General features: G+C 40.8%; 4 protein-coding genes and 2 long non-coding RNA genes across 14 annotated transcripts in view; 1 reads left to right on the top strand and 5 right to left on the bottom strand.

Annotated features, from left to right (window-relative positions):
- Positions 1–23,480: 23,480 nt before the first annotated feature.
- On the bottom strand, positions 23,481–30,593 carry ACTC1 (actin alpha cardiac muscle 1). 2 transcript variants are annotated; one of them, XM_034768918.1, is made up of 7 exons: positions 30,490–30,593; positions 29,443–29,591; positions 27,777–28,101; positions 26,492–26,653; positions 26,175–26,366; positions 24,212–24,393; positions 23,481–23,816 (listed from the first exon to the last, which is right to left on the bottom strand). In XM_034768918.1, exons 2-7 carry the CDS (start codon positions 29,569–29,571, stop codon positions 23,673–23,675), a joined length of 1,134 nt encoding a protein of 377 aa, XP_034624809.1. In that variant the 5' UTR covers positions 29,572–29,591; positions 30,490–30,593; the 3' UTR covers positions 23,481–23,672. The 2 variants fall into 2 exon arrangements, with proteins under 2 accessions (XP_034624809.1, XP_034624810.1); XM_034768919.1 differs by lacking the exon at positions 30,490–30,593 and having other exon boundaries at positions 29,443–29,707.
- A 29,755-nt stretch (positions 30,594–60,348) lies between these two features.
- LOC117877137 lies at positions 60,349–69,546 on the bottom strand. 2 transcript variants are annotated; one of them, XR_004645624.1, is made up of 5 exons: positions 69,517–69,546; positions 66,260–66,293; positions 64,577–64,638; positions 63,285–63,356; positions 60,349–60,602 (listed from the first exon to the last, which is right to left on the bottom strand). It is a non-coding gene; the product is annotated as an uncharacterized LOC117877137 (long non-coding RNA). The 2 variants fall into 2 exon arrangements; XR_004645625.1 differs by having other exon boundaries at positions 69,397–69,525.
- A 21,593-nt stretch (positions 69,547–91,139) lies between these two features.
- On the bottom strand, positions 91,140–193,272 carry AQR (aquarius intron-binding spliceosomal factor). Its single transcript, XM_034768924.1, has 35 exons — positions 192,961–193,272; positions 190,655–190,711; positions 187,764–187,804; positions 186,656–186,691; positions 182,540–182,660; positions 180,751–180,891; positions 176,415–176,483; positions 173,681–173,781; positions 172,770–172,846; positions 169,959–170,023; positions 164,985–165,101; positions 160,863–160,976; positions 159,702–159,805; positions 158,120–158,222; positions 155,977–156,097; positions 151,147–151,288; positions 149,506–149,684; positions 145,668–145,835; positions 145,192–145,361; positions 139,670–139,911; positions 136,893–137,039; positions 136,424–136,493; positions 125,610–125,720; positions 123,472–123,581; positions 119,848–119,983; positions 118,969–119,178; positions 117,816–117,953; positions 116,404–116,475; positions 114,628–114,815; positions 107,516–107,687; positions 104,137–104,307; positions 102,312–102,397; positions 101,669–101,843; positions 100,489–100,602; positions 91,140–92,950 (listed from the first exon to the last, which is right to left on the bottom strand). Exons 1-35 carry the CDS (start codon positions 193,042–193,044, stop codon positions 92,729–92,731), a joined length of 4,374 nt encoding a protein of 1,457 aa, XP_034624815.1. The 5' UTR covers positions 193,045–193,272; the 3' UTR covers positions 91,140–92,728.
- Positions 193,273–213,431: 20,159 nt separating this feature from the next.
- Positions 213,432–220,483, bottom strand: ZNF770 (zinc finger protein 770). Of its 3 annotated transcripts, none has more exons than XM_034769146.1 (2): positions 220,392–220,483; positions 213,432–216,049 (listed from the first exon to the last, which is right to left on the bottom strand). In XM_034769146.1, the coding sequence occupies exon 2, from the start codon at positions 215,908–215,910 to the stop codon at positions 213,790–213,792; it is 2,121 nt and encodes a 706-aa protein (XP_034625037.1). In that variant the 5' UTR covers positions 215,911–216,049; positions 220,392–220,483; the 3' UTR covers positions 213,432–213,789. The 3 variants fall into 3 exon arrangements, with proteins under 3 accessions (XP_034625037.1, XP_034625038.1, XP_034625039.1); XM_034769147.1 differs by lacking the exon at positions 220,392–220,483 and adding an exon at positions 220,213–220,378; XM_034769148.1 differs by lacking the exon at positions 220,392–220,483 and adding an exon at positions 219,694–219,816.
- A 42,756-nt stretch (positions 220,484–263,239) lies between these two features.
- LOC117876662 lies at positions 263,240–272,483 on the top strand. The gene is made up of 3 exons (XR_004645506.1): positions 263,240–263,464; positions 271,246–271,388; positions 272,349–272,483. It is a non-coding gene; the product is annotated as an uncharacterized LOC117876662 (long non-coding RNA).
- The window catches only part of DPH6 (diphthamine biosynthesis 6), a 350,629-nt gene continuing 331,386 nt past the window's right edge, over positions 269,116–288,358 (bottom strand). For 3 of the 5 annotated variants that reach the window (XM_034768927.1, XM_034768930.1, XM_034768926.1), the window contains one exon: positions 269,116–269,455. In XM_034768927.1, coding sequence (XP_034624818.1) covers positions 269,340–269,455 — 116 coding nt within the window. In that variant the 3' untranslated portion in view covers positions 269,116–269,339. Of the gene's footprint in view, positions 269,456–272,820; positions 277,121–288,358 lie in introns of all 5 variants that reach the window. The other 2 variants (XR_004645505.1, XM_034768928.1) reach the window with 2 other exon arrangements.

The raw sequence follows: 288,358 nt of genomic DNA on the forward strand, positions 1-288,358 counted from the left end.
TTTCATATTCATCCATTCACTAATGCTTTGCTCTAGAAGCTACCTTAAGGTATAGATTCATTTTCTGTTTTTGGAGTCTCTTTAATGAGAGAAAAAGACATGCAGAGAATTTTTTTCCTTCAGTGGAACATTCCTACTTCCTACCTTCACAGCCCTTTCATTGGGGTTGACTCATTTAGTAAAGGAAAGCATGTTGGAATTCCCTTTCCAGCACAACACTGCAACTACTTGTCCTTTCATAGGGGGTCACTGCAGAGTAAAGAGCTGCACTCCCTCTCCACCTGATAGACACCAAGTATGTTGTGTCCGCTGTGTTCTTCCATTCCCTGCCAGTTTTAGCGTGTATCGACATTAGATATTTTTCCTTAAAATTTCCCACCATTATTAGCACTGGTGGAGTAGGATTGTGGTAATAATAGTGGAAAAATTTAGGGGAAAATGTCTAGTATGTGTTGAGTGCTCATGTTAAGAATTGCCCGTGGAAGCCATTTGCAGTACACAAAAACAAGTTTTATTGGTCCTACAAAACCCAGGAGCTATGTCACATGTTCTTCAGTGCCATCTACTGGCACCTTATCTATTTACATATATACAGAAATTGAGTACTCCTGTAACAAAGTAGACAAGGCCTTAGAGATCAGGCCTGAGAATCAAACCCAAGTCCCTCATGGCACGGTACTTGTCTAACTACAGGGCACCAAGGCTCTGAAACTTGCAGTCTTAGTAGTTGTGACCGTGGTCACAGGGAGCTACAATGAAGTTACTCAATTAGGGTAAACTGCAAAGAATGGGGCAGACAATCCCCAAAGCTGGTGGCAATTCCAATGCTTAGATTTACTAAGCCAGCCCAAACAGCTTCTATAATACTTTACTGGTTACCCAGAAACCAACAACACAGTTCCCTTAAAAATGAGGAGGAGTCCGGTGGTACCTTAAAGACTAACAGATTTATTTGGGCATAAGCTTTCATGAGTAAAAACCCACTTCTTCAGATGCATTGAGTGAAAATTACAGATACAGGCATAAATATACTGGCATATGAAGAGAAGGGAGTTACCTTACAAGTGGAGAACCAGTGTTGACAAGGCCAATTCAGTCATGGTGGATGTGGTCCATTCCCAATAATTGATGAGGAGTGGTCAATACCAAGAGAGGGAAAATTGCTTTTGTGGTGAGCCAGCCACTCCCAGTCCCTATTCAAGTGCAAATTAATGGTGTTAAGTTTGCAAATGAATTGTAGCGCTGCAGTTTCTCTTGAAGTCTGTTTTTGAAGGTTTTTTTGTTGAAGGATGGCTACTTTTAAAGCTGTTATATAATGTCCAGGGAGATTGAAGTGCTCTTCTACTGGCTTTTGTATGTTACCATTCCTGATGTTTGATTTATGTCCATTTACTCTTTTACGTAGAGACTGTCCTGTTTGGCCAATGTACATGGCAGAGGGGCATCGGGGCACATGATGGCATATATCACAGATGTGCAGGTGATTGAGCCCCTGATGGTGTGGCTGATATGGTTGGGTCCTCTGATGGTGTTGCTAGAGTAGATATAGGGACAGAGTAGGCAACGGGGTTTGTTACAGTGATTGGTTCCTGGGTTAGTGTTTCTGTGGTGTCAATGTGTAGTTGCTAGTATTTGCTTCAGTTTGAGGGGCTGTCTGTAAGTGAGGATTTGCCTGCTTCCAAGGTCTGTCAGAGTGAGGGATCGTTTTCCAGGATAGGTTGTAGATCGTTGATGCGCTGGAGAGTTTTTAGCTGTATGTGATGGCCAGTGGTGTTCTGTTATTTTCCTTGTTGGGCCTGTCCTGTAGTAGGTGACTTCTGGGTACCCGTCTCACTCTGTCAATCTATTTCCTCACTTCCCCAGGTATCGTAGTTTTAAGAATGCTTGATAAAGATCTTGTAGGTGTTTGTCTCTGTCTGAGGGATTGGAGCAAATGAGGTTGTATCTTAGACAATGGATCGTGTGATGTGTCCTGGATGGAAGCTGGAGGCATGTAGGTAAGTATAGCGATCAGTAGGTTTCCGGTATAGGGTGGTGTTTATGTGACCATCACTTATTTGCACTGTAGTGTCCAGGAAGTGGACCTCTTGTGTGGACTGGTCAAGGCTGAGGTTGATGGTGAGGTGGAAATTGTTGAAATCCAGGTGGAATTCTTCAAGGGCCTCCTTCCCGTGGGTCCATATGATGAAGATGTCATCAATGTAGCGCAAGTAGAGGAGAGTTGCTAGGGGACGAGAGCTGAGGAAGTGTTGTTCTAAGTCAGACATAAAAATGTTGGCATACTGTGGGGCCATGCGGGTACCCACAGCAGTGCCACTGACTTGAAGGTATAAGTTGTCCCCAAATCTGAAATGGTTGTGAGTGAGGACAAAGTCACAAAGTTCAGCCACCAGATGTGCCATGGCCTCATCAGGGATACTGTTCCTGACAGCTTGTAGTCCATCCTACGTGGAATATTGGTGTAAAGAGCTTCTGCATCCCTGGTGGCCAGGATGCTGGTTCTGGAAGATCACCAATGCATTGTAGTTTCCTCAGGAAGTTGGTGGTGTCTTGCCAAGTACTTCCATTTACTTGAATAACCCCTTCACACTATGTTGATCAAATCTGCCTTAGATGCTTTCTACAGCAAACACTTTAAATACAAGCATAGAGCCGATGCTCATAACTTTAGATATAAAAATGATACATGCATACAAATAGGATGAATACATGCAGTAGAACATAACCTTTGCAAAGGTATATTACATGGCATATCTAGCATAAAACATATTCCAGTTATGTCATATTTACATTCATAAGCATATTTCTATAAAAGCATTATGGGATGCAACGTCACACTATCCCCATATAAATGTATGCCAATAAGATAAAAATGAACAATTCAGTCCATTAGACTTGTTTTGTTATTACATTTAAATCATGTAAAACATATTGAGCCAGTGCTTTTGTCAGAGATGTGTCGAGGATTACATGAAAATAATCCAGGGAGAGAGAAAAGTTGGGAAGTAGGTTTCTACAGAGCTTTAATAAACATTTGTGAAGGATATTTAATTTAATTATACCAACCAGTTATCAGAGTACAGTGCCACGCTACCTGAACTGTCAGTGCAAAATGACCTACAGGCATGAAGGCAATACATATGGCAAAGTGAAAGTCTGAAATCAAATGTGACTGTCATGTAGACAAACAAGGCATGAGAGAAAACAGGAGTTCTACGATAGATCAATTAATTCAAACAACACCAACTAGACAGGTAGCTGAGTCATCCAGGCTATGCAGATGGAGTTCACTTTTACTGGAAAATGTATTTAGCACAGCATGTTTCACTATGCAAGACAATGCAGCAGGTGAGCTTAGAGAAGATTTGAGGCCATCCCTCCTGGAATTATGAAGACAGCCTCTTGAAAGGGGCTGGAGGTGGATTTGTCTCTCTGGTGAACAGGTTCTTCCCCTTGTCATGCTTACCCTTTCCCCAGCCACTGTGGTGCGGGACTAGATAGAAATTGTATCAGACAGCCCTCCTGCATGAGAGGACATGACCAGGTGCCAGGATGGGTCACATGGAGAATGCCATATTCAGGGCAGACTGCAAGAAATAGGGCAGACAATTCCCCAAACTGGTGGTTTATTCTAAAATTGGATTCACTAAGGAGTAACAAAACAGCTTCTGTAACACCACACTGGCTAACAGAAAGTCAAACACAATCCCCTTTAAGTATTTCAGCCCTTGACTCCCATCTAGACAGCCATGTCTAATATGGTGAGGGGTTATTGAAAAGCTGATTCACCATATGTGAGGTTCACCATTCCCAAAGGACTGGACACTTATCGCCAGGTCAATGAGAGTCTCAGATCTTACCCAATAATCAGGCTAGTGCCAATCCTTTAGTGACTAAAACTAAAGGTTTAACAATAAAAGGAAAAAGAAAGAGTTGCAAATGGTTAGAAGATCAATATACATACAAATATATGTAAAGTCCTTTGGTCAGTTTCATAGCAGAGATGTTGAGGCTGCTGATTTGGAATCAATTTAAAAGATCATAGTACAATCGGCAGTCCAGGTGTAGAGTCTGTTCAAGTTCTTCCATGAGAATTTCATGGTGATCCAGGGTAAATCTGGAGACCTCAGTCTTCTGTCTTAGACCTTCCCTGCTAAAGTTAAAACAGAACTGAAATGGCAGGATCAGGCCTGCGGCTTTACTTTATAGCTCTCTAGCAAGCCTCTTGTCATAGCAAGACCTTCCCCTGAGGAACACTAGGCTGTGCAAACTGTCTGTGGACCATTGCTTTGAAGCTAATCTATTCCCTATGCATACACAGGTAAACAAGCTGTATTCATTCAAATAAGGCAATTAGCCAGTACTTTTTCATAGCACAGATAGTTAAGCTGAAGACAATGCAGATAATATTATTAGCGTCCTGCAGTATCTTACATCTTTGATCGTAAGGTTAACTTCATTCACATGCATAATATAAGGCAATTAAGACATGAAAGGGAATTAGCATCTAAAAGCTAATCTGGTTACATTGTTAAACTTCTAACAAGATATAGGTAAACATAGACAGAGGCACTTACCATCTACTCTTGATTCCATTACCTCAAATTAATGGGTTAATGATTGCTGGCCTAGTACAATGGTTCTTAATCTTTCCAGACTACTCTATCCCTTTCAGGAGTCTGATTTGTCTTGCCTACCCCAAGTTTCACCTTACTTAAATTACCTGCTTACAAAATCAGACATACAAATACAGAAGTGTCAAAGCATGTTATTACTGAAAAGTTGCTTACTTATTTTTACTATATAATTATAAAATAAATCGAATGGAATATAAACATTATACTTACATTTCAGTGCGATACTTGAGCCTGTTTTTTTGCTTGTGAGCCTTGGCTGAAGCCCGAGCCCCAGGCAGCGGGCCTGAAGCATGTAACTTAGCTTTGCAAGACCCGCCCCTGTGGTGTGGGGACCTGGGCAATTGCCCTACTTGCCACCCCCTAATGCCAGCCCTGCACTTGCAACCCCTCTAAACCCATCCTGAGACATCCCCCTCCCCCGGGGGGCTGCAACCCCCAGAGTGAGAAACACTGAGTTGAGTACCTCCAGGGATACCTGTAACCCTGGTTGAGAACTACTGGTCTAGTACAGCTCTTTGCCTTGATTACATTTCAATGCCTCTTGCTAATTTCTTATGGGTCATACTCAGGTTGACTGGTCTGTCAATGTCACAGAGGGAAAGATTTATGAATAGGAGAATAGCTTTCTTCTACATTGGGGGCAACCTTGGAAGGAGGGGGGAAATGAGGTGGAGTAGGCCATGCCCTAAGGAGGGAGACGTGAGATTTTGGGGTGGGAGGTTAGGTGGGAAGCTCCCATTTTTTTGGTCTCTGTGGGAAAAGTGGCAAGTTGAGAGACACTTTGGATGCGCTATTCTGGAGTGGCAGGAAAAGCTAAGTCATTCTGGGGGCTCTGAAGCTCTCAGGATTTGGGGAAAGGAAGAGCAACCTGATATTGGTTGCCTGGGGCTGGATTACTATGCTGCAAAGATGGCCTTTGCAACTGGCTCCAGAGATTCCTATTCAGGTGCCCAGGTACAATGGTTGTGAAAAGTTGTATTTCAAAAACGTATGTGATGGTGTAAGTAAAAACTGTAAGATATTCCACATGTAGAAAAGACAAAGTTAAAGTGGTACATTTCCTAACTTCTGTCTGTTCTCCTGTGCACCCATAGCATTACATCAATAGGCTTTTAAAACATAAATGTAGTTTTTTCATTTAATATCAATAATACACACATTTTTAAAAGGTAATTTTAGATAAAGGACATAGAAATGAAATGGCAAGTTCAAGAGTCCACAATTCTACTTTCTTCTAACACTATCAGAATAATAAAAACTATTCTATAATATATACTTTTTATTAATGTTCTCCTTTGTGTATGTGACGAATACCATTCATTTCAGGGACAAGAAGATTGGCTCTTGTGTCTTAGAAATGACAGTATGATTGATTATGCCAGGTCTCGCCTGCAAGATGTTTACCAGACCTCTAGGTCTTTTAAATAAGTTCCTTATGCTTCCCACAGAAGAGAATCCAGTTAAAAACCATGAGGATAAGAAAAGCCTGAGCATTCAAGCTTCTTAAAGCCACTAATTAAAATGTTACAAGGATTAATAAGTTTGAAATGAAATGATTTGTGTCCATTACCTTTTTAATAGATCACAAGATGTATCTAGCCTGGATCTGAATGTCTGTAATGTTTTGATATGACTACAAATCCAAATAAAATATCTTCTGCCATTACCCCAAATCAAGCTTAATTCTCATCAGTTCTCAGAAGCTTCAGACTCAGTACTCGAATGGGAGGCATCTAGGGAAAACTCAGGTTCTGCAAGAAGAGGTGGTTTAATTCAGAAAGTGGTATTATACCCGCTGAGTCAGTACTGAACAAGTATCCAACATAGCGCTAGGAGAGAGTGCATTGCTGGAGGTTCCATCTTTCTGATAAGAAATAAATGTAAGGTTCCAACTGTCTGTGCTCATGGCAAATCATATGGCATATTTTGCAAGAGCAGGGTTGCTAATCCTAGTTTCCTGGCTAAATTCCATTTTGCCTATCTGAATTCCATATTATTTCAACTACACGTGGGGCCCTGATCTCAGCTGGGGCCTCTGTTGTGCTAGGCGCTCTACAGACAAGTAGAAAGACACAGTCACTGTGCAGAAGAGTTTAGATCCTAAATAGGCAAGACAGAGTTGGCGGAAGGAAGCATTCTCTGCACCAACAAACAAAGTGATTCTTTTGGAGGTAGTTTGTACAATCAGCCTGTCAACTTTGTAATTCTCTTTCTGATCCATTTAGAGAAAAGGTGCTTTATAACTGCAAGTTTGTTAACAAACAATCTATTTCTAAATCCCAGTGCAACTATAGGTACAGTGAGCACCATTAGCACCCTAACATTTTTTGCACTGCAGTAATTATCTATTCCACAGAATTTGTGGCATTCCCTATACTTAGGCTGGGGAATACCGCAAATACCATGGTAAATTTAACTACTGTGAGAGATAAATGTCAAGCTTTTAATAGCACCTACTGTTTCTCTGTAGCCACACAGCCCTATTTGGAGTTTGTACATTGACCCTCTGTGTGTAGCTATTTGTATAGGAAATTTACAAGAAATAGTCTTATTTGGCACTCAAAGTTACATTATTTTTGTTTCATTGTTTTACATTAGTATAGGTGGACAGGGCCAGTGCAGAAACCTTTAGTATATCTTTTGACAAAGTGAAGAACCTCCAGGGTACTTTTCCTGATCATTTTACATCTTGTCTCTATACAAAAATAAGCTTTGAAAATAAGTCCCTATTTCTCTAAGGTATTGGTACAATGAGCAGAATGTATGGACTCCGTTCCATAGAAAAGAAAGGGACAAATTTGTCCACACAATTATTGTCAATTGGTGAGGTTATGTTAGATCAGAAGAGAAAAGAATGTAAACCTATCTCTGCATTCTTTTAAAATAATGAGTGTGACACAATATATTAAGAACTTGCTTTGTACATTACTTTGGGCACTTTTTACACATATAGAAATAAATTATTAAATCCGGCTGCATCATCTGAGCATGATTCTGTGGCACTTAGACAACGCGTTACAATAAAAGGATTGCATTTCACACTATCACCTACAATATTTCAGTTCTTCTTTTCTTTCCTCATAATCCCAAACTGCAGAGCAGAATTCAAGCCCTTAAGCAAAATACATAAAAAGTAGACATGTGCCGTCCTCCGAAGTAGGCTACTGAATCTTGATAGATTTTGAATAAGATTGGACATCTCTGTGATGTATCTGGCATGAACTATTTATTCTTCTCATTTCAGCTACAATCTCTCTCCAGATTTGTTATTTACAACAAATCACATCTGTATAATTATGGCCTCTAAAATTCTTTAGCATGTCAGAGACCCCTTGCTGGGACAAAGGTAAGAGTACTTTTGGGGCAAATATTTGGAAATGTGATTGAATTTCTTTAGCACTGCAGATAGCACGGAAAACCCAGTGCTACAGGTACTATGGCCAGGAACAAAGCTGCCACTCTTAGACAACTTTTAAGCTCTAGGCCTTGTTGCCCCACACGATCACAGGGTAATATTTTCAACAGCACATAAGTCACTTTGCAAGTCAAACTGAAAAATTTACCCATGTATTATATGTAGACAGGGCTGCAAAAGGCTGGACACCAAACCAAATTGATTCTGAATCATGTGTGCACTGATGGCCAATAAAACACATGGTTGTCAGAGAGAAATAACATTCAATCAAGCAAGTCACAAAGACTTAAAATAATCTTATTACCATCCAAGTAGGAAAAAATCCTTTTATTGCCACAGTTGTGCCCTGGGTGCTATATAGGAAAAAAATGTTGTAAAATGTAGATTTTATAGCAGGACACCTAAATACCCTGGGAAAAGTTGGTAATTGAGAAGCTATATCCTAAACATTAACTGCAGTATACTGAAAACTTTTTTAAAATGTACTAATTCCAGCCAGATGGCAGTCAAGTATCTAGTAGACTATGTATGAAAAGAGGCATAACAGATTTTGTAAATATCCAAGTGCAGGGACTCTTGAATTTTGTCATAGCATGGACCACATCTGAATAGAAACATTGTCTTGTAGGACATCCATTTGCAACCAAAATACCGCCACGTGATAATCACAGAAATCATGTATTTGAAAAAGTAAAATACTCATTATATTTTTAGCTCTTTTTTTACTACAATTTGGTAGCTGAAAACAAGGAAGAGAACCAACATCATATGACCAGCCAGCTCTCTGCAGACCTCCATCAAGTGTTTCACACTTCTATGTCTTCAGTGCAGAGTTCACCATGGCTTGACTAGTACAGATGGACCCTCCCCATGCAAAGCTCTACCCATGCCAGATCTGTGTAACTGCACCCACACTGGTGCTGTACAAGGCCATGTGCTGGATGGACTTATAGTTGGACATTCCATAGTTCTTAGTGGTGCATTAAACTGGACTTCTTTATGAATTCATTTGCAGGGTGCGTTTTCTTGCTCTTTTGCCTAGCATGTAACTTCTGTCTGTGGCAAGGCCACAAGAACAATACTTTATGTAAATAGTTTCCAAGGGAAGTTATTTGTGATTAACACATCAGCTCTGAAGGTAAAATGAAACAGCAATTGGCAGCAAGAACTTTTAATGAGAATGTGATTAAGGAATTCAGTCTGCAAACCACAGAGTGATTCGTAGCACATCTGTCTGACTGCTCCGCCTCTCCGCTTCTTTCCTGTCCACTAACCATACAAATGTCATTCTGGGTATATTTCCCCAAATTATGGATCTTCCTGACATAATTCCACAGCTCCTGGCCAAATGGGAGCACAGGAAGAGGATTTCTTGCATAGCACCTCTGTTCAAATGCTATGGAAGTTCAGCAGAAATGGAGCATGCCGTGTTAAAATGCAGTGTGGAAGAAAGTACATCCCAGGTGAAATTATGGGATACTACAGAGGAATAACAGTACCCAGGCTTGATTAGCCTGTGTTCTCACTGCAAAGTAGGCAGGTTGCCAGCCCAGGCTGAAGTGAAATCTAAGATCAAGCCTGTGCCCACAGCCAAGCCTGCTAACTCAGGCTTAAAGCACCCTCAAGCCTGGGTTAGAGATTTATCTGTGTGGAGAGAGGCCGGTGAAAGGCAACACTTCAGTTAGCCCTAGCCCTGACTAACTCCGCAGGGAAGCCAGACCCTACAGTTAGGAGCCTCTGGGCTAGTGAAGTAATAGCAGATTCCCTCAGCTTTTTCATCTTGCACAAATTGTTTATGCCTAAACATACAAGGTCTGAACCACCACTGCATTACTCCATTTTAACTTCACTGAAATCAGTGGGGTTAAGCTAGTGTAAATTGGTAATAACCCAGTGGTGTATCAGGTCTGCTACAAGAAACACATCAGGAAGAGCATGTCCTATAAGGAGTGTATGATTTAGTAAATGTAGTGTGTGCTAGATGATGCTCCTCGTGACTTTACCTTTCTTGTTAGTCAGTTTTTGAAGAAATCATTTAATATATTTTGGGATATTTCCCACCAATTTACTGACTGTCAAAGGAATCCGACCATATATCACAATTTCAGGAACTATTTTCACCCAAATTTACTTTTTTTAACTGCACTACTGCTGTTATCCATAGATACCAGCAATACTAGTAAAATATACTCCCAAAGATCTGTGTTAAGATGGAGCTAAGATTACATATCAATAATCTAAGAATAACTAAAAAGCAAACACCACCAAGCATTAGGAATCCGGGAAAATCAGAGTTAAAGGTTAAACTTAAAGAAATCCAACACTTGACAGTATGATTATGCACAGTTAAGTCACCCAAACACCTTAACTCTGCCCCTATTGTGATGTCCCGAAGAGAAACTCTGTCTCGACCTATCCATCTTATCAGTGAATCCAAAAGCTACAATTCTTTCCTCTTAACCATGCAGGGATAAATTTTCAAGAGCACCCAGATGGACTTAGGAGCCTAAGTCCATTTAAAGTCAATAGGTCACTTAGGCTTTTAAGTGCTACATCACTGTTGAAAATGGAAGTTAGGATGAGATCATGTCCCAGTTGAAGTCAATGGGAACACTGCTATTAATTTCAGTAAGGCTAGAACTTCACTAATAAGTTCCTAAGTCACTTAGTCACTTTAGCAAATTTTGCCCAGTGTTTGTGCCAACTCTGGCCATCTTATACGGTAGTATACAATCCACAGAAAAAAGACCTACATACGTTCTTGAAACAGGCAAGAAGCATACTGAATGAAATCATTCCCCACTGCAAAGCAAGAACATGATCCCATATAGCATTGTTAGAGTCTTCAGTTACATTACTGTATATAAATGTTGATGCAAGAGTCTGCCTCATGCCGGGAGAAATTCTCCCATATGCAGGGAGCCAGAACAAGTCATTTACACCATTTAAGTTCCATAAAAGCCCTATTTCAAGAGTGTCTGAAGTTAACCATCCAACACCGGAGATACCCAAAATTAGAGGATGTGTTGGAAAATTTTGTCCAGAGTAACTTGCTCAAGGTCACTTAGGGAGACAATGGCACTCCTATGAAGAAAATCCAGGTATGACACTGCTTCCCATATTGTTCATAGTAAGATTAAAATATGATTGTGTCAATCAATGTATTTTATGCAAGATAGGTCATGTGAGGTATCATTGGAAAGGTTATGATTTGCTGAACATGATTATCCTATTTGTATGCATGTATCATTTTTGTATCTAAAGTTAGGAATATTGACTATACGTCTGTACTACAAAAAAGTGTTTGCACCTGGGGAACGCCCACCAGACTGAATGCAATCAGTCTGGCTGGCTAGCTGTGAACAACTTAATGGACCATTAGTGAGGACAATAGGTCTTTGAAGATGCTAATCTCCCACTTTCCTGTGAAGACTGCAAATAAATTTTGAGTTATGGCTGAAGAGTCATGTGATCAAGTCACCTAGTTCGGGAATCCATCTTGGAATACCAGTGTTATTCCACTGACTGGTGTGGGAACTAAGTTTGGAAACAAAAGGTTCCTGCCATATGCAAAACCTATTTAAGGTAGGGGAGTGACATAATCAGGGTCAGGGTTGTTCTTCACTGAATCCCTGCCCAGGCTGACTGCTGTGAACATCTAAGAAACAAAGACAAACGGGGGGAGAAGGACTGAGCCCAAGCTAGAAAGGTATCTGGCGTGTGAAAGAAATACCTGGAGCTTTAAGCTGCAAGCAAGAGCAGAATCTCTGCAATCTGCCTAAAACAACATTTAGGATGAGAATTTGCTACTTGTATCAGTTTCTTTAAGCTTAGTATGTGTTTGTTTTATTTGCTCAGTAATCAACTTTGATCTGTTTGCTATCCCTTATAATCACTTAAAATCTATCTTTTGTAGTTAATAAACTTGTTTTTGTTTACTCTAAAACCGTTTGTGGAATTCATCACTGGGGAGCAAAAAGCTGTGCAGATCTTCCTCCACCTGGAGGGAGGGAGTGAATTTCATGAGTTTATGCTGTACAGTTCTCTGTGCAGCGCAAGATGATAAAATTTTCGGTTTACACTCCAGAGGGGGTGTGTACTTGAGCATTGGGTATTTCCCTAGCTGAAGCCTATCCATGCAGTGCTGATTTCAATGTCTGTGTCTTTCTGTCCCTACCTGAGTTTGTGCTGGAGGAGGCTTGAGGGCCTGGCTCAGCAGGACAGCGTAAGGGAGCCCAGGCTGGTGGAACAGGCGGGCTCAGTGGTACCTCAGTTCCAAACGGCACCCTGGGGGTAAGGTGACCAGACAGCAAGTGTGAAAAATCAGGACAGGGGTGGGGGGTAATAGGTGCCTATATAGGACAAAGCCCCAAATATCAGGCCTGTCCCTATAAAATCGGGACATCTGGTCACCCTACCCAGGGGGAACCCATCACACCAGGTTTCCACTGCAGCTCACTATCTACATTGACCTATGCTGCCTCCATAAATAAGGATTGCAGGAATTTAGCCCTTAGTTTTCTTCTGATCTCTGGTTGGAGACCTCCGATGTCACTCATCAAGTACTGATGAAAATGTATTCTGCATCAGTCAAGCTGTGTAATTTGTGTCAGTTTCTTTTCCTTCTCCACTGAACCAATGGAGAAAGAGCCTGCTGAAAATGATTTCTAAGCATTCCCACAACCACCAAACAACCAGCCTTTTAGGACATTTTCATGAACTAATTCACTACATATGACATCTGTATTTTTTTAAACTACACAAGAAATTTTAAATTTAAAAGTAAATCCAGTGCATCACAACCTTTAAAATGGACAGTGATGTTTGGTAAGCCTTGAATGTTCAAATATGTATACATGGTTCCATACTCCCATATAGCAATGTCATTTTTGAAAATGGGAATTAGGAATTTGTGAAATTTCTACCCTGGGTTGAGTTTTCAAAATTCAGGATATGTCTACACTGCGCCAAAAAAAAAAAAAGCCATGGCATTGAGTCTCAGAGCCTGGGTCAGTTGACTCAGGCTCACAAGACTCACACTATGGGGCTAAAAATAGAAGTAGAGGGCTCCGAGACACACCCCCTCCCCAGGTTTCAGAGCCCAGGCTCCAGCCCAAGCCCGAATGTCTACACTGCTATTTTTAGCACCCTAGCCTGAGTCCTGCAAGCCCGAGTTGATCCAGGCTCTGAGATTCTCTGCTGCAAATCTTTTTTTGCAGTGTAGACATACCCTCACACTCTGCTTTTACACCCCCTGGCTCCTGAAAGCTCACTTTGCTCGTATAGACTTGCTGGTCTGTACAATTATCCATTTTGCATGTGCAAATACAGTTTATGAGGAAGCAACATGTATACATGCAAGTTTTGCAGGTACTGTATATCTAAAATTCTGGTTTGTAACTTCCTCCAGATCGAGAAGAAAGAGATAATATTGCTTAAATCTCAATTCTCAGCTGGCTAACTCACCAACAGCAAACTGAAGGCTTTACATTCATGGTTGCAGATATATCCATACAGGAGACACAAGCAACATCTGAGAGAGAAAATTTCTTTAGCATCTCAATATCCTCCCAGCTCACATGCATGAAGTAAGCAGGCAGGTGGATAGGGGTGCAACACATGTATGCTTTAATCCAAACAACGCTGGGCAGTCTAATTTTAGGCATACCAGCACACACAGTGTCACCACTTATTTTAGAAATCTCTATATTAAAACCATCCATCAATGTTCCAGTTAGAAAGGCCCATCCATCCATTATATTCTATTTCTTCCTGATCTCCCTTGCTTGCTTTATTTTTTTTCCCCTTTATCTTCTTTTTTGAAATATAGCACTTAGATCACCAAACTGCTGTGCCCACTGGAGTAAGGACCATCTTTTGGTTAAGGCACAAGAAAGGAAATTGGAAGGCCGGAATTCTGTTCAGGGCTCCGATGCAGGCTTCCCTGGTGACCTTGAGCAAGTCACTAATGATAGCTTTGAAAAGCGGCCTCTGATTTTGGGTGCCTATAGTGGCATGGAGGACCTAGCTTTCAAAGATTCTGTGTCCACAACTCCAAATAAGGCAATGGGAGTTGTGGGCACTAAACACTTTGAAAATCGGCTGTTAAGTGTCTCAAGTTCAGCACACAAAATGAGAGGTTAACATTTTTTCCCCCAAAAAGTGGCCTCTGTGTTTCCCCATTTGTAAAATGGGAATATTTACTTACCTCACAGGCATGTTGTGAGGCTAAACTAAAACCCACAGAGAGGTTGTTGGGGAAAATACCACCACAAAAAGAAAATTCCTCACAGAGCTCCTCTACCATTCAACAGACTTTCCCCTTTTGTGGACTAGACCTTATGGCTTCTCAGGGATCTCTCTGGAAGCTGGGGGATCCATGGGAGGCTAGAGATATATCTGGGGGAGGGGGGGCAATGTTCACATTGGCTCTGTGCCCTGGTGCCCCATGCCACTCTCTAGAAAACAGCTTTAATGGAGACACACCACCAGTAACTCCCCACAGCTGTGGCTGCTCCTGAGAGGAGGGTCAGTGGAAAAGATTATCAATTCTATCAGAACATCTCTGTGGAGACAAAGGAACATTCCCCCAGTTTGCAATCTCCACCCGGCCTCTCCCACTGTAAGGACCCCAAGTGGCAGAGCAGCCCCACAGGAGTTAGCTAATGCCCTTCTTCCCCCTACAAATGGATTGTACATTAAAAATTAGTGACATTAATTGTAACCCTTAAGGTAGTAGGAGTGTGTTATTGTATTTGATTTACCATCTGGTTCTGCTTGTTATTCAGCAACTCACTGATTTCAAGAGATTTATTAATTAAAAATAGGATTAGGCTATTTTTACATTTGATGAGCCCTGAAACAAGCATGTGCTTAACTGAAAAAATATCTTTGATTGAACTAAACTGAACATGGCATAGAGTGGGGTCACAGTTGCATTCCCTATCTTTTTTTATTTTTAAAAAAGTAGAAAGCTACTCTGTGAAACACTGGAAAAATCTACTCAGGCATCAACTTGCTGTCCTACATATCAGTGCAGGAAACCCAGTTTCAAATCCCAGAGCGAGTTTCTCACTCCTCTAGCCCACCAGGGGTTCAGAGAACTGCAAAGCATCATGCTCTGTTCTTAAAGGAAGGGTTCACTTTGTGTCATTCAGCAGCTCTTTGCCTGTTCAGAAGCAGCATTTTCTGGGGTGGGTAGGGGCTTAGTTTAAATCTTCTGGCTATGGCTGTGCATCCACAATCATGGCTACAGGGAAGAAGGAATTATGATATTTTCCAAATACACATTTACAAAACATAGTAGCTACTTTTCACTGGGTAAACACAATCATAGGCATTTATAACCCTCTATTCAGAACTAGAGGCTTTTGAATACAGCTGGTGAGAAAATGAGAATTGTTCTCCCTCTGTGGAATGTGGACTTTTCATGGAAAAACCAAAAACAATTTTTTTCAGGTTTTGGCAAGTGAAAAAATACTACCTAAAAACTGCCAAAAAATTGAACAATTGTCTGGCTTCAGCCTAAAAGTTTTGGCTTTCCATTTTGTGACAGAAGAAAAAAAAATAAAAATTTGTCAAGGAAAGCAGACACTTACCATGAAAATTGTTATTTAGACAGAAACCCAATTTTTAAATAATGTATTTTAATTGAAGTTTTTTGACCAGCCCTACCTTTGAGTCCATCTAGTAAATAATATAGGGCCATATCCTGAGACCGCTACTGTATGTTCCTCTGGAACTTCACAGCCCAGACAGATTCCACAGCCACAAAGTGCAAATAAAGAGAGTCTTTACCACAATGGCTACCACAGGGTTATATGACCTGGGATCCCATCTTCAATTCTACCCCTCCTCCTCAGTATTAGATTAAATAGGTCCTTGACATGCTCTCCCAATTCCACTATGCTAGACGTGCCTTTAAATCACAAGGGAGACTGTAGATTGTAAAGCCATTATATTCATAATAAATTATGTACTACTAATTAACATTGACAACATTATATTTTTTGTGATGCAAACTGACAAAAAGCTTGGAAATTCAGAACAAAGTTCCACATTCCTTCCTTATTGTTTTATTACCTAGATGGTATTGGTTAGCTTCACAACCGTAATATATTATTTACATCTCAAATGCATTCCTCCCAGCATCATGCTAATGAAACCTTTATGCCATGCCATTACATATTCTTCCTGTCTCCGTTTTTCCTCTATATTAATGTTACTTGTCAGAAAATAATCAAAGAAAAGTGTGTTTAAAGTATAATTGCCCTCCCCTGAGCCATTCCTCACATTGTGTTTGGTGTATTTCAGCCCGATGATGGATTTTTCCAATGGTTTCTTTGTGAAGAAAAATAAGATTACAAATAATTACATCAATTTGCTGTGATGTCTGCTAAATACATTTCATGCAATGTTGCTATAACAGAGCATCATATATAGTTTAATCACACAATTAAGCCATCCGTTAATTATCTGTTAGCATAATCTCTTTGTTCAGATATGTCCAATAATAACAATTCTGTATTGCTGAGAATAACATTTATTTTAACATTTTCCTTTATAGGAGAACACCAAAAATAATTGGTGATACACTAACGGCCTAAAACTGTAGGTCTTACTAAGGCAAAATTCCTGTTGCAATTAGTGGGCGTTACAGCTCCGACCATTTTAAAGCCTACATCCTTCCCTTTAATTTCCTCCTCGCCTTAAGCTTTGTACTGCTGGCAGGTATTGCAGGGCAGGGCCAGTTTCACCCTGTCACTGTTAACCCCAGCCAGCCCTGGTCCAGTTTGTCCAGCCCATCACAGAATATGTTCCGTATCAAACTGACTACAGCAGCTCACCACCAGGAGTGCCAACCTCAGGCCAGACTGTGGAGAAGCAGGACACAAACCCCAAATTGGTTGTGTTGTTCCGTACTTAGATTTTACCAGCCAAATATCAAGTGTGAACTCCTCAAGCACTACAACAGCCTTAACATGTAGCCACAGACAGTCCCCTTGGGTATGCCAGTCTATCTTGCCAGCTAGGCAAGCTTGCCTTTGTGACGGATGGTCCTTTACACCAAAAATCACAATAATATTCAGGTTACTCCCAGTCCCAAAGAGCCAGTCACTTACCCCAGGTCAATTTCACCTCAAATCAAATACAGCGCTTGTAGCCAATTCTGTAATAAACTAACTAAAGGTTTATTAACTAGGCAAAAGAAATGAGTTATTTACAAGGTTAAAGCGGGTAACTATGCACACACAAATGAGTGACAGTCTTAGGTTCCAAAAGGTAATAGGAGCTGCTATCTATGCAAGTTCTATATGTCCTTTAGGGCTAACCCAACCTAAACAACTTGGGAATCCCTTGCTTACGCTTAGAAATATTACCTTCTCCAAATTCAGGATAGTGAGACCCCATTCCTTCTTATTAGGCATTTTTATTCCCTTCCCCCCAAAGTTCAAGCTGATGGGATGAATTCACATGCAGGTCCCTGCTTCCTGGTTGTGGGGTTGGGAGAGGAAGAAGGCAATTAACAAAGTATTTGTCCTTTGATGTTTCACAGTGGCTCATTTGGTTTCAGTGGAACTTCTTGTGTGCAGGACCAACACATTACATTAATTAATTCTTTCCTGTTTCATGAGTTACACAATTACAGAAGTTTACAACGCAAATACTCAATATAACTTTATATCATGGGCTACAGATAGTATAAGTAAGATTAATAGCAAGCCTACAACCATTTCTTCAAATCTAAACTCATTCTTGTAAACTTAACATCTATTTCAACAGTGCTAACACACAAATGGGCCAGACTGGTTTCCAGCTATGCATTTGTCAATGTTCAGTGAGGCCTAGGAGCCTGGGCATGAACTAGTACCCAGTCTGTCAGCACCACATTCCCTATTTTATGTATTGATATATTATTATAGGCATATCTGATAGTGAATCACTTAAGATCCCCTAATACTAGCCATTATAAGCCCCTGTTTTCAGTTGCTTATAATTTTGCCAAACTTTAACCACTCAAGCTCACTTTTTCCATGCTTGCTATCTGCCTCAGGCTGAATTTGGTTGTTAGTGGGTTTTTGGGGGTTTTTTGTAGTTTGTTTGTTTTTCATTTTGTTTTGTTTTAAGCTTCAGCAAAAACAGTTCTGCCATTTTCAAGAATAGGGTTAGTTAAAAAACTTGTCCTACCATTTCTTTGAAGAGTTCTGGCACCTCCAGGTTTTGAAGCACAAACTTAAAATGGTCCTGCCACAGAGCTGCCTTTTTTCCATCCCTGCGAAATTCCATCCTTTTTTTAACTGAATTGTAAGCTTTTGAAAATCACCATTTGTACATGCTCAGTAAAGATTGTTAGAGGCTGGCTGTGAAAATCTCTGAATATTCCATCTGAGCATGCTCCAACTCTACAGAGCTCCCTGGGTGTCAACTGCACTGAGCATGCTCTCAGGCCCAGTAGAGCTCCCTACATGGAGAGTGCAGCATGCTAGAGCTACTAATGGGATAACTAAAACAGCCACTATAGCAAAGTACTCTTTAGCCCAGGGGAAAATATGCTGGGCTAAGAGCAAGAAAGCAGTCATGAGTTCTAATCATAGCTCTTACTGATGTGTATTAATAATTCTGTACACTTTGCAGTCCTTTTTAACTGATCAAAGCATCATACACCTTATTTAAGAGGAAGGAGGGTGTAAGTCCCCCTATCTTACACATGGGATAACAAAGAGGCTGAACAAGATCAAATAATAGAAATGAGATTTCCAATATGGCAGACTCCGCCTTTTGGAAATGACATACCAAATCTATGTGTTCAGCTGAGCTGTTTGGAATCACTATAGCCTGCCTCTCCCATACAAAACCAGGAATCCTGAATCCCAACATTCTCCTGCAGTGCAACAAATAATAGGTGTGTAAGCCATTAGAAAAGTGGATGTCATAGCACCCCATAGTGGTTAGCCAACATAGAAAATAATAGCCTATTATTATAACCAGCTATTTCTTTGGCTCAAATATCAGAAAGCTGTGCTGCAGTTGTAAAGATCCTGGGTTCAAACCCTGCTGATAACCTATGTGAAGCGTTTATATTAATCAAGGCTAAATCCAAATAATTACATTTTAAAATATATATATTATATTTGGAGTAGAGTGACCATATTTCCCTATGCTGAATACTGGACACCAGGTAAAATTACTTGTATTCAAGCAAGTTCAATGGCAATTGATCAGAACTATACAGTACAAACGTTCAAATTAACATCAAGTTGGCTGAGTCCCATTAAAAGGAAATACTGAGTAGTTGGACTCTTTTTATTTACCTTCTTATCTTTAAGGCTTTATGCTTCACATGGGGAGAGGTGACACACACACCCCTCCCCCTCCCACATACATGGGGAGAGGTGACACACACTCTCACACAAGGGGAGTGACTGACAGACTCCCTCCATCCAGCGCTCTCTGCCCTCCATGCCTGACAGGGCCCCTAGGATGGACTAGCTTATCCCAGTACCTGGCGCCACGTCGTCCCAAGGCAATGCATGGGGGTGGCATGTGGGGTCATATGCTCTTCCTCCCCTCCATGTCTGGAAGCAGCTTGTCTCTTCCTGCCCGCACTGTGTCAAAAGGCAGCTAACACCTCCAGGCCGGTGCTGGCCACCAATGTAACCCAGCCGCCTCCTGTCCCCTGGCTACAGTGCTAGGAGGAAGGGGTTAAGCCCTAAGGATGCATTGTGCACCAGGGCCCAGGGAACCTGACTGCAGGGGCTTCAGCACCCGTGGAGCCCAGCCAGAGAGGTGGCTTAGTAGGGGAAGGTGCCTAAGAGATGGAGCAGCCACATGCTCCCTGGGGGCAGGACCCAGAGCGGTGTGGGGGGAGGCAGTCGAAGACGCTGCTAAGTTCCTGCCCCAGGTGCTGCTGTGGAGCCTGCAGGTTTGGGGCAGGAACAGGCTGGAAATCACCTCCACACCCACTCCAGAGGGGTGGAGAGACTTCCTTGTAGTGCTGCGTGGGGCTTTGGCACATGCAGGGCTTGGCTCCTCCTGGCCAGCGCCCCGGGCCAGAGGGTCTTGGGCTTTCCTGGGGCACTAGCCCAGCCAGAGGCAGTGCGGGAAGGAAGGAGCCTTCCGGCCAGGCTGCTGGTGAGCTGAGCGTTCCAACCAGGGGCTGGTTCTTTGCACAGTGCTGGGAGAGGGAGGTGGCCCACTGGGGGAGAGGGGGGATATGGAGGAGCAGTGGGGCTGGGGAGGGCAAAGAGGCAAAGCAGGGAGAAGACAGCTACAGGGGGAGTACATAAAGGGCTGATGGGCGGACAGCAGAGTCAACACATAACTGGTCACCGCTTGATGCCTGCCCGTACTCACTGGCCGCCACAGTTCACAGCATGCAGCCAGCACTAGCTGGAAATGGGGTAGGAGGCAGGGCCCTATTTGCCGAGAACCAGCATGCAGTGGGAGCTGCACTGATAGACCGGCAGGGGGAGCAGATTGGCCCTGCAGCTTCTCCTCACCATGAGCCTTGCACACCATCATTGGCCACTGAACCCTCATCCCCATTCACCACTGGTGTGCGGGCGGCTGGAGAGCAGGGATCCAGCCAGCAGCAGAACCTGCCAATACCGATGGGGAGCAGGCAGAAAATACAGGACAATTTGCCCGTTTTTAAAAAAAAGTTGGGACACCTGCAGGAGGGCTTAAATAGGGGACTGTCCCGTTAAAAACGGGATGTCTGGTCACTCTAATTTGGAAACACTTGCTCTAGTGGCAGAAAGAGGAGACAAGAGCACAATCTCCTTCCCTTGTTGCCTATATGTTTTCCATTCACCATATTTTTGCATGTTTTTTGCTGCCCATAACAATGTACCATTAACCATAAATGATTAATCCAATAATGTCTCTAGAGAAGAATCCTGTTAATGCCATCAAGCAACTAGTGACATGCTTCAGTCTCTCGCATGCTCAAAGGCTCATTGTTATGAACTGCTATTCACACTCTTGAACATGCTGTCAGCTTTATGCCTGCCACACCTGACCCAAATGTCAGTGCCAGTCACAGCTCTATTGTCTCTTAACTTTAATTCTCTCTGCATATTTGTCTAACGTTTTGAGCTTCCCTTAGGGTACGTCTAAACCTACTTCCTGGTCCGGATGTAAGCGATTGATCTCGGATCGATCCCGGAAGTGCTCGCCGTTGATGCTGGTACTCCAGCTCAGCGAGAAGAGTACGTGGCATCGACGGGGGAGCCTGCCTGCCGCGTCTGGACCCGCGGTAAGTTCGGCCTAAAGTACTTCGAATTCAGCTACGTTAATAACGTAGCTGAATTTCCGTATCTTAGTCCGAAGTGGGGGGTTAGTGTGGACCAGGCCTTAGTTTGAAGCAATGTGTGGCTGACTGAATTTTGCAAATTAGCAAGTAAGAGAGCAAACAATCAAAATGCAAGGATTCTGCATTACAATCTGTAATTTAATTGGCAAGTGTCATTGTCATTTGGTTTCAATTATTCATATTGATACTTCATGGTACACTTGTAAATATTATGTACTGTATTTTATAAACTACCAAACTCTACCTGCATACCAAACTCTTCAACATGTGAGCCTCAGAATGGTGCAATGCTTTTAAACCCTGGTTGAGGAGGAGGAGGGTGTCTGTTGGTTTTGGGTGTAAATTATGGGATGTGCTGATTAATAAATCTCTACTGTACTGTAAAGGCTTATTTAAAAAAAAAAGGGATTGATAATGCTATGCACAGTGTCATGCTCTGGTATGTCTAGGAACCAGTATTAACCTTCTCCCCAAAAACTCTCATGATCAGAGCTGAGAAAGTCCTTGTCATACTTTGTTCTTAACAAAACATTCTACGTCTATAACAATGACAGACAATTACAACACCACCTTTTTACACCCTGTTCCAAGGTACAATAAATTATAAACAGTACAAATAAAGTTCACTAAAAACATCTTCATATATTCACAGGGGCAAATACATCTCTGTATAACAGAAAGTGCTTTTTTTCTGCTTATCCACAGATTACATCCAAGTATCCAAAGTTTTAGTTAAACTTCAGAATAGTAAGTGGGAGAAACAGGGGAAAAGCCTCTCTTGCTATGTGCATGTCAACTATTTTTAATTATTCAGTATTCTTATATCGTATAGCAGTTGAAGAATATAAAGTTAGTATGAAACCTATTTTAAACATGATCTTTAACACCTTTAAAGCCCAATCATTCTACAGGGACCTGATACAGGACAGCGCTTAAGCACATGCCTAACTTTAAGCACTTGCCTAAAGTTAGGCATGTGCTTAAGTGCTTGCTTAAATCAAGCCTAGGTGAGTCCCATCCTGTATGTATTCTATAACAGGCTATTGATTAATGATAATATTGAAGCCAAAGTTTCCCAAATCATTTTGTACTACACATTTCATTTATTAATTTTTAAAAGATAACCAACCAGCAGCATAGTTATGAAAAGGAAGTGTGAGGAACAGAAAAAAAGCCTACAAACGCCAGGCCATGTCTCATCTCAGTATCTGGGGTCAGATGGAAAATAAGAATCTTAAAAAAGTGTCTAGGGCACTCTGGCTGAAGTAAAAATAGTCATTGGTATAACAGCAGTGCTTCATTTGTGCCAGGCTGGCCAGGGTTGAGCCCTGGCACCTCTAGGCTTGGCAGTTCATAGCCCCAGCACCTCTGCGCTTGCCATGTCAGTTATGAAAGTAAAAAAATTGCTTGAGTCTGGGCACCTAGTTGCTTGCGCTCTGGCACCTCTTTCATTACAAATTAAGCACTGTATAATAGTTGTATGTTATACTACTTTTGACTCCAAATTTTTGTTTGGCTCTTGCACATTAAAGCTTTCATGTCCTTGTTTCAGAATTTTTGATGGGTTTGACGAGATGGGGGAGGGGTCAAATTGCCAGTTTGGATTAATGTTTAATCACAAACATGTATAACCTTCAGAAGGCGCTTCTGGTGGGTGGGGGAGGGGCTTTTTCGGCATTAAGGATTTAGGTTAATTACTTTTAAATAACACTGATCATATGAACATAATTATCCTTTTCCAACTGTGTTTGGTATGCAGGACTTTGGTATTAAAATACTTGGATTATAACTAATCCAATTAGCAATTGAAAAATTAACATTTAAACCCAAAGAATGAATGTGAGTGATTTGCTTCCACTTGTCCCACTTACTGGTTTTACCCCCCAAACTACTTCTTTATAAGCTGTGTTATAAGATGCTTCTTTTGTTTCAGATTCCAAAAGAAAAAAGTTTGAATTAATAATATATCATGGCTGATAGAGTGCCCATAATCACATCATTTAAAAAGGACACCCACCCACCCATGACATTGATGTATTGTGTTAGTTTCCAAACCCCAGTTTGTATACAGCTTAATTTTTAGAGCAAAAAGGGGGGGAAAAAAAAGACAAAATCATTTGTAGGTTGCAAGTCCCAGATCTTGTTTATTTATAAAGCAATAAATATTAGAAGAAGCACAAATAAATTGCACGGGTGTGTAAACAAACTGTACAATGACTGAAGAGAGTTCAGGAAGGATTGCTGGAAGACTTCAAGAAGCATAATGTCATCATCCTGAGTGGGAGGTAAATTGAGGAAAAGGCACTTAAAAGCACTTGCGATGGACAATGGATGGACCAGCCTCATCGTACTCCTGTTTGCTGATCCACATCTGCTGGAAGGTGGACAGAGATGCCAGGATGGAGCCACCAATCCAGACAGAGTACTTGCGCTCTGGTGGGGCAATGATCTAGGGAAGGATAAGCAACAAAATCCTTATCAGTTCAACAGTTTGAGTTTCCAACAGCTACTTTACATGGGCTTTGTAGTGATTTGATATACCAAATTGCTACAGACGACATAAAATTATGAAAGAACTTTCCTATCTTATCACTGGTAACATCTCCAGCAGCCAGTTTACAACACATGCAATATTCTCAATAGCAATTTACAGCCTGATTCTCCTCTCCTAACACTTGTTTCTTATCAGTATAATTCCACTGACTTCAGTCAAGTTATTCCCAATTAATCCTGCAGCTCTTGGTCTCAACTATTGAATTGTTCCCACCACCGAAACTAATTATTTAGTCCAATGCGATCATTCTTTACCCCAATTTCTGTTTCTTATGACACCAAACCCCTCACCTTGATCTTCATAGTGCTAGGCGCCAGTGCAGTGATTTCTTTCTGCATGCGGTCAGCGATACCAGGGTACATGGTTGTACCACCTGAAAGGACATTGTTGGCATACAGATCCTTACGGATGTCAATATCACACTTCATGATGCTATTGTAGGTAGTTTCATGAATACCAGCAGATTCCATACCTTGAAAGGCAAGATGATAGATCAGCAAATTATACAGGAGGGACAATGTTTGTGTAAAAGATCTGTGAGCATTTATAGCTATTACTAATAAGCATTATTATAGTGCCATAGAAGTACGTGTCATAAAACATAGCAAAAGATTCATTCAGGACAGGGATGGTGTTACAATATAATAGAGACAAGACAAAACACGTGACAATGATTTTGATAAAGGGAGGGTGTGGAGAGATTAATTATAAAAGTACTGGTTAATAATAATTACTATAGGAGACTACCACAAAGGAGAATCCTAAAACAAGTACGTTTTAGAAAGGAGAGGTCACTTGCTGGAGACAGTGGGCGGAAGCTTCTCAGTGTGTGTGGAGCAGAATAAAAGAAGTGCACAGCAAAGAGCAGTAATAGAGGATCAATAGAAATATATGTAGAGAGGAGGGATAGGAGGAAATGACAGAAGAGATGGAGATTACGTAGGGCCTTGAAAGTGAGACAAAGAGCTTTCATTTCATCTGGTAAAAGACAGGAGCAGAGCAGAAGAAGAAGAGATTAGCAGTAGTATTTTGGATAGACTGGAGAAGAGAGAAAATGGAGAGGCCAGGCCAGAAAGGTTCAGTTATCAAGACTAGAGATGATCCAGGAACGGACAAGGGGTATAGCAATGCATGTAAAGACATCAGAAGCAAATGTTCATAGGTTACATTCCGATGTATTAATTTAACAGGTGCTTCCTGAAAGCAATGAAACTAGATCTGCAACGAGATGCCAGCTGATGAACAACTGCATATAACACACAGGGTTTATGCTATAAACACTTGTTGTAGCCATCAAATTTGTTTGGCTCTATAGCAGAATTTACAATCTAAGCCATGACAGTATTTAATTATAAGGCATATACATAGACGCAAACCTCTCTTTTTGAAACTTCACTTCTCAGTGGAAGCAGCTGTTGTCTTTGAGTAAGTATAAGACATAAACCTTTAAATACTGTCTCTGAAAAATTCACCCTGATGGAAAATCTCCAATGACACAGTGACATTCTACTAATTCTAAGACATTTATATCTGAGCAATAACATTTCTGCAAGGACAGAGTCCTATAATTATGCCACATCAGCACAATAGGAACAATTTACTTGCGGGCCAGATCCTCAACTAGTGCAAATCAGCAGAACTCCATTGACTTCAATTGAGCTATCCTGATTTACAATAGCTAAGAATCTCCCCTAATGTAATTACAATAATGGAATTTTGGGGGGAGGGAAGGAGGTTTGGTAAAGATCAGTTTGGCAAAGGCTTGGCTGTCACTCTTCCAGCATAAAAGTAGCCTAAACAAGGCAGATTGAGTCAGTGGTAGCATCCCCCTTTGTAATAGGATCTTCTGGTAGCACAGAGCCACAATAGAGGCTCCTACACCATCCCTCTCATGCATCCCAGTGCAGGCACTTATCTGGGAAAGAAGAAGTGTGACTGAAGTGTCCCCATGTCCTGGTTTGTCACAGTTGCTGGAATGGCCACAGGGAGGCACTGACAGGCATAGCTAGTGCAGTTGCAATTTGAAGGCTATTCTAATCTGCACCAAGAAACTAACCAAGTGCTCAGCCAGCAAGCCACCTTCTCAATAGTCTTGTGCCAAGCATAGCTTAGCAGTACTGGAGAATCTAATCCATTTTTTTCTTTGCTTGTTTTTATACCAAATTTAGCTGAATAGGTAGATAGGGAATGGGGACTCTCCAAGCCTTACAGTTCACTTGGTCTCACGTCAAAGAAGTCCTTGGAGGCACTTACCAATGAAGGATGGCTGGAAGAGAGTCTCTGGGCAGCGGAAACGTTCATTACCAATTGTGATCACCTGACCATCAGGCAATTCATAGCTCTTCTCCAGAGAAGAAGAGGAGGCAGCAGTGGCCATTTCATTCTCAAAGTCCAGAGCAACGTAGCACAACTTCTCCTTAATGTCACGGACAATCTCACGTTCAGCTACAGAAACACAGAAAGCAAGTCAAGGTCTGAAGAGGGGGATTGCCAGAGGCAGAAGTTCCCCAGTGGCTTGAGAGAGATGAGAAGAAGTTAGCAAGAAGAGGAGGAGGAGGAGTTGTACTTACCTGTTGTCACAAAGGAGTAGCCACGCTCAGTGAGGATCTTCATGAGGTAGTCAGTCAGATCCCTGCCTGCCAGATCCAGACGCATGATGGCATGAGGCAGAGCATAACCTTCATAGATAGGTACGTTGTGGGTGACACCATCGCCAGAGTCAAGAACAATGCCTGGAAGAGAGAAATGACTGAGATCAGATACACTTGGAAGCATCTAACTTTTCAGAAATCACATGACCTTTCAATACACAAGTCAGTAAGAAAAGAAGGTATATATAATGTAATGTAAATCAGCATAGCTCTATATTGTATTCAACAGTTACAATGGATCTGGCTCATTCTGCCTTTGCTAGCATGGCTATAACTGACGATTCAGAGTGATCATTCACTTGAAACAGTCACTCTCCATTTACTCCGAGTAAGATCCTTTCAGTACCTTTACTAGCACTATCTCAGTGATCATTGTTTTCAACTGAAGTCCAAGCATTTGGCCTGAGTCTCCACTCAAACCAGTTATACCAGTGTAACTTCAGTGAGTTCATAGTAGTCACTTCTGGTTTACATCACTGTAAGTGAGAGGAGAAGCAGGACATGTCTTCACTACCACTTATGTCGGAAAAATTTATGTCGCTCAGCGGTGTGAAAAAACATATCCCGAGCAACATAAGTTTTGCCAGCATAAGTGATAGCGTGCACAGTACTATGTCAGCAGGAGAACTACCGCCATTCATTGGGAGTGGTTTAATTATGTCAACAGGAGAGCTCTCTCCCATCGGCATAGAGCAGCTACCTGAGAGATCTTACAGCAGTATAGCTGCATTGGTACATCTGTGCCACTTGTAAGGTCTCTAGTGTATACATAGACATTAGGCAACTGAGGCTCATTTTTAAAGCAATATGGATAAATTAATAATACCAATTTCTTATGGCATTTTTCATCAGAAGATCTCAAATCACTTCACAATCTTTAATATATTCAGCCTCAGAACACCCCTGTGAGGTAGAGGCTCAAATAAGGCACAGAAAAGCTAAGTGACTTGCCCAATGGTCACATAAGATGTCTGTGGCAGAACAAGGTATTGAACCAAGATTTCCAAGTCCTAGGCTAATACCCTAACCACTGGAAAATCCTTCTTCACATTCAGTAGACTGTTTTAATTTTTTACCAGTGACATATTTGAAATACATCTATTTTTCTGTGAATCTGAATGCCTTAGAGATTGTTCAGTCTGTTTTCCTTTGGAGTTGAGGGGTTGAAAGGAAAAATTTCTATAGCAATCACTTATCTTTTTACCTGTGGTACGACCAGAGGCATATAGGGACAAGACAGCCTGGATTGCCACATACATGGCTGGCACATTGAAAGTCTCAAACATTATCTGGGTCATCTTTTCACGGTTAGCTTTAGGGTTCAGGGGGGCCTCCGTGAGCAAGGTAGGGTGTTCCTCAGGGGCCACACGCAGTTCATTGTAGAAAGTGTGGTGCCAGATCTTTTCCATATCATCCCAGTTGGTGATGATGCCATGTTCAATAGGATATTTCAGCGTCAGGATACCTCTCTTGCTCTGAGCCTCATCACCTACATAGGAATCTTTCTGACCCATGCCAACCATAACACCCTAATGGAGGAAAGTATAAAGAAATATTTTCTAGGGGGGAAAACACCATTATTAAGCACAGATTTAATCATGCCAAACAGCTAAGTATATTATTTAGGATAAAGCAGGGAGAAATACATGAACTATGCCAAAATGTGGTTAAATATGGAAAGCAACATTAATTTACTTTGAATATTAATTAAGTCAACACATAGCTGACTCTTTTTTAAAAAATCCTACTTCATTTAATCAATTAAAGTGACAAACACAAAACAGGAAAACTCAACTAGCTCATTCCCACATACCCAAGGCTATGGTGGAAAGCAAACCATACAATATCATGAAAAATGAAGCTATGGATAGATGGATGAGAGAAAGTTTTTATAGCTATCTCCGTGACAGTGAAATGCATCCATTACAATAGCCATAATCATTCACAAACTAGTAAGCAGTTACAACTGTTGCATTCTGGAAATCATGCCAAATAGTATATTATAAATAAAAGAGAGAAGGAGGGGCTTATCTCATGTAGTAAACAAAAAGATAAATTGTATTAATCTTTTCATCATTGAGTCCATAATATCAAACATCACTGTTGAGCTTTTACATATTTTTTGGCATGGAAAGTGTAGCTCTTGGTTGGGGGTAGGGGTAACAGTTTACTAAAAGTCTTCTATATGCTGGTTTAATGCTCACAATATGGAGAGGTAAGAGAATGGGAGACAGAAAGAAGCATTATGGGGAGATAAGAGGAAGGAGAAAGGGTCTGGGGCAAACAGTAGAGAGTTTCAGAGTAACAGAGGAAATGGATCAAAGAAAAAGAAAAGTGAAGAATTGAAAGGGAGTGGCAGTGGTGTGAAGGGTTAGATGAGCTAGGAGGGGAGGCAAAGGTCCATGAAAAGGTCTGGGGGTGATGTAAATTCAATTAACGGAGCTATGGATTTACACCAGCTGGAGGAGATCTGTTCCATGGGAGGAGGGAGGAACTAGGAAAGATGAGAGAAAGAGCAGTTAAGTGGGGTGAAGAATGAAGTGAAGGACCACAGGGGAGAGGAGGGAGATGAAAGAGAAAAGGATATGAGAGGGAGACAGTGGGGGAAGTGAAGAATGTGGGGAGAGGAGAAAGTTCATGAGGGAGGATTGTAGAGACATGAGTGGAGTGTGGGAAAGGAGTCCAGTGAGGTAGGTGGGGAGGATCAGAGGGAATCCCACTGGGATGAAGAACATCGGAGAGAAGGGAGCTGGGGGTCAGCAGAGAGCGGCGGGGATAAAAGGCAGGTGGGGGCTAGAGCTAGGGCTCAGCGGCGGGGGGGCGAGCCGGAGGCCAGGGGCGCTGAAGGAGGAGACGGCGGGGCTCGTTACCTGGTGCCTGGGGCGGCCGACGATGGAAGGGAAGACGGCTCTGGGGGCATCGTCTCCGGCGAAGCCGGCCTTCACCAGCCCGGAGCCGTTGTCGCACACGAGCGCGGTGGTCTCCTCGTCGTCACACATCTTGGGCGGGAGGCAGGGATCTGCAAGACAGCCCAGCCGCGTTTCCAGAGCCCGTGCAGCCGCCGGGGGAGGCAGCAGCCTGCAGAGCCCTCCATCCTGCCCAGCCCAGAGCTCCCCCCAGCACACACCCGGCTCATTCCGGGCTCAGCCCGGCGGGGGCAGCTTTCTCTGCCCGCCCAGGTCCTGCCTGAACAACAAGGGACCTGCTTCCTCCCAACTGCGCAGTGATTGATTGTCTAATATCTATCACCCTCTAGATCTCTCTCACACACACACAGGATAAACTCGTGGCAGACCCTGGCGTCCAGCTGTTGCCTGTTCCTTATTGTTACTGATGCAGCATAGCGATTGCCTGCACTAACCGTAGACATGACACGGGATGTTGCCACATAGTGCAAACACACTTCTCCACCCCTCCGGAGATTTTATATACATATTAAATATTATATTAATATTTTTCCTCGGCTCTTCAAATGCACGTTAACTTCTAGCAGAGCATTATTAGAATTATTTTAAAGAAATGTCTTCCAAGATCTTTCTTTGAAGGACTAGCAAACTTTTGAGAGCTCTCCTGGGAGTGGGGGAATTTCAGACACAGCTTGTTTGTAGTGTCTATAATTCCCCAGACAGCCAACCTGTGGCAATCAATATTATTTTAAAAGCAATGAATGAAACGATGAATGAATGAATGAAAAGTTTAGAGGCTTCAGTCCCCCCTCCCAGCCCTCACCCAAAAAAGAAATAAAATTAGCCCTTGTGTTACAGATGCAAAGCAGCCTCCTCAACAGTTGTATCTAGACATCCAGAAATTGTCTCCTCTTTGTCAGTCTGATCTTCTAATTTCCCCAACGATGCCTTCAGCAGAGCAGCTGCTGTGCTGGGAACTTGACTGATAGGCTGGTCAGCTGTACTACTCACCAGATCAGCACCTACTGCGTGGGGTTCCTGAGAAAAAGCTGGGTACTGACTCAGAGGGAGATACACCAATTTATACTTCCTGCGGGGCAGTGGCAGTCAGACGCTCCTGAGGGACAAGCCAGCCACCTTTTCCTTATTTGGTCGGCTTCACGCCATTGAGTAGCAATGAAGCCATTAATGGAGTAAGGGAAGGCAAAAGTCAGAGCAGGCTAGAGCAGTCAGGGCCCCACAGGCCATGTAAGGCAAGCAAGGGGGTAGCATTCTAACAGCAAATGGGATGGCCAAATAGGGAACCCATGTGAAAAATCATGCATACTTGTTCTGGAGGCCAATATTTTTAAAAAGATGAATGAAAGGAGGGTGCCCATCTTGCTGTTTTAAATAATCTGGAAGCTGTAAAAAGATCAATGAATTAAGCTCTTGCTGCCATAGTGTCTGGCATGTGTCACTGCAGTGTGGGAAGTAAGCAACTGGGACAAACCAGGAGTGAGATTTCAAGAGGATAATAGTTGGATCATTAATCTCAAAATACATTTGTTTGGTGGTAGTGGCTTCTTTGCTTTTTTTTTTTTTAATTGAGAAGGATAATCAAGAAGCCCATATTTAATGACAGCAGGTGAGCAGGCTGATGAGTGAAGCTGTCATTGGTAGCTACAATCTCAGATTTTGCTCCTGTAGTAAGACAGAAGGCAGCATATGCTTCCTGTATTGCTTCAGCAAGAAGCAATGCACACTTGAATTCTCTAAACTTTGGTGAATACACGCAGAAAAAATTGTGCCCTCCTTTGCTTTTGGCAGGCAACAGGCAGTGCAAAGCAGGATCTGTTGGCTTACAATAACATATATAAACTCCCCATTTTTGTACTTTTAGTGCACACTGAATCAGTAATGCATAGTGATATGTATGGGAGGGGGACGGGGGAGAGATGGGAACAGCTTGAACAAAAACAGCCATGGTATTAATGTAATGTGGCAGTTGTTTTCCTGCTCTGTTGAAACATCCACATTGATAATTTGTTCCAGCAGTGGAACCTAGAAGATCCATATATCTTAAAGGATTTTTTTTTTTTTCAGTTAAAAATAGAAAGACTGGAGAGGCATCCCTTGAGTGGGTTTGGCCTGGTATGTGAAGGCACAGATTGTCAACGTGTTTCCTAAAGGATCTTTATTATACTTCAGAGTACAGTGTCCTTCGGGAGCTCAGCTCGTAAACTACCCAGACATGTTAATGTCTGTCTATGCTATACACTCTGGGGAAGGAAAAATTGAGCCCAAGGGAATGGAGAGAGGTGGGGGAAGGAAGAAGCAGCAGCAGCAGCTCAGTTAGCCAGATCAGTCACTCAGCTACAAATCTTGGGCATGAAACATATTAGATGCTGCAAAAGACTTCTGTCAAACACTCACATACATCTTAAAAGATGTGAGAGGAAAGGTCTTTGAGTGTAATCAAAGCTACAGTTTTTCTGTGCTCTCGTTGCACTGAGAAATGGGTGTGATGAGTGGAAATCACTGAGGAGACATACTATTCATTTCTATATTGCATTCAAAGGAGGTGGCAGAAGCTCTTGCACCTTAAATTTCTTCTACAGAGAGGATAAATTCAACAAGTATTGTGTAATAGCATAAATAGTTAATCAGAAGTTTAGCTCTGGGTGACCTACCTGTCCCAGCCCGCTCCCCAGCTCATTTTGGGATTGTGCCCATTTATGAACACAACTTCACTGATATTGCAACAAGCATTTTAGCCACAGTTGGCTGCTGCTCTACTTTAACTTCCTTGCGAAGACCCACGCTGTTTCTGGTGAGACACGGTTATAATTTTTAAAAAAATATATAAAAACTCACCTAGATATATATGAAAGGATGGTTCAAGGCTGTAAATTACAATGACAGAAAGAGGTCATTGCAGTGGAGGGCTGTGCTTCACATACTTCTGCCTTGGGAATCAGAGACAGACAAACTTCACATTCATTAAGTTTATTGGTATTTGGTGTAAAAAATAAATCAAAGCAAATATTGGTATGGCAAGGTACATAAATCAAGTATATACTTATAAACAGATTAGACAGAGTAGAGACAGATTTATAGAAATATTTACATAATTATAGATATTTAGAGAGATTTCTATATATCTTTTTATATATGTATCCATATATATGTGTGTATACATGGGATATAGAGTGTGTGTGGGAGGGTATGGTTTCAAATTAGTAATGGTTTTTAATACTTCATTTTCCATTTTTTTTATATTTCTGATTCAGTGGCAGGTTCCTACATGTATTGTCAAGTTGTTCTTGCCCTCTTTTTCCTTCTTCCTAAAGTCCATCTTTTCTGCAGAAACCGAATAACGGGGGAGATTGGCCTTTTTCACCAGCAGTAAAGATTAGCCTATAGTGTTATCTCAGCTGTCCCTCCATTCAGAGGTGTTACAGTATTTACATAGAAGCCAGTCACTGATAGGCACTTTGAATTCCTCCAATCTCAGACCTTCCCTGTCACATACTATGTTCATTTGGCTGGAGAAAGAAAGAGTGTGTCTCAAAACTGAGACAAATAAAGCCAGCACTTGTGTGCAAGACTTACCAGGGACAGTTGGTCCTATACCTGACCTTTCCTTTGTATGTCCTTTATAAACGTATATCTTCTTTCACTCCTACTTGCTCAAGTTGTAATTTTCTAATTAAAACACAATAAGGCTTGAAACTAGAACCTAGATGCCCTTGGACGCTAAATAACGTCTTTTTCTCCTTACTGTACATGACAAGGTCAAAGGAACAGGGCACATTGCACCTGTTTCCTCATAGCCATTTCAAAAATACCCAGATAAACTCATTTATTTGGTCAAAATCATCCTGTCTTCTGCCAAAAAGTGATGTTACAGCAGCAAACAAATAAACCAACAATCAACAACAAAACCCATCATCATGGGGGGGGGGGGGGGAATTCCAGAAATTGAAATGACTAGTCTCTTTACCTGCAGGATGCATTTCTTAAGAATCAGCCACAGCCCAAGCAGTACATTAGCAGCAAAGGAAAAGCAAGCAGAAGGGATTATTAGATAGTACAGGGAGCTGCAATAGCGATGATTTTCACATATCTAAAAAGAGTTTGTCCTCCAGGAATATTAAGATTGAAGTGTTTAACAAATGTTAATGGAGAAGCACACATCTTTTCATTAGCATAGCTGTGCCATATGTGCGCTAAGGCAACCACTTCATTTCTAGACTCACAGCACCTCAGGTGCTACTTGGAGCAAGTCTGCTTTTCCTTTGCAAGCAAAATTTGATGTGATATTCAAACTAACAGGAAACTGCTTTGACTTAGAATTGCATCAGAATGGACTATTCGCTCTTGCATTCTAAAAAACAATATTATGATCTTGTGATAGCCCAGATACCTAGCATCTCCTATTCACTTTAGTATTTTAGGTGAAGGAAGGAGATCAGTAGGAAAATAAGGCCTTGATACTGGAAGCACTTTCTACCAGGTATAGTGTTTATTGCCCTAAAGATTTCAGTTGAACTATTTACAGTTGTAAACACTGCATCCAATAAAAGGGTTTGCTGGCTCAGGCCTCCCTTTCTAAGTATATTTATATACTATCCATTTATTCCTTAGATTATCTACAGATGTTATAGATATATCTACATACATGCGAATGAATCCTTTTCATCACATTAAACCATCATGTGTCCTATATATGCCACATATTTCACAGAAGATCTGTTATAGAAGTGTTTTTGGAAGTTTTTAAAATGTTGTTTTAAATTGTTGCATCCTTCCCCCTGTAAAATCAGTTGTCTTAGTTACAATGAAATCCACTGTGCAGACTTCTGTGGGGGAGAAAAATTATAACTAATATATTATAGAAACCTAAAAATATATTTAATACCTGTTACATATGTAATAGTGTCATGATTTTAAAGTCCAATATCTCATAATCTACTAGGGTTTGGAATAAAAGCTTCATCCCACTCCAGTGCTATAAAGCACCTACATCTAACCCCAAGGGAACATGGGATATCAAACATGTCACTGGATCAGAGCTGAATATTTCCTTTCTGGAGCCTCAGGCCAATGTAATTTTTATGAGAAATTGTACATTTGCAAAGAAAAATCTCTGAGAGATTTTATTTTGTTCCATAGCAGCTGTTTGAAGCTATGTATGGTTTTGGAAGAAGTCATCCCTGTAGAGGTTGAATTGTGGGCACAGTGCAGGCAAAATATTAAAGATACATGACAAATTTATCATATGACTATCATCATCACATATGTGGGATATATGCAGACACACTCTAGTCATAGAAGCTAGAACTGAAAAAGAGAATTAGATCATTCCTGCCAATGCAGAATTGTTCCCTATGATACATTTTATCATGTTTTGTCCAATCTAATTTTGGAAGTATCTAGTGACAGAGCTTCCTTCCTTTCCTCTGGAACATTATCCCACAGCTTAATAACTACACTGTCAAGCAGTTTCACCTGATATTCATTCTAACTTTCCCCTTTCTTAGTTTTATCCCATTTGTCCTAGTTATAGCCCCATGTATCATACTAAATAAATTCTGTCTCCTTCATGTTTATATGCTTCACATAGTTGCAGGCTGTTATCATGTCTCTCTCTCACACTCATATAGTGCTGCGTGTCTATAATTAACCTTAAGTGTCTTAAGCGTGCACTGAAATGATGGAATAATGAGATGGGCAATAGGAGACAAGAGATGCATCCAAAACACTTTTGTTATGAAGCTGATATCAGCAGGGGCAGAAAATATAGATGGGTATGAGCAATAGTGTAAGGAAGTACTGAATCTCCGGCGCTTAAGAATTATTTGCAACATGCCATTCACAAATAAAGGGTGAGAGCCCAATCCCTGCTACATTGCTTTACAGGGCTTAAACAGGCTCTAAAAGCACAGGGTCCAGACAGGGGAGGTTTCCACCCATTCCCGAACAGCAAAAAGCAGTTGTAAGGTTGCCTTCCAAGGACTCCCTCACAATACAGCGGTTCTGCCAGGGGTAGGGCCCAGCACGTAGCACTGTGAAGACTTCAGGAAGCTCTGGCCTGAAAGGCATCCTAGGAAGGCTGTCATAACTTAGACAGGCCCCAGGGCTATCTAAATTACATTGGGGTCATAGAGCAGTCCAGGATAGAGGGACAGGTGCAAATGTTGCTTAAAACCGCTTTGTCTCGTGCTCCTCCAAGGCTCTAAAACATCCGACCCAAAAAGAGCAGAAAAGAACAGCCTTGCAAACCTCTGGTATAATGGTTAGCCAGACAAAGGACTGCTGCTTTTTTCCCTCCCCCCAACTGTCTCCCTTTTTCCTTCTTTTCCCCCCCCCCCCCCCCCCCCCCCGTTAGTCTTAATCTTGTATTTAGACTGTAGGCTGTTTGAGGAAAGAGTACAGTGGGACTCTGATTTGACGGCAGCCTCCATGTGCTACTATAATACAAATAAATAACAACGACTGCCAGGGCTGGCTTCAGGATTTTTGCTGCCCCAAGCGGCGGGGGAAAAAAAAGCTCCACCGTGCTGCTTTCTTCTTCGGCAGCAATTCGGCGGCAGGTCCTTCCCTCGGAGAGGAACCCACGGCTGAATTGCCGCCAAAGAGCCCGACGTGCCGCCCCAAGCACCTGCTTGCTTGGCTGATGCCTGGAGCCGGCCCTGACAACTGCGAAGGCAACATAAAGCAATCTGATTTTAAAATATCCGCTTCTGAAATCATGTAAACAGTGAGGTCTTTAATATTAGGAATATTTCTGCAAAACCACCAGTGCTTAATGTGAAATTCCAGCCAGACAATTAGATTTAGTGATTATGTTATTTTAAAATACACTCAGGCAATACTTCCTTAGTGTACATTACCCCAGAAAGGTGAATCTTGCAGAACAATCACCCAACATGTTCAATGAAATAATGATATCATAGAGATGGGTATCTTGTAAGAACATAGGTTATGTAGATTTATAAATAAATAAAGATTAGAGCAAGAGAGAGATGGTAGGAGTGGATCCAAATACAAAAAGCAATTGACTTCCTATTCCACATTTATATCCACTTTACTTTCAATTTCCCTCTTAGAGTATCCTCTGTCCTAGTCTCCAGGATGGCCTATAGTGAGAACTTAAATTGGCATAGCTACATCACTCCTGGGCATGAAAAATTCACACCCCGGAGAGACGTATCTACGCTCACCTAAAACCCAGTGTAGGCAGCGTTAGATCAATTGAAGAATTTTTCCATCAACCTAGCTACTGCCTCTGGGGGAGGTTGATTACCCATACCAATGGGAGAATCACCTTCCATCACTGCAGTAAGTGTCTCCCCTTAAGTAATAAAGCAGCATAGCTACAGAACTGCCACTGTAGCCATTTAAGGGTAGACATATTTGCCATAAATTCAGGGCCAGTCGTGTTGAGACTTTACAGCAGCTCCACTTTTTTTCTACCATTCTCTGGCTTATAGGCATCTGGTCCAGGTTTTGAGCCCTGAAATTACTGCTTGCTGCTGAGCATCCCAGGTATGACCTAAATTCTAACATCCTATTGATTGAAATGTTGTCCCAAAGGAATGCAGTAACACTGCAGTGAAGGATCAGCAGCAAAGCAGTTCATTAATCAAATCTAAAGCTTCAGATCATGCACCATTCCAATAAAGGTTCTCTGGAATTTTGCTAGCAAATGCTTCATTTGAAAAATAGCTAATTAGTCAAAGGACTAATTCCTGGCACAAGTAGATTTGGAAAGGACTCTGCAGTGTATGGAGACCATAATTCAAATTGCTACAGAGAGAATTTCTCAAGCTTGTAACCTTATTCTGCATTTTCTCACTCCTTGTCTCTGATTTTATGAAAAGATCTGCACTTCCCAGAAAAGACAATTGGGTCATGAAAATCATGAACACAGTTTTGCAATTTTTGTAGGCCATAAAGACCACAGATTTTACTCTGAGAATACAGTCAAAATAAACAAGCTTTTTCAGAAGATCTCTGGATTTTCTATGAAGACGATGATGGATGTGCAATTATTTTTCCATAGAGTTTTATATAAAAATATGAACTCAATAAATATAAGAGAGACAAGGTGGGTGAGGTAATATATTTTATTGGACCAACTTCTGTTGGTGAAAGAGCTCTTCTTCAGGTCTGGGAAATGTACTCAGAATGTTACAGCTAAATACAAGGTAGAACAGCTTGTTTAGCATAAGGAATTAAAACATCTTGCAAGACACCATTCAAAGTGAAGTGGGCAGTTAACAACTTTGCAGTCATAGGACAAGGGAGGGTTCTTGTGTTACAGGCCAACTGACAACTCTCTGACACCACCTACTATGAAGAACTCAAAGAAGTCCTTCCCACACCACAGTTCACAGGGATCTAGGGATATCCTCAAATCCTTTCCCAAACCACTCCAAGAGAAACTCTACAAATTCATCCCCCATGAACCCACATCAGGGACCTTCTACACATTTCCCAAGATACGCAAACAAGGAAACCCAGACAGACCCATCATATCTGGTTATGGATCTCTTTCTGAAGGAATATCATCACTCATAGAAGCCATCCTTAAACCACTCATCACACAAAGGGCCAGTTCCTTCTGAGACACAACCAACTTCCTCCAGAAGCTCTGCAACATTAACACCCTTCTTCAGAACACCATCATTGTCACCCTGGAGGTCACCTTCCTCTAAACCAATGTCCCTCACAATGACGGCATCACTGCCTGCCTCAAATATCTACAAGACAATGGACAACACTTAGATATCCACCCCCAAACACATTGCTAAACTCCCATTTCATCCTCACCCATAACAATTTTACACGCAACAACAAACACTTTGTCCAAACCCTGGGAACACCCACGGGCACTAGGATGGCTCCCCAACAGGGCTGGCTCCAGGGTTTTGGCCGCCCCAAGCAGCCAAAAAAAAAAAAAAAGCCACGATCGCGATCTGCGGCGAGAATTCGGCGGAAGGTCCTTCGCTCCCAGTGGGAGTGAGGGACTGTCTGCCAAATTGCCGCCGAATAGCTGGATGTGCTGCCCCTCTCCCGAGCAGCTGCCCCAAGCACCTGCTTGCCAAGCTGGTGCCTGGAGTCGGCCCTGCTCCCCAATATGCCAACCTCTTCATGAGTCACCTTGAGGAAGGCTTTCTGGACAAATGTACCACAAAACCAATAATATACCTGAGATACATCGATAATATTTTCATCATCTGGACAGACAACCTAAATGTTTGAAGCAAAGGCATATTTAGTTCTGGTAGAAAACGTCTGTGAATTTTAAGGGTCTGTTCTGTTAACATTTAATAGCATAAGCATAAGTAGAACTGCACACATGTAAGCAATTGCAGAGTAATCATGTTTGTGAGAAAAAATAAAAATAAAGTAACTAAAGAGCTAGAAAAGACCGGTTTGAACTAACATGGAAGTGACAGACTAATACATATGTATAAGGAAAGATAGCAAAAAGTTATTCATAGATTCATAGATTCTAGGACTGGAAGGGACCTCGAGAGGTCATCGAGTCCAGTCCCCTGCCCGCATGGCAGGACCAAATACTGTCTAGACCATCCCTGATAGACATTTATCTAACCTACTCTTAAATATCTCCAGAGATGGAGATTCCACAACCTCCCTAGGCAATTTATTCCAGTGTTTAACCACCCTGACAGTTAGGAACTTTTTCCTAATGTCCAACCTAGACCTCCCTTGCTGCAGTTTAAACCCATTGCTTCTGGTTCTATCCTTAGAGGCTAAGGTGAACAAGTTTTCTCCTTCCTCCTTATGACACCCTTTTAAATACCTGAAAACTGCTATCATGTCCCCTCTCAGTCTTCTCTTTTCCAAACTAAACAAACCCAATTCTTTCAGCCTTCCTTCATAGGTCATGTTCTCAAGACCTTTAATCATTCTTGTTGCTCTTCTCTGGACCCTTTCCAATTTCTCCACATCTTTTTTAAAATGCGGTGCCCAGAACTGGACACAATACTCCAGCTGAGGCCTAACCAGAGCAGAGTAGAGCGGAAGAATGACTTCTCGTGTCTTGCTCACAACACACCTGTTAATACATCCCAGAATCATGTTTGCTTTTTTTGCAACAGCATCACACTGTTGACTCATATTTAGCTTGTGGTCCACTATAACCCCTAGATCCCTTTCTGCCGTACTCCTTCCTAGACAGTCTCTTCCCATTCTGTATGTATGAAACTGATTGTTCCTTCCTAAGTGGAGCACTTTGCATTTGTCTTTGTTAAACTTCATCCTGTTTACCTCAGCCCATTTCTCCAATTTGTCCAGATCATTTTGAATTATGACCCTGTCCTCCAAAGCAGTTGCAATCCCTCCCAGTTTGGTATCATCCGCAAACTTAATACTTTCTATGCCAATATCTAAGTCGTTGATGAAGATATTGAACAGAAGATATTGAACTTATAAATAAGTTTGTGTAACAAAGGGAGGTTGAAGCTGCGGAGGCAACTCTGATGAGATCATCCTGATGAGCTTCCCACTATAAGCAACTGATCACTACTTTCTGAGTGTTTTGCCTTAATTAAGATCTGTTAGACCCATCTGCTGAGTAAGTGAATCTCAATCCAACATTAAACTCCCTCATAGATTTCCACCACAACTTCAGCAACCACCATCCATCCATCAAACTCTCTCTAGAACACTCCCACACCAACATCAACTTCCTAGACACCATGATCAACTTCAGCAATGGAACCCTACAAACAACTATATACAAGAAACCTACCTACCTTCACAGAGTTAGTAACCACCCCAAATACACCAAGAAATCTGTTATCTACAGCCAGACACTCAGAGACCACAGAATATGCTCCAAGGAGAAAGTCTGGGATACACATCTTAACACATTTAAAACCACCTTCCTCAGATAAAGACACTCCACCAGAGAAGTAGACTACATCATGGAACAGGCCACCCAAATACCTTGAGAGAACCTGCTTCAATACAGAAAAAAAATCCTACAACTGCACACCGCTAGTTGTCACCTGCCTTCCCACACTGGAACCCCATACAGGGTATCATTAAACAATTACAACCCATACTCAATGGGAACAACATCTTGAAATAAATATTTCCCAAACCTTCACTTCTAGCCTTTAAACAACCCCCCATCTCTCCAATCTGATCATCAGAAACAAGCTCCCCACAGACCAGGACACACCAACTCAAAGTGGCACCAGATCCTGCCATAACAACAGATGCAAAACCTGCGGTGATGATCAATATCCCTCCACAATACTCCTTTCACTATCCATAGGTCCTATACATCCTTATCATAGCACATGATATACCTCATACAATACCATATCACCTGTGGGTGAACACTTCACAAAACTCACTCACTTCTCAGTCCTCACCCTCAAAGGTAACCTTCATAACACCTTCAAAAGACAAGCCTGGGAGCTTAAATTCATAACTTGGTTAGACACAAAAATTTTGGACTGAATAGAAACACTGGATTTATGGTTTATTATAACAATCAGTAACCCATGAACTCTTCTTTGTCTTATAACTGCAGGTGTTAACTGCCCACTTCCCTTTGAATGGTCTCTTGCAATGTGTGTTAACTCCTTCTGAAACAATCTGATCCACCCTGTATTTAGTTGTGATGCTTTGACCTTTCCCAGACCTGAAGAAGAGCTCTGTGAAAGCTCAAAACTTGTCTCTTTCAACAATAGAAGTTGTTCCAATAAAATATATTACCTCACCTACCTTGTCTCTTTAATACCCTGGGACCAACATGACTACAACAATACTGAAAACATTAATAAATATAATGTTTTTATAATAGCAATCCAGAGATTTCCAACATCACTTCCTCAAAGTTGACCTGAAGATCCTGTATTAATCTTTATTTCAACCAAATTTTCCCCATGAAATGTTCTCCAGGATACAGAAGTGTCAATACTAGACTAAAACTTGTTTTATCATTTACATTTTTATTATGTGTAACATGGATATAGTGACATGTACACAAAAGACTATGGAGACCTGTGGCAGAGTCCACTTGCTCCTACCTCTGCTCAAGTCCACAAACAGCTCAGAGACCTTTTTTGTTGGTAAAACATCTTGGTGCAGTTTATTTACAATATTAGTTTCCACCACCCTTATACTATCTCTATACTACAAATTATCTCAGTATAACTTATGTCACTCAGGGGTGTGAATAATCCACAGCCCTGAGCAACGTAATTTATACTGACCTAAGCACTGGTGTAGACAGCTCTATGTTGGCAGGAGTTATTATGCCAACAGGAGAGCTCTCTCCCGTCAGCTTAGAACGTCTTCACCAGACACGCTACAGCTGTAAATGATGTAGTGTAGACATAGCCTTCTACACTATATAACCTGATCCCTACATTCCTAGGGAGCCCTCAGATCCTGAGACAAGCAGGGATTGGCAATATCGCTTTCTCCCTTCCTCTTTCTGCTTCCTTCTTTCCCACTTCCTTACTATGCCTTTTGTATCATCAGCCTAATGGCCTGTGTGACATTGCACTCCATAATGTTTTATGGAAATAGGCTTATGAGTGTAAATATAAGGTAACTGGAATATGGTTTTGTCATAAATATAAAGGAAGGGTAACAACCTTTATGTATGCAGTAATATAAAAACCCTCCTGGCCACAGGTACAGAATCATTTTACCTATAAGGGGTTAAGAAGCTCAAATACCCTGGTTGGTGCCTGACCAAAAGGATCAATAAGGAAAGAAGATACTTTCAATCTGGCAGGGGTGGGGGGGCAGGTTTGTTTGTGCTCTCTTTGTTCCTTCACTGGACGGAGAGAGGGACGAGGCAGGAAAAAAATCTCCTAAAAACATACTTGAAATGAGCATCTAAAATTACAGAAATTGTAAGTAAGGCAAGAAAATGCATTAGATTATCTTTTGTTTAGCTTGTGAATTTTCCCTATACTAAGAGAGAGGTTTATTCCTGTTTTTGTAACTTTGAAGTTGAGCCTAGAGGGGAATCCTCTGTGTTTTAAATCTTTTTATCACGCTGTAAAATTACCTTTCATCCTGATTTTACAGAGGTGCTTCTTTTACTTTTTTCTTTATAATAAAGTTCTTCTTTTAAGAACCTGATTGATTTTAGTGTCCTAAAGATAAAGGGTCTGGTCTGTACTTTTATTAAAGGCAATTGGTTGGTATATTATTCTCAAGCCTCCCCTGAGGTATTACTGAGGTAAACATATTAAGTGGAAGCCATTAAGGGTGATTCAGAATCAATGAACTGTAAATGGCTCTGTTTACTTGCAAACCTTCCTGTGTTCATGTAAGCCAGCCCAGGAAGAATGTTGGAATTCATCTTAAACCTGGTGCTTTTCCATTTAGAAGGAGATGTGGGGATCCAGAGAGACAAAAGATTCCTGCCTTGTGCCAAAGCTATAAAAGGGGGTGGAAGAGACAAAGGGTGTCCCAGTCATGAGAAAGTCCCTGCTTTTCACCTAAGATGCCTGCTGGAAGTAACAAGGAATGTACCAGGGGAAAGGATTGGGCCCAGACTAGGAAGGATTCTAGTCTGTGGAAGAAGCTTATTGGAACATCTCTGAGGGTGAGATTTACCTATATTCAGTTTCTTAATGTATTAGGCTTAGACTTGCATGTTTTTGCTTTATTTTGCTTGGTAACCTACTTTGTTCTGTCTGTTATTACTTGAAACCACTTAAATCCTACTTTTTATATTTAATAAAATCACCTTTGTTTATTAATTGACCCAGAGTAAGTGACTAATAGCTGGGGGAGCAAATAGCTCTCTATCAGTGTTATAGAGGGAGGACAATTTATGGGTTTACCCTGTATAAGCTTTATACAGACTAAAACAGATTTATTTGGGGTTTGGATCCCATTGAGAGCTGGGTGCTGGAGATAGGTGACCTGCTGAGCAGTTTTTGGTTAAAGTCTGCAGCTTTGGGGGCGTGGACCAGACCTGGGTCTATGTTGCAGCAGGCTAGTGTGTCTGGCTCAACAAGGCAAGGTTCTGGAGTCCCAAGCTGGCAGGGAAAACAGGCTCCGAGGTAATTCCAGCACGTCAGGTGATAGTCCCAAGAGGGTCTCTGTGATCGAACCCATCACAGCCTGATTAACCTCTTAGTTCTCCTCAGCTCATCAGTTAGGCACAGCTTTTCTTAATGATGTCTACTCTGGAGTAATTAATCAGAGTTGCAGCGACCAGAGGGCTGACTCAGTTGCTTTTGCCCAGCACTCTGTCACAAGACCTCAGAGAGCACTAATCAAGAAAAACAAAGTGCATAGGTGCAGGGTAAAAAAGGGCAACCCATCTTCCTAACCCATCTCGGTTCAATAGAACACTTTGGTCCAGCCACACTTGGTCCATCTCTGAATGACTAGTTGGTGAGAGATGAGGAATTAATTGCTTTGTTTCTCTAAGTAATGTTTTTGAAGGGAAGGGGAATGTGTTCCATCAATACTAATTTTATCACTTATTTATCTGGAGTTTTATTTCACTAGTACTGATGATAAATAATATATCAAAACCTACTTTCCACAAGAGGGTCCCCATCCAGGTAAAGGGTTGTCATATTATCAGGGCACTATGGAGAAGCTTATACTGCTTCTGCTATACCTGGTCTGTGGATAACTGGAGCACTTCAGCCTTCACTCAGACACCTTTCAGTAAAAATCTTACAAGAAAAACTATTTCCTATAAAAGACCACACTGTTGGGGCAGATATAGGGTTAGCTATAAGTAGAATGCTCTGTTTCAGTAAGCTTGGAAATATTTCACACATACTACCACTGAGGTAACAAGGGTTTAAAGAAGTTGCAGAAGGCCCTGCTTTACTCAGCCCTGACAAATATAGTTCCTTCCTACATCACCTAAAATCTTCTTAGTGAACAGAATCTCAGGGAATCATTCAGTTTTTCAATCCGTCTGTGCAGAATATACTGAATCTTAAACATAAATGAAAAATTAAAGTGAAAAACAGCCTCAGTCAGTTTTATTGGTGTCTCATGGGTCCAAACGAATGCTTGAATTAAGAGGTTTTCTTGCCAGGACAAAACAGGCTGTTGACCTGGATATGCTCTAGGGTCTACACAGGCTGCTTGGACACAACATTTGGCAGCACTCCATGCCTCAGTCACTATCTGATGCAGCAGTCTGACATTAGAAGGGCATGGATCCTCAATCAGTGAAGTTCTACAGGTGGCTCAAATATTTGCTAACATAGATCACATAGCTAGTTATCCTTTGTCTTGGGTGACTGATTGCCAGGCCTGTGACCAGTGGAGTTGGAGGAATTTCTCTTATTGTTAAGTGTTCTTGTCCATCCCAAACTGTAGAAACGCTATTTCTTATTTATGACAAGCATATGGATTGACTTCACTTGTCTCCATTCTGTACCACCTTTACTACACTCTCAGTTACACAAGCAGTTTAGCAATTCCAGTATGGGGGTGGCTCAGTCCTAGATGTGAAGGGAATAGTCACATACTCTTGTCCATCTCATTCAATAAACTATTAGTTCTAACCTCTGGCATCGGGTTTTAGGAACTTCTTTTCCATCACGGTGTTAAATGTTCCATCTTCTCATCTTTCCTGTACCTGCGAAACCATTATTGAATGTAGCAATTTCTGTTTTGTGCTATCTACTATCATTCATCCCAATCATCGTCTAATAAGTTTAGCAATCATGTATGCTAATTGTAGCTGCAAAGAATGTGGTCTGGGCCTGCTTTTTGCCTTTGTGGTGACCATTTAAATTCTCTCTTCTTCTGCTCTTCGGTTTGATTGTCTTATTTACAATCTAATGGGCCAAATTTTCTTCTCAGTTACACTGTTCAACAGACATACACGGGTGTCAATTAAAGAATTTGGCCCACTGTCTTTGCCTCACTTTATAAGGGTAGATCTACAGTTGCAGCAAGGTTTATAGTACAGACACCAGGGTGACCAGACGTCCCGATTTTACCAATGTTCGGTCAGGACGCTGGACAAACAAGCAATTTTGCCCTCCGCTCCCGCGCACAGGTGGAGCCCGGAGGGGCTCGTGCCCCCCCAGCCCCGACTCCGCCCCTTCCTTCCCCCATTGGATCCCTCCCCAAATCCCTGCCTCTTCCCCAAGCACGCTGCATTCCTCCTCCCTCCCAGGCTTGCACCGATCAGCTGTATGGCTGCGCAAACGCTGGAGGGAGGCCCAGGGGACGCAGGGGAGGGTGGGGTGAGTGAGTTTGGCCTGGCCCCGAGCGCAAGCAGGAGGGCGGGGCGGTGCCTGCAGGGGCAGCCCTGGGTCCGGCCTGGGGAACCGGCTCCCTGTATGCGCCCATGGGTGGGGGTGGGGTGGCAGCAGCTGCCCGCACGGGGACTCTGACGGGGCTTCACCTCCCACCACATGCGCGCCACCCCACAGGGCGGGCTGTAGGGAAACCCCACCCCAGGACAGAGGCACCGGTAGCCCCGTTCGTTCCCCTATGGGACCCGAGCAGGACGGGAGGGCTGGGGCCTGCTGCCCCCACTCCGGGGCCACCCAAGGTGCTCTGCGGGGGCAGCTGGGCACAGGCCAGGCCTGGGCACACTCGGGGTGATGGGATTGTGCCACCCCACAGGGCAGGCTGTAGGGAAACCCCGCCCCAAGGCGGAGGCCGTGGCAGCCCCATTTGTTCCCCTGCGGGACCCGAGCGGGACAGGGGGCTGGGGCCTGCTGCCCCCACTCCGGGGCCACCCGCAGGATTGCACCAGCTGGGCACCTACGGGGGGAGGTGAAGACAAGGCAAGCTGGTGCAGGGTGGGGGTGGGGGGGTTGCTCCAGTGGCTTTTTTTTTTTCCCCTCCACCCCCCCAGTGTCCCAATATTTCAGTTTTGTCATCTGGTCACCTTAACAGACACTGAACACCCAGCTAGTACAGGTATAAAAGCAGTGTAGACAGGCAAGTAGAGTAGAGACATGCCAAAAGCTTATAGCATCCATGGCTGTCTACATACCCAAGCAGTGCCTCCCGCATACACACTGCTATTTTTAGCAGTATAGTGTCCTGCTGCATCCCCACTGTGAGAGCCTTTGCTCACTGCAGTGAAAGACTCCAGCAGTGGAAAAAGGATCTGGCACAGGAGAGGCAGCCAGGAAAGCCTCCAGCAGAGGGGAGCTGCCAGACCCCTTCTGCACTGCTTCCCCCTGCCAGAGCCTTTCACTGCCACATATAGCTACAGGTATCTTACACACCACTGCAAGAGTAGACAAGGCCTAAAAGATTTATGCCAAGTGTTACTTCATTTAACTGTATGAACCTTTTTAGGATCACATAAGAAAGGTATTGTATGAAATAAAACAGCAATGTACTATCACACCATAATCTCAGCTTTTGAAAGATCACTGGCATTTCTTTGAACAGCATGAATGAACATAATTGGGTAGATTTAATATCATCATAATCTATCAGCAAATGTAGCATTTCTATTCATGTATGGATCTATGTGAAAATACCTGCATATTTTAGTTTATTTTTGACTAACATTTACTAATCACAGTACTGAATCTGTTTTACACTGGGATAATACCACTGAAGACAATGAAATTATTCCAGATTTATACCTGTGTGAATAAAGCAGATTTTGTCTGCATAAAAATATGCTTCCCATAAAACAAACATTTTCAGTCAGCAAATTGCTTTTGTACTATAACTTGGCTAGCTAGGTGTTAAAATTCATCCACATCTAAAAATAAATATATCTCAAGGACAGTTAAGTACTTCTTAATTGTGCAAGGGTCAAACTTTTAAGTTAGTGTTTGGATTAAAGCTGTTAAATGTGACTGAGGATGAAGCGAGAATGGTGGATGCTGGCAATATGCTTTTCCATTCAGAAAAGCCTTTAGGCATAGTTAGGAGGTTTTGTATGCACTAAAATGCTTTCTGTGGATGGCCCAGCCCCAGACTGAAGCAGCCCCAAACTTGGCAACACAGATCAAACATAGGCAAGGATTCAAGACATGCAAAAAACCCAGAGGGCTTCTGAAAAAGAGAGTTAGAAATGAAAACATATGTATCTATTCAAAGGTCAGACATGCCTACCTAAAATGGCAAAGATGTCAGTTCAGGGTAAATATGAGGTTATGTTAGTGAAAAAATTTGAAATAGTGAAATAGGTTCACTATTCTTCCAATGAGGGAATATTTTCATTGATAAAACAGTTGTGCTCTGCCATCAGTTGCAATTAGAAAAATGAGTTAATTCTGAGAGCTTATAATAACATTTCTAAGAAAAATTGAGAAAAAACTAAAATGTTGTTTCAACAAAGAAAATCTAACTCCTGTATTTTACAAATCTGTACTTGACAATAGAGCTACCCAGTTACGTTTGCCCTCTTCAGAGTCCCCCCATAGCCCGTTATCCCCCAGCCCAGAATGTCTTGGATTCAGATACTTAGCATAGCACCACATACAGAAACAACAAATGTAACATACTGCCCTTTAAAATGTGAGGAAATATGGTCCTACGAGCACAAGGAAAGTTAGTAAATCAGGAAGCCCAAATTATGTTTGCAATATAATCAGCCACAATATAGTCACAGAGTGCAGGCACTGAGCTGGGTCCCCAGCAATGCTGTCTTCCCCAATGGGGGCAGCGAGGAATTCTGGGTGAGTCAGCAGGAATTCCTCAGGGGGCTCCAGCTGCAGCATGGGTGGCCCCTCTATGGTCTTTCAGAACCAGGCTGTGCATCAGAAGCCACAGGACACACTTGGTCTTCATAATTCTATATTCCTGTAGGTAACAAATTGTCTTAACAAATAGCAATGGTGATATAAATTCGTTGTGGGGAAAACAGAAAGAATTTTGATCTAACAAAAACCCTCTCTCTCTAAGTCATTTATTCACAGGGAGGAAAAAAACATAGGGAAGTTCTGAATATTGTGCTGTTGGGCAGCAAATCTGGATATGTTCTTGTTGTTCTGGGGGTTCTGCTGTTGATATGAAGGAGGCTGTGGACGATTGGAAGGAGGCATGCACATGAAGTACAGCCAGATCCAATTGACAGTGGAACATAATGTTCTGCGTGGAGGAACCTACACTGATCTCTCTCAAAACTGGTGAAATTGAACTTGCAAAACTTGAACCCTGCCTGTGCTGCAGAGATTGCCTCCTGGATTATGTGTTGTCACTGGCTGCTTGCTTGCCTATGCAGTCTGTCCTCTCCCCCTGGCCACCAGTGGTGACTCTAATCAGTTCCCCAGGGAGAAATATCTGATCACACCTTCTTACCAGCTAATGAGCACAAGCGGTTTCAGTTGGATGGCGGCTGCTTAGTTTCTGGTAAGAACAATCCATTCCCCAGTCCATAAAGACACAATCAAAGCACAGACTGGCCACAGTGTCCTGGCCCTGTCCTCTCTCCCAGACAATATTTCAGAATGTTGTATTTCCAGAGATAAGGTTGTCATCATAACTCATTGTGTAGATATGAAAGATCACAACCTCCACTGTAAGCTTATAAAACAGTCGTATTAAATCAGTGTCCTTCATAGATTATTAAGTGTGTGTGGGGCGGGGGGAATTGCCAAAAACCTTTTACATTGAAATAAAAGCTCTTTAATTCACCGTGTAAAAATGAGAAATTCACAATGGTGTGACATTTGATGAACACGATGGTGTGACATTTGATGGAGTGAGCAGCAGAATCCTTGCCAGACATAGCGCCATCTTCAACACATGGGCTTGCCGTTTCTGACGTTCTGAGCACACTCTCTCCCCACATTTACTCCTTGCAGCAGGGCGTCGCTAACGTCATCGAGTCCCACCAACGTGATGAAAGGGGAGACAAATCCATAAAGGCCTGCCAAGGCCATGCTGAAAGGCCAGGCAAAAAGGACCAGTATGAACAGCCAGAGCAAACTCCACATCAGATAGAAGCAGCTTGTCTTAAAGTGCTCACTGAAACATTACAAAATAATCTGGATTAGTGCCAAATACATCTGACATTTTTCTTTCTGTTCTTTTTTCCCCTCTATGCTAATCACATATAGCAAAAAATAAGATTGAGTCAGTAAAGGTGATCCAATGCAATATTACAATCCTCACTTGGTATCTAAATGATACAAAATAATGGACAACACCCCTCTCTGTAAGCACAGTGACCTGATTTACAGAGCAGTTATTTGTGTGCACATTTCTGTATGTGCCATTTGGGCCTCAGTTCTGAAATGTATTCATTCACACTCCATCCTTGGATGAAGAGGTGCTTATGTAAATGCTAAGGACAAAATTTCAAAACTGGGCTTGTAAATCCATATTTACACACTTAACATTAGATTTAGAGCTCAACTTTAGGGACCCAGCTTTGAAAATCCTGGCCTAAGTAATCAGATTCAGATATTACTGAAGTATCAAAGGGGTAGCCGTGTTTACTGCTTTTACAGATCCAGACTAAGAGTCCTGTGGCACCTTACAGACTAACAGACGTATTGGACCTATTGGGATCCAGGAAGTGGGCGGGCAAAGCCCGCCCACTGCTAAAGGATCCCCCCCCAGCCTAAGGGGGGGTCCACAGGACCTGGAGACCAAAAAAGTACGGGGGACAACTAATAAAAGAACAGGGACAGGAGTGAGGTCAAAGGGTCAAACAAAGTGAACCAGACGGGGACACCGAGCAGAGAACCCCCGATAGCGCCCACTGCTCCTCGAAGGCGTCAAGGGAGCCAGTAGACGCCGCCCAGAGGAACTCTGCCCGGATACGTGAAAGAACAGAGGACCTGAAATACGCCCCACAGTCACAGGAAACTCCATCGGCCAACCTCCTTACTCTGGTTTTATAGATGGCCAGTTTTGCTAGGGCCAGAAGGAGGTTGACCAGGAGGTCCCGCGACTTTGTGGGGCGACGGATAGGGAGTGCATAAATAAAAAGGTGAGGAGAAAAGTGTAACCAAAATCTTAACAAAATATTCGTGAGGAGCCGGAATAGGGGCTGCAGCCTGGCGCACTGATTTTTGGTTTGACGGTGGTTCCCCCAAAACCCCAAAAAAAAAAAAAAAAAAACTGATTTGGATCAAACTGAAACTTCTGAAAATCTTGACGAATCAAAAACATCAACAAAAATTGTTTTTGATACAAACTAAATATTTAGCTTGATCCAAAACAAAACATTTCATTTTGTTTTCAGGCAGTTTTTAAATAAAAAGCAAAGGGCATGAAGAGCTAGATTCACAAAACAGCCAGAAGAGAAGGAATGCATAACTGCCTCCCTTTTGCTCAGTGATTAGGGTACTCACCTGGAATGAGACCAGAGTTCAGTTCCCCCCTCTGCCTAATGTGAAGCAGGGATTTGAAATTTTGGTCTTCCAGATGGTGTACTGAAAACTGTATTGAAAGTACAAGCTATAATTCTCAGGACTTTTTCCTGTCCTGCTTGCAGACTAGGGAGCATTCCTTGGAAGCATGCAATTTGGGTCTAGCCTCAGTCAGTCTATAGACAGCCAACCTAGAGTAAGGGGGGTGGGGTGAGTTGTGCTTCTGCTTTAGGGAGCAGCCTGCTTTACCTCTCTCTCTGTTTTGGGATTCTGGTGTATATTAGGGTTCTGAATTCTAAGAAATAAAGTAGTGTTATGTTGCAACCTTCCAACAAGAGAATTTATGTTTTTATCTAATTTCTCTGTGTATACCATGAACATAAACATCCCACGTTGTAGGAGTGTGGCCTAAGCAGTGGGATATTCTGGGGACACGTCACGCTCAATTTCTCCCATTGAAGTCGTACCACTTTGAATAAAGAATCATTAGTGCAAAGACTTGAATTTGGCTCTCCCCACTGAGTAACCTAACCATTGTGCTGTAGGGTAACATGGGGTCAGCAGGTTCTCAATCTTTCCTCCTGAAGCTGTTCCACTTTGTATAAATACCTGAATAATCACAATGCCAAAGAAAGAATGAGAATGAGTCTAGGTCTTGGTGGGTAGGGGACACACTGAGGGGGAGGGGGGAACCCAAGTGCAGGGCCCTAACTTAATTAACTATTTAATTATTTATACACAGTGCAATAGCTTCAAGCAGGACAGATTTATCTGAACAAGATTTTTTTAAATTTATCATTATTGATGATATCTCCGATTATAAATATTTTCTGTTTACAAACATATAAAGCATATTGCTCCATTCTGGCTACATTTACAAACGGCAGCCTCCCTTGTACGCTTAATGTGAACACTGTAGAAAAATAGTGCTATGCTACTACTGATCTGCTTAAACAGCTACAAATTGGACACATGGCTAGTCTATCCGGATGCATCCTGTTATCCTTGTTACTTCAACCTCCCTGCCTACTTGCATGTCTCACCCATGTTAGGTCTTTTATTGTAGATTGAGAGTGGTTTGGGTCAGAGATTGTCATTTTCTAGGTGTCTGAACATTACTGAGCACAATGGGGTCCTGACGTACATGAGATAAAATAACACACAAATAACTACATTAAAAGAACATTAAGGATGCCAAGTTGAGAACTCAGAAGTGGGAAAAGCCACATATAAGGATGCCTGTGCAATCTTAATTTGGGCCCCTGTGTGCCCAGGGAGCTTGGTAGTTTGGGAGCCAGGCAGCCTGCTAGGGAGCTGGGTAACCCACTAGGGGAGAAGCTGGCCAGCTCTAAAGGTCTGGGAACCCGGCAGCCTGACTTCCAGCCAGAGGGCCACACATCCTGAGAAAGTTTCAGAAAGTTTGAAACAAGATATGGTTTCAGTTTTTCAATTATTCATTCCCATCTGGAATTAAATTATATTTGAAATTTCACTGAACAGGAATCCCAGATTCCAGAGAAGGGAATGAGCCCCTCAAAGCTCCCATTAGAGTCAATGGGAACAAACAGTGTCTCAAGATCAGGTGTTTAGGGCTGAATCTGCAAACCCTTCCTTATACAAAAAGTCCCACTGTTTTTTTCAGCGAGACTACTTGCATAAGGAAAGATTTTCAGCTTCTAAGCTCTTCAAGACAGGGATGTACCATTTTGTACAAGTAGCAGTGAACACTTATGATGCTGTCTAAAACAGAGATTATTTTGAAGTCAGAGATCCTTATGTAATATAGTCTCACCCATAACATATAATTTATGACAACGCATTTAAGCTCTAACGCCACAAAAGGTACTTAGGCATCTAACTCTCAGACTTAATCACCAAGTCCCACTTTTAGGCACTGCCGGAATCCACAAAAAACCCTGCTCAGCTGCCACCTAACTCTATAGGCACCTACATTTTTGCAGTAAGAGTTCCCTATGTGCCTATGTTTATGTCTCTGAACAAATGCGCTGCTGCCTCCCAGTCTAGGTGCCCAGGTGCTTATCTCCCACCTGAGCTCCAGAGCTGGCCACCAACTGGGAGAAGATAAGTGTTCAACCATCTATCTTGCCTGTAGGGCCTGATCCAGTAGGTGTGCTCAGTGGCCACACAAGGCGTCACAGGAGGAGAAGCAGCAGCAGTAACTGCTCCTTTAGCCCAGTGTTCAAGGTACTCACCTCGGCTATAGGAGACCAGTGGTTCAGGTCCCCACTCTGCCTGCTGAGAAGGGTTTTGAACAGGGATCTGCCACCCTGTGAAGAATGCCATGGACTATGGGATGGTCCAGCATGGGTCTCCTTTAGTCTCTCCTATTGAAGTTGTTCTACTTTACTCACCTAAATAGCAGATCACTGTTCAAATCCCTTTTCCTCATCAGGCAGAGGGGAGAACTAAAATCAAGGTCTCCCACAGCCAGGTGAGTACCCTAACCACTGGGCTAAGGATTATAAGGGAGTTCCTCCTCTTTCCTCCCTGCCCATTCCCTCCAGCAATTTTGTATGGAGTTAGGCAGCATCTGAGCATGCAAGTCCTAGAGGAAAAGTAGGTGGCCAAATGCCTATTTTCCCTGGTTTTTGGATCACAGGCGCAGATAGACACTTCCTGGACTTAGGCGCATCTCATCTCCAGGAGGAGGCACAGCTTGGAGTACCCCCCTCTCATTGGCAGCTCCCCAGGGGCGGCTCTAGCTTTTTTGCCACCCCAAGCATGGCAGGCAGGCAGCCTTCGGCAGCATGACTGCGGGAGGTCCCGCGACTTTGGCGTACCCGCCACCGAATTGCCACCAAAGCCACGGGACCGGTGGATCTCCCGCAGGCATGCCGCCGAAGGCTGCCTGACTGCTGCGCTCGCAGGAGCGGTGGTGCCTGGAGCTGCCACTGCAGCTCCCATTTAGCTACCTCAGGGAGAAACTCACCTAGAGTGCTGGGTTTTGTGGATTGCATTCTAAGGCACCTATCTCTCCCCAGGCATTGTAGAGGGAGCCTATGAGCCTAACAGGTCGCATTGTTGTACCAGTGACTTTTCAGGCACTGAAAAGTTAGGCATTGTGGTGGTCAACATCACAAAGCCTAAAGTTCCTTTGTGGATCTGGGCCTTAGAATCAAAAGAAGAAGTCCTTACCTTCCATCAGACTTCTGAGATTTCTCACCCTTTTCAAGCATTGATGATCAGACAAGCGCCACCTGAAGACACTATGACAAGACAGTCAGAATAGTGTAAATGCCTTCAGCAAAAAGTGAATTGACTATACCTGGAATATTGCATTCAGTTCTGGGCACCCAAATACCAGAAAGATGTAGATCAGTTGGAGGGAGTTCAAATAACAGCAACAAAAATTATTAGTGTGCTTGTAAGAAAAACTAAGGGATTGATCCAAATCCCATTGAAATCAGTGAAAACACTCTCATTAGCTTCAATGAGATTTGGATCAGGCCCTAAAAGCGCTTTGCTATCAGAAGATTAAGGCTTGGTCTACACTACCCCCCCTAATTCGAACTAAGGTACGCAACTTCAGCTACGTGAATAACGTAGCTGAAGTTCGAAGTACCTTAGTTCGAATTAGTTCGAACTTACCTTGGTCCACACGCGGCAGGCAGGCTCCCCCGTCGACTCCGCGGTACTCCTCTCGGCGAGCTGGAGTACCGCAGTCGACGGCGAGCACTTCCGGGTTCGACTTATCACGTCCAGACTAGACGCGATAAGTCGAACCCAGAAGTTCGATTTCCAGCCGTCGAACTACCGGGTAAGTGTAGCCAAGGCCTAAGAGAGGGGGGAGAGATAACTAACTATAAGTAACTAAAAGGGTTAAACATTAACAACTGAGAAACGTTTATTTAGAGTGATATACACTATGTAGTTATTTACTGTAATTAACAAATGAATTTACTCTGGCCTTTAATTATATATCATTATGCATCATTGTAGATCTTATAAGTGTATTACTTTAGGTTGGCATTTTCAAAGGATGCTAAGGGATTTAGGCATCTATAACCACTAAAATTCAATAGGCAATGGGCATCTAACTCCTTTGGGTTACTTGGTTGTCTCTGACTGAGAGACTGTTTTGTTGATCAGGTGCAGTAATACCATAACAACAAGCACGGGGTAAAATTCAATAAATAGATCAAATAAACAACAGGGTGAATGTTAAGGATGTCTACAAAAAAATCAATCAGACTGGGAAACTGTCTCCCAAAGGAAATGGAAGAAGTCTCTACCACTCGAAACCTTTAAAGCAAGGCTAGAACACATGCAAGCATCTCCCAATTATTCAATAGATTTTATCCTCCCCAAGTCCCTGTGAGTTAGGGAAGTTCTAGCCCCATTTTACAGATGAGGCACTGAAGAATAGGACAGATTAAGTTGATTTATGTGAGGTTGCACAGGAAGATGTTGTCTAAGTTAGGAATAGAAACCTAGCCGATCTCCCGAATCTGAGGCCAAGTCCAATACCCTTCCCACTAGACCATCCTTCCTCCCCAAAGAATATGAGAATGGGATATCAAATATCTGTGGTGAGAAAGGGTGGGCCAGATTCTCCAAAATGATCTGCGTGAGTAGGCTTTGGTATCTGTAGGGTCTTGCTGGTTTCAGGGGGTCTCTGCATAGGTATGTTTGCCCACGGGGATCAGCTTGCAGGAGTAGGGCTCTACTTTAAAAGTTAAATACTTTGTTTGACTATATACTGTAACAGCTGGAAAATAGATCAGTAAAAGGCTTACCTTAAGACAGAGAGATTTCTGCAGCCTCTTAATGAAAAGTCACTCTGATCCAGGAATTCACTGACGCATAAACACACAAGCAAGTCGAATATCACAAGGACCTTGCAAAATCCCTTGATTTCCCTTATGCAACTTGACTGAGCATGATCCTACAAAGGGTGTAAAAACATCACTACTTCCAAAGCAACTAACGTGATGTCACAAACAGGCTTATGACTTAATGAGGGAAATAGGCAGCCGGAGCAGATGAACTCTGAAGGAAAAAAGCTCTTGTTTTCATGATAATATCTCTAGTTGTTTAAAGCAGGAGACGTGAAGAAAGAAAAGCTAAATGCTATATATGTGGACTTATCTTGGAATAGAATCTTTAATAAAGCTCTCTGTGTGGTTATTGGTTTTTTAATATTCATTTTTATATATTGCCTTTGCCTTGTACAGTACATTTATTTAAACAAACATATATAATATTAATAAATTCAGGATCCAGCCATACCAATGTATATCTTACTCCCAAAGCCAATATATGGGGAAAAAATTAGGGTTATTACAAAAACACAAGTAGTCTAGTGGGCAGAATTCTGCATGCGTGGTGGGAGATTCCAGTGTTATTCCTATTCTGACACACTGTCATTCAAGAACATCACCAAGTTGTGTTATGCAGCAGAGACAGACGGGTTCATCATCCAGAAGTGCTCCACATCACTCAGCATCAACCCCTCAATTCAGCCAAATTGGGATCAGTTCAGGCTGCAGGATTATAGCGTGGGCATACAGATCCAACAAGCTAATGCATAACCTCTGCCACTAACACAACATGGCATGCTTCTTGTAAGAGGGAATTCTAACGGATAGCTGATGCTACCAAAAGAAGAATGGCCCTCTGGTTAAAATATGGAATTGGGAGTCAGGAGTCCTGGGTGCTATACCTAGCTCAGAAACAGATATCCTATGTGCCCCTTGGGGAAGCCACTTAGACTCTCTGGGCCGGACTCTATCTTGCACTAAGGCCCCTTTGCACTGCTTAGGGAAGATACAAGACTCCCTGAGCAATACCCCCCAGTGCAGAACACCCCTGCCCTTGGCACAGAGCTGGCTCTATGCCACATCCACCACAGCCTCACAGGAACGATCTGGGAGTGGAAGTGCAGGAGATGTGATCCAGAGAAAGGAGGAGGTGGATTGGTGTGTAGTGAGGCAGACCTGCACTGTGGTAATTCTGCACCCCTACAATAACACATAGGGACTATTGCAACTGGTACAGTAGTTAGGACTGCCCTAGCTTGCATGGAGGAGTTGCACTGACCCCCATAGACCCTGAACACTTATGCTGGTGTGAAGTCATACATACAGTTTTATAACTACAAAGGGAATTTCAGTAAACTAAAAGAGGTGGTGATGATAATGGGGGGAGGGGAGATGATGGAAGAGAATAGAGGAAAAAAATCAAATAAATAAGTGAAACGCCAAAGGAAAGAAGCCAGCCAAAGGACAACCAAATCTTACAGGAAAAAGTAATAGGAGGATATAAATAACAATAAGGAAAGGTGAGTGTTAAATAACAAAAAAACAAAAATAAAAAACATCCAGAAATGTAAAAGCAAAAAGACAAGGAAAATAAATTGAGAAAGAAAAAGTAGAATAGGAAAGAAGAAAGTAAAGGAAACGAAAGGGAAGAATAACTAGAAGTCAATCTGGCAAACATGCATGATGTATCTTTACTCACAGGAGCAGTCCCACTGAATTCTATGATGATTTTGGCAGCTTCATTTCAGTTTAGAGTTGAAAACATCCTCTAATTTGTACCTGAGGCTGATAGAGAGGAAAAGAACCACAGGGAACCATTCTAGATCCTTTGCAAAGCTCCTTCAGCACTTTAACTCTGAGCCTGGCTGAGTTCCAGGAAGGTTTGTGGCAATGTCACAGACATAGCCTTGACATTAGTAGTGCCCAATGGTAGAGAGAATAATACAGAGAAGGCATGTAATGGAAGTAGAAGTGAAGAGGGAAATAATCAGTGTTCAAAATCCCCAGGACAAAACAGCTTTGATTGTATCAATCATATATTCACTTTGCAATGTACAAATCTCTCTGATACACTTCAGAGTCCATTTTACTAGTTACTGATATTGCTGTACCTAGATTAGAAACAGACAGTTATGATTGGGAGGCAAATTTCATTACACTCATGTGTTCAGTTGCTTATTTCTTTCAAAAAAAAATGACCCTGGAACTGATATTTCAAAAGGTAGTTAGGGGCACTCAGCCTCTACTGCCTCCCTGGAAGTGATTTGTCCATTGCACTTTCTGCCTGTAAACAGAAAGTGCAATGGACAAGCGCCTTCCAGGAGGACACAGCCAAGGAGACGTCATTTTGACTTTCCCATCGAAAAATTAGATTTTGCGAAAAGGGGAGCGGGGAGGTTGGGTAGGAAAATAATTCGGACAAAAAACTTCCTGACCAGCTCTAATTAGTAAACTTAGATAGACCCCCTTGTATGTGTACATTAGGATTAGAGCTGGGCAAATCATTGAATTTTTGGTTCACTGGCAGTTTCAAAAAATTAAAATTAAAAACAAAATTTGAAAATTCCAAAACATTTTGGCAAATGGAATGAGTTCATTTGAGGTCAAACAAAACATTTCAGTGCACCCAGACCTTTTGTTTGCAGGTATTTTTAAAGAGCTAGATTCACAAAACACCAGGAGGAGAAGGGTGGTGGTGCTGGTGATAGATGTTCTCCTGGGCATTGTCCTGAAATGTGGGAGATCCCTGCTCAAAGGACCAATTTTTATATAGCTTTAACAGGAAATACTGAGACTTGCCCCCAGAATATCCCATAGGCCGGGGTTAGCTCACCTGCAGTAAAGGAGATGCAAGTTCATAATCCCTTCTCTGTGTCAAGCAGAGGGGGGCATTGAATCCCTGATCTCCCCTATCCCAGATGTAAGTTACATAGGGGCATCGCCAGCAGCCCCATTTTGTAAAGGGGTCCTCAGTCCCCCACACAAAAAAATTGGATGAAACTATTCCATAAATTGGCCACAAATTAGCCAAATCATTTACTATTTGCCAGAAAAAAATGGCCCAGCTCTAATTATGATACAGTCTATAATTACATGGTGGCTGAATGGAAAAATTTAAAAAAAAATCTTTTCAGGTCAAATTAAACATTTTGTTTGATGCAAAACAAAATTTTTATTTAATTTTTTGTGGGGGGTGTTTGCATATATTTTATTTTATTTTTGGAGGCGAGAAAGTATTTTTGAAACTATTTTACAAATTTAACCCTAATTCACAAATAATTTCAGTCAACCCAAAACTGCATCTTTCAGCAAATAAACTATTCGTCTGAAAAATTTTTGCCCAGATCTACTCATCAGTATAGTGTGAGTGCTAAACATTAATAGATTGCTTTTCAGAACACCCCAGTGAGAGGAAGAAATATTGTTTACACCTGTTTTATAGATGGAGAAAGTGTAGAACAGAGTAATGGTCCAAAGCAGAACTGGCCAGGAATTTTTTGACAAAACAATTTGCCATCAGAAAATGTTAATTCATTGAATCAGCAATTTTGCAGAAACATACCGGTTTCAATTAAAATTTCATTGAGAATGTTTCTCAAGTGCAGGTTGGAACTTCTGGTCAAAACCAAAGAGAGACCCCAGAATAGCCACTAGGCCAGAGGTTAGGGCTGTAGGAAAACCAGGTCCAAGTCACTACAAGGCGCTAGAACATGGGTCTCCCATATCCTTAACCACTGGGTAATTGGCTTTCAGAGGTGGGGGGTGGGGCGGGTCCATGTCTCTAAGAGATTACTGGAAATGCACCGGTAAGCATATAGCCAATTTCACCCTGCCATATAATGAATACCCATTCAGTAACATCCAACTAATGTCTGCTGCAGCAGAAACAGATAAGCTCTTATAAACTCAAAGATAATGTTCCATACAAATGTTCACTGTAACAAAAATATGAGAGGAGATATGCAGCAAAGATAGGCCATATAAAGACAGAATGAAAACTTTGAGAACATAAATTTTAGCATGTCTTTAAAGATTCTTGACAACTGGTTAGATAATGTTTCAAGTTTACAGTGTAGTGTATCATAAAATAAGAAAATGGCAAAGCAAAAGAAACTTTAATGTCTGTATTTATGACAACTGATTTTGAATATACTTGAAATTAATATTTCAGTGTAGCAAACTCTCAAACAAAGTTGCCATCATAGATATGCCTAGTAAATTAGCATTAAACAAAATGGTAAAGTGGAAAGAAAGCTAATGGATACTATAAACAATTAAGCATCAATTTAAATATATACATGGATGAATAAATACTAAAATGAAACAGTGATCTGACAGGAACGCCCAATCTAACTTTCACATATTTTATAACGAGGCCAAATAAAATTCAGGAGCCAAACATTCCCCCAAACAGGGTTCAAACGCAGATTCCCATCTTTCCAAATGTGGGCGTCTCTTGATTAGGGCCATTGGACTGATTTGAGCTCTGGGACAATGTTTTTAAATGTGGGTGCCCACAGTTTGGAACCCAAGTTTTGAGAACTGTGGCTGTTAATCCTAACATTAATTTGAGGTTTAGGTCTGGTGTTTCAGTTCTGGCTTCTCTCTAATTTCAATTCATGTGCACAAATAAGTAAAAACGGCATCATTACTCATTGCGGAAACAGGAAGAATGGTTTTAAAAGACAAAACAGTATTGCTATAGTTTCCTTCAGAGATTATCAAGTCCCATTTATACATTATCCAAGAACCAAACAACTTTTGTACAGAAATAACTCTGAAATCCAGCGCAGGACACAGTAAAATGCTTGTCAGTTGCAATTCTGTCTTTATTGCTCAGCAAAGGGGCTTGCCATTTTGTACATTCTTAGCACACTGTCTCCCCAAATTTACTCCCCTCAGCAGTGCTTCACTGAAGTCATCCAGTCCTATTAAGGTAGTGAGAGGGGAGAGGAATCCATAGAGGCCACCCAAGACAATGCTTAAGGGCCAGCCAAAAAACACCAGGACGATGAGCCAAAATATTCCCCACATAATACAGCTGCAATCTGCCATCTTGAACCTAGTGAGACAGTTAGAAAATAGGGGTTAATTTGGGCAGGTTCTGTTAAAAGATATTTTATATATATTTTACTTCCTAAGAAAAATTCCTATTCAGGGGGGAAAAAAAAGTTGTTTCAGCAAAGCAAATCTAACTCCTATATTTTACAAAATAATCTAATGCAATACAGTTCTCAAGTCACACGTGTAGCCTTGGGTGAAACAAAAGTTATATTAGAACCACTATCTCCCAGCCCAGAATGTTTTGAATTCAGATACTTATCTATATAGAGCTATGCTAAGTAGCAAGTGTGGCTTTTAAACTACAAGAAAATATGACTCCAGATAAAGAACATAATGAAGATTAGTAAGGCAGGAAGATCATATGATGTTAACAGCATAAAGAAATCCAGGTCTTATTCACAGGCACTCTGAGGGTGCACATAGTCTTTCAGGACGCCAACAGGCAATGCTGAATGAGGTCAACTCCTGCTGCTTGTTGACTGACTTTGGAGATACAGTGTGTACACAACTAGAACCAAATCTGCTCAATCTCAGGGTACGTCTTCACTTACCGGAGGGTCCGGCAGCAGGCAATCGATGTTCTGGGATCGATCCCGGAAGTGCTCGCCGTCGACGCCGGTACTCCAGCTCGCCAAGAGGAGTACACAGCATCGACGGGGGAGCCTTCCTGCCGCGTCTGGACCCGCGGTAAGTTTGGACTAAGGTACTTCGAATTCAGCTACGTTATTAACGTAGCTGAATTTGCGTACCTTAGTCTGAAGTGGGGGCTTAGTGGGGACCAGGCCTCAGTACCTGCTGGCCCCTTTCACTGCCACTTCCTCTGGGAGCCCAACACTGGGAGTATGTGATTTCTTTGACAGCCCAATAAAGTCGGGGCCAGAACCACCATAATAGTTGTTTCCACCCCCCCTCCCTCAACTGAGACATATGTTGTGAGCTGTCAGGGTCCTTTATTTTTGTCTTGCTCTTTCTTCCAGTAGCCTGGGAAAACATTAAGACTATACATCCTAAAATATTACACAACCCTAAATGCATCTTGGTGCATCCTGCTATACTTGTGAGGACTCCAGTTGCTATTTGGTGGTGATTGTCACCTTTATGTTCCTGTAGGTTACATAAAGGATTCCTCATAAAAGTTTTTTCTCCCCCAGAAAGTTTTCTTCGGACTACTTTTAATGTTCTATGTTAATTCAAATATGTTAAAATGTGGAAATGCACAGTTTAGTCATCCAGACAATCTTAACTCTGTTCTGTAGTGGCACTGTGAGGAGAAAAGAAAAAATCTGAATGCATCTTTCAAAATCAATGTACCGTAATCTAATTTGGGACCAGAAGCACTAAAATGCCTTAATCAAATCATATGCTTTTTGGATGGTGTCACTACAGGATAGAGTTAAGGTGTTTCGATGTTCCCTAACTGTTAATGGCTGTACCTTAACACGTTTGGATTGAAGTTTAATAATAATTCTTAATTTCCTGAGTTTAAAATGCCAGCTTTTGGGACAATTACAATGTAATTTATTTTACCCTAAATTACTGCTATGAATTTTCAACCTTAATTCCATTTTCTTGTAGTCTTTATCAGGAACTTAATATTGTTATTCATTAAAGCTGGTCAAAGAATTTTCAACAGAATAATTTTTCATCAGAAAATGGAGTTTTGCCAAAATCAAAATGTTTCACTGGAATGTGTCGACTTAGACAGAATTTTCAAAAGGAAAATGTTAAAATGAATTATTTTGACTTTCTTGTTTCATTTCAATGTGGTTGAAATGTTTGGTTTTGATAATGTAAAAATGTTTGGTATTTTACACTTTTTGTTCCATTTCATCTTGATGTTATAACATTTATATATATTAATTTAATATTTTATATTAAGTTTCAACTTCATCTAAATGAAATGTTCCAAGCTAAAAAATTTTGGAAATATTCTCAGAGAAATTTTGAAATTTCAATATTTTTTCCAATTCAGAACAAAACAAATGTCAAAAAGTGAATATTTCCTATGAAATGGAAATGTGGTTTTCCATCTAGCTCTATTTATTATTTGTAATATAGTAGCTACCGGGTAGGGTGACCAGACAGCAAATGTGAAAAATCGGGACAGGGGGTGGGGGTAATAGGAGCCTATATAAGAAAAAGACCCAAAAATCGGGACATCTGGTCACCCTACTACCGGGTTACCATGAGATGACAGTCACATTGTGTAGGAACTATAAAAACAAAGAGTAAGAGAGAGTCTCTGTCCTGGGGACAGATAAAAGGTGACAGAAAGGGCATATCTGAGTTTGACGGATGGGGAAACTGAGGCATAGAGCAAGTAAGTGTCTTGACCAAGCTCTTATCAATAAGGGTGGAGCCAGAAGATAAACCCAAATCTCCTGTTTCCCAGTCCAGTGCACTAACCAGAAGATGGCCCTTCCTATCCTTAATTACACAAGTAGTCCCAATTTCATGAGTAATCCTTATTCATGTACATAGTCCCATTGGGTTGAAACTACACACACGAAGGCTTGAGCCTTCAGGTAGTAAGTTCCTTGGGGCAGAGATGTACTATTTTGTAATTGTCTCTAAATAGTAATTGCACACACCTCTGGCACTATATAAATAATCATTTTAAAGTAATATCACTTGTCATATATGAATTATAACACAAAATATATTTTTAAAAAATGGGTACCTTTAACCAGAATTCCCAATTGTCACCTTACTCAAAAAAATCGATGATTGGGCCAAGCTCCACCTAAGGAAACTAGAACAACAGGATCAGGATACTGTCAAAACAGTTAATGAACAAAATAAATTGACTATGTCTGGAATACTGCATTCTGTTCTGCATTGCATTCAATTCCGGGCACCTCAGCACCAGAAAAATGTAGGTTGATTGGAAGCAGTTCAAATAATACAAAAATGGCTATGGTGCTGGGGTTTATTGAGGAAAAGTTAAAAGAACTGCTTGTTTATCAAAAGATTAAAGAAATTGTGATACCCATCTATAAATATATGAAGATGAAGTGGTTAAGCATCAAGGATAGTGAGAAATGACTTAGGGTGTCAAAATGGTAGTCTAATTAGCCATCATGAATTTACACTGATCTTTAATGAAGTATCAGTGTAGATACTACAATATTACTGATTTAAATTGGTTGTTTCTAATTGAGATGCTATTAAGATGCAAAGGATGCCATGGCAATAGGCACTGTGCAAAAAAATCATAAATAATAAAATACAGTAGGAACCTCAGAGATATGAACACCAGAGTTACTAGTGACCAGTCAGCCACATACCTCATTTGGAACCGGAAATACACAATCAGGCAGCAGAAGAGAGACAAACAAAACAAACAAACAAAAAAAGCAAATACAGTACATTACTATGTTAAACGTCAACTACTAAAAAAAATAAAGGGAAAGCAGCATTTTTCTTCTGCATAGTCAAGTTTCAAAGCTGTATTAAGACAATATTCAGTTGTAAACTTTTGAAAAAACAACCATAACGTTTTGTTCAGAGTTACAAACATTTCAGAGTTACGAACAACCTCCATTCCCAAGGTGTTCATAAATCTGAGGTTCTACTGTAGGTAAATAAATGATGGGATGAATAAAGAAAATTTAGGGAGGCTCCCGGGAAAACCTTCTTGACAGTGAGATTACTCAGGCTGGGCAACAATGTCCCAAGAGACGTTCTGTTGCTTGAGACATTTAAAGCACCACTAGAAAATGTTATGCACCACAGGGTATAATCTTGCCATGGCAGTGGCTAATGGACAAGATTCCACAATAGGCCCTTTTCACTGCTGATTTCCAGGTTTCTGTGGTTAAATTAGTAACAGACGAATACAGCAACATATTAGCATCAAGTAGCTGGGGTCCATGAAAGGACACTGCTTTACTAACTTAATTTAAACTGCCCTTTGACACAGAAGGTAAATATTTTGTTTGATTGTGAGTAACACAGCAATATAAGGCTTACCTTTAAAGCATCTGTGTTTCTGTGGCCTTTTAAATGACCAGATGTACTCTTCTAGGCATTCACTGAAGCACAAGAAAACAAGCAAGCTGAATAACACCAGGAACTTAACAGAAAAGTCTTTGTTCCCCCTTATGCAACTTGCTGACATCATCTAACAGAAGTGTATCAAAACATTAATACGCCCACAGTAACCAATGTGACATCACAAACAGGCCACTGTTTCATGTGGGCAACAGGGAGCAGATGAGTTGAAACAAATGTCTTGTTGTCATACAAATATCTCCGACAGTATAAACTTGGGGGAAAAGATTTGCCATTGATCACCTAAGAACTGAACACACGCAGTCTACGCTCACACATCCTATACAATTAGTTGCCCTGTCTCTCCTGCCCTTGCCCCTCACTTTGGGTCCCTGTCACACATTATGCCCTACTTTGGGGATGTCAGAGACATGTACCCACTCCACACCCAGTCTTGCGCAAGCACCAAGCGAAGCGACCTCTGGTCTGGCACCCCTTGGTGGGCAGAGGGGGAACGGCAGCTACAGGGCTGGGCCATGGGGGCTCCAATCAGGTGAACATAGTTACCATGGGGCAGGGCCCATGGCTCCATGTGGATGAGGGACCTGTCTCAGCAGGAACAAGGAGCCTGCCTCACCCTCAGGAGAGAGGAGGCAGACTGCCCCACTGCCCGCAGGGAGCGGGCAAGAGGGGCAGCCCCCCCCCCCCCAAACCAACCAGGCTCTTCCCCTCCCAGCTGACTCTGAATTGGCCCCAGTATATTACTAGGTGTCCAGAGCTGGGGTGGGAGCATAAACAGAAACACCCTCAGCCCTTAATCTTTCCTGTCTTCTTCCACACCCACCCTGGTGGGCTTTAGTTCAGCCTCCAGTGTGTTCAGACCCTTCCAACTGCCACCCTGTGGCAGTTACTCTTCAAATGTGCCCAGCTTTCTAGGGTATATTTTAACAGGGGAAAAAGAAATCCGTAAACACAGTTCTATAAAAAAACATAAAGGCACCATAACTAAGGGAGGCAACAGTAATAAAAGAATAATTAAAATAAAATATTCCTAATAAATTATTATAATGGAAGAGAGGCGGAAAGAGGGAAAAACTGAAATGAAATAAATACATTAAAACCCTGAAAGGGAAGTGAAAAATAAAAGTAAACCAGAGATTAAATAGACCACAGAGAAGAGCTGGTAATGGAAGGATATAAATAAACAATTGCAAATTCTGAAAAAGATTAGAAAGAAATAGAGCAGGAAAATGAAAGAGAAAAACAATGAACAAATGAGACACATGTAAGAGCCCAAACCTACACACACACACACACACACACACACTTCTTACTTACACTAGTAGTCCCTTTGTCCCAGACTTAGCACAGAACTGGAAAGGACGAGGGAAAATGTGGTTTTAAACCATTTTTGCACACCCCAGTCTTAAGGCAGATAGAAGCCAGTTCAGCGCCAGCTGCCCTAACTTATCACTGATAAAGTTTACAGATGACACAAACATGGTCACTACTGGGGGAGTAGTAAATCATGAAGAGGACAGATCACTGATACAGAGTGATCTGGATCATTTGGTAAGCTGGGCACAAGCAAATAGTATGCATTTTAATACAGCTAAATATAAATGTATACATCTAGGAACAAAGAATACAGGCCATACTTACAAGATGGAGGACTCTATCCTGGGAAGCAGCGACTCTGAAAAAGATTTAGGGATATGGGTGGATAATCAGCTGAATATGATTTCTCAGTGCAAAGCTGTAGCCAAAAGAGCTAATGGAATCTTGGGATGCATAAATAGGGAGATCTCAAATAAGAATTGAGAGGTTATTTTAACCTCTGTATTTGGCACTGGTGTGACCGCTGCTAGAATACAGTGTCCAGTTCTGGTGCCCACAGTTCAATAAGGATGTTGATAAATTGGAGAGGATTCAGAGAAGAGCCACAAGAATTATCATAGGATTAGAAAACATGTCTTCTAGTGATAAACTCAGGGATCTTCATTTATTTAGCTTAAACAGAAGGATAAAGGATTACTTGATCAGTCTATAAGTACCTGCGAGGGGAACAAATATCTGCTAATGGGCTCTTCAGGTATAACATGTTCCAGTGGCTGGAAGTTGAAACTACACAAATTCAGACTGGAAATAAGTCATGCAGCCAATGATTTTAGTTTAGTATCCATTTATTTATTTATCATGTGATGATAGGTTATACTACATATATTCACTGTATGTTAATTAGAGTTAATTTGTAGGATTATGAAAGTATAAGATTGATCAGTATTTAAAGGAACTATGTGGTAGACATTAGTAAGAGAAGCTGAAACGCAAAAACCCATAGGCCGAAGCCTCAAGACCTTAGCTTAACTATTTTGGGTCTTGGAGACAAAAAATAATGGCGCAAGTCAATGACCAAGAAATAACCCAAAAGATAATGGAAAAGAGGTACCAACTGGTAATATTGCAAAAGTATAGCTGGAAAGATTAAATTAAATTATAAAATGCTGTGACAACAAATATTGTCTCTAACACAGGCCCTAACCTCAGAATAAAGGTGGTACATCGATGTTAATAAAAACCTACCCAGCCTATAGAATTCGGCGTCCCTTGTGTTTCCAGGGGACACAAACCAATAAGAAAAAGAGGGTTGACACTTTCATATACATGCACAGAATGTAGGTATAGAAAAAAATCACAGTATAAAAAAGATTGCCCAGAACAGGAAAATTGAGCTTTCTAGGGGAACTCCAGCAGGAACCACTCACGTACTGATGGTCAATCCATGAGAGGGCCAACAGACTAACACCATCTAGGAGGATGTGAGTATGTCTGTAGGTATAACTGGTCCATTATACTTATCTTTAGGAACTGTATATGCTGTAACATTTATAGCTTTGTCGGTAACTTTAATAAAATTACTAAAAGGTAAATGCTCTTGTAATTGTATGTGTTATTTGCCTATGGTTTCATGTGTTCCTATGAACTTGAAATATAAAACAAACAGAGGAAACTCTGTTGAACTTAAGACTCTAATTGCCAGAACCAAACTCACTGAAGTATGATTAATCTTAAATAAAATAAAAGGCTACAGATTTGGTGTCCAATAGCAGGGCCATAGAAAACACACAAAACCAATAAGAAACAAAAGTTTGAGAAAAAAATATATAGAGATCAAAAGTCATAATGAACTAAAATGGAGACTTCCTGTTTCGCTTATGCTTGTTTGCATTTTATGTTGTTTTGTTTGTCTACCTGTCTGATGTTGTAAGAATTGAGCTCAGGGGAAAGAAATAGTGAGACCGCAGTTGTGTAAAAGGATTCTAGCACTCTCTTATGGGTAGAAACCCTATCAGAGTGAGTCAGATATTCCACCCTCAACTGCAAGTCATAAACTCCCCAAATCTGTTAATAAGCTCCATGAATTTTATACTCCTCTGGACTGCATCGCCGATGGAGGATCAAGTAAAACTTTGTGGGGTTACCTTGGTCACCGCCCCGCCTCTCGGTGTACTCCAGCTGTAAAACAGCTACAGGAGAAGCAAGCGCCACAAGCCCTTCTCAAATAGAGAAATCCCTATAAGATATTTATCAGGAGCAAGGAAGAGATGCCTTCTATAATTTTTCTAAGGAAAGTATGGAACAGAATAAATTATCTGTTCAGGCATGTGTTTTAATAGACCCACAAATGTCCTTGGAGGCCTTTGTGCGAAACTACATCAAAACCCATGGGGGAGGATTAGTTAGAAAACCAAGCAATGGCATCCTCTGGGCCCATAGATATCCTTGGAATTTAACGTGTTCCCTCTTTGAGAGGGGAAAAAGAAAAGAAAAGAGTTCAAGAAGTGAAAGGAATAGCCGTGGATTCTGTATATCTGGCATGTAACATCCTGGGGAGAAGATTTAAAAGAAAGCAACTGTAAGAGACAAGACAAGCCTTGTCCAGAGAGCAGGAGACTAGTGACACATTGAGAGAACAACTTAGTAGGACAAGAGAAGTAAATTCCATACTCCTGGATCAAAGGGACAGTTTGGCAAGACACCTAAGCTACAGCAAGCAACAGTTACAAAAAGCTGGTTATGAAATTCTGATGTGGAGAGACAGAGCAATGGGTCAGGGACGTTCATTTGGGCAAGAAGTGAGAATAGCAGAGCTGGCTCACAGAACACAGGTATTAGAACAAACTTAATACATATCCTCCAGAATGTCACGTCAGGTAATCAATATTGAAGGTGAACATGAGGAGATGTGAGTAGATGAGGAGGATAACTGTATGGAGATAGAGTTACCATGGGCGGCGAGTTCTATGGGCCCATGGTGCCTGCGCACCAGGAATATTCCGGCGCCCAGGCACCAGGGGCCCAGCTCCCGCCTTCTGCCCCTGGGTGCCCCCTCCCCCGTGTCCCCCGGACCATTTAAAACAGCCTGGGGCCCCCACTCACCACCGGCAGCTCAGCGGAGCTGAGCAGCTTCCTGCCTGCTCGCTCCCCGTGGCTGCCGGCCTCTCCCTGCGGCACCTGGGCAGGGTGGGTTTGTGTCCCGCCCCAAGCGCCCCTGCGGCCAATAGGAAGCTGTGGAGGTAGTGCCTGGGGGTAGCAGCACACGGAGGCCCCCTCGGCCCACCCTGCCTAGGAGCCCTAGGTAAGCGCCGCACCCTCCCCACACCCTCCCAGAGCCTGCACCCCCACCCCCTTCCTACATTCCCCCCTCCGGCCCCCATGCTCCCTCCCAGAGCCTTAGGCAGGTGGGGGATGGAGTTGGGGGGAAGTGGGCTCTGGGCACCACCAAAATTTCTACAAACCTGCTGCCCCTGGGAGTTGCCACCTCTATATGTTGTAAATATAATTCCAGATATTCCAGTAGCTGTGGTGGAACCTGGGGAAGAACAACAACGTGGAGGTAGAATTTTACCCCTACTTACCAGATTGAGAGCTAAACTCAGACAGGAAGAACAACAGGAAACTGAACAATGTGGAGAGCTAAGAATAGAGGAAGTATCAGACACAGAAGATTCGGAGGGAGAGAATGGGGGATTTGAAGAAACTGTCAGTAGTGAAGCAAGGAAAAAATAAGTTGTAAAACGTTTTGATGGAAGTTTTGATAAGAAATTGAATATTGCAGGTTTAAGACAAGAAATGAAACGAAGAGCAATTAGTAGCTGTTGTGAGAGTGAGAAGAAAGAGGGACAAAGAATGAGTAAGCCAGACCTGTAACAAACCCATCTGCAATTGTGCTGTTTGTTACAAGAAACTCAGGGAACTATAAAAGTTGCTGTGAAGGCCTGTAAGAAGGCAATCTTAGATATCAGTACCTCTCAGGAAAGACAAAAGTCTTTGCAACCTGAAATTCCAGCAAGTATTTTTGATATCTTGAAGTCAACTGAATCAGAAGGAATAATGAAAAGAACAAGTGGCATATTTCATTTTGAATCTGATGTGCCCACTGTACCCCATGCCACTTTAGAGCCAAAATCAGAATCTCCACAGAAACCTATGCCAGTGCCAAACCTTCCTAAGGTACAGGCACCTACCCAAGGCAAAAGAAAATGTAAAGGGTTACAGCAAAACCCTACATCTAAATTATCTACTGTTAAAGTTGCCCAAAGTTGGGAGATACCAATTCCTCTAGAGAAAAAGAAACCTAGACTCCCCAATATAACCATGAAGGAGAAGAATCAATCAATTCCTAATGTGGAACCAGTAGAATCCAGTAAACATGTCTCTCCAACAGCCATGGTAACACATGTAAAAACCTTAGAAGCCATTGCAAAAATGGTAGTGCTGATGAAAAAAGGAGACCCAGTGGCTGCCCCCACAGCACATTTAGAAACAGTAGTGAAACTGTTGCTGTTAGATTAAGAGAATTTGGATAAGATTCTACAGTTAACTGTGGACAGAGCCTTATGGAATACATTGCCACCAAAATTTCAAGAAGGGGAAAAAAAATCATTCAAAAACACTGTGCGACTGTTAGAAAGAAATATGCATCCAGACCAGGAGTTACTTTGGTAGCTAACATGAAGCAACGTGATGGTGAGTCACTGCATGAATTTCATAATAAATTTTCTTCAGCTTGGATATCTAATGAAATGCCTGGAAAGGAAACAGAACCACAGTATATTAATTTGCTTGTTAACAATTCTTTAGAAGCAGTTCGGGGTAAAGTAATAATGCATGTCAACCCCAGGAGCACTCTTCCAGAAGTGCTGGATTTGTTGTCTAAAGCCTATATTCAAACCCAACAGAAGGGTTCCAAAAGAACTCACCCTCCTATAGCAGTTGCTCAAGAAGCCTCAGGTAAACCAGTAATTAAAGTAGAAGGCCTACAAACTATGACATAAGGACAATCACCTGGTCCAACAGGGTTGGATAATAATATTAAAATCAGATCATACCCAAGGGGGGGGGGCATACCACGATGTCCTCAAATTCAAAATCCCAGATACTATGACCCTAGAAACACGAATAAAGGAATAGGGACATGCTCCTTACCATCTTCACCAACCACAAGCAGGAAACAATTCATGTCTGACATGAATCGCTAGCACTCTCACCTGAGAATCCTGACTCGTCGACCCCCTAGTCCTATAATGGACATAATTATTAAAGAACTCCGTCAAATAGGGAAAACACTAGATTCTCACAAGTGTGAAATGCAAAAAATACAGCAGCAAATGAATTCCAGGATATTGAACAACCAACACACCCCACCTCAACCCATTGCCGTAACAACTGAACTGGCATTCTGGATTTCAACTCCATGCATGGAGTATGAGAACGACCAAGCGGAAAAAAATGTAAATCCAACAAAACAGAATGGGTGACGCCAAAAGGCCCCATGCAAATTTGTAGCCTCTTTAGAAAAAGATGTAAATGGGAAACCCACAGTATCAACAATGGTGAGGGGCTGCCATTTTTTATTATTGACATTGAAGCCTCAATCAATGATAAAAATCCAAAATCATCCCCTTTATTATCAGGACAACCCAGAGCGTTAGCAACATTTGCAAGTAACCAGATCACAGCTGAGTTATCAAAATCAGTAGCGACAGAAATAAGGGACATAAAAAAGGGGGACATAAAACATGTATTTGCACTAGCAAATTTGAAAGAACCCTACAATTTACTGTAAGTATATTTTCTGAGGAAACATGGATGCCTTATAGATTTGACCAATCGCTTGCTATGCTTAACAGTACAGGCATTAGACAATCAACCTGTTGTCATTTGCATTTGTGACATTGTTTCAACTGTAACTAAACCAAGAATGTATATCATAGAAAACATTGCAAAAGGGAGAACTAATGTGCAGGCATTAGTAACTAAGCATGTTGTTGCTTTTGCTAAATACAAGCGGGAATGTGAAATGATGGATGTAACTTAAAATTTCAGGAGAAAATTTTCCCCCACAGAAGCAATATCCTTTTCTGGATCAGGCCAGACCTTACAGTGTGTGATACATGAAGGGGGTGGTGGGGGGAGAGTAGCTTCCTTTGATGGACACCCAGTGAGCCAGTTAGGTATAAAATCCCTCTTGGTGTCTGTTCTCTTCTTGCTTTACCTGTAAAGGGTTAACAAGCCCACAGGTAAAAGAAAAGGATTGGGCAGAACTTTTAAAATTGGGAAAGCAACTTTCCCTTTGTCTGTTGTTCTCTGTGCTGAAGAGATGGGGCAGCAGGAATGCTGTGTAAAGTTTGAACCAGATCATATCTAAAACTACTTTTAACAACCCAAAGGTGTAAGTAAATCAGAATGTTTAGCTAGAAGCGATCAGGTTTCTTTCTGTTTATTTTTTAAGGCTTGTGGATCTCCACTGTGCTAACTCCAGATGCTTTTATTTGCTTGAAACCTTTAAGTTGAAACCCCAAGAAAGCTATTTTGAGTGCTTGATTTTTGGAATTGCTCTTTTAAAATCTAGCAAAAGTCTAAGTTCCAGATATATTTTCTTTCTTTTTGTTTTTAATAACATTTAGCTTTTTAAAGAACAGAATTGGATTTTTGGTGTCCTAAGAGGTTTGTGCATGTTGTTTGATCAGCTGGTAGCCACAGCTAATTTCCTTTGTTTTCTTTCTCAGCTGTTCCCTGGAGGAGGAGTGAAAGGGCTTGAGGGTACCCTACAGGGAGGAATTCTCCAGTGCTCCTTCCTGAGTTCAAAGGAGGTTTTTTTGCATTTGAGTGGTGGTAGCATTTACCAAGCCAAAGTCAGAGAAAAGCTGTAACCTTGGGAGTGTAATACAAGCCTGGAGTGGCAAGTATTAATTTTTAAAATCCTTGCAGGCCCCCACTTCTGCTCTCAGAGTGACACAGTGCTAAGGAAGCAGGACGAAGTGCAACACAACAAAGGTACAACTAATGGTCTCAGAAGTTTCTTTTTTAGGCATCACGTGGTCTCAAGAAGGTCGAACACCTGCCCAACAGAAGGTGAATGTAATTCGGGAATTGCCTGTGCCCACTGACATAACTTCTTTACGCTCTTTTTCAGGCTTAGCAGAATACCATCAGGACATCATCGCTAACTTTGCTCACATTGCAGGTCCACTCTATAATCTCTTGAAAAAGGGAGTTGCTTGGGTCTGAACAGCATGTAAATGCATTCATCAAGTTAAAGCAACCAATAATGCAGGCACCTGTGCTGATGACCCCAGATCCCAGCAAACCATAGCATCTAGATGTATCTGTGAGCACAACTGCACTTGCAGCAACAGCTTCTCAAGAGAAACATGGAACAATCAAACCAGTGGCATATGCTTCCAGAAAAATGAGTCCAGTGAAACTTAAATATTCCACTTGCAAGAAGTACTTGTTAGCCACCAACTGGGCAATCCAACTTTTTTCATTTTTGATTGGCTTAAATCCAATAGTCTTGCATTCTATGTTCTTGCTTTCTAATCAAGTCAAAGATGAACAAGTGTCTAATGCTCAACTGGCACACTGTACCTTGTTATTGCAGGGCAAAGATACAACAGTGACCCCAGTTCAGATTCAATCTCCATTGCCAGATGCTCTGTTATATTCTGAAAACCATCATGTGTGTCCAAATATAGATCAAAAGAAACTCTTAAATCAATTCTTCACATTAATGCCATCCCATATAACAATCACAGAATCTTATTGCTTTTTCATTGACGAATCCAGCTATCATAATCAAAGGAAATGATGGTATCTCTCCAAAATCAAATAATCTGGACATTGGTAGAGTGGATAAGTAAATCTGAGGGAAACTGATATGGTTTGGAAAGTATCACACTCATGTGCTCCACATCCTGCTCAATATGTGAAACTTGCAGCAGTAGCATGTGTATTGTAACAGTGCCAAAACTATCTATCACTAAAGAGAACCACCCCTTAATTATTTTTTCAGATTCAGCTTGAGGATGTAATTCACTTAGATTTTTTTTACCAGTATGGGATGCTTATGAATTTACATCCTCAGATGGAGCTCAACTTAAATATACATCATTTTTACAATATATTGTCAAACTGGCCGTACAAGTATTCACTCCAGAACAGCAACGCATAATTCAAAAGATGCAAGCTCATAGTAAAATAGGGCCATATGCTCAGGAAAATCATCATGCTGATTTGTTAGCCAAAAAAGAAGCCTGTAGTGGAATTTTATGGGAGAAACCCAGGCAAATAGATCCCATGGCAAATTCAAATTTGATCCCAGTCGGAGCAGCAAAAGACCAATTCAACACAGGGGTACCAGATCTAAAAACTTTGCAGGCAAAGAATCAGACAATTGTCAAAAGCAGAGAACAAACAGCTTGAAGTTCCCTATCACAAGATTCCCTATGTCAAAAGTACAAATCAGAGTTATATATAAATAAGGGTATATTGATGTATCTCGAAGAGCATTTTCCAGTGTGGGTAGTCCCATCCCAGTTGTGCAGGAAAATGACAGATCTACTTGGTCCATGACACACCTTCGGGACAACATCAAGGGGTAAATAAAACCATGCAGCGCCTCACCTCCGTGGGTTGGTGGCCATGCATGAAAATAGATGTGCAATAATATTGTGAAAATTGTTTGGTCTGTGAACAAAACAATCCTATCCCCACAAAAAAGAATGCTTCCTTAATATCTCAAATGTATAAAGGTCCATGGCAAGCTTTGCAAATTAATTTTGTGAGACCTTTATCAAAAACTCAAAGAGGAAACCCATACCTTTTGGTCATCATTGATCCATTCTCTAAATTGGGAGAAGCATTTCCTTTAAAAGCAAACACTGCTTTGGCTACAGCAAAAATCTTAATGAAACAAGTCTTCTTGCTGGGAACTCCCTGCTAGGATAGTGTCAGACAGAGGAACACATTTTTACTGGACAAGTGTTCCAAAAATGCCTACAATTGTTGGAAGTGCAACAAAAATTGCATATTTCATACAGACCTCAATCATCAGGGATGGTAGAGTCAACAAATCGCACCATCAAACTCATGCTGCGAACACAGGTAGATGACACAATAGGAACACCCTAATTTCGCTCATTTTAATGGCACTCAGGGTGACTCCAGCTGCCTCCACAGCTCATACACTATTTGATGTAATAACTGGACAAACTATGCCAATGCCTAAACATCTTTTGTGGCATACCAGTGGCACACAGCTAAAGAAAATCAAACTAAAAACCTATCTGCAAGCATTACAAAAACATTCAAATCAGATCCACTTGCAGGTAGCTGTCAAATTGGAAAAATTCAAACAAAAGGCAAAACCTATTTTAATAAGAATCAAAGAGAAAATGCTTGGGAAATTGGAGACCATCTTATGCTGTACCTGAACACAATTTTCCATCAATGGACTGGGCCACATGTTATTGTGAATAGACTCAGTACCTCAGAAGAACATAAGAAGATGAGAGCGGCCATACTGGGTGAGACCAAAGGTCCATCTAGCCCAGTATTGTGTCTTCTGACAGTGGCCAATGCCAGGTGCCCCAGAGAGAGTGAACAGAACAGGTAATCATCAAGAGATTCATCCTCTGTCATGCATTCCCAGCTTCTGGCAAACAGAGGCTAGGGACACCATCCCTGCCCATCCTAGCTAATAGCTACTGATGGACCTATCCTCCATGAATTTGTCTAGGGTTTTTTTTGAACCGTTATAGTTTTGGCCTTCACAACATCCTCTGGCAAAGAGTTCCATAGGTTGACTGTGCATTGTGTGAAGCAATCAAACAGGGTGCGTGGAAGCAGGGGTGAGAATGAGCAAGGAGGGTGTAGCCTGCCCGCAGCAGGTATACTCCAGGGCCCCCAGCCCTGGGCACGGCAGCGCCTTATACAAGCACCAGAAGCAGTTGGACTGTTAGCACCACAGAGGTGGAGCCAGGAGAGTCTGGGAATTGCTTTGCCTGAGGAGACAGGCTGATTTCACAGGAAGAGGTGACACACTGCTTCCAATAGCTTCTGATTCCCCAAGGTCCACCCAGGAAAGCCCCTGACACTCCCCTTCCCCACCCCCTCGCACCTGCTATCTCCCCGGCTTTACACTTCATGACACTGTTGGGGGAGGGGGGGCATACAGGTTCGCCATCATCAGCTTCTCCATGAAGTTGTTGAGATCCTAGGGGAGTGAACCAAAGCTAGTGACTCAGGATTTTCATCGGCCCCCGCTAGGGTCCCCTAGCACCTTGCCAGGGTCCCTTAGCACCCTTCCATTACAGCAGCCTCCGCTGGGTCCCTTAGCACCTCTCCAACCTCACTGCTGTGCCCTCCCGTTACAGCAGCCCCCTCTGGGGTTCCTTAGTGCCTTTCCGGGCTCACTGCTGTGCCCTCCTGTTACAGGCATTTACCTCAGTGTATAAAATTAGAATCTTACAGGGAAACAAAAAAGTTAATAAATTCTACTATGCAAATCTGTTGAAACTGTGCTGGGAAAAAAAATCTCTCTCCACAGGCGCAGCAACAATAATTGCGCAAGAAAGCCAGTACAATCATCCCAGCAACAGAAACTAGAAAAAATGCAAAGCTCAACGACACTAATCCTATACTTCTGCTTGAATGCTGCCATCCAAACTGAATCACAACTTTCACCACAAGAAACACAAACCGTTAGTGTAAATCAAAATGTTGCATTGAGACAGAACTCAAATTTGCCTATTGAAGCTAAAGATTTGCAAATAACAGTAAATTGGGTATGAAAAAGAACGAAACCAGGCCAAGATCAATTTGAAATACCATGCCTGGCAACTAAAATTTTCTTTAAATGGAATTATCAACCAAACCATGAACTGTTTATATCTAAAACTCAAAATAAAACTTTGTTTACTGGATGGACTAATAGTACAACTGTAACAATGCATAAGGTACCAAATCATATGTCAGGTTTGTAAAAATTGGGATTACATATGGTCTTAAAAGAAGGGCAAAAATTGGTATTATGGAAACATTTCCCACTGAAGGTTCAAATGCGTGGAGAAAGGTATGTACACTATTTCCCCCCCCCCCCCAAAAAAAAATTAGGCAGCCAAACACTTCATCAAACCACTCATAACAAATTTTACCAACATGTTAAAGAAATAATAGGGAAACATATTATTCTTGCATATAATATAAGAGAAAATGAATACATGCCTTATGTAAATTGGAAACAAATCTCCCCCTTCCTGGAGGAATCTAGGAGGGAAGAATGTAAAACATATATTCCAGGGAAAAATCACTTTTTGTCAATCAGTAATGGAATTCAGTATGAATCATGGGGAAAAAAATCAAATGTCAAAGCTCGGTAAAATGTGAAGCAATAATCATATACAATCTAAATCATAAAAATAAGAAAGAAGCCTGTATCGAAATTAAGGTTTTGGATAAAGTCAAAGTTATTATAATTCAAAGTGGAGGTACAGGCAATAATAGTGAAAAAAAAACCAAACGCATAATTCACAGAATTCAGTGGAATGTCCAGAATTGCAGAAAAGCCCTGTTAGTGGTCTCACTGCCACACCTATGTCAGGGGTATTAACCAATCAAGTACAATTCATGCATATCCCTGTTGTGTTAAATTTATCTCATTGGCAAATGAGCTAATTTTGTTATTGTAAAGACACCCAAGTGGCATCTTTTTTTCCAGTACTCCTTGTGGATAAGATTACTGCTTATCAACAACTGGTACAGGACATTGATAATTTGGGTTTGGAGATACACAGTAATCTGTATGCTCCTAAAAGAAAACAAAAAACAAATACTTTGGAAATTCTAAATAGTATTACAGGATTGTTTCATACCGACATGTCAATTTGGAATAAAGTGAATGTTAAAAAAATTAAAAAAGCATATCAATTATGTAATTCAGGAAGAAGCTAATCAAGAAATTAATTCAATGTTAAAAGGAATTTATGGCTTACCAACCAAGGAACTATTTATAGTATATAATGTGCATGAAATCACTAAATTGTTTAATAAAACTAAAAAAAAAAATCAATCAATTGGTAAACTTTAATAATGATCAGAACAAAAATCATTATCTTGGGAAAAAATTATTTGTTCAGCATATAAAAAATAAGTAATCAATACTATTAAGAATGCCTTACTGTTCTTAAAACTAAAAAGGTACCAAAATTAATTAAAAACCAGCACATTTTAAATTGGTATTGCCCATAATGTATTCAAAAGTGAGAAAAAAAAAGTTAAATGCCAAATGAACTGTAAAAAAAAAAAAAAAAAATCATTCGGGGCAATAAAAAACTTGGGATCTGTGACACCACATCCAAATCATAATACATGTTATTTAAGGAAACTTTATGACATGTCACAATCCTTATATGTTTCATTCACTTTATAGCTACCCAGATAAAGTGTTCAATCCAGATAAAAATGTGTTTGACCAATCAGCTACCGTCCAGTCCATAGGTCACCTAAAAAATAAATGCAAGTGTATCATGTAACAAGCTGATAGTGTATCATCACAATACCCAAACACGAAAAGTCCTGCAGATGGCTTGTTACTCTCAAAAGGGGCATCAATGAATCTATAAGCATAATGTGTTTAAGGTAATAACTCCACTATGTAGTCAGCTGGAAAGGTATCAACAAGATTTACTGGCATGAATGCAACACAAATACCATGTCCAGTACAACTAACTAAATCGAAATATCCTATCGAACAAATAGCGTATGCAAAAGAAGGGCAGTATTGCATGGTAACTAATCATAAAAAAAATTCTAGCATGGTCAACGTAAATGTATGGTCACAAATCCAAATTTTTGTTTTAAACCACAAGTGCCTACAACAATTGGTCATACAACAATATCTCCAATGCCCACTTTTAAAAATAACTGTTATTCTAAGTAACCCTAATTATCAGGATTTAACTAAACAAAGTACTCCAGTTTTTCGTGCATATATACCACCACTAACCTTACAGCTAAAACAATTGTTAAAAAAAATTCACAATTAAAATTAGTAACATAAATAACGCAAAAAGCTTTAAATAGTGGCAGTTCAAAAGATACTACACCTAAAGAAATGAAAATTGAATGAAAAGGATGAATTGCTGGTCACAGTATCCTTACTATGTGCACCATCCTTGCCCTATGTCACATGAAAGGAAAACTTAAATCACTACGCACAAGAAGGGTTAACCCCCTGCCGCGTATAACTTAGCCTGTTTCCTTTCCCTTGTTGTCAACTGCCACAGCCCCAGCAGCAGCCAAAGCTAATATAAAAAAGTACATAAGGAAGTTATACTTTGCATTTTTTATAAGTTTTAAGTCCACATCAAGTCCCAAAAAGCTCCATATAATTGTAACTATTTACCACAATGCAGAGGAGCAATTGCTCCCCCAATTGCAAAAGTCCCTAAAAAAACCCAACCCCAATCCCTAATAATATAAAAGAATGACGTGCAAATAAAGTTGTTACATATAATCTTTAGGCATAAATTTAAATTACATATAATACTTTAGCACATAACAAATGTAATTGATGTGTTTAGGTATTAATCATTACTGTCATATGCATGAAACAGGGTTCTTATTATCTAATCATTTCTTAATAACAAGATAACACACACCCTGTCGAGGGGGGGAAGTGGCTGATGATTTTAGTTTAGTATCCATTTATCGTGTTCTGTTCTGATTAATCAATATGTTATATTACATATATTCACTGTATGTTAATTAGAGTTAATTTGTAGAACTATAAAAGTATAAGATTGATCAGTATTTAAAGGAACTATGTGGTAGACATTAGTAAGAGAAGCTGAAATGCAAAAACCCATAGGCCGAAGCCTGCAAGACCTTAGCTATTTTGGGCCTTGGAGACAAAAATAATGGCGCAAGTCAATGACCAAGAAATAACCCAAAAGATAATGGAAAAGAGGTACCAACTGGTAATATTGCAAAAGTATAGTTGGAAAGATTAAATTAAATTATAAAATGCTGTGACAACAAATATTGTCTCTAACACATGCCCTAACCACAGAGTAAAGGTGGTACATCAATGTTAACAAAAACCTACCCAGCCTATAGAATTCAGGGTCCCTTGTGTTTCCAGGGGACACAAACCAATAAGAAAAAGAAGGTTGACACTTTCATGTACATGCACAGAATGTAGGTATAGACAAATTCACAGTATAAAAAAGGTTGCCCAGAACAGAAAAATTGAGCTTCCTAGGTAAAACTCCAGCAGGAACCATTCCCGTATTAAGGGTCAATCCAAAAAAGGACCATCTAGAAAAATGTAAATATGTCTGTAGGTATAACTGGTTCATTATACTTATCTCTAGAAATTGTATATGCTGTAACATTTATAGCTTTGTCAGTAATTTTAATAAAATTACTAACAAATAAATGCACTTGTAGTTGTATGTGTTATTTGCCTATGGTTTCATGTGTTCCCATGAACTCTAAATATAAAACAAACAGAGGTAACTCTGTTGAACTTTAAACTAGTAGGTTTGGCTCTAGCGGCTATAAAGTATAATTAACCTTAAATAAAGTAAAAGGCTACAGTCATAACATTTTGACAGTGAGGATAATTATCTATTAGAATAATTTACCAACAGCTGTGATGGGTTTGCCATCACCGGCAATTTTTAAATCAAGATTGGTTTAGGATATGCTCTAATCAAAATGGAATTATTTCAGGGAAGCTCTCTGGCCTGTGTAATACAGGAGATCAGACTAGATGATCACAATGGTCCCATCTGGCCTCGGCCTAGAACTCTATGCTGGCCATCCAGAAACCCCATTATGCAGCGAGAGCTCCCCTGTGTCCAAAGGGTCGTGACAGAGTTGTGTAAAGCTTGCCATGCCAGCCAGAGATTCCCCTAAAAAATGGGGAAATACCAGCTGCCTTGTTATGGTAGTGTTAGGTCTCTCATGCTGCAGAGCAGCGTAAGGGGGATTGTTCAGAACTGAGGATCTGGCCTACAGTCTTCAGTGATGGCTCTGGCAGCAGCATTTCAGTTCAGTAAACATCCTCTCTTTTCTACCTCAGGGAGAGGAGAAGAGGGAAAGATCCATAGGGAGCTTAAGCTCGAGTTTAATAAATATATGGATGGAATTCTATGTGACAACAGGGAACTTGGTCATGGACTGGAAGGGACCTGTTGGCTTACATATCCTAAATGATAGTCTGAGTCCTTTGTCTAGGTCCTTCAGTCCCAGGTATTTCTTAGCAGGGCTGAGATCTAGAAAGGTTTTGCTGCAGTGTGATCGACACAGTCCTGACATTAATAGTGCCCAATGGAGAAGGCATGTGATGGAAGTAGTGTAAAACGGGAGAGGGGAAAAAAAACAATCAGAGCTCCAAAATCCCCAATGGAATGTTGCTGTATTTGTATCAGTCACACATTCACTTTAAGTATTTCCAAATTCCTCTGATACAATTCAGATTTTTTGTAATGGTTTCTTTTGTTGGGAGAAGACAAATATGATAGCATTTCTATAGTTGGCGAGGTACTTTCATTTTACACCTCTGCTTTTGGTGTTTATTCCTTAACCAAATAAAGTTAAATTAAATTCGGTTTGCTATTTTGGATTACCGTAAGTAAATAAAAGGTATTTGTCATGCCATAAGAAATTTTGCAGGTGATTTTTCTTGTTCTTGGATAGCTCAAAGAAAGAATATTTCTTCCTTCCACCACCCAAAAGGATTCCAGCAGGTAGCCTAGCTGCATGCCAGTTACAGGCTTTGGCCCTGATCACAGTTATTTAAATTTTACATCCTACATTCAAGATATATACATGGTAATCTGAATCTTATATTGCCATCTCTCATGCAATCACAGTTTATCATCAATTGCCACTGAATTTTTATTTTCATTAATAAAAATTTCAGTGCAAACTATATTAATGCAATATTATGATTGCATTATGATTAAATGTGTAGAGGTCACAAAATTCATAGTTACGGCTTTCACAGCAACCTTGACTTGGACATATTGCAGACATATTTCTAATTTTGGAGTTAATCTGTATAGGAGGCAGAGAGTCCTTTTCCATTAGCTCTCCTCCAACCCCATCTTCCCTGAGCAGCTCCATAACTTCCAATTATAGCACACATTTTTGTCTTTTAGAGCTTCATGAGTCTAACCTTTACTCTGAATAGATAAGCACTCAGTGCCAGCAATCTCAGAAATTACTGCTCAGTTTCCAATCTCTCTTTTTTAAGCAAGTTAATTGAGAAGTTAACTAAAAATAGGCTGCAACTACACCTCTCTGTTGCCAACATCCATCCCAATAAGGCTTCAGGCCAGGACATGGTGGAGACACAGCCCTTGTCGCTCTGGTGAATGACTTCCTCATGCCCACAGTTTGGAGGTGGGTGGGGGAGAAAGCAGATCACTACTCAATGTTTCGGACTCACCATGGCACATGAAATGGTTGACAACCTAATTCTGCCATTCTATCTGCAAGGCTGAAATTGCTCAGGTCTTTCCTCTCAGCCTAACTGAGGACAACTGTTCCTCATTCTTCATGACTCTCATATGCAGGACCCTTCAAGGCTCCATGCTTTCCCTCATCCTATTCAGTATCTATACAGATATATTCACTGAGCTGTCCACTTAGTCCAATGACTCGTAAGCTTTTTTCCTGAGAGGATCCTATAAAATCAGAGCCCATCTTTGGCAATTTGTGTTACTTTACGTTTTTCCAAGTTAAAGATAATCTGCCATACACTTAACCAGTCCCCCAATGTGTTTAAATCCATCTGGAGCTCCTCATAATTCTCCATAGCTTTTACTAAATTAAATAACCTAGAGTCTCCAGCTAACCTCATCAACTCACTGTCCATATCTTCCTTCAAATTATTAGTACATTAAACAATACTGATAATAGTACTGACCCCTTGAAGTGTTCTACTATTCATTGCTCTGCAACCTGAGGGGCATCCATTCACTATCACTGGATTTTGTTTCTAACCCCATAGTTCTTTATTCTTACACATAAAAACACAGAGTATGCCTACGTACGATTTAGGTCCTGAGCCAGAAAAGCACTTTAGCATGTTCTTAACTTTAAGAACTGGAGTGGTCTCATTGACTTGAATGCAATTACTTGGGATCTTAATATTAAGCCTGTGATTACATCTTTTGTTGGGTTGGGCCTTAATGCACATACAAATCCCAGTCACATGTTTAAATTCTGTAATATTAATTACACTTTGCATTTTGATAGCTTATTTCACCCACAAATCTCAATGTGCTTTAAAGAACTTAGTAAATTAAGCTTCCCTTTATTTCCATTTTAACAGACAGAAATTGATGTGAGGCCAAAGGCTAAAAGCAAGTCAGTGGCATAACTAGGAACCGACCTTTGAACTCCTGCCCTGTAGTCTCATGGTCTTTTAGGGAGGACACAGAGGGGACATGCTTTACACACGGACAGACACGGACGTACACACTCTGTCACTAATTTAGAGATTGCCATTGAAAGTTTGAGTTGGCCAAGCATTGTAGGTGATACATTTATATTGTCCATGTAAAGTAATCCCTCTCCTATTCATCATAGTTCTTAGACTTAGTCTAATGAACTATATCCTATCACGAGAAGCTGAAGACACAGATTTAAACTGGGTTTTCAAGGTGAAGGTTAGTTGTTATGGCATTTAATTAACGTGATCTAAAGAAAAGGAGGAGATGGGCAAGGGTGCAAGAACTAAAAGGGCATTTTGTGCCAAACACAAAGCTGCCAAAGAGAAGAGGATGGAAAACTCCAAAGACTCAGGAAGACTGGCAGGAGAGAAGTCAGCAGACAGGGAGAATCAAGCACAAGAGAGGCATGCATTACAAAAGAGGCTGTCAACTTTTACAGATTTGATTAGTGAACCGTGTCTCATTTTATTGTAACATCATTGATTATTTTGCAGATTATTCTTGTGGTTTCTAGTTTTAGGTGGAGACTAATCAAACTACAGAAAGCCCCTCTTCAGCAAAAACTGGAGAAGAGTCTTTTTAAAAGACACTATCAATTTGAAGTGACCAATATATGTTACACGTACATTTGTCCCACAGGCACAACCGCTAGGAGAGGTTAATGTGGACATTTCCCCTAGAAGTTTCAGGTACAGGTGGGGGAGCTGTGATGTCTTTTCCCCCCTGTAAATTTGTATCGGTGATAGCAGGGATGCAAGAAAGGGAAAGGGAGACCATTTCTAATTTCCCAAATGCCGCTCTGTGCAGCAGCAGCTATCTCAGCACTACCTGACAGCTGAGGAGTAGAAATGAAAAGCTCAGTTCCCTAGCATATAGACAATATCACTTCAGACTGCAGGAGGAGCCAGAGAGAAGAGACCTGCTTTTCTCCTCCAACCCTCTCCCCAGAGGACTGCAGCACATAGCATGAGACAGAGACAAGCAGCCCCTTCCCTGTTAAGGAAGAAAGGTATGGCTGGGAGGGAGACAGATATGGCCTGCTGGGGAGATTGAACAGAGACCAAAGGTGAATACAGAGTGCTGGGGGTGATGTGACACAGGACACAACCTTGTAAGGAGGACACTGCGGGGACATGCTTTACACAGACACACACATGGACAGACAACCATACACACAAAATTGCACACACAGACTTTCAGATATACATGGGACATGGTGCTGCTGGGGGACTTTTGGGAGGATGGGAACTGAACTCATCTGTGGAGTCAGATCCTCGTCCCGCCCAGCTTTGGGGTGGAAAAAAATGACTCAACCTGGTCTTCCCCCCAGAATTTTTGTTTGTTTGTTTGTTTGCATGGTTCCCTTAAAAAAAAAAAAAACAGTTTTTTTAAGGTGGAAAGGGTGCAAAAGGGTGTTAATCCAGACTACAACCAACACCCAACCACATATACTTACATCTCTGTCACACACTCTGCTTGGAAGGCAACTCCTCATATAATTCCTCCCCCCATCAGGTTTAATGCCTTCAACCACTGCTCTGTGCACACTGCCTTCCAGCTCCAGTTGCCCACAACAGCACAGTCCCTCATGCAAAACAGAAGCTCAGATGGTGCATCCTGGGAGATTAAACTTTAAACTAGGGCTGCCAAATGATTAAAAAAATAATCACAATTAATCGTGAGATTAAAAATAAATAGTTGCGATTAATCACAGTTTTAATTGCACTGTTAAACAATAATAGAATACCAATTTAAATTCAGCATGGAAGCATGTCCTCTGGAATGGTGGTCAAAGGATGAAGGGACATATGAATGTTTAGCATATCTGGCATATAAATACCTTGCAATGCCAGCTAAAACAGTGCCACGCAAACGCCTCTTCTGACTTTCTGGTGACATTGTAATTAAGGGGCGGACAGCATTATCTCCTGTAAATGTAAACAGACTTGTTTGTCTTAGCGATTGGCTGAACGAGAAGTAGGACTGAATGGACTTGTAGGCTCTAAAGTTTTACATTGTTTTGGTTTTAAGTGTAGTTATGTAAAAAAATATTATAATTCTACATTTGTAAGTTGCACTTTTACAAGAAAGAGATTGCACTTCAGTACTTGTATGAGGTGAGTTGAAAAAATACTATTTCCTTTTTTTTTTTTTTTTTTTTAACAGGGCAAATATTTGTAATCAAAATAATAATAAAAATACGTTGTATTCTGTATTGTAATTGAAATCACTACATTTGAAAATTTAGAAAAACATCCAAAAACATCCAAACATATTTATAATAATAAAATACCAATTTAAATGTAACAGTATTATTAAAACTGCAATTAATTGCAATTTTTAAAAAATCTAGTTAACTTGTTTTGTGTTAATCATTTGAGTTAACTGCAAATAATTGACAGTCCTACTTTAAACACTTAAATTTGCCTGTGAATTTTGCACTAATGGGGAGAGCCAGAGGCTAAAGGGATTGGATTTAGAATAGTCTCCTCTCCCCATGTGGTGCACTTGAGTTCAGATCAGAGATGCTCTCTCCTCCCATATTCTTTTCTTCTTCCCCAGTGGAGTCCCTGAGCTCAGGCTCTCTCCTCCATGCCTCTGCTCATGTCACCCAGACCACGTATAGCGTATTTATAATGTATACATTTTTACTGCAAACATATATTAACAGGTATAATTGCACCACAGCAATAGTTATTTGTATCAGCTCTATATCTTTGTATCAGAGGGGTAATCGTGTTTGTTGCTTTTTACAGATCCAGACTAAGAGTCCTGTGGCACCTTATAGACTAACAGACGTATTGGAGCATAAGCTTTCGTGGGAATGCGTCTCATGAAGTGGGTATTCACCCACGAAAGCTTATGCTCCAATACGTCTGTTAGTCTATAAGGTGCCACAGGACTCTTTGTTACTCTATATCTTTATAATTCCCTCTCACAACTTTCCTAAAACATTAAAAGGCACCAATTTGGATCAAGGCTACCAAAAATAAATAAATAAATTGTAATTTGCAGGGCAAACCTCTTTCAGAGATGCGGGGAGGAGGGACAGAGAAAAAAAAGCATTAGAAAAATATTATCTTAATTGAAAGGCTCGTCATATACTGAACCCTCAGATTTCCAGAATGCCTCTACAACAACTTTTGCCCAATTTGAACCAAACTGTCCAAAATAAGGACAGAATTTAGGTAAGATGTGTAATGTACTATGTCAGACGGATTTATTTCATTTTGATGAAATTAGATGGGTGCATTACGTTTGGGTTTATAAGAGAAGCTTGCTTCAAGGTTGTAACTCGCAGTTACAACCTGTCTTCCAATAAATATACCTTTATATATGTAGACAAATAGAATATATAATTTATTTCATACTATAAGGAGCCACACATTTCCTAAAGTCCTCATCCTGATTTTGCATCAGTAAATCTTACTTGATTCAGCTCAGAATTTTATAGCAGGGTACTGTGTACAGGACTGAGCGATAAGTCAGCAGCAGCAGCTGTCCTCGATGCCTCCTCTCATTACATAGTTCAGGCTGACAGAATGCCAGTGGGTGAATGTTGTGGGAGTAGGGAGCAATTTAGGACAGTTGGCCCACCACTGAAGTCTGAGCTGTGCGCATGAGAGAGATTAGGACCTAGTGCATTACAAGCCTCCCTGCTCAGTGGGGATTGAATCAGTTTGCGAATGGGAACACACACTAACAGAATCTGAATTATGTTTGGATCATTTGGTACCTATGAGGGAGCCTAAGGAGTCCAGGAATGATGGCAATGGATAGTCAGGCTAAGGGCACCAAGTCAGCCCAGTTTCACTTCTAAACTGGAGGGGAGAAGGCAGGGCACAGGTTACTTTAATCTTAGCCTTGTACTTCCTTCAGGTTATACTGGCTCATTGATTTCTATGACAGGATGTGGCAGTTTTCAAAATGCGAACTGAAGCAGCATGGCAGATACTAAGGGCTTAGTCCTCAACTGAGCCAAGCTTACATAGAATGCAGCTGGGAAAAAGTTGTCTCTAAGACACCTTTCTTTCCTCTGATCCTGAGCTGACCACCTCAATCTACTAAATTACATTGGCTGGAGCAATCCCACAGAGATTCCTGGTTTAGCCAAAGATCAGGCGGAGCACCACGTGCCCCACCCACTCCCAGTCCTAAATTTTCCTTGTTACATGCTCAAATAACATAGTGATGAGAGCAATATACAAATCTAGATAGATGCACATCATACTCACTCTTGTCAGTAGGATTCTCATGCTAAGGAATGACTTTAACAGTCCCCACAAGGCATGTATGTAATGTTCTACTTTAGGGTACACACCAAGACAACTGAGCTAATAAAACTGGAAGTCAATCTTTTTTGCAGTAAAGATTTTCTCTACAGGTGGGGCACTGGGCATAGGCACATTCTCTTCATTTATAAACAATTCCAGAGTCACAAAATATAGTAATAATTTCCAACATACATCCTTGCTAGCCTAAGCCATTCTTTTTCAAAAATACTTGTTACAAAAATTTCATTTTAAAAGTAACTTACAAATGAGACTGGGGCCCAGATCCTCAAAAGATATTTAGCTTGTATTGATTTCAACAGGAATCAGGTGCCTAAATACCACTGAGAATCTGGGCCATAGACACTTGAAAAAGCTTATTGGAAAAAAAGTTTCCAACATGGAAAATGAAAACAAACTTTTACTATTCAGTGGGGTCTGTCTCATCTAGGTCCTTCCCTTTCTCAGGATGGTTCTTCTGGCCCACTCACTAAAGGGTATGGATACTTCAGCCAATATCAGGGTTTAAGGTTATTTTAAGTAAACTTATTTTTTTCAAGCTCACACATGCTTAAATATGGTGAATAAAAACACTGACCGGACCATGTCCATTTATATTTCAAGACAGTAGCCAATACATGTCCAAAAGGAAGACTCCTTGGCAACTAAGCATTCTCCCAAAACTCTTGTTTCAGTATTCCTGTATGTGTCCTCAGCTAAAGGGGATGATTTTTAAGGACCTCTCTCTCCCTATCCAACTCAGCATCCCAAATGTATGTGTCAAGTATCAGAGGGGTAGCCGTGTTAGTCTGAATCTGTAAAAAACAACAGAGGGTCCTGTGGCACCTTTAAAGACTAACAGAAGTATTGGGAGCATAAGCTTTCATGGGTAAGAACCTCACTTCTTCAGATGCATCTGCTTTTTACAAATGTATGTGGTATGTCTCACTTTAGAAAACACAGTATAACATTAAGCTTATGCTCCAATACTTTTGTTAGTCTATAAGGTGCCACAGGACTCTGTCGCTTTTTACAGTATAACACTGTTCAATAGGATGGGGGAGGCTGCATACTGTAACTGGAGGTTCTTCAAGATGTATCGTTCCTATTTGGATTCCAAAGGCGGTGTGCATGCATGCCATGCACTGGAACTGTTTGTAGTAATGTCTATTGACCCTCATGTGTGTCGGCCGCGTGGTGAGTTTAAGGCTCTAAGAGGGTATGGAGGGAGGGTATTGGAATCCAAATAGGAACCACACATCTCAAAGAACCTCCAGGTACAGTAAGCAGCCTCCCCTTCTCCTTCAAGTGATGGTCCCTATATGGATTGCAGAGAGTAGACAGCAGTGCTCGGCATGGAAGTGAGTGCAAGGACTCACAAGAAGTCAGTCTGTAGGATGGCATGGCCAACTGCCGCATCCACTGCCACTGTTGCTGGGGTGACGGAATCGTGAGCGGAAAAGATGTGGCTAGAGGACTCAGACTTTAGGGTCAGAAGGGACCATTATGATGTTCTAGTCTGACCTACTGCACAATGCAGGCCACAAAATCTCACCCACCCACTCCTGTAACAAACCCCTGACCTATGTCTGAGCTACTGAAGTCCTCAACTTGTCGTTTAAAGACTTCAATGTGCAGAGAATCCTTCGGCAAGTGATCCATGCCTCACACTGCAGAGGAAGGCGAAAAAACCCAAGGGCCTCTGCCAATCTGCAGACCATGTGGCCACCTTACAAATGTCCTGCCATGATACATCTGCAAGGAAGGCATTAAAAAATAGAAACATCTATAGCTCTTAGGGTTTTGTAAAAAGTGCTTATTTACAGTTTGCATTTCAGTCAACTTGAAATAATGAAAATATACTATTCAATTTCACTATCTGTCTCTCATTCATTAGCACAAAGCTGTAAACACTAAAAGAAGATGTTAAATCCCAAGAAAATATTGTCTTTCAAAAACAAGCCACCAAGACCTAAATTATGGATTTAGACGTGTGTGTGTGTGTGTGTGTGTGTGTGTGAGATATTTTCGTACGAGAAAAAGGTCAACAAGTAACTATATGCATTTTTTGGAGGAAAGATTTCAATATATTTAAATCATGACGGCTGTCGGCTTTGAATGGAAGGATTCAAAAAGCCAAAGCTTTACAACCATTCAGTAAACCATCCATTCTCCCAAACTTCTGAAATTTGATCCCTTCCCCTTTCAAGAAAATGAAGCCTATCACACTCCCCCTACATTAGAAAATTTACATCAGTAAACCCACCTAACTGTTGACCTAGCTACCACCATCTCAGGGAAGTGGCTTACCTATGTAAATGGGAGAACCTCTTCTGTTGGTGTAGATAGCATCTATACTGAAGCACTACAGCAGCACTGCTTCAGCATTTTAAGTGCAGACATTCTCTAAGTTAATAGACCTTTAATTCTTCTCCCCTCCCACTCCTTACCTTGTTGTCCCTCAATCCCCCAGGGAGGCATGCCCCAAATGAGGATGCAGTAAAACAGTAATTCAAGCTTTTGCTATTAGTTTAGTACAATCTCGGTTCCCTTCCAATCCCCTTCACAACTCTCCTCACCATTTTAGGAGCAAATCTACACTCCTACTCTGGACACAGCAGAAAAAGTACAAATTGCACTGGGGAGCCAAGACTCCTGGAGACCATGCAGAAGGGTCTGCATATATAGCACAGTTCAACACAGACTCTGTGTGCATCAGCGTGTGGGGTAGGCATTGGGGAAATCGCCAGTGAGTCTGCAAATATATTCCAAAGTATCTTCTCATTCTTTTATTCTTTCTAATCTTCTCCGGTTGCTGTAGGCATTCAGTCAGGCTCTGTACTCTTATTGCTACTGAGATAGTTAAGGACACCTTAACATTGGTAAGGGGAGGAAATATAAATAAGGAAGAGGGGGAAAACTCCTACTGAACATGCATTAAACATATTATAAAGGCAGCATCCCAGGGCAGTAGTAGAGGGAGATGTAGGCCTTGGGAGGGGCCAGAATGATGACCACTGGTGAAGATGAGGAAGGTGATGATAAAGATGATGGCTAACATTTCAGGTTGTTCTGCAAGGGATGGTGAGAGTATGGATGTTCAGATGCACTTTCTGTATTATCTCTATCTACCTTATTGAGTTAGAGTGTTTGTGACTTTGCTAAATGTATTAATTATTTGTAAATAAAAGCATTCCTATAGTGTGAATGTTGCACCTGTGCACATCAGGGTTCCCAACTATATAATAATTTTAATAATACTAGGCCTGATCTTGGGACCTGTCAACCCTCAAAGTAATAGCTGCAAATTCTTATTCATAATCTATAGATCAGGCTACAATATTCAACTACCTATTTTAGAAAAAAAAATCAATTTTCCTCCTTTCAGTTGCTTCATTAATTACGTACAAATACCACATGTTCCTGTTCCATTTAAAAAAAAAACAAGATAGATGATTGTCAAACACTCAAATATTTATAGAAAATAGGTTGGAAAGCAAAGACGACCCTCAGCTGAGCTGGTCACATGTTGCCCGAAGGCGTTGTACTATTCATCCCTGATTAAACATATGCACGTTAGTTTATGAAACTGTATCACCCACATATTTAACTCTGCACCATTCACCCTCCACTAGCAGATAATTTAAAAAAGACCCTGTGCATTTTTTTCCCTCTCTGTTAAAAGTGATGGATGGAGACAGACGCACACACTTCTCAAGTGATTCATTTGCTGGTGTGGCTGAGTTCAGAAAACAAATGTAGCACCTCACAAAAAGGCTGGAGTACCAAAACTAGACATTGTGATGTGCAATAGTGGAGACATGGGAAGGGAGATTGATTTTAATGAAGATGATGGGGGTAGGGGTCATCATACATCATGTTGGCGGTGTGTGTGTGGGTGGGGAGGGAGAGGAGGCAAGTTCTGCTTCTAATTGTTTTTCTTTACATTTGAGTCTTATTTTACTATAAAGATATTTAGAAAACTTGAATGTTTTAATTCATTAGTATGAACGATTTTCTTGTCTATATTTTGTTGAGAAAATCCTGCTGGCAATTTCACAACCGAATTCTCTTTCATTTGCCAGCAAAGAATATGAAGGATGGTCCAATGGCTACTGCTTTGTTTGCAAATCTACTGAGAAAGAACTGTGTGTTTAATTGAATCAATTGCCAAGTTGGCAGATGCTGAATCAGTGGAAAACCTTTTACTCCCTATGAGCTTATGAAGGATGTCTGGAAGTTACCCCAGAAAATCCACTCAAGCACTGTCTCACTACGTGTTTGATGTTTTGCAGACCCAGTTCCTGCGTATGTGGAAAACGACCTTCACCTTTATTTGATGTTACTTTATCATGGGCAATTACTGTGTCTCAAAATAAAAATGAAAGTTTTTTTTATTGTCTATGCTGACAAACTAAGAACAGCAGCAGAAGGCAGCAATGAAAAGAACATAGCTAGCACATGGTCTTATGCTGCTCTCAGAGGTCCCTGTTCAGCAAAGCACTTAAGCATGTATTTAACTCCCACTGAAGTCAATGGGACTACTCAAGTGTCTAACGTTAGGCACATGCTTAAGTATCCTGCTGAATTAGGGCCCATACCAACACCTCTGCATAGAAGCATAAGCAGTTTATTTCTGAACCTCTCCACTGTCCACTTTATATATAAGCGTTAGGGAAAGTGAATGTGAAGTGGGCCTGAAGATAAATACTTAAAATCACTAGAAGTTTGATGGTTGAATCAATAAACATATTAAAAATGTCTATTTTTTCTATCCAAAACATTAACAAGTATAAAAACATTTTTACTAAATGAAAGAAAAGCACTAGCCACTTGACATGAATAACTACGAAGTATTGATACTGATAAGAATTCAGTACTCATTAATATTTACCACTATATACCAATCATTAAATTTGTCCACTGAAATATTCAGTGAAAAATATGCAGAACAGGTCACATTACACAGCCAGCTATTAATAAGGTCCAACTTATTTTGGCTCTATCACCATCTCCAGTCTGTGCCCAAAACATATTGAGGGTAAAGATCACTTTTCAGTCTCAGCTTCACTGTCTTCACTATCACTATCTCTTCCTGGATGCTCTGGCATTTTCCGATGCTCTCCCTCTTCCTTCACCGTCTCTCCCTCTTCCTTCACCGTCGTCTCTTCACTCTCCACTGGTGTGCTGTTGGTTTCAACTTCTGCTTCTGCTTCCTGAGTTTGAACTGTTTCACTTTCTTCAACCAGGGCTGGTGGGGGCAATAAATCCTGATAATATAAGGGAAGATTATTCAATACACAAACATAACTTCAGGTTTTATGATAAGACTTGTATACCAATTTCCATTTTAGCTTTAATTGCTCACCTTAGATCTAAGACCTAAATATCTTTAATTATTTGTACATAAGACCAGAAACACTAACCACCAAAGTCATAAATGTCTTTCTCCCCTACATTCATAAGTATTTACTGTTTCTGAATGTTAGGAAACAATTAATGCAACTTCAATAGAGGTATGAATGAAAATTAATTTAGAATATACTCATGTCTTACCAGTTCATGCTTTCCAGATTAACTAAATCCTATAAAAGAAGAGGGGAAATTCACCCCTAGTAAATTGGGAGTAGTGGAATTCACTCAAACACCCAGGTAAGGATAAAAGAAGTAAAAAAAAAAAAACAAGGATGATGTCATGGAGGGGTCTACTTAGACCACCTAAGTAGGAGAAGAGGTGGATTACACATTTTTTAAACAACAAAATCATCCAAAACACAGGACTTGGTGGTGGGTGATGGGGGGGGGGGGACTGGAAAAGGGCCAATATAGTACCTATCTATAAACAGGAGACTAAGTACTCCTGAAGGAATTGTGCACCAAAAACAAACATTCTGTGCACAATATTTTAAAAATTCTGCATATTTTATTTGTCAATAAATAAACGTGGAGGCTCCAGCATGGCAGTGGGGAAGAGAGGCCACTGGCGCACGGAGGTGGAAGATCACCCTGCAACCTCCCCCAACTCCTCCCCTACCCTCAGGACACGGACTAGGCGATGAGACTGCACCCGACCCCTGACACAGCGCAAGGGCCCAGCCTGCCCCAGAAATACCCCAGGGCCCTGCGCTTCTGTGCCAGAAGCACCAAGATAGCGAGTGAGAGGGACAGAGTCCTGCATGCATGCCCAGCCCTAGCCCCCGATCCAGGTGTGGAGTGGCTAAGTGGGGATCCAGGTGTGGGGTTAGAGGGTTCTGTGTGGGGCAATTTGGGTGTGGGCGGCTTGGTGGGGTGGGGGAATCTGGATGCACAGGGGCTCACTGGGGGTTTCTGGGAGCAGGATGATTGGGACTCTGCAGGGGGGGTCCAAGTGAAGTAGTTGGGACTCAGCGGGGGCATGTGGATGTGGGGGGGATGGGGCTCGGCAGGAGGGTCTGGGTGCAGGGGGTTTGGGCTCCTTGGGATGGGGGTTTGAGTGGGGCGGCTCAGCAGGGGGTGGTCTGGATGCAGGGGAAAGGGGCTCAGTGCGAGTCTCGATGCGGGGGGTGGGGTGGAGCTTGGCAGGGGGCCTGGGTTCAGGGGAGGATGAGGCTTGGCAGGGTGGGGTTTGGGTGTGGGGGTTCTGGGTGTGGGGCAGTGAGGCTCATCGGGGGGGGTCTGGGTATGGGGGAGTCTGAATGCAGGGAGGTTGGGTGGACAGGGGAGCAGCTTCACCTTCCCCATTGCTCCTCAGCCACAGGAAACAGAAAATAGGGGGAGGAGAGGTGTGCGGAGCTTCTTGCAGCTGGAGGAGGTTTCTGGGAGTGGGTCTGCCTTGGTCCTGGCCACTCCTTACAGGGGAAGAAGAAATCCCATTCCCCCACCCCACCCCCCCAGCATATCCGGCACTAGCTGTGAAACTAGCTGGGAAACCCAGGGAATTATAGACCAGTCATCTTAACTTTGGCACCCAGAAAGATAATGCAACAAACAATCAAATTATCAATTTGTAAGCACCTAGAAGAAAATAAGGTGATCGGTAACAGTCAACATGGATTTGTCAAGAACAAATCATATCGAGCCAACCTAATATCTTTCTTTTACAGGGCAACATGCCTAGTGTATAGAGGGAAATCAGTAGATGTCATATTTCTCAACTTTAGTAAGGCTTTTGATAACGTCTCACATGACTTTCTCACAAACAAACTAGAGAAATATAGCCTAGAAGAACCTATAAGACGGGTGCACTATGGGTTGGAAAACTGTACTCAGAGAGTAGTTATCAATGGTTCATAAATGAGTTGCAAGGGCATATCAGGTGGCTCCCACAGAGACCTGTCCTGGGTCCAGTTCTATTCAGTATCTTCATAAATGACTTGGATATAGTACACTTATAAAGTTTGCTGATGATACCAAGGTAGGAGGGGTTGCAAGCACTCTGGAGGACAAGATTAGAATTCAAAATGATCTTGACAAACTGGAGATATGGTCTGAAATAAATGAATGAAATTCAACAATGACAAATGCAAAGTACCCCACTTAAGGAATAAAGAACTACACAAACACAAAATGGGAAATGACTGCCTAAGAAGGAATACTGCAGAAAAGAATCTGAGAGTTATAGTGGATCATAACCTAAATATGAGCCAACAATGTAATATTGTCACAAAAAAAGAAAACACCATTCTGGGATGTATTAGCAGGAGTGTTTAAGCAAGATACACTTCCACTTTACTCAGCACTGAGAAGGCCTCAACTGGATTACTGCATCCAGTTCTGGGCACCACACTTCAGGAAAGATGTGGACAAACTGGGGGGAGGGATAGCTCAGTGGTTTGAGCATTGGCCTGCTAAACCCAGGGTTGTGAGTTCAATCCTTGACGGGGCCACTTGGGGATCTGGGGCAAAAATCAGTACTTGGTCCTGCTAGTGAAGGCAGGGGGCTGGACTCGATGACCTTTCAAGGTCCCTTCCAGTTCTAGGAGATGGGATATCTCCATTCCTAAAAAAACTGGAGAAAGTCTAGAGAAGAGCAACTAAAATGATTCAAGGCCTAGAAAACTTGACCTACGAGGAAAGATTGAAAAAAATGGGTTTGTTTAGTCTACAGAAGAGAAAGCTGAGGGGGGAAGACATAATAAGTCTTCAAATACGTAAAAGGTTGTTAAAAAGGGGAGGGTGAAAAATTGTTCCTCATAAACACTGAGGACAGGACAAGAAGTTAGATTTAGGTTAGACATTAGGAAAAAACTTGTTAACTGTCAGGGTAATTAAGCATTGGAACAAATTACCTAGGGAATTTTATCCAAATTACCTGTGGAATCTCCATCATCAGAGGTTTTTAAGAGCAAGTCAGACAAACACCTGTCAGAGATGGTCTAGATAATACTTAGTCCCGCCTCAGTGTAGGGCACTGGACTAGATGACATATTGAGGTCCCTTTCAGTCCTACATTTCTATGATTCTATGGAAGATCACTGGGCTGCACTATACCTTCTTCCTACTCCATCTATGGCTTGAAACAGGAAGCACAGCCCCTTCACAAACCTTGGTGCAGACATTTACAACCACTAGGTATTCTTGAGATCTGATCCAGCAGTCCTTTTCCAGGTCTGTCTTCAACAACTCTCTGTACTAGCCTATTTGTAGCTAGCACAATGCCTCTTCCAGGGAAACACTATCACATAGATTAAAAGGTGTGGAACGTGTTGTACAGGCTCTCTACACTTGTGTGAATTTTATCCAAAACAAAGAACTTAGAACAGTAAGTCTGAGTAGTTGATAAAGCAATCCTTAGATAGCCCATAGTGCATCACAGCAATATTGTGAAGATTAATTATTTAATATATGCAAAGTGTTTTTGTCCTCCGGTGGGAAGGCACTATGTAAGTATAAAGCATTAAGAGCAGTAGTATTAACAGTATTATGGATACCTGGCAGAGAAGACTGAAGATACAATCAGCTGAAAAAGATTGCTAGTGCTGGGCACAACTCCCAGTTGAGGAGAGATGTGAATGTATGATTCAGCTACATGATGGATACTTTTTGGTAATACTGAGAATGGTTTTAATGAACCCAAAGTTCAGACAAAGGGAGTTTTTAATTCACACTATAAATTATGTATTTAATTTCAGTGAAATCTTATCTACAATTAGCTGACATTGTTATTACGTGTTTATGACAACTCTGGAGACATCTATATAGCTGTTATTATGGCTAATTATGGAGGTCGAGAAATAATCTTATGAACTTTGAAGTTACCATTTGGGTCTTTATAATGTATGGTGAATACCAATTAAGGACATGTGAAAAAGATGAATTTCTCAAACTGAGATTCTTTTATCCTTACTAAAGATAGGCTTCCTGATGGCAGATGTAAACTGGGACTTCTATGATGCAGCTGGTTTCATTTTGCCTCCCGTGTGATTACTGCCTCATTTCTTTTTTGTAAGAATGGATTAATATAAATCAAAAATAACTTCTTGTACTAAAATGGATTATGGAACACACATTACAATGCTTTCTAATATCTGCATATTTGTTTTTTTTCAATTTTTGGCTCCATTTTTTCCTGCAGGGAGAGCATGACTCACTGTCACAGTAGGGAACAAGTAGCTGCACTGCTAGTGTTAGCTATTAATGCGTTAGTTTTAGATGCTAGCAATGGTACAGTAACTCCTCACTTAATGTCCTAGTTATGTTCTTGAAAAATGCAACTTTAAGCGAAATGATGTTAAGCGAATCCAATTTCCCCATAAGAATTAATGTAAACGGGGGGATTAGGTTCCAGGAAAAAAAATTTCCACCAGACAAAAGGCATTATATACATATATAGTGTAAGTTTTAAATAATTTTAAACAATTTAATACTGTACTCACCAGTACAGTAAAAGTAGTATTCCAACAAGGTCAGGGGTTGGCTCACTCTCTGGCAGGAGCGCCGGGCGGGTGGAGCGAGGCAAGTCCCCGCACCCCGACTCTGCTCCCCAGCAGGAGCGCTGGGCGGGCAGAGCAGTGGCAGCCAAACACTATTATAAGGGAACATTGCAGGACTTTAAAGGAGTATGTTCCCTAATAGATCAGCAACCTAATATTGAAACAACGTTAACCGGGAGGACGTTAAGTGAGGAGTTACTGTAGTTAGATGCTAGCAAAATTATGAATGTATCTGTAAGTTCTTTTACATTCTTAGGTGCAAAGAGATATGCAAGTGCAAAATATCATCATTAGTGCCTGATGCCACACACAACTGTTTCTAGCATGTAGCACTACTTAATGATTATTTTTATTATTTCAACTGCTGTAGCAGCTAAGGACCCTAATCAACGATCAAGGCCCCACTATACAAATCACCACAAAGACAGTTCCCACCCCAGAGAGCTCACAGACTACAATTTAGACAATAAGAAGCAGATGAATAAACTGACAAATGAGGAGGGAAGGGATAAGAAGGGGGAACGAGGCAGAGACGTGTTTGCATAAATTAGTGCCCACTGATGATTGCTTGTTGGCTGCTAATCAATACTTGGACCCTTCTGCCTAAATAACTGCAAACCGTATCCCTGACTCTTTGCATAAATGCTGAACCATCTCTCTATCTGCCATATGGAACTCCAGAACCACATCATCATCATCACTACATAGCAAGAGAAAGAAAGACACACTTACATAGGTTTTGGGTAGTTGTGGAGATAGCCAGACAACTGGCTGTGGAGGGAAGGAGAGGAGTGGGCTGGTCTGCCTCAGGTGAGAGTTGTGGTATTGGAAGAGAAGAAATAACTAGGGGACAAACGCCATACCACATGATGTGTATATTCTATTTTCCTTTAAAAATGAAGATTTTTATTATTTCAACTATTTCTTTTTAAAAATAGTGGTCACATATGAGTGAGTCTTCGACTGAGTTCGATGGATGAGCTAGTCACTTATTGTGGATCCTGGGATGGGACCAAGATCCAATTTCAGATTTGTAGCCCCATCTGCAAGTGCCACAGGTGAAGACAATTGTAGATGAATGTGTGCTGCTTTAACTTTACAGATTTCATTTCTCTCTTTGATTGCAGCAATCAGCAAGCTCTTAACATTTTTCAGTCTGAGGTGGCGGAGCGAACGCTATTGGACCTTGTCATGACCTAAGGGTTCCCCGGTCAACATTGATAGACAGGCCTTGAGAAAGTCTTTGTAACGTTTTCTTGGTCTGCCCCTAAAATGAGTTCCAGTCTGCCATTCTTTGTAAAAGATCATCTTCAGTATTCTACTTTCAGATATATGGACCACGTGACTGCACCACCTTAGCTGCGCTCTCATTATAAAAACTTCAATGCCTGTGATGTTGTGGCACTGAAGGACTTTGGCGTTTTGAACCAAATCTTGCCATTTAATTCCCAATATCCATTGTAGACTTCATAGGTGGGATGATCCAAGTGTTTTATGTGGTGTTGATAGTCCGCATATCACAGCCATAGAGGAATCTGGTGATGATGATGGCACAGCAAACATCAATTTTTGTTTGCAGTCTGGCACCGTGTTCATTCCAAAGATGACATTAAAGTTTTCCAAAGGCATTGCTGGCTGCCCCAATGTACTTCCTAATGTTGTTGTCAAATCATTCTATTTGGTGAAGCTACACTGCCTAGGTAGCAAAATTTGTCAATGACCTTGAATGATACATCATCGATAGACACATCTGTCTTTCCTTTTGTAAAGGTGAATAATGTTGGAATCTATAAGTTTCTGTGGCACAGTCTCCCATTCCTAAAACCTTAAGTAGAGGCCAGTGATGTTCCTGATCAGCTCATGGTCTCCATATTTGAAGATCTCCACAGGAATACCAGCTGGATTTACTGCTTCACCATTTACCACTTGCTTGACAACTTTCCATATTTCACATATGCTCAGTGAAACTGAGAGTTGGTCTTGAACTGAAAGTTCTTCAAGATCATCAAGTGCTGATGCTGATTGTTATGTATGGGCAGTTCAGAACCTTATTGAAGTGTTCAGCCATCTTTTCAGAATTTGACCACAGTCCTTTTGCAGCAGAGACTCATCTGCATTTCATACAGGGGCGATCCCATTACACTGCAGGCCATACGCAATCTTCAGCTCATAAGAAAACAACAACATTTGGAGTCTTTTTAGTCTGCTGCTGATTGAAGCGGTTCGGCTTTCATTTTCCACCAGCTGTTCTTCATATGGGGAAGCTTAGCTTGCATGTTATACTTTAAGTAGCTCATTAACTATACAATACATTGTCGTACACTTTCTCCCACATACCTAGCGCAAAATTTGTTTTTAAATAATAACACTTGTATGAAGAGAGGCCACTGCTCAGAAATGTTAAACTTCTTTAGTCCATCGATGGTAACTAACTTCCAGCTGTTACACCCCAGTGACCGCTGCATTGATACTCTTGTACTTGAAGACACCCGAATAATATATCAGTGTTGGTTTTGTGTGTGCGTTTATTTAAAAAAAGAAAAACAAAAAAACAAAACAAAACAGTTCTTGTTCCTTCTTCCAAATAACTCTTGCCAGCAACAAAATTTGATTCCTTACCACCATTTTGTTTCTATCCATCGCATTCATATATTTGTTAATACAAAGGGAGTTTTGAGTGCTTGTGTAGCAGGAAGCATTTTTAAATAAAAAAAAAAAAAAGGAATCCCTTTCTCCCTGATCTAAAAAGCTACAGGGACTATGGAAACCAATGTAAGGTAAGAGTTGGTACATCAAATTTTAGCCTACCCATCTCAAAAGCATCCCCTGAGTAAGTTATTTTCTGCAGTGAATTACATTTTAGATGCATGCTTTCCAAAATGTATAAGCATGCTTACCTGTCTGTAGTGGCGTGTACTCTGTATCACGTGCATATACATGTTGTACACGAAGTTAGCCATCTGAGGCATGTTCTTTATAACATGTACTTGGTGAGAAGATCTTTCTCCATTCTAGGGGAAAAATAAGAACAGTTAATATTCAGTAATACAGAAACACCACAATGGATCTTCAGAAAGGTGCTTTTCCCATGTTAGGGAATAAATGCAAAAGCACAAAAGTGAAATTAAATGTATTTTAAACAAGACTGTGTGGCAGGAAGGGGACTAGGTTCTTGTCTAGATATGCAGCTCCTATAAATGTAATTGAGGGTTATCTGTCTATACATGGAGAGAAAGAGACATCATTTGGAAAATGTGCAAAGGCATAGGAAAAAAATTACTAATAGTCTCCTTAGAAACACCTCTCTTTTTTTTACATGTGCATATTGCTGTGGGGGCTGAAAGTCCCATCGCTATGCAGCATCAACTGTTTCATTTAATTTACGGTAGCAACATTAACCTAAGGGTTTGGAATATTAACCTCTTGATTCCAAGATACCAAAGTGGTCACTTGCAAAAGGAGGAACAAATACCATTATAATCTAGAAGCACAGACTAAAATTCCACTGTTATATTTGTAACTTCTATCCTATCATTCCAGGAAAACACATCTATTAGATTCTAGATATCTCAATTCAATATATGTGACACAATCACACAAAGAATTCAAGGTAAAAAAAGACAGTGATGATTAATAGATTAAACAATACTTCTCAATATGTTGTGTCAAATATTAATTTATATTTCTCTTATTAAGAAGCCATGTGTTTTATTTCAGATAATTTACATGACTCCAAGTAGTGGTTTAATAAGGAACAAAATATCCAACATACTGTACTCATTGTACTTAAGTGTTTAACGTAAAATAACATGTACTGTTGATTCAGTGTTGCACAAGCAAACCTTAATAAGAAAACACACATAACTGAACTAAATTATATATGTATAACAAATACAAACAATTCAATTAATGACAGCTGGTGCAACATGGCAAATTCCTGGGCCATAAGTATCCAAATAACATTTGTCTGTAATGAGGAAGCTTTGCAATCCTATCTCTTTTACTATGCACCCAGTGAAGGAAGTGGACTGCTACCACACTATTCTATGTAGTACAATTTAGAACAGATGTGCTTACCTGTCTGATTGTTGGAAAATACTCTGAGGGAATTATATGCAGTTGAAGGGGTCGAGCTGTAAGTTGGCTGAAAGCTGGAGTTAGCTCAAAGCAATTCTGGAACAGGGATACTCTTGCAAAAATATACAGCCCAAGCCGGGCTCTTGACATAGCAACCACTAGACGTCTGACATCCCTTCAGGAAACAAAACATCAAATAGATCATGGTCTTTTTACTACCTCTAGTGCTTTGATTGCCACTGAAACGTCTTCATAGAACATTAATCTCACAGACACGTATAATTAAAGGGCATATAGAACATTAGGAAATCTGTAGATATAAGGGAATATCTTTCTCAGTTTTTTCAATATTTTATTCTAGTATTTACAGTAAAGATTTACATTCAAGCTCATGTACAGCAACAAGATGTTTTTACAAAATTGTGTCCATCTTTTTCCTCCAAAGGCTCTTTTTTCCTCAGTGGGTACCAGACAGCTATATATGGAATTGGTTTTGAGCTTCTTTCAGTATGTCACACTAATTTTGTTACTACAATTTAGTACATGTATTATGGACACTCATTACCAGAAATTCTGCTCTGGTAAAATTAGGTAAAGTGAATTACACATTTTAAGGCATTTGTGAAGATATTTTCTTACATACCTAAGATGACCAACAGCTTTGGTTCGCACTAATGAAAGGATAATATAATCATTTTGTTGACCTTGAAATCTGTCTACAGTTGTCACCTAAAAGAAAGATAAATTAAGATTAACTCATCTACTGTATCTTCCAAAAAATATTTGCATTTCCAAAGGTATTCAGAACAATTTGGAATTTAGTAGAAGCAAACTGGCTTCCTGCAGCGAAAAGTATCATGCTAAATTGATGCTGAAGGTTGACATGACTTGGAGAGAGGGGAAGAGCATGTCTTAGCACTCTCTGTTATGTGAGAGTTCATTTCTAGCCACTACCAGAAAAACATCAACCTTGATGGCCTGGAACTATGGCAAACACAAACCCTTTTTTTACTAGAGAGATTGTAGTGGCTTGAAGACTATGAAAGTATTCAAAACAAAAATCACAGGAAAGTATCAATAATATTTGTATTTAGCTCTGATTCAGAGAGACAAGGCAAGTATCTGTAATTTCCAAAGAAATTAAGAGGAGTTGAACACCTTTAACATTCATTGATGTCTTCTTAAACGTTGGAATACAACTTCTAAGGGGAGACCCATAAAATCAGGCTTATAATCGTCCAGCTATCCTTGGTGATTACTGTGCGAGCGAAAACAAACCTATGTATTCAAGGCTGAATCTATGTTCTTTTACATTTAGCCTGCTGTTAACTGTTTTCCTCATATAGTTTTGACATCTGCCATTTAAAGTTCACTGTCACTCAGTTGGCTCCCACTTAATAAATGACCAACTTAACATATCAATTCTAATTGAGCAGCAACAATTGTTAAACAATGGATCTGACACTCACACTTCTATCTGATGGCTGCCACTAGGGGCAGGGGGAAGGAAGAGGAGGAAGAGAGAAAGAAAAGGGATGGGTGTCTGGGCTGGGGTGGCAACAGCTGGGCTCGGGGGAGGGGGGCAGAGGGTGTGGGTATCTGGGCAAGAGGGGGCCCTCTGGCTGTGCTCTGGGAGGAAGGGGATTTGGGTGTATTGGTTGGGGGAAGCACTGTGGCTGGGCTCTGGAGGGGCGGGGGGGCGGGAGGAAGGAGGGGCTGTGGGTGTCTGGCCCCCCAGCTGGGCTCTGGAGGGGTGGTGAAGGGGGCAGAGACAGGGACTGGGTTGTCATAGGGGTTTCTTTAATTTTCTACTCCTAGGGGAATTTTTGTGCGTGTCTGTATTGTTACAGACATACTTGCTGACAGATATTTTGAGATAAATTACCTAAATAATGGAAGTTCAGTGTGATTATGTAGTGTTTGACAAATAAAATTTTCAGAATTTTGCAGGATTTTAAAATACTGTGCGCAGAATTTTTATTTTTTTGGCACAGAATTTTAAAATTTTTGGCGCAGAATGCCCCCAGGAATAAACAGACTCCTACAGTTATGTTAGTATTTCTGTTAATTAGGGATTTTAACCAGATATTTCACCAAGTGGGCATCTACACTCTGGAAAGATCTTTTGTTAGTAATTATGATACTTCTGCTGTGTAACACTGCTAGCCATCTAATTTATCCTTCCTGTATAGCTTGCAACCTGGGAGCACCATATTTCATCTAGTTATACAGCCTACGCAAGAGTCCAAATAAACAAAAGTAAGTGAAAAGATTAATGTACTCTTGAGTAACATCTTGGGAACAGTGGTCTATCCACAGTATCCCAGTGAATATAACATTTGTAGTCATCAAAGAAAGAACTCATCATGTAGATATTGGTGAAACTATATAATTACAGTATATTGTTTTGTAATTTATAATTCTAAAAGGTCAGAGAATGATAAGTATTTGGTTATTTTGAGAATTACCTTGTTTGGTCGGCCTATAAGTGGGTTATTCCCACAACGCTGATTAATGATATCCCGGATCAGGTGCTTTTGTCCATTATAGGTTGTCAGAATACTGATCTTGTCTGCAGGGTAACCAAGCAGGCACATGTACATGAAGAGTGCTACAACATACTCTGCTTCACCAAGATTCTGCATTTTAAAAGGAAAATAAAATGTTAGTTGGCTCATTTGTGCCTCTGACTTTGGGAGTGAGTTGACCCTACTGAGGCATCCTGGTGCATTTAGAAGACCCCTGTTTAAAATAAATCAAAGCACTGAAAAACAAGCTCATTGTAGAAAAATGAGAGGAACGGACAAAAGCCTTAGGTTTCGTCCATCTAATTTAGGTTCCTCATGAATAAAGGGATTGCTGAAAATCCCAGTTACCATATTATTGTTAACTGTTGTTTCTGTGGTTACAACTGTTGATGCACTGAGCAATTCTGTGACTATGGGTGTGATATGAACAGATCAATCAAGAAAATATTTACATGAAAAGCTTAATGCTAATAAGCTATGTGTAAATACAGTAACTCCCCACTTAAAGTCCTCTTGCTTAACACTGTTTCGATCTTACATCCCTGCTTCATTACAGAACCAGCTCGTTTAAAGTTCTGCAATGCTCCACTATAACATCTTGTCCACAGCTGGCAGCCCCCTCATCAGCTCCCCTACGACCCTCCCAGTCAGCGCCTTCCCCCTGCTCCCCTCGCCTCCTGCCCGTGGCAATCAGCTGGTTTGAGGAGTTCAGGAGGCAGGAGCGAAGATGCAGCATGCGGAGTAAAGGGGGAGGAGGTGGAGCAGGGGGAGAGAAGAGGTGGGTTAAGGGTGGAGGCTTGGGGGAAGGGGTGGATTGGGCGGGCTGAGGGTTGAGCCCCCCCCCCCGGTGCTTGCACAGTAGGGGAAGCTGCAACTGCTGCTGTGCAACGTGCTTCTCCTAGCCTACGGCACACCTTCAGCTTCTTTGCTTGCCTCATTGTCTGCAGTGCCAGTGGGCTGAGCCTTTGTGGGGTAAGGCGAGGGCGCCTCCCTTTGCTTCGTACTCAGCAATGATGATTGTAGTATTAAATTGTTTCTTTAAAATTGTTTAAAACTTATACAAGAATTAAATTGCTTGTTTAAAATTGTTTAAAATGTATACAATGCCTTTTGTCTGGCAATTTCTTCCCCCCCCCCCCCCCCGCCCACCGGAATGTAACCCCCCCCCCATTTACATTAATTCTTATGGGAAAATTGGATTCACTTAACATCGTTTTGCTTAAAGTCGCATTTTTCAGGAACATAACTACAACCTTAAGTGAGGAGTTACTGTATGCTTAATCAGTCCCACCTACCAATAACTTCTTGGGAAATGCTCAAATACTCTTAGTTCATTTCAATATAGGATTAAAACTGAAGTTATCAGAAGTCCTTGAATCAGGGACAGTATCTTGCTTTGTACAGTGGGGTCCTGATCGAGACCTTTGAGTACTACAATATACAAACTGTAATTTTTCATTTCCTCCTCAAGGGAGACAAAGTGAAGTTACAACTCTTATTTATACTGCCTCAAAACCTTGGAATCATAGTATACAGATACTTCTAAATAAGTATCATAGTTTTGAATAAGTTTTAAGGCTGAGATTTTTCAAAAGTGCTTAGCAGCGATTTAACTCTGATTTAATTCCTACTGAAGCCATTGGTAAAACTCCCACTGACTTCATTGGCAACAAAACTAATCTAATGCTGAGGATGTTTGAAAATCCCACTGTCAGAAATGAAACAGGGAAAAGAGGGTTGAGTTGCAGCCTGTATATATATAAATATAACAATTTGAAATTGGAATATGAAGTTCTTCAAATTGTTATATTTATATAAATACAGGCTGCAACTCATCCCTCTTTTCCCTGTTTCATTTCTGATTTACTTGGTTGAATTTATTGCTACAAATACTGGAACACTTTACTCATGTTCTACAAATTCTGGTCACCTTTAAGTCTATACAAAAAGACATACTCATACATTCATGAACACAAATAGCATTCTGAAAGCCATATTAATCACTGCCCATTAAAAAACCCTGAATCACCAATTACACATTCCATGTGCTATAAATACACACAGAGTGTGTACACAAACCTCACATTAAAAAAAAATATCAGAAATTACATGGAAAGGATAAAAGCTACTATGATGAGGAAGTGTGTACATTTTTTAGTATTACAGCTTCCACAAACTACAGAACAATTAAGTTCTTATGAATAAAGTTAATCAAGGGAACATGGTGTTATAGCAGTGATATATTCACTATACCTGAATAATGGTTTAATTTTTAAAAAAGTAAAAGAAGACCTCATCCATAATTACAAACATCTTTATACACCTTAGAAAAATTACAAGATTCAAAAATAAAACCTTCACAGACACATACATATGAAAATCCTTAACTGTGCAAATTATATCGAAGACTTTCACAATAGGAACCATAACGTAGGATCCTATTTTTGTACATCTGTACCACAGTTTTTAATTCAAAGCTTTAGGTAAGAAAGGAAGAAAGAATTGAAGGTGTGGGGCATTTGATTTTCATTGTGATAGAGGATGCACATGTGATTAATGGGGCCAGATGAAGATTGCGCTTAATCTTAGCTGGTTGTTGGCTGCGGTATAGCATTTGACATAATTGAATTGTGAATTTCCTAGAGTTTTAATGTTTGCTTTGATGGTGGTTATACTTGAGGAGCTTGAACTGTTACACAATGTAGTGTTACACAACATTGTGTTGAAATATACACATCCATGCACACAATATAGTAGAGTTTGATCTTTTTGTGAAGGCTGGTTTGGGAAACCATTTTTTGGAACACTATATACAGATCAATAAAAACAGTGACTCTCCCAGTCTGGACATGTGTCTCAAAGCAAATCCTCCCTCTTCCAAGGACAGAGAAATTCTGCCATGTATTTTAATGCTGAAGCAGATAAACAAGATTATAACTGGTTGTAATTGGCACTGGTACAAAAAACTATTTATCTGCAACAAAATATGCAGTCAAAAAAAAAAAAAAAAAAAAAGGGAAATTCACTTCTACTTTTGGGGCTTGGGGAGGGAGAGTCAAGGAAAATCAAACTTCAGTGTGAGAGCCAAACACCACAGAATAATTATTATAATTTTATGACCTCCATAACTAAATAATCATAAGGACTGATCATTAAAAACTGCATTCCATTGTGTATGCAAAAATATAAAAAACATTTTAATGCTCTGAAAGCTTACTTAACTGCAGTTAAAGAAATCAATATTCTATCTTCATTTCTTTCCAGATTTAATGAGGCAGAATGCTGCATTTCTAATAGGGCACTGAATCTCTTTTCTTACCTGGTAGAAATAAGGATTGGGTTCAGACTCTCCCACACCATGGAAATCTTCTACGTTTATAAGCTGGAAATCATAGAGAAATCCAGCGTTTGCAGTTCTGAACTCTGGCAGAAGTTGCACGTGAGGCAGATTACCCAGATTCTTATAACGCCAGTTGTAGAGATTACACAAACTTTCAGAAAAACAAAAACAAAAACAGTAAGAGGAGCTTGAACTCCTTCCTGGATCAGATTAAAAATATTTCTTAAGTGACATGCAAACCAGATAGATACAATCGTGTTTCTGTTTTTCTCATTACTATGCCTTGCTATTCAAAGGTTGCCTGGTATTTTTAATTTAAAGTTTTTTTGCTTCTTTTTCCACAGGAGGAAACTTGGGGTCTCACTTCTGTTTAATGGGAGGAATCTGGCAAGGTATTTGGAGGATGTGAATGGTGATATCGCACATGGCTGTAGTCTGAGCTACAATTCTCCCTTCCCTCAACTGAGGGGTATGAGATCATGGACATATCTTGCCACGGTCCTCTGGTAAAGAGTGACTTGAGGACCCGACATTCCCATTTTACAAATGGAGAATGGAGGCAGAGACACGCTAATATTAAAAAGTATTTTTAAGTCCTATTTTCAGAAGTGACAGACATTTAGGAGCCTAAGTCCCAATTAAAGTCAATGAATCTTATGCTGCTAAGTGCAAGTTACTTCTGAAAATAGGACTTAAAAAACACTTTTGAAAATTTTGCTGTAAGTAACCTCCCAAAGGTCGCACAGGAAGACTGTGGGGGAGCAGGAAATTAAACTCTGGTCTCTTGAATGCCAGGCTAATGCCCTAACCTTTGGATCATCCTTCCTTCTGAACCAAGCTCTTCCAAGTGCAAAAGACTGTATCTCTCTTACTGCAAATACTAGAGGCAGCTTGGGCACGTTCAATCCCCATGGATGAACCTATCTACCTTTATACAGAGCCACATGAAAACACTAAATTATTAGTAGATTAAATCTAATTTAATGATGACACTTGGGGGCCTTGAAAAGACCATGGTATAGGGAATTGAAAACTGTATCTCAGAAGGGGCAGACTGAGGAGGAGAAGCCAGTCTCAGAAATAAGGTAACATATGTTCCATTTTGGATTCGACTGCTCTCCCAGTCTGAGACATTTGGGATGAAACTGCAATAAGAAAAATTGGTAGGAAAGAAAGAAGAAGTGGGACAGAAGAAGAATGTTCTTCCACCTCCTCCTTTAAAATTAGTCTATTTTCAGTACACTGCTTAGAGCACCTTCCTGCCAAAGGATGTTTCTGCAAAGGAATGCAGGTCAAGCCTGTGGGGCTTTTATAAGCGTGTTGATAGATGACCAGGTGGCAGCTTTACAGATTTCCTTTGTGGTGGCCGATCCCCTTTCTGGACAGGATGTTACCATGAATGTGCTGAGGGGGCTCTTATCCCCTCTGGGATCAGTTTATCTGTAGCTGAAATACACTGCTGATACAGAACTTGATCCACCTAGCCAGGATTGGTTTAGATGCTTCAGACCCAGGTATGAAAATAAAAGAAAACAAAGATGTTTTCCTATATGGATAGGCTCCACTAACATACATTTTAGCATTTTAAATGCTTTTTCTTTTGGATATTGAGGCTTTGAGTAAAATGAATGCCTAGTGGATCTATCTATCCTGAGACTAGGATCTATTCCTGGCTTTGTCAAGGGACCGCTGGGTGATCTTGGACAAATGACTTCACCTCGATCAGTTTCTCCATCCATAACATGTGGATAACACTGACCTCCTGTGTAAAGCGCTTTAGAGAGCTAATGATGGAAAGCACTACGTAAGAGCTAGGTATTATTTTTATTAATAAGGCAGAATTATTTCCTGTCGGGTACCGAAGGAAGAAGTAATCTTGATACAAATTACTCTGGACAATGAACAACAGTGTTCGTCCTGTGGAAGATGCAGTAAGGCTAGTGTCTTCTGAGAGCAGAGATTTCAGAAACTCCTCTAGTTATTATTTATAAAATGGAAACACAAAGAGTTAGATGCCATAGAGGTTTGAATGCCTGGATCATGAAAACACAGTATTGTGTACAGATTCCAGGTAGGAAAAAATTTCCCTAATTGTTGGCTTGGGTAGTCATGCTGCACAAGAAAACTGTTACCATTAGGTATAGGAGACTTGGATGGGCTTGCATTTATTCTGCTGTTTAATGTTGAAACATGTAATGCAATAATGGAATGTGCTGGGCTAGGTCTAGCTCATGCTGTAAGACAGTGGTTTTCAACCATTTTTCATTTGTGGGCCTCTAAAAATTTTTGAAAGAAAGTGAATACCCCTTTGGAAATCTTAGATCCCCACATGTTGAAAATCACTGCTCTAAGAAAATCCAGGCTTCAGAGAGTTGATATATTTCTGTTTTGATACCAGTAAAAGGTTTTTTGTCTAGACTCTTGTAGGACAAACGGGTAAAAAAACCTGCACAAAGCTAGTAGACTCTATTATTTGGAGAAGTATCTAGTTTTGGACTTGCTGGTCAACTAACCAAGCTATCAGATTTAGTTAATCTAGATTGAGATGTGGCAGACAGAAGAGAAGATTCTGCCTGTAAGGAAGACTGAGCAGAGTAATAACTATGCATAAGACCAGAAGACCTAGGAGCAGCAGATAAAGATGGATGAGACTGTGACCCGAGACGCCTAGGGTAGCCCACACTGAAAATGCCAAGGTCAGGGCAGGCCGCAAAAAGGAGAGCAAATTGTACTTGTGAGTCTTAGCAGCATTGGTGAGTTTGCTGGCTTGTAAAGTCCCTGAGGAACACATCCAAAGCTTGGATGGATCTATCAGTCCTTTGTTCAAAACTTCAGTTTGTAGAGAAGATACTCCAGAGGTGAGAAGCAGGATTGAAGGCAAAATGGAAAAGATGCAGCTGCTTTTTTATATCCTTTGTCATGTGGCTTGTACATCCTCTGTCCCAAACATAAGTTCACAGCACATGGGCATGGAAAAGCTCTTGGAGTCCCCTGTCCACAAGCGTGTCCCTACATGTCATGCTGTCTCATAGGTGGAGCCCCGGGCTTCTCTCAATGGGTTCATTGTACCATGGGCCATCAAACAGGATAGATAGCACCTTCACAGATTGAGCACCTCCTAACTATGGGCTTGCACCCTTTGGTAGGCTATATCGTGATGGGAAAGGAAAGATGGAACAAAGGATTTGAAGGAGTTTGGTGGGTGGTACTATTTGGGGAACAAAATGTTAGGGAAATATTAGTTTCCAACCCCCACCCCCAAGGGAAAAAAGAGATGGGGGAAGGGATTTTGCCAACTATTGCCAACAAATCATTTTAAAGGTTAGCAATCTATAAGATTCAAGTGCTGCTATTTGTCCACCATATGCAAAGAATCTGGCAGAAGGGGAACACTCAACCCTGGAGCATCATGGAGAAGTCTGAATTGTTTCTCGCATTTTCAGAAAGGGAAGACTATCCCAAACATCTCCGACAAAGGGGAAATGGTCAATATCCAGAGAGACAGAATATTTAGAATAAGTAGCTTCCCATAAAGTGTCCATTACAATTAAAATCGGGGAGGTGAAGGGAAATGGGGTAGGATAAGTGAGAGCCTTGATCAGGAGTTGTTTGCATCAAAATGTAGGAATTCTTCAATCCTTTCATGCAAATTTGCTGGGAAGATGCAGAGCAACAGATGGCAAAATTTAACTTTATTTATCGTTTAGTTGCATTAGATACTCAAACATTATAATTTAAAAATGCAAATCTTCCTGAAAAATATTTCTAGTGAATATGCTCAGAAAACAAATATTCTGCAAAGCTTTTAATTTTTCAATAAATTTGTATAATGGAAAAATTAATTTCAAAAGTTCTCATTTATTATGTTCATTTTACTTTACGTTTTTAAAAAAGACTAACTAACTTAGACCTCCAACCCGATATAACGTGGTCCTCAGGAGCCAAAAAAATCTCACCATGTTATAGGTGAGACCACGTTATATCGGAGTAGGGAGAGGAACCGCTCCCCACCCCAGCTCACCTCCGCTCTGCCTCCGCCGCCGCTCAACTTCTCCCTCCCTCCTAGGCTTGCCACGCCAATCAGCTGTTTGGCCCGGCAAGCCTAGAAGGGGGGGAGGGGAGGGGGGAGGAGAAGCGGAGCTGCGGTGCGCTCGTGGGAGGAGGCAGAATGGAGGTGAGCTGGGGCGGGGGGGAGGGGGTCCCGGGGAGGGCCGCAGCAAGTAACGGGTGGGCGCAGAGGAACCGCTTGTGGTAACACGAATTTGGATATAATGCGGTAAAGCAACCCCATCCCCCGGAGCGCTGCTTTACCACGTTATATCCGAATTCGTGTTATATTGGACAGCATTATATCAGGGTAGAGGTGTATTTACTATTTTAAAATAGCAGAATTTTATAGTGCAACATTAGAATTAAAGTCTCACATGGCAGAAATTAAAAGTGCACTTACTGGTGGTCTTTTTCTTACAAAAATTTCAACAAAACATAGACCCTTTGCATATAGTTCTTTGCCTCTGTGCAATGTGGAAGACCTGAATTAGGGAGCAAACTTAAAACTGCAAGCACTCAAGCTCCAGAATCACTGTGGAAGTGCTCCTTTTAGCCAACCTGCAATCAGAACTGGTGCTAACTTTGGAGAAAGACACGGGGCCAGATCTTCAGCTGGTACAAAATGGCACAACTCCAATGGAGCTAATTTACATTAGCTTAAGATCTGGCCCAAAATGTCTGCCCTCAGGGATAGCCCTACAATAAAATGTACTGATATCCAACAAGAAGAAGAATTTGGAAAATAAAGAAGTCAATGGAGTAGGTGTTTACAATCCAATTAATGGATAAAGGGCAAGATATATTCCCAGTGAAACTCAAATGACTTCAGTGAAGTTGCACTATGTATCTATTTTAGTTATATATTGAGCAGAAATCATAATGTCCAGGTGCTGAAACAGAGTAAAGCAAGAGATGCTCAAAATCAAAGCAGATGCTACTCCTACCTAACTAGAGTTTGGTGGTTTGTTCTTGAATTTTATTCTATTAATTTAGCTTCTGTTATTGTGGACAGACAATTGTGAAAAGTGAGAGTTGCAGATTTTAGGGTTGGTACTCCAGATCACTGTTTGATCTCTTCTGGCAATATGTTCCACAGACAGAGATTCAGAACTGACTACCACCTAACTCAGTTCCCTAATGAGCACAGTGAACTTGGGACAGTTGTGGCTGGAGAAGATCCAAAGGTAGCTAAGTCGCATCCTGTTAAAGGATTTAGCAATTACCAGTACTCTGAACTGGAGCTAGAAACAAATGGGTACTATTGTGATACTTGGGCCTACAAATTTACCCTAATTGTAAGTTTAACTGTAAAAAGTAAGTGAAAGTTCATAAACTGTCACAATGTCCTGTTATATAAAATTTATAAGAAGGAGAGAGAAAGAATGAATTAACTTAAACAGAAAGGGTTTTACTGACACCACTCAAGGACAGTATTAAGATTATGACTGGTAAAGAAGAGGATTAGACAACTTGAAATCAATGACAGAAAATTAGTGTGTCAGAAATTAGGTTTATTGATAGACTAATGAGAGGATGGACTATTCCCGACACTCCCTTTAATAAACCCAAAAGACGACGACTTTTGGAAAAAGTTAGCAGAAGAAACAGCTGCCTGCCAACAACTGCAGCAGTGAGCTGCCACACCCATCATCTCCTAGGACCCCAGACCTTCTTCATCCTAATCCTGAGACCTCTAAGCAGACTGAGCCACAGGGAGGGAGCCAAATGACACCACCACTTCCCTTGGCTTTGGCTAAATCCTAACCATCACCTGGACAGGAGACTTTGTCACACACATACCCTCCCGTTTGTGTGTTCTTTTCTTTCCTAATCTTATTTCTTCTCTTTCCTACCCATCACCTTTTGCCTTCTGTCTAATAAGGGTCCGGCTTAGTTAAGCAGAACTACATATTTTGCATCACTCCTGTTAGTCTGTGACCAGAGAGAGGCAGCTAAAAACAATGCCCTAAACAGCCCTATGCTGGTACGAGTTTGCCAAGTCTTGGAGTGAATGATAAGACCATGTACGGTGCCAGTGTTGGTACAGCAGTGAGGTTGCCAGTGAGAGTCAACACCAGAAACAGAAGCTGCATTTTTCTGTCTTTGCTGTTCTTTTCTCTCCCTTCTTGTGTTTGTCGTCTTCTAGGAATCAGGATTGAACTTTAACAGCAGCAACAAAAACAGCTCATCTCATCTCAACTACTTTTCTCAATTTTCCCCAAAAAGGACAGTTATCTCCATGTAAGAGGCTGTAAAAAAAGGGGTTTTTCCCCTTGAAAAAAACTCTACAGCTAAAGGGAACAAAAGTTGTTGTTAAAATGAAAGCATTATTTAATACATTTCAAATGCTTTAACTGTTTTTCCTTCTTTTACGTATTTTTAAATAAACAGTTAAAAGAATTTTAAATAGTGTGTTTGCCATGGTACTAAGCAGACTGAGGTCTCTGTAAACTAAACCCTGAGCCTTGTTTAAAACGGTTTTATGTTGGACAGTTCCAAGGTCATGTTAACACCTTTGACTATTAAATGAATACAACAGGACCCACTGGAGGGTATGGAATACTGCTGTGATGTCCTCTTTAGGGCTAGTCATTCTCAGGCTCCTGAGGGTTGAGTTTAAGGTTGACCTTATTGATAGAATAAGCTTGAGAGTTACTGCACTCCAGCCCTGAAATGACAAATGTGTGAATCATGGATGCAAGGGAGAAATGGAATGTATTCTATGATAGCAGTATTATGAAAATATGAATAATCATGAATGCCTCCTATATTTAAGAGCTGAAGGCCATGTCATCATAATGTTACATGAAAGGTGCATTTTCCCTAGATTTGTAACATGATCTAGAATTTGATTTCAATGTTCTTGAAGTCTGGGCAATGTACCAGTTCCTTGGAAGGATACTTCCACCTCCACTAGCTGTTAAAGGGATAATGTCAGATCCATTTGGCCTGAATACTTAAGAAAGTAAGTTATTCAAAACCATATGTTTTTAACCTGGTACCCGGGAATAAGACCTCCTGACTTTTTTCCTTTATCTTACCTTGCTCTTGCTCTTCCTTGAGCATCCAAGTCAACAGTTGGCACCCCCACACGAACAAAGCGTGTAAAGAGAGACTGTTCCATGTTGGAGTATTTTTGAAAAGCCATGTTCTTAATGACAGGTGGCAACTGATGATGGTCACCAATCATAATCCATCGTTTTAGTCGGCTGAATCCATCTTGGGGATTCTATTAAACAATTAAAAAATTGCAGAATTAACCTGGGTTATCATATGCTCAGGCATTACCTTATTAAAATAATTCTAGTAAAGTAAGGGTCAAATTGGCTTTGTTATAAGCACTAATTTTCAATATTTAATATCATTTGTTTTTAAACTGCACTGAACTGCAAATGAAATGTTAGTCTAAAGCAGCGGTGGGCAACTTGAGGCCCACGGGCCGCATGCGGCTCGCAGGGTAATCCACTTGCAGGCCGCAAGACAGTTTGTTTACATTGACCGTCCACAGGAACAGCCGCCTGCAACTCCCAGTGGCCACGGTTCACCATTCCCGGCCAACGGGAACTGGGACCTGCGGGCAGCTGGGCCTGCGGACAGTCAATGTAAACAAACTGTCTCGCGGCCCACTGGCAGATTACTCTGACGGGCAGCGTGCGGCCCACAGGTCTAAAGGCATCTATTACTGCCCTTCCAATGTCTCCCATGTCCTGAAAAAAGGAGAGTTTAATATTTTATGCTAAATTGCTCATGTTTAATGAACATAACCAGATTAATTTATCCATTAACACAATAAGAGTTATAGCAAGAATGAATCTGACCCACTGCAATGATGATACAACAGAAGTAGTAATGCTCTATTACAGAGGGCAAAAGAAAGAATCATATGTACCTTCAGAAATTATGGATATGAGTTAAAGGAAACTGCAGAAGCAATACAACTGTGGTTTCTGCAAGCCTTATTGTGCTCCTAGTTTTTACCTTTGACAATACCTCCACTTAAAGGGAGGCTGCACGGGGCAGCCAATCAGGGCCCAATGATAGCTGCAGGGCAGAGCAGGGTAAGTTGGTGCTGGGAGCTCATGGACTGAGCACTGTCTCTCTAGAAAGCTGAGACACCTGCACCTTGGATAGGAAGGGGCACTGCAGTAAGGGGCAGTCAGGGCCAGCAACACCAGCTGCTGGGGGCCACTGCTCCAGCTGCCCTGAGGGCCACTGCCGGGGGCCGCTGACAGTGGCTGCTTCAGCCATCCCTGGGACTGCTGCTTGGGTAGTTCACAGGGCTAGCTGCACCAGCTACTGCTTGGGCAGTCCCCGGAGCCAGCTGTCCAGGGCCACTTGAGCAGCAGCCAGTGCGGCTGATGTGGGGCTGCCCGAGCAGCTGGCTGCAGAGCCGCTCCAGCAGTGGCCGATATGGCTGTCCCCACAGCCACCTGAGCAGCTGGCCCTTGAGCCAGCTGCTTGGGCAGCCCTGGGGTGAGCCACACCGGCCTCTGTGACTTCCGTGACTTCCACAACCTCCATGACAGACACGGAGCCCTACTCATAATGAAGAGAATTTATGAACTGATGGCCTGATCCTGAAAGTGCCAACTCTTCCAAACTCCTACTACTTCAATGGAAACTGCAGATACTCTGGAACTTTCAGTACTGGGCCCTGTTTTGAGGATGAAACAGATACACTTAAAATGATTTTGGCATCATGGGTGTAACAAGCAAATACTGTTCTCAAGAATGCATATCACACTTTCAGTCATTAGCAAAAACATACTGTTCAAGATTTGAGAGAGGAGTAATTTATTTTACAATGAAATTCTCACCTGCAAGAGGAGAGGTATAAAGGTTTCTATCTCCAGAATCTGAGCAGACTCTTCCATTAAGATGTTATCATACTGAAAGAGAAGGGAGAGAAGGGGGGGATTAAAGATTCTGGTCAATAAAAACATAAAAGAACAGAAACTGGAGTACATTTTTGATGGGAGAAGTTATTTCAAAACCACATATACAGACAGTTGAAATTAACTTTTCATAGACTTGTACCAAAGGAGCAGCAACATTTCTGTCTGAGAAGCATCCATGAGCATGAAGGCACATCTCCATTAAAACCTAAATAAATAAGTCCACATGTAGTCTTCTGTGACTAAAATCTCATTATCAGCATCAGCCTATAATGCTACTCAGTACTCAATCAACAAGGCTCTAGCATAAAATGAATGCTATGCCTACCTTTTCTTCCTTTTCAGAGGAAAGTATGGCTTGTATCAATGACAGAATAAGTTGAATACCAATCTTGTTATATTAAGTTTTTGATTTACTTTCCATTGGGTCCCTATCTTATTTTCTCTTTTTCTTTCTTGTTCGAGGAATAAGCCTTAAGCTCCTTCTTCCATTCATAATTCTGAAGATCCACTGGCTGGAAAGGGGGGGAAGACTTGCTGATGAAGACAGATTCACCAGGGAGACAAACAACTCCATTTCTTCTGTTTATCCTGCTCCATTCCATTACCCACATAATAGCCATATCTAGATTGGAGGTGGGGAGGACAGTCCTGCCCAGTCCCACCTCCAAACAGATCTGCCTGCCTTGGAAGAAGGACCAAACTCCAAAATCAAGCTAACATTTTTTTAAGTAAACCAATTTTGGTCTATAATTTATTCTCTCTTTAACTGAAATAGCTATACCAGTATAAAAACTGTGTGCTGACCAAACCTAAGTGAAAATGCAGCACTGATATTTACACTCTTCAATGGAATAAGCAAGTGCTGCTACATGAGCTTCTTCTTCAAATTGTTCATTATTTAGCTAAGCAACGTGTTAATAGGGTCCTATTTATTTCAGCTCTCCACCTGCTTTTATCTTGGCATGCAATCACGTCCTAATTTATCACAATAGTCTACTACTGCAGAAATTTACAATGGCTTCAAACAGAATGATATACATTTATGGAATGCATAAATAGTAAGAAAACAAGTCATGACCACATACAAACAAGCACACGGTTTCATATATGCAAGCAATATTCAAACTAACATCTTTATGCCTTTCAATACTCAAAATACCTTAAAGGATCTCAACTTGTACTTATATTGATTATTTTTCATTAAAAGGAAAATTAGGTAATTTAACAGATTAAAAATTGCAGTGAGTCAACATAATGGTCTGTTTACAATATAGGATTTTAATGCAGGAAAATATTTTAGATTAGCATATTGCCATTATTGGAATCATTACCTTGAAGCCTAATTCAACCAGGTCATGTCGTTTTAAGGCCGCATGAGTACAAGTCATTGCAATGATCTTTGCTTCTTTCACCAAGAGGTATTTGGATCTATCCAGGCCACTGCGGAGGAGTTCAAATGCCCTGAATTCCTACAGGAAGAGAAAAAAGCACTCAAGAATGAGAATACAAAATGATATTGCTTACAACAGAACTATGCACTCAAAAGCTATCTGACTTTACTCCTTCCATTCTTAACCAAAAAAGATATAGGTAAAAAGTACTAGATTCACCAGGGAGACAAACAACTCCATTTCTTCTGTTTATCCTGCTCCATTCCATTACCCACATAATAGCCATATCTACAACAATTTCATGTCTTAATTTCTTAGCTCTAACAAAACACAGCTGTGAAATATAAACAAAATTTCAAAAGGACCTGTAAAAATACACCCACAAAAAACTGGAACACCTATTTGTGTCTGCAAATTAAAACTTACACACATACAAAATTGCCTGATAGTCTGAGGACACATTCATTTTTAGAAAACTTGCTTTCAACTGTTCGCTCTTTTTTTGATCATTGTTTTTTATTGCTTCACAGGATCAAATTTAGAGATTAAAACTATCTGAGCCTAATTTTCTAAAGTCACCAAATACACTGACTAGATCAGTGACTCTCAAACATTCTTAGACTACTGTACCCCTTTCAGAAGTCTGATTTGGCTTGCGTATCCCCAAGTTTCACCTCATTTAAAAACTACTTGCTTACAAAATCAGACATAAATATACAAGTGTCACAGCATGCTATTAAAAAATTACTTACTTTCTCATTTTTACCATATAATTATAAAATAAATCGATTTGAATATAAATATTGTACTTACATTTCAATGTATAGTATATACATATAAAAAAGTCATTGTATGAAATTTTAGTTTGTACTGACTTTGCTAGTGCCTTTTATGAAGCCTGTTGTAAAACTAGACAAATATTTAGAGGAGTTGATGTACTCCATGGAAGACCTCTGCATACCCCAAGATGTATGCATACCCCTGGTTGAGAACCGCTGGTCTAGATTTCCTTTTATACTATCTGGTTTAAAAAATGCCCCCTCAAATAAATAATTCCAAAAATTCCAGTAAACTGAAATTTTACAAATCTTACCTCAAGTTGAGTGAATATTTTCTTAATATGTCTGAAACACCCTTCAGCAATTTCCATGTCCTCTTCATAAGATTTGCCTTTAAAAATTGGTTGAGGGGCATTTGCAAAATACTGGTGAAAAGGGAAGAAACTAGAGACATCTGCAACATCAGGAAGCTTGCCACCTTTAACTTTCACTTTGCTAATATACTCCTCCCAACGAGACATTACCTGCAAAAAACAAAAGTGTCATGATGGTGTATATATTTTTCTATTCAACGGGCTTTTTTTAAACCTTAGGCTACCTATTTTTATTTAGTACATATTTGCATAAAAATCACAGGTTTATATTTGGTTTTCAACATGATTTCATAAAAATAATTTACAAATATATTCAAAGGAGAGAAATTGCATTTCTTTCGTAAGACTAAATTATCTCTGAAACAGATAAATTACTATTTTGATGTTGTACTCTAGCATAAAAATCAAATGTAAAGTGAATTTCCAGTTGTGTGTACCCTTTGTTTTCCTTCATTTAGTTATCTAACAAAAGCAAAAGCGAGTTACTGCTTTGAGATCTATCATCAAGAGCATGAAGAAATTTGCTGAGATTGTCATATCTGAAAAGGAAAATCCAGATCAGAAACGTTGCCAAGAGTTGTACAAAAAAGCAAGAATGCTGGCCTTTCAATTTGAGTCATCAGGCATAGAGTTAAAAACCAATAGCAACACAAACAAGTAACATTATAATTATAGCTTCAGTTGCTGTCTACATTTTGAGCCACCAAACAAACCATTTCTTTAGACTCAATTCTGAGAAATTCACTCCAATATCCACATTGTGCTTTATAACATAGGGAGGTCCAAATCTGCTCTTTGGAAAAATATTTAATCTCTTACTTGGTATAAGAAGAAGTGGCCAGCTGTTTCACAAGTATAAGAAACATCTCCTGGGACTCCCAGGCTCTCCTGTAATTGTCCAACCTCCCGTAGAAGCTCTAGTCTTCGACCCAGGACATAATTAACTCTTCCATACCTACAGAATGGATGTAATGTGATGCAAAGAATTATGTATTCTGAGTTTCTTTCTCAGCTGAAATGAATTTTGCTGAATACCAATACTTGGATGTCGCAAAAATAACTACACAGAACAAGCACTGGCCTTTTCTAGTTACCAATAAAAACAGAACAAAAAACTGCTAACTGCCAACTGTTACTATATAGGGGGCATAGAAGTACTATATCTAGATAGTACTTCTATGCCCCCTCTAACCACAGAATCAAAGTGCCTCAAACATATTCCTGTGAGGAAGGGAAGAATTATCCAAATTTTACATGTGGGGAACTGAGGCAGAGAGATTCAGCAACCTGCCCAGAGTCATACAGGAAGTCTGTGGCAGAACTAGAAATTTCACCAGTAATTTCCGAGTCTCACTCACACAAACCATGCTTCCTTATGTGAACACCAAAGCTCTCTGTGGTTAATCTTCCATAATGCAGCCCCAGCATTCTTAGAAGCACTTCTGTGTCCATCCTCTAATGGCCACACTCTAGACAGGTGATTGGACCCACTTGCGGGGGTAAGAGGGATACCTTCTGTCTGTGCTCAGAGTGTTCATTTTACCCTATTCAAATTCAGAATTGTTTCCTTTGCACAGTCAGTTTTCCCAGTTTAAGTCTTTCACACAACAATGGGAGAGAAAAAAATTAAACAAAATAAGAAAATGTGACTAAAACCATAACAAATGGCATAGGAAATCAGGGGTGGCAATAGTATGTGATACTATTTTAACTTTTTCCCCTCCCACCCAATTATATTGACACCACCCCTAAAGGTCAAAACAAAAATGTGTTACTGAGCTTAATGAGTTTTCCATACGTGTGCTTTTAAAATATTATTTCTGAATGTGAGAAAAGGATAATTTTGAAAGACAGTAAAAGCTCCTAACAAAACATTTATAAATGCAAGTTTTTTCTTATAATGACTAAAAATGGAACCTCCTAGAACTCATGATTATTTCTATTTTCTTATTTATCAAAAAACAGGGTAGCTGAAGCTGGAAATTTGAATACTAGAAGTTACAGAACTGAAAAGAGCATTATTTTACAACTGAAGCAACGAAATTACTTTTCCATTAGCCATAATCAAATATGCTTTCTGGAGTGTTAAAAACAAAATCCAGCCTCCAGAGTTACAAGTGGCCACAACCAGATTTTTCACTAAAAAGAAAAAAAAATGTTCTGATTCATCACAATTCATGTCATGTGCCTAGTTTTGTTTAATTAATATGTAAAATAGCATTCACACAGGGCTATAACCACCTTTCATATGTTAAAAAGACAATTGTACTGGTATGAAGAATGAACCCAGGAACGACCCAAACACCAGAGAGTAATCAGTCAGAAAAAAACGAACGTAAGAATGGCCGTACCGGGTCAGACGAAAGGTCCATCTAGCCCAGTATCCTGTCTACCGACAGTGGCCAATGCCAGGTGCCCCAGAGGGAGTGGACCTAACAGGCAATGATCAAGTGATCTCTCTCCTGCGATCCATCTCCATCCTCTGACAAACAGAGGCTAGGGACACCATTCCTTACCCATCTTGGATTTGGCAATTAATGGACTTAACCACCATTAATTTATCCAGTTCTCTTTTAAACACTGTTATAATCCTAGCCTTCACAATCTCCTCAGGTAAGGAGTTCCACAAGTTGACTGTGCGCTGCGAGAAGAAGAACTTCCTTGTATTTGTTTTAAACCTGCTGCCTATTAATTTCATTTGGTGACCCCTAGTTCTTGTATTATAGGAGTAAGTAAATAATTTTTCCTTATCCACTTTCTCCACATCACTCATGATTTTATATACCTCTATCATATTCCCCCTTAGTCTCCTCTTTTCCAAGCTGAAGAGTACTAGCCTCTTTAACCTCCCCTCATATGGGACCTGTTCCAAACCCCGAATCATTTTAGTTGCCCTTTTCTAAACCTTTTCTAGTGCCAGTATATCTTTTTTGAGATGAGGAGACCACAACTGTACACAGTATTCGAGATGTGGGCGTCCCATTGATTTATATAAGGGCAATAATATATTCTCAGTCTTATTCTCTATCCCCTTTTTACCAACCACCCCAAATCCTTCTCTCCTGCCCCAAACAGCATTACTCAGCATATTGTTTTCTCCCCCAAAAACCAAGGCATAGAGCAGTAGGTTTGCAGCAAGACCTGAAGGTCAACAGTCTTGGATTATTTTGTAGAGGGAAATGTTAATGTATTATGTAAATTACTGGGTGTTAATATTTGTCTGAGGTGTTACTGTAGCCAAGTTGGTCTCAGGATATCAGAAACACAAGGTGGGTGAGGTAAATCAAGATACTGTCAAAATAATCCAGTACTTGTTCACTTTAATTATTTTCCAATGCAAGCCTCTGATCCTACAAACATTTACTAACATGTGTAGCTCCAATGAAGTCAGTGGGACTACTCAGACCTAAAATTAAGCATGAGAGTATTTACAAGAACAGGGCTTACCATCTGTACAAAAGTTAAGCTGAAGAACTGAAATCTTCATGAAATATGTATAATTGTTAATCATGGACACATTCTTCAAAATTTATTATTTACCATTAGAGTACAAGCTCTTTAGTTTAAATGGGTGTTAAAAAAATGCTTTAAAAGGAACTATTGTAAGCAATTCTGTAAAATAATTACAAGCAGAAGGCATCTGAGTTTGAAATTTCAGCCATTCTATAATATGCAATATTCAGCATACTGCAAGTTAAAATAACATGAATAGCTGCAAAGAGATTTGAAATTGCAAAGGGTGCATTATTTTAGCCTTCAATTTGCATTTCATTAAATAAAAACTCCATAAAATGTTTACATGCTTAAAATATATTTACAAGTTCAAACATCTGGATGAAGACAGGTGAATACACAACTGCCTTGGTGTGTATAAAAATAGAAAAAAAAGTGCAGTTTTTTTAACCTAACTGGCTAAATTGAAAAAAGAAGAATTAGCTAACAAACTATACTGAAAATAAAAGCCACACTCAGGGCTTTAAGGGTATGTCTACACTGCAATTAAAAACCCACAACTGGCCTGGCCTTGGGCTAAGGTGCTGTTTAGCTGCAATGTAGATGTTTGGGCTCTGGCTGCAGCCTGAGCTCTGGGATCAACCCACTTCACAGCCTGAGCTCTGGGACCATCCCACCTCACAGATCCTAGACCTCAGGCTCCAGCCCAAGCCCGAATGTACGGCAATTAAGCAGCTCCATAGCCCGAGCCCTGCAAGCCCCAGATAGCGGACATGGACCGGTCAAAGATGTTTAACTGCAGTGTAGACATACCCTAAGTTACAGTTGCAGTGACACTATGTTAGGACATAATTTTATGGGAAAGGAAGCATGAGTCTAAGCAAACTGCCCCTTGTTTATTACCAATGAAAGTAGGAGTTTAAACATACACTTGCCATGTTTACACAAATTAGCTTATCATTAGCACCTTCCTCTTGCCCATCAGCTCACCTGCTGAAATCTTTCTCTGTCTCCAATTCCTCCTCTCCGTGACCGAGACGCAGGAGGTGGCGCTCATCAATGTCTAATGCCATGATTTTCTCAAACAGCTGGTTCAAGGCCTAGAGATTGACAAGAACAGGAGAGAAGGTAATTTTTAGAAGTTCAGAGGCTCTTGCAGGGAAAACTGAAGATTTACTATTGAGCATGCTAGAAAAGGATGCCTAGTTTGGTAAGAACTGGAATCAAAGCAAACATGAAGGTAACACTTAAATTAGAGCTCTTAATCTTGGAGAAGAAAAGAAGTCAGTCTACTGATACTGCTGCCTTTACATGCTATAGAAACACAGTAAAAAAAAAAAAAAAACATTCACCTCTACTTCAAGCCTCTGCTTAAAAAAATTGGCTATCAGTTTACAAAACTGTTTCAAGTACTAGACTTCTTAGCATCCAATTATTATTTGCTATGAAGGCAACAAGTCATGAAGAAATCACACCCGAACCAAATTTTATCCATTTACCATTTATTGTACATGCCTTCCTAAAATTCCCCTGTAGTTTCAACTGGATAGAATATACTTCACTTTCTGTCTTAAACAGTTATAGAGTAGTGCTGTTCATAGGCTTTCACCTCAGGTATGGCTTCATTTCACTGATAACTAAAAGGAATCCCTGTATATAGAAGTTTGCAAACACTAGTCTAGGTAGTGCAGGTAATGAACTCCCGAAGGCTTAGCTCTCCCATCACCCTTTGCTTCATCAAAAGCAGGACTGCTTCAGACAGAAGCCACTGTACCAACACAGCCTGGATACCACTATCCCAGATTATAGCCAATCAACAGAAGGGTGGGGAGAGCTATAGGTCAACTGCATGGCTGCTTATATTTGTTTTAATGGAAGATGCAGAAGTAGTTGCTCTCTTGTTGTGCCAATTAGAATGCCAGTAGAGGAGTGAAGTGGGATGTGGAGAAAGTTACTTAGAGAGACTGGGAGGTATGTACTAAGAATGGCTGAACTCCCCCAGATGATGATAATGTTACATGGCCTAATGACTGATCTGAGCAAAGGGGCAAGCAGAATTAGTGGTTTTATAATGCCTGAAGTGAGAGGAGGGTGCTAAGTAGGGCCTAAGGACACTTTCTGACTTTAAGAAAATGATAAGAAATGCAAGGTGTAATCTATGGCCAGTGATGAATAACTAACTATAACTATAGGTTTCAGAGTAGGAGTACTTGTGGCACCTTAGAGACTAACTATAACTACATAACTATATATATTATATACATACACACACACACACGGTGGATGGGTTAAAGGTGCATCTCTGGACTGCTGTAGCGGTAGGTTTTCCTGATCACATTTGAGATGAGCAGATGAGGGAGACAATTAGATTTCTTGACTACATAATAATAGGAAAGGTAATTAGGTCTCTATGGCCTGTGATGAGATGGTGGATGTAGGGAGATGTTGTGTCTGGTCTTTATGTGAAAGACAAGGCAAGTGTTATAGGCCTGGATTCTATCAAAAAAGTTGCACATGTGTAACTAAATTGATCTAGTCACACAGTGCAAACCTTAATATAGATACACTTAAATGAGTTTAGCTTTGCCCAAATTAACCTAAACTGACTTAAATAAGGATTAAACCGATTTAAGTGTGTCTATGTTTGGGTTTGCACTGATATAGCTGGATGAATTTTATATTAATTTAGTAACACTAGTGCATTTTGCCTGATATCTGAAAACCCATAGTATCTGGCTTGTCAAAGGAAGTTGGACTGGGATGGTGGTTCAGTGGTAAATGCAAAATTGAGATGTTATTCTGTAGTCCCGATAGGGCGACTGGGGCTATAATAGGTATTTCAGATATAGCAGAAGCAGAAAAGTCCCATACATTTAACAGGAGAACAATATGTAACTTCTTGGATTTCCACCCTAATCACTTAAATGTCCTAAACAGAAAATGCATCTGATAACATACATCAGAACATTTTAAATTTTGATTTCACCGTAACTTCCAAATCTGTTTTTACCTAGTTTAAGACTCCACAGAAACCTGTTCAAGTCCACATCAATGAAAATAACTATACTATTCAAGCCACATAAAATAGAGCAGTACAAGAAAGTGTCATACAGAAGTTGTTCATTTACCTGGTTGGAATGTGTAACTATCAAGGTTCTCTGTTCTGGGAAATTATGATAGAGATTGGATATTATCTGCACAGCCACATCAGTTTTACCTGTACCAGGTGGGCCCACTACCTACAAAATGGAAAAAAGAACAAGTATAGATGTGAAGTAATTTGTAACATATGACAACTATATAGTTGGAAGAATAAGAAGTTATTACGAGTTGGGTAGAACAAGATGGTTTGCCAGGAAGTATCTTTATTTTGACAAAGCATTGACTTAGGAAGCTGATAAAATTCTACTCTAAATTGCTCCATTCATTGTCAATTGTGTGTAATTTGTTACTTCTTTCTGTGGACTCCAGACATAAATACAACAAGATGCAGTGGAAAATGTAGCCCTGTGCTAATGCAGAATCCTGTGCAATGGGAATATACCTGACAGTATAGACAAACTGCTGACTCTGATTCCGTGGTGCACAATCTGAAACCAGTAGGCTGTGACCACTGCTTAATTTGTACCTGGGCTTGCCAGGGCTGAACCCTGGCATCTCTAGGGTTGGCAGTTCATTGCTCCAGCACCACTGTGCTTGCTGCATCAGTTATAAATGTAAAAAAATTGCTTGCACCCCGGCACCTCTTTCATTACAAATTAAGCACTGGCTGTCACTGAAACTTCCTCATACATGTAGCAAGAGGCTGGGGAACCTCAAACACTAGTGAGACATGGGGCAACACAGAAAGGCAAGAAAGAGCAGAGACTTAAATATCATAGATCAGAAAGGAGGAGTGGGACAGATTCATAGGTTGGGTGCTAGCTTGATGAGGCCCTGCCCTTTTAATTTACAATATAGATCTGTTGCGTTTTACTCTGGGGTTACGTTCCACAGTCAGCGTGTAAAGCGAAAATCGCGTATAGTCAAAATTACATTGAGTGTAATGGCGGGCAGAATCGCCGCACTACAGGTACAGTATTAAAATTGTTATTTTTCTCTTTTTTTGTTTTTGTTTTTGGCGACCACGTAAAGCTGAAATCGCGCATGTTAAATGCGCGAAAGATGCGACAGATCTGTAGGTCCCTGCAAAATCTAAGACTGTCCCTGGTGACATTATCAATATATCTGAGATTAATACATTTATAAGAAACTGCACAGAATTTAACATTAATAAATATATTATAACTCCGCATCTCAGTTACAATTCTTCATATTAAAAGTTTGGTTTTGAAATTCAAACATTATATTTCACTCCATGCTGCCTACTTACGATTATAAATACAGTATTTTCATTTTTATTCACGTGATTTAGTTACCACTGATGTAGCTGCATTATCCTTAATACCATTGCTTTTTGAAACATATGTATTTAAAAGCAGTTAAACCATCTGTCTCTGTCTATCCAGGTTCTTATATTCACATCTGTCACAAATATATTTTAATTTGCTTTACATACCCAAACTCAGTAGAGCTGCCAAATGCTATCCTTGAACCTGAGGGAGCTAATGTGAGGAATACTCTGGAAGAGTTCTGTGGAGACTGTGCACCTCACATTTGCATCCTGGAGCCATCAGATTCACCCCTAAATACTGAAGCAAATTAACTTTCTCTACACCTAACATTTTAAATATAAGCAAAAATCCAACTTGAGTAAGGTTTCTAAATATTATGGACAATCTCAAATTGTAGTATTTTGAAGAGAGTTAAGAAATACAGCACACATCAGATTACAATGTCACAAGAACCTACATATGACATTTCAACCAATACGGGCCAAGTCTTGCTTGCCTCCTTCAGATAAGCAGTCCTATGGACATGTAATTTGGACTCCTCATATAAGGACATCAGGATCACACCTTATTACCATAAATAAGCACAATATACTCAACAGCGGTTCATCTTATTTATCATAACTGGAATGAAAATATGGGTTCATACTGTAAAACAAATTGGAAAGAGACAGGCTCAAACAGCTGCCAAAAAAACCCCCCAAAAAACCAAAAAAAGATCTTGTGGGCTCAAGCAAGTAAAAATTGCAAGAGGCTTGTTATTTAAGAAATGCTCATTTTAAGTGTCATTTTTCCCATTATGTCTAAGAGAATGCTCTCTGAAATCAGAGAAGATATTTTTAAACTGAAAATAAGTGATAAGCAAAATATAGCCAAAACTTCACACGATTTCTCTCAGTAGTTATTTTTTTCCTTATGGACTGCTGGAACTAAACACTATTAGCTACTTCAATATATCCCTAAAAGCCTTCAAATAAAAATATGCAGATGGTACTTCATAATACATTGTGCTTATATTGGAAAAGTTATTCTTACTGATTCATCAAAGATTAAATTATATTAATTAACAGCGCATAATACTAGATTTAAAAAAACAAGATTGAAACAAAGAGCTACATCACCTAGAGTTTCCCCCCCCCCATGTATTTTATGTGTTGATTATATATTACAAAATGGCAATAAAGATTTTAATTTACTAGTCATCTTTCCAGCTGACAAGTAGGGAATACTGGTATGAAAGGAGACTCCCATACACAAATGTGTGTATTCTTAGCCAAACGCTATAATTATTAAAAAGCCAGCAGTTCAAATCAATGGGCTTGTTCCAGAAAAAGTCATTATTAACTAAGCTATTTTTAATCACTTATCACTAGTGAATTTTACTGTTGCCCAAAAACTATCTGACATGGAAAATGTCTTTTTTCATTTTAAAAGAATCCCTCAGGAACTGCAGATATAGTCTAACTATAAGCCATTTATTTATCATCATTCACAGGGTCGTCATTTGTCTTACGGCAAACTAAGTTGTTAACCAATCCTACAGCCTTTACTTGGGTGAGTAGCTCCACTGATTTCAGTGGGCCTACTTACGTGAGTAAAGACTGCAAAATCAGTCCATGAAAATGAACTTAACTGTATCTGGAGATTCTTCAAGATGTATGGTCCCTATCTGTATGCCACACAAGGGCACCATGCACCCGAGTCCAGAGATTTTTAGTAGTATCCACTGGTCTGCATGTGCACAGTTGATCTCCTCATGCTCCAAACCAAGAGTATAAAGGGCAGTATGACTGGTGCATCTCCAGTTCCTTTTCTTACAATGAATCTGATTATGATCCTCAGGTAATGGACTACAGACAGGGACCACACATACATCGAAGAACTTCCAATTATAGGTTTTGGAAAAAATAGCAATAAGTAGATGGTTTGATTCATGTGAAACTCTGAAATTACTTTAGGGATGAATTTTGGGTGGAGGAGAAGAGAGACCTGTTCTTTATGAATGATGATTCACGGCAGATCTGCCATGAGTGCTCCCAGCTCACTTACCATCTTGGCTGATGTGATGGTGAAGGCCACTTTCATTGAGAGATAGGACATAGAACATGTGACTAATGGTTCGAAGGGAGCTTTGGTGAGAACTGAAAGGACAAGACAGATCCCACTGTGGTGTTGGTTTCACCTCTAGTGGGGAAGTTCTAACAAGTGCCTTCGGGAATCAAGTCATCGTAGGATGGGTAAAGACAGTATGGGCCTCGATTAGAGGATGAAAGATGGACACACCAGGAACTGACAAAGGCTCAATGTCTTATAGGTAGGTAGATAGTCTACTGGGATTCCTTGTATTCTAGACTATGGAACTAACCGGCATTGACTTGACCAAAAGGAGAAACATTTCCATTTGGCCAGACAACATTTCCCAGTAGACTCTTGCCTGCTTTGGTTGAGACTGGACTGAACCAGCACTGAACATGAGCACTCTATGTCAGATGCCCATCCAAATACCAGGCCTTAAGCTAAAAAGGTCCTGGGTTGGTATGCTGGATTGTATCATTGTATTGTGTCAGCAGATCTGAAAATGATCAGATGTGAATTGGTTGAAATTTCTCTGGCGGCCAAAGAACAAAACTGTTTCAGCCAGTTGAGTGCGATGAAGATGACCCGAGCCATGTCATGATGGATCTTTTGCAGGACTTGTGGTATTAGTGGAATGGGAGGGAAGGCATATCTGAGATAGTCCATCCAGGATAGTAGCAGGGCATCAATCACCCTTCAAGCTGTGGCCCAGAGCTGCTCTGGAGAAGTACAGAGGTAGTTTCTTGTTCTCCAGGGATGCAAAGAGATCCCAAGATGGTGTTCCCCACTGAGTGAAGATGCCATTCAGAACAGAACCATGTATCTCCCATTCATGGTGTGTGGAAAAATGGTCTGTTGAGCTTGTCTTGCTAGGGAGTTCTGCACCTGTTAGGTATGCTGCCAAGAGGGTTATAGGTTTTATGATATACCAGTTCCAGTGGCTGACTCACTCTATACACAGAGGAAGGCACATGGTGGGCATGTGTACTCATATATGGAATACACATAGGGACCATCACTCAAAGAAAAAACGGTTGCCTACCTTTTCATAACGGTTGTTCTTTGAGATGTGTTGCTCCTGTCCATTCCATTCTAGGTGTGTGTGCGCCCACATATGCAGTTGTCGGAGATTTTTGCCTTAGAGGTATCCATAGGGTCAGCAGTGGCGCCCCCTTGAGTGCTGCGCTCATCCGTCAGTAGGGCCGGCGGCACCTGATATACTGATGCATCAGTGCGGCACTTGAGGGGGCACCACTGCTGACCCTACGAATACTGCTAATGCAAAAATCTCAGACGACCGCGTACGTTCACACACCTAGAATGGAATGGATATGAGCAACACGTCTCAAAGAACAACAGTTACGAAAAGATAGGTAACCAGTATTTCTTCGAGTACTACCTCATGTCAATTCCATTCTAGGTGACTCACAAGCAGTGTCAATGGAGATGGGCTTGGAGTTCACAGTCTTGCAGCTCTGCTCTGCCAAAGCCAGCATCGTCCTGGGCCTGCTGGGTAAGTGCATAATGGAATGTAAACGTTTAGACAGACGACCAGCTAGCAACTCTCCAGATCTCTTGGATTGGAACCTGAGCCAAGAAGACCGCTGATGAGGCTCGCGCTCTAGTTGAGTGCATCTTGACTATCGTCGGTGGAGGCACTTTCGCCTGTTCATAGAAGTACTGGATGCAGGCTGCGATCCAGGATGAAATCCTTTGAGCAGACACTGAGCAACCTTTCATCCTATCTGCCACCGCAACAATAGCTGCATTGACTTGCGAAACGGCTTTGTCCTGTTGATATAGAAGGCCAGTGCCCTCCGGACGTCCAAGGAATGCAAGTTGTGTTCCACTTCGGATTTATGGAGCTTTGGGAAGACCGCCAGTAAGTATATGTCCTGGTCAGTATGAAACTGAGAAACTACATTAGACAGGAACGCCAGGTGTCGCCACAACTGGACCTTATCTTTGTAGAATACTGTATAGGGCAGTTCTGAAGTAGGTGCCCTGATCTCAGACACACTGCGGGCAGACGTAACCACAACCAGGAATGAAAACTTCCAGGAGAGAAGGCGAAGAGAGCAGGAAGCCAGAGGTTCGAAGGGAGGCCCCATGAGCCTCGACAGTACGAGATTCAAATCCAAGGGAGGGACATGGTCCCGGACGCGAGGATAGAGACGCTTCAGATCTTTCAAGAACTGGACTGTCATGATGTGAGCAAAGACCGACCTGCCTTGGAATGAAGGATGGAAAGTCGAAATAACAGAGAGGTGGACCCTGATCGATGACAGGGACAAGCCCTGAAGTTTGAGGTGAAGAACATAATCCAGGATCACCTGCAGCGAGGACTGCTCAGCCCAGATATGTCGTTCTGAAGCCCAGCACGTGAACCTTTTCCACTTGGCCAGGTAAGTTGCTCTGGTGGAAGTTCAGATGCAGAAGACTGACATGGTCTTGGGACAGCAGGTCCAGCCAGAGAGGTAGCCGCAGCGGGGCAGCTACCAAAAGGTCCAGGAGCGTGCCAAACCAGTGTTGGCAAGGCCACTCGGGAGCTATCATGAAAATCTTTGCCCTGTCCTGTTTGATTTTCATGAGGACTCTGTGGAAAAACAGCACTAGCAGGAAGGCGTACATCGGGACCCCAACCATGGGAGCAAGAAAGCATCTGATAAGGAACCCCTGTCCATCCCCCAGAGTGAACAGAACACTTGGCATTTCTTGTTCTGACGGGACGTGAACAAGTCCACCTGGGGAGTTCCCCGCTTTTGGAAGATCATACTGACCGCCTCCAGATGAAGCGACCATTTGTGGCAAGACGAGAAGGTCCTGCTGAGGTGATCTGCTAACACATTCCTGGTCCCGGGTAGGTGCACGGCTACCAGATGAATGGCATGCCACACACAGAAATCCAAAAGGCGGAGAGCTTCTTGGCAAAGGACCGACGACGTCGCTCCACCCTGCCTGTTGATGGAATACATTGTAGCAGTTTTGTCCATGAGGACCTGCACCACCTTGTCTTTCAGGTGAGGCAAGAAAGCCTGGCAGGCCCACTATGAAATGGAGGAAACGTCTGTGACCTTGGAACATGGAAATATGGAAATAAGCGTCCTTCAAGTCGAGGGCGGTGTACCAGTCTCCCAGATCCAAGGAGTGGATGATGGAGGCCAGGGAGACCATGCAAAAACTCAACTTCCTGAGAGACTTGTTCAGGCATTACAGGTCCAGAATGGGTCTTAGGCCCTCTTTTGCTTTTGGGATTAGGAAATAACAGGAGTAGAATCCCTTTCTGGTCACGTCCCAAGGGACCTCCTCCACTGCCACCATGTGCAGGAGGTTCTCAACCTCCTGAATGAGGACTTGCTTGTGAGAAAGATCCCTGAAGAGGGACAGGAAAGAGAGTGGGGTGAGGGAGGGAGGGCAGCCAAAAACTGTAGGGTGTAGCCTTGAGACACTATCTCCAGCACCCAGCAGTGACCAGCGAGCAGGCCAAATGGAAAGGAATGAAGATGGGTTGAGGAAAGAATGGGCTGGATCCTGGGAGGTGACTGGGGCATTGCTCTTAACCACACCTTCAAAACAAGTGCTTCTGGCCCCCAGCTGCTTTGCCAGGCCAGGCTGCGCAAGTGAACGGTAGGAGGAAGGGCAGCGGTGATTGAAACATCCCTGTCCCTTCTCCTTGCAGACCCTGGACGAGGCTGCCAAGGTCTTGGCGGCCAAACTGCTTTCTTGCAGACTGCAGCGTACACATGCCCAGTGAGTGAAAGGTGGCATCAGTGTCTTTTAACCCATTCAACCTCGCATACTGGGCCAAACGATGCGGGAGGGACTCCTTGAACTTATGGAGGGAGTCCCATAAACTGAAATTGTATCTCCCTAGGAGTGCCTCATGGCTCGCCACCTGGGATTGTATGCTGGCAGTTGAATAAATTTTCCTCCCGAACAGGTCCAATCATTTGGCCACTTTATTTTTGGAAGTCGAGCTGGTATGCCCTTGTTTATCTTTTTCACTGGCTGCAGAGACCACCAGCGAGCCTGGGGGAGGGTGGGTGTAAAAGTACTCAAACCCTTTGGTAGGGACAAAGTATTTCTTTTCGGCCCTTTTAGAGGTGGGAGGGATGGATGAAGGAGTTTGCCAGAGGGCCTTGGCAATTTTGAGGACACCGTGTGGTAGTGCAACACAGACTGGGGTAAGCTGACAGGACATTAAACAAGGTGTTTGCCTGCTCGGCCATTTCCTCCACCTCCAGGCCCAAGTTCTTGGCCACCTGTCAAAGTAGGGCCTGACGTTCTTTAAAATCGTCCGGCAGGCTAGCCTCTCAAGGGCCCCACAACCGTCTTGTCTGGGGACGAAGATGATGACTGTACTACCGGGAGAGGCCCTGGGGCATCTTCCCCCATGGGGGAGGGAAGCTTAAAGATGGATGTAGTCTCCTCTACCTTGACCTATGAGCGCGCCTCATGCACCAAGCCTGGTGCCACTGGTGCCACCAGCTGTTGCACCAAGGTGGCGCAGATGAACAATGCGAATGGGGCATTGCCATAACCGGCACTCCCCACGCACTCCAATAAGGCCATTGTGCTGGCCACTGGCCGTGCTGCCAAGGCGGTGCCGTTGATGTTGATGCGGCCTCAGGTGCCCATTCGCGCCGGTAGAGTCTCGGCGAGGGTCTGAACTGCCCTTCTGTGCTGGAGGAATCCCCTTCTGGTGACCACAGCGGGGCAGTCGATGCCTGAGTCTGCCTGCTGACTGTCGCTGTTGGAGACCAGTGCCCAGAGTGAGGCTGTTGCCCTGGATTTGAGGGGTATATATACCCCAAAATATGATCAAGCTAATTGCAACCATATTATGTGCACTCAGCCACTATGAATTAATGAAATAGAACACCACATAGTTAAAGGTTAATTTGGAGACAGGATTTCAGAAACAAGGTCATAACTACTGGCAGTTTTGCTAATCAGTATGGCAGTAGGGGAAGAAAAGGTAAATAGAGTGAAAGAAAATGCGTGGCTGGACAGCCTTGAGTCTAGATGCCTCTGATAGTAAAAGTTTATTGAAAGTTAAGACAAGTGATGATTTGGTAGGGGTCATTATGACCTATGTGTTTTGTAGAAGTTAGTTATAAAAAGTTTAGATAATAAAGCGTGTTTGGGAGCAGTCCTTGGGACTCATCTTGGGAGAGACCTTTTCCTGACATCTTCACTCCCCAACAGGGAGGTGTTTGGCCAGCCCTGACCTGTCATTGATTACTCAATACCATCTCAGAATATGGGCAAATATCTGGGATATTTTAAACCTATTGCTTATGTCTGCGTGTGCTTAAATCTAATAAACTGCAGTGTCAGACAAGAGCATGCTTACTTGCAGTACTCTTTCATCAGACAGAATTGCTGAGTTCCTGTTGATTTATTCCTTACACAGCCAGGAGTGAAATAGTTAAGTTGCCCCTGTTGGGGATTCTGACAACCCCAGGTAACAAGGGGATCAGTGCCGGTATCAAGGGGACCGGAGACATGATGGAGAGCACACCCACGGGGTAAGCGACCAGGACCTGTGCCGAGAGGATGACCAGTGGGAGGGCAAACGGTGCCAGTAGTACGGAGAACAGTGTTCCCCTCTAGGCGATCCATGTTGATACGGCGGGGACCGCAATCGCAGTGACCCAGGACAAGCCCCAGAGGATTTGGGCTGTGACTCCGGTGATCTGCGGCGCTGCTTTGTCTCAGGGGATCGCTGGTGCTCCACTGCCTTGAGATGTCTTAGTGGCTGGCTTGCCCTTGTGGTGAGCCTTTGCGGATACCTGCGGCACCTGCTGCGTTAACAGCACAGGCGGAGGCCTCTGCTCTCTTAGCACCGGGACAACTTGTGAAGGTGTTGGTGACGTCAGGGGTTTAGGTCCCATGCCACTCCCGGGAGTCGGTGGTGGACCTTTTAAGGGGGCTAAGGGCCCCGACTGGGGAAGCACGAACGAGTGGCTCCTGAGTGGCCCAAAGTGTGTTCCTTACCTGATGACCCATGGCCCTTCTTGCTTGGTGCCGGGGAGCCATGCTTTCTCATCTTCTTTTTGGGCACTGGCGACGTGGAATGGTACTTGGCAAGTCCTGGTGGGACAGCACGGAAGCCGGACGAAGGGCGGACTCCATGAGGAGAGCCTGTAAACGAAGAGCCCGCTCTTTCTGTGTGCGGGGCCGAAAGTTTTTACAAATACAGCACTTATTTCTCATGTGCGATTTCCCACAAGCACTTGAGGCAGCTGCTATGGGGGACACTTATAGGCATAGGCCTGTTACAGTCCATGTAGGGCTTAAACCCAGGAAACTGGGACATGCCTCACCTGGGACTCTAACTTCTAACTACACTTAACAAGTACTTAAAACTAACTACTATAAACAAACTATTTACAAGGCCTTAAGGCTCGAAGTCAGGAAAGACAAAAAACCGCTAGCCCGTGGCTATGCAAGGAAAAGCGCTCCGACTAACCACCACAGGTGATAAGAAGGGACTGAAAGGGCATATGGATGACGGCGCCTAATAAACTGACATTTGAATGTGGCTCTCAAGGGGGCGTCACTGCCGACCCTACGGATACCGCTAAGACAAAAAACTCTGACGACCGTGCACACACCTAGAATGGAATCGACAAGAGCAAGCACTCGAAGAACAGTAACTAATAAGTAAAGTTTCATTTTCTTTCCTTCCTCTGTGTTTGTGTGCTACATAAGAAGAGATGGAGAGGAAAGCAAAGATAGCATGAGGCCTAATTTCAAAAAGCAGCATTGAGTGCCTAGACACTCAATCTCCTTGTTGAACAGTGGTGTGGAGAAAGAAGAGTCAGTGAGGTATTCGGAGTAGTTAATTTAAGGAAAGACAACAGCTGGCTGGCGAAAAAGACACTTATGAGCAGAAAATTTACTTAAGAACTGTGACCCCTGCACTGGTCATGACTACATTCAAGCAAAATCAAGTTCAATACTATAGATTATGTCCTCAGTTTTGGAAGTGAGGAACTGAAATTCTCCTGAGGGGCCAGATTGAAGCTCACTGAAGTCAACAGAAAGGCTTTCACTGCATGCAATGGGTACTGCATCAGGCCCAAGATATTGCAATTACTGTAAATACAACCAAAACAGTCACAAATTTAGCTCAGAATCACTGTACTCTAAAATTAGTAATCTCCCTCCCCCAGCAAACACACACATGCATGTCAATTCAGTGATCCAGAAAGAATCCCCAACCACTGGAACACAGGACAGAATTCTAGTCAGAGGTTTTCTTTGTTTGTTTGCTTTTTGTTTAAGGGAGAGGATGTTATTGGGTGTTTCCTTTTCTTTTTCTGCTGGTAGGAAGAAAACACAAAACACAATCATAGTAGACATAGAAAATGCAAGTTACCCGAACTTCAGAGAACCTCTCCTAAACTTAAATAGCATAATTTTCAACAAGAAATACAGTAATAACTCTTTATTATTATTGTCCTTACCATAGTCAGCCCAGGTTGCATTCCTGCACGTATAGCCTCAATCTGAGTATGAGTAAATTGAATAGTATTGCTGTAACGAACAAAAATAGGTTCAATAAATGCAGAAAATATAAAAAAGGTGTTTTTAAGGGACTGTCTACGTGGGACACTCAAAAAAAAATCCAAATTAACTAAAGGTCTGAATTTAAAGTGGATTAGCTAAAATGCATTAAACTCCTTTGGACATTCATTCACAATTAAAGCGGCCTTAATTCAGTCTAGCTCACTTCTACTACCCACTGAAATAAATAAATACATAAATAAATATAGAATAAATATCCTCTGATTGTTGTATAAGCAGAAATTATTCCAGATTGTGTAACCAAACCAATGTGGAAATTCATTTGCAACCTACAATAAAATGTTGGTCTCCCAGACACTGGATTGTTACTTATGTATTTGCACAGGCACAAAGTTATAACAATATTACCGTTTGGGTTGATTGTATGGATATGGTCCCCTGTTGGGAATAACATGAGGTTCCACAATTAATGTTTTAGCTTCTTCAGTCTTTTCTTCATTCTCATCCTCTTCTTTCCGTTTCTTCCCTTTTCCTCCCCTTAGTGGGAAAGTTATCCTGTAAAACATATTTGTAAAGTTTCAACTTCATTTCCTTCACAAGTAGGTCAGATACTCTTTCATATACATTTTTAGAGCACCATCAAATGACATGGCACTCTATATACATAAATAAGCTATTCCATTTCCCAAAGATCTTACAATCGTAAGACAAAACTCAAGACTAGAACAGGCTGGAAAATACTGATTCATTGGAGTAAAATGTTTCACCAAGTCTATTTCTCACTTGGGAGTAGGACAACCTGTGCAGCCAGCTGTCCCAGAAGTCCGAAAGCCCTGGGATACTCAACACAGGGCAGTGCACATGGCCCCAGACCCTGGGAGCCAATCCTAAAACTTCTAGGCTCCTAGCTCCACAGCAGGGACTCTGCAATCTCTGGTTCAAGCAGGGAGCCTAGCAGCCCTGAAAGTCCCAGCAGAATGAAAATGACATTCTTTTCAATTTCATGGCTACTATTCAGGAAGTAGCAATCAGGAAATTGACACGAATGACAATTTCATACACTTGGTCTCAGGAACACAGTATTTTGGTGTTTCCAAAACCAATTTTTCAGGGATCTCTGGTTTGCCAAGGAATTTTGGTAATTTTGCTTTGGTTCCAAATTTGAACCAAAAACAAATCTGGAAATACCAAAACTTCTCCTGAACCAAAACCCGAGTTTCGGCCAGCTCTACTCAAGACAAGACAATAGGACAACAATCCAGGAGAGAGAAAATGTGGGATTACTGATGAGGCACAAAAGGATTTGGTTGAAGAGGTTAGTTTTAAGGAGTAATATAGAGGTGGAGAGAACGTGTACTTGGCAAATGAGGACAGGGAAAGTGTTCTAGTCATAAGACATGGGGTAGAAGATAGAGAATTGGAAAAAGATAATATGAACAAACAGTAAGGTGAGATCGTATGGAATAGCACAGAGGGAGTGGGGGAGCAGAGATGTAGGTGGGGGTCAACATAAATATAAATATATGATAGAAAATAATAGACACTCTACAGACAGAAGCAATGGACTCTTCTGTAAACATTGGTGATACCTCACTCCTTGTAGTAGTGTTTCCTTTGCAGATTGCCTACATTATTTTTATGACACTAGCACAAAGAGCTCCTGCATCCTCCAATTCCATTTAATATTATATTGTGACAGACACATCTTCATGGTACAGCATATTAGTAAGAAATATCTTTACAATGTAATGGGGCTATAAATTAAGATGGAGGGCTTCTTTTTGTGGCAAGGGCTGTGTAAATCAAAGGAAAAATCTGTGATAGGCAATAAGTGCTCACATCTTCTCTTTGTGTAGGGACTACACATCTATCATCAGATGTTACAGATGAAGAGGCATTTTGAAAGACTTTAATGACTTATATTCGGCTAAAGACAGGAAATCCTTACTATTCATTTCCCAGGAGAAATTAAAAATAAAGGTTACATGGCATTTTGAGATTTATTGGAATAAAACTACAGAATGCAATTTCTAGATGTTAGAACAGAGGTTCTCAAACTAGGGGTCGGGCCCTCAGGGGATCGTAAGGTTATTATGTGGGTGGGTCGTGAACTGTCAGCCTCCACCCCAAACCCCGCTTTGCCTCCAACATTTATAATGGTGTTAAATATATAAAAAAGTGTTTTTAATGTATGGGGGGGGCGGGGTCGCACTCAGAGGCGAGCTATGTGAAAGGGGTCACCAGTACAAAAGTTTGAGAATCACTGTGTTAGAACATATCATCTTGCACCTCACCCACTGGTTGTATATAGTTTCTCACACATATATTGTCCCATTATTATATTGCACCTCCCTTTCTCCCCAACTTATTCCATCACCTTATACTTAGATTGTAAGGTTTTCAAGCCAGGAATTATCATTTTGTGTGTGTACAGTGCCTAGCACAATGGGGTCCTGGATCCTTGACTGAGGCTCCCAGCCACAATCACAATACAAATAAATTATAAGTAGTCTGGGTGCCTTATTCTACATTGCCCACTACATATCCATAAGGTACTGTCTTTCTCCCCCCACTTCACATCCTTCAAGACTCATGTCTGCCAAAACACATATCTAATTAAATGATAGCTAGACTGACAGATGGGAAGGAGTTGACACTTTTTATATTTATGATAGAAAAGATGTCAAATGTAAAATGTATATACACACACACATATATACACACACACACACACACACAATATACAATCTGTGTGTGTGTGTGTATGTACGTGTGTGTGTGCGCGTGTGACACACACACACACACACACACTGATTGTAACCCCACCCTTCATATATCACTTTCCCCTACAGACTGTCAATTGTTTGGGTCAGGGACAATGTTTTCATACGCATTCATATAGGGTGTGGCACAATGACATCCTGATCCTAATTTTGACCTTTGGATGCCACTGCAATATTACATATTAATAATCAATTTCAACAGCAGCTCTTATGAGCTATTTTCTCAGGCAAAAGAACATACTTGAGCCATTGAACTAAACTGACTTACTTTTCCGGTACCAGCTTCACTATGGTACTTTTTAGGAATAAAACTGAAATGACTTAAATTTATACCATGGTTTAATTGGAGAATTATCTGATCAGACTGTCTGAGACCAAGTACATCTGAGATTCTTAGATCACCTGAAAGGGGGTTTCTGTAGAGCTGGATTGTCAACAGTTACTTTTATGTTATATCCAGGAAAACTGGCTTTTAAATGATCAATGGAGAGGAAGGTGTCATTAAAATCCAGAGAAGCAATCTGATTTGGCATTTTTGAATAATGAGCGCTGCTTGGGTCTCCATATCCAAGGATGATGTCATGCAACCAATCAGGAACCACACAGTCTGTGTTCATCAGATTCCTAATAGTCTCCAGAACAGCCTGTGAGTGACAAAACAGAAGATGAATCAGTAAAAGTGACATCTTTTATCATCACAACGTAACAAACTGAAGATTAACTCTCTGAAGTACCCCAGCATCCCAGTGTGTTTCCGAGAAAAAAAAAAAAAAAAAAAAAAAGTTATTTTCCACTGACAAGTGTTTGGTTAGATTGAATCAGTTGCTATATTTTCTGCTGATGTTGTCATTAAATAGCCTGTTCAATAAAATGTCAGTATTCAAGCAGAACAGTCTAAATACTGAACTATCCCATTAGTGAGCACTAATTTAACCCAAATGAAACTATAGATTATTTGGTTCACAATGGTGACTGTACAGTGCCACCAATCATCATCATCATCACTGAAGTGCCAGAGCTGTCAGAAGTGTGATTTTTTAAAAGTGGCACTTCGATGCTGTAACTCTGTATCCGGTGTGTTTGACCATTATATGCTGAATTTACTAATAATGGCACTTTTCTTTTCTCAATGCTGCAAAGCAAATATACTGTAGCTACAGATGGGCATGCTGTATTTTATTCTGCCTCAAACAATCATCAAAATTTCCAGGAAGTTCTTATTCCAGAATCCTTATGGATGGGGAAGGTGTCAGAAGCAGAAAAACATGGAAAGAAACAAACAAACAAAAAATACACAAAATTATTTTGAGATACAAGTTACAGACCAGGAATAAATTGGGAACACAAGGATGTGATAACATTTTTATAACAACTGTTCCATTTAGAAACTACTGAACTTCCTATTCAACGTTTCATTAACCTGAGGTACTACGTAATTTTGTGCTTGAGCACTGTTCAGATACTGTACGTTTTGGAGCTGTAGATCCCTCAGAATGATTCGTTTTTCAGAACTCACGTAGTCTAGTACTAGTGTCCCTGAAGAGTTATTATTCTAAAACCAGTCCTTAGCTCAAAAAGCAAAATGAGCTGTTTAAAGCTGTCTGCCCTCCTAAGCATCATCTGAGTGCATACAATACACACAGTACAAGCACTCACAGGTTTAAGCCAACTGAGAAGCACAAATCAGCAGGAAACATCTGGAATTTCATTCTGGGTATAAATGACAGGTTTCCTGGCTGATAAAGCAATTTAAATACATATTAGGAGTAGGTCAATTTATAATACTTATTTTAATTCCCTCAACTTTAATAGCCCACGATATCAGGAGAACAAGCAACTCAAAAGGCAAATCGAAAGAGCTTGTAAAGTTAAGGACTAGTTTATATTCATGACTTCACAGAGATGCCAGTACATGATGCCCTCGATGCTTCCTCAAACTTCTTTTGACACGAGTCAAAAACAGATAACAAATGTCACATCTAGAGGATGATGATGCTTAGTGAGGGGGAAAGAAGGGAATAGATTGTGTGGTTTTGCATAATTTTGAACTTAGTGAGATCTTATTTCTCAGAAGCAGCACAACTAATTACAACACAGGGATATCCTAGATTATCCTTCTAAATGGTTATATTCAGTCTTTGGGTGGAAAGTATAGAAATATGTCCCTAACGTTAAATATTACTTTGATGAATGCACAGACATGGAAACTTGGTAAGATAACCCATATAAGATAACACTGCTGACCTATCACAGAGAAGTGCTGACTATCATATCTAGCAATCCGATTATGTTCGCACTTCTGCTGCTGTCATATTTGCTTAATTTACTACACTGAACAGGTTTTTTTGGCTGCTCTCCCCCCTGCAGGCTCAGCATAAAAATCAGGCTGTCTTCTATCTGCCTGACACATTATTAACATTAATCATTCTAGAGTAATACCTTGCTTTCTGTTAACTGGCTGAAGTTGGTGAGAAGATATACAATAGATATGGATAATCTGTACTCCAATTTATGAACAGCTAATTATTTGTTTTGGCTTAATTGAATAAATGTGAAATTAAGGAAAACTAACAAGTAAGGCTTTGTGCAGTTGATTTTTTTTTGTTCTGTCCATTGGTTGTAAATACCCTGTACAAAACTAAAAACTACATTTCCATCCTTTGCCAAACACAAACCAAACTAAAGTATCCATTACAGTTCAAAATTAACTTGGTTTTATTTCTTTATTTGCATCACAGCAGAGACCCAGGAATTAACTGCTGCTATGATGCCAAAAATTCATCTGCAAACAACATTAATTTCATAATTTTCTGACTTTTCAGTGCTTTGCTTTGCAATTGTAAGCATATTTAAAAAAAAAAAAAAAAAAAGAGTCACGAGCCATTGTTTCATTTCAGATACACTCTTCCATATCACATTAAAAAGACCGGGATCTTTTTGCCTCCCTTCTTAAGCAGCTTCACAGATCATATTCCACAATCCCCTATGAAAACTAGAATTTCATTCAACTTTGTAATGCATGGACATAAATATTTCCAATAGAATCCTACCATATCTATTCAATGGCAATTTCCCTTCGGTTTATATTTGCACCATGCACTTTGGCCATGGAATGCACATAAAAACCGTAACTTAGTGTTCTGTTTTGTTTTGTTTTTTGTTTGTTTTCAAATCTGAAGGTGTTTGAATATCCAACTGATAACAGGAAGCTACCTTCACTCTTAACTGGAGCAGCAGCAGCTGAGATGTTGAGTTATAGGTCAACTCCTACAAAATGCACTCTCATGAGAATTCTTTCCTCAATTTGGTCTTTTATTTAAAACGACAAAAACTATGTAGAAAAGAGCTGAACTAAGATGTGTTTCCCTTCAGCACTTTGTGCTCATGGCACAATGGCTAGAAATTAAGATTTAAAATAGTTTCCTCTCTCTTGCATTATCCTAATATTCTCTGAACAATGAGAATCTGTACAAGAGATAAATCAAGGGCTGTATCATAGGTTTGTGCTGGGCACGGCTCAGCTATGCCTCTGCTGCCGCTATCTATGGTAGCACAGCTACACTGCTATTTATACTTGTGCTAGCAGGAGTATCTGTACACAAGCAGGGGAATCACCTCCCTACTTCAGAGAGTAGATTAGCCAAAGATGGCTAACCTGCACATTTTTAGCCACAAGACCTCTTCCCAACAGTAGCCTAAGACGCACATCCTTATTTGGCAACAGAATGGCCGGAAAAGGTCCTCAAGCTTTTGGAAGAAGTCAATACTAAATCTCAGAACTTGAATAAAACATGGATAAAGTGGAAGAAATAACAAGTGGGGATAATAAGCAGTGATACATAATAAGAAATCTGAACAGATAAGTGATGTAACATTACCTCAAGTCCAAAGCAAAACAACAGATGACATAGATAAGACTGCAAAGAGCAAAAGAAAACACTGCACATGTGCACTGGAGACATAATGAAGGACAAAGAAGCTCTTACAGTATAACAAGCTGGAAAAATCAATACTGTGCTTCAAACATAAAAATACTCGGATTGTCCAAAACTAAGCAGGCCCTGAGCTTTTCTTGACACATGGATTCTCACATAAGAACAGCCATACTGAGTCAGACCAAAGTTCCATATAGCTCAGTATCCTGTCTTCCAACAATGGCCAATGCCAGATGCCCCAGAAGGAATGAACACAACAGGTAATCATCAAGTGATCCACCCCTGTCCTCCCAGCTTCTGGCAAAGAGGCTAAGGACACCATCCCTGTCCATTCTCACTAATAGCCATTGGTGGACCTATTCTCTATGAACTTATCTAGTTCTTTTTTGAACCCTGTTATAGCCTTAGCCTTCACAACATCCTCTGGGGCAAGGAGTTCCACAGGTTGACTGCCTTGTGTGAAAGGAGTTCCACAGGTTGACTGTGCGTTGAAGATGACTATATCAGAGTGTTATAAAGTATATGGAGTTCCCCTTCATAATTCTACAAAGAACATGACGATGGTGAATCAAGTGAAATTATTTGAGTGACGGTGACTATTCCTGTGCTGATGTGAAAGTAGTGGCCCCTCCTGATCCCCACCACAGCACAGTGACTTGGTTTCAGTCATTTTATTTCCCTATGTGGGTCCCATCATTCAGGCGAAAAGTTGCATGCTTATCCCACTAAATGAGCTGACTTTTTTTTATTATTTATTTATTATTGCTATACTCAGTCAAGTTGTGGATGGAATACAAAGCAAAATACAGACCTTTATGAGACTCTGAAAGAGTGATAGGCAATGGAAATTAGAATACAGAGTGCATACAAAGCAGAAGGGAATGATCTCACAAGATGTGTAGTGGTTTCTCATTAGAGCCCTGTGCAGATACACAATTTATATCCGTGGATATAACACGGTGAAAGCAGCAGCATGTTGGGCCGCTGCTTGCAGAAGCCAGCGCCCAGCCCACTCTTCCTTTCCACAGTAGTGTGCATCTCCTGTCCGGGAGCGTGCGAGACGCTTGCACACACTAGCATGACCAGGGACACCTGCTGGTGAGCCTGATGCCCATCCCAGTGGGCAGGGCAGGGGGTGGCACAGCTGGTCTCATTCGTTGTCACTAGAGACCTGCAGCTCTGTGGATATCTGCTTTATATCCCAAATATAAATTGTGTATCCACGCAGGGCTCTATTTCTCAGTACTGTTTTCTAGTTGCACCATTTTTTGTGACCTTTATATTTGTAGTCTGAAACTTATAAACAGACTTTCAGTAAATATTACCCTCTCAATTGTGTATAGGTTCATTTCAGAGGTTGGCTGAAGTTTCCTAGCATTTATTATTTTTAAGATGCATCTTTACAAATTTTCTTTGTATTTAACATACTGTCCACACCCAAATTAACATGCACTCAGTGCACCTGCAGAGACCGCCCCATCTCAGAGGGAGCCCGACCACCAGGGGGCGGGGGGAGCAACAAAAACACTTGCACACACAAAAACCCAGGGGCAGGAAGGAGGCAGGACCCCACCTGCACACTCTGGCAAGAGCCAACAGGCCAGAGAGGTGAGCCAGGCCAGCCCTGCAGGACAGAAGCTGCTCTGGGGTGAGTGTTGGGTGGGTCTGTACTCCAACCACCCCACCCTCAGGACTCCCATACCCCGAGGCAGGATCCAACCCCACTTGGAAGCCTCCCACTCTGGGGGACTGGACCTTATTTCCCCTCCCCAACCTCAGGGGGCAGTCCCAATTGCCATTGTGTACCAGGACCCAAAACTCTTTAATCCAGCACCAACACTGTTGTTAAACAGTTGAGGGAAATAAATTCTAGCCAGCTTTTTTCCACCAATCTTAGTCAATGACATATAGTACATATATTTCAACAACTCTTCCAATTCAACACATTCAGAAACTATTATCCTAAGAACAGCTATAATGTAGCTTTACCTTAAAGTTGTTTTCTTTTGGCTTTCTCCTCATAATTATATTGAATGTCTCATAGACATCTTCTGCTCCATTTTGGATTGTGTTTGTCATGTCCTGTTGATATTGGTTAGGATCCAGAAATACTCTAAATGTTCTTGAGTCTCCTTTAAGTCTTGGTTTGGGTTCTGGTCCTGTTTATATTTGAAACACAAATCAAAAGTAGATTAAAATAAGAAAACAGTGTTGAAAGCAGATTAAGAAACATTTTTTAGGAGAAAAATAATCTCTTTTGAAACAGAATTAAGACAAATTCACTTTGAAGCTCATATTTACAAGTATGATTTATTGGCATACTTCCATACCATTTCTAATGTTTTCAGAAATAGGTCTATTTTGTTCTAAAAAACAAAGACCAATTCATACCAGCTAATAGACTGGTTGATTATTTGTTCCAAAGGATTATATAGATATATATAGTTTAAAAATCATCATCATACCTTCTTCAATGACACGTCCTTTATCATCCAACATGCCCTGGATTTCACATCCCCTGACGTACACCAGGCCAGTTTGCTCAACAAAAAGTCTCCTTCGATCAAACTTTGTGCCATAAGGTTGTGTTGGACGCACCGTAACTAAAAAACAAACATCGTGCTTGCGCAGACCTGATTGAAAACGGGAAAAAGTTGAGTTATTTGGTTTATTCACCAACAACTGCCGTGTTTGTTCCTTAACAAGCAATTGGAAAGGTGTACAACAGGCAAGCTTCTTTTCAACCTTTTGGCTAAAATGAAGGGTCATATCATTTTAGTGGTCAATATAATTTGTACTGGGGGATTATGTCCTGCTTTTAGAGGATACAGAATCAACAGTCTTTTTTAATCTGTCTTTGATACTACAATTAGGCTAGAATACTTCCAAGTTTAGGGATAATTATGTAAGACATTTTAAATAAAATTCTATAGAAAGTTAAGGAAAATTTGGTGCTCTACAGAGGGGTTTCAGTAAGTTCCCTTCCTAGGTCTCTTCCAACTCTATATTTCTAGGAGTCTATAATTTTCCTCCTTCAAAAAACTCTCCTTTGTCATGATCCCCATTAGAGAAAAAAAAAAAAAAAAACTTGTCAACAAGGCCACTTGTTAAAGGCCAGTGCCTATAACGCTGACTAGTATTGTCTCATTGTTTCCTTGTACTCCCCCACCTCTCTATATCCATTTGGGGTCTCTTGTCTTATACTCTGATTGTAAGCTCTTTGGGGCAGAGGCGGTCTTTATTCTGTGTTTGTTCAACACCTGGCATAGTGGGGTCTTGGTCCATGACTAAGGTTGCTCAGTGCTACAGTAATGCAAATAATAAATACTCTAAAACCAATGCAGACTGGACCAAATGGTTAGGTAATCAGAGAACAATTTAAAAAAAAATCTAACTAAAAAATACAAGTAATGACTTCTGGAAAGAGTCTGCTTAACAAACAAAATGGAAATGGAAAAAAACAAGAAGCAAAGACAGAACAGGGGAGCTTTAGACAATATAGTTAGAATGAATTATTTTGCAAAGAAAATGTAAAAGAAAGATCCATCTATGGAGACATCAGGGAAGAGAGAGACCAGGACTGCAGAATGTTTTTTAAAATAGATAGTGTGGATTCAGGGACTTGTCTGAGTTCCTAGCACAAACCTCTCAGATGTCCAGCATACATCAGATATCCTGCTTTTCAGACAATACTCTAGTCCATCTTTTACCATGCTGCCATTGATAGTCAATAATAGGTTATTGATCAGAAATATCTGAAACTGCGTAACCATTGTAGTTGGCTTACTGAACTGTACAGAAGGTATCTATCCTTTCCATGTGACAACAATAAACCTAATATGGAAATTCACCTCTACCCCGATATAACGCTGTCCTCGGGAGCCAAAACAATCTTACTGCGTTATAGGTGAAACCGCATTATATCGAACTTGCTTTGATCCGCAGAAGTGCGCAGCCCCGCCCCCCCGGAGCACTGCTTTACCATGTTATATTCGAATTTGTGTTATATCGGGTCGCGTTATATCGGGGTAGAGGTGTACCTATTAATACTACTGAGAAGCTACTATGTTACAAAGCCGCATCTGAGCTGGGACTTAAACTCATATCACAATCCAAAAGTTCTATCTTTTGCCATAAACTCAATCCATTTTACTGCATGTTCTGCATTTAGCATTTGTGCTATGTGACAGCCTACATAGCCAACACACTATCCAACTCTAGCATATTTAACAGATCTTGCTCTAACTGAATTTAAGGACTATCAGTCAATGTCACTGCAGAATATGAATAATTGCTTCTATGCAGCTTGCCAACAAGGTCAACTCAAGTGTAATTCCCTAAGCACGTAGTGTTGCCTACTGATACCACACTAGGAAACATAGGATATACAGTGCCAGCTGGCAATTCCTGACAATATTAAGAAGCACAACCAGAAAAACACTGGCTTTAATCAAGTCAAAGCCCATCACCTTTCCATTGTAATATAAAAGGGATCAGATTTGCTCCACAACTTTAACAAAAGGAGACTACCAGCATGCAGGCTACACCATCTCCACACTACTTGTCTACTCTGTTCTTGTTAGCAAGCAGGGTATTACTTTTACAAGAGGAATGGTGTCATGGTGTAACATAGAAGGTACATGTTGGGCTTGCTGTCAGCGTGCTTATCCAGTTGAGTAGTTTTCACTTGAATAATCCTGCAATTTTAATTTTGGAGGGCTCTTGATTTCTCAAGAGTTTTGGAGGATTTTAAAGTAACCTATGGAGGTTTCCATCTTGATATCCCATTAAAGTAAATCATACAATATAAAAGAATATTATGGCAAGCTTTTTTAAAAAAAAATAAATATTGAAGGCAGATCTTATGTAAAACCATTACCCCGTACATTGCAGACACTTTCCCTTTTCATGTTAATTATTCCAACAACAGTATAGATATAGACAATTTTTATTTTGGAGACATATTCTCTTTTCAAAGTCAATGCCAATAAGCATCTCTAAATCAGTACATACAAAGATGCAAACATAAATAAGATTTTCAACTACTACTTCTGCAAAAGCGACTGCCAGGCCTTGTCTAGATATAGCATATGTCAAAAGGAGGAGTGCTTCTGCCAGCATAGTAACTCCACCTCCCCAAATGACATTAGCTAAATGACAGAAGCATTTGTCTATCAGCTTCTAGAGTGTCTACAGAGGGGATTTTGCCGCCATAGCTATGTGGCTAGATGGTGTAGCTTTTTCACACCCCTGACCAACACAGTTATGCCAACAAAACGTAGTGGTATAGGCCTGCGCCAAGTTTGCTTGGTTTGTGTAGTTCTAGGCTGTCTAACGAACAGACGACAGAACAGGGCACTGTTGCCATCACGACAAACTTTATTTGCAGAGGTTTATGCAACTACCACTCAGCTACAAAAAGGTGGAAAGTATGTTCTGACAATGGCTTAAATTGTGGTTGTTAATTTGGCGAGCACCACATGTACACATCAGAAAGGGGACAGCTTCTGAACAGGATGAAGAACAATTAAGAACAATTTAAAAAAGAACGCTTTAGAGTGAAAGATTACTGTAGAATCCTGTAGTGGTAGGTGAAAAGCTGAAAATGTAGTGGGGCTTTACCTTGCAGAGCTGAGGGAGAGACCTGACTATAAGTACATGAGCCAGAATAAAGAGAATGGAAGACTGGTTAGGAACAGGCCCTTTCTGCCTTGCCCAGATGGAGAATGGTTGTCATTTCACATAAAACAGTTTGAGTCTGCTACTGATGGAACTAACAGACCTAGTTCTTTTAGCTCAGGCAACAGAGGATCAGGTTTTTAGGTCCAGAGGTCCCATGTTCAATGAAAAACTGCTGACAACGCATCCTAGGGTTTCACTTTACAGAAGTTTTCCTGTTTTATTTTAAGGACTACTGTGGAACAATCACAAAGCCTATTGCCAAATACTTGGTAAAAACTCTTAGGGCTGTGGAAAGTTCAAACCACTAGGGTGATTTTTGAACTCTTATTTTTTCTATATCAATTTATTTTTCAAAGCACCATAAAAATATTGACTATATAAAGTTTATATTTTTTTTTTTATATTTTAATTAGATTTTTACAAAATAAAGGTTTAAATCTCCTGTTAAAACTGAACTCTGCATACCAACATTAATAGTGTAGCTACTTCTGCGCCATAATATTGAGCAGGATCAGGGTACTTTAACACTAATATTATGAGAGCTCTACACTTATCCCAAATTCTGATAGTATGTATTTATGATGGGCATGGAATGTTCATTACTGACATAAAAATAAGCACCTTGCCATTCATTTTTGATGTGATCTCTGACGTTCAAATGAATTGTAACATCTGCTCGTACTCTCATTGGCCAGTTTTCACCGATGTTGGGCTTTGCCACCTCTACTACAGTGAAAGACACAATGGGTTGTGCCATTCGAGCCCATCCACCAAACACAATGCCTCCATATTCTGATTTCCTAAAACAATTAAAAAAAAATCAGTGTTGTGTTAGAGCCATTAACCATTGCTGCATTCAGATTTTCTTTAAACTGCTGAATAATTTAAAAATCACATAATCAGCTCCAATTTTTGAGAGATATGAGGAAGCAGAATTCCAGAATTTAAAAGCACGAAATTTTAGCAAATCTTGTAACAAATAATCAACATATAATGTAAACTAACACATTTTAATTTCATACTCTCACCTCCTGTGTGAAGGTAAAATTTGTGATGACATTTCAAAAATGAAGTCATCCAAGGAAAGCGAGAAGATGAGAACACCACAGAAAGATTTAATGGATATGAAAGGGAGACTACACCCTATGCACTACAGAAAACGTAGAGAGGAAAAAGAGTACGGGTGACATATATAGGTGGGATTTTCAAAAGCACTCAGCACCGGTGTAACTCTGCTCCTAGTGAAGTGAGTGATAACATTTTGACTTCACTGGGAACATAGTTAGGCCAATACTGAGTACCTGTGAAAATCCCACCAGTACTACCCATCCATAACACTGATACAAATGATCAACAATTAAGAACAATTGTTAATACAGTGAAATTTGTGGTTAACATTTAAGACAAATAAGGTCTTAATGTTACTAAAGGAATACTAGTCAGCACATAGTGGTCACAAGTGTTCTTCATGGGCAACCATACCCAAAATATATTTTCATAATCTTATTAGAAGATTAATCTTGCATGAAACAGTATTTTAGAAGAGATTATGGAACACCACATTTATACCTTTGTAACAACTGGAAACAGTTGGTTACTACAAAGGGTACGTCTATACTTACCTCCGGGTCCGGCAGTAAGCAATTGATCTTCTTGGATCAATCCCGGAACTGCTTGCCGTCGACGCCGGTACTCCTGCTCCATGAGAGGAGTACGCGGAGTCAATGGGGGAGCCTGCCTGCCACGTGTGGACCCGCGGTAAGTTCGAACTAGGGCCTGGTCCCCACTAAGCCCCCACTTCGGACTAAGGTACGCAAATTCAGCTACGTTAATAATGTAGCTGAATTCGAAGTACCTTAGTCCGAACTTACCGCAGGTCCAGACGTGCCAGGGAGGCTCCCCCGTCGATGCCGCGTACTCCTCTCGCCGAGCTGGAGTACTGGCGTCAACGGCGAGCACTTCCAGGATCAATTTCTCGCGTCTTAACCAGATGCGATAAATCGATCCCAGAACATCAATTGCCTGCCGCCGGACCCTCCAGTAAGTGAAGACGTACCCTAAGATACTTCAACTTCAGCTACGTTATTCACGTAGCTGAAGTTGCGTATCTTAGTTCGAAGTGGGGGGTTAGTGTGGAGCAGCCCTTAGATGAATGTATCCACTTTATATTATAGATGTCACTAATTATTTTTTCCCCAAAAAGCTTTAGCTACTTCCTACATTGTGGTGTTTGGTTTGTTTTAGTTAATACAGAAATATTACCAAGGTTTCATCCTACTGACACTATCCTCAATGTCCTGTCTGATCTCATACGTAGACTCTAAGCGGAAGAGATTGAAGTTCCGTAGAAGGTAGTCATGAAGAGTCAGAAACTGCAAATTCAGTTTAGGAAGAGCGAGGCAGCCTAAGGAAAAAAAAAACATTAAGTCCATCTTCTGTCTATAAATGTAACAAATTCATTGGTTTTACATATTCATAAACACTATATAGAATTCCATCATCATGCTTTAGTCGTGATACGAGAAGATTTAAAGAGTCCTTTCTTCTAAAGCCACATACTACCAAAAAAAAAAAAGGGGGGGGGACAGCACAAAGGCCATCCCTCTCCCCCCCCTTTGTAAATCACCTTCAAGCGATGTAACTGTATTATTTTATTCTTGTTGACCATCTCTCTGTATGCAACTGTTGTACTTAAAAGGCACCTGTCTTTGCATTGCCACAGCAAATTATTTGCAGTCACTGTAAAAAAAAAAAAAAAAAAAATCTCACTTCACCAGAAGTGACCACATTTAGGACAACCATATTGGACAATTCTCCCAAAAAGTTTCTGATGTAGAAGAACTGGCCCTGTGACACATGCTGTGGATAAGTCAGGTGGTTTCTTCGCTAGAAACCAAAAAAAGAAGTGAGGCTGGAAGACTGATGACTAGAGAATAGAGCCAAGATAGTGACGGCTGAGCAACTGAAAGAGGAAGTAAGTTTTTTATTACTATTAAACTGATCTCTTTATTTTCGATGAAGAAATAACATTTAACAAAAAGCGGCTTTGTCCAAAGATTCTTCACCATCATTCCTTCACTGTATTAGGGCTCACAATAACCTATCATCATCAACATCTATCAGAAACCCCCTCATAAAACAAGAGAGGACCAAACTTGACGTTAACAATACACCTGAAGGAAAAAAAAAAAAAGAAAAGAAAATATCCCCATGCTTTCTGTCCTTCTATAGACACTATGAAGCAGCAGAAAAAAGTTATCTGAAGGTCACCTTTATTTTTCCTATCAGTAATATAGTAAAACATTTGAAAATAGGGTTCTCTCTATTTTTAATACATCATGGTAATAGTGATATAGGGGCAGAGTAAAGGTGCTTTAGTGACTAACATTTATGCTAGTGTTCAATGTTTTCCACCCTCATTAAGTAACTGATACATTTTTGTTGATAGAGCTACGGAGAGGGAATAGAAGGAGCAGGAGGAAAGAATTTATCTATGAGAGCAGTATCTATTCTACTTAATGGGCCCCTTCACTGTCCATATTGGCCCCATATCTCACCCATTCAGTACTATCCCTCTCACTTGTCAACTAAAAAAACCACACACCTCCCACCCAGCCCACATAGTTCCCTACCTTATCTTCCCAGCATTATAGCCACCCATACTTAGCTCCATATGGCTCCAGAGATTGTATTTTATGCAGAAAATACTTTAAAACAGCTAAATAATGACAGCAACAACCTCCCCAACTATCATTGGCACCAGGTTTGGAGATAAAATAAATTTTGGAATTTTTATCTGAGCCAAGCTTGTGGAATTACCATGGGACAAAAAAAACAAAAAACAAAACAAAAAAAACACCACGATAGGAAAATGTTCTAGAAGATCACTGCATACTTCAAGCCATCTTGTCCCTCAAATACCCTGCCCAATTAGCCCCAAATCATTTTCACATTGGCATAAAATCATTCCTATGAAATTTCAAGTGGATAGATTAGTTTTAATTAAGTCAAGCTAATGGAGGGAGACCTAAGTGTGTTAAAAATTGGGCACAGAATGCCCAAAATAAATAGCAATTTTGTTGTAGCCATGTCAGTCCCAGGATAATAGGCTACTTAACCATAAATAGTCTCTCAGAATATGTGCTTACTACTTATGCTAATCTATCTGTTTGAGCTTGTATTTAGCTGTGACACTCTGAGTACCTCTCTCAGAACTCACGAAGAGCTCTGCATAGTTTGAAAGCTTCTCTCTCTCACCAACGAAAAAGTTTGGTCCAATAAAAGTTACTACCTCACTCACCTTGTCTCTCCAAAATAAATAGCTGTATTTTTAGCCTACACTATGGAAATACTAGTGTTGCTCCACAACTCAAGTTCTTACACATGGCTCATTTAGAAGGCCTTTTGGTTTTGGTTTTTAATTTTAGCTTCCCAGGAATTTACCAGGTTTTATTTAAAAATGGGAGAAAATTGGTAAACAAAACAAACCTTCCCCCCTGGGGGGGAGAAAGAGGGGTACTGGGGAAGAGAGTGGGTATGCACCAAAAGGCCGGTGAGGAAGCCTTCCCCTCCATGTAATGGCCAGGTGGTCTCAGCTGCCACGACCCAGTTCCCTGCTCTTCTCACTCCCCTCCTGTGCACAGGAAGCAAACAGAGTCATGCCAAAGGGCCAGGATGAGGAGAGGAGAGGAAGGCTGCAGCCCATGAGTACCACCACCTCTACCATCACCCCCTGACAGAGCCCCATCTGCTTCCCCCACGAAAAATTCCCAAGTCCCAAAAAAGCCAAACTTCCGGTGGGAAAAAAAAATTAAACTGGTAAAACCCTCTTACTGTCTTTTTTAAAACCCAGACATTTTTTGGAGGGGGGAGGAGGGAGGGAAATCGGTATATATTGATAACAAAGGGCTTTACCCATTTAATACTTTCACTTGACTACTGTCCCAGTTTTACACCTTTGTTTATGAACTGTGAAAGCGTGAAAACTCTTGCAACGTGCAATATTATCCTTGAAATCTTTCTGGCACACAGTACATGTTGGCTTCCACAAGCACAGAGACACACTGCCAATAAAGAAAGGTGATAGAACACAATTATTTCTATTCCGCGAAGCTATATGTAGATAAAATGTCTGGAGGAATGGGCCAAAGAGTCTGTGCCCAGTACAGCATACCCCTCTCCAGAGCCTGGAATGAACCCAAGACTTCTGAGTCTCACCAGTCCTCCGCTGTTTGCAAACATCTGTGAAACCCACTGATAAAAGTATCCAAACACCCTCTAGTATCAGTCCACAAAGAGAATGATAGTCTTCTACTGCTAATGGTTACTCCCTTAACTGAAGTGGCAGAGGTCTGTGCAGTGGATCTGAAGGTTCCAGCCCTGCTGATGGCCCATGTGGGTGTCAATACAGCAGCACACAATGGGGTGATTGGCATACAGTATCCTGTAATACCCTGAAACACCCTATGGAATTAAAATTAGCTTCATTTAATTAAGTTAAATCTTACTGAATTAGGGTTAATACCTATTGTGGCATTGCATGTACCTTCTCTAGTGGGGGGGGGGGGGAGAATGCTAATGTACTTCCTCTGTTGTCAACCCTTTGGAGCACCCCCAGAGAGAGATGCATATACTAGTTCAGACTGGATTCTCCAGGGACCAACCAAGAAAAAGAGTTTTGGGATAAACATTCTGGTTTAAAACTGGCTCATGGCCTTCTTCCTGATCCAGCAAATAGACAGGAACCCTGGTCTGTGGACCCACTCAATCACTCAGAAGTTAGGAAATGCCAGAATTACGAGTGAATAGGCAACCCTACTTCTGGCATTTCCTACTTTTGAGTGCTTGCCTTTGCAAGTTTAATGTTCTTTTAACGAAGTTTTGTGTGTGCACAATTATACACAAATTATATAAAGGGCTGACATATATTCAGCATAATATCTTTATAACAGTATACAATATTAATATTTTGCAATGTGAAAGTATGAAACAAGCAACACAGAAATGAGTAATCACACAGGACGACAGGAAGTTTTTCCAGACATCGGTTAAAATTAGTGTTTCAGTTTACCAAAGTGAAAAATAAGTCTTTCCATTTTTGTTGCATATATGGTTAAGAATGCCATATACTAATAGGTATAAGAGCATTTGAAATGGAAGTTTCACTAAAAAGGGCACCATTGAAATAAGGATTTCTACAGACTCTCCACTATGAGCAGCAGCACTGGTGGCCTTACCTAATCTACATTCTTCTGGCAATGAAAACTGAGGTAGCTATTCTATTCCATGTCACCCGTTGGCTTCAAGAATACAAATAATTTTTCAGGCTTAATTTTCAGAAAGCATTCTCCATTTCTGTGTGCAACAACTCATGTGCACACTGCTCCTCCACCCATCTGTGACAAATGTAGATAGGCACTTTTATCCTTAAAACTATATAAATTGGTTCACTGACAAGCCATTACTGGCAAACGTATTTAAAATATTAAAAAAATTAATAGCCAATATTGAGCATAAGTAGTTTTATAGTACAGTTTACAGGATATGTATTAAAGTCTGGGATTTCCGTTTAAACTGAAAGTGACAAAACCTCACCACACTAAACTGACTTTTCAAGAATCAATATTGAAAAAGAGCAAAGTTATTTTAAAGGAATTCAACAGAATTCACTTGCTGCTCACTGTACAACTATGGCATGAGTCACTTCTCTCTCAAGCTCTGTACAGTTCACTTCTTGGGAGCAGGTAGTAGCAACGAGGAACCCAGCTTTTTCCTATGTTTATATATAGATGGAGTAAATGAGATTGTTTTATGATTTACTCCAAGCTTTTATTATTCTTTTTTAATCTATGTTTATCTAATTGGTAATGAAGACATTCATTTCAGATCAAATTTATGCAGTCCAATTCAAATAAGCGTATAAAAACGGATTTTTTTTTCCCCCTTGGAAGCTAAAAGGCACTAAAGTAGCCAAAAGTAAATATTGTCCAGATTTAGAAGCTATGGAATAGTTCTTAATGAACTAGAATTAACTACAAGTCCTTTGAACTATGTAGTTTTAAGAGCAATCCAAATATATCTGAACAAATATACCTTCTCCAGAATAGTACTCAGTTGGGACAATATTTTCATCCCAAATAATCTTCTCGGTGGGATACAGAGGCATCTGGTTAAGCTGCTGAATCTGAGATATTCGATGTGCATGACGGGACACCTAGGAAAGCAAAAGAGAACATTTAAACCAAAGCCTAACCAAGTAACATTTTGCTATGCAAGTGACAAATAATGGATGGTCATCCAGGAAGTGAACACTAAAAAGATCATGTCTTCAACACACAACAAGCTGAAGTGATAAAAGTACCTTAAGACTTCAGAAATTAAAAAGTTACCGCCAAAGTGTCTATGTTTTATTTTTCTTCAGTTAATCAATCTTGTTTGTATATTGAAGGAAATCATAAAAAGTATTGCTAACAACCTGATGTGGGCTATTTCTTTAAAAAACAATGAAAGAGGTCCCATTTTACTAAGATGACAAACAAGTTGAGGTGTAATTTTAGAAGCCAGGTTTATGCCTCTTTGAAAACCAGGCCTGTTTAATAATTCATTAATTAATGGTCTCATCCAAAGTCACCTGTAATAAAGAGTCCCATTAACTTCAAAGGACTTTTGGATCAGGCTCTTTTAGAGCACAGGTAGTATCCAATGATGCATTATCAAACACAAATGAAGTCATACGATTATCACAGAATAGTTAGCATGTAGCTCAATGGTATCAGACCATAAATAGTTCAAGCATGGATCTTAATACTGCAGTGTCCCACTATAATTTGAATGTCCTAGTTTTAACATTACTCTTTGACAAGACAGGAGAAGAAAGATTCTCTTTCCCTATTAAAAAATGGCATTTTTTTTAATGAGTTTTAAACAGCACAAAAAAAGTATGAAATGGCTGAAAATATCTAGTCTAAATGTTTCCCTCACAAGGTTAGAATTTAAACTGAAGATTGAACAAATTTTCACTATATTTTTTCTGAACACCAATGTTTGCCTATAGTAGTTAGGTCTGATATAAATATTTATTGCTGGGTATAAAGTATCAAGTGCCTATACAGAAAAATGTGTCTGATACCACTGCATCCTGTTTGAATAGGCCTTATATTAGCAGGAGGATCTGTTCACAATCTGACTGAAAACTGCTCATACAACATCAAGAAAATATTCCAAATAATTTTAAAATATGATCAGCTACAGCAATGTCAGCCTTCGAAGAGGAAATGGAACAATGGATATGTTGAGAAGTGTTCGATCATTACAACACAGGTTAGAGTTCCTTGCTCAGATCAGTATCTACTTAAGTGAATTCCTCCTCCCACCCCCACCCCATTTCTATACTCGTGGAGATTTTCAAACCTGCCTATGGGATCTGAATGCTCAATTCTCACTTTAATTTATGGGAACTGAATGTCTAAATCCCTTTAGACAGCACTGAAACAAAAACAAACAAAAAATCGCAGCCTAAATATATTTTAAACAGGTCTAAACAACTAAGGACGCAGGTATCATGCAAGCATCTACACATGCTGTAACAACTTTCACAATATGTGGAGCTTAAGCAACTGCTGATGAAACACTGGTAACAGTCCTCTAAAGCTGCCATTGTTCAGACACACCAGCACTTTCCCAGAGGAGCCATATTTCCTAAGTCATCCTTTTCCCTGTTTGAAGATTAGTCATTAATTTACTAGATTTGAATCATATCTGTTTCCAACTCACTCAGGGTACATCTACACTACAGGGGGGAGTCGATTTAAGATACGCAAATTCAGCTACATGAATAGCGTAGCTGAATTCGATGTATCGCAGCCGACTTACCCCGCTGTGAGGACGGCGGCAAAATCGACTTCTGCGGCTTTCTGTCGGCGGCGCTTACTCCCACCTCCGCTGGTGGAGTAAGAGCGCCGATTTGGGGATCGATTGTCGCGTCCCGATGGGACGCGATAAATCGATCCCCAAGAGGTCGATTTCTACCCGCCGATTCAGGCGGGTAGTGTAGACCTAGCCTCAGTCATCATACTGCTGTAGTTCATAAAGCATTCCTAACTGTGAAAGCCATCATGTGGTTGGCAGCATTAGCGCTGCAATTGCTGTGATTTTATTCAGTTTGAGGAAGTGAACGCAAGCCTTCTTGCAAGAAAAAACACAGGCGATAAATTTAATTTGCATGTGTGTGGTTTACCAGTAATTCTAGCAGAAATTCTTTGTCATAGCTTGTATCTTCCCCTTCAGGTAGAGCCGGTAACAAGCAGAGGTATGATGCCACCTGGTGGAGTGTGTTTGGGCTGCATAATATGGGGAGAGGGGGGAAATACAAAAGTCACTCAGTGATTTTTTACATTTTATAAAAGCTGCTGTTAAAAAAATAATAATAATGAAGACTCGATTGTGTTACCTGAACTGTAAAACTATCAAGAAAAAACCTTAGAGTCTTAAAAGTTAAGCAAAGTTTGCATTTAGTTGCTTTACCTGGTAATTGCCTAGAGGTAACGAGCACAGTATCTGCATTACAGAAAGTGATTAATAACGACAGATACAGCACACCATTCATAAAGAATTCAGATACAAAAATAGGGAACATAATAAGACCTTCCAGCTAAGATTTTCATTTCCATATATATTCAGATATATTTGAACAGACAAGACACACTGCCTTTAATATTTGCTCAAGTGGTCAAGCTAATGCCCAGGGTAGAGCCTGTGTGTTAAAGGCAGAATACCTGTCCACATTAGACTTTTAAAATGTGTTAGCACATTAGCTAATAGTTGCTATTAGACTTTTAAACGTTAGTCTAGAAAGGTCTACATTTTTCAGGATGAGCTATTATGTTTGAACAGGAGAAAGCCAACTCTAACAAGTAATTCAAGAGAAGATGGCTTTTTTGTTTACTGCTACTGCTGTAGTTTTATTAAGACTAAATAATGGGAAAATTAACAGAATGACAAGTCAGGCAGAAAGAGTTTAATCTATCCTACAGTATCAGAGATCCCAGAACTGCATTAAGAATTATAATAGCAGACGTAAAGGGACACCCAGTCAACTTACAAAATGACTATTGTAAATACAGCAAATATATACAGTGTTACTTATATGAAAATGTTTAAACTGTAACTAAGATTAGTGAAAAGCATTTATGTTTTTTCCCGTTTCTTTATTTTATGCACTTGGCAGAACTTAGGGAGAAAGAGTGGCTCCAACTCAAATTCCCCCAGTGATTTCTGTGGGTCTTTGATACAGCAATAAGGAAAGAAAAACATTTTGAAAATATCAGGAAAACCTGAATTATTGTATAGCCACAAAAAATGGAAGGACGACTCAGGGGCATGTATAGTTCCAAAAACTAATAACTCTTCTACTTTTAAAATGACTAGATTTCAAATTGATAATGTTTCTTTCACTCCAGAGATCAGAATTAAGGGAAAGATGCATTTTACAAGCAAAAAGTAGCAACCCAGCGATAATAAATTAAACTTCTGCACACCCAGATGTGGCAAGTAGTCTACGTACTAGGTTCCACAAATGAATAAACTGAAGCACAAATGATTTGCCCAAGGTTAACCAGCAATTCAGAAGCTAAATCCAAGAGTCCCAACTCCAAATGCCTTCTTCCAACCAGGAGTCATAATTTGCAATGTGACACATTTAATTTCAGCATTACACATGTATAATACAACATACATGAAAAGGCTGGAAGACTAATAACAAGCAATGGAGAGAAATAACCTTGAAACAGAAGAACTGAATTTCCATCTTTATGGCTTACCTCAGGGGTCCACACAGCTTTTCCAACGAACCACGAGTGTCCACTGCTGCCACATTTGAAAGTGCAAAATCGTATAGTTCTGGGAAATGTGCAAAAGCTGCTCTCTAGAAAAGCCCCCCAAAATTTAATGAGAGGTTAAATTGACCTTTTCACAGTAACTTCAAGTTTATTACGGGGGGGGGGGGGGGGGGGAGGGAGGAGAATTGCACAAGAGTTTAATAATAAAAGACCCTGATCATGAACATGTAAGAACTCTATCTTCCTCTGCATGTGGCAGCACCTAGCACAGAGTGGGCACTATTGGAGTAAAAATAATGAAAAAGCAACTATTTTTCTGCTTATTATATGTGATTTACTATTCTTGGGCTTCTGAGATGTATTTATTTTTCTAGCACATCTAATAAACACTAGATGTTTTGGCATTACAATAGCCTCCTAATTGGCAGTAATGAAATTTTGGTAGAGACTGACAAGGTTATGAAACTCAGGGATTTCACTCACCAAAGTTCATCTAGTTCTGAACTTTAAAGGCCATGAAAAAAATTTCAGTGAACCTCCAGAGGTGCAATTCAAAACTGCAGTGAAAACCCAAAAAGAAATTTCTTCACAGTCCTAATTAGCACCATGTGAAACATGCATAATGCTCTTGTGAAAAGTCTCATATTGACCACAGGTAGTCAGGATTTGATTTATCTCTCACCTGAAAGACAGCACTATTAGCAGCAGGTGCTGTCCAATGCTCAGTACTCATTCTGGGGAAAGTGACATATATTGCATAACGCATACCACTTCCTTCTGCACCTAGGTTTCCCACACAAATAAGTCTTATGATTGAGATTGACCCTTTTTAGTTAATGAATTGACAAGATCAAAACTGGAGGTGGTATTGTTTTGCTGAATCGGATAATAGGCTTATTAATATTGACTGTCACTTTAGTTAGGTTCTTTTATCTGCTCATGCAATTCAAAGCGTGTGTTATATGAAGTTCTTCAGGATATTTTTGAACAAAGCTAGGATGCAAAGATAGGAACTGAAAGACTAGCACCATTCCTTAATACAGCAGAAAAAGCAAGACGTTTCCTTTTGGAAAGACCAGAATCACCACCTTACTTGCAAATTATATTTAAACAAATACATAATGAAACACAGTGTTTGCCTACCTGTAAGGAAGTAATTCTATCATAGTGAATTGTAGTCATCTCATTTTCTGTCAAAGCATTCCCAGTCTGGTCATTAATTTCAAAGCCAGTGTAGAATTTAAGCATGTCTAAAAGCTGAAACAAGATACATGTAAATTAGTGACGTATGAGAATGGGATCAGCAACTACCATATAAAGCCTTGAACAAAAAGAGATGGAACCTAACATCTCAACTTCAGGCACCCCTGTACAATATATATCTTACCAAGGTACCAATAATCTAGACAGAGAAATATGCATGGACTGACTAGTTATATGTTTTGTGCATTAGCCAAAAATAACTTGAAACCAATTGTATTTGAGATTCTAGATACAGTTTAAGGAAGTCCCAGCAATGTCCATAATACCTATCTCTGTATGCAGAGAGTTGTAAAATAATTCATATAAGAACCCCTATCTTGAATTTATATCCACATGGCCAATCACATTACCCTGAATGCCATTCATACTAATTCTTGTAAAAAGGCTATACATGCAAATAAAATGAACTGTTCAAATACCACCTGATACATGCACAATACAATGTTCAACATGTGTGCACAATGAACTTCAAAAGTGACAGTCTCTCTCATAGGAATGCAAAGGCTACAGTTCCAACCAAAAAAATAAAGGTCTACTATGGAAGTGCTCTCTTAAGAGACTAAAATAATGGTTGATTAACTTTTTATCAAGGCAATTCTCCTAGGAGCTGCCAAGAGTTAAAGTTGAGACTAGTTACATAGGGAATTTAGCCTAACTGCCATGGGATAAAGCTGCAGAGAACATCTTAACATAACTTCAAATACATAAAGTGAACTTCTAGTGACTGCAATAAATGCAGGGAGATGTTTTTTGGGGAGAGGGATAGCACAGTGGTTTGAGCATTGGCCTGCTAAACCCAGGGTTGTGAGCTCAATCCTTGAGGGGGCCACTTAGGGATCTGGGGCAAAAAATCAGTACTTGGTCCTGCTAGTGAGGGCAGGGGGCTGGACTCAATGACCCTTCATGGTCCCTTCCAGTTCTATGATATATGGAGATATACTTTTTTTTTTAAAATGCATAACAAGTGAAAAAGATAAAACCCTAGTCATCTGCCATGAAGTGATGAGGGTTTGCTTCAATAGTATCACAATGAAAAAGTAGAATTAATTTTTGAATGCTGCACTAGGATCATAACTACCCCATTACTAAAGAAAATTAAATGAGATTAAAATAAGCAAGAACTTCTTGAAACCACTGGCACACTGTTTGCATAGATGCAGAGGCCTGGTACACTGACTGTACTGCTATATGCTAAGGGGTTACTGGCTAGCCTGCTTTGGCCACAGAAGGCACCTTTCTTTAAAAAGAATGCTAACCCCATACAGCACCTCTGGAGGACAAAGCTCCTCCTATCAACAGAGAGAGACTATATCTGGATAGATCCAGGTAACAAATGGAATTTGCTATGAAGCCAATGAAATCCATCTGAAAACGAGAGGATCAAAGTTCACTCTCTTCTGAGTGGTCCAGGACAATTGCTACAAATACTGGTCCTGAAAATAGATCGAGAGGACTCACGCCTTTCTAGCTTTGACAAACCTCATGATAAAGGACCTGAGCAGAAAAAGAATTCACATCATTCTGGTTACCAAGTTTCTTTTTCATTTCAAGTTGGACTTGATTAACAGCTGCTAGAGTATTAAATTTAGAAATAGAAACAACAAGGAGTCCTTGTGGTACCTTAGAGACTAACAAATTTATTTGGGCATAAGCTTTCGTGAGCTAAAACCCACTTCATCAGATGCACGGAGTGGAAAATAAGAGGAGCAGGTATAAATATATGAAAGGATGGGGGTTGCTTTACCAAGTGTGAGGTCAATCTAACAAGATAAATCAATTAACAGCAGGATATCAAGGGAGGAAAAATAACTTTTGAAGTGGTAAGAGAGTGGCCCATTACAGACAGTTGACAAAAAGGTGTGAGTAACAGTAGGGAGAAATTAGTATTGGGGAAATTAGGTTTAGGTTTTGTAATGACCCAACCACTCCCAGTCTTTATTCAGGCCTAATATGATGGTATCCAGTTTGCAAATTAATTCCGGTTCTGCATCTTCATGTTGGTGTCTGTTTTTCAAGTTTTGTTGTTGAAGAACTGCCACTTTTAGGTCTGTTATTAAGTGACCAGAGAGATTGAAGTGTTTTCCAACTAGTTTTTGAATGTTATGATTCCTGATGTCAGATTTGTGTATATTTATTACTTTGCGTAGAGACTGTCCAATTTGGCCAATGTACATGGCAGAGGGCCATTACTGGCATAGATCACATTGGTAGATGTGCAGGTGAACGAGTCCCTGATGGGGTGGCTGATGTGGTTAAGTCCTATGATGGTGTCCCTTGAATAGATATGTGGACAGAGTTGGCACGGGGTTTGTTGCAGGCTTTGGTTCCTGGGTTGATGTTTTTGTTGTGTGGTGTGTATTTGTAGTTGCTGGTGAGTATTTGCTTCAGGTTGGGGGGCTGTCTGTAAGCGAGGACTGGTCTGTCTCCCAAGGTCTGCGAGAGTGAGGGATCATCTTTCAGGATAGGTTGTAGATCCCTGATGATGCGCTGGAGAGGTTTTAGTTGGGGGCTGTAGGTGCTAGTGGCATTCTATTACTTTCTTTGTTGGGCCTGTCTTGTAGTAGGTGACTTCTGGGTACCCTTCTGGCTCTGTCAATCTGTTTCTTCACTTCACCAGGTGGGTACTGTAAGAACGCTTAATAGAGATCCGGTAGGTGTTTGTCTCTGTCTGAGGGATCGGAGCAAATGCGGTTGTATCTTAGAGCTTGGCTGTAGACAATGGATCATGTGATGTGGTCTGGATCAAAGCTGGAGGCACGTAGGTAAATATAGTGGCATGTATAGGAGGGTGCTATTTATACCTGCTCCTGTATTTTCCACTCCATGCATCTGGTGAAGTGGGTTCTAGCCCACGAAAGCTTATGGCCAAATAAATTTGTTAGTCTCTAACATGCCACAAGGACTCCCCGTTGTTCTGCTGATACAGACTAACATGGCTACCACTCTGAAATTTAGAAATGTTTTCTTTTTTTTTTTTTAAACCAGCCTTCTGATGGTGTAAAATATTGACAACTACCAGTTTGCGAAATACTATCTGCTAAGACCTTGTCAGCACATTAAAAGAAAAGAAGGATGGCAGTTGGAATAATGTGATTCTAATGTCAAATTCAGTAGGATGTTCATGAAGCCTTGTCAGTTTTGGAATTCGCTCCCCAGCTGTCACGAATCAGGGCCTGCAGCAGAGCTAGTCTCCACCCAGACTCATCAGTACAGCCAGCCTGCAGCTGGCAGCCTGACTAGGCACACAACCTGATTGGTTGCAGAGGCCAGCAGGCCAACTCTTAAGCCAGCAGCAGCAGCTCACTAGCTTCTCAGTACTCATACCCACCACTGTGCCTGCTCCTGCCTTGCACTCAGCCTTGTCTCTGTCCTGTCCCTGCCTTGAAACCCTCCCTACCTGATACCCTGCTCACTCCAATTCCTGACCTTCAGTTTGACCCTCAGCTCCAGTTCCTGATTATGGACTCCAGTTCAACTCTTGGGTCTGGTACCCAGTTTCTGCCTTCCGGTTTTACCCTTGGCTTTGCCTCTGGCTGCTAGGCCTACTGCCCACTCCAGCCACTAGGCCAGACTGCCCTCATCCCATTCAGCTGACACCAACCCTTGGTCTAAAGTAGCCTAAACTGTTGAACTTCAGGGCATGCTACATAAACCATTCACTTCCTATGGCTTCTGGGGAGGACTGAGTTGTGCAGAAGAAAATTTGAGGTCACAAATACAGCAGAAGATTTAAACTGATTTTTGTTTTATCTGTGTTAGGGCACATTGGGTGAATGCTGTGTAGACTATTTTAAAAACTGCTCAAAGCACAGAGACAAGGATATAAACACACACATACATAGGTAATGCAAAAATAATGTTTTAAAATAAATCTGGGTACAAAGTCTACTCAATAATAATCCAAATTTTCAGCAGACAAAGACAGATAACATGAGAAGAGGCAGCAAATATTTTGAGCTGCTTCAGAACTGAAGAGCTCTCTTCAGTAAGATCAAAACTCACCTGGCAGAAGAGATGGCCCTCCCTTGCCCTTTTAGCAAGGCTAGACAGGTAACAATGAACAACAAGGTGGGAGTCATCTAATACTGTATTAAACCAGCGCCGTGTGGGAAGCAAGGCCTAAAATAAATAACTTGGCATTAGTAGTAGTTTTAACATACATGATTTTGAAACCCTTGGCTTTCCATATATATCTTCTCTGCATTTCAAGACGGCGAGTCAGGACTGAGTCCTGCATCAACAGATGGTGATGTTTATTTACATAAAAGAGAATCCGCCCAGAGACATCTATCCTAGAATGCAATTCACCTGTGCTGACTCCTATTTAAGTGAGTGAATTTTGTGTGGGTATATGAATCCCTGAGTGTGGAGCCTTTTGCAGAGTCAGGGCCTCAGAATGCACACCTCACTACTGAGGTGTATTTGATTTGTTTGATTTCATTATTAGCAGGACATAGAAGCAATTCTTTTATTAACGATATCTTTGACCTTCATATCTGTTGTACAGTACAAAGAGGCTTTTTTGAGAGCATTTTTTAAAATGTAAAAGCTGAGTCGTTCCCTTATATTTTGTGTGCATATTTTATTTTTAAATTCAAATACTATTCAAGACTTGTATTTCTCATGACACCTATATCAGTAAATGTACTTTACGGACCATAATAAAATAATAATCATTCCTTCAAAGTTTACTGAAAACAATGGATCTCAGAATTTTTCACACATTAAACTATTTAAGCCTTATTAAAATCTTTCCTGATGTAAGGGAAAGAGAGAAATGACTTCACTCCTACCACTGAAATACAGATATTACTTTTGTGTATTATTGCAGCTGTTTAACAGCACATATTAGGTAACAGTTTAGGACAAGATATAAAGAATACCATACTCAATTCAAAATACAGATAGAATTTAAGCAGCCAGTATGTAGTTACCACCACTAAGTAATCAGAATAAGGGGTGGGGGAAATGGGGATGGAGGAAACAGTATGTCACTGCAGTAAGTAATAACTGGCATTCATAGTCACTAAAAAAAAAAAAAAAAAAGGTCAGTCAAACCACGACAGTTCCTTCAAAAACATATAATTTGCAAGGGGCAGAATGGTCAAGTAACTTAGATTCAACTGTAATGAATGTAATTTAATCTGAAATGCCCTGCGGGGGTTGGGGGAAAGAGACCTAAAATGTATGTAAAAATACTCCACTCACATGGGACATGCTACAGAGAAGAAAGAACACGATGGCTTTTTATAACTAATTTCTAGTTTGCCAGTTCCAAGCAGTACAGCAAGCTTCACAAACTATATGAACTCTAACTCTCCTGTAATACACATAGGACAGATAGCAGACCTAAATTTACTGCTTCTTGGCCTTTTGGCTAAGATCCAGCATTGTATCCCAATCTGGGTCTATGCTGGTTATTTACTATGTATGTATCTTGTGAACCTTGTAACCGATAATTGTAATCTCTCATAACTCAAGCCTTACCCCAGATGTACAGTACCTTCCTTCTTAACTTGTGTAAACTTGATTTTAAACATTAGCTTTAATAAAAATGTCCTCTCTCCGGGGACAGTGCCCTGTACTTTCAAGGGGATGGCCTGGATGATCTAATTAGTCTTTTGTTATTAACTACTATGATCCTAGGAAACTTAGGGTTTTTAGCAATGGGCCAGTTAACACTTATATTCCTGTATCAAACACTAAATCACCTGTACTTACGGTTTCTGTAAGTGCCACCATCATGATCTTTACAGAGTTTAATGAAGTTGAAATAATTTAAAATAAACCTGCTATTCATATGTGAAACTATATCAACATCACTGATGTGTGAACTACTGCCTTTTAATCTTCAAAGTAGCTGCACTAGAGAAACCCAGAAGAATGTCACATTTCCAGTACTTGCACAGATCATATGTTATAGAACCTTATTGCCCCCCTGGATTGTTTTACAATACAATGTACTACTTTTGTGGCAAGGAAACAAAAAATGTCTTAATTTCTGAAGTAATTTGGCTGTAGTAATAAATCATGGCTTTTTTTGATAGCTCAAATGATAATTAATGTATTTATAGTCTTAGCAAATGAACTAACACAGGCATAAAAATTATAAGTACAACTAAAAATTAAAGGAATTTACAATTAGAATTTTCCTCTGAATTTCCCTCCTACAGTTAACCAAGGTATCACTTTGCTAGCTACATTCTGAAACAGCATACAGATGGTTAAAAAAAAAAAGACAAGTGGATGTGGACTTTACACTACAGACGCCCCGTGTCCCCCCCCTCCCCTCCCCGGCCGGGTACGCAAATCCGCACTTACAGAAAAAGTTCTGTAAGCTAGAAATAGGTGTTTTTTGTTTGGGGTTTTTTTTGGCGTAATTGTCAGGTATACGTTTCCAACTTACACAAAATTTGAGTTACGCAAGGCATTCCAGAACGGAACGCTTGCATAAGTCGGGGAGCATCTGTACAGTAAATTCTGCTTATTAGCAAACCCCTCAGTTAACAGCAAAAAGTTGCCACTATCCAGCAGTTGCCAATAAGCAGAAGGCCAGTTTGTGGGGCTACAGCCAGGGAAAGAAGCACTGGGACATGGACAGAACGAGAACAGAGATGTGAGCCATACAGCTCTGTGGGCCCTCCTGGACCACCACTTCCCGTGGAAAGCCCAGGCATCTCAGTTGCTGACCCTCTTCCTGCTGCTGCCCTGCCCATAGCCTTCCCTCCCAGCCTGCAGTGCTTGGTCTCCAGCAGGGGGTCCCCCTTTGGGCAGGGATTCAGGCATCCCAGCCACTTACCTCCTGTGTAGTCCCCAAGTGCAGGCAGGTTTGAGGGGCTGCAGCCAGTGAAGGCACATCCCAGGACTTCCTTCCCTGGCTGCAGCCCTACAAACCTGCCTGCAGTAGGGGTCTATCTTCCAAAAAAGAGTTCTCAATAAGCGGCATGCTATTGCCAACATCCAAATCCCATTAAAGTCAGTGATGGACTGGTTCCCAACAAAATGTTGCTATTAACCAGAAGTTGTTAATATCAGGGTTGCTATTAAGCAGCATCCACTGTATCCACAGAAAGATCAATATAACACATTTTCCTATTACAACGAGTGAGGGAAACCAAGCCAGCTGTAATCCCATGCCAAGGAAAGGTTCTTTAACAATAAAGCAGTATTTTTCTCTGCCTATCAAGCTTGTCATGGACATAGCAGATATTCAAGTGAAAATCCTAACCCATTCAAGTCAGTCAATTACAAAACTTCCATTGACTTCAGTAGCACTAGAATTTCACCGCAGATATCTGTTCATCTTTGCTCATACCTGGGAGGGCAAGCAAATCAGCTCCCTCTAGTGCAGCGGTCACCAACTGGTCTATCGCGATCTCCAGTAGTGCAGCGGGGCTGCTGCTATGGCAGGCTCGCTGCCTGCCCCACACTGCTCCCGGAAGCGGCCAGCACAGACCCGGGGGCAGAGGGGTAGGGGTCTCCCTCCATACGCTGCTCCTGCCTGGAACCACCGCCTCCGCAGCTCCCATTGACCAGGAACAGGGAGCTGTGGTCAATGGAAGTTGAGAGGGCAGTGCTTGCAGAGAGGGGGAGCACGCAGAGCCACACATCCCTGCCCCCTCCCAGGGGCTGCAGGGGCACGTTGGCACCTTCCAGGAGTAGCGTGGGGCCAGGGTAGGTAGGGAGCCTGCCTTAGCAGCAGTCACGCTGCGCCACTAACCGGGAGCCGCCGGAGATAAGTGATACCCAGCGGGAGGCCGCACCTCAACCCGCAGCCCTGAGCCCCATCCTGGAGTCAGCACCCCAGACCCCATCCTGCACCCCAACCCCAGCCCTAAGCCCCCTCCTGGAGCCAGCACCCCATACCCCCTCCTCCACCCCAAGCCCCAGCACTGACCCCTCTCCCAGAGCCAGCACCCCATACCCCTCCTGCACCCCAAACCCCAGCCCAGAGCCCGCACCCACACTGCAAACCCCTCGACCCCAGCCCTGAGCCCGCACCCCCTCCCAAACCGCAACCCCCTACCCCAGCCCAGTAAAAGTGAGTGAAGGTAGGGGAGGGGTGGGTGTGGGTGTGTGTGAGAGAGAGAAATGGAGTGAGTGGGCCTCGGGGGAAGGGGCGGGGCAGATCCTGGATTACCTTTAAATTCAAAAAGTGATCTTGGGCATAAAAAGGTTGGAGACTACTGCTCTACTGCCATGACCACTGCAGTTTAATGATCATCATTTAATCGTGGTGTTAACAGATGCAGTCATTACCTCTTCCAAAGACTCACTGGTTTCACACATCGTCACAGACTGAAGTTTCTAAATCAATGCCTGCAAACTTCTCACTGATTTTGAAGTCTTGTTGGACAGCCTTTCAGGCAGCTTTTTACCTGTGCTTTCTGAGGCTGCAACTGGCAATCCAAAATGTTTTAAGATGGCCCAATGTACATTAAGAGCACAGCTCTTGGAATGGATCCAAACCTTTGAACATTCTCGTTGTTTTCCAGAATTATTGCCTCTGCTTCAATCAATATCTACTTGTTTTGGGCAATTTAAATTCTACACTTGCACACACTGGCAATCTGCCCTGCTTACAGTCATCAAAGATCAGTCCCCTGTGCAGCTGCCATGGGGCAAACCCCTAACTATAGGCAGGCAAAGCCACTGTTTGCATGGGTGCAGCTTACCCCATTTTAAACTGTTGACGTTCTTCATTAGTGCAAATCGTGGATTATTGTGTAAAGAGGTCTGGTTTGGCAGGTCTGTGTCAGTGCACAGGATGCCAGTCGCTGGGCTTTTCACAGCCAGATTTAGTAATACAACATTAGAAAATTTTGTTCCCTCCAGATATGGAGATTGAACCCATTTCCATCTGGAGTAGTTTGTGTACAGTTAGAGGTAAATGAGCAGTATATGTTCAGAAAATATTCAGTATGTTCTCTCCAAAAGCAAATGCTTTGGAGAGACACTGTCTTATAGTTATCTTACCTCTAGATCTATCATGAGTTCGATGAATCTTTCACAGTAATGAACTTTGTCCATGGAAAGAGGACCTAAGCACAAAAAACAGAAACAAAAAAATCCCTGAACTCATCATTTATTCCTCACATCGTTGTTCCACCACACTTCAAAAATTAAAAATATACCACATTTAAACAAGAACTAAAAAGCTGAAGCTCCCACAGCAACTTGTTTGTTAGCCAATAATTGACATTAATGCTTCTTAAAGAGACATGGTGGGTGAGATAACATCTTTATTACCTCGCCCATCTCTTCTCTCTAATATCTGGGGAGCAACGTGGCTACAACAACACTGCAAACATTAATATTTCTTAGCATTTAATCCGTATTAGATTTACACATTTACTGGATCATTCTTCCAGTATTCTGAAATGCTCCCCCAAAACCAAAACAGATTTTCAGATGTAATGAAGTCACAGGCCAAGATTTTCAGAAATAACTAGTGAGTTGGGCCAATCTTAAATTGAGGCACTCAATCTAATACACCATGAAGGGACCAGATTTTCCCAAAATGTTGAGCACCCACTCTCCAAAAATCAGGCCTCTACAGTATGTCAAAAGCCGAGCATGCAAAATTGAGGCTCCTAAAGTCACTAGTCACTTTAAAAATTCTTGGCCATGACTTTTATTAAAAAAAGGTCTTTACAATTTCAAAGCACTCAGTTCTGATTTTTGGAATTGCCTATTAGAGCTCAAGTATAGATCCTAAAACCGAGTTGCTCTAGAAAGTAGGGGAACAAACAAACAATAAGCAGCAAAACAGATACTCTCTTAAGACTCCTGTTCAGATCTAGCAAGTGTACTCAACTTTAACACAGAGCACCTACTGGGCTTCCCAGTGCCTGCAAGCAAACTATGGCTATCCAATATAGGGCATAATTGACATTCAGAAGTAATAAAGGACAGTGAAACAAGAAACTAAATTTCACTTGGAGAAAACATTTTGTTTGATAATTAAATTTGAGATGCAAGTTATCCTTGGACCAGTCACCTTTAAGTCCTTTCCCCTAGCCTGACTGTATAATAAACATATGCATACTGTGGCGATGTACTCTCATCAGACAATACAACCGCATTTCCATAAGCCAGCATATTGTAGTTAAGAAAAGCGGTGTGAATCCATGCACGGAGGGTACAGAAGCATGCACAGGCTTGGGGACACTATGGAACCCAGCTTCAAGAAGATTGCCTGAATGGCTCTGCAGAGCAGCTAGGTTTGGAGGTTGACAGCAGTTGCCAGGGAGAAGCAAAGTCAATGGATCCACTACTATACAAATCCAGTAGATTTTGCCCCTTGACAAAGCAAGGACATTGGAATGGAAATGGCTGCAACAGCAGCCACAGCTTGGATTGTACAGTGGAAGATTCTTTCCCCTAGCCCTCATGGAATCCCCCTGCATCAAGCTTGATTACTCTAGATTGGTGCAGAAAACAGCCTTAAGCGACATGCACAAGGTCACACAGCAAGTCTACAGCACAGCTGTGAATCATAAGGTTTTATTTAAATAAAGCTTCTCCTGCTAAGGTATTAAGATAAAAATATACAAGACAAGCACAAGATAAAAATATAATTAAAATACAATTAAGAATATAATAAACCACTATAACTCAAAATTCAAACAAAACCAATCACAAGGTTCCAACATAAAAAGGGAATAAGGGCATGGAGAAGGGGGCCAAACAGGGGACCAAGACTAATCTTTCTAAAAATAAACTCTCAAATGAAATAGCCTTGAGGCTTTTTTTTTTTTTTTTTTATTAAAGGGAAGAGAGATGAGCCCTGACAGATGTTACTGTTATTGATTTAGGAAGTATCTTTTCCACTTTCCCTGCTGCTTTCAAGATGAATCAGTAAGGGTTACACTGACCCAGAAGGAGGAGGCATGAGCAGAGTAGTCATACAGGAGCCTTAAATAGGCCTGTGGGGGAGACTCTTAGGATCACACCAGCGAGGAGAGTACTGGGTCTGCATTAATGAATATTCAGTTTTCTAGTATCTTCCAGATGCACAGAATTTTGGTTTTATGGCAACCTAATGCACTACTAAGAACAGGGGTCCTGCAGGAGCTATAGTCTAAGCTGATGCTGAAATTGGCAGCATTATAGTAATAGCCTTTATTGCAGGTTTAACATTGCTTCTTGTACTAATACATTTTCCTTCAAAATCAGGCATGCATATTTTCTTGTCAGACCAATTTTCTGGTGAAGACACATAAGACCCCACTTTTCATGTATGTTTTTGTTCTCCTTACTCTAACCCCACAGTACTGAGAGTGCAGGTTTATGTTGTGGACTTAAGTGCTTTGCTGAATGTGGGACTTAAGTATGTGCTTAAATTCTATTGTCAATGGGACATAAATCCTTTGTTGAACAGTGATGGACTTCAGCACATGTTTAAGTGCTTTGCTGAACTGGGGACTCTGTTCATTCTGAAGCATCTGGCACTGCCAATGTCAGAAGACAGGATACTAGGCTACATGGACCATTGGTCTGACCATGTAGGGCCATTCTTATATTATAAGAACAGAGAAGAAACTCTGTAAAGTAATATTCCAATTTATTTTATTTTACAAAAATATAGAGATTTAAACCCCCTGAAGACAGAGCCACGCAAGCAGATCCCTACATTAACACAATATCTCATTGAAGTAAATATCCAAACCTATTGGATCTGACTGAAGGATTGTGGCCTTAAGAACAGTTGGTTCAGCACCATAGGAGCTTCTAAATGATACCTGAAAAAATACATATGTATTGTATACATGCACACAAAGTTACCTGAGTGGGGTATTGATTTTAGCACACAGATAAATTTCTGGATGAGCTGTGAAAGAAATCTTCTTTCTCGATGTGCCCTAAAATCAGACATAGGATCAAAGCATTAATATTTCATAAATGCAGGCTAGAAGTATATTACATCTCTTATTAGCACAAAAGGTTCTAAACTGAATGCAATTTATATCCAAGGTAAGTTTATTTTACTAGAACTGTTTCCGGGAACTTTGAAATTGTAGCTTAACTCTTCCGCATCTTTTTTAAACAGCGGCAGCAAAACCAAGATATTTTTTGTCAGCAATCATTTTCTCTTATCACCAATCAAAGTGACTTACCAGTTAGCATAGCCAACATTTGTAACTTTACTACAAAGAACTGGCTCATCGATTACCACTTTACCATTGAATCAAAGAAAGTAAGTGATCGCAGTGCAGGTAATTATTGATGCATCACAGATGTATGCTGCATCTTATGCACAGCGGAATGTAAGTGTTTGGAAGAGTTAATATTGCTGGGTAAGAGATGCATAAACTTCTTTAAAATAAACCATTAAGTGTAAGCAATAAGACTTAAATAATCTCTAAAATCTGGGAGAAAGGGAAACATTTATTCATCAACTGTATGGAATGTTAAATGTTCTTTTTCATCATATAGGTTTTTTTAAGACCTGGTTAATATGTTAATTGGCGATGATTCAATAAATAACCCCTATAAGCATTTCACATAGGATAATTCGCTGGAATGCTGTTCTATAACACTGTGTCCAGAAGCAGCACACTATCAACTGCTGATTTCAGTCACTCTCAGATCGATTTAATTCAAACAGATTTATCTCAGGAATAATACTAAACTGAACCACTAGCAATGCATTACATGCTTTGAGTTCAATATGAAAAAATGTTTCTATAACATACTGCATTCGTGTCTTTTCATCCATTTTCTCATCATTCTTCTTGATCAGATTCCAAAATTTTCTAAGCTTTGGTGTCTTTTTCAGTTCTTGTTCCAGACGTGCCTGAAAAGGTGAAATGGTATTCAGCCACCAAAAACAATTATGAACTCCCCTCTATTATACAGGATAAAAATCTAGTTAGCAGGAAACGGGGGGAAAAAATGTAGCACCATGCACAAATAAAAATCTAAAACCAGACATCCAACAACATGATCAGGTTTCCCCAAATCTATTCTCAACAAGTACCTATTACAACCAAGGTTACAAAATTGCACGAATTAATAATCTACTGATTAGTCACACCTAGATGGTCTGCTGAGAATCATCTTCCAATATTCACATCCCAGTATAAAACATTTTTAGAAACGAACAGAAAACCTCACCATCAAAAAAAACCCTGAAAATCTGGTTACTTTTCATTGACTTCATCAAAAGATCTGCAACAGTGAAGCCCACAGAGTTAATAACCAGATAGTAATGTCTTGTTTAGTGAATTTCCTTCTTTTTGTGTGGTTACTTTCAATTGTTTGCATTAAGAATAAATAAAACACCATACTCTATTGTATATTGACTTTCCTTGTCTCTAAAAACAAACAATTTTTCAAAATACACAAACAATACTTTTTTCCTGGGAAAGATAAAAAATAGATCAAGTATAAGCCATCACAGACCATTCATTACAACAAGAGACATAATATACTAGAAGCTTGTTAAAGAAAGTTAAGCTGTGCAAGGATCAATTCCGGGAAGAGAAGCATACAGGAACATAAAAGTGAATGATCATGCTATCCTTAGTGATAATAATTAGAAATAATTCATTTGGACACCCCAAAAAGATTTTAATTAATATTGCATTTATCTCACAAGATGACATAGGTATGTAATAATAAACCTTAGCTCCGTATATTTATTCAATTAAAAAATCATGACGGTTGCAAAGTCAAGCACTCAAAAGTTAAAAATCCCAGAAGTAAAGTTTCCCCTGTGGAAAAATAGTATGTGATCATGGACTACCATAATTCATACACACAAGGGGGCCAATTTAAGATTTTATGGGCCACCTTAATTCAGACATTTCCTAACTTCTAAATTCCTCACTTTGCAACTATATAGAGGGTAAAAAGAACAGGAGTACTTGTGGCACTTTAGAGACTAACAGATTTATTAGACCATAAGCTTTTGTGGACTACAGCTATATACATATAGCTATATGCATCCGAAGAAGTGGGCTGTAGTCCACGAAAGCTTATGCTCTAATAAATCTGTTAGTCTCTAAGGTGCCACAAGTACTCCTGTTCTTTTTGCGGATACAGACTAACACGGCTGCTACTCTGAAACCTATATAGAGGGTGTTTTTGCACGCAATTTCCTAGGTTTTTAAAAAATGCAATCTGAAAAGAGAAATTTCATCATGTGGATGCTCATTGACTCCAACATGGTTCATCAGTATGGTTAGAATCTTTGGACCCACAGCACAGAACTGTGCCATTTAAGTTAACAGATAGTATATAGGTTATCATCCTCTGTGTGAAACAGCCACTATAGGGAGATTAGGTATACACATTGCCAGTGTGTTTCAGGGTTCTATTCCAGGTTCTGAGGATAGTGTATCTAATGCTTAGACCTTTCTATCCTTAGCCCCTCCAGTGTGTCCTTATCCCCGTCTCCCTGTCACCTCACAGCTCCTCATACCAGTCCCAGTCCCTGCCACAAACATACATGTCTTGGTTCCTGATCCCAGCCCTAGCTCCCCCAACTCAGCTCCATGTCCCAATCCCTAACTCAATTCTTGCTCTCTTCATCAGCTCTATCCACTAGTCTCGATCACCCCTCCCCCACCACCACCCCACATTCCTCTGCACTCTAGTAAGGCTGCATTCCAGTCGTGCCAAGAGGGAAGTATTAATACAGGAGACATTCTCTCTGCTTGCAGTTCATGTTGCCACAGTGGCCCCTGGGCTGCCAGACAAAGCAATTGCAAGGAAGGTTCTTAGCCCCTACAGGTGCAGCCTAGAGCTGGAGAATGCTCCATACAGATGGAGTCTAAGAGAATTTAGCAGTCACAATAACAGGTACCTACTGAGTATATGTAAACTGAGATTTTTTTTAGAGGTTCATAACTTGGTCAGATTTGAGCCCTTTTCACAGGGACAGCAGAAAGCACATCCCTGACACCAGGGTGATCTCCCCTGACAAATTTCAAGTCCTTGTTCCAAAGCATGGAGGTGCTAGAATTTCTCAAATGACTATAAGAAGTTTTTTACATTGTCAAAACAATGACTTTTCCCTTAAGCTTGTTCTGAGAAACAGTTGATTTGTTTTTGCTGAATTTAAAAATTAATGATAATAAATCAGACACCTGGCATGGAAGATCTCTCAACCCCACTCGTTAAAGTTTGACAAAGTTACAAACAACCGAAAACAGATCTCATAATGGAAAGTATTAGGAAACCTTAACTGCAATAAATGCAACCCCTGCCACCTATAATACAATTAAACTGATTTTTGCAAGAGGATGCGGTAGGTCAAGTAAAGAGAAAGTTATGGCAAACATGAAGGAGTTCATTTTTTAAAGAATTGCATAGGATTTTAAAAGTACGAGTCTTCCATTAAAGTTAATGGACATTTCATACTTAAAGCCTTGTGCTTTAAGGTTTGGAAGGTTGTTTTGCCATTTTTTGTGATAAAATACTTACAGGTTGTAGGCCCATCCACATTGGCAGGGAGATGAGCTGCTGCACCTGACCCCTGATCAAATCCACTTCCTGTTACAAGGTATTAAATAGAGAAGTCAACATAGAGCATTTAAGATCTGTTTACAGAAATATTAAGAACATAAGAATGGCCATACTGGGTCAGACCAAAGCTCCATCCAGCCCAGTATCCTGTCTGACGACAGAGGCCAATGCCAGGTGCCCCAGAGGGAGTGAACCTAACAGGTAATGATCAAGTGATCTCTCTCCTGACGTCCATCACCACCCTCTGACAAACAGAGGCTAGGGACACCATTCCTTACCCATTCTGGCTAATAGCCATTAATTGGCGTTACATTAGCTATCTTCCAGTCATTGGGTACAGAAGCCAATTTAAAAGGACAGGTTACAAACCACAGTTAGTAGTTCCGCAATTTCACATTTGAGTTCTTTCAGAACTCTTGGGTGAATGCCATCTGGTCCCGGTGACTTGTTACAGTTAAGTTTATCAATTAATTCCAAAACCTCCTCTAGTGACACCTCAATCTGGTGACAATTTCTCAGATTTGTCACCTACAAAAGCTGGCTCAGGTTTGGGAAACTCCCTAACATCCTCAGCCGTGAAGACCGAAGCAAAGAATTCAAGACTGAAGCAAAGAATTATCTTGCAAGCATATTCCTAATACCTTTATATCCATAAATATTATGGGCTCTACCCCCCTTCACATAAAAAAATACACATACTAGTCTAGATTTAGAAGATTTCAAGCAGATAAGAAAGAGTTGACCTCTACACAATGCCATGCTATCTAACACTAACTTTATTCTTTTAGGAATTTTCTGGTTTTGGTTTGCTTTCACAAATCCTCTGTCAGTACAGGACACTTAAGTTTTCTATTTAATCCATGAAACCCTCTTACCTAACTATTTCAAAGCAGTGTTGCCAACTTAGCGACTTTGTCACTAGATTTAGTGACTTTCTGGTTTCCCTAACAAGAAAATAAGTGTCAAAGTGACCAGTGACAAATCTAGCGACTGCCAATTACAGTAACATTCAGAGAAAGACGTGACCAATATGTATAGTCACAAAATCATTCACAAGCAGCTCAATAGTTTTAATAAAATCCATTCCATGTCTACATTCTGTTGCACACCAAGTCAATGTCATTACAACTCAATTGAGCATGTCCTCAGAAAGAATTGCATTCCAAGGCTTCTTGCTCTAAGAACACTATAATCTACAGGTAAGGAAAATCAGTTTGTGGAAGCTACTTGAATACAATGCTAAAGCCAGGCGCACTTTGGAGAAAGCAGCACATTAGCCAGGGCTTGTTTTTACCCAAACGTGTTCTTGCTTGCTGCTCCACAGTAGATAGCGCATCCAGTGATGCAGTGAAAGAAGGCTAATGAAGTGGGCAGGGAAGGGGAGGCAGGTTAGCCAGCAGGGAGAGCCACACGGATGGAATGAGACACGGGTGGGATGAGACAGGGCCAGGTGCCCCAATGGGCGGGGGGGGGCCGGGACGGGGGGGGGACGACACGACCCCTGTGTCTCCAGGACTGAAGCCATTACTACAGGATCGAAGATGGAGATAGCTTGATTTCAGTTCCCATTTACTCTTTCCCTTGGGCTGGCCTAGAGTTAGCTGCCCAGCTGTTTTCAGAAATGAAACCCTGGAAACAGAGGGAAGAGGTCCAGCTAGCAGATTTTTGTTTTTAAATCTACTTTCTTGGCTCCCTGCAGCACTGAGCTCAGGTCAGGCAAATGTCCTCTTCCCCCTGGTTCTGGGCTCTCCCCCCTTTCACTAACCTGTCAGCTCAAATCCAGGTTGGCAAGAAAGGGAGGCTCGGCAGAAATTAACCAACCCCAGCCAACCTGGGCTGCAGTATACAGAGCACCCTTCCCAATGAGCAGAGAGGGCTGCAGTTCCCTTCCCAATGATCAGAGTGCACCCTCCTGATGATGACAGTGTATTATTGTAGTTGCTTCTGGTGTGCAGCAGAATGTAGTAAGAGGAGCATGGAATGGACTTTAACAACACTATTGAGCTGCATGTGAATGATTTTGTGACTATACTTGTGTGCGTGTGTGTGTAATTCTCTGTTGAATTCTCTGGAAATGTTGTTCGGTGACATTTTTGACTCCTTTCGAGTGCTTCAAAAGCTACATCTAGCGACTTTTCAGGGTTTGTCTGGTGTCTTCCTGCTATATGGAGTTGGCAATTCAAAGTGAAGATAGGCAAGATCTGACATGACCATCCCAATCACTCCCTCTGCTCAATGACAGTGAATTCTCTCATTTCCTTCCTTCCACTATCCCCTCCACATATCCTAGTAGCACAAGCCTCTTTTGTCTTATGACTCCCATTGCTCCACTCACTCCTTCAGACTTTTCCTCAATCTGAGGAGAGTGTTTTTTCTCCACTCATAATAGAAGCTTCTTATAGTCTCCCCAAAATCTGAAAGAAATCCACCCTTGACTCAACTTCCTCCTAATGCACTCTCTCTAGAATTACTGAATGCTCCATCTACAACTCTGCCCTTGCTCTCCATCCATTTAGTTTTTGTCCTTTCCACTCCACTGAAACTGCTTCACCAAGGTCTCCAATGACCTCTTTCTAGCCAAGTATGAGAGGCTCTACTCTATCCTCGACCTTTCAGACCTCCCCAATTTAGCGTATGCCTTGTTAACCACTATTCTAACTTATCTTGTTCCCTATTCATGTAAGATTCCAGCCTACATCACCAGTTTGCTCCCAGTTCGTCTCCTACCACAAGCACCTTCATAATTCCTTCCATACTGTGCTATGTATATGGAACATCCTCCCCATGTTAGTTCACGAATTCCCATCACGTTCTCTTTCACAGCCCTGAAGATCTACTTTTACCATAATGCTTCTGAGAAAAATATTAACTGATAATAGCTACATAGAAGAACAACAGAGACACCTAATATTTATCTTATTTGTTTTTTCTTACAATATATTTTTACAAAAAAATTAAAACCGCCTAGTTATGCACATATCTGGTCAATGTAAACACACTTTTATTACTGTTTCTCTTAACCACTCTCTCCTATACCTTCTGGTCATTACTTCTTAGATCCTGTCTTAATTTTATCGTAAGTTCTTTGGGGGACAAACTATATTTTACTCCATTCCTACAGCACCTAGTGCAATACGTGTAGGCTTGGAATCACTAAATATTTTATCTGTAAACATCAGTAAAAGTTGATTTCGCTGTACACACATAACCCGATCAAAAATAATTTGTATCAATAATTGAAATGTACATATAGGCAAAGTAAGAAAAATGATGCTTGAGAATAATTTAAACTAAACTCTAAGGATATTTACTTTATATTTTGACCTGTGGACAATTTGCGTTTTAACTGTTATAAAGCTTTAACTTTTAGAATCTCAGTGACTATTGTCATTAAATAATTATTTTCTGACCCTCCCCACAATATCCTGCAACTGTGAAGATTTAAATTGATTAAAAAACTATAAAAAAAATCCTTAAAAATCAACATTGATATTATCCATCAATATTTTTAAAAAAATTAAAAAAAGAATTCTATCAAGCTTAACTACAACACTGAATTTGACTGGGGATCTGTAGGTGAAAGCCAAATACAAATAATGAAAGACCATCACCACCATGAATGACGGGGGAGCAATATTTCAAATAATGTGTGTGTGTAGAAAACTTATGCTCCAGAGGAGCCACCCTTTGGACAAAAGCTAGTTCAGCTTCAAATATCCATTGTATGTATAATGCCAATTGCACCAAGTTATAATCTATAGTTTTATACCACTTCCACTAGAAACTAAACACATACTTTTGTGGTTGCTCTTTAAAACAACTACTAGTGCAGCAATACATTAATAACTAGAACTGGTTAGAAAAGTAAAAAAAATTGCTAAGTCTTTTTTCGGTGTTTCATCAAAATTTCATTTACATGGAAGTTTTCCAACCAGTTCTTTAAAAAGACACAATTATAAAATAAAAGCACATTTCCTAGTATAATATACAGTTATAAATTTAACTGAGCTTAGGACTCCAATAACTAATAGTCTTATGCCCTCTTAAGTCTTCTATAGTACACACTCCCTCTCTCAACAAGTGTCCCTCTCTCAACTTTGAGATAAGACACTGCATGCCCTTCCCCATAGCAGGACAGTCAGTAGTTGGAAGGAGGCATGCTGCACCCAACTCCTGAGGATAGGAATTTCAATGTATGTCCTATTTAGCAGACTCACCAATTAAATCAATCTAGTTCTCACCTGGAACAGTACAGCCATATGGAAAATATTCAAACATGTTCAGCATAACTTACTAAACTGTTGAAGCAGTGATCAAGGAAGAGCAGAAGGACGGTCTGTTCATGCAGAGACAGTTCACTGTCACTCTCATCTAATGATGCTTCCAATATACATTTGAAAAAGAAAGGAAAGTGCTCTGGCTTCTTTTTGAATGTCTAGGAATAGAAGGGAAAGTTGTATTTTCAATTAGCTCCAGTCAAAACTATTTACTGTCTAACACAAAAAAGTTTAAGTAAGTTCTTAACAAAATCCACAGATGAAAAACTTTGTGGACGATTCTCTGCCATACTTTGGTCCCTTTATGCTTCTTACACAGTACAAATAGAGCAGAGATTGGCCATATCTTCCTGTTCCAGAATTCCCATGATGTGCAGGAGTCCCCAGGGGCAGAGCACTGGCTGGCTTTGACACACACTCTACCCAGTTTGTGGCACAGGTGGTGTGTTGGGGAGGAGGTATGTCAGAATCCTGGCAGGAATACTCCATGTTCTGGTTAGGCTCAGCTAGCAGAGGATCCTGTGGGACTATTACCAGCTGGTACCAATTAGATCAGCCCCCATACCACTCTAACCTGTGTTCAGGCCCAGTCAGAGTATCAGGGAATCAGGTGGATTCGGACTTAAAAAAAAAAGTCACAGTTGTTTGGTGGTCACAGCAATGAGTCTTGCTCTAGCTCCTACCCTACACAGCCACCATAACAGGGGCACTCAATCATCTCAGCAGAGAAAACAAGGATTGGATAATCATGGGGACCGGTTGCCCCTCCAGAACAAGACTCAAGTACACGGATAGGAAGGTGTGAGGAGGCTTGCACCTGTCACTTCCCATGTAGTACCTGTGCTGATACAGAAGCTGCAGACACCTGGGCAAACGGAGTCACTCATCTAGGCTATTCATCTGGCCTGTTTCACTAACACTAAAGTAATTCCCTTCCTTTTCTCTTGTAAGATCAATATAATGGGCACTATTAAAAAGTAAACTAACACACTACTGACTTTACCATACTATCACCTGCCTATACTTGGAATGTATTGAAGTACAATGAGATTTGTAGTTGTTTTTTTTAAAAAACATTGTACCTGGTATATTTTTATATCTAATGGTGATCACTATTTCAGTAGTGCTTAAAAGGTCTATATATTCATATATATATATTTTAAATCAGTAAATCATATTAGGAGGAAAATGTGCCTCTGTTCTAAGGTTTGCATATTATATTTCTGCCTAGATTATATTGCCGATACCTGCTTATATATATTTAAAAATTAGAGGCTTACTTAAGAAATGGTATTCTGAAGGAGTTACTAATAAGTATATTATACATAGAACATTTTGAGTTTATATAAGCTACAAAAATCTACTCAAAGGTTTCAAACAAGAAACTGACAGAGATAAAATAGTTGTCCTACTTCCAGTGATACATTTCCACATACACAAACGTAATTTCCTCTCAGCATTTTTTTTCCTACTACCAGAAGAAATCCTTCACCAAATGCCAGACTTTCTGTCAAGTGCCAAAAAAAGAGGAAACATCTGAAATGCAAAGGCATTACACAATAGAACAAATGATTTCATATCAAAGGAGAAATCCCTATGAAAAGAAACCTTTCATCTGTCCACTGCTTTTCTCAAAACAAAAAAAAACATACAACTGCTTAAAGTACTCTGGCAGACAACCTCAGAAAACGCCATTTACTTTTAACATTGTAAGCTCTGCAACCTTCCATCACTTTAAGTGGGCACAGTGTGAAAGCTGTAACTTGTGGATCAAAGTCAATGCAAGCTGTAACTGAAATTGGTTACCTCCCATGCAGGTACATTTTCTCTGAACTTCTCATTCACCATACAGCAGATTGACATTAAATAGGCCTTACTGGACACCTCTGGAGAATAATTCATCCACAGGTAATTTTCGAGGTACTGGCTGTGAAGAGTGAAGAGAGAGAATTTCTCATTAGTTCCCATCACCCACCTAATCTGTCACTTATCTGAAAAAAGCATAATTATCTACAGATTTTTTTTTTTTAAATCCATCTTTACAACTTGTGAGTAGTTCCTGAAGTTAAATCTAATCTAGGTCATTGCAGCAAAACTTACTGGATAGGCACAGTATATGAAGAGAGATGAATTACTCACTTGGAAGACTGTTGATTAAAGAGTTTTTACATGTACTAGGTGGTCATAATATCATAAGCCTGGACACTATTTCAGGTTGATTTTCCAGTAGAAGAGAATAACAATCTACTGCACATGATAAGCACTTCAGACACTTCCTCTAGTACTCAGATACAAATGCCAGCTTTCCCTCATGAGAGAAAGCCCTATGGCATAACACCACATTTTATAAAATGATTATTAATATACATATTTTACTTGATAATAGAAAATGACTAAGCATCAGCAAAGATTATACATATAAGTCGTACACAAAGGCAACAAAATGTTGTAATTCCACAGGGCAAGCAATCTAAAGTAATTAACACATTAGACTGAATAAGACCCCAAATCCTAATTTGCTTTCGCAACTGCAGAGCCCACAAAAGCTCCATGAGCTTATTTTTAATTATTTACAGCAGTTCTACTCCAAAACCATAATACCTGAGCACCACACACAAACATTAATGGATTTAACCTCACAACACCCCCCTGTTAAGCAGGTAAGTATAATTATACTAGTTTTACAGATGGGGAAACAGTCACAGAACAGTTAAGTAATTTTCTCAATGTCACATAGAATATCAATGGCTGAGTCAAGAATAGTAATCAAGTCTCTTTAGTCCCAAGATTTTGCCTTACTTGCCCCCACCACCTTTCAAAGATTGCAACTCATCCTTGGTTTGTGTGACAACTGGACTCAGAGGAACTATATTGGGGAAGAAAGGGCATACTCAGTTTTCCTGTAATGTCTTAGCTAGGAGGCTGTTTTTTTTCCTTCTTTGACTGATAAGCTAAAGCCCTCTACGTGGGAAATAACTCTAAAAATAGAGGTCAGTCAAAAGAGATGAATTAGGGTCACTTCTGACAAAAACAGGCCTCCACTCTTGATGGGAGCCATAATTGGATGCTACAAAACAGGCAACCTCCAATTCCCCTAAATCCTTCACTCCTGAGGGGAGCATACAAGGAAATTCTGCATGATGAACCGCATGGAGGAAGACAGAATAATTTGGAAAGTTTCCACAGGCTTTCTTTGAGAGGGTATGATATGAGCCCAGAGTAAGTACTTAAATAAACAAAGTCACTAATAGTTACAAAAATTACTCAAATAAAATAAACCACTATAAATTAAACAAGAACTAGTGCTCTCAATAATTCTCGCTTTTTACAATCTATGACATCAAATTAAGTAATTTCTTTACAATTAAAAAAACTCCAACTAATATGTTAGAGTGTGGTCTGCAGCTTCACAAATCCATACCTTGCTTATAACTGAGAGGTAAACTAAAGCCCTTTATCAAAAATAATAAGTTTTGAAGTATTACAGTTTGAATAAAGGAATGCTGCCTATTTAATTTGCTATTGTTATTAACCACTTTTTCATTCCTATATTTTTAATATTTTGGGTAACTTAACAGGTAAGTAAGTGCTATCAGTATATGCATAACTTTGCTTCCCAAACATTACATACACAAATATTTCATACACACTTATCCATCTGACAACAAACTTCAGGTTACCCACGGATATTAGATTTTTTTATATCATAAGGGTATATAGTGCTGCACAAGAGGAGAGCAATGCCTTAGCAGTAACTTCTCTGCCCAAAGGGACCTGCATTCTAAGGACAAGGTTGGTGCACCACAATACAGTGCAGAAATGGAGTGGCACATGGCAATTCTAAAGATAGAGGACTAATCCTGCAAACCCTCCATGGGAGTTCATTGGGAGTTGCACATATGGACAGTTTGCACAATTGGGCTCAGGGTATGGAGAGTGGTCAGCCCCAATAGGTGGAGAAAAAGCCTCACATCACTCAGATTCTCCTGTGCGCTTTGAAGATTCTCTGGTTCTTGCAAAGGTGCTTGACCAGTCATCCTCAACTGGTAGAATGGTAGCTGATGGGGTTCAAGGATAGGGAAATATGAAATGTGCATATGAAGATGGAAAAGATTGAGGCTTTGCTAGGACATGGAGATGGGGAGAGAGAGACAGAAAAGACAAGGGGTTTAGGGAAATAGTGGGGAGTATATACTGTCAAGCAGTATCAGCACGGAGAACCTCTAACACAACTTAAAGAATGGGGGATTACTGGAAAGATTAAAACAGTGCATACTACAGAATACAGGAAAAGCTGTGTTATCCAGCCCTGTACCAACCAGAAAGCTCTATAAACCAGCATTTATAATCTTCATTGAAAGTCTGGTTTACAGTCCGGTTGGCGCGAGGCTGACAGGCTCCCTACCTGGCTGTGCGTGGCTCCCTGGAAGCGGTGACATGTCCCTGCTGCTCCTCGGTGGAGGAATGGCCATGCAGGGTTTAGAGTGCGGGAGGGGGCTTGGGGCAGGGACGCAAGAGGGGGCTCGGAGTGCCAGATCCAGAGGGCACACACTGTGGGGGCCGAATCTCCTCATGGGCGGCTCCCCACAAGCAGCAGCCCGTCCCGGCTGCTCCTAGGCAGAGGTGCAGCAGAGGGTTCTGCACGCTGCCTCTGCCTCCAGGCGCCACCTCTGCAGCTCCCATTGGCCATGGTTCCTGGCCAATGAGAGCTGCGGAGCCAGCACTCAGGGCAGGGGCAGCATGCAGAGCTGCCTGCCGCGCCTCCGCCTAGGAGCAGCCAGGACAGGTCACCGCTTGCGGGGAGCCGCCCGAGGTGAGTGCCCCCAGATCCAGCACCCCAAACCTCCTCCCACACCCAAACTCCCTCCCAGAGCCTGCACCCCACACTCCCTCCCGCACCCCAACCCCAGCCCCACACCTCCTCCTGCACCCAAACTCACTTCCTCTTAGTTATCCAGCATTTTTCACTTACTGGCACCCCCAGTTACCCCAACATGCTGGATAAGACAGCTTTTACTGTATTTCTTTACAAGCGTATCCATGCCAACTGGAAATGAAGTAAGAAGCTACTTAATCGTCCTGGTCAAAACCAGAATTGTATTTGATGTTGTCCTCAGATCTTTTCAAATACAAAAGGAAGGAAAGAGGAGAAAATGCCAACATTTAAAAAAAATGAACATTTTGTTTCTAAGCTTATCCTACTTTTCCAATAAATGGTCCCATTTGTATATCACACTCCTTCCCTTCATCTCTCGCCAGCAGAAAAAGGGATAAAAAGCTTGTGTTTAACAGAGGTGAAGGGACAATTTAGTCCTGGCCAAGTGCCAGCTCATGTTACCTCCCCAGTAGGTGAGCTAGAGAAATCAAAGCGAAATAAAAGATTAATTTACAATTAATGTTGGCATTTCATACATTTTCTTTTTTTTGTGGTTTATATTTAATCCATTACAGTGAAACTTGAAAACAATAAAGCAGACTTTCTTAATCATTTCTAAATATCAGATTTCCATCTCCTGTCAGGTGAACAAAGTCATGCTACTGTCCTTAAAATGTACCATACCTTACAATTGTTGTACATTAATTATGTGTCTGATCCAAAGACTCCCACTGACTTCCATGGGCTTTGAATCAGAGCCCCTAAGAGGTGTCCACAATTTATCACTATTCGCTGTATACTTGGTACTCCTTTTCAATGCTCTATATTTATTTACATTACAAATTCAGGATAATGAAACAAGACCTTCTAAAAAGTGTTATCCCACATCATATCAAGTTTTCTGCACTAAATTTTCCTATTTGTCTCATTCTGAGCTTTAGCAAGTATGGATGGACGAAGTATACTACCTTGCAAGCTCCTGTGTCTGACTTTTACTTTCACTGGTTATTATAGAGAGTTAATTTTTATTTCACTCCAAAACTTACCTAAATTCAAGAAGCATTATCTTTCTAATGGCAAACCTAAAAAGGAAAAAAGGACAAGAAGTGAAACAAAAGAAAAACTCTCATGCTTATCTTTAGTCTAGATGACTCAGAAAAAGTGTAAAACTTTTCCTTTACTTCATGATTTTTAATAAAAAGTTGTACTTTTCTTCTAAAACTTCTGTGCAACTTCTTTCAAATATTGCCTTGCAATGACAGCTAAATGGATCCCAAATTAACTTCAGCACCTATTCTTCAAAGGCAATGGATTAAATTTTAAAGGAATCCCACATGAATTCACTGTAATAAAAATCTACAAATGATCATTTTTAATCCAAATGATTTTGGTTATTTTATAGGTAAAGAGGATTAAAAATAAAGCAACTGTAAATCAAACTCTGGTATCCCAGATTTTAAAACCAGAGATCTCCAGATCCCAAATTTGCTTCCAGGGATGTTAACTTATACGGATTCCATGAGCCTTCAAGGATATCAGTTGCTGCCCCCTTTTCTCTGGATACAGTCATGGAATTTTGTTTTTAACCTTACACAATGCTTTGCCTCAGCTTCTTCTCTATTTAACATTAAGGTTCATTAGAATATGTTCAATTGTTTGTGCACATGAAACATTCTCTTTAGCAAACTGTTATTAGTAAACTAGGAATAAGACAACAACCAGAAGAGAAGGTCTCCCTAGCTGTCAGCTTCTTTACATATCTCAAACAGGAATACATTGCAGGGAGATCACAGAGGGTAGGAAGGAGAGATTCATCTCCACATTGACTGTGAACTGGGGGTGAGGGGAACGACTCTAAAATTAACCATCACTACAAAGACCACCTTAGGCTACAACATATCTCCTAAAGGGAATAGAGAATGGAACACAGAGAATGATTTATTTACTAGATCAGACCTTAGTTAGATCATAATTCTAGAAATGTAGCCATAAAGAAAGCTTACATTTAATCTCTGAAATCACATAAGTCAGCCAATGGCCATTACTACACTTTTCATTCATTTTCTAACTTTCATATTATTAAAGTACTTTAAATTAGCATGGATACATGTCTCCAACATATTCTAAATAATAAAGGAGCAACATTGTACTGACCTTGATTTGACAATTTCTTTTGTATACACATCTTCAATAACCTATTGCAATGATATATTAAAAATTATATTAATTAATAACTCATACTTTTGGATGGATTCATTTTTATATTCTAGACATTAAGGTTTCTGAAATCAGAATTGCATCAACTAGATGCTCTACGTTTAATGACATTTGGTGAGTCCTCAATTATATCAATACTACCTTGCATCCTTATTGCACTTTTCCTCCACAGATCTTAAAGTGCTTTACAAAAGTGGGTAAGGTCTCACAGGAAGTCTTTGGCAGTGCTCAGACTACAACCAGTTTTGAAACTAACTAATAATTCTGGGTAGCCAATTTGAGACATATTAAAGAGGCCTGATGTTCAGAAAGTATTGTGAAACTGCCCTCAGAAATTCAGACCCCTTTAAGATCTTTCAAGTTGGGCAAACACACACACAAAAAGAGGTATCCAAAACCACTAGAAACTTTTGAAAATCTGGGCCCATGACTTGTATGCTAGACGATACTGTCACCACAGAACTTCATCCAGCAACCACACACTATATTTTTCATTATTTTTGCTTCCTTTAAACCAAGAATTGAGTGGTAGGGCTGTCCCTGCAAAGCACATGGGAGCTGCCTGTAATATTTCATAAATATATATTCCATCTGTTTGCCTTTGTTATTGTGCTGTTTATAAGGAGTTAATTCAAAAATGGGATAGTTGCATGTAGGCAGAAAGAGAGACAACTTCATATGTCCATCTCCATAAACACTTTGTGATTGACAGTGCTAGAGCGATCTGCTGTAATGTGATGGCCAGATCCCACACCTGGGCTTGTGAAACACATTTCTTCAGGAACATCACAGCCCTGTAAAGGTTGTGGGGAGTTCAAAAGCCTCAAAGTTTTAAAGACAGACAGGAAGAGGAAAGATGGTAAGGGGGAGAGTGAGGCAGACTGCTGGGGAGGAGACTGAACCCCAGTGCCCAAAGGCAAAGGGGGTCTGGGATAAGTTGCAGCGTAGACATACTGCCAGTGTCAAGCAATCAGTTTCATAGACTTGGTGCTTCCGTAAATGTCAGAAAATACTAGTCAAGTTTACAAAGAGAATCTAAAATATTAGGTCTCCTGAGCACGTATTCCTAAATTTACTTGTATAACGCTAATAATAAAAATATTGATAATGCCTATGTCTTATATAATGCTTTTCATTGGTGAATCTCAAAGTTTCATAATCTTTTAATGCATTTATCCCCTCAACATCCTTGGGAAGTCGGAAGGCATTTTATGGATGGGGAATTGAAGCAGAGAGACTAAGTCACTTGGAAGTCTACAGCACAGCAGGAAATTGAACCCATGTCTCCCATGTCCTAGGCCAGTGCCCTAAGCACTGAACGATCCTTCCTAGTCTATGCCAGGGATCAGCAACCTTTGACAGGTTTGGCTGATCGTGGCTCCCATTGGCCTGGAGCGGCGAATCGCGGCCAGTGGGATCCGTGATCGGCCGAACCTGCAGAGGTGGCAGGTAAATAAACTGGCCCGGCCCGCCCCACCAGGGTGCTTACCCTGGCGAGCCGCATGCCAAAGGTTGCCAATCTCTGGTCTATGTTATCACCACAAAGATGATCTGATGCATCAGAAGACCCAGAACATTAAGGAGTCATCTAATATACAATTATAACAGGCACATGAGCTAATTACAGCTCAGTTTCAATTTATTTATAGTGCAGACAAGAACTTAACTAAAGCCCTAGACACGTTATTGAGGAATCTATTGTAATTAGATCCACTGACTCACCTGTAGTTGTTGGGTACACAAAACCAAAGCTGGGTTTGGATTACTCCTGCCAGAATTCTGCGCCATTGTGTAACGCAAAATTTGCACAGAATTGATGTCCCCACTGATTTTATTTTTCCCCTGCAGAATTTGTGATTTCTACCACCCACTGACAGCCCCAGCCACCCAGGGCTGATAGAAGGAGCATGATTAAATTGTGTTAACCTTACAAATAAAATATGCAGAATTTTGCAGACCTTTAAAATATCGTGTACAGAATTTTTATTTTTTTGGCATATAATTCCCCCAGGAGTAGCTTTGGATGCTCTATTATGCCTGATCCTGCAAACGTGTACTTAACTTTACACACAAGTAGTCCTACATAAGAAACTAACGTTGCTGACAAGAAGAAAACTGCAGCCCTTCAACATGGTGAAGGCAAAGTCTCTTGTCTATCACCTGGATGGAAAAGATGAAGGATTCTTATGTTAGAAATATTATTGGACAGAAGCTGACTTATGTACTTTGATCACATCAGGTGAAGAGCTGGAAGTAATCTTGAGAAAATTATCATGGAAGAAATGGTAGCAAGTCATCATAGTAGGGGACGACCAGTGAGGAGAGAATTAGCTGATGTGTGACAGATCACAGGGTGGTCAGTTGCTGAGCATGCGAAGTTAGCAATGGATCGAGAAGTCTTCAGAAAATTCTACTATTATGTCACCAGCATTCAGATATGAATAAATGGATTTACTACTACTTCCTAGTCCTACATAAAGTTAAGCATTTGCAAGATTGGGGCCTTATTAACATGCAAGTGTATTTATCAATAAAAATCAGAAAGATTAGCACGATAAAAAGTTAACTAGGTTGTTTTGGGAAATTTTCAAGACAATACCAGCAAAGTTTAGAATATCAACATTGGTTGCCTAATACCCTACTACTGGATTTTCTGTTTTGTTGTATAGAGAAACCCTACTACAGTGATGAGCTCCATGGGGGGGCGGGGGAAGGACGGGATGGAACACAACAACATTCTTAAATACTACTAGCCAAGAATTTTTTAAACATCCATCACTCTATTACATCCTGTTAATACCAATGCAAGTAATAACCTAAGTTTTTACCTTTGAATCAAAAGGTAATTTTTTCTTCACATGTGGAGCCCAGTACTTATTTGCCAACTGTAAGGGGGAAAAAAAGTATTTTCATTAAACATTTGGAAAAAATACAATGTAGTTACAGATGATTTTGTATCTATTTTATAGTGACCCAAAACCACAAAGTTTTTATTCCACATGCTAGCTAAATTTAATCTCCTAACAGATATACCTAATAAAAAGGTGCTATTTAAGTCATGCACTGCTCCATAGATGATGTGGGAAGGCTCAAGTTGGATGAAAAACTCCGGAGCGTGAGGACTGCATGTTTCTGCTAAATCATCTTGATGGTGGGACAGGAAGGGCAGGTGGGCTCCCCACACAGTATGCATTGGTCATGGGCCTCCACCCAAGCAGATATTCTAAGACCTCCTGAGAAATGTCAGAGATTTCAGGATATTCAGAAAGGGCCAAGGAATTTCTGTTGAAGGCCTAGCACCTCCTCACTACTCCCCATCTCCTGATTCAGCAAGGTTAATGAGATATGCTGCCATAGGCTCCATGGTCATCTCTGAGCAAGCTTCATTCTAAATGAAGGAGGGGAGGATCCACTGGACAGAGTAGAGCAGGAATTCACATAAAACTGCTTAAAACACACCTGTTTCATGATACATCCAATTACGCTGAACCTTCGGCCACAGTTACGATGTTCTGCTTACTTTGTACCATTACAAATTGTTTTCTTATAAGTCCCTCCGGTCAGAGGACCTATTACTTTCTTCGCAAAGACCTTCCTGTTGTGCAGCAGTATATTTCAACACTACCATACAATGAGAACTTGAAAAATCCATTCCCCTACAATAAATAGACAGCTTGCTCTACAAGTTTCATGAACATATGTTGAGTCAAAAACTGCAACTAAAACTTACATTGACCTAGCTATGTCGTTCAGGGCCATGAAATCATTCACACCCCTGAAAGACATATAGTTAAGCTGACCTACATCCCGGTGTAGATGCCACTGGGTCAATGGAAGAATTCTGCCTTTCTAGGGAATGGATTTACAACAGAGATAGAAAAACCCCTTCCGTTGCTGTAGTAAGCATCTACCCCACAGCTACAGTGCTGCTGTTGGAAGGGCTTGTAACATAGACGTAGCTTCTGTCGTTGCCTCTCCTTGTGCCATCTCCCTTCATAGGACATGTGCAGGCGTGCTAAGTGTGCATCCCCACAGGCTAGGTCTCGGGAGCCACAAAGTAGCAGCAGGGGACAAAAATCATGTGGGGCAGTGGGCATGATAGCGGAGCGGTGACTGTCAGTGTTCACTCAGTCTCTGTTCATCGACTGGGGTTGACGTAGATGGGATGGGATGGGAGATGGAAGCAGGGATGAGGGCAAGATTTCACACATCAATGGAGCTTTGTATAGTGATGGCTCATGCTTGGCTTATGCTTGGCTTTTGCAGCTGCTCTTGCAGAGAAATTGTTCAGGAGCCCTAGCCAGAGAAGCAATTGGCAGAGGTGGACCTGAGCAACCTGGACATCCTTCTTAGGAGACATGAACAGTCCTCAGCTTTCTGCCTTCCGCATAACTGGCTGTGAGTAAGCAGTCAGTGCTTTGAATTCCTCATCTGTACTCCCTGTAGTTCTCTTCGCAGGCCATGTGCTCCCTTCGTGGGTAGGGGCTCTGTGGGATTAAGGCTGAGAAAGGGACCCCAGTCTGATCCCGCTGAGCTCCTGGCTTTGGGGGCATCCCTAGGCAGCGCGTTACTCTGGTTCATGGAGCACGGTGCGTACAGCGCCTGAGCAGTTCGACATCCCGTCCGTCCGTGCTTCCCTCGTACGCTTGTGTGGCCTGTCTCCCTTCGCGCACACCCGCCGCTCACCTGCAGTCCCAGCCGCCAACCGGCACACTTGACCGACCTCGTCTTAAGTGCACGTCGTTCAGTGATTTCATGGAGGGCTGGCCTGGGTTTCTTTAATTACGTGATATGTGGCGATGCTATGAGCACTGAGTTGTGTGTCAGCAGACTCAACACGGCAGCTTTGTCTCACGCTTGGGTCACGTTTGGAAGGTTATTGTTACAACCACAAGGGCTAAAATCTCGCTACACCGGCACGAACGTCTCCAAGGCCAAAACCCCACCCGCCCGGGGGGTCGCTAGGCGGGTGTCGTTAATCACTAGCTCCTGAATGAACTGGCCCGGGAGAGCCCAGGGCAGCTAACGGGACTGACAGCGCAGGGCTCCCAGCCCGCGGCCGGTCCTCCTCGCCACGGCGCTCGGCCGCAGCACGGGGCAGATATTCCCCACTCCGGCCCTTCCCCGTCCTCACCTGGGTCACGAACTCCGCGTTGATCTGCGCCACGGTGGGCGCCACGATCTTCTTGGGCTGAAGCGAAGCCGCCGCCGCCGCCATGCCGAAGCGCGTAGGGGGTCCCGGCGCCTCGGTCACCCCGTCTCCTCCCGGTCACCGGTCTCGAGGCACGAATGTTCTGTTCTGTTCCGCCCCCCGACCGCTGGTCTCGGCCCCGGTCCGACCCCGAATGGACTCTCCGGCCCAGAGCCTCAGCCCTCCCCGCTGAATTACTCGCTTTACACCTGGCGCTTGCCGCTTAGGTTAGGATAGCGGAAGTTTAGAGAGAAAACGGAAGCAGAATTGGCGTCATCATAGAATCTCCAGGGCTAGAGAGGCAGTCCGGCGAGGCCATAGAGATCGAGCGCTCGTTGCTAGAGCGGCAGTTAGTGGGCGACAATTCGTTGGCTGCACCACCTGCTGGGCACTCAGTGTAACTGCAGCAAGATGGTAATCCGCGCCCTCCTCCCATACCCTCTACTTTTTTTTTTGGCCAGGTGAGTCGGCTGGGAGCCTGTGCTGCTGTGGGAGCCAGGAGGGAGTGTGGCTGTGACAGGGTACCGTCCCATTATACAGCACAGCTCAGTCTCCTCCTTGCTCACAAATCCTGCCCTGTGCCCCTAACCCAGAGATTGGGGGCAGGTGCTGGGGTCGCCCTTTAACCCCATCACACTATTCCAGGGACCAAAAGTATGAGGGGTAAGCAAGCGGTGCCTAGGGAAGAATAGCAGTAAGAGAGCCAATGGCAGCTCCTGACCCCGGTGCTGCAAGGGAGACGGCTCTCTCCCCTACAGTGAGAAGGCAATGCCTAAGGACCAAGAGGCTAGTGCTACCAGTTGTAAAGAGGGAGCAGAGCAGCAGGAGTGAGAGAGCTCAGCTACCCCAAGCCTATTTCCAAACAGAGCAATTTTCATGTATTATTAGTGATTCGTTTTTCTTCCACACCTGCCAATGTAACTTGCACTTGCCTTTGCCTGCAGCACCACCCCACTGAGTGGCTGGATAATGTAAGAGTTTAATGAATCAGCAACGGCAGCCAACTAAGACCCAATGCTTCAATTCACACTTTAGAGGCTCATAGTTATTGCACTATAGGTCTCCAGTTCAAATTCATGTCAGGCCAAACAGTGTCAGTTATACCAGCAGATCTCTGTCAGAGAAAAGACACAGTAATACTACAATATGGAGGAGATTTTACAAGCTCTAATGTCAAGGGGACAAATTCTCATCTCATTTATGCATGTACAGCTGTGAAGCAGTGCAAAGGAAGTGCTATTCCTGTCAGGTTTTGGAATTGGGTTGGACAGAACAAAGTCTCCAGCAGATTGGGAATTCACGGCACAGAATCTGGCCCAGGAACTTCCAACTCTTTGTGGTCCAAGTAAATGTATCTTGTCACCTTTTTAATATATGCTGTACACTATTTTCTGTTAATGGCTGTGGTGTTAAATTTTACATTTTAAAATACATATTTCAATGTGCCAATACTAAATGCAGGATAAAACCAACTGTGCTGGCATCTTAAAAGGTTGTGACATTAAATTGTATAAGATTTTAAGCCTGTTTCCTGATTTTGCATTTGTAATATGAAGAATATAGAATAATAAGAAATAGATAGTAGCTTGATGTAGAACAGTGGTAAATTCACCTCTAAAATAAGTGGGGAGGGGGAAACACTTCTACTGATGACACAGAAATTGTGTGTGATCTGAGCAACTTAAACTCATGGTGGAGCTAAAACTTTGAATTCCCTGATGGTCTTAAATTAAATTTCAGGTTATTTTTAAAAACCTCATATCACTACATGTATTTAAATTTCAGTCCTACCTATTCATTTTAGATTTTTCCATGTACTACTGTACCCCAGAGCCAGAATTATCCTTTAGAAGTGAATTATTTCATTGTCATCTCAGTGCGAGTTGCTCCTGTTCCATCATTCATTTAATAAGCCTAATCTCCTATCTCTAAGAGATCTGGAAACATAGCAGGACTCCTAGATGTTATGTTAATACACAATAATAATGTAAGATCCCTAATTTGACTTCAGATGTTCTGTAAAATTTTGTGTCTGGTATATATAGCCAAATATTGAGCCTGATTCACATTGAGTATGTTACGATGTTCTGCACTAGTACATTGTAATCTACCCCAAGTAAAGGACAGAGCAAAGCTGTGCTATTCCAGGAGCAAATTAGGGACTGAACTGCAATTCTGAGGGTCATAAAATGATCCCCTTCCTACCCCCGGCTCCTTGGAGGCCTTTTTCTGACACAGCTTGCTTCCCTTTCTGGGGAGCAGCTTATTGGGGTGGGCTGCACAGCCCAGGCTCCATCTATTCCCTTCTCTGCCCCTTAGGATTATCAGCCCAGTGGTAGCTCTCCCCCATACTGCTGCCAGCGATAGGGGAAGCCTGCACAAGGAAGTCCTTAATGACGTATATATAGTGGAACCAATAATTGTTAGATAATCTGAGGTTTTTAATGCACATCAAAGTAAAATACTACTATCAAGAGTGATGTCTAGCTGACAATCACCACAATATAAAACTTTTTCAAGTCCAATATGCAGTCCTTGGGTATCAGACTTAAAGAACTTGGAAAGATACAATGAATTATGGATACAGATATAGATGAATATAGTGCAATAGTAGATGTATGGGTGGGAATTGGCATGTCTGTCATTTTCAGTTACCACAAATACGTGCAGAATATGTATCCCTTGCAAGTGCCTAAACCTCATTAAATGGAAGGCTATTGAGTAAGATAAGATAAAAGGAAATGCCCACTTTACCCATCACACTGTGTTCCATATTATCCCACACGATTCACCATTACTTAATGTAACATGACAAAATTGTACCAAAGATGTAAAGAAACTGGGAATCTTCCTGTTGGGTAAAAAGGGTCAAGAGTAGTGAAATAATTATATGAACCTCGGAATCCTGCATTCACAGAGTCCTGAAAATAGTTTTTAGCAACTCACTGCAGATCTATGGAACAGAATTTTATAAGACTAACTTGAGGGGGGGTGGGGCATATATTTCCCTTCTCAGTAAACAGATAATACTGTGGCATCAAGACATTCTAATGTAAACAATTTATTTTTCAAAAACCACTTAAGATTCATCTGATTTCAGTTCCTTTAAAATAAAGTATGGGAGGTGGGGAGAGTAATTCAAAATGTGTATTATGTTTGCCGTAAAGAAACAGAAGCAGACAAAATATTTTCTACACAGCAAGCAGGAGACTTCTGGGATCAGTATTTTTCCACAGCAATAACAACTAAAGGAAGATGTGGGGATGTGGAACACCAATCCCAGCCAAGTAAACTGCTTTATGAGTTGTCTAAACATTGGTAATTTTTGTTTCAGTTTTTAAAATACCGTAATCCTTCAGTGGCAGCAACAGAAATCCTTAGTGGTGCCAGAAATATCAACTGTCAGTACGTGTTGTCCTCCATGGTATATTACTTACAATAATACAGGATGCTTTCTTGTAATAGGCATGTTTCCATGGTGCACAGGAGACTAAAGAAATGTTAAGCTTAGTCAAAAACCAACTAACCACTATGCTGATGTCTTTATATGGTAATTCATCTGGATCCCATTTTTAATTTCACCACAATTCTCAATCTTCTCCTTCAGAAAGAAATGGACAGCAAGTGTCTTTCAAACTGATTTTCACTGAGTTTCAACTTAAGCCATCTGTTTAGTATCCTTTACCTGAAGGGTCCAGGAGACTTGTTCTCTTTAAAGTAGGCTTCTAGCTCTATCTTGTTCACAATTATACGTGAGCACAAGTTCTTTGAGGGGCATCCCTCTGAGAAGCTCTTCAGTATAAGGGGACTCCACATGTGATAATATTCAAGAGGACAAGCCCATCACACATGCACACACACTTTTTTTTTAATCTTGGAAGGAAAATGCTTACCAATATGCAGCAGTTTTTAATCAAGAAAGCCCAATAACATCAAAGAGCTTTTGAAACAGGTACTGAGGGGATGGGGAAAAGGGTTGGAGAAAGAGAATGTTATTTAAATGATATGCAAAGGAGAGGGACATTCTCTTTTAGGAAGGGCAGGGACTCCACAGGGGAATCCTGTCTGTGGAACCTGATGGATAAATGTGCTCAACCAGCTCCAGGTAATCTGAGATCATATGTGGCAGGCATTAGAACTTCTTGAAAAAGGTCACAAGAATCTTTTATATTGGAAAGTGTTAGGCAGCCTAATAATAGGGGGTGCTACCAGCTCCCCATCTCGTAAGCTTTGGTTTTACTTTATTTTTGTGGGACTCAGTACCCACAGAAAAACAGCCACTACTGAGTTTATTCCAGTTCAGTCGTGTGTCACATTGTTTTCCCTGATGTGTGTACAGTATTTGTCTAATTCCAGTAGTTTCATTCTGGGTATATCTCATTAAATAGTGAATGTGGGTACTTTCAAACATGATGCCTCAGTTTAGTAACAGATGCGTCTTAAAATATTTAGAACTTTCAAGTGTAAAGAAGCCTACAGCGATGTTCTGGTTTGTTGTATAAAAACGTAGGACACATTCTGGGCAGTGTTCTGCCCTTGATTCTTTTGTGCAAAACTTTTGGGCGGCTCCAGGCACCAGCCTCAAAGGCGCGGGACTGGCAGATCACCCGCAGAAACGCCGCCGAATCCACATGACTGCCGTGCTTTGAGTGGCAAAAAACATAGAGCCGCCCCTGGCCATAGGAGTGAGGGGTACACCTAATGAGAGGGAGGGAACATATGTTACTGCATGCCACTTTTAGCTTCCCCAATGCTAGGAATTGATTTGGCTTCCAGCTCAAGTTAGAACAGCCTCAGAGCTGTTTTAGTTTTCTTAGCTTGCGATATCTCCTCAGCGGGCATTACATAGGATATGTCAGACTGGATCAGACCACTGGTCAATCTCATTCAGAATCCTGTGTCGGACAGTGGTCAGTATCAGATATTCCAAAGGAAGGTGCAAGAAAGTATGCAGTTATATGGTAACTTCCCAGGAGGGATGGGGGCGAGGTACACTTCCTCCAAAAACAATAATTTGAGATTGGCTTAAACTATCCTTTCAAAAACTTTACTGTAAGTGTTCACTAGTATAATTCTGGCTATTCTTGCCCCTTAGAGTCTGTGAGGTGGTGGTATCAATGGTGGCTTTATGCCTATCAGGGATTCCTCTGTGCTAGGAGAATTCATCCATAATAGGGCAGCCTTGTTGGATCTTATGATCTGTCTCAGTACACATGTGGAAAATACTTCTTAGTTACTGTGTAATAGCAAAATCCAGAGTATATTTTAGACCAAGTCCTCAAAAGAGCATGAAAATGGCACACTGTCATTTTAATTATCTCATAGACATGCTGTACACAAATTATATTAAGAGAACACTAGTGTTCCAAAGTCAAACACTAAAGAGTTAGAAAATGCCAGAATTTAGACTGAAACAGAGAAAGTAGATGAGATAATATCTTTTATTGGACCAGCTTCCTAACCTCACCAAGTTCATTGTCAGAAACAATGTCACCACAGACGAGGACACACCAACTCAACTCCGCTACTATGATGATCAATACCCCCCATAACACACTTTTCAAGAATCATAGGTCCCACACATGCCTATTACAAGGTGTGGTGTACCTCATCCGTGCATTAAATGCCCCAACAACTACTAGGTGGGTGAAACTAGACAATCACTATCCTCTCGAATGAACTCACACAGAAAAATGATAAAAGATAAAAACACAGTATCACCCAAGGATGAACACTTTTCACAAAGTGATCACTCGATAACCAACATTGAGTCCTCATCCTTAGAGGAAACCTGCACAACAATTTCAAAAGGCAAGCCTGAGAACTTAAATTCAGAACTCTGCTAAACACACAAAAAAAAAAACATGGACTTAACAGGGACACTGGTTTTATGGCTCATTACAATTTGTAACTCAACGCACTGCCTGCTAACTTTTCATTGCCTACTTCATTTTAAATGGTGTCCTACAGCACGTGTAAACACCTTATGCATAACAATCTAACCCTCCTGAGCTTAAGTGATTTATGCTTAACAATCTGTCACAATTTATATTTAGTTTAGACACTCTGATTTCCTTCCCCAGACCTGAAGGAGAGCTCTGTGCAGCCCCAAAGCTTGACTCTTCCAACAACAGAAATTGGTCCAATAAAAGATATTACCTCACCTACCTTGTCTCTCGGATCCTGGGTTACAAAATGGCTACCCCAGAAGCTAGCCATGGAGTGACAAAAGGGAGAGTAACCCTGATGTAGAAGAAAAAGCTGGCAGTAAGTCAGTTGTGAAGGAGCTTTCAAGTCCACTCCCAACCTCCCATTTTATAAGGCCATGAGGTTTCTCATTGTGCACCAATCCAATTTAACCTGGTGTCACTACCAAAGGTAACCATGGCTGTCTTCCCTGATGGTCAGGGACTCAGCAGTTCTGAGGTTTACCTGAGCGAGGACCCCTTACTATACAGGCAAAAAAGTCCTAGCAGACATCCCCTCAGACCACTACCACTCCTTTCAGCATCAGATTAACAAATAAAATCATGAAGTGTCATTTAACATCCTCCACTTGCTTTCTGAAACTACGCTAACACTACAGCATTATCAGACTGGTCCTTCTCCAACTAAAATTCCCATAGCTTAAACGCATCTCTCTGAAAAAGATACTGGGACACATTTGTTTCATGCAGATATATGGGGCCATCATCACTGAGAACACATTCTCAGGCAAATCACCTCCCTGCTGGAAAACTGTATGGAAAGCTGAGGCTATTCACAAAGTCATCCAAAAAGTAGATTTACAACCTTGGCTCCTGCCAGCTACTACAGAAAGGAATACAGGTCATATAGCAAATTGAAGCAGTGACTGAAGTACAAAAAAAAAGAATGCCACTTTGCACATGGCAGCTGGAACAAATTCAGAGTGCTGAGGCGAGGTCTGTAGCTGCCCTCAGTTGCTTCAGAGCTATCTGCAGGACTTCCAGACAGCCCCATCTGGAGTTAGATAGACCAACAGAAACACACACGTACGTGCCAGGCTCTTTCAATTCAGGCAAATGGTTACCTACAACTCTGGTCTAAATGAGGTCACTGGACACTGTCCATATTCTTCAGACTTTAGATGTGGTGCAGCAAGTTTTTATAGAAGAATTATAAATGTAAAATAAAAAGAATTTTACTTGAAATAGCGACATCTGCATGAAGTATTTTGAGTTGGTGTCTTAATACTTAACAATTTCCCCTTACTGAAAAATGTCTTCCACTAGGTTATAAACTAAAATAGTGCAAACAACCAATTACAGATAATTACTAACTAACTCATTTTCCTTCTGCTAATTGCACTAGTATCAGATGCACTAATGCAGTGGTTCTCAACCTTTTTTCATTTGTGAACCCCTAACAAATTTCAAATGGAGGTGTGGACCCCTTTGGAAAGCTATTTTCTGTATATATAGTTAAATTCCATTCAGTCAGTTTTCAGTCTAAGTCTTTCACAGACCCCTTAAACATAATCTGCAGATCACAGGTTGAGAACCACTGCACTAATTTTTAAGATTTTTTTTCTCCACCTTCACAGATGTCATAATTAAGACCCATGATATATAAAGATAATGTACCTACAAAACATTGTCATATTGACTTGCTTCATGCTAAAAAACTAACTCAAAAATTAACTAACACTTTTGGGGGCTAGGTGGCTATGACACATGGCCAGAAAAGATTAAGCAGCTCACAGGCTAAAGGACATGTTAGAAAAGTATGTAAATTGTAACTAGGGCCCTTCCATCTTAGATAGGCTAGAACTTTGAAATGTAAACCTGTATTGTTAGAAAATTAGAGGTGATCATAACTGCATGTGTTTACTTATATCTTGTTAGATGTTAGCCATGTGTCATAACTATAAAGGGAAGGGTAATAGCTGTCCTGTGTACAGTACTATAAATCCCTCCTGGCCAGAGACTCCAAAATCCTTTTCCCTGTAAAGGGTTAAGAAGCTCAGGTAACCTGGCTGGCATCTGACCTAAAGGACCAATAAGGGGACAAGATACTTTCAAATCTTGGGGGGGGGGAAGGCTTTTGTTTGTGTTCTTTGTTTGGGAGTGTGTTCGTTCTCCGGGAATGAGAGGGACCAGACATCAATCCAGGTTCTCCACATCTTTCTAAACAAGCCTCTCCTATTTCAAACTTGTAAGTAAATAGCCAGGCAAGGCGTGTTAGTTTTCCTTTGTTTTTCTCAACTTGTAAATGTACCTTTTACTAGAGTGTTTATCTTTGTTTGCTGTACTTTGAACCTGAGACTAGAGGGGAGTCCTCTGAGCTCTTTAAGTTTGATTACCCTGTAAGGTTAATTTCCATACTGATTTTACAGAGATGATTTTTATCTTTTTCTTTAATTAAAAACCTTCTTTTTAAGAACCTGATTGATTTTTCCTTGTTTTAGATCCAAAGGGGTTTTGGATCTTGATTCACCAGGAGTTGGTGGGAGGAAGGAGGGGAATGGTTAATTTCTCCTTGTTTTAAGATCCAAGGGGTTTTGGATTTGTTTTCACCAGGGATTTGGTGAGGGTTTTTCAAGGCTTCCCAGGGAGGGAATCCATTGATGGTGGCAGCCGAACCAGAGCTAAGCTGGTAGTTAAGCTTAGAAGTTTTTCATGCAGGCCCCTACATTTGTACCCTAAAGTTCAAAGTGGGGATCTCAGTCCTGACATGGTGAATAGCGGTGGGATCATTTTAAACCCAAAAGCCAGTGAGATTTTTTTTCCTTCTAGCTGCTTGGAAAGCCGAGCTGGAAGTAGATAGATGCATATCTTATCTCTCCTTGCCTGAAGGTAGAGGTGTTAAGTTTTTTTTACAGGTCCTTTGTTAAGAGAAGGGTTCAATTAGCAAATGACTGGTAAAAGGTATTTACAAGCTGAATTGTTTTTTTTTCTTTTTACATCCTCGGGAGTAGCTAGTTAGAAAGTTACTGTTAACTCTGCAGCAGCCAGAGCTGAGAGCTTCCCAGTTTGTCAACTGCAAAGGGGGTGACCCAGCACAAGAAAACAGGAAAATGACTACCAAAGAAGAAAAAGCCAAAGAGGAGGCCCACAAGAGAGAGATAGAGCTGAGAGACAGAGAGGAGAAAGCCAAAGAGGGGGCCCACAAGAGAAAGATGGAACTAAAAGAAAGAGAAGAAAAAGCCAAAAAGGAGGCCCATGAAAGAGAGATGGAGCTGGAAAAAGCCAAAGAGAAGGCTCACAAGAGAACTATGGAGCTGAAAGAGAAAGAGATGGAGCTGAAAGAAAAAGAGATGGAGGAGAGAGAAAAAGAAAGGAAGCATGAACTGGAAGTAGCAAAAGCTAAGCAGGATGCACCAGCCAATGCTAACAACCCCCCTCCAGGTACCACTTCCCATCCCAGAAAATTCCCCATCTACAAGGCAGGCGATGATACTGAGGCCTTCTTAGAAAATTTTGAAAGGGCCTGCCTTGGATACAGCATCACTGCAGACCAGTACATGGTAGAGCTGAGGCCGCAGCTCAGTGGACCCTTAGCAGAGGTGGCGGCTGAAATGCCTAAGGAACACATGAACAGTTATGAACTTTTTAAAAACAAGGCCAGACTCAGAATGGGGCTAACACCCGAGCATGCCCGTCGGCGGTTCAGAGCCCTAAAGTGGAAACCCGATGTGTCATTTACCCGTCATGCCTACCACATTGACAAAAATTGTGATGCCTGGGTATCAGGAGCAAATGTTCAATCTCTGGAAGATCTACTTTCCCTAGTAAAAATGGAGCAGTTTTTAGAGGGTGTTCCTGAGGAAATAGAAAGGTACATCCTAGATAGGAAGCCCAAAACTGTAACTGAGGCGGGGGAGATTGGAGCCCAATGGGTGGAGGTGGCAGAAAAGAAAAAAACTAGTAGCAGTTGGAGCGAATATCAGAAGGGGCAAACCGAAACAAAACCTTACCACCGGGGACAACCCAAGGCCCCACCCACATCCCAAGGGAAACCCCAGACGCCTTCTCACCCCACCACACCGGTCTCCACCAACCAACCTCGTCCCGGTGATACCTTAGCAGGGCGATGTTTTAAATGTAATGGACTGGGACATATAAAGGCTCACTGCCCCAAGAACCCCAACCAATTACAGTTCATTACACCCCAATCACACCAAAGATCCCCAAACCCAGATGCCTCTCTCATACCCTCGGAGCGAAGGGAAACCTTGAGAGTGGGCGGAAAGAAGGTTACCGCTTGGAGGGACACTGGGGCTCAAGTGTCAACTATCCACCAATCCCTAGTGGACCCCAAACTCATCAACCCAGAGGCTACAGTGACAATTCAACCCTTCGTGTCACAGTCTATAACCTTGCCTACAGCCACGTTGCATGTCCAGTACAAGGGCTGGTCAGGAATGTGGACTTTTGCAGTCTATGACAATTATCCCATTCCCATGCTGCTGGGGGAAGACTTGGCCAACCATGTGAAGCTAGCCAAGAGGGTGGGAATAGTCACCCGCAGCCAGGCTAAGCAAGCTTTCGCCCCCATCCCTGTTCCTGAGCCGTCCACCAGGGCCCCGTCTGTGTTACCGGAGACCCAGACAAAGGTGGTGGAACTGGATCCCCTGCCAACGACTGCAACAACCGTAGTGGATCCAATCCCAGAGACCCAGCCAAAGCCAGTCCCAGAACCGAAACTGGCAACGCAACCAGCACCAGAACCATTGCCAGCCCTGAGTCCAGCGCTTGCAAACCCGTCTACAACTCCAATGCCAGAGGGCACCAGCGAGCCTGAACTGGCAGAAGCAGCAGATAACCCTACCCAAGAGGCTCAGCCAGAGCCTGAGTTACCACATAGTGCACCAGCGGACAGCGGTTCACAGTCAATGGAAACAGCCCCAGCACCTGCATCACTTCCAGAGGGACCAAGCCCCAGTCCACAGTCCAAGGAGGAACTGATGTCTCCAGCATCAAGGGAACAGTTCCAGGCCGAGCAGGAAGCAGATGACAGCCTTCAGAAAGCTTGGGCGGCGGCGCGGAGCACCCCACCGCCTCTCAGCTCTTCTAACCGATCCCGGTTTGTTGTAGAACAAGGACTTTTATACAAGGAGACTCTTTCTGGTGGGCACCAGGAAGACTGGCATCCTCAAAGGCAGTTGGTAGTTCCCACTAAGTATCGGGTAAAGCTCTTGAGCTTAGCCCATGATCATCCCAGTGGCCATTCTGGGGTGAACAGAACCAAAGACCGGTTGGGGAAGTTCTTCCACTGGGAGGGAATGGGCAAGGACGTTGCTAATTATGTCCGGTCTTGTGAGGTGTGCCAACGAGTGGGAAAACCCCAAGACCAGGTTAAAGCCCCTCTCCAGCCACTACCCATAATTGAGGTCCCATTTCAGCGCGTAGCTGTGGATATTCTGGGTCCTTTCCCAAAGAAGACACCCAGAGGAAAGCAGTACGTACTGACTTTCATGGATTTTGCTACCCGATGGCCGGAAGCAGTACCCTTAAGCAACACCAGGGCTAAAAGTGTGTGCCAGGCATTAACAGACATTTTTGCCAGGGTAGGTTGGCCCTCCGACATCCTTACAGATTCGGGAACTAACTTCCTGGCAGGAACCATGGAAAACCTGTGGGAAGCTCATGGGGTGAATCACTTGGTTGCCACCCCTTACCACCATGAAACCAATGGCCTGGTGGAGAGGTTTAATGAAACTTTGGGGGCCATGATACGTAAATTTGTAAATGAACACTCCAATGATTGGGACCTAGTGTTGCAGCAGTTGCTTTTTGCCTACAGGGCTGTACCACATCCCAGTTTAGGGTTTTCACCATTTGAACTTGTGTATGGCCGTAAGGTTAAGGGGCCATTACAGTTGGTGAAGCAGCAATGGGAGGGGTTTACGCCTTCTCCAGGAACAAACATTCTAGACTTTGTAAGCAACCTACAAAACATCCTCCGACATTCTTTGGCCCTTGCTAAAGAAAACCTAAAGAATGCTCAGGAAGAGCAAAAGGCCTGGTATGATAAACATTCCAGAGAACGGTCCTTCAAAGTAGGAGACCAAGTCATGGTCTTAAAGGCAATCCAGGCCCATAAAATGGAAGCGTCGTGGGAAGGACCATTCACGGTCCAGGAGCGCCTAGGAGCTGTTAACTATCTCATAGCCTCCCCCACCTCCAACATAAAGCCTAAGGTATACCATGTTAATTCTCTTAAGCCCTTTTATTCCAGAGAATTAAACGTTTGCCAGTTTACAGCCCAGGAAACAGATGACGCGGAGTGGCCTGAAGGTGTCTACTACGAAGGAAAAAAGGATGGTGGCGTGGAAGAGGTGAACCTCTCCATGACCCTTGGACGTCTGCAGCGACAGCAGATCAAGGAGCTGTGCACAAGCTTTGCACCAATTTTCTCAGCCACTCCAGGATGGACCGAACGGGCATACCACTCCATTGACACAGGTAATGCTCACCCTATTAGAACCCCACCCTACCGGGAGTCACCTCATGCCAAAACTGCTATACAAAGGGAGATCCAGGACATGCTACAGATGGGTATAATCCGCCCCTCTAAGAGTGCATGGGCATCTCCAGTGGTTCTAGTTCCCAAACCAGATGGGGAAATACGCTTTTGCGTGGACTACCGTAAGCTAAATGCTGTAACTCGTCCTGACAACTATCCAATGCCACGCACAGATGAGCTATTGGAGAAATTGGGACATGCCCAATTCATCTCTACTTTAGACTTAACCAAGGGGTACTGGCAAGTACCACTAGATGAACCCGCTAAGGAAAGGTCAGCCTTCGTCACCCAGGCAGGGGTGTATGAATTCAATGTACTCCCTTTCGGGTTGCAAAATGCACCCGCCACCTTCCAAAGACTTGTAGATGGTCTCCTAGCGGGATTGGGAGAATCTGCAGTTGCCTACCTCGATGATGTGGCCATTTTTTCTGATTCATGGGCAGAGCACATGGAGCACCTGGAAAAAGTTTTCCAGCGCATCCAGCAGGCAGGACTAACTGTTAAGGCTAAAAAGTGTCAAATAGGCCAAAACAGAGTGACTTACCTGGGGCACCAGGTGGGTCAAGGAACTATAAATCCCATACAGGCCAAAGTGGATGCTATCCAAAAGTGGCCGGTTCCAAAGTCTAAGAAACAGGTCCAATCCTTCTTAGGCTTGGCTGGATATTATAGGCGATTTGTACCCCACTACAGCCAAATCGCCGCCCCGCTGACAGACCTAACCAGAAAGAAACAGCCAAATGCAGTTCAGTGGACTAATGAGTGTCAAAAGGCCTTTAACCAGCTTAAGGCAACACTCATGTCTGACCCTGTGCTAAGGGCCCCAGACTTTGACAAACCGTTCCAAGTAACCACAGATGCGTCCGAGCGAGGCGTGGGAGCAGTTTTAATGCAGGAAGGACCGGATCAAGAATTCCATCCTGTCGTATTTCTCAGTAAGAAACTGTCTGAGAGGGAAAGCCATTGGTCAATCAGCGAAAAGGAATGCTATGCCATTGTGTATGCGCTGGAAAAGCTACGCCCATATGTTTGGGGACGGCGTTTCCAACTACAAACAGACCATGCTGCGCTACAGTGGCTTCATACCGCCAAGGGAAATAACAAAAAACTTCTTCGGTGGAGTTTAGCTCTCCAAGATTTTGATTTTGAAATACAACACACATGGCCAGAAAAGATTAAGCAGCTCACAGGCTAAAGGACATGTTAGAAAAGTATGTAAATTGTAACTAGGGCCCTTCCATCTTAGATAGGCTAGAACTTTGAAATGTAAACCTGTATTGTTAGAAAATTAGAGGTGATCATAACTGCATGTGTTTACTTATATCTTGTTAGATGTTAGCCATGTAAACACAGTTCCTGTCTATTACTATAGCTATTGATTCAGAGATCAAAAGGGAATATTAACATTTAGATGAATCTTGGGTGAAATAATATCATTATATGTCTCTTTAAAGTTTGTGGTAAACTGTATATGAACTGCTTAATGGATAAATTGCCTTATGTTAATCCATGTAGTTGATTACCGGTGATGTTTGGGAAACAGAAGGTTACATCAAAAGTCTTTTGTTCACCCAGGACTGAATGGTCAAGAGGCTACTAGAAAACTGTATAAGACTCTTGGAACCTGATCCTTTCATCTCAGATCTGCTTGATGCTTCATGCAGAGGAAGCTTGAGTTGTAAGACTGAGATCTCCAGTCCCATCTGGATCACCCTGAATCTGAACACTGGACTATAACCTATGGACTAATTCTGAAAGAATTCTTTGCAACTACAAAGCTCACCATCTCCACTATGAATCTGATCTCAGAACTGTACTCCTGTGTGTGTGTGTATACTGATCTTTTAACCAATACTCACTCTTTTTTATTTTTTAATAAATTTTAGTTTTGTTAATAAGAATTGTCCGTGAGTGTGTATTTGGGTAAGATACAGAATATTCATTAACCTGGGAGGTAATGAGTCTTTGGGATTGGTAGAACTTACTTATATGATGAATAAGATTTTCAGTAATCCTCATCATATTTGACTTGGGTGTCTGGGTGGAGGCCTAAGCCTGGGTTGCTTTAAGAGAATTGTGTTTTGGCTTCTGGGTAACCAGTCAGGTATTGTAGAAGCTGTTTTGAGGCTAGCTTGATGGATCTAAATTCTGAAATTATCACCATCTTTGGGGATTACCTGCCCCATTCTTTGCAGTTTGCCCTAATTAACCTCAATGTGGTTCCCCTGGGACTCCGGCCACAGTGGCACAATGGATTTCTATCATCATTTGACCCAATTGTGCACATACTACTGAATAGGACAATACTGGGACTATTCATAACAACATTATACTCAAGTGTGTTTGTAGGGGCATGCCCATATGTTCGAAATAAAATGGAATTTGAGGAGCTCATCCTAGTTTCTGCACATCACAAAACTACAATTGTGAACAACTGTTCAGCACAAAATTTTAGTCTCTGCTCAAAAGGTCCAAGACTGGAATGATGAGGGCCTGCAAATCAGGACTGTAGGTGAATCCAAATCCATTAAAGTTAGTGGTGATCTTTTAATTGACTTCAGTGCAATTTGGATCAAGCTATAGGTGTGTTGGAAGCTAATGGGAAGCCAGGTGTGGGGAGAACTGGAATGGTAGGTCTCTGCAGATCTAGATTAGGTGTATTAGCAGAATCATGGTAGGCAGGAAAGAACTGAAAAGATAGGGGTATGTAGATCAGGAGTCAGATACACAAGCAGAATCAAGTTTGCAGGATGGGAAGATATATTGCAATCGTGCAGCTATGTAGCTCAGGATTACTGTACTTTCACAGATCTTTGAAAGGAACAGAACTGGAATGGTGGGAGATAGAGGGCAGGGTTAGCAGAGATGTAGGGACTCAGGGCTGGCACAGTGACAAGGTCTCAGGTCAAGACTCAGGTTTTTAAATAAGGAAGCATTCACTGTGCCTGCACACAGGCTTCTTGGCTCAAGGTACTGTAACATTATTAATTCTTCATTGTGAGCACTAAAAGTTTACAATTTTATTAGAAAAAAACAAAAATGTGCTATTCAAAGCTACTAGAGAAACATTATTACATAGTCATCACATAAGGTAGTACAATTTATCCACTCAGACTGGAGAAAATAATGTAGCTGGTAATAAAAAAAAGTCACTCTGTAATTCAATTTTCCTTATGACGACTGCCTCTCAGACATACATTACCCAGAGCCATCAAAGCATAAACCCAGTTTATTAAGTTATAACTCACCATTTAAAAATCCTGTGCAACTACTAATATGAACACAAGCCTCTTTATAGTTTAGGAGACCCAGGCAGTTTGAACATTAAAGACACATTACTACAAGGAACTATTATAGGGAGCTATCCTGCAGTCCTTCCTGATGAGACCAGTCCCACTGTACTCACTAAGGATTACTGAAGTGTGTAAAAAGGGCAGGATTAAGATTTACAGAGGTTTACATGTACTGTAGAAGGAAACCAAGGTAATTGAGCATTAGAACAGAAGTCCCAGTTTGAGATTTGAAGTCTCATTAACTTCTGTGGGTTTTGGATTAAGCCCAGATCCACAAAAGTACTTAATTGCCTAGACTCCAGATGTAGATGCATAAGTCCCAGTTTCAGGCTCCACTGTGATCCACAAAACTTCCACTCAGCTGCTGCCGCCTAACCCTTTAGGTGCCTAAACTCAGTCAATACCTAGATCTCCACTGTGCAGGGCCTGATCTGGTAGGCATGCCCAGAGGCCACCTACCAGATCTAGTCCCATTCAAACTCTAGCTGGAGGAGGAGTTGTTGCTAGTGTTGCCCATTTTATAATTTTTAGTGCAGTGATTAGAGACTCACTTGGGATGTGGGAGACCTGGGTTCAAATCCCCCCCTCTGTCTGAGGGAGAGAAAGGATTTGAACAAGGGTTTCTTACCCTTTAGGAGCATGATCTAACCATTGAGCTATGGGATATCCTGATGCAGGGCTCCCTCAATTTCTCCCATTGAAGCTGTTTCCATCAAGGATAAACAGTCATTGAAGCAAGGAGACAGGACTGTGGGTCTCCAAACTCCCCACTGGGTGCCCTAACCACCAGGCTACAGCATCATTCTGTCTCTCTGGTCTGGTATTATCTTTTGGTGCTATTCCACAGACAAGCCAAGATCCATTTAATTGAAATTACACACTTATCTGTATTTTCAAAATAGTTTTCCTTCTTCCCTCTTTCTACTTGTGCTAGATTAGGTCCTTTTCCTTATATGAAGTGTGTTTGTCTCAAAGCCAAACATGTAGTTTGCTAGGTTCCTTGGGGAAACCTCAACTTTAACGTTAGAGACCCATTGTTTGATTGTTTTCCTGTTTACAATTTCCCTTGATTTAGCATAAAGCAATTATTTTTTAAATAGCTAGCAGCTTATTACTATTAGACATGAGTTCCCTTTCACGAAATAGAAGGACAATTGTTATGCTCCTAAAGATACTTCAAAAACTGGTGACTTGAATTTGCCGTGAAGCATTATGCAAAGTGACCATGGCATACTGATGAATAATATGAAGTGTGATTTAAGCATGTTTAAAATAGCAAAAATGGATCTGTGCTTCCCCAGGACAACCTCACTCCTCCCCCTGGTTTCCATGTATGAAGCCTGCAGAATCTATCATCCTGCAGGTTTGCCTGCTGGCTGCTACTCCAGAACACTCCTTTAGATGGGTTTCCATGTTGCTCCTTGGGACAGCCACTAATTCATATCAGTTGTGCACTTGCCACAGGTTTGTGGCAGGATAACATCACCAGTAGAAACAAAAGGTAAACTAAACCACCATTAAAAAGCCTGGAATTCATAATGAAGGTTACATTTAAAAACTTCCAGGACACCAGAATTAATGGAAATGCAGAGTTAACATGCCTGGACATAAGTCTGCACTCCGAAGGCTATCTTTGCAAGGAAAAGACCTACAGACACAGGGGAAAAGTCCTGGCCCTATCTGAATGTTGCCATTGACTTCAAAACAGCCAGTTTTTCACCCTCCTACATTTTTCCAGTTCAGTTTTAGGAGCCTGATCCTCCACTTCACTCCACTGCATAATTCCTCTGAAAATTAATGGAATTACACTGGTATAGAAAGGAGAGGAAAATCAGTCCCTCAGTCTTCACCACTAACTTGGGGCCGAATAAAATTCCCACTAAATCATGGGGAAAGACCCCTGGTGCCTTTTAAAACATTCACTAGAGCCCTAACAATTATTCCATGATTCCAAAAATAACCAGTAAATAACACTTCCCAATGTGCCTTTCCTGATCTCAAAATTGGGCTTGTGCATTGTCCTCCCAAGATCTTTCAAATCTCTAGCTTTTCCTAGAAATTTCAATATTTTTGAGATAAGGCATGGCAAAAAAAAGCATTCACTTTTTAAAACATGAGTAGACACCCATTTTTCTGAACCCCACCTCCCATCTATCAAAACCAGCTCATTCGGATCACCTCAAATTTGGGCAAAGAATTGTCCAGTGACTACAGATCACGTATGCAGAATTTGAAAAGGAAAGGACTCTTGAAAAATTTAACTGTGTCTGGGCAAAAATCAATTATAAAATACACTTATTTTAAGTGTATGTTAATTTCATTTGGGGGAGGAGACTGTCTCTCCATAATATTTATACATGCAGATGTATAGGGAAAATAAAGTATCTGGTAGATAATAAAGTACTGGTATACCAGTATCTCTATAGTAGTTATTAAAATAGTCTTTTGTATATTCCATTAGAGTGATTAAGTCTATACAAAGAGATTAAGAAGTTACCATGGTTGTATTCCCCAGACTCCCCATCAAGTTTGATACAATTAATAGCAGTGCTCTTTAATTTAACCTTGTTTCAGGTCATTAATCTGACTCTCAAAACTTTTTAAAACATGAAAAGTCGGGTTCTTTATAAACATGTATTGAAAAGTTTATTGTTTTGTAAAGCAGGAAAAATGGTTTCAGAAACAATCCTATTTGTTCTAACATGCAGCAAAGGTTAGTTACTGTGACATCTAATCTTTTACCTTCTGCATATCAAATTTCACATGGTTGGTCTTCACACCTCTAGAGTCTTCAAATGAAGTGCACAATAAAAGTACTACATAAATAAAAAGATTTGTAACAGGTATTTCAAAAGAGCTCTACAGCACACCTCCAAAACACTTTTTATGGTATTCTGTCTTTCAATACGAAACAACCTGAAAGAATGTGGGCGGGAAGGACAGGAGAGGAGAAAAAAAAGTCAAAGTACAACCAATAGCCAAGTATGAGATCATACCAGCAAGACCATTTTTCTACTTTTTACTCTCTCATATAGGGGGAGACAATCTCCAGATAGGAGATTCATTCATACCAAATATATAACCTAAGTCTGACAATGGCATAAGTTAATCACTTGAAAAACTGCAAATATAAGTCAAAAAGAGTTCATTTAAATAAATCTGGACCTACTTAAACAATGAAAAGAATCTCACCAATTTTCTGTTAGTTGGAAACTTTAGGGTTCAAGCATTGAGAAGTTACACAACAAAGACACACTTTAGCAGGCAGCTTTTCTTTCTGGGGGGAGGGGGAGGAACTAACTTCATTCTTATCTACAAGTTCTCAGTCTTTCCCCAGCATGTCCATAATTATTTTTGCTTACGCATTCTTTCAGTGTAAAGGGAAAAGTGGGCACATACCAATACTTACCAGAAAATTCATACTGTAACTACAGCTTTTAATAATATAAAAATGGATTTACTTAATAGCAGCTAGTTGTCATTTACAGTCCCATTATTTCATGTTATAAAGGAATATATGACTTCCTGACAACATTGTCAGTTATCATCTTATCCCATCCTAAGGAATATTTCCTTAACTTGTGCAGTGTGCACTACCAGGAAACAAGGAGGCTGTTACTCAAAATTTTGGCCTTGCAGAAGAACTAAGGATACAAGGTGGCTGAGTGGAAAGGGGACGCATTAATGACATCATTATATGATAAGAGAAAAACCAACAACCACCATCACCACCACCCGGGGCTTAATTAAGAGTCTTATCCACTTCTCTTGCAGAACACCACTTGAATATTGTGTGGACTGACCCAAAAAGCTAGAAGAGGCAGGGAACAAGACTGGAAGAGTCAAATGAGGTTAAGAGGACTGTACTGACTCAGGAACACTGTTATTTTAATGTGCATATGTTCAATACCTAGCTCTTACATAGCACTCTTCATCCATAGATCTTAAAGCAGGTAAGTATTATCTCTATTAATCTCGTGTTACTGTTGTGGAAGTTATTTTTCCCTCTGGGCTTTCTCCTCCACTTCTTCCTTTTCCTCTTCTATTACCTGATCTGCAGAACAAACAGGAGCATAAGAAAAATAATATCGACCAGGCGCAGCATGCATCTTATGCTTTCAACATACATGGAGACAAAGTGAAGTGGGTCAAGGACGGTCTTTTTACATTTGCTTTTTGGCAGGTGCAGTCAGAAAGTATATTGTCATGAATTAACTCCTCTGGATGGGGAAGAGGCACAACTTTTAAACATGTGATTTATATTGCACTACAGATTGCTGAAACACTTATGCAATAACTACATGTATTCAGCAACAGAGGGTCCTGTGGCACCTTTGAGACTAACAGAAGTATTGGGAGCATAAGCTTTCGTGGGTAAGAACCTCACTTGCATCTGAAGAAGTGAGGTTCTTACCCACGAAAGCTTATGCTCCCAATACTTCTGTTAGTCTCAAAGGTGCCACAGGACCCTCTGTTGCTGAATACATGTAGNAACAGAAGTATTGGGAGCATAAGCTTTCGTGGGTAAGAACCTCACTTGCATCTGAAGAAGTGAGGTTCTTACCCACGAAAGCTTATGCTCCCAATACTTCTGTTAGTCTCAAAGGTGCCACAGGACCCTCTGTTGCTTTTTACAGATTCAGACTAACACGGCTACCCCTCTGATACTTGACTACATGTATTCACAATTTTTAAAAAAAACATTGCTGGAAGTTTTCAAACATCAACCCTTATTCATCACAAAATATATAAGTAGACAGTCTGAAAATAGTACATTAACCTTTCTTCAGGTCATCTCTTTAACATAAGTAGTCACTTTCCATAAACCAGTCAAACTAATGTAAGCCAGTTCATAATTATGTAATCCAGAAGTTTTAGACTTTAAAAACAAACAAACAATCTCATTGGACACCATCCACTTTTGTTGAACACAAAATACCTTCTAGTGTTTGTTATCCCACTCAGTGGAACTCTGGCAGCCATTTTATCTTTAGGATTTCTTTTTAAAGTGAGTAAGGTGATGCCTTTTCAAATGTGGGGCCTGTCTGAAAGTTTTACCACAAACTGAACATTCAAATGGCTTCTGTCCAGCATGCATTAAATAGTGCCTTTCAAGTTTGGAAGGCGATTTGAAAGTTTTAAAGCAGACACTGCACTGATAAAACTTTTTAATAGCTTCACTTTTTTCCATACCTCCACAAAAATCATACCAGTGACTGTAATGGCTTTGCTCCGTTTCCAACGACTTACTACACAAATACGGCAGTGTGTTTCTACTGCTGGTGCCAAGAACAAAGTCCCCAGACTCTACCTCAACTTTGATTTCAGCTGCTTGGTTTGACTGGATCAGCTCAAATTCTGGAAAGCCAGATGCCTGTGAAGGCCTTTTGGAATAACCCACAGGCTGAGAAGACTTAAATTCAATGTGATCTCCCTGATGACTAAAAAGTTTGTTCAGATTTTCAAATTCCACCTGGCAAACAGGGCTTTTATATGGTCTCTTTTCAGTGTGGGTGAGCTGATGTCTTTTTAAGTGAGCTGACTGTCTAAATGTCTTCCCACAAACATTACAGCCAAAGGGCTTCTGTCCCGTGTGAATAAGATAATGTCTTTGAAGTTTGGATGAAGAAGGGAAGATTTTTTCACATCTGTCACATTTACACACTGTGTGTCTATTATGTATATTTTTAGTAGGAGCTGAAAAAGCACAGTGAAGTGCTGCTTCTGGATTATCAAAGAAATCAGCATCCAATGAACCATAAAGAGAGTTATCTTTATTATGTACTGAATCATCCATGTTTAACATGCTTTCACCAGTAATTATACCATTTAAATTAATTTCTAATTTGTGCTTTGGTAGGTGCTCTTGCCAGGAAAATGGCATGACAAATGTCCTTTTCTTTTTATTGCTAATTATCTTATGCCTGACAAGCTTGCTATGATAATTCTTAAAAGTTTTAGGGGAAGCATTCCGATCAGAATGCTGCTCATTAGATGCAAACAGGTCATAACTTTTAAAGTGACTTGTTTTATTTTTTTTTCTGTCAGACAGAGACGAATCTGATGCCTTTTCTCCAGCATGTTTGAGTTTCATCAGGACTTTACTTTTAATGTTGGCTTTGTGGCTGTAGACTGATTTGCCACTGTTTGAATTTTTGCCATCTCTCAGGTAAAAACATTTGTGCAAATTTAGAACCCGCTCTGTTTCAAAACACTGCTCGCACAGTGGGCACTGAAAAGGTACAATATAAATAGAGTGAACATCAAGTGGATCATTTTCCGGGGACTCATAAGTATCAACATTCTCAAAATTATCCCTTTTTCCTTCCAGCGAGTTCTGAGGTCTAGGGTATTTAGAAGTCTTTGCTCTGTAAAGGACTTTGGGAAGAGACTTGTTCCTGACATGGAGTTGCTTGTGCTTCAGGAGTTTGCTCTGCATCTTAAATCCCTTCTGACAAAAACAACACTGGAAAGGCCTCTCTTCTGTGTGTGTGAGCTGATGGATTTTCAAATGTGTTGACTGCCTGAAAGATTTACCACACAAGGAACATTTAAAAGGTTTCTGGCCAGTGTGAATCAGCAAGTGTCTTTCCAGCTTAGATCGTGATGGAAACATCTTGTTACATGTTTCACACACATGAGTTTTCTTTCTCCTCCTGGCACTGTGCAGATGATCTGACTTTGTGCACTGATGCAGCATCCACCGCTCTTCTGTTGTAAAAGATTTCTGGCAAACAGAACAATGAAATATTCCATACAACAGCCTATCTTGCTTGGCATCCACTGATTTTTTAGCTTGCTTAATATCATTCTGGTAGTTTTCATTATGAAGCTGTTGATGCTTTAAGAAAGTAATTAAATTTTTGAAGTTCCTATGGCAAATGTTACATTTAAAAGGAAGTTTATGGGTTAGCTGATGTCTCTCCAAATGGACTAGCTGTCTAAAAGTTTTATGACATACATGACATTCAAATGGCTTTTGACCAGTGTGTATAAGATAATGCCTAGCTAATTTTGATGGCGTTTCAAATTGTTTATAGCAGATGTCACATCTATATGGCCTTTTCCTGGGTGTCCTGTTAGATGTTATGCGTTGCTGAATTTTGAACATTTTAAAAGATAAGACGACTCCTATTCCGGTCAGTTTCTTCAGAAATGTTCTTCAATTGAAACCATCACAACACTGAGAAGGAAGGCCGGAACAGCAGCAAAGTTATCTTAGAGAAGGATTCCTTAAATTCCACAGATCTCTAAAATAGTAAGAATGAGAAAAACAGGTATTTTAGGGACTCATTTTCTCTTGCCTTTTAGACAACAAACTGCAGTTATTTTAACTAGCGTAAGCAAAATTTAACTTGGTTTAAAATGCTTCCTAACAGACTAGCCACAAATTATATCATATATTAAGAAAAAAATGGACTATTCTACAGAAGAGGAGAGTCAGTTAAAAGTCACCTGTAACAAAGGTTCATTTTAATCTAGCCTATTACCACTGAATGTTGCTTCAAAATCATATCAATTTCAGCTACGGTAAAAAATAAAAAAAAAAAAAATATAAAAACAATGCTCTCATTAAAAAAAGTTGTTTGTGGGGTTTTTTTTTGGGGGGGGGGGGAGTTGTAATACATTTTCCATCACTATTATCACTGTAAATAAATACTAGTTATTAGCAACTTTGGTTATATACTCGATGTAACACCTGGGAGGATGAAGGAAGCAAATAAATAAATAAATAAATAAATAAAAACTAGGAGATTCTTTGATCCCAGAATAATAGTTTAATTGTAAAAAGTGCCAAATTAACAGTCCTTTAAACAGAAGTCCAGAGAACAAGTACCATACAAGTTTCTGCACCTCACCAATGTACCCTCACTTCTAGGGAGGAAAGCATAACGAACTCCTAGCCCATTCAAGTTGGTGACCTCTCTGCTGAAACTGCAAAAAGAGTGGCAACTAGCACTAACTGTTAGTCATTTGTGGGATGTGGCCGTCTGTCCCTTTGAAACTGGACTTATATTACCAATTTATTTCATGGACCACCCAATAACCATCTAATGGTATAAAGACTTTTGTTCACTCTGAAATTGACCTATGTTTGAACCAGTGCCTAAGGGGCGATAGACTCTAACACATAAGCAATTCTCTGAGCAATACAATTTCCCTTCTTAAATAATAATGATTATCTATAAAGTCACTTCATTGTGCACGCATTTGGATATTATTCACCACAAGTTGTGTGTTGAAATGAGTACACAGGTGAACGCAAAATACTAGATGTCTGACTTGTTTTAGAACACACACACAGATGCAAGTACACCACAAAAACTACAGGAATCCAAAATTAGAAGTGATGCCTAAAATTAATGCCTTTAATATTAAACATTTAGAAAGAAATTAAACACACCAGAACACCCTCCCCAAAGTTAAGTGGAGAATAATAAACTGGGGGAAGTCTGAGTTATACGGAGAGGAGCAGTACCCAGGTTTCCAGTTTTTCTCCTTCATACCTATTCTGGGGTTTACATAAAGGAAGGTCAAATGGATTTATTAGCTACCAGTTTTTGAGAACCGGAAAGCCAACTATCACAGCTCTGCTTCCGTCTACTCTAGTTTATAGTATTTCTGAAATTCTCTTCTGAACAGCTTGCAATTCTCACTCTGGATGTCCCTCCCCCCCTTACTATATTGTCAGTAACAATCCTTGTCTTGCAAAGGTGCAGCAGAATTCATGGAGGTAAACAGCAATGCTCCTTTGAAGTGGTAGTTACAACATTCAGAAAGACTGAGAAATTCTGAAAGACAGAAAACTTATGTCCCTCATCTCTCTCATAGGTCCACATCCAGACAAAAAGAACTGGATGGGCCTCCCAGCACAGCCTGACAAAGCAAGTTCATGCAGTGACCAAAGCCAATTGTTTGAAAGTAACATACTCCTTTCACATCTAGGGAATGAATGGGCTGCTTCTGCAAAACAAGGAGCAGAAGCCAAGCCTGGAATCGTCATTTACGCTGCCTTGTCAAGCCTTGACAAATAGACATATTAATTAATGTCATCAGATCTATTTCTCCACATGACCAGGATATGGTCTTTGGATTGCAGTCTTAATAGATATAAAGCCAATACTACATTTCATCTTAGACATAAGGGCATGGAATCAAGTAATATTATATTCACTAATTTTGAGGCCAAAATATAATTCAAAGAAGGCCTTCACTTTGCCCAAGAGTTCTGCCCTGTTGTCACTAATCTATATTCAGACATACTTAATGCTCTACCCTAAAATAAAAAGAATTATCCTGATCCCATGATTGAGTTTTGCAGTGCACTCTACATGTTCTGTAGATAAGTTTACAAGATACATGCAAGCACAAGCCTAGTTGCTTATTTTACAAGATACATATTACAAGATAGAGAGATAAGAATCTGAATACAATGTCAGACATATCATAACCTGGCTTTCTTCACTAAAAAAAGAAGAACAGGAGTACTTGTGGCACCTTAGAGACTAACAAATTTATTAGAGCATAAGCTTTCGTGGACTACAGCCCACTTCTTCGGATGCATATAGAATGGAACATATATTGAGGAGATATAAATACACACATACAGAGAGCATAAACAGGTGGGAGTTGTCTTACCAACTCTGAGAGGCCAATTAATTAAGAGAAAAAAAACTTTTGAAGTGATAATCAAGCTAGGCCAGTACAGACAGTTTGATAATAGGTGTGAGAGTACTTACAAGGGGAGATAGAGTCAATGTTTGTAATGGCTCAGCCATTCCCAGTCCTTATTCAAACCGGAGTTGATTGTGTCTAGTTTGCATATCAATTCTAGCTCTGCAGTCTCTCTTTGGAGTCTGTTTTTGAAGTTTTTCTGTTGTAATATAGCCACCCGCAGGTCTGTCACTGAATGACCAGACAGGTTAAAGTGTTCTCCCACTGGTTTTTGAGTATTTTGATTCCTGATGTCAGATTTGTGTCCATTAATTCTTTTGCGTAGAGACTGTCCGGTTTGGCCAATGTACATGGCAGAGGGGCATTGCTGGCACATGATGGCATATATCACATTGGTAGATGTGCAGGTGAACGAGCCCCTGATGGTATGGCTGATGTGATTAGGTCCTATGATGATGTCACTTGAATAGATATGTGGACAGAGTTGGCATCGGGGTTTGTTACAAGGATAGGTTCCAGTGGGAGAACACTTTAACCTGTCTGGTCATTCAGTGACAGACCTGCGGGTGGCTATATTACAACAGAAAAACTTCAAAAACAGACTCCAAAGAGAGACTGCAGAGCTAGAATTGATATGCAAACTAGACACAATCAACTCCGGTTTGAATAAGGACTGGGAATGGCTGAGCCATTACAAACATTGACTCTATCTCCCCTTGTAAGTACTCTCATACCTATTATCAAACTGTCTGTACTGGCCTAGCTTGATTATCACTTCAAAAGTTTTTTTTCTCTTAATTAATTGGCCTCTCAGAGTTGGTAAGACAACTCCCACCTGTTTATGCTCTCTGTATGTGTGTATATATATCTCCTCAATATATGTTCCATTCTATATGCATCCGAAGAAGTGGGCTGTAGTCCACGAAAGCTTATGCTCTAATAAATTTGTTAGTCTCTAAGGTGCCACAAGTACTCCTGTTCTTCTTTTTGCGGATACAGACTAACACGGCTGTTACTCTGAAACCTTTCTTCACTAACTTTCCCTTAGGAAAAAAATATAGATCTCATTAGTAAGAATACAGTATTTTTGCAAATGGGCCAAAAACAAAACAGTTTACACGACTACGATAGCACTCTCTCTCTTCGGATTTTCCCATAAACATTTTGAAATATTTTATGAAGCAAAACAAAAGTGAAACAATGAGCATGAGAATGGTACCATGTTTGAAGGAAACTTAAACTAACACCCCAGGTCAACCTTTTACAGATACGTCCTTGACCATCTCAATTTAAACACATTTTTAAACCTTTGGGATCAGATCTTACAAGTGAATTATTCCCCCCCCCCACCACCACCAATTTAGAGGATCACAATCTGGGTTGCTAGTTTTGGAGAGAAGTAAACCAAGGATTAAAAAAATGTCTCAGATATATCAAAAGAGTGAACAGACTACATAAAAGACCAGCTTTTTCACTGTGGGAAAAAAGTGACTTCCACTAGCCCTAACACACCGGCACCCCCCAAAGCAGAGAGGGTTTAGAAACTCCCCATAGTACAGGGGAAAGGGAAGGCTACTGCGGTGAGACTTCCTACAAAGGGCTGGGGGACAATCCCAGTTATAGTCAAGGCCAAATCCTGCTTCCACTTAAATTCACTGCAAAAATCCCGGGAAACTTCACTGGGGCCAGGACCTGAGCGGAAGGGCAGAGAGGAATCAGCAGCAAATTGATGCCTCACCCCAGCTGGGGGCTGCAGCCTACAGTGCGCTGAGGGGAAATGCCCGAGAGGCTACTCCCGAGAGCAGCTGCGCTGGCAGCCGGCAGCGCGGGGGCTTCCCGGGCCGCCTCGGGAGGTGGAGCGCAGCGCTCCCGGGACCCAGCGACGCCCCGGCTAGGCAAGGGGCTGGGGGAAGCAACCTGAGAAGCGGCCGCTGCGCCCTCGACTTCCTCATCCCTCGCACGGTTTCTGCCGTGCAAACTCTTCCCCCCGGATGGCACCGAGTCTCCGGGACTCAGGGAAACCCAGCGCCGAGCTTTCAGTTCCCACCGTTCAATCCCACCCCGCCTCCTTCCGCGGGCCGCAGCGCTGGGCGGGGCGGCACCAGTGGCGGTGGCAGGCGCCCGGGAGGGCTCTGGCTAGCGCGCCGCTTGCTGCTGCATGCTGACGGGGAGACTGGAGAGGAGAGGGGCCGGGGGTGTCTGTCTCTCACCAGCAAAGCACTATATAAAAAACTGAGAAAAGCAACCACCCCGCCCAGTGAAAAATCACTGGGTAGGGACTGCTTGGTGGTGTCATCCACAGAGATCTGCCAAATCTCTCTCCCCCTCCCCCCCCGTCCTTTTGGAAGTCGATTCTCTCATCTTGCGCCAAAGTGAGTCCTTAGGCAAAGCTGTGGTGGGTGTGTAGTCTTGTCCTAGCCGGGCAGTGGAAGTTTTGACCCAGAGGGAGTTCTGGTTTTGCCCCAAAGGGTTATGTTTTAAAGATGGTTTCCTGGCCCTCTGCTGATCCAGGGTTGTGCAGGTGCGTCTCCCAGTGAAACATTTTAATATCACACTCATCATCAAGCAGTCCAGGTGGAGAGGCTGCTTGGGGGACTGATACCTTTTCAAAAAGTCTGATCGTTCTATAGGGATGTTTTGCAGGCAGATCACTCAATGCACAAAAAGGATCTGGGCAAGATTGTAGACAGCTCACTGAAGATCTCTGCTCAAGTGCAATCAAACAAATAAAGTCTTTGGGCACCTAAGGAATGAGATGGAGAATAATATTGGAAATATTCCCATGCTGGTATAAGTCAGTGGTATATCATCACCTGGAATACTGCATTTAGTTCTGGTCACCTCATCTCAAAAAAAATATGGTAGAAATAAAGAGGAATTCAGAGACAGGCGACAAGAATGAAATGCTGAAAAATGTCCATAGGAAGATAAATTGAAAAAACTGGGACTTTTCACTTAGAAAGGAAATGAAAAATAGGGAACATGATACTATACAAAATAATGAATGATATAGAGAAGGTGGATCAGGAAATTCTATTGACCTTCACAATACAGGAATATGGAAGCTGTCACCACATCACTAACCCAGTCTGGGATCATGCTCATCACTGCCTCAGTTTCTTCTCTTGGACTCCTCAATGACTCACAAAAGCTTTCATATGTCCAATAACACCAGGCCTTTTTGGGGTCTGGTTTATTAACATGAAGCTCAGAAGGAACAACTTCCTGTTGAGGCTTCTTCAATCAACTTGTTCTCTAGACTCTCTGCTTGGTACTAGCTCTCTTCATTCCCCAGGCCCTGTCCCTGGGAGCTAAGAAGATTCTTTGTGTAGGGTTGCTCACAACCCCTTCTGCTCCCTATTAAGGGATAGTCTCCTAAAGTCTCCCTTCTGGTTCTCTACAGACCTCTCTTACCTATGCCCAAAGACCTGATTTAGCCATATGATCCACCTGTCACATGACATTATTACTCATTCTCTTCACCTGGGAAAGTGAGTTAAGTATGTCACAAGTGCAGCTCGACCTTCTCTCCTTAAAGGGGGCAGTCACTTAGTGACATGTGAAATGTGACAAATTAAAACTGATCAAAGAAAATACTTTTTCACGTAATGCACACTTGGCCTGTGAGACTCATTGCCATAATATATCACTGATCAGGATTCAAAAAAGAACTGCATGTTTATATGGATAATAAGAATATCCAAAGTTACAACAGAAAGGATTAAAAATAAAGAGTTTTGGAAGGACTAGAAACCTTCATATTTCAGGGCATAAGCCCACCTCTAACTAATGGGCCTAGGAAGAAATTTTCTCAGTAGGCAGATTATTCCTTGACTATAATCTTGCAACTTCCTCTGAAGCAGCTGGTACTAGTCAGTGCTGGATACTTGTCTATATAAACCACTGATTTGATCCAGCATGGCAGTTCCTGTAATTAAGCTCCAACAACATTTATCTTCCTATAATGTCCTAGACCCTCACAGTTAGGCTTCAAACAAGCTCATGACACAGAGACTGTCCTACAAATACATATTGTTGGTCTACTGATGGCCTTGGATGAGGTCACATCATTGGGAGATGGCAATCAGAGCCATCACTGAGTTAAGCATCTATCACTATTTGCATTACACAGTCAGAAATGCCTTTCCTAGAGTCAGGTGGCTCAGGCACTTGTTGCTCCACACAAAATGGCCAGGGAAAGGAGGAAGATGACTCTTTTATTTATAATCTTTAGCCCAGTGGTTAGAGTAGTCACCTGGGATGTAGGAAACCCAGATTCAATTCCCACCTCTGCCTGATAAGGAAAAGAGATTTGAACAGGGATATGCCACATCTCAGGTGTGTGCTTGAACCACTGGACTATACAGTGATTCTCATGCAGTTGGTGGCCCAATTCTTCCTCTGGTTTGAGGATTTACTAAGGCTTAGGTGAGACAGACATCCAGAAACTTGCCTGAGACAACAGAGTGCATGCTTAGAGGTAGAAAGGTAGGTGCCTAGGAACTTTTGGGGCAAAAATTTAGCCAAGTGAATTTAAAGTTGGGGACAAAATTTAATCACTGAGTGAGTTTAAGTGTTTACAGGCCAGGTTAGGTGGCAGCTGAACAGGGGTTTTGTGTATCGCAGTGGTGCCTAAAACTGGGTTTTAGGTGCCTAAGACCTTTGTGGATCTGGCCCATAATCTCTGAATGAGTTTGCAACTGGAAGAGAGAGATTATTTAAATCACTCAATAAAATGGCTGCCTTGTGTGTTGTTTTCTTAATATACCGGTAGATAAATTTTCCTGAACTGCTTTGTGTAAATGTGCTCTATTTCATTTATTCACATAGACTCTGAACAGGGGAAAACAGACCTGTTTATTTGAATAGGCTTGCATTTACTTGCTACAAGGTGACCTCACTGACACCCTTTCCTTTAATGCAGAAGAAGTCCTTTATGGGGGATCTTGCAGATTCCAGCTCCATGTACAGAGTAGGGCTAGGATCTGACCCCTGATGAGTAGAAAGGAAGAAGCCAGAGAGGAATAAGTAGCAAATCAAAGCCTTAATCCAGCAGGAGGGCTGTGGCCTTCAGTGAGCTGAGTGGAAATGCCCAAGAGGCTATTCCTAAGAGCAACTGCATTGGCAGATAGCAGCTAACAGGTCTCCACTGGGCTCCCCCAACATCCAAGAGAGAAGTCAGCTGTAGTAGCTTGTACTGCCTTTCTCCTCCCTGTTGTCTGCACTCTTACCCCCAACTTTATAGGGAATTCTAGGAGCAATGGTGGTATGAAGCGCTCCTGGCCGCATGCCTCCTCAGAAGCTGTTGAAGCCAAGGCTATGGGAAGCTGGATAAATGAAAAGGGAAGCCCAAGTGGCAGTGAGGAAGTAAAGGATCTCCCTGAGGGTCAATCAGTTTATGGGATGGAATCTCAATTTTCTTCTGCAGGGTATGGTAGGCTTAAACCCAAACCCTCTGTTGCCCTGACAGCTAAGATACAAAAGAACTCCATGATTTTCATTTTGTGACAATGACACTTTCCTTTGATGTGGGAATAACCCATAGAGGGGAGATTTAGTTTGTTTTTTGGCCACTGGTTGAATTTAGCATTTATAATATACAGTTACTTTAGCTTCTCATATATACAAATTAAACACAAAAGCTCAGCTAATTTTTTATAAAAGATGATATATTGATAAACATGCTTAATAAACAGGCCAGATACATTTTTTGGGAATAAAAATATATATTGGTTGACATTTTCAAAGTATTCTATGGCACTATTATTCATAGAAGATAAGGTGTCTAAATCCCTTGTCTTGAGGCTTTCACCCTTATTTCTATTACTTTGAGGTCTGATCCTGTACTCTTTACTCAGATAAAATTCTCATTGAGTCCCATGGGAGATTTACCTACAAATGGATGCAGGGTCAGAGTCATAATTCATACCTCCACACTGTTATTATTAGGAATAATTAATCCTGGGAGTAATTCAGCTTTTACTGACATGAAGCATATGCAGTACAAGTCATTACAGTACTATTACCAGATGCTGCCAGTATGGTAACAGATGATTACACAATAAAAAAGAAACACGTAATTAGATTACCATAAAGTAACTACATCCCTGGATATCAGGTGCACCTAAGCACCTCTCTCTCACAAGTACAGTTAGGTCACAGTTACTACCCTTCTGTATTTGCCTTATTGGTGTATAAAAGCCACTAATACATTTCTAAATGGATTCTCTGTGTGCTAGTGGGGGAGGGAAAGTTGGCAGCATTTACTGGTTTCAAAAAAATGCTTTCCAGGCTCCTGCACCTCTTGGGGACTGTTCTTGCCAGGAGTTTTGAGATCCAGAAATTTATTGCCTGTACAGTTGCCATTCCTTAGTTTGACAGTGGGAGAAATCGAATCACAGTCTCTTGTCTGCAGAGGTTCTAAATAACGTCTGACCTGAGGCAGCAGTACATGGATCAAGTTTTAGTACTGCAGTACAAAATTTATTTGCAAAGAAATTTACATTAGCAATGAGACAATCCCCATAATATTAATGATTGCTTTAATATAATATTATTTATTTCTTTTGGAAGGCAGCTTGGTCTTGTGGTTAGTGTAGGGCACTGGGAGTTAGGAGACTCACTCCTGACTTTGACACTGACTCATGAAATGACCTTAGATAAGTCACTTAACCTCTCCGTGCCTCAGTTACCCAATTGTAACATATGGATAATGATTGACATATCTCATATGGAAATTTAAAGTCTTAATTAACGATATTGTTTTTTCTACAGGCCCTTCCAGAACTCCTCTGAATGACAGCATCTTTCATAACAGACCAAAAGCAGCCTCACTATTCCACTCAACGTATTATGTGCTATTGCAGGATTGTCTGATACTGAAGCAACAGCACTACCATCTGAGTTATGCCAATGGACCCAGATCCACAATGGGACTTAGGCTACTAACTTCCACTGATTTCAATAGACATTAGGACACTAAATATTTTTGTGGATATGGGCCCTAAAGTTCAAATTTAGGCACTAGTGTGATCCATAAAACCCTTGCTCAGCTGTCACCTCACCCCGTGGGCACCTAAACTCACTTGGCAACTATATTTTCAATCTAAAGGTTCCCTAGACACCTACATTTTTGCCTCTGGGCATAGAATCATAGACAATTAGGGTTGGAAGAGACCTCAGGAGATCCTCTAGTCCAACCCTCTGCTCAAAGCAGGACCAACCCCAATTAAATCATCCCAGCCAGAGCTTTGTCAAACTGGGCCTTAAAAACCTCTAAGGATGGAGATTCCACCACCTCCCTAGGTAACCCATTCCAGTGCTTTACCAAGTGCCTAGTGAAATAGTTTTTCCTAATATCCAACCTAGACCTCCTCCACTGCAACTTGAGACCATTGCTCCTTGTTCTGTCATCTGCCACCACTGAGAACAGCCTAGCTTCATCCTCTTTGGAACCCCTCTTCAGGTAGTTGAAGGCTGCTATTAAATCCCCCTCCAACTCTTCTCTTCTGCAGACTAAGGGCAGGTCTTCACTACAGGGGGGGTCGATTTAAGATACGCAAATTCAGCTATGCGAATAGCGTAGCTGAATTCGACGTATCGGAGCTGACTTACCCCGCTGTGAGGACGGCGGCAAAATCAACCTCCGCGGCTCCCCGTCGACAGCGCTTACTCCTACCTCTGCTGGTAGAGTAAGCGCGTCGATTCGGGGATTGATTGTCGCATCCTGACGAGACACGATAATTCGATCTCCGAGAAATCGATTTCTACCTGCCGTTTCAGGCGGGTAGTGTAGACCTAGCCTAAATAAGATCAGTTTCCTCAGCCTCTTCTCATCAGTCATGTGCCCCAGCCCCCTAATCATTTTCATTGCCCTCTGCTGGACTCTCTCCAATTTGTCCACATCCTTTCTGTGGCGGTGGGCAGGGGAGGAAACTGGACCCAGTACTCCAGATATGGCTTCACCAGTGCCGAATAGAGGGGAATAATCACTTCCCTTGATCTGCTTGCAATGCTCCTACCAGTGCAGCCCAATGTGCCATTAGCCTTCTTGGCAACAAAGGCACACTGCTGACCCATATCCAGCTTCTCATCCACTGTAATCCCCAGGTCCTTTTCTGCAGAACTACTGCTTAGCCAGTCGGTCCCCAGCCTGTAGTGGTGCATGGGATTCTTCCGCCCTAAGTGCAGGACTCTGCACTTGTCCTTGAACCTTATCAGATTTCTTTTGGCTCAATCCTTCAATTTGTCTAGGTCACTCCGGACCCTATTCTATCCCTACCTCTCCCCCCAACTTAGTGTCATCCGCGAACTTGCTGAGGGTGCAATCCATCCCATCATCCAGATCATTAATGAAGATGTTTAAAAAACCAGCCCCAGGACTGACCCTTGGGGCAGTCCACTTGATACCGGCTGCCAACTAGACATCAAGCCATTGATCACTACCTGTTGAGCCCAACGATCTAGCCAACTTTCTATCCACCTTATAGTCCATTCATCCATAATTCTTTAACTTGCTGGTAAGAATACTGTGGGAGACTGTATCAAAAGCTTTGCTAAAGTCAAGATATAATATGTCCATCACTTTCCCCATATCCACAGAGCCAGTTATCTCATCATAGAAGGCAATCAGGTTGGTCAGGCATGACTTGCCCTTGGTGAATCCATGCTGGCTGTTCCTGATCACCTTCCTCTCCTCCAAGTGTTTCAAAATGGATTCCTTGAGGACCTGCTCCATGATTTTTCCAGGGACTGAAGTGAGGCTGTAGATGAGGCTGAGGTTTGTCGTTCCCTGGATTCTTCTTCTTCCCTTTTTTAAAGATGGGCACAATATTTGCCTTTTTCCAATCGTCTGGGACCTTCCCCGATCGCCACAAGTTTTCAAAGATAATGGCCAATGGCTCTGCAATCACATTAACCAACTCTCTCAGCACCCTCGGATGCATTAGATCCAGTCCCATGGACTTGTGCATGTCCAGCTTTTCTAAATAGTTCTTAACCTGTCCTTCCACCAGTGAGGGCTGCTCACCTTCTCCCCATACTGTGCTGCCCAGTGCAGCAGTCTGGGAGTTAACCTTGTCTGTGAAGACCAAGGTAAAAAAAGCATTGAGTACTTCAGCTTTTTCCACATCCTCTATCACTGGGTTGCCTTCCCCATTCAATAAGAGTCCCACACTTTCTCTGACCTTCTTTAAAATACAGCCAGCTCTCCTGGACTCCTTTCCCCCTCCTATTAGCCTGCTCTCCTTTCTTCCTTTTCTCAGGATTCTGAACTTGACCATCTCATGGTCACTGCTGCCTAGGTTGCCACACACTTCTGCTTCCCCTATCAATTCTTCCCTCTTTGTGAGCAGCAGGTCAAGAGGAATATGGTCCCTAGTTGGTTCCTCCAGCACTTGCACCAGGAAGTTGTCCCCAACACTCTCCAAAAACTTCCTGGATTGTCTGTGCACTGCTGTATTGCTCTCCCAGGGTCTCATCTAGGCATAGAATCATAGAATCATAGAATATCAGGGTTGGAAGGGACCTCAGGAGGTCATCTAGTCCAACCCCCTGCTCAAAGCAGGACCAATCCCCAACTAAATCATCCCAGCCAGGGCTTTGTCAAGCTGGGCCTTAAAAACCTCCAAGGAAGGAGACTCCACCACCTCCCGAGGTAACGCATTCCAGTGCTTCACCACCCTCCTAGTGAAATAGTGTTTCCTAATATCCAACCTGGACCTCCCCCACTGCAACTTGAGACCATTGCTCCTTGATGATTAATGGCTCTGCAATCTCATCCGCCAACTCCTTTAGCACCCTCGGATGCAGCGCATCCGGCCCCATGGACTTGTGCACATCCAGTTTTTCTAAATAGTCCAGAACCAGTGCTACCTCAGGCAGGCATCTGGATACCTATTTGATGCCTTAGCCACAGTGCAATTCTCAAACCAGGTGAAGATAGGCCCTGCCTATGTGGCTATAGGACCCTATCCGGTAGATGTGCACTAAACACACCTAACACCATACAAAACAGCTGGGGGAAGGAGAGGAAGGAGAGAAAGGTAGCAACAATCTCTTTTGTAACCTTTAGCCCAGTAGTTAGCAAACTCACCCAGGATATGGGTGACCCTAGTTGAGTTCCCCCTTCTGCCTGATGAAGAGATGGGATTTGAATAGGGCTGTGTCATTTACATTCTACCTCTGGCCCAGTTATTGAATGCAAAGTTGAACAGATTCAATAAGCAAGAGACCTGTGTCAGAATATCTCAAAATCCAGTAGTTAGTGTACACTTCTGAGAGGTGGGGAACTCCTGTTCAAAGCTCTTCTTGCAAGAACAGCTTAGTGCATGACTCCAAGAGAGGTTTTCCCATCTATGGATTCCAAGCAGACATAGGCACCTCTCTCCAGCCCAGGTTTAGGCCTCTAACTCTGTGAGAAGGGTAGGACTTAGGACACACCAGAGTCTCAGCATCTTCCATTGGCTAGTTTAGGCAATTCCCCACCTAGTGTGCTGACTTTTGTGGATCCCATTGTCAAGCATCTATCTCTCACCATGCATCATTTAGGAAGCCTAGGTGCTTACCCCAGGGTTTGTGGAGTCCAGTGATTTTCAAGGCTTTGTGGATCCAGGCCATGACCAATAACAGGTTAATGGGACAAACCCTTAGCTGGTGTAAATTGTCACAGTTCTGTTGAAGTCAATGGAGCTAGGACAGTTTATGGCAGCTGTGGATTTATTTGTATAGTTCTGCAAGTTAGAACAAAGCGTACTCCAAAAGTATCAGATGTAAGCTTAGGATTCAGTTATTACAAAACAGATTAACTCCTTCAATATGTTTCAGAAGAAAATTCTGCAAATACAAGAGGGAAAAAAAAAAAGTCTAATGGGTGGAGATTCATCAGCAGACATCTAAGCACAGAAATAATATAAGGGCATACTGTAAACCCTTTACACACACATGTTTTGATTTAACATTGGAGTCTGTTAAAATCCATTTATAAAGATGGCAAATAATTGTCACATGTTAGATTCCGCCTCTGAATTTTTTATTTTTTCAGCATAAAGGATTAAAAAAAAAACCAAAAAAAAAAACCACCAGAACATAACAAAGGAACATTAAACCTTCCCATGACAGAAGTCAGCAACTACTGTAACTTTGTTCTTTGGAATTGAGTTTTCAGGTCTTGAATTTTAAGCTCTTTGTTTTCTGATTTTAGGCCCTTTTTCTTGTGGTGGTCTGTTGGGTGACATGTGTTGTGTAGCTTTTTTTAAATTAATGTTTTAAATGTATGGTATGACACCCATTCTCAGAGAAGCCACATCGTTTTTGTAAACGACAGTGCTTCGGATTTAATAATAAATAATAATAATAATAAAATGATTCATTGTTCTTATTGTGGGGAGCCCATTCCAGAATTTCTTTGTGCTGAGACAATGCCCTTTTCTACTAATCTTCTATTCTACTTGATTAGGAATGTTGCCCCCTGCAAGACTTTATTCTAAAATTAAGACCCTTCAAATTCTCTGCAAACTCAGGGACAGTTCGCAATTCTAGAACTGAAACTACAGGAGAAGCATGTTAGTTAACTGGCGCACATTGGTATTGGTGCAGTATCTGGTCTCTTTAAGAATGCATTCTGTATTTCAAAACACACATGCTCTATATGCTGTGTGATACAAGTATTTCCTGCTAGTATTAAATAAAAATAATCTAAAAATAGGCATACAATACCCTGTCTACATTGTTAATATATTAGTTAATGCCACCTCAGGATGAAAGCAAATTGCACAGACTTTTAAAACTGTATATGTACTTATGCATCAGTGCTGGCCTTATCCTTTTTTCCTTTCTAAATAGTCCTCCCCTGGGAACCCTCTGGTGCATAACAATGAATTGCCTGGGGGGAAATTGGCATTTAATTAATCTTAGAACTATGTATTCTATGCATGTGAGCATCATATTTTTCTGGACTAAACGTGAGTAGCAAAAGTTCCTTAATCCTCAGCTCCCTCTGTTATCCTTCCAACAAAAAAGAATACATTTTAATCAGATTTTAAAGAAAAGTAAACTTCATTTATATAGATTTGTTAATAATTAGGCATATGTCAAAGTGCTACATTTTAAGTACAGTAATATAATGCAATATTATGAAAAGCACATTTGTTTCAATGCATTCAGTATAAAATACGAATACAATTACATTTTAATATAGTTAAACTATTATAATAAATATAATTAATAAAAGCTGCTAAAGTATAACTATTTGGCTGTCTGGCAATATATTTCAAGATTAACTTCAATCATAAGTGCAACATTATAATTTATAGTAGTACTTGTAGCACCTTAGAGACTAACAAATTTATTAGAGCATAAGCTTTCGTGGACTACAGCCCACTTCTTCGGATGCATATAGAGTGGAATAAATATTGAGGAGAGATATATACACACATACAGAGAGCATAAACAGTGTTGTAAGACTGTATTTATTCCACTCTATATGCATCCGAAGAAGTGGGCTGTAGTCCACGAAAGCTTATGCTCTAATAAATTTGTTAGTCTCTAAGGTGCCACAAGTACTCCTGTTCTTTTTGCGGATACAGACTAACACGGCTGCTACTCTGAAACTTGTCATTATAATTTATGTAAACTAAGACATTTCAACCAATACTCCCTCCAACAGTTTATTTACCTTGGATGTTCAGTTGTTGAAAAAACAATCAAAAACATTTGGCTCATATCCCTTAATCATTAGAATCCCTTAAGAATCACTGCTTTGAAATTAGTTGCAGGCACTATCAATTATATCTATTTAAATGGACAAACTTAAGTACCACAGACGAGCAATTGATTTTTAAATTACCACCGTTTGCACGGTGGGTCTCTCAGTGGGAAGACCGGTACATACAGACACTCAAATGTAATCAATGTATTAATTAATCTACAGATTGGCACACACTGGAGAAAGTTCCCTCTCCGTGTGTTCCCCTCTCCTAGAGTTATTTGTTTCAGTTGAAAAGGAAACTCTGGTGACCCAGGAGTGAAAGACACAAATGCAGAATAAAATTATGTACGTATATGAAATGTGTTTCAGAGTAGCAGCCGTGTTAGTCTGTATCCGCAAAAACAACAGGAGTACTTGTGGCACCTTAGAGACTAACAAATTTATTTGAGTATAAGCTTTCTTGGGCTGCAGCCCACTTCATCGGATGCCGTAGCTCACAAAAGCTTATGATCAAATACATTTGCTAGTCTCTAAGGTGCCACAAGTACTCCTGTTCTTTTTATGAAAGGTGTGTTTTTGTTTTCTGACTTTTCACATTTTGTGGCATTTGCTAGTTTAGATGAACTCTAGAACATAAGTAAACATCCCCCTACAAAATCTGTAAGCCAAACATTGCAATATTGTGCTAATGCTTGAGTAGCTAAAAGTGGATGTGAAACTGATTAGAAACAGAAGTGAAATTGACTGATCTATTTTTCAATTTACAGCTGAAAAATGAAAGTAAAATGAAATGGTGAAAAGCAGAATTTTAAAATTCTTTCAGAGTTATTAATCAAACACATTTTAATAATACAGGTCCTGGTAGGGGATTTTTTGTAATTATTTAATTTTTAACCTCTGTCTCTTTTAGGGACTATGAGTTACCAAACAACACGTGAGCTGGGAATGAAGCAGTTAAAAGTTTTGAAATTCCAGTGGGCAGACCTAGTTCCAGTGTCCCTCCCTAGCATAGTTGTGAGGGTAGGATTAACATTAGAAGAAAACAGTTTATCCCTTTTCACTCTACATGGACTGATTTTTGAGAATTGGAAATTGCTGTCAGTTCCAGTTCTAATTCATTACAATTTGTGGATGGTATGGAAAGGGGTTTGTGTTTTAACTACAATACCTAAGCCCATTAGTCACTATACCTGAGCTATTTTGCAAGAAGGGATTTCGTTTTTTAAAAAATGAGAATGTGACTTTTACATGAAATTTGAATAATTGCACAATTTTTATACGCTTTGCTTAATCATTCTAATAATTTCCATGTTGATTTTGTAATATAAAAGATGAACAACTCTTGTATTTAAAAAAATGGTATCTATGTTATTGTCTCCAACCAACATTCAGGATTCTAATTCACCCAAAATACCTTAAGTCTTTTAAAATATTATGAGGGGTTTTTGTTGTTGTTGTTTTAAAGAAACAGTAAACAACAACAAAAACCCAAACTTATTTCTTGTTTTCTTACCAAAAAGACTATGTAACTTCTTTGATCATCACTACAGTCTTGAATGGTAGGTGAAAAAGGGCGTGCTAGACATGCTATCTTTGTACAAAGATCTTGTCCATCAATAAGTTTTTTGAGGTAGATAAATAATGTAAAAAAAAAAGGAAAGTGCTTGAAACCACTATGGCTTATTGTTAAAGACAACCAAGTCAGCAAGCTGTAGGCCATTCTGCAGTCTCAGCTTGACCAAGGCAGGAGGGGAGGGGGTTTTGGGGTGCCACAGAAAGGGCAGCTTGACCCCGCGTCCTTCCTGATAAGAATTGTGTTGAAGTTGCTGATACATGCATTTTAAAAGAGTAGGATATGCCCCAGGAATGTCTATTGGGGTCTCAAGACTGCAAGCTCTAGAAAAACCCACACCTGGTTAATCAATAATCAGAAGGAGCCTCTTGCTTGCCCATTGGAACTGTTTGCTTGACAAGTTTTCTTTAAGGGTCATGTCATTGTATTACTAATGTATAAATAAGGGGACTTGTGTGGGGACTCTTCAGGACTGGTCTCTCCCTCTGGATGCATCTCGTGTTCCCAACCGGCAGACGGACTGCCATTGTGCCAGTCGAGAGCCACACCCAGCTTTGGTAATTATCAAGGGTTGGGGGTGTTTTACTAATCTTGTTGCGGACGTGTGTAAGTGCTTGAGTCTAAGTAAAGTTTAGCTTTAAGTGAAAGCACTCTTGTGTTCTCCTGTTTGTGCCAGTCATCTATCGGTTGGACGGCCGTGTCTCCCCTGATTTATTTCCCGACACCTCCTCGCACAGAGTAAAAGTTACCAAGAGCTTTGGACTGAAAGAACCCCGAGTAACATAACCACCGGGCTATAGTGCCTTTCTCTCCCCTCCCAACCTCTGACCCTGCAATTTTTTAATTATTTAATACATAGCAGACAGCTTCCACAGGAAAGCTTGAGGAAGCCTTTCCCCTCTCCCCCCATTATTCCAGAGCTCAGTGCTTAGATCACTCTTAGATTTCAATATTTTCATGTTCATAAATCTATTTATTGTGATAGAAATATCTTTTTGGCCAACAAAAATTAGACTTTTGCCTGCAGCAGGTCTGCAGGATTGGGTACTGCAACATAAGACTTGATTTTGGTTTCACTTACAAAGGTTTCCACTGAGGTAACTGCATTGACTTCTCTGCCTTACACTGTCATGCTAGAAATCAGGCTTATAGTCTAATCCTGATGCATGGGATAAAACAAGTGTAACAGAGAGAAGAATACAGTCCTTATTTTATAACACGTCATCATAAATTGAGTTTGAATTAGAGGTTGTTATGCCCATTACAAATGTCCTAATTTCTAATTAAACTCAATTCTAGAATCTGGAGGGAAGAAAAATCACATTGTAATACTGCATTTTGTTAGACTACTTAAGCATCATGTTTAACAACATTTATATAAATGACACAACATTGAAAAAAGCTGCAGGGTATTTTATTGTAAAAATTTGGCAAACACAATATGAAATCAGCTAATCCTGGAAGAATATTTTATTTGCATATCATTGTTAACCACTTTCATGTAGTACTTAACAAATGCGTCAGATTGTAACAATATACTTAATGACTTAATGGATGAGATACATTGTTCTTAAATTCAATTATACCCTTCCACCTGAAGTGTTAAGGTTGTGTCAGCATTTCCATTATATGTTCCTATTTTGCCGAGGTTTATGTCGCAGTTGTAACAACTTGCTTCCAACCCAATCTTGACACCCAAGGCTGCTGTCTAAAGGAGAATAAATATATAAACTGGAAAAATATAGTTTTATGTGTATTTCCATACAGTTGAAAGTAGTTAAAGAATTTTTAGTACACAGATCAAGGGCCCAATTATGCTCTTTTTATTTTGCAAGCATATTTTCCTTCTTCCTTCCACCTTCTCTTACGCCTTGCATAGCCGCTGAAATCTCTGAAAAATGGATGTAAGTGCTATCACCAGTGTCAATGGGTGGACAGCTCTGGTTTGGTAATATTTTACGTCCACTTTGCACCTGTTCAAATGTCTGCAAAACGTGCAAGGCAGCAGAGAATCTGGCTCTGCAGATAGTCTAATATGCTTCAAATGTTCACTGATTATTGTCAGACATATCGTATCCAGGAAGTGATTTAGTAGCATTGAGTGAACATACATTTACATTTTTGAATATTATATATGTTAGAGGTGGATTGATGTGTCAGTACATGCTAGTTATTATACAGTCATACAATTGTGTACCACACTATTATCATATCAGATATATCAAAACAACAAAGCATTAAAAAAAGAAGTCATCTTCCTTCAGAAATATAGGACTGGCACGCCAACTTGGAATTTTCACTCATCTATAGGAGAATACCGTTCCTCATCTCAAAACAGAAATAGTGCAAACCAAGATTTGTCAATGTGCCATATGTCTTATGTTCTCCTCAGACACACAATGATTTATGTGACTGAAGTAAAAGAAAAACATGATTTTAACTTTAGTGATGAATTTGTCCCTAGTGTTTAATGAATGATTTTCAGGTGATAGGGTACAGAATTACCCTCAGTGAGGTGAATCTCTACCTGAGGAGAAGTTTTGAGCTGAATTCAGGTAGGGTTCTGATGACAGCAAGGGCCCATTGGAAGTTATGTCATGACTCATGAGAGATAGAGGCAAAGGTGAAGGCCTAAGAATTAGTCCTCCTTTTTTTCTTTTCCTTCCTCCTTCCTCACTCTGGCTGCTGAATATATTTGTTTATCTTTACTAGAAGCAATTAATGTCTTTTATTTTTGTAATAGCTTTTGGAGGCCTCACCCGCTGCCCACTCATTGGAAGAGACAAACTTGCCCTCAGCCCTCCCTGATGAATAGGAAACTGTGAGCATTTCAGTTCATGGAATTTCCTGGCCTTACAATGCTGTTTTCTCATATAGGACATAATCTGGCCCATAGGTTTAGTGTGGCTTAAAACCGCTCCAACATAGTGTGTGTGTTTATATATGTATTCAAATTCAGTTTCAACAGAAACCTAATAAAAAACCTGAATCAGGTGAAAATGAAACTATCAGGTCATATGAGAGACAGGAAATCTACTAGCATGAGCTACAAATTTGAATGTAGTAGGAAATACAGAAACTTTAGGAAGCCACTAGGGGTTAATATTCCAACAGAGATCACAAAAGGTTAGTTTGAAATTAAATGCACTTTTCATATCCCTAATATAATTAAAGCAAGTAAAACAGTTGTTGAACATGCCACTCACTTTTTAGATACATGTCAAAGCTGTCCACATGCTTGCCACATCACTCTGTTCATTTTTTACAGTTTTTAATATGAATATCAATCCCCCTTTTCATAAATGTAACCTATAAAGGCCATGAATCCCTTAGGAGTTTTCCCAGGCTTGCTTTAATGCCCCACAAGAAAGGATGTAAAAGAGACCTTTCTTTTGTAAAGTGATCCTATAATTCTGTTCAATATCCATCATTTTCAAGGCCAAGTAATCATATTTAATAGATGCTAAATTATATTCTGTCAGGCAAGGATTCCCTCGATAATATTAACCAGTACAAAGGACTGACACTTGGCGAGCTGAAAGTAAGATGTTTTTATAGCAAAGAGCTTATAAGAACTTTCACTGGGGCTGCACTCACTCGCATTGTGGTAGTTAAGGGTCAGCATTTCCATTATGACTTTCACTTTCACGGGTGTAGCCATAAATACTCACACTGGTTTCTGCCAAGAAGCAATACTGAGGGTGACCTGCAAAGGATTTTGTAAAATGCTGTGTTTCTATCTTTTTATTGTTCTTTATGATATCAACATTTTTTTTCTGCTGGTATTTCTAAGAGCAAAAATAAGCAGTGGCAAGTCTGATCTTTTGTTTTGAAATTGTTTTTGTGTTTCTTTCTTTCTTTTTTTTTTCAAGTGGGGGAAAGGAAAGGACATCTTAGGGGTGTCAGAGTTATATAGAGCAAGCTTTCACACTTTAATTGAAGAAGTGGTGGTCCTGATATTTTAATAATGACATTCTTTCTCCCAGGTGCTCAGTAGGTACTCAAATTAGACTTAGAATCAAAGCTAGCTTGAGAAACAACAGTAAAGCCATGGCAGCACAATTGGTGGTACTGGCTAGCCACTTGACTAGCCATACCCAGCGTCCTGGATGGGTATGGCTAGTCTGTGTCATTTCCTGTAGTGCTGCAGCTTCATTGCCATTGTTTCTTGAGCTAGCTTTGCTCTAGCTAGATCAAGCTAGCTCAGATATGTCTACACATATTTCCAGATTCGAGTGTAGACAAATCTGATTTACATTCCTAATTCTGCCATAGACATCCTGTGTTACTGTGGAAAAGTCACTTGTCTTTTAGGCTGTCTTCACTGCAAAGTTAACTCGATTTATATATGCTTGAGACAACTCCATTCTTGTTAGCCTAGCTCGAGTGAGAGCAGACACCCTGCTGCACAAGGTGATTGTGTTAGCAATAACAAGTTTTGCTACTTTGAGTTGTAATCTGTCCCCATTCATGGACCAGCCAACCTGAGTTAAAAGCAAGGTAAAGGTTTTTGCATGTGGACAGGACTCGAATTAGGGGCAATACTCAACTTATAACTTGGATAACTCTGCAGTGTAGACAAGTCCTTAGGGTCGGACTCTCCACTGCTTGGTATCTTGTGTTGTTATTTACAATGTACAATGTGAGCAAAACATGTTACTACATCTGAATGGAAGCTTTTTACACCCACCTTACACAGATGCAAATGATTGGAAGTGGAAGAATTAGGTCTGATCTACACCTGAAATCTAGGTCAACCTAGCTATGTTGTTCAGGGGGGTGAAAAATTCATATCTCTGAAAGACAGGGTTAAGCTGACCTAAGCCCTGGTATAGACACCACTAGAAGAATTCTTCCATCAACCCAGCTACCACGTCTCGAGGGGGTGGATTTACTACAATGACAAAAACTCTTCTGTCGCTGTATCAAGTGTCTATACTAAAGTGGTATAGACACAGCCTCAGAATCTAGTCTCTCTGTGTGTCCCTAAGCTCCCTTATTGTAAAATGGGGATAATACTGCTTTCCAACATCACAGGAGAGTTGTGAGGATAAAATAATTATTAATTGTGAGGTGCTTGGACACTACTAGCGATCAGTGCCATAAAAAAGTCCTGTAAACAAATATGGGGTGGGAGGAGGTCACAGAGGAAACAGTGATAGCAGCCCTTGTCAGTCCCTCAGGTCCAGGATTCATGTTCCACACTTGTATTGCAACATGATAGAAAAGTAGCAAGCCAAGAAACAAACTCCATAGCCGACTTATTTAGCATTCAAAGCCTATTCTAACAGCAAGCAAGCCATTCAATAACGGTATGAAGAACATTCCCTCGCAGCCAGTAAGAATAATTTTAATCAGTGATTTGAAATGTTCTTTTTCTTTGGTAGCTTCTGTTGCTTTTCCCCCTTATTCTTTTACACCAGCAGCCACTGAAATAAAAGCAATTACCTCCACAGGTTTCTAATGTAGATCTTCTTTACACAGATTCTACAGATAGAGGAATAGAATTGGCAACATTTGGAATCTAAATAAGAAAAGACGGAGGACCTGGAGGGAGGAAATTTTTCCTGTTACCCCACGCAGCCATAAAAAATATTATTCATGACTTAGGGGAAGGACGTTTTGGTCCCTGCAAGAAACGTTCTGTCACTGCAGATTATATATATATTTTATAGCTAAGAGACATGTTTCCTGATTTTTCTTCTTTAGCTGGTGGTCAGAAACAGTGAAAGAAAGGAGACTCATCAACAAAGTGAGCAATTTTATGCTGAAATCTACAGATCTGGCCATTACAAACACAGAAGATGCTTGTAGCAAGCCACATGGAGTAGATTGAAGAGAATTTTGGCCTCCTTGAAACTTTATCAGGCTATTTAGTTTCAAATGCTTTTATTATGCTCCTGTTGAGCTGGTTACATAAAGAGTGAAAGCAAACAATTTGTTTAACAGTATTTTTAAGAGGAGACTCCAGTGGGTAGGAGCAACTGCAGAAGCAGCCAAGCAGGGTCTGTGGCTCTGCGTGGAAGTACTCTCCTCTTCAACTCAGAATTGTTCAGGGGTGATTTCCCCATTCTGGGGAAAGTAGGACCCAGATGTACCACATGTTCTTGGGGGGAAAATGAGAGAGAATCCAGCCAGACACTCAAGCTGATAGGACAAGCTGCAGAAGCAGCCAAAGCAGGGACCTTGGCCAGTCAGAGAACTTTCCACAGTTTTGACCAGACTTTGGCTGTTTGTTCCCACCCTCCCTCTCCCTCAAAGTCTGTTCATCTCAGCTTCACTTCACACCTATTCCTCATCTCCCTTGCCCTGCACCCATCACCTGCCTTCCCTTTTCTTTGCTTTCCATTTGGTTATCCCCTGCTAACTAATGCCCTGCCTTGCCCACCAAAAAATATATCATGGAACTAACATGCTGTTTGCCACTACCACATAGTTCCCTCTGCTTGTGCCCTTCCCTCTCCCTGGATTTGTCTTGTCTATTTACATTGAATGCTCTTTGGGACAGGGACTGTCTGCTCCTCTGTGTCTGTGCAGCACCTAGCACAATGGGGCCTCGATCCTGGCTGTCCCTTAGGCATTTCTGTAAGAAATATGATTAATAATTTTTCACCTACGAATCTTTACCAGAACATTTACTAATTTCCTGCTGATAGGTAATTTTGGTCTTTTTATTTACAAGATTTTTTTCCTCTTAATTTTTCTCTGCTTTTCTATGCTATACTCTGCAGTCCTAGCATTTACTCATGCCAGTAGACCCACTGAAGTCATTAGGACTACACATTTAAATGCTATTCAGTGTAGAATAAGAATTGGGCCCTTAGGTTTTTTGTGTAGCACCTATCAGCATGATAGATAGTGCTGAGAGATTGGCCCAGACAAAATGATGGTACGTGGGCTGCCCTGTCGGGCTTGCTGCAGGGTGCTCCTGTCCTTCGCGTCGCCGCCCCCTACAGGGCGGCCGGAACAAAAAAAAATCTGTGTTGCCCTAGGATTGGGCAGAATGCCGCTCGTCAATCTGCCGCCCCAAGCACCAGCTTGCTCGGCTGGTGCCTGGAGCCGGCCCTGAGTAGACCCAGAGCCAAATCCTTGCTCTAAGTGAGCTAAAGTGAAAAGTCTGCTATGAATCAAGTAAGGACATGAGTCTGTCTTCCACAGATCAGTGCCTTAACCACCAGGGGATAGACTGACCCACCCACATCTTCCCAGATATCAAGACACCATTCCATTTTTGTAAAAATGTTCAATGAGTTTTGTTTTCATTCCAATGCAAAACTAAAACAAATGTTGAAACCTCAAAAATGGTTGCAAAATGGAATAGTTGTTCTCTGGTCAGCTCTAGTCCACAGTATCTTCATTCAATGTGCACAAACCCCAACATTTACCATCTTTGTTTTGGCACTTTAAAGCATGATGGATCTCTACACACTTCACTGGAGGAAATCAATAGGAAATTCTAATTTGATCCAGTAAGCAACTGCCAACTTCATCAAGAAGTTTGATAAACTGCTGTCCCAAGTAAATCATTTAGATAACGGAGTCACTGGCACTGAAAGGTAAGGCTTCATTAATGGACATCACCAAGAAAGCAAGGAAAGCAAAATGGATCATTGGCGCAATGCCTTGAGTAGTATGATTAAAGAAAATATGGTACTGAACTATAGAATGAGGGACAGAAGAGTAAAAGAACAAAGAGAATAAAGTGTATCCATTTGCCATATGGAGAGGGAGTGGATGATCTTGTTGTTTATTAATTTTTAATTGCCTTTGCAGATTTTACTATTGAGAACTGATGATCATTTAGGCATTGACCCTGCACCTACTGATATCAATGCCAACCCCCCATTGATTTCAATGGTGCAAGACCAGGCTCTTCATTTACATATGTTAAGGGGTCCAAAAGTAATGTTAAAAACCAAATCCTCTTCCTACTGAAGTCCATGGCAAAACTCAGAATGATAAATCCATGGTACGCCCACATCTTGAATACTGCATGGAGATGTGGTTGCCCCATCTCAAAAAAGATATATTGGACTTGGAAAAGGTTCAGAAAAGGGCAACAAAAATGATTAGGGTTATGGAACTGCTGTCGTATGAGGAGAGATTAAAAAGACTGGGACTTTTCAGCTTGGAAAAGAGACGACTAAGGGGGGATATGACAGAGATCTATAAAATCATGACTGGTGTGGCGAAGGTAAATAAGGAAGTGTTAATTACTCCTCCTAGCACAAGAACTAGGGGCCATCAAATGAAATTAATAGGCAGCAGGTTTAAAACAAACAAAAGGAAGTATTTTTTCACATATTGCACAGTCAACCTGTGGAACTCCTTGCCAGAAGATGTTGTGAAGGCCAAGACTATAACAGGGTTCAAAAAAGAACAAGATAAAATCATGGAGGATAGGTCCATCAATGGCTATTAGCCAGAATGGGCAGGAATGGTGTCCCTAGTCTCTCTTTGCCAGAAGCTGGGAATGGGTGATGGGGGATGGATCACTTGATGAGAACAGAAACAGTCTCAAGGATTTTGAAAATGGGGACAGAGAAGGGACCTATATGGAAACTTTTTGAACACAGAAACAAGGAACAAGCACTGAAGTTGACTTTCAAGAAAAAAAGTCTTTTTAGGATCATGTTGGAGTACTGTATTTTTGTGCCAATTCTCAAAGTATTTATACAAAGGCAATCCCACCAGACACTCTGCAAGCAAAGACTGGAGTCTGACTGGCCCATTTGGGTGTATACTGCTCTTTATATACAAGTTTGTACTGAACATTTAAACTGGATGTAAAAATCAAAGATTTCTCATGTGCTGGACTGGATATTTTCTCCCACAAAGGATCTGGTTCAGCTCTCTGGAAATAGATTCCCTAGGCAATTATACATTTGGATTTAGTTTTAGGTTTACGACTCTTCAAAAGAATACTGTACAGGGTGAGGTAAGTCTTTGCCCATGACATCTGTGCATAAATATTTGCTCAAATTCACTTGGTCCTCTAAGTATGTGCTTTTTACATGCCATTAAAGGATGATGAAAGAGTATGCTGGGGATTCTATATTTTAATTAGATTTGATCAGTTGTTAACTTTTATTTCTTCTGAATTGGACATTCTAATAGCAAGAGTAACCTCACCGGGGGCATTACAGAAAGTTCCATTATTATTAAATTCCATTATAAAAGATATGCATTTTTATACTTATAAAAAATTGAATCACCATGCTTTATACTAGCCTTTGCTGCATAGCCACATAATCCTACTGCTGTAGCCTCTTTCCTTACCCTGCCACCCCATGCCATTTGTTATGCAATATCTAAATTAGATTGTAAGCTCTTCTAGGCAGGTACCAGGCCTTCTATTTGCACTATGAAGCACTTTGCATACTTTGGGTTCAGTAAGATAATAAATTTTAATAATTGCAGTTTTACAGCGTGGGAAGTAATGTGATCAGTTAAATATCTGTAGATACTTTACAGAGCTCGTAAAATACTGTAGATGAAAGGTGCTTTTCTTGGGGTTGAAAAATACACTTTTCATTATACACTATTATATAAATAGTAAATTTTACAAATGAAATAATTGTGCAATATTTTATTCCTCAAGCTATGTTGGGATGCTCTGTGCTGTGCTGAACACACTTAAACCACATGGATGATCATCATTGACAAAGCAGGCCATGCTGCAGGAGTCACCGTGAGAATTCATCATTTTTCAACATGCTCAAGTAAGATGAGCCCCCAGAGAACCCTCGGAATTAACAGCTCCATAAGAAGCTTTGAAGTTCTCATTGGCTCTGCATGATTGGTGCTCCAGCTGCTTCTAGATTCAAAGGGAGCTATCCTTTGAGGTACTGAGCCCCTTCAAGGTGGCACTGAGTGCTCACTATAGGAGCATTCAGTAGGAATTGAGGGAACTCAGCGCATCGGAGAACGAGGCCCAAAGTTTTACATAATCCTGGGCGATACAGAAGGGCTTCCATTAACAATAAGCAAATTGTTTAGGCATCTCCTCCCTCCCACACAGGGGAAAAAAATCTTTTGCCCAAACTTCAAATGGAAAGTCAGCCCAATTTAACTCCTCCCCTGTTTTATTCTTGCGCCAATCTCCATTTCCAGGTTCTGCCTGTATCTAGGAGGGGAAGTGCTGAGAAACATACAATGGAACAAACTGTTGTAACTTGTATGTGCAGCCTGATTGGAAGGCGGAAGTACTAGGAATCTTGTGAGAGTCTATTGCTTTGTGATTTCCAGTGGGAGTTTGCAAACTCCAGTTCAGATGATCTCCAGGAAAGCAGCCTTATGTTGGGTACTTACCTGATAAAATCAGAATGGTGACTCTTTTGAGAACTGCCCATCACTAACTTCTATGGTCCTCTCCCATTTTACAGCTGCAGAGAAACTGCCTGCCTTGCATCTACCTGAACGGCACTCAGAACAGAATCAAAGGGGTAGCGGTTTTAAGCCACATTTATGGATCCCCTAAATCACTGGTATAAATTGCAGCAGCTGCAGGGCTGCTCTAATTAATGATTACTTGCAATAGCCCCAAGGACTGTTGTGGCAGTGAAGGGCCGTGCCTCTATCCCAGCACACTCACTATGTGTAGGTCAGTTTTAAGATGGCTTTGCACCATCAGAGTGGTGCACAGTAGCTTTATTGGTGCTGAGGATCAGGCCCAACTGAATTTTCTATTATCAGAGATGGCTTTTTACATCCACCTTTCGTAGTCAGGTGAATGACTACACCAGGGCAGAGGCAGTGGAGAATTGGGCCCAATCAGGTCAGTTGTGAGAGTAGAAAATCTTGCTTGCTAATGGGATGCGTTAACTTTAACATCACTGTTCATCTGAAAAAACGAGACTCGTTATAAACTAAATATTTTAGCTACCTGACTGTCTGTAGCTAGTTGTCATGTTTGATCATTGGGGGACAATTTAAAGTTACAGATATTCGTTCTCCAAAACAAAACACCTCCCAAAATTGAAACTGTGTATCTGAAGACTTTCCTTTCCCCACAACAAAATGGATAAATTCCCTAATAGTATGTGTGAGGTTGAATTATTTTTGCCAGATGAAATATTTTATACCATCATAGCTGCTGCTGCTGCCCTGCCATACAAGGAGTTATTACAATCTCAGGGTAGGTGGATTAACTCTGTAGGCCAGAAAATTGATTCCTTTGCTATAGTCAGAAACTTAAAAATCCTGTGGCATCAAGATCAGCAATCCTGAGCTCTCTGTCTTGCAGGCCATTTTGCAATTCTCTGCAGCTCAGTGCAACAAAAAACCCAACAAGTAATAATAATATTTTTTAAAAAGACATCTTTGAGCTGATTGATTTCTTACTGAATTCCCCAGCCAGATACCACATAGCAAGTTTCCAGAGCCCTGCAACCAAACCATTGTTCCACTTCCTTGAACCTTGCACTGTTGGCATAGGTTAGAGTAGCCAAAGTGCTGCTTCAGGTTATGGCTGCTGGGGAGATGCCAGAGTGGGGAGAGGATGTGGCATAAAGCTTGCTGGTTTTTATGTCAGCCCTGGGATGTATCCTTAGAAGCCCCTTTAGAATTATTTATGGTCCTTTTGTACTGCTCTGGCACTACGTAGTGATCGTAGCAGGGGTTAAAGATATTTAACAAACACCAGGCCTCTTTACTATAGCCATGAAATGTAGTGGATAGCCACAGACATAAGTATAATGAGGCTATTCTCTAGGGGTAATCATCAGCATTAATTCACTCTACATTCTTCAGTCATTTCCCACAATACAGCTACTTAATGTTCTCCTTTAAAATAACTCCCTGTGTTTGTGATCTTTATCAGCACATATGCCAGAATGTGAGTCCTGCTAAGCCTGCTTTGTACTACTTCAGTGGCCAAAAATGACTTAAAGTTGGCAAGTGCCCAGCTGCAGATTCCCCTTCAGTAGGGGAATAACCAGCTCTAGGCCAACCCCATTTGCACTCCCTGCCACAGAGGATGTAGCAGGGGCATTTTGAAAGAGGTTGTCCTTTAAATACAGCCACCTTTGCCCATATCTGAGGTCTTGTGCTGACTACAGCTTGGTTAGAGCCAAGGAATTATACTTGGATTATTAGATGCATGAATGTCAAGAGTTATATGCAAATGTTGCCATTAATAGACTGACGTCTCCTTAACATTTACGGAAGGTAACAATATACAAATTGGTAATTAATCAAATCTGGCAGCAAGACTCATCAGATAATGCTGCCACAGCTGCTTCTGCTGGTAACTGCTGTACAAGTCTACATGTGGCATGGGAGGAGGAGTGGCCAGATTCATTCAGATATGTCCACAAAAGGTAATGCCTAGGACAAAGCCAATATGAGAATCATGGTGGGAAAGTAAGCACCCTGTAGTTTCACCTTCTTATCAAAGCTGGTGATAGAATTCCCAAAAGTCATCATCTTAGGTGACTTCAGTGTCCATGAAGATATTTCTAGCTATCTGGTTCAAGATCTCATGCCCTTCATGACAACTATATGACTCTCCAGGTAGTCTCTACACCTACTGAGAACATCTGGAAATACTCTGTGCATGTTAGCTAGAATACAGCTACGGAGGCATCTGCAATGGTCCTGTCAAATATACCCATCCAAGCAGTGTGCTTTACCTGATGACGATCCTGGAGGCCACTTGGAAGCAGCAGCAGGATCAGAATACAGTGGTGCACCTTTCAAATAAGCCAAGTTGATCAGCACACACTGCAGTGGTCATCTGAACTCTACACTGGCGTCCAGTTCAATTCTGAGTCCAACACAAAGTCCTACTCCTTGAATTCTAAGCCCTAACTGGGTTGGGCCTGGCTGCCTCAGAGATAGCCTCTCTTTCTGCCATCTGGCATGTCTGGCATGCCTCTGTTTGGAGGGGATATTGCTGAATGAGGATAGATTTTGAGGATGAGGATGGATAGAGGCAAGCTGTTCATAGTGGAAAGCCTTTTGTGACTCCAATCGACAAGACAGTCTTGCCACCTTCAAGGCAAGATGCAATTAATCATCTCTTTGTGCAGGCCTTTTCCCAGTAAAATTCTTCAGCTGACTTGTCTCCACCAGTAGCTGTTCTCATTTAAGAATGTGGCTCTGAGAAAGGAGGGGAAGTGGGTAAGTAGAAGTTTTATGTCAAGGTCACACAGACACACAGGTGATAGGCACTTTAGTAATGTATGGATTAATACTAAACACCACCATGACAGTTCAGGTGGAGGTAGTAGACCTCATCTCTGATATTGTGGCTGTGCTACCCTGGGACCAGCCATCACTCTGATCAAATGTTGTCTGTTTTTGTGGAACTCTTCACAGCAGACTTGTCAAAGTATTCATGATTTAAAATGGAGTGATTCTGGTCCCAGTGTAGAGAGACTAACATATTGCAAGAGCTTAATCATGTTGATAATGAGAGGCTGAAGGGGATTATGGGTAGAAGAGAGATGGAAGCTTCAGAGAGATCATTGGTAAGAAGATAGCTAAAAGCAGTAAGTCAGGTTGGCATATAGAAAAGCCACAAGAAGTCTGAAGTATGGGCAGAGGGAAGTAAGGGAGGCCCATGAGAGGCTGAGGAAAAGGAATGGATCAGCTTAAAAAAAAAAGAGCAAATCTTTACACTGTTTGAAGTCATTACTGGTGTCTTTCCATACTCTTGTTAAATACTGAAGGTAAGTATGTGGTTGATTAGATCTGGCCTTACTTGTGGGTGGTGCTAGGGTCACGCCTATGGATTCTAAAGTATGTCAAAATAAACTGGCCCAAATGTGGCCAGTTTTTATTAGAATGTCCTGATTTGATGGAGGAGAGAGGATTTTTGTTAATCTATTTAAACATCCCTTGAATCCCTGGTTGTACATTTCAGGTCCATTTCATCAAGACTAATAGTTTACTCTCACCTCCACCTTGACAAGCCAGTGGTAAAGCTGACTGTGCTCCCTAAGCATCTCAGGTCTGATAAGAGAGTTGCTTGAAAAAATGCTTCAGCAATTCTCACCATTCACCATCACAGATTATTATTACCTTAAGACCTGGAATTGCCATTTTAAAAATATTGCTTCCCACCCACCCCAGAATTGGATTTTTTTGGACATTTCAGAGACAGATGATCTTTGACCCTTCAAAGGGATGCAAAGCAGAATAAGCCTGAAAATGCAGAGCCTACCACTATTCAAACATGAGGCTTTGCTTAAGGCTACATCTACACTACAAGCCAGGGGTATGATTCCCAACTCACGTACACTGGGTGAGAGCTAGCATGAATATAAATAGTAGTCTAGCTGCGGTAGTGCAGGCAGTTGCAGTGGTGGCATGGTTTACCCACCCCAAGTACAAACCCGCCTGAACCCTGTGCGTATGTACTTGGCACAGTTAAACTGTGCCATCACTGTCCATACTACCATGGCTACACTACTATTTACACTCATGCTAGCTCTCATCAAGCTAGTGCAAGTATGTGTACACAATCTGGGAATCACATCCCTAATGCATAGTGTAGTCGTAGCCACGGGTAAAATAACAACAGTAGAAGCTTATTTAACATATATGTTTTTTCAGATGTTTTGTCAGGCCAATAAGGTACTTCTATGATAGAGAGAAAGTTGGCTGACCATAGAGAATGATCACCACTTGCAGTGGTGCAGCCACCCTGAAAAGGTAGAGGAACCAAGAGTCCTGCAACTGTGGGACCTGTTATGAGAGACACATCAACGGGATAGTAAAATGTTGGTGGAAATATGTCTCCCTCAGTCCCTCCAGTGCTTGCATATGTGGCCACCTCTCTCAAAAATCCCAAATAACAATTGTGGTAAAGATCAGTGAATTTACAAAATGGATGCAGGGCTCTTGTGTTGACCCAACCTGCTAGCAGGAGAGAATCCTGAATAAATTCTTCTGACTCACTATGGCATGTGTGGCTTCTTAACTCCCCTAGGATATAAGAGCAGTAGACATAACCCTCTGGTCAGAGAGAGCTAAATGCAGAGATATGGAGATCCTGCAGGAAACTCTAATCAGTGCCTGACTTGGGGAGAAAGCTGTGCCCAAGAGTTATGTTATTAATTATCATCATCATTAATTATTTGTATTACTGTAAAGCCTAGGAGCCCTAGTCATGTATCAGGACCCTTTGTATTAGGTGCTGTACAAACACAGAATAAAGACAGTCCCTGACACAAGGCGAATCCCCAGGGAGGTGATAAGTTTGACTTTTCATTGTGTGTGGGCTCAATTCTTCACTCTGTTATTTTATATCAATGTAACTCCACTGAATTCAATGGAGTTCTACTGCAACTACTGGAGGAGGTCAGGGGATATGTTCCCTCCATCTTTTTCCTATCCTATAGATGATCCTCTCAGCATGGGGGAGAACGTACATGTTCTCCCACCTGCCCCCACATCCAATCTCTTTTATGTGGTAGTACCAGCACAGGCAGTCACCATCAGACAGGTCAGCATTGATTTCAACGGAATTCGGCTGGTGTGAGATCATTGTAGTGGCTAATCAGGCCCTATTTTTGAAGGAAGGAAGGAAATGCACCTGCTCATGTCATGGCTTTCATTCCAGCTTTGTAAAGCTTCAGTGAATAAAAATATAATGAAGTATCCTCACCTCCCCTGGGGAGACAGGAAGACTTTAATCTTTAGGAGAGAATGACTTAGTGACAATTCTGTTTGTCAGCCTACTATACCTCTTCACCTATCATACAGAATAGTATCTTGACAGACAGTGGTATGTCTACACCTACCAGCAAACAAGGAGGCAAAACGAACAGTTAATTATGACTGACATAAGAGCTCCAGCAACCTGCACTGTTGGAAAATGTCCAAAGCAATAAAATCCAAAGTACAAATGACAAGTATAAGTTTCACCCAGCTCAGGTGAAAAAAAGAATGGAAAGTACATCAGGGAAGCAGAATACAGTGGCAAACAGAATCTTTGGTAAGCAAATTGACCTTGTTGTGTAATTCCTCTTTCTCCCTCCATTAAAGGAACATCTTGACAAAGAGATGGGCCAGAGATGGGCTTTAGTCAGCTAGTTCAAGAACTCTTCTATGAAAGGTGGCATTGCTTGTGCAGGCTATGGCCATTCTACAATGTCTTTGGCAATTGCCTCAGTTCTAGAAGTAAATATTCATCAGAAGTGACGTCTCTTAACAGAAATGGGGCAAAGATGCCTCCTTATTTGTAGGACAGCAAAATGCAGTCCCTGAACTGCCAAGCATCAAAGTGTTAGAAGATGTACAATTACAGCTCTTGTTGTAACTATGGAAACAGGCTATCAACTGGATCAGCCTTAAAGTATGGGCTACATAAAACTATGACTCCCATTTGCCATTGAGCCAGTGGAGACATGTTGAGCAGCATGCTAAATGGTAGACATTAAGGTCACCAAAAGCTTTCGCTACATTCAGAGCATTATTTAGAGAACCATATGGCCACTCTTTGGCAATTTGACATATTGAGCAAGCTCAGAAAACATGTAGTATAATTGCTGCTGTGATTTTCTTTTTGAAATCTTTAGTCCTCCATTGGGCTATGAGACCAAGAAAAACAACAACGGATGGGATTATTCTATGTGTCAGCCATGAATAAACAGTAGATCCCAGTCTTCAGAATTGATATCTCTTGAGAGTAGCTTCACCCATATACAGCAGGCACCACATTATCTGAAAAATAACTTGAGGAGGGAAGATTGTGCTGGGGATAGAAGGGACAGTCTAACTCCTCCAAAATATAAATTGTCTAGTTATCAGCTATCCTTATTTCATCCAACAGGGATCTTGACAACTTCCAGATAATCTACTGTCCATGTCTTCCTTTGGACAGCGTTCTCCTCCCTAATCCTATGTATGGTTCTTGGTGTTTGAGGTGAATCAAAACTCTGACACAGAGCACTCCCCATTAATCCTTTCCATTGGGTCTTCTGATAAATTCCAGAAGCTGGGTTTGTACCTGTTTTCTCACAGCTGATGTGCAGACTTAGCATTCCCATTAGGTAGTATAACTTTAAAAAAAACCTTACTCAACTCCAGCAGGGTTACTCTGATTCAGTGAGAAAAACCAACCCACAGTGGTTTTTTTTTAACTCATTCTGCCTACAGAGATACAAAGGAATCCTCACACTGAATGGACCCAGTTTGGTTCATTTTAATCAATGGCCAATTAAACACATGCAACCAGTGAGGACGATATAGGGCAACAGGTGATAGTCCAAGATTTGAGGAGTCACTATCTGAGCAATTCCAAATGGCCTCTTGAGAAGTGAGGATTCGTGTTCAAGCGGAATCCTGTTCGGGATTGATTCAACATGTCCTTCCCTAATACTGACAGGTGAAAACACATACCCAAAAGAAAGCAGAATGAATACGAGCATTATGATTGTGCATATGCAAATCAATTAATTAAAAAAGCTCAGCAGGCTCTTTGGAGCAATGCTGACACGAAGTGGAAGATGGACAATACTGGCAGGAGCGAGGCATAATACAGGTCAGTGTCATACAAGTTCCCACACATCCCATAGGTCTGATTATTAATGTACTTCAATCCTGATCTGCAGCACTCTGCCTAATTTCTATCCTGGGTTTTTTCTGAGCAACGTTTTTCAAGCCGTGTGGTGGTCTGTGATGCGAATAAACATTTGCCAAAAAAATACAGAGGCTATCAACTGTATGGCTAGTGTGTATCACTCGTACACCACCCGTGACCCTGTCCATCTCTCTCATTGCAGACTTAATGCTGCACTTTAAAGATATGATATTGCTCAAATTCAGCCCTCCTTAGGAAAACATTAAGCAAACAGAGAACCCGTTAACATAACATTTATCAGAACACACACTGACAGAATCACAATCTCTGAAATTTGGAATAAATCAGAGCATTGTTTCCATTGCCTTGTTTTCATTTTAAAAGAGGATGGGGAGTAGCTGGAAGGATGACTCATTTCAGTGTCGGGGTGACAGCAATATTATAAATGTCAGATTAATAAGAGGATATACAAGTTCCACGAAAACTGTACAATATGATCAATTTGCCATTCATTATTTATAAATATTGTAAGGCCACTTTTAAGACAATGATGGCGAGACTATGTCTGTTCAAGTGAAATCTGAAAAGGGTTTGGTGCTGTTCTATCATCCACTATTACAATAATTTCCATCTTTCAAAACTGTCTCAAAAGGAATGAAATTGTCCAGTCATGCTGTGCAACAATATTTTCTTAAATGTACAGCGACTCTTTTGGAGAGCTGTTAATTTATTTTATACATATTAAAGTGCTTTTCCAATGGGAGAGACTCTAGGGAAATCTTGTCCAAATATTTTATAATTTGCTCCAAATCTAGCTAAGGGACGAGACCCTGCTAGTTTTTGCAACTATATTTCATACCCATATTTCAAAACATGTTTTTCCAACACCAGTAGACTGTACTGTACCAACCGCTTACTCCTCCTTTGATCAAGTCACACACATTAGCTCCATATTGTCAGGCGCCTTCATTCCTTCAAGAAAACATGCAGATCAAGGTTGGTGTGGCTGCAATTTAGAAATCACAAATTAACCCTCCCCCACAGTATGGCTTACTAATTAAAAAAGAAAAGAAAAGAAAAAGCAATAACTCTGCTTCTTGCAAGGCAGCCCCTGTTATAAATCTCTTGCTTCTGCCCCTGGGAACAGAGACTACCCTTTTTCTAAAAGTATTGTGGCTAGGTGTAAGAAGAGCCACTGTATAACCTGCCAAATGTATTTTATTAAACTTCTTAAATCTTGCTAATAAGACAGGCCAAACCATCCTAATGATTTATGATTCCTGCAAAACAGGAAGGAAGCCAAAAGTCCTGGCAACTTACTGTAGTGTCCTAGGACCGCATAATGTTTTAAGGAAGTAGCAGCTATTATGCAGTGTCTCCCGAGGCTATTTTCCTATCCTCCATGGGGTACAGAGTACTTCTGGAATCACTTCTGTTTGAATCATCCAGCTGCAGATCAAACACATTATATACATCAGAGCTTTATAGGGAATTGCTGGTAGGTCACTGATATGCAAAGCTAACCTTTAATTGTCTTCTACAATTTAAATGATCCTGAAACATTTGTTGTACTGGTGGTGGGGGTGAGGGGGTTGAAGTGTGAAAGCAAGAGTCTATGGATCAGATTCATGAAAAAGTTACAGACCATTTACATAGGAAAGGAATGCATAAAAATCCTTGACTGTGCGCCTCCATGATTTATTAAATTCCTTTTCTCTGTGCAACTGGTTAACTGTGCTTGAAAGCTATGGAATCCAGAAATCAGTGAAAGTGGTTGATAAAAAAGGGGCATAGCATTGTAACCTATTAAACATGAGCTCAGCACATGTGCAAGAAGGCAGTTATGGCAAAAAGGACTCTGAGGTTTAGTGGTTGCCATCAAAGTACCAACAAGGGTTTAAGGTACCACATTTCTCCCCTTTACTTAGTACAGGAAATAACTGTGGTAGTACAATACCGCTGCGTTGGAACTGTGAAGAAATGTTGATTTTTTAATGCCAACCACTAAATTATCAACTGTGAAGCAGCAAAAATGGGGGATAGACTCTGGAGTGATGGAATCAGTAGACAAAGGAAGGATCTGTGAGGGCCAGACATTCATCTTGGCTGAATGATCTCTGTGTTTTAATTACTGCTGTGTTTGAGTGTTGGGAACACCATGACTGCTCCTCAGTGGTTTTGCTCTATCTGGCCTTGCTGTGGTCCCAAATATGCCTGTAGTACATGTGTCATTGTACAGAGATTGAGGACCAGATATCAACATCATCCAGGGAGTTTTTTGGCTGTGTTTTCAATGCTGAGGGGACATTTAACTAGCAAGTGCTGAGTGTCTCTAAAGGTGTTTCATAAAAACAAATAAAATACCAGCCGTGGAATGAAGAGGAGAGAGAGAGTTTCATGCTGTGGAGAATGGGATTCTAGAGTGAAATACAATCCACTAATGCATTTGAAACACAACCATCCTTGCTAACACTAAGGCAAAATTGTACACATTTAACGGTAGCTAGAACCTCAAAATCCTTTGTATGTTGATCACTCATAACTCTCATTCGCTGTGATACCTACAAAAAACCTTGACAGCACTTAGGCCTTTGGTTTGCTGAGAACACTAACATACTAACCAATATTGTCTCATTGTTTACTTGTAGTTCTCTGTCTGTCTAAATCCATCTGTTGTCTCTTGTCTTATACTTAGATTGTAAGCCCCTTGGGACAGGAATTGTCTTTTTGTTCTGTGTTTGTACAGAGCCCCACACAACGGTGTTCTGGTCTAGGACTAGGCCCCCCAGGCGCTATGGTAATACAAATGATAAATAATAATATTTAATAATAATAATAGTTAAAATGTTTTCTAACACAATGTGTTTGCTCACTGTAGACAAAGCCAATGAGGGGGTTGGAAGAACATATATCGCGGATAAGTGGGGGCTCATGGCATTACCCAATTTCCTCTCAAATCAGAAGTTCCATAGGGTGGCCATGACTGCAATACTCTGCTGGAGCTTTGGTTGGCTAAAGACAATGTGGACGGAAAGATAAGAGAAAAGGGGAGGAAAAAGTGAGAATTAAAAAAAAAAAGAGTGAGACAGATAGAGAGAGGTGAGAAAGAGAAAGGAGTCAGGAGATAGAACGCTGAGAGAAGAAAAAAGGAAGAAAACAGGATGGGTCGAGGTCATGGAAGAAGTGGAAAAAGAAACAAAGCAAAGCAAAACCTTCCTTCCCGGAAGCAGCACCTCCAGCCAGTGACAGACAGTGAGCTCTGCCTCGCTGCTCTCTAATGGAATCGGTGTGAGCTGTGGCGTTAAGGTCCAATACAGTTCACATAAGGGAAGAAATGAGAGTCTGGTGCAGGCTGGATTGAGGTGTGTTGGGCTGGAGTGTGCTAAAGAGTGGGGCATGGGAGAGACAAGGCTGGCTATGGGATAGACTGGGATAAGGTAGGTAGGATAGGTGCAGGTGGGTGAATGAAGTGGATATGTTGGTTTGGGATGTGTTGAAGAGACTAAACTGGTATGTCTGAGAGGCTGGGATGGGATGTGAGTCAGTGGGGACTGGGGTCTGCGGGAGAGAGTGGAGTGGGGCTTGGGAGATAGACTGGCTTAGGGTGGCATGAATTTCTGCACAGTTCAGACAAGCCGCTTGAGAAGGCTATGAAAAAAGAGCTGGTTTTACCCTTGTTTTGTTTAGCAACAGCCATGGGGAAAAAAAGGAGTGATCAGTTGGGACTGTCAGTTGCTCAACTCATTAAAATATTAAGAGGGAACACATCTGCACCTTCAGGGCTGCCAAAATGGGCTACCTAATGCTCCATGGGCAGGACTGCACGTTTGTCTCCCTCTTGTTTTCCCTTTACCCCTCACTTTTGTTGGCCTAGGAGCAAGCTGCTGCTGCAGTTACTGTTTACAAGCTGCCTTTTTGAGACTTGTGTGTAAGGAGACCCCGATCACTTTGTTCCAATGCAATCTAAGTGGAGAATACCATAGAGGGTCTCTCCACACACAAGTCATTACAGATCTGGACACAGTAAAGCTTGCTTGATTTTCAAATACTCCAAAAAAGATAGCAATCACTGCTTGAATATTTGAGTAGTTTCAGGATGTTTTGACTGATCATGTGAAATCCTGTTAAATTGTCCTAAAGCCTCTTATGTTTTTTGGTATCATAGAGCATTTGTTCCTAAACTCAAATTCTACTGGTATTTCTGGAAAATAATTAGCAAACAAATCATAACACTGATTTAAAAATACGAATATTTCATATTTGGTCACTACAACACATACTGCAGGCTCACTTATATAATCCATATTGCCTGCCTCCTGTATGTAAAAGAATGCAGGACAACTATTTTGATCAGAAAAAAATAGCTTTCCAGGTTTTCTGCTTTTCTTCCTTGCTCCATTTTAGTTTATTTTCTCCACTTTCTTTTCTACTTTTCCCCAAACCCTATTTTTTGACTCTCCCCAACTCATCCTCGTTCAAAAATTCTCTTCTCCCAATCTTTTCTCTGGCCCCATTCTTAACCATTGTTCATAGCTTCTTTTCCATCCCCCCCCCCCCCTTCTCCTTTTCTCTCTCTCCTTTCAGCTTTTCTCCTCACTTCCCTACCTCCTTTAGCAGCCCTTAGAAAGATGTGAGTTCTTAAAAATGATAAATTCAGCTCTTGAGCTGCTGACCCAGCAAACTCAAGCTTTGAGCCTCTTATAGCCAGGCAATAATGGTGCTTAGCTTAATGGAAAATGTCACTGATTCTCTGGTGGGCCCAGGGTCTCTTTGCTTGCCTTTGACCTTGATTGTCTCTAAAGCCTCCTTGCTAGGCTTACCTTCCTGCCATTTGCTGACCTTTACCATACTACTGCCCTGTGCATTAAGAAGTATCAGATCATGCCTCATAATGCATAGCCTAAGAGCTAACTAAATTCAAACATAAAAGGCAGCACAGTACAATTGGAGCCAACCCCAACCAGAATCTCCAACCCCTGTGCTTCCTGGTTCTTCCCCTTTTTAGTGGTGAGGTCCTGAAATAGCGTAATGAGTCCAAGTGATGCTGAGCCCTAGATCCCATACCTGCCAGAACTCCATTGATCATTGGGATATGAGCTTGACCTGCTAATGCTTGGAGGGCCTCTAAATCCTGGTCCTCCTGGGTAATGTCCCCATCCTAGGCCATTCCAAACCTGACTGGCCCGAAGAGCACCAATACACATCTAAATCCAACACTGGGCCTTTTGCGTCGCAACACCTCATGCTGTCAGACAAACAACCCCAGCAGCCTATTTCTTTCAAATTCGTCAAATACACCAAATCTGAAAATGGTGGCTTTGTGGAAAGAAAGCAGCTGATTATTTTATTTTATGTGAATGATGGAATGGGGACTAATACAGTGACGACCTAAAGTACATATTGGTAAATTGTGAGAGTACAAATGGGTGTAGGGGGTGGTATATAGAACAAGAAAGCAACCAATATGGGTGTAAGGTAAAGAGACTCCTCTTTCATAAATGTAACCCCTCCTGCTGGTTGTTTTTTCCTGCTACAGTCCTGCCCTTTTGCCCTCTCCATGTATAAATCACACTCCAACCAATTACATATCTCCTCTCAATTTGGTCCTAACATTTGAATTTCCAGGAGTGAAAAGTGAATTCTTTAAAGGTACACAAGACCGATACAAAACCAAAATCTTCAACATGGAAATGGAATATGGATTTAGTTATACATTACACCATATGCAATACCTAAAAAGGCCAAGCGATGGCATCATAAATCTTTTCCACAAGGTACCAAGACTAATTATACAGCCAGCAAATTTTTCCACTGACTTTATGTAGGTATAATATTCATATTATTAATTGGCACACTCACAAAGAACCTCAGAATTCACAAGATTACTTTAACTACTGTGAATAATACATGCGTAGGAGGTTAGTATTTAATTTGAAGGCTGGTATTTACAATTCCAAAAATTGTTTCGTTCGGAATTTGTCCAAAATTAATTTTGGAATAGAAAAGAGAGAGAGAGAGGAAAAAAAGTAAAGTGTAAAAAAAAAAAAAGATTGTCAATTGTCTTCTATACCTTGGACACTTGGAGGCAGCATTGTCCACTGAATATTGCAGGAAGAGCTTGGAACAGTGAGAATTCAGAAAAACACATCAGGGCAAGCAGGCTCCCTTTAAGAAAAGCTTGTGAGCCTAAGGAAAACTTAATTAAAGGCAGAAGAAAATCTGGCACTCAAGAAAGGCATGGGGGTGGGGGGAGAGAGACAAGTTCTCTTTTGGGGGCTCATATAGTTCATGCTCCCTCAGTCTGTTACATGTTCAGAACAAGTCTTGTCTCAGATTTCTCTTTCACGACAAGATCATGACATAAAATTGACACCACAGACAGTACTTCACAATTACTGCAGCTTCAGTGCCTCCTGTGCTTGGAACAGTTAAAAATGTTCTGGCATCTGAGTAGCAAGATTTTCAACTTGCTCTGTCTCTAATCAGTAATGTACTTATGGCCTGGGCAACATTAATCGGAACAGTATCTAGTGCCAGCTTATTGAGTTTTCAGTACCCACAACTAGGGCCAGATTTTCACAAGAGATTTGCTCCCATTTAGATACTGACATAAAAGTCAGATTTTCAAAACAGATCAGCACCCAATATATACATATTTACTTGGGCCACTTAAATGAGCACTGAGCTCCTTTGAAAATCTAGTATTAATGAGCAGGAAAGAGAACAGAAAAACACAGAAGGTTTTGTAAAATGTGTCCATTTTTGTGCCAGATTGATTCAACCATGTGTTTGTTATGCCCCTTTGTGTGAACCTAGGAAATCTTGGTTCAAGATACTAGGGAAGGGAGCAAGTTTCCTTATTTCCTGCCTTTAGGTTGGTGTGGGCTAGGGAACTAAGGGCTGGTCTACTACCAGGGCAAATTGATCTAACTTATGCAACTTCAGTGTCGACAAAGTTAGATCCACTTACCACGGTGGCAACACTGCGCTGTGTCAATGGGAGAGTGTCTCCCATTGACTTCCCTTATGCTCCTCAGGGAGGTGGAGTACACATCGATGGGAAAGTGCTCTCCCATCGATTTTGCGTGTTTTCACCAGACCCGCTAAATCGACACTTGCTGCATCGATTGCAACAGTGCCAATCTACTGGTAAGTGTAGACAAGCCCTAAGTGTGGGATTTTTCCAAAGCTCCTAAGGGAATATCATATAACAATAGCAGTGAAGCCACAGCAGCCCAGGCGGAAGCTCCTGCTAGCTGCAAGTACATACCCAGAGTCCCAGCTAGGCTTGTATTACCTCTTCTGCCACAACTTCACTCCTACTGTTATTGGAGCTAGTTAGAGCAAAACTAGCTCGGGTATGTCCACACATGCTGCAGTCACACCACTGACCATAGTGTAGACATGCCCTAAGTGGTTTGGAAGCACTAATCCATTTAGATGTCAATGGGACTTGTGCACCTCAGTGCTTTGAAAATCCTACCCAAACTTTTCACTTTCAGCAACAGTGACTGAAAGGGTTAAGCTGTCACTGAACCTTGTTGGTGAAATTCTGAGAGAAATCAGAGGCATTGAGGTGGAATCGGTGAATATCTTGATGCAGCTGTGGAAAAAGCCATTAGTCTCTGTTTACTATTTATGATGATACTAATTCCATATTCTGTGGAGGGGCAAGTGCAGACCCTAGAGGCTTTTCATGTAGCCCATTAGGAGGCAGCAGTTCACCTATGTGTTAGTTCCCCATCCTGTCTCAAAATGTCAAAACACCTGAAGGTGACTCAGCAAGAGAGAGGAGCAGATAACAGAGAGGAAATGTTGAGTTCAGTCCCTTCTACTGCAGCTTGTTGGTGCCTCTTGGAAAAGCTGCAGGACAGCTCACTGGTGCAACAAAGAGGGGGAGCGAGAGCATCCAGGAAGCTTGGCCAGGGCAAACAGGCAACATAGAGGGAGATAAGAGGACACAGAGAAAAAAGAGGCAAGGAAGGGAAAGAGCGGGGAAAACACACAATGGCAGAGGAGGGATGAAAGGGAGGAGTTAGCAGACACGCACCAAAGGAAAGGAAGTTAAAGAGGAGAGATAATAACTAAAGAGTAGGAGAGTGTGGCATAGCGAAGGGAGAAAAGAGAGACAAAGTGGGGAAAAGGAAACAAAAGAGCAGGAGAAAAGTACCGCCCAAAAACCAAAAAGGAGGAGATAAATGAGCTGCAAAGCAGGAAGAAAACAAAAAAGCAGTGTTGCCAACTCCATGATTTTATAGTGAGGCTCACAACATTTCCTGTTTTTTTTAAGCCCCTGCTCCTGGAGTCAAGTGATTATTTAAGCATATCCATTTTCATTAAAAAGAAAGAGTAAGTTTCTAGCCCTTGTGTTTCTAGAGAAAAGTTTGAAAATATGAAGCCAGTGTAGCCTAAAGGCTCAGAGACCAGAAGGCAAATAAAAAGAACTCCAAAATTATTTTTAAATCCCATGATTTTTAAAACCAATCTCATGATTTTTGAGCATGTGGGTTGGCACTACAGAGAAAGAAAATCCACTCTTGTCAGAAACAGTGACACCTGTCTGACACAGGCAGAAAACTCCATTTCTCTAAAACTTTACTCTGGGTGTTTCCAGAGCAATAGTGCTGGCCTGAGTTAACAAGGTTGGACAACTGGAAAAGAACCGGACTGAAAGAGAAAGAGGAATGACTATTTCCGACTTCACACTGTTTTCAGTGTTTATTTCTGAACGGTTTCTTGGGGTGGAAAGTAGGGAGAAGAGATCTGCGGCTCCCTGTTCCAGACTGTCAACCAAAACCTCTGTCAAGTCCCACCTCTCCTCCTGTCATATCATCATCCTCTCTCCTTTTACTGAGAATTAGTTGCTGTGGTAAGGACTGTGCTGGCCTAAAATTACTTACCACATTACCAATGGAATCCATTACATGTGTAAGCAGCCTCAGACATCTCCGCAGCCACTCTACTAATAACAGCCTTACAAGCACTTCACATACATAAACCAATTAAATCCTAACTATACTTTACAAGCTGATTACAGTTATCCGCATCTTACACGTGGGGAAACTGAGGCACAGAGAGACTAAGAATTTTGTTTAAGAGCATAGTAGTCAGTGGCAGAACCGGAATTAGAATTTAAACGTTCCGATCGCCCAGACCTGTGCTTGATCTGCTTGCCTCTGCTGCCTCCCAATTACACATGGCTGCTTTGTTAACAGCAATCACGACGAGTGATAGCCCAGAGCCTTAGAAGTAGAACTGGGAGGAAAATTTTTGATTACATGTAATTTAACAGAAATATTCTGTTTTGTTGAAGCTGAAACATTTCGTGAAGATGTGTCAATTTGGACAACATTTTTGATGGGACAGTTCTGAGGTCCAGAGAGAGAGAGAGAGAGAAAACCAATCCAAATTGAAAACCTGACCTTTTAGCTCAGAAAACAGATATTTTGAAACTATTCCATTTCACGAAAATGTCCAGCATCTTCAGGAGCGCCGCCAGCTTTTCCGCCGCCCTAGGCAGTGGAAAGTCCTGGCCCGAAATGCCGCCCCCACACAGAGGTGGCGGAAAGTCCCGGCGCAGAAATACTGCCATGGTTGCTGCCCCCCAAATCGCAGTGCCCTGGGCGACCGCCTAGGTCGCCTAATGGGTTGCACTGGCCCTGAGCATCTTTCATTTTTGTTCCAGTGTAAACAAAAACAAATTTGGAAACCCTGATAGTTGTTTCAAAACAGAATTGTTGTCCTTCGGTCAGAGCTACTTACATCTTGAACTCACTCTGTGACATGTCAGAAAGTTTGACCACCGTTGATATATATATATATATATATATATATATGTGTGTGTGTGTGTGTGTGTGTATGTGTATTTATATATATACACACACACACACAGAGTGAGAGAGCACTCAGTATTTGAAATACAGTATATGAAATTGCTCACAGCACATTAAGAATGCTCAGCAACGTGTAATTTTAGGGTTGCACTTTATGTTGTAAGACACATTGTGCTTTTAGCAATCTTTTTTCACTCACTAAGCACACATTATTTGAGTTTTCTAGTTGAGCATAGACCTAAAAGAATCTTGGCTTTTTAAAAGAGGGCCATATATTATCATCAAATACTGAGGTCTCAAATCAGCTGTTATTTGAACACTATCTGCTTCTTTTGAAAGTCCTGTATCATCCTTTCATCAATATTCTTTAAAGCAAGACATGAATTTGGAGGATATAAAACCTACAAGTCCAATTAAAGAGGCTTTGCATACAAATTGCATATTCTTTGAATGTCCTTTTTATAAAAACAGTTCTTTCATCTCAAAGATCTTTTTGTTTGACCTTTCTTCATTTCCTTAGTTTGTTTTCCTCTTCAAGGACTTTCAAAGAATATTTTTCTTCATTCATTTCACCCAATGAAAAATAGTGGGAGCAGTCTCCCAACACCTCTGCTCCTTTCCTTAACCCCCCAACACATCCACAATATCTGCCCTACAGTAAAAGGGGGAGCAAAGGTGATGGGTAACAGCTGTCAAACAAGAAAGTTGCAAAGCGGTATATGTGTGGGAGAGAAATCAAATAAAAAACGGAGATGAAAAAATAATTTACTGTATGTAGCGCAGAGGAAAAACTCATGATGAAGTCCTACGTTAACTCACATAATGCTTTCAGGAATCAGAAAAATGACACTGTCAAAACACAACATTAGTTTTCAGAAGCCTCCAGGCAAAATTTTATTTATTTAAAGTTAGCTCCTATTTTAATAACAAAAAAGTGGCAGCATATTCTACATCAAAGAAAAAACTTTTCCTAATGTTTCCATTCCTCTTCTGAAGTACGAAAGCTGAAGTACCAGAACTGTCTTTCTCTAAATAATTATGTGAGTGTCAGGATCTCAACCTGTGAAAGCTTTTTCTCTGCAATGGGGATTGTACTATAGAGACTCATCTCTGGCACTGCTTAACCTGAACAGCAGCAGGGGGATATTTTGACTATTTCTATTTAAATCGTTAATTTTAAATGAGATCCATAACAATTAAGGAAACGGCCTGTGTCCAAACCATGGATCTGAATGTCTGTGTATTTTAGTTCCTACATCAAAAATGAAAGCAGTCAAGGGTCACCACCTAGGATTTTGCAGATGCCAATTGTCCACCCAATCTCTGTGATTAGTATTTATCATTTGTTATGCAGAGGCACCTAGGACAGATCACTCATTTACAGAAAGATGGCAAATAAATGGTGATTCCATCACTTATCTCCCACTTTGTTCTCTTCCTTTAGGGTACCCCTTCTGCCCCAACTTCTGGAACCATTGTCTCTGCTGATTTTCCCAGATATGGAGCATATGGATTAAGGGCAGTTTTGCATTACCACTTTAAAATCTTGTTTTAAGAACTATAGAGATACTGAAATGCATTTAATGATCTTTTTCTTGGATACAATATTTCTTTTCCTTGGTCCTTGGTATATTAATATTTTACTGATTACAAACCACTGACTAACGCTGAGGTGGCAGGCCATGGCCCATTTCCCCAAAGCCATCTGATAAACAGAGAGCAGTCATTCTCCCAGGTCCTCATTCCTCTGGGTTTATTCTTGTTTATTTTTGGCTTTCTGGTTAGTTCTTAATAATACCTTTACTTTTGGCACTGGCCTCCTTTCTTGTCTTCTTTTCCTCATTGCCTCATACCATTTAATGCTCTCCGTTTGAATCTCAATAGTCATGGCATTAGAACTGTGCAAAATCTCCCAAGTTTGGCTGCATGGGTTTTGCATTTGAATGAACCTGTTTTTTTCTTGATCTGCTCTCATCATGAACTCATAGGCAAGATTTTGGTTTGAATGTCTGTTCTATAGAATGGGATTGGGTCTCCTCTCTGATGTGACAAGAGAAATCTGATGCCCCAAAAATGTATTTTTTCTGACTAATAAAAGATGGGAACTAATAGAAGGTGTGGATAGGCTTCTGACAGAAATAAGCCTTAGCTCTGACCCAAACTAGAACTCTTATCTCAAAGGAACAACATTCTTCTTGAAAAAATTGGGAAATAATAATGATTTGGCATCAGTATAAAATATGTGAACATTTCTCAATAGGAATTACGAAGGAATGCAAAGGCCTCTCCCTGTCAGAGTCAGACAGACAGGCAGAGGGGCTCACAGCAGAAGTCTGTGAGTGGTAGACTCTTCTTTCCTGAGTCACAGAAAATAATAAAGCTTCATGGTTGCCTTTGTAGCTGTAAGGTTGCAGTTCATTATGTGACAACTTTGCTTCTGGAGGTCTGACCAGTGGATTTGCATAGTTTTGCTCCACAGTATATAAGGTTTACAGTCTCTGATGGTACTCCCCTATGCCCCCTATATGCAGCAGACCCACAAAAGCTCATCTATGTCCGGGACTTTCCAGGCCTGTGGAGAGGGACTGATTGTGCACGTTATGGCCTACAGTGTTGTGTATTGGTGCTCTGCGCTGTTAAATACTCCAGTGGTGGACAAAGGGAATCTTGTATACATAATTTGTAAAGCACTTCAGGATCCTCTGAGGTTAAATGTGCTATAAAAATGCAACAGATTATCATGAATGTTCTCAAGATCTTTAGCTTTATGGAGATGACTCCTCCTGTGACTGCTACAGATATAGCAAACCAGACTCCAAACTTTCCAGCTGGTGCACAAGCAAATTGGTGTTCATGATCATATTCGTGATCTTTTTTTTTTCAAAGATATCATCCACCTTTGACTTGGATTTGTGCATAACTTGAAAAAGACTCAAGATTTTTGAAAAAAACAGAGAACAGAAAAAAGAAGCATGACCTAAATTCAGCTCTCTGCAACTTTATTTTGTACACCGTGTCTTTCAAAATGCTTGCAAAAGACTTCAGATTGTACACAATGTATTTCACAATCCTTTAGCGTTAAATAATACAACTACAAAGATAAACAGCAATGAGACAGCAAACTTAGGTTGGACAGTCAAAGGTAAAAAAATGGTTTGAAGAGATTTCAAATAGCATAGAGAGTCAAAGGGCTCATGAAACAAGAAGGCTGCTCCTGGTTGAATGAGCTGCAGAGAAGAAGGCTCTCTTGTCCGTCAGTAATCAGATTTTTTGATGGGAAGGAACCAGTGCCTGAAGAGAAGAGGTAGGCTGGAGGAAGTCAGTCTATGGAAGTTTTAAAAAAGGAAGGTGAGAAGTTTTGAATGTGATCCCAAAATAAATGAGATTCCAGCAATGAGCAGTAATCAGGAAAATGTCAGGAAAGTTCAGACAGATAGGTATCAAAAGAGAAAAGACAGTAGTAGGAGGATCAACAATGGGCAAAATCTACCCATGAATTAATTATACAAAAGATGAAGCCAGAAATCCAGAGCAGTGAGTCACTGGTAAAAGGGCACTTGCATGAAACAGAAGGGTGCAGTTCTCAGGTACCCCGTCTGGTTTTTAAAATTAAATCTTAAAATATGTCAAAAATATTCAGTGTTCAGATGAGAGAAAGTTGAAAAAAAAAAAGCCTTCAAGATCTCAAGTCTGTATTTTGAATGCTTGGCTAATACATCAACACTGGCTGGCCTGCCAAAAATATTAAAATACAAGTAAAGACATCATAAATTAGTAAATTGTCAAGTGTTCTTAATATGTATTCCTGGTGCCAGACATACTTATAATAGTAAAAACAGGTTACCAAAAAAGGCTAAAATATTAGTGCCAGCTACTAGTCAGAGAGATCAGAATAGTTTTATTTTCACACACAGAATAAGTTGGATCTGTAGAAGTCAACGCTTTCTGAAAGAAGCGATGATGATTTAACTTTGGACACACAAAAAGTTTCTCTGTTTAGGATTTCAGTGTTCATTTGGAGAACTTTATACCATACAGTACAAATCTTCCATTAAATCAATGCATTAATTTATTTGAAATACAAGTTGTATTCAGTCACTGTATTTTGATAGAGTACCATATTGCACATAGGCAGGAGATAATGGATTGAACAGAATGTCCTTGAAGGAGAATATTTGCTTCAGATCACCTCTCTTATACCCAGGAGATATTCTGCTTTCAATGCTTGCAAGACTTCTGAAAGCTGTGGGGGAAAGATGCACCAATGCTATGTGGTGTAACAAATCAGCTCTTGAATCACCTAACTATAAAATCTGAAAGGAAAAATATTAAATAATCTCTGCTTAAAATATCTCAATGTCATCCTTTAACCTATTTAGGAAGATCAGCTCTGATGGCTTTATGGAAGCCCAACCATGTGTACTGTACAAGCTTAATGGGATTGTAGCCATCCAGCTTTCGAAATGAGTGAAACAAAAAGTTATTAAATCAGTTTTTCTCCTGCAGTCCCACTTGGTCATTTCCATTAAGCTTATTTCTGTGCAATTAAAGAAATAGATTGAAATATGCAGATTGTTCTTAAAAGAGGCAGAAGACAAAGTTCACTGACATCCAACTCTGTAACCAATACAAGAAATAGATCTCACCTATTTTTTAAAAAAAATCTCATAGTATATTTTGAGCTCTTGGTACAGAATAAAAGGGAGACAGCAGAACTTAAGTCTCTGGGTTACATTTTTAAAAAGAAATCATTTCCCACAGCTTTCCTGTTGGACTGAAATGTATCTTCCCCACATTTGTGTTTTCAGTGCTGAAATCTTCATCAACGTACCTTTTGTATAAATCGTACGTATAAACAATGAATAAATCGTAAATTGTCCTAGGGGGTTTAATAAAAAAATCAAAGAAACAGAAGAATTTGTGTGCATGTGTGTGTGTACAGAAAAAAAACAAAGCTCTCAAAACCAATATCTTACCTCAGCATATATATTTACACACCCAAGATCAAAACCTGTCTAGGTAAACTCTACAGCACTGTCAATCCTATGGTAAAAGCTACATTTATACATTTCAGATATTAGCGTCTTTTTTCCTCTCCCACTCCTGCTCTCTCTGTCAGCCCCCCCCGCCCCCCGCCCCCTCAGCTAACACACTCTTTGGTTACAAAGAGACTGAAGAAGAGCTCTGTGAAACTTCCCATTCACAGCAGGGCCAGGTAGTTATGCTGAAAGTACCAAAGCATACAGCAGATAAAAAGGTGTTAAGACATTTCCTTCTGTTATTAATGTCATAGGTCTCTATATGAAGCAGCATTTTAACTTGCGTTTCAATATTTAACAAATTACCTTGTTCATATTTAAAGCTCAGCAAACCCAGCTTCTAAACTCAGTTACTCGCATTACAGCGAGGAGGTATGAAGCCTTTCAAGTCAGCACCAAAAGACACTATTTCTTCCCCCCCCCCCCAAGCTATTCACAGAGAAAATATTTTAAAGCTCTTCTAGCTGTTTCAAGAAAAGGAAAGAATTCCTGGCTGGAAGCATTTCTTGGACCAATGCATTGCTTCACCACCTACACAAATTATCAACCCAGTTTGGGGGGAAGGAAGGGGTGGCTAGTTTGAGGCTTGAAATCTTGACGATATCAGACAAGCGCGACATCTTTGAGAACAAGTATCCTGTCAGCTGAGTACATATTGTATCATTCACTGTAGTACAAATGCTAGGATAAAGTGCATTTGAATGCCTTTTCTAAGGTCAGTATGAACAGATTAATGAGATATGGTACAGAGATGGGCAAATTCGTACCTCTTCTCTGGTGCCACGTCTCTTTTTGTGTAAAGCTAAAAGCACTCATCCTCACTTGAAAGCTTTGTCTCCATCTCCTCTCCCACTGGTCCCCACCTAGTGCCTTGTCGTCTGGCCACTCTTCACATTGCAACTAATAAAATGTGTGTATTTTAAAAGCTAGGAAAATAAACATGCTCATTGAAGCTGAATATGGTGAGTGCTTGTCTGGCTGGCCAGGAGAAAGGGGTGCGGGGATATTGCCCTTTCCTTGGACACCTCTGCAACTGGGTGGCAGAAAGGTTCACCTGGATGGAGCAGGGAGGAACGGGGAGAAACTTAAGTGGCTGGACCAGGTGAGGGAGAGTCCCCTTCAGGAGGAGGGGTGTAGTTCCAGAGAAGCCCTCTCTCATCGCAATTGGGCTAGCAACACCTAATAGTCCCTATTTCGTATATTGCCCTGTTCATCTTTAGTGCTGAAAGTGCTTCACGATATTTTAAGGTATTTATCCTCACCACTGCCCAGTGAGGTAGGGAAACATTATAACTCCTGTTTAACAGATGGGGAACTGAGGCACAGAAAGGCTAATGACTTGGTCATAAAGGAAGTCCATAGCAGATAGGGAATTGAATTTTGGGTCTTTAAAAGAATCAACCTTTGGGGGAAAATTGGACAGGAAGCACTGACTGAAAGAGGGGGAAGGAGTGAGCTTCACCAAGAGGCTGCCACCCTTCTGTCTCCTGGGAGTCCAGGATCCACTGTGAAACTGTTAGGCCTTCATTGTCCTGATCCTGACACACGTCCTGACCATACTGGCCTAAGAGAGGGACGCAGATGACATCGTCACCTCCACCAGTTTTGGCTAAATCCCAACCACCACGTTGTTGTCATCCCCATCTCATGTATGTTCTTTTCTTTCCTCATCTTATTTCTTCTCTTTCCTATCCCTATCCTTTTGCCTTCTGTCAAATAAGAGTCTGGCTTAGCTGGCCAAGACTATAATTTGCAATGCTGCCCTAAGCCTGTGACCACAGAAGTAGATAAAGCTATGCCCCAAACAGCCGGACCCCGGTACAAGCTAGCCAGGTCTCGGAGTGCTCAGTAAAACTGTGTGGCATGATTCTGTTTTGCAGTGAGGTGCAAATCACAGGTGCAAGTCAGAGTCAACACCAGAGATGGAAGCTGCATTTTCCATCTTTGCTGTTCTTTTTTCTCTCCCCTTTTGTGTGTGTTTGTCTTGTTTTGTCTTCGAGAATATGGGCTCAGACTTGAACAGCAGCAGCAGCAATAACAACAGCTCCAGCTCATCCAAATAAATTTTTCTCTTCCTGCCCCACCTCATGTCCAAAAGGGCAGTTTTTACCATATTACCACTATCTAAACAACCACCAAACAAGGGGTTTCCTTCTAAAAACTCTCCAGCTAAAGGAAAGGGAACAAGGGATATTGTTAAAAAGAAAGCCTTACTTAATATTTCACTTTTCAAATGCTTCGACTGTTTCTCCTTTTTTTTTTGTTTATATCCTCAATAAAAGGTTAAAAGCTTTTAAATGGTGTGTTTGAACTAAGCAGGCTGAGATCTGTGCATACTAAACCCCAAACCTTCTTGAAAACTGTTTAATGTTGGACAGTTTCAGGGTCATGTTAATACCTTTGAGTCTTTGGGCCAATTTATTCCATCAACATTATTATAACAGGTCTTAGGCTAATCAAAAAATGACACTGACTATTCCTAAATGAATGTGTTGATAATAGCACCTCCCTGATACCAGACTCTTTCCCATTTTCTCAGGTAATGAATCAGGCACAAGAATCTTAAGTTAAATCTGTCTAAGCATCTGTATTGTATAATGGTATGTAACTACCTTGGTGTCTTCCCCCTTCTTTCAAAAGTGTTTGAATGAAAACAAACTAATAATTGACCAACAAACACTTTACACATTATGAATTTAAACAAATAATTACCCCAATTAGTAGAAAAAGCTTCAGGATGAGTTTTTAATTATTAGAGAGAATAGCTGTGATGAAAACAACCCTCACTTAACACTGTGGTTACTGTACTGTATTTTCTTGTGTGGTGATAAGGAATGACAAGTCTGACTCCCAAATCACAATTAGCACAGTATATCAGATATACAAGGCAAGAGGATACCGAGGAAGATCCTCTTATTTTTAGTCACTAGCTCTGTATCAGCTGCCAAATACATAACTGGAAATGGGAAGAAAATGAAGCCATAAGTCCAAAATCTCTTCTCAGTCACAGCAGTGTAAATTCAATTGACTTCAGTGGAGTTATTTCAGACTGATACTGGTGGAACTGAGAGCCAACTGGAGCCCTTGTATGTGTAGTTCCTCCAGGAATGATTACATGCCTGATTGTGAATCAGATTGTATTTTCTTAAAAAAATAATCTTCCAAGTGTAACATTAGGGAGGGAATTCATGAATGTGTAACATGGAGATAAGAACATCACTCTTTCCCCAAGGTTTAGTTTTACAGGGTTTGCCTGAGGATGGGCTTTCTCTATAGTGTCTTGGAGACTCCAGCTAAATCAAGAAGGCTATCTGTACTATACTGACCCTTAAACTCATTGAGGATGAAATTCTAGCCCCATTGAATTCAATGGGAGTTTTGTCACTGACTTCAACGAGGCTGGGATTTCACCTTTAGAGTTTGATCCCACTTCACCAAAGGCAAAATTCCCACTGACTTCACAGGGAGCTAGTTCGGGTCCTTAGGGAATACCAGTAGTTCTGTAATGAGAGCTCTACAATGGATAGAAAGTATAAAAATACTCTGTACTGTTTCTGGAAAACAGGTGGCAAATGCTGTGTTCTTTGACAATGAGAATTTGAATAACTGTGAAAAAACGGAGACTGTGACCCCTGTTATTCAGATTGATTAAATGTGTGTTATGACTACTCAGGTGAATAACTGTTCACCATCATTGGAAAGGGGGGTCACAATCTGGCCAGGAGTAAGAAATTCAGGAGCTGGTCTGAAGTCAGTGTATCCAGTGCAAAATTAATGTAAGAAATCTCCAAGATTGTATTGGAGCTCATATACTGATCCTCCAAACAACGGCTGAAGATGACAACTGGTCTAGTGTGCCCAAGCCTTAGGATTCCAGAGTCATTACCATCTCCTGTGAGCTGCTTGTGTTGTTATTAGATGCCAGAAAACACTTTAGATCTGAGAAAAAACAGGACAGTATTTTGAACCAAAATCTTTATTTTTCCTTCAAAGGCGGAATGTGTCATTTATCGTCGGGCACTGTCCATAGAAATATTAACATTTTAAGACAGGCTTGGCCCAAATCAAGCAATGTACACCTTGATGTTTAATGAAAATATTCAACATAATCAAGATCAACTCTTCTCTTCACTCTCTTCTGGGTGGAATACATGCTTTGATATCAACTGATCACTTATAAATGATTAGCTCAGCCAGCATGCTACATGAATAACTTCCTTTTCAGGTAAATCCACTACAGGTACCAGAATCAGAGCTGGAGTCTTCTCCCTCAACTGATCTTCTAGGTAATCTTGCAGTCCTAAAACAGGAACAAAATGAATGATGAATACCTTCTGGTTTTTGTGTTATAGTCATTAAACAAATGCATTTTATACTGTAAGAAGTGTGTCGTCTTAAAAATGACTTACATATACATTTAAAAAATCATTAATTTGTAGGATTTTGAATATCATAGAATCATAGACTATCAGGTTGGAAGGGACCTCAGGAGGTCATCTAGTCCAACCCCCTGCTCAAAGCAGGATCAATCCCCAACTAAATCATCCCAGCCAAAGCTTTGTCAATATCCCAAATAGCAAAGGTAACAGAGGTACTCAGCAATTTACCAAGTTTCAATTTACCCTTACCTAATTTGTGACTTGGGATGGTAATATGGGAGTAAGTTTAAATTCAGTTACTGTATGTTCTGAATGTCTCTTTTACTCTTCATATTTGAATATTCAGCACATAGCTCTCTACAGCTACCAGGTCAAATTCTGTTCCTTGCTGCACTTGTAGAACCCCACTGTGATAAATGTTGCACTGATGTATCCTGGAAGAAACGTGCCCCACTGATTTTTTTTTAAAGTGTTTGCAAGTCACATTTAAAATCAACAGAAGTACTGTATTCTCTTACTGCTATCAAATCACAGAAATGTAACAAATTACATTAGATATTTTGCATCTTCTTATGGAACTGTCCTATAAAATGTAATGGGGGTAAAGCCTCTAAAAGTCCAGAGAAGAGCAACAAATATGATTAGGAGTCTGGAGTTAATGATTTATGAAAAGATTAAAACAACTAAACACAGAATCTGAAGACTAAGAAGGGATGTGCCAACAGTTTACAAAAGTTTAAAGGGTACAAACATTGTGGAGGGAGTGGAATTCATGTGATGCATAGAGAGAGTGTCTCATTAGAAGGCTAATGGAATGGAATTAAGGAATGGCAAATTTAGGCTGAATATCAAGAACATCACATATAGCTTCGCTAACGAAGTGGTAGAAGCCCCGTCACATAGCACTTTTAAAACTTGATTGGAAAAGTGCTAAAAATTATATTGAAGGAACCGAATCTGGGCTGCAGGGTTTAGGTTTTAATAGGTCTTTTCTGTCTTTAACGTCTGTGATTCTACCGACACTTCACAACATTAAAAATTCTTGACTAGATAAACAATGTAAAGAGGGCAGAACTTAAAAGGTTTATGGTTTTTCCCACTGAATGTGAGGCTGTGAATATATAGTTCAATCAAAGTGTTAACATGTACTTGGTGAAATTCTGGCCCAACTGAAATCAATACAAGTGTAGCCACTGATTTCGGTGGAGTCAGGATTTCACCTACTGTTTCTACTGAACAGCAACAGAAGGAATACATCTGAATATCTTGTAACAGGGATGTTACTATATAGATGTTGCAACCAGAGGAACAGACTAAGACTACTAAAATGCTGCTGTGTTATTTTGCATTGAAAATTGTTGACATTAGAGATGAACGTTGACAGAGGTGAACCTAAGATCAATATTCACCGGAGGGTCAAAGGACTTCATGTTCTGTGTAATAAGCAACTCAATCTATGTATCACCGCGATTCAGTAGTGACACACTGATTAAGGGTCAGATGGCATTTCAATTCCAAACTCTGATTTTTGGAACTTGATTTTCCAAACTTCATAGCTATGCTGGCTCAAAAGGCATTGGGTCAAAGTACGCAGAAAGTTGTCAGCTCAATGAAAAAAAATAAATTACATTTTAAAATCGGCTATTTTTATTTTAGTTTTAGTTTTTAGACAGTCAGAAATCATCCCTTCTGCCACTTTAACTTTTCACAGGTTTGTAGCCCAGTGCTACCACCACAAAAAACATGGGTATCGTTTTCAAAGAGGATATTTGGCAAGGAGGTAGTTCTGATAGTGAACTCAACAATTTTGGTACTTGGAGGCGACCCAAAATATTTACTCTGGAAAACTCTCTGGTGAGTTTTGAGTCAGAAAGGGCCACATTTTCAAAAGATGACTTCTTGTTTGTGCAAATTGCAGTTGCAAAATCTGCACCCACGTTTTTCACCTTCAGTTGAATTATGGGTGAAAATCTGGGTACTTGGACCTCCCACTGTCCTATTACAGGTGAAAATCAGGTATTTAATGGACAAGTATTCTGTTTTGGATCTGCAGCTCATTTTGTCAGTCTAAAAATGTGGGGGTAAAAATCTGCAGGTGCAAATTTCACTGGCAGTATGGGAGGATGGACCTCTAAAAATCAAAATCAAACTGTAAGCCAAGGTATGGGGGGAGAGGGGCACTGCACTATTAGTGAAATTGCATCAGTTCAAATGGACATAGCTAATTCATTCAAGAATACTATATCTTTTATCTGTTATAAATAAAACAATAGTTGATCCTCTAAGTCCTTTCCTCTACTAATTACACCATTTTAATGATGCAGCACTAATAAAAACAAATCCTTAAGGTTTTCAGCAAGCGGTGCTTTAAGATAAATAACAACTCAAGGTCAGCATTATTTATTATTTTTTATATTAAGTAATTCTTTGCTTAAATGGCTAAGATTTCAAGGAGCTTTTTATCAATGCTGAATATTGAACCAATTGTTCACTTGCATGTCGTTCCTGTAAATAAAAACATGGGGAATGGCTGCCGATGGTGGTGGTGTGTGTATATGGAGGGATTGGGCATGTGTATTTGGGTGGGGTTGGAGAAGGGGGCTAGGAGGAATAAATATACTTCATTGATGATCTATGCTAGTCCAAACTGTCTCTTTAATGTGCCCTGTACCAGATTTTTCAAGTCTGATAGAAAATTTAGTGATTTATTTCAAACGGCAGTAAACAAGCAGTTATTAAAGTGATAAATACTGTATTTTCATTTTCAGTCACATGTAACTCTTCCCATTTCTACTTGGTGTTATCCCAATGCAGATGAGAGCCTAACTCTATGGGTGCTCTCCACACCCACTGTGCTCAACAAGAATTGAGGCATGGGCCCCAGACTGTCACCAGAAATTTTTCTACTTAAATCAGGAACAACTGAGGGACACATGAAAACACAAAGGACGGTGGACACAACTGGAAATTGAAATAAAATTGACTCAAACCAACAAAGAAATCAACCAGTGCTATGTGTTCTTATTGTCCTTTCTGTAACAACAGGAGATAATTCAGATCAATAGTGCAGTGACTTTTCATACTGACCTAATACCCTTCACATTTTACCATGGCACTTTCCAACATTATAAGTTATTGCTTTTAAAGGTGGTCTTCATGCTAAACTGCTCCATGAATGCAACAGCATCCTTTTATGGAATCAGTCTAACCTTTACAAAAATAGTCTTTACACCTGCGCTACAGTTGACTTTAGTAAGACCCTCAGATCCTCTTCTGCAGTTCTTACTTGTATGAGCTGAAGCCAATGAGACTGCTCACATGGGCAATGCTTGCAAAACCAGGGCCATTATCCTGATACTTGTAGTGGTAAGCACTCTCCACCAGCTGATTATGGGCGAGAACTAGCCTGCGTTGAAATGGAAAAGGGTAGCAGAAAGAGCATGTGTTTCACCCAGAACATAACAATCTATTTGATGTTACAACTACACTTTTCCTTCACTTTGTAATCAAAAAGATATTGTTACATCACTTAGTTCAGGTCTTTAAATCCCTGAGCTAATAAAGCTCCATTGCTTCAGCTGTATGGATTTGACGTGAAGCATGTACTTCGAAGAGAAGCCTCAGAGGGGATCAGGTTCCTAACAGTTGACTATGAGTTCCAGTCCCACAAGATGTACCCCTGGTGCACAGGGCACTTAACCCTTCGACCAGTACCAACATGACTATTCAAAAATTATTGATGTCCCTAAATCCCTGGCAGATTGCAGACAGTTCTTGTCTCCCTTGAAGCCAAAGCATATGGCCACTAATGGGATGGATTAAAAAAAAAAAATACATACACACATTCAGTCTTCGCCACATGAATGTAAAGCCACAGAAATGGTAGAAGGTGATTGAACTGGACTGAACACTGTTAAATACATGATTAGCCTCTTGTTATGGATCATTTCCATTGATCTATATCTGGTTTCACAGCACAGTTTAATTAAAGCTGTCTGGAACAAGCCTGTTCCCTAAATGATCAGGCAGTGCAATGAAAAGCTGAAACATGAGGAAGCTTGATGCCTTTAAAAAAAGATCCAAGTGACTGTCTTTATGGTTAACAGTAGCAGGGAAGGAAAATACATTTCAGAAAATTAACTGGTTTTACTGCTGTTTTGTACCAGGCCTATGTGCCAGAGAAATCAATTAATTTTTTTCCCCAAGTTTGTTCTTAGAATAATACAATGTGTTTTGGGTAAATGCAGAATTTCAAAACAAAATGTGTACAATCTACTTGCTTTATTCTGGCTAAAATCCACTTGCTCAGAATAAGCACTGAGCCTATTAAATAAAAACACCTTGAAAGAAAAATCTGATGGAAAAATAAAAATGAAATAAAAGTAAACTGTTTCCTAAAGGATGATCTGCAGTGATTTTCTCCTGCAAAATTCTAGTTTTCTAAGGAAAAATCTGGACATTTGATATACTTTGATACTTAGCTTTTCATTAGCTCCTTTATTATCTCTTCCTTCACTGTCCTAATGATATTTTTAAAATCAGTCATATTGGACATTCCCCTTGAAAAGTATATGGGCCAGATTTTCAAAAGTGCTAAGCTCCCGACAGCTGGGGGCAGATTTTCAAAAAAGCTTTGCTCCCATTTTGGTACCTAAGCAAAGTGTTCAAAAGGACTAAGCACCCTGCAGGTGGATGGAAAATGTGGCCATAAATACATTACTATATGTTATTATATTTTTATTTCAGGCTCTTAAAGTTGGGATCATAAGATTTTGCAATCAGGAACTTTGAAACAAATACTAGGAGAAAACAGGATCTGACAATTGTTACACATGCAAAAAGGTGATTTTAGCACAGGCCTGGGTGCCAGTAACTACTGATTTCTTATCCCGATTATAATATCAATTATCCTCGGCCCTTGTGCAAGTCACAAGGTCTCTTTGTCTGGTTCTCATCTGTAACATGAAGCTAATGCTGATTTACTTACCTCTCATGGGAGTTCAGTGGTTAATAATGGTTTGTAAAGCACTGTATATGTGATTATTATTATTAAAACTATAATTTTACATCAAACTGCTTTACATATTTTAATGTGTATATTTGGCACTCATGAGTGGGGCAGGTTTGGCACAGTGGAGGTTTCTAGGTGCTGTGCAAGCTTCTCCATACCGTACAGCTAATGCACTTCAATTCTGAACTTCAACCACCTTGGTGTTCCCTGCCTGGGGCTCTGTTCTAGATCAGAGGCTACCAATCATGCTGAATTGTTAGGTGGTTTTCTGATGTGGTGGTAAGTGTGACAAATGTCCACCAGGGATTAGGGTGAGGCTGCAAACTCATTTTTAGTGGGAGCTACACTAAATTAGGATTTAAGAGTAGGATGCCTAAAGTAAAAGCATCAATCCACTTGCCACCTAACTTAAAAATCCAATCTATGTTGTGAAGATTTCACAAGTTGCTTCAAAATTGCTATAATGTTTTTCTACACTAACATTTCATACATGATACATTTTCAGAAGTGTCAGGTCTATTTACAAAAATGCACATGCAAAAAAGTAAAGCTACAACTGCAGATACAGTTACCGTGATTATATGTGGAAATGGGTCTGTACCAGTACAAATAGCCGGGCAGATGCCAAAATAGCCATTTAGAGATGCATCTGTCTGTTTTCATGAGTGCAAATATGTAGCCTTTAATATTGTGCCTTTGAAAAATTGTCTCATCACATTTTTATTTATTTCTTGTCTATGGACCCATCCCACTTGTGTGGATTCTTGCTGCTACAAAGTTTTACCTGTTAAACCTGTTTCAGTTGATGATCTCCTTTTCACATAATCATATGGCAGATGAGAATAAACTTTGGACAGGAAGGACCAGGGAAAATTCTCAGAGCTGCTGCACTAGTGATTCAACTTATTACCAGTTCAAAAGGATTGTCTCTATTTCTGTTTGTAAACACTGCGCCTGATGGGGCCACAATTGTCACTGTGCCCTTTTTGGGCACTACCAAAATGCACATATTTATTATTATATCGGACCACAAGGGCTTTATGCAGAGAAGGGGAGGTGGCACAGAGAGACAAATGACTCCCCGTCCTCCAAAATGTCCACTGAATAGCTGAGGATTTCATCCTACCCACCCTGCATGGGCTCCATATCCATCCACAAAACAGTGGGGTGGGACAAGGGCCAACATCAGAGGGCATCACTGCCCTCCAGCGCTGAAGGACCTTAAAGGTGGCCTCCAGTCTGACCAACTTCCTTTCCATTCTGCTGAGATGGGGGTAGGTGGGAAGGGGGCATGCTCAAGGATGGGGCGGGTGTGAACATTTACAAGAATCTTGCTTTCCTAGAGCTGAGTCACTTGGCTGAGAAAGTGGAATTTTTTGTAGCTTATAAATTTTTCAGCATCTTAAAGACATTGAACAGAAAAAAAGTTATTTTTAGAGTTGGTTCAATTGTGGGCCTGTCAGCTTTGGCAATGCATCTCTTTTATCAGGCCGCCAAATTAATTTGTTTTGTTTTTTAGAGTAAAGTTTGCTTAAAGACCAGTTTCTGAGAAGTTACTGACTGGGGGTGTTAATTAGTGCTTTGCAGACTCTGCAGGGTTTGGTTTATGATCATTTTCACTTATTCAACCCTGTAATTCAAGTCACAAGGGGATGGGAGGGAACCAACCCCGTTCTGTTCATTTGAAGGTTTGATTGTGACTAACTCAAACCTCTGAGAGAATCTCTCTTCCCTCCCTCCTCCTTTGGGGCCCTAGCTCTGTCCCTCTTACAGACAAAATTAGTAATAGCACTTACACTTATGTAGAGTTGTACAATTTCAATGTTATGCACCAAGATATAGCCTAAGAACATCCTCTGATGATGTTTTCAGAGGCAGTGGTCCTTATCCATAGATCTTAAAGAGGGTGCCATGTAGAAGCTTCTCTCCTCTTGTATTTTTGTGGGGGTGTGGTGGTATAACTGTAAGACCAGGCCACTGCCCCGCCCCTTCTAGGGAGGAGTGGGTCAGCAAGTGACCTGAGCCCTCCCTCAAGGGCAGGAGGGAAAGGAAACACTTTTCCATTCCTGCTGCTGCCACACTAAACACAAGACCACACAGTAGTGTGAGGCACAGGAAGCAGAAATGCTGAAAGAGACAAACAAGGAGAGGAATAACATAGGATAGTACAGGGTGTGCATAAAAGTTAGAGAAATGGGATGAAATAAGTGAAAGGATGTGAATATCAAGAAAAACATCCTGACAAAGAGATCTACTAGTATGTGGAGGAAGAAACCAAGTCACATGGGACATTTAAAATTAGAGTTGACAAAGTACTGAATGATATACTATAGAGAACGTTCCTACATTGGCGGAGAATTAGACTAGTTGACTTAACAGGTCTTTGCCGTCTCTAATTCCTATGATAGACTGGCTTGAGAAAGAGAATGAGGCTGGCTGTAGGAGGAAGAGCTTGAATGGAGTTCTATGAATTCCTCTGCTGTCTGATATCCTCTCCCCAGGTACACGGACATTGAGGTTTGATAGGAATGTTTCACAAAGCTCTAATATCAATGTGCCAGATGCACCTACAGTGCTGTAGGAGTAAGAAAATCAAGCAAGATAACCAAAATGACACATTTTTCATGTAGATATTTTTAACAATTGTAATTAGAATCTCAATAACATTCTTAAGATATTTATGCCCCACGTAGCTCTCTCTGAATATATGTAAACCCATCTTCTGGAATACACACAACTAGTCAAATTAGGTATTTTATCATGCACATCAATGGCAGGTCATGGAAAGAAATGTGACTCTTTTGAAGATAAACAAATGCTTGCTGAGCTCCTCTGCATATTAGTTATGGCTATTTTTTAGTAGACAAAATTAAGTTCTAGCTTTCATAATCATTTTTTTCAAGCTGCTGGCTGTAGTTTAGAAAATAGCACAGCAACAGCATGTAACAGTCTTTGCTGGTATTCTTCGTTGTTCCATATTTAGCATTGTCCTACATAAAGGTACTGTAAATAGTCAGCCTACACAAGGTTAAAAATGTGCACTCCTGTTTAAAATGTCATTAGCCTTCTACACTGAATAAAGAAACACTTAAACATTCTCTTCCAATACTCACAGGAAAGGCTAAATATAATTTCCAGGGGAAAGGAGGAACTGAACTTTAGTGAATATGATTGCTCCGGGAGCACCAGAGCTGAAAAGTGAAAATTTCCATTTTTCTAAAGGCATGACAGAGTACAGAAATCACAAACCTATTTTCTTTGTATACCATCTTCCGGTGGCCTCAAGATCTATATAAGGTTCTCTCTCTTTAACAGAAATATGGTTACTGAGCTTCTAAGCTGTGTTTAGTCTCTGCGGAGGAAAGGGCATAATGCTACCAAGTTGGGATGAGGTATGAATGGAGACAGATTATTACAAACATATACAATAGTAAGGACCGATTTTTAAGTGGGCATCTAAAAACCACTTGCAGTATTTGCACCACTTGTTTGCTCACACAGAAACCTGAATTTGCCTGTGCAGATGGAGCAAGCTGCATTACTCACCACTGGTTCACACACACAACTACCATGCAAATATTGTGGACACATTTTTAGCAGTAAGTTGAAAATCTGACCCCCAAATTATCAAATGAAACAGCACACGTGTAGTGATGACAACACTTGCTTTTTCACCTCTGTGGCTGAGTTACAACTGCTTACCACTGCCCAGAATCTCAGAGCACTGACTGACACGGAAATTACCTGGCACAGATTTGCAAAATCTGGGACAGTTGGCAGTTATGCCCTTTAGGTAAGGGTTGGGGAACATTGGTGGGGCACTGTGTAGGAAGCTCTGCTTGTGCCTGCTGGTAAATCAAGGACTTTTATCTCCAGAGCTGTCAATCTGGCACCTTTCACAAGTGTTAAATTCACTTACATATTTTTTAAAAGAAGCTGTCATGAGACATACTGAAGCAAATATGTCCTTCAGTGGTTACACATGGACTCAGTTGTAACAGTGTTTGTTAAGTGCTTTGACATCCCAGGATGATATGTTCTGTATAAATTCAACATTTGTTGGTTTGTTCATCCACTTTGCTAAGTACTCTCTAAAATCTGTAGTCTTTGGAAACATCAGACTGGAGATAATGTGATCTAAATTGGACCACAAGAGATTCATATGTAACTCTGGAAAAAAATTACATGCATGTATTTGGTGGTAGACTTTGGCCTGCAAACAACAGAAAAAGTGTCTGAAAAATATTTTGTGGTTCAACAATTAATTCTTTTCAATTGTTACAGAGAGGACCATACATGACAAGCTATACAAAGAACACCTTGTATTCTTCAAATTAATAGGTGATAATGTAAAATAATACTGATAAAGCAACACTTTTTAGTTATTATGCCTGAGCCTAAGGTAGTATACATTAGAGCTACATTGATTTACACCATCAAATGACCTGGTCAATTATCTGGATTTCATATTTATATATAGTGCCATGTGAAAGCTAGCGAGGTTATTTCTAGATGTTTACTGTTCTGAAGATTTAAATCAATCTACTGCACTAGAATAAAGAGGATACAATAACAAACCAAATAAAACTACACTGGAACATGTTAAATACATAATTAGGTTGTTGTAGTTATTTTCTATTGATCTAGATCTGGCTTCATGGCACAGTTTAATCAATGTTTTCTGGAAAGGGGAATGGATGGCTCAGGAGATTGGTCCTGGAATACATAGCCTTCCATCAAACCCAGAACCAGGCTGTTAGTGACTGAATTCGTTACTACTGTATCTCATGACTTACATGAAGTAAGTTGGAGGAATCTTGATTAAGTTACTAGTGAGAGTAGGCAAATATTTGCTAAATATTACCAATATTTGAGTTTGGATAAATAGATCAATTACTGTCTGGCACAGCTTGAGCACCTGGGTCCCGTCTTGTCCCCCATAATAAAGGAAGAGGAGGCAGAGAGAAGAAAAATCTTTAGCTCTCATCTTATGGCCTCCAGCGAGGGGGAGTGAAAATCACTGCACTGGCATCCTCCATGGAAGGAAGGGGAAGAGCAGTGAAGATCTCATACACTTCATCAAAGGCTAGGACAGGGGAAGTCCCTCCCCTGGCTTCCAGTAAAGTGACACCTGTTAGATATATACTTGGGGGAATGGGATAGGGAGAGGTATACAACTGTATCCAAAACCAGCCAAATACCTGGACGTGGCTTGTATTTTCACCAGGTACTGATTGCTGAATTGCCAAATGTTGGGCTGTATTCACATACCTAGCTCCAAATTATTAGTAATATAAATTGTATGACAGTAGTGCCTACAGGCCCCAAACAAGATTGAGGTGCCACTGTGCTAGTCATTGAACAAACACATAGAAAAACAGTCCCTGCCCCAAAGAACTTACAATCAAATGAGGTAAGACAGAGGGTGGGAGAAAGGAAGTATCATCCCATTGACATATGAGGAACCGAGACACAGAAAGATCTTTTGATTTCCCAAGATAACACAGGAAGTTTGTGGAAAGCCAACAGCTGAACCCACATCTCCTGTCCCCGGCTGGTCCGCTACATAGAAGACCGTCCTTTCTCTCCTGATTGATAACCTACATGTCATCCTTGCTGACAGTCTCAAGAGAATGGTCAAGGACCTTGAGCCTGAACTACCTCGGCTCCAGAGGATTATCTGTTCTATAATCTTATGAGAGCTTAGAAACCCAGTATTATTACACCTCTACCCCGATATAACGCTGTTCTCGGGAGCCAAAAAATCTTACCGCATTATAGGTGAAACTGTGTTATATTGAATTTGCTTTGATCTGCCAGAGTGCACAGCCCCGCCCCCCCGGAGCCCTGCTTTACCACGTTATATCCGAATTCGTGTTATATCAGGTCGCGTTATATCAGGGTAGAGGTGTATATAGCAAATATTAGATTATGCAACAAAAGGCTCTACAACTGGAGAAAATGTGTAACAAAAAAGTTAAGAAAAGACAAGCTCCCTATGAAGTTGCAATTATAAAAAAGATTAGCACTATATTGTATGGCTCTCAGTCACCTATTTTAAAAAAAGGACTTCTATGAAGAATCTTTTAGCATTATTCAAATTATACTGTCTGGCATAATTTTTACAAACTAGTTTGATTTGTAGCCACATGTATGGGAAAATTAACTACACTATCATAAACAGAATATTCTAAAAATAAATGTTAAAAACTGTCTGGAACTGACCTACTCCCTAAGGGCTCTTTTCAGCACAGAACACAATTTCCACACGTGCTGCTTCTGTGACTCAGCACCAACAAAGACAAAGCAACATCAAACTGTTTCATGACACAGGCCCAACAGAATTACCGGTTCTGGAGGCTTAAGCCACATCTCCACCAATAACTATAAGTGGACGTTAGCTCAAATGGATATTGGATTAATGAAACTAAGAATGCTCAGAAAGAAAACTGATGTGACGTTCTAATCACTTTTAAGAAACATGAAGAGTGAGTGATGGAGAGATGACCTTTATCTTGGCTAGGAAGATTCCCCCACAAACAGAAACTCAAGCCATGAGGCACAGTGAAACAAGATTTTGTAATGTTCTTCTACCTACTTTCTGAAAAGATGTGATCTGTGGTACAGTATCTGGTTTTAACAATATAGCAGTACTGCTAGAGGGTACTAAAGTGTCCAATAAAAGATGTCAGTTTCAAAGTAAAGCAAAGATGTCGACGTAACCCTCTCTTTGGTCAGCACTGATACTATATGCCATGGGCCTTAACTTGTCAGTGAACATCAAACCATTTTGTATTACAGAACATGGTAGTGAGAAGGACAATCTACAGAAGGCCCTGAAATCATTTCAGAAAGGGTCTGGGTTCTCCAATGATATTACAATTCCAGTGATCTATCAATACATACAACACAACTTTATCTCAGCTGAATTAACTATAATTTTTTAAAAAGTTTCTCTGGGCCCTTAAAGGTTATTTTTGATTGTACTGAGGTAGAGAGAGTCATTGGAAGAGGTACACCTCCTTTTGCTTCTGTGCACAAGGCACACATGGAAAGGAAGGAGGGAAATAAAACAAGCTCAGTTTGGCTGAATTTTTGCCAAATCACTTTGCTGGACACAGCAACCTCATATGCAGCCTGCCATGAGATCATCTGTGGTCATTAAAGCCCTAAAGACTGAAAAGGTGAAACATGAAGAAATGTAAGATATTTTTGTTTAGTTTAAAAAAAAAATCTACCTTTTTTTTATTTAAAAGTACCAGAGAAGCAGAGAGAAAATAGTTAATAATATTAACTAGATCTGCACATGTGCATGTCAAAGGCTCATGCAGAATAAATCAATCTCTGTAAGATGCTTTTTCTTCTAGTTTTAGCAACTAATTTAGGTAAATGTGCAATTTTCAATCGATACATAGATCTGTATCCTGATTTTAAATTACTGGTTTCTCTCTCTACTATAAGCAATAAAACAAAATATTAAAGTAGTAAACTATTTCTTGAAAAATACAGACATTGGCTATTCATTTTTCCAGAGTTCCAGCTCTCTCTCTCTCTCTCAGGGGAAATCTGGAAGTTTTAAAATCATTCACTGATCCTTAGCTTTGTCACCATTCTCTTCCCCTTTGACCTCTTAGACATTTTTTGTTTGCTGTAAGAACTCCACTGATTTGTTTGCAAATTATAAATCCTATTGTGCCTTCCTTTTTCTCAAACCACTGGCCAGTATTTTTTAAAGAAACCCTCTCATGGAATGTTTCATTTTCAAGGCCTGCTGAAGATTTACAATATGCTAAACTGGGCAAAAACTCTGTGGTAATCAGCACAATACATTTTACACTCCATCATAATCATTTTTTTTCTGCCTCTATGTCAATAAAATCTTTTCCCCTTTTTACAATGGTTTACAACTTAAATAATTTAATACAACAGTAGTTATATTTTTATTGCAAGCTTATAAAACTTGTACCGTAAGTCTCTTCCATGCAATACATTAACCAAAAAACTGACAGAGGAGAAGGGGAGCTGATGATTACTAAAACTGTAATTCAGTCTTGAAATTCTGAACAAGCCATAAACTGCTTCTGCTTCACTTGCATATTGTAGATACTGTCAGAATTTCTCAAATGAACTCCTTCATTGTACTTAATCTCTCCTTATCTGTTATTTTACTGTATCTATAATAGAAACAAAAAGGACTTCATATTTCATACAGCACCTTCTGTAGAATGATCAGCTAGTGGTCCAGTGGAACAGGCACAGGAGTAAGAGTCAAGAGATGCAGATTCTCTTCACAGCTCTGCTGTTGACTTGCCGTGAGACTTCAGGTAAGTCATACAGGCAAGTTGAACGAGGTATGTAAGGACATGCCTAAATTTGCTCCCAATGATGTGAAGGTAGGCATGTACTCAAGTGCCTTGCTGAATCGGGGCCTTGGTGCCTGATTTTCAGAAGTGCTGAGCACCTGCAGCTCCTGTTGCCTTCAGTTGTAGTTGGGGGTGTTCAGCACCTCTCAAAAACAGGCCTTTAAGCTCTCTGGGGCCTCAGTTTCCCTGCCTGTAAAATGGGGATAATAATACTTATCCACTTTTAATTTTCAAACTGATATCTTGAGCAAAAATTCACAATAACCTACGCTGCTACCTTCCACCTCACCTCCACTCCCAATAATTTACAATTAATCCGCACACACAAAAATCTAAGTTTAAGAACTGCTATCCTTCTGTCCAAAGTGCCACTTGCCTTCTGGAGTAAAAACAATACAGAAACACTTAAATATCCCTCTGCATATTCCCAAAGCAAGAATAAATTACTTCTTTGAGTGGGAGGATGGAGTTGAACTATTATGCTCGTGACTGCTGGGGAATCAAAACATTCAGCTGAAAAAGTGGAATTTTCTATTTATCCACAAGCCTGATAAAGTGCAGACACATTGAAATTAGTTCTCCACACTGTCTCCTAATGATGTCAACCCCTGCCTAGATAGATCACACACTTTGTAAGGTGAAGGGTCACAGACACTGCTGTGTTTTCTTAGGTTTGATTTTTTCTCAATATGATAATCATCCAATGTTCAGATGAATTATTGTGATCACAAGAATATTAGACACCTAGATTAATAACAAAAGTAACTAAAAGTCCTTCCCCCCCAAAAAAGTGTCGGGGTATCGTTAAGTTAATAGGTAGGTAGGATACTGGACTGGAAGAATTGTGTGAAAGGAATCTTGATAGTTTCAATCCAGTTCATGGTGGATGAATTTTTGCTCAACAAAAAAATTCCAAATCAGCTATAAAAACAATGAGCTCAAGACTACTGTGTAGCATGACATGAAATAACGTTCAGTGTCCAAACCAGAGGTTACACAATGGATCAGTTGAATAATGTTTGCTATCCAGTCACAAAAAGAGCTATATGTGAAGTATGTTGCATTCACTTCTCTATTCATTTGACTAGCAAGCGTGGGACCCATTGATCAGTACTGATCATTTTCATTAGAATGATGCAAACTATGAGTCTGATTCTGTAACCCTCTGGTCACATGTATACTCCCAGTAGGTTCAGTGGGGTTACTCATGCTAGTAAGAAATTGTTTGTGGAAGAGTTCGATGATCAGCTCATAAATGCTTATAAGTGAGAAGATGCCCTTTTAGAATAGCTAATATTAGACCGATATAGATAAGGTTACAAAATATCTAAAGAATACTTTGGTCCCAAAATGGAAATGTTTAAAAGTCATGTGTTACTACTGGCTCCTTACTGTATAACAGATCCTGAAATCAATATGCTGCACTGGTTCAGTAAATGTGTCTCTTAACAAGTTAATAAAACAGTGATTCTCACATAGTCTTTCCATCAAACTTTCAGGGGAAAAAAATGAGAATATTAAATGCACTAGGATAGGGAAGATCTGCTCCATTTGCTCTGCAATGATAATCTGTTACAAAAGAGGATTTTTATTATTAATTCTTTGCCTTCTGGGGATATTATAATTTCCTAGAATGTAGAAATGCCTTAAGCACAGCAATTTGCTGAGCTAGACTGAATTTCAAAATGTTTCAAATGAGCTGATAAACAACTGCATAATTAGGCATTATTTGATCAAGACTGTACATTACAGATACCCAACCGAACGAGCCAATGGATAGGTAAATTGTGGATATTGTTTTAAAAACTACGAGCCAGTATTATATTTTGACACGCATCACAACTTTTCTTCTAAAGAATTAAAAAGCACACTTCTTATTTTTTCTTTAGAAATGCAGATTATTCTATCAACTAAATCCTTCGGGTCTTAATCATTAAATACATACTTCTGTGGATGAATAATGAGGAGTTTATGGACTGAATATAACTCATGCACTAAAAGCGATTAGATTGAAAGATTTTTTTTTTCAATTAAGTAGTTACAAATCCACTGCATACACATTATACTCAAGACCTGATGTACTTTCTGGCAAGCTGGACGCAAACTCAGTTGCAAGATCCTTGGATTCTATAGCACTTTGCTGAGGCAGCTTCATTTTTGTTACAAAATGGAGGTTTTTCATGATTACGAGAAGGAATAGTACAACCATTATAGTGTAAAATACATACAATATTTATAACGACTACACTCAACTCCAAGTAGAATGTCAAGATGGCGCTGGAGGTTTTGGCAACTAGCTAGGGGACTTTTCAGGGGTCAGTTTGAGATTGTGGAATAAGCACCCTTGCTGGCTATTTCTGCTAAAATAGTCAGCAGTGAAATGTTGACACTTGCAGTTACATCTTTAGATTTCAGAGTTAACAATTCATTGAGATGCATGTGAACAGTTCACATGGCTGACAGCTATTGGGCCAGATTCTGATGTCAATTATATTAGTATCTACAGATTTAGGAAAACTACACTGCACTGATTTACACATGGTTCACATATTCAAGGTTATCTTCACAACCATGAAGGATGGATATATAAATTTAATTATAACAATAGCTCAAATTTTGGAGCACAATTCTGCAGCAACTGCTTGTATGGCAAATTTCGTGTCCATGCAATTGTAGAATCTGTGGGTCCTGCTTATACCAATTCATCCTGATTTAAGCTCTGCCTCGGATGTGCAATGTAGCCTGGGCAGTAAAAATGAAGCTTCCTCATCCTTATGAATATAATGCTAATTCTAAGTGGGAAAATATAGTCAATACTGAATAAAGACCATAAAGCCACAGATGTAAGTCTTCTTATAGCCGAACTATTTAAGTATAGCTAATGAATAGCTAATGTTAGATCTGTGTTTCTAGTAATGTTAATAGATTTTATGGTGACCAGATGTCCCGATTTTTGGGACTTTTTCTTATATAGGCTCCTATTACCCCGCACCCCCTGTCCGCTTTTTCACATTTGCTGTCTGGTCGCCCTAGTAGATTTAGATCTATGTTTCTTCTTACCACTCCTGCTTCCCAGAGGTATTAATGTAATTTGATGTGAGCAGGAATCTTCCACACAATGTTTTCAGCTAAGGAGAAGTTTAGAAGGAAATAGATCAGCTGTATGGTTACAATCAGAAAAGTGACTACATAAAAATGGCATCTTTTTACTCAACAGATCTGCTCCTTGTGTGGATTGTATTTGGCTTGTCTCTGCTAACTTTGAAAGCCTTGGATGAAAGACTGATCCTTAAACTTGTCACTGTGGCAGGCCTAAATATTGTCCAACTTGGACCACAGGCCAAACTTAATGTTAAGGGGTAAAAAGAAGGAAACATCTATCTGGCAGTGTGATTACATTAAAAAAAGAGATTTGTTTAAAGCTGTTCAGGAATGTGGAATATTAGTAGTAGCCCTGGACACAGGGGGACATTAGTGGAGACAGGTTAGCTAACAGAGTTTAGGTGGGGCAGTGAAAGGTGCATGAGAAAGGCAATTAGATACCACCCCTATATATGTAATAGTAGGTATGTGTATAAACACACACATTTTACAGGTAAAAATATGTTGTTACTCTTTTTAGCATTGCAGAACCAATTCAGCTAAGAGGTAGTACATTGGAATTTATGCCGGCCCCCACAAATATTATCTGAGGGCCACAGTATCTCCTCAGCAGGCAGATCTCCTCCTGCCTTAATGGAAGTGTGAGAGTACTGCCTCAGTGACACCTTCACCCCCACTTAGTGGAATCCTCTGGAAAACCCTCTATTGGAGCCCTATGAGGTAGGTGTTCACAGAGCTTGGGAGGTGGGACGAAGCTTTTGAGAGGGAAAGAACTAGCACTTTCTTCAGTACCTTCTTCTGTACCATAGACCCACATGGAAAATCCATGAAGATAGACCCTTGAAGTTAAATCAGGTTGGAGATGTATTAACTCTCTCAATATAACCTCTACTGAGCAGCCTCAAGTGGTCCCAGCATATAGCAGCAAAAGCTCAAGGAGTCATGCTGGTAGGTGCGGGGAAGTAGTCGAACTGCTGAAGGAAAGCCATCCATACAGACAGTTCTTCTTGGTTTGGGGGACTCTTGCCTCTGGATCCCACCAGGATCTGAGGAACTGAAAGGCCTCTTCTAAATTTAATGCCCCCTGTAAGCCCTCACCTCCAAGAGGGACTAATGAGGTTAGTCTTGCAGAGGTTTCCTGCCTCTCTGGACCCAATGGTTTCTCCGTAGGAAGACGTGATGTGATCCATTTAAATTCCATTTGCAGAATTGTATTGAGTAAGGCTGCAAGCTCTCCAAAGCATGGATTGTGTCTTATCTATATGTATTATGCCTAGTACATTGTTGGCACTACACCATTTAGCTAAGCTAGCTAAGGTATTTTTGTAGCACCTACAACTGTTTCAGCTAAGTGATGCACAAAATTAAGGAGCGTAAAGCACAGATCAAAAAGATGAATGAGATGTAGTGTATTCTGGAGCCTTTAAAAAAATCCAATAAATACATACTTATAACAACATTCTCACCTGGTGCCTGAAATGCTTAAAACTGCAGTGTGGAACATGGTACAGTATAACAACTGAGATGTACTCCTTCAGTTTTAATAATGCTATCTGGCAGCCAATTAGTCCCTAATATAATTTTATCCTTTGTGGAATTTTGAAAGAAGTAAAATGTAAAACAGCCAAAATAGTTAATTGGACCCTTGGGCGGCGGGAGGAGGAACACATGGATGAACTATTTAACTTTGAAAAAATGGCTATGATGAAGAAACTATAGTATTTCTCATAAAGCTTTTACCGATGTGGGTTGAATGTATAATATGAAATATAATATATTAAATGCAAAAACTAGTATTAATGAAATTCAGAGGCTGAGAAAGTAAGCACTCAAAAGTCAAGAAATTCTAAAAGTTAAAGGTTGTTCCCAGAAGATTAAATTTGGTCACAATGAACATTCTGCATATTTTATGGTATACCTTAATTGCAGGCTATAATGCCGTTAACAAAAAAACTGGAAAAGAAAATGCTACATATTGTAGGCTAATGCTGTCCTCAGTTATCCAAATGGAACTGATTGGAGAAATTGGCCAAGGATGGGGTAGTGTGTCTGAGTAACCAATGTGGGAACAACCTTAACTTTTGGAATTTGCTGACTTCTGATTCCTTTATTTCTAAACCCTACCACTGCAGTTATGTTAGTTTTTTGTTATTTAATTTCCCCCTGAAAGAAAGAAAGAAGGGATTTATCAGCTACAGTTGTGTACTGTGCTATTTTTACCAGTGGTGTTGATAAGATGCTTTAAACAGATGCTACTTGGGTAGCACTTGTTGCTAAAGTAATCTAGAGCTGGGCCTGGACTAAAGGAGTTAAATTCTGGCCCCATTTTAAGTCAATGGCAAAACTCC

Source organism: Trachemys scripta, chromosome 4 (assembly GCF_013100865.1).
Source record: "Trachemys scripta elegans isolate TJP31775 chromosome 4, CAS_Tse_1.0, whole genome shotgun sequence".
In the NCBI taxonomy this organism is placed as follows: domain Eukaryota; kingdom Metazoa; phylum Chordata; order Testudines; family Emydidae; genus Trachemys; species Trachemys scripta.

What these genes read in the sequence shown, in the direction of transcription:
- ACTC1 (XM_034768918.1), bottom strand. Translation starts at nt 29,571, where the DNA reads ATGTGTGACGACGAGGAGACCACCGCGCTCGTGTGCGACAACGGCTCC. An exon ending in CTTCCAGCCATCCTTCATTG is followed by an intron (nt 24,394 to 26,174) that starts GTAAGTGCCTCC and finishes TTGCCTTTCAAG; the next exon opens with GTATGGAATCTGCTGGTATT. An exon ending in CTAGCACTATGAAGATCAAG is followed by an intron (nt 23,817 to 24,211) that starts GTGAGGGGTTTG and finishes ATCCTTCCCTAG; the next exon opens with ATCATTGCCCCACCAGAGCG.
- AQR (XM_034768924.1), bottom strand. Translation starts at nt 193,044, where the DNA reads ATGGCGGCGGCGGCGGCTTCGCTTCAGCCCAAGAAGATCGTGGCGCCC. An exon ending in GATGAAAAGACACGAATGCA is followed by an intron (nt 172,847 to 173,680) that starts GTATGTTATAGA and finishes GTCTGATTTTAG; the next exon opens with GGCACATCGAGAAAGAAGAT. An exon ending in AGGGCCATCTCTTCTGCCAG is followed by an intron (nt 160,977 to 164,984) that starts GTGAGTTTTGAT and finishes ATCTTGTTTCAG; the next exon opens with CTTTTAGACATGCTTAAATT.
- ZNF770 (XM_034769146.1), bottom strand. Translation starts at nt 215,910, where the DNA reads ATGTTCAAAATTCAGCAACGCATAACATCTAACAGGACACCCAGGAAA.